Source organism: Sus scrofa, chromosome 4 (genome assembly GCF_054392235.1).
Source record: "Sus scrofa isolate SSC_HxYL_T2T_F1_AM1 chromosome 4, Sscrofa_HxYL_maternal_Yorkshire_Landrace_v2.0, whole genome shotgun sequence".
In the NCBI taxonomy this organism is placed as follows: Eukaryota; Metazoa; Chordata; class Mammalia; order Artiodactyla; family Suidae; genus Sus; species Sus scrofa.
In genome coordinates this window covers 94,407,896-94,696,253 of record NC_139386.1, presented here as the reverse complement: position 1 = coordinate 94,696,253, position 288,358 = coordinate 94,407,896, and the positions used below count along the sequence as shown (strand labels likewise).

Sequence of the window (288,358 nt, the reverse complement as noted above, 5' to 3'; positions counted from 1 at the left end):
GTTGCAGACGCGGCTCGGATCTGGCGTTGCTGTGGCTCTGGCGTAGGCCGGCGGCTACAGCTCCAATTAGACCCCTAGCCTGGGAACCTCCATATGCCGCAGGAGCGGCCCAAAGAAATAGCAAAAAGACAAAAAAAAAAACAACAAAAAACTGCAATTGGGCAGAGTTCCTATCATGACTCAGCAGTTAACGAATCCAACTAGGAACCATGAGTTTGCAGGTTCAATCCCTGGCCTTGCTCAGTGGTTTAAGGATCCAGCGTTGCTGTGAGCTGTGGTGTAGGTCAAAGATGTGGCTCAGATTCTGTATTGCTGTGGCTGCAGCTTAGGCCAGTGGCTACAGCTCCAATTCAACCCCAGCCTGGGAATGTCCATAAGTTGTCGGCGTGGTTCTAAAGAGATCAAAAAAAAAAAAAAAAAAAAGAAAAAAGCCTGCAATTGATTTTAAGTAAAACAAAAATATCTTTGTTCTTTTGTTCAGCTGCTATAATCAATTAAATTCCTCAGTTTGTGGCACACTAAAAATTCATCCATGCTTCCCTTTTTGTTGCTTCCTCTCTTCCCATCCTTGGCCCTATTTTCCTTGCCACCCCTCCCATAGGAATCTACTCATTTTCTTGGTGCATGTCTTTGAATCTCCCTTTCACCCCTTGATTGACACATGGATGTATCCATGATCAATACATTACATTATTTTGCATGTTTTTATATTTCAGGACAATATTGTGGTATACATTTCATTCTGTTTCTTTTACTTTTTCTTTTTCCTCCCACTGAACATGGCATTTCAAAATTCTATTCTGCTTGTATAAATGAGATGGAATTTAAAACATTTAAATGGTGAACTAGTTCTTTTTTTATCTGCATATATCATATGCACATTCTGCCATGCATTTACTATATAAGATTCTTGAATATCTCAATTTTTTGAAAAAAAATTTATGACTGCACTTGCAGCATATGGAAGTTCCCCAGCCTGGGAGTGACTCTGAGCCACAGCTCTGTCCTACGCCTCAGCTATGGCTATGCTGGATCCTTTCACCCACTGTCCTGGGCCAGAGATTGAACCTGCATATTCACAGAGACCAGAGCTGTGGCTTAGGATTCTTAACCCACTGCACCACAGTGTGAACTCCTTGAATGTATCAATTTATTTTGCCTTTGCAGGGTAATTTTTTTCTTTTTGATTGGGCTGGGAGCATGTGGAAGTTCCTGGGCCAGGGATCAAACCCACGCCACAGCAGGGACCAAAGCCACTGCAGTGAAGACACCTGATTCCATATGGGAACTCCCTGTAGAGTCTTTTTTTTTTTTTTTTGCTTTTTAGGGCCACACTCGTGGCATATGGAGTTTCCCAGGCTAGGGGTCAAATTGGAGCTGTAGCCACTGGCCTAATGCTGTAGCCACAGCAATGCAGAATCTGAGTTGCATCTGTGACATACACCACACCTCATGGCAACTTCAGATCCTTAACCCATTGAACAAGGCCAGGGATCGAAGCTGTGTCCTCATAGATGCTAGTCAGATTCATTTCTGCTGTCTTAACCTTTTATTTTTTTGGCCGCCCCTGTGACATGTGAAAGTTCCTAGGTCAGGGATTGAACCTGTGCCAGGACAGTGACAACACTGGGTTGGATCCTTAGCCCTGTGAGCCACCAAGGAACTCCAGATTCGTTTCTGCTGAGCCATGACAGGAACTCCTTTGCAGGGTCATTTTTTGTGATATATTCCTAGGAATGCAACTGGTTTATAGACTATACACATATTCAGTTTTATGACACTTCTAGATTGTGCTACAAAACACATCAACTCATCTTCACACCAACAGCTTGTAATAGTCTCTGTTTCCTACCATCTCACCAGCACTTGATGATAATGAAATTTTATGTATTTATTTATTTATTTTGGCCTCACCCTTGGCATGCAGAAGTTCTGGGGCAGGAACTGAACCCACACCTCAGTAGTGACAATGCAGCATTCTTAATCCACTGAGCCACCAGGGAGCTCCCCACCTTTGAAATTTTGCTGTTTGAGTTGAAGTAAAGTAACAAATATTCTCTTCCTGTTTTATTTGATTGTTGGGAATTTTCCAATCATTATAGGATCTCTAGGATTGTAGGATTACAGGATTGTAAACATGGATACTAATTTTTTGCCTTGCATAATTTTTTTTTTTTTTTTTTTGTCTGTGCATGTGGCATGCAGAAGCTCCCAGGCCAGGGGTCAAACTCATGCCGTAGTAGTGATCTGAGCCACTGCAGTGACAACATTGGATCCATAATGTACTGTACCACAAGAGAATTCCAGAACATTTTTATTTAATCAACTACATAGTTATTTTCTTCTATGGATATTCTGGGCCTTGGCCTTTCCTGCTCCAATATCGTAAGACAAAAATAAGAAACTCCAGTGCTTTCTCCTAATATTATATTATTATTGTTTTGGTGGTGTCGTTTACCTTTGGCCCTTTGATCTATCTGCATTTCATTAGCTATAAGAAATGAGGTAGGAATCCAACCATTGTCTCAATGGTTATCCAATTATTCTAATACCACTTATTGAACAATCCATCTTCTCCCCTCCCAACCCCCACCCTGGCATCCACAGCATGTAGAAGTTCCCAGGGCCAGCAATCAAATCGAGCCACAGCAGTGATGATGCCAGATCCTTGACCTGCTGAGACACCAGGGAACTCCTCCATTTTTTAAAAAAATTAAAAGGTCAATTATATTTTTTCCTTTGCAATGTTTTTCTGTATTACTTCCTTTTTTGAGAGTTCTTTATATAATCAGGATACAATTTCTTTATCAAATATGTAGTTTGTAAATACCCCCCTTGTCCCCATCCATGACTTGCCTTTTCACTTCTTAAAACTGTCTTTTGAGAGCACAAGTTTAAATTTTGGTAAATTTTAGTCTATTATAAATATCTTTTTATGGACCATGCTTTTAATGTCATATCTAAGAGAGCTCTGAGGAGTTCCCATCGTGGCTCAGTGGTTAACAAATCCGACTAGGAACCATGAGGTTGTGGGTTCGATCCTTGGCCTTGCTCAGTGGGTTGAGGATCTGGTGTTGCCGGGAGCTGTGGTGTAGGTCGCAAACGCAGCTCGGATTCTAAATTGCTGTGGCTCTGGCGTAGGCCAGCAGCTACAGCTCTGATTAGACCCTAGCCTGGGAATTTCCACATGCCGTGGGAGTGGCACTAGGAAAGGCAAAAAGACAAAAAAAATAAAATAAAATAATAAATAAATAAATAAGAGAGTTCTGGATACTAACACTAGACCACCAGGGACTAAGAGTTTTGTTTTTTTTTGCTCTTTAGGGCTGCACCCATAGTATATAGAAGTTCCTGGGCTAGGGGTTGACTCTGAGCTGAAGCTGCTGGCCTATGCCACAGCCACAGCAAAGCTGGGATCCAAACTGCATCTGCCACCTACACCGCAGCTTGTGGCAGTGCCCGATCCTTAACCCACTGAGCAAGTCCAGGGATGGAACCTGCATCCTCATGGATACTAGTCAGGTTCTTAACCTGCTGAACCACAATGGGAACTCCCAAAGAGATTTTTTCTAACCAAAAGTCATGAAGATTTTCTCTTTTGTTTTCTTTTGGACGTTTTATGTTTTCCATTTCGTTTTTCGGTCAGTTTTGAGTTAATTTTTGTGTATGATGCAACATATGGATTGATGTTCTTTTCCTGGGTGTGTAGATATCCAGCTGTTCTATATTTAAAAGACTGTCCTTTTCCTATGGCACTTCCTTTGCACATTTGTCAGCAATCGGTTGACTACAGGTATGTGGATCTACGTATGAACTCCCTATGCTGTTCTATTAATCTATCTATCTTTTTTTATGCCTACTGTACTATCTTGTTGACTGGAGATTTATGTAAATCTTGAATTTACATAATATAGTCTCCTTTTTCAAAGTTGTTTTGGCTGTTCTAGGTGTTTTGCATTTTCACATCAAGTTTAGAATCAGATTGTCAATTTCTAAAAAAAAAGATTGCTGTGATTTTCTTTGGGATTCCATTGAATCTTTAGATCAATTTTGGGAGAACTGAAATCGTAGCAATATTGAATGTTTTGATCTACGAACAATGTGTATCTTCCCATTTATTTAGGTTTCTTTAAGTCATCTGGGCGAAGTTTTGTAGTTTCCAGTGCACATCTTTTGTCAGGTTTATCTTACGTATTCTATAGTTTTGATGCTATTATAAATGGTATTTTTAAAATTAATTTTTTGAATCTTCATTGCTAATGTTATGGGTTAAATTGGGTCCCAATTCCCTGCCCTAAGAGATATGCTTAAATTCTAAGCCGCAGTACCTATGAATGTGAACTTATTTGGAAACAGGGTCTTTGCGGATGTAGTTAGAGTTAAGATGAGGGCATAAAGTTTATTTGTTCGTTTGTGTGTTTTGTCTTTTTAGGGCCACACCCGCAGCATAGAGTTCCCAGGTTAGGGGTCAAATTGGAGCTGCAGCTACTGGCCTACACCACAGCCACAGTAATGCCAGATCCAAGCTGCATCTGCTACCTATACCACAGGTCATGGCAACACCAGATCCTTAACCCAGTGAGTGAGGCCAGGGATTGAACCCATGTCCTCACAGTTGCTAGTCAGGTGTGTTAACCACTGAGCCACAAGAGGAACTCCAAGATGAGGTCATACTTAAGTAGTGTGGGCCTTTAATCCAATATAATTGCTGTCCTTATAAGAAGAGGAATATTTGGACACAGACACTTAGAGAGGGAAGATGATGTAAAAAACCCACAGGGAACAGATGGCTCTGTGACAATGGAGGTAGAGATTGGAGTGGTGCATTTACAAGCCAAAGGACATATGGCTTACTAGGAAACAACAGAATTTTAAAAAGGTAAGGAAGGATTCTCCTCCAGAGGAAGGATGGTGTGTCAACACCTTGATATCAGACCTCTAGCCTCCAGAACCACGAGAGAATACATTTCTGCTGTTTTAAACCATCCTAGTTTGTTATCCTTTGTTATGGCAGCCACAGGCAACTAATATAGCTGGTATGTAGAAATAGAATTGATTTTTGCATATTGATCTTGCATCTTTTTTTTTTTTTTTTTTTTTTTTTTGGTCTTTTTGCCTTTTCTAGGGCCGCTTCCGAGGCATATGGAGGTTCCCAGGCTAGGGGTCCAATCAGAGCTGTAGCTGCCGGCCTACACCAGAGCCACAGCAATGCTGGATCCGAGCCGCGTCTTCGACCTCCTACATCACTGCTCATGGCAATGCTGGATCCTTAACCCACTGAGCAAGGCCAGGGATCGAACCCACAACCTCATGGTTCCTAGTCGGATTCGTTAACCACTGAGCCATGACGGGAACTCCTGATCTTGCATCTTGAAAACTTGCTAAACTCAGTTATTCATTCTAATAATTTTTTAAATTTTTTTAACTGTGCCCACAGCATGTGGAAGTTCCTGGGCCAGGGATCAAACATGTGCCACAGCAGTGACTTGAGCCACAGCAGTGACGACACCAGATCCTTAATCACCAGGCAATCAGGGAATTCCCCTAGTAACTTTTAAAGAAAGATTCCAGGAGTTCCCACTGTGGAACATCGGAAATGTATTCTTTTATTCATAAATGACATAAACATCTTTAGGGAAAATTCTATAGAATCTTTTTTTACTTTTATTTTATTTATTTATTTTGTCTTTTTGGGGCCACACCTGTGGCTAATGGAGGTTCCCAGGCTAGGGGCTGAATTGGAGCTGTTGCCACAGCCACAGCAATGCCATATCTGAGCATCTGCCACCTACACCACAGCTCATGGCAATGCCAGATCCTTGACCCACTGAGCGAGGCCAGGGATAGAACCCGAAACCTCATGGTTCCTAGTTGGATTCATTTCCATAGCGCCATGATGGGAACTCCTGAAAGTCTTTTTTAAATCAGAAGTGGATATCAAACTTTTGTCAATTTCTTTTCTTTTTCTTTTTTTCTTTCTTTTTTTTTTTTCTTTTTAGGGCCCCACCTGGGGCATATGGAAGTTCCCAGGCTAGGGGCTGTATCGGATACTAGTCAGATTTGTTTCCACTGCACCACAACTGGAACTCCTTTGTGTAATTTCTTTGTCTTATTTGGGTGTCAGAGAAATTATAGCTTTACATAATGACTTGGGAAGTATTCCCTGTGCTTCAATTTTCTGGAAGAGTTTGTATAAAATTGGTATTATTTCTTTCTTAAATATTTGGTAGAAGTCACCAGTAAAGCCATTTCGCCTTGATGTTTTCTTTGTGAGAAGGTTTTTAACTACAACTCAATAGATAGTTACAGGGTGGTTCAGATTATCTATTTCTTCTTGAGTAAGTCTGACATTTTGCTACTTTCAAGAGATTTTAACATTCAGTTAAATTGTCAGATTTCTTGACATAAAGCTGTTCATAATATTTTTCTATTATTCTTTTAGTATCTTTAGAATCTATAGTGATGTTACCTTTCTCATTACCGATATTAGTAATGTTTATTTCTTTTCTTATTTTTCTGATCAGTCTGGATAGATTTATCTATTCTTCCTATTTTCTCAGAGAACTGTTAGTTTCACTGGTTTTTCATGGGTTAGCTGGTGGTTTCACTGGTTTTTCTCTATTAATTTTCTTTTTTCTCTTTCATTGATCTCTGCATGATCTTTATTACTTCCTTTCTTTTACTTATTTAGGGTTTAATTTGCACTTTTCCCCTAATTTTGTAAAGTGGAAGCTGATATCTTTGACTTGAGACTGTCTTTTCCACCACAGGCTGTTAGAACTGTAAATTTCTCTTTCATTACTGCTTTAGATACATCTCACAGATTTTATTATGTTATGTTCCTATTTTCATTCAGTTCAAAAATTTTAATTTCCCTATTGATTTCTTCTTTTATCCATGAATTATTTAGAACTGTACTATTGTGCTAAATTTTATTGTATTGTATTTTTATTTATTTATTGTATTGTATTTATTAAATTTTATTGTACTAAATATTGTACTATTTAGTTTCCAAATATGTGGAGCTTTTCCAGGTATCTTTCTATAATTGATATATAATTTAATACCATCATAGTCAGAGAATTTATTTTGTATGATCGGATGACTTTTAAATTTATCAAGGCTACTTTTATGGCCCAAGATATGATCTATCTTGGTAATGTTCCATGTGCTCTTGAAAAGACTGCGCATTCTGATGTTGTTGAGTGGAATGGTCTATAAATGTCAATTAGGTCAAGTTAGTTGATAGTGATGGTCAAGTCCTTTATATCTTTACTGATTTTCTGTCTACTTGTCCTATCAGTTGAGAGATGGGTATTGACATTTCCGATTATAACTGTGGATTTGTCGATTTCTCATTGCAGTTCCATCAGAGTTTGCTTCTTGTGCTTTGAGTCTCTGTTAACAGGAACATAAATGTTTAGAATTGCTATTGTTTTTGATAAATTGGCCTCTTTATCATTATGAAGCGACCCTCTTTATTCCTGGAAATACTGCCCTGACGTCTACTTTATTTAGCCTTAAAATAGCCATTCCTACTTTATTTTGATTAGTGTTGGAATGGCATATATTTTCCCATCCTTTTACCTTTAGCCTATTCATGTCCTCATACTTGAAAGGGTTTCTCGTAGGCAGTGTATAGTTAGATATTACTTTTGTAATTAAATGAGACAAATGCTGCCTTTTAATTGGTGTGTTTAGACCATTTACATTTAATGTGATTACTGATATAGCTGGGTTTAAATATTCCATCTTGCTATTTGTCACCTATTTGTACCATCTGTCCTTTGCTCCCCCCCCCTTTTCTGCTTTTTTCTCAGTAACACAAATAACTGAAATTCAAAATATAAAATATGGTAAGAGAAGTTCAGAGAAAAATTGGGGATTTTATAGATAGGAGAGATTAAACTGGTCAAATTGGTGGTGTCAGGAATAAGAACTGAACTGGACCTTGAAATATTCTGGATAAGAATGATGGTAAATGTGGAGTTCCCATCGTGGTGCAGAGGAAACGAGTCTGACTAGGAGCCACGAGGTTGTGGGTTCAATTCCTGGCCTCGCTCAGTGGGTTAAGGATCTGGCATTGCCGTGAGATGTGGTGTAGGTCAAAGACTCAGCTCGGATCTGGTGTTGCTATGGCTGTGACCTAGGTTGGCAGCTGTAGCTCTGATTAGACCCCTAGACAGGGAACTTCCATGTGCCGTGGGTGAGGCCCTAAAAAAGACAAAAGAAAAGAAAAAAGAAAGAAAAAAAAGAAAAAGGTGGTAAATGTAAGGCACAGCATTTAGAGGGACAGGGATGAACCAAGGGGATGGAGGAAGGGAAATATGTATTTGGTTCAGGGGAAAAAAGATTATCCAGATGGCCTGAGGAAGAGTGACAAGAGATGTGGAAGGTACCTGTGATGTTGCTAGCTTCCTATGGACATCCCTCATGGCCTGCAGACATCTAAGACACCTGTAAAGTCAAAGACATGATCCACCCTTCAAATCTACCATCTCTCAGTAGCCCCTAATTTGATGTGTGGCATCACCACATTCCTTATTATTTATACCAGAAACCTGAGGCATCTTAAATGCCTCCTTGTTCCTTAACTTTATTCATTCCTCCTGCAGGTCACTTCCGAAATTTGAACTTTCTTTTCCATCCCCCTATTCTTGGAGCCTGCTGACTCTGTCTCTCTCTCAACTACTGCATTAGACTTCTCACGAGTCTCTCCATTTCTAGATTCTTCTTCCTTCAAACCTTCCCTCACTCCATCACTAACTCCCTGGACCTCCTGAAAATTGGATGTGAAATTCTATGTGCATTTTTCTGGAGAGAGCCTATTGCTTTTAACAGCGTCTCAAAGAGAGCACCAGTCCACAAAAAGTGAAGAGCCACTGCCCGGTATCTTCATTTCAAGTGGAACAAGTAGACAGGCTACTGAACCAGAAATCAGGAGACCTCGGTTCTAGTTTTGATATTGCCAGTTAAGTGCAGTTAATTAGCTGTATGATTTGGGGGCAATGAGTTACCTGCTTCACCCGTTCCCTTATCTGTAAAATAGAGAAAATTTCCTTTAACATAAAAAATTCCAGTTTATCTCCTCTCAGTCTTTTCTCCTCTGTTCTGTTTCCCCAAACATTTACTGTTGTGTCCCACTAACTGAGCTAAGTTCTGCGTATAGATAGATGCATAAAGCACTGATTCTTCCACTTCAGAAGCTCACAGACCAGCTGGGCAGACAGATATGTAAATAAGAAATTACCATACAATGACACAAAATGCACAGCTCTGGGAGCACAAAGAAGGCTCTCTGGGGAGGGAGCATTCTAACGTTGCTTTGGAAAGTCAGGGAGGGGTCAAAGAGGAGACCACAGATAAGTCTTGAAGGATGCACAGAATTTTCTAGGCAGAGAGGAGGGGGATGGGATTTTAGGCAAAGAAAACACCGAGTAAATGCAGAGGCTGTAACAAAGGCCTAAGTTGACAAAACAACCAGTAAGGAGTTCCCGTCGCGGCACAGTGGTTAATGAATCCGACTAGGAACCATAAGGTTTCGGGTTCAATCCCTGGCCTTGCTCAGTGGGTTAAGGATCCAGCGTTGCGATGAGCTGTGGTGTAGGTTGCAGACGCAGCTCGGATCCAGCGTTGCTGTGGCTCTGGTGTAGGCTGGCGGCTACGGCTCCAATTAGACCCCTAGCCTGGGAATCTCCATATGCCACGGGAATGGGTCTAGAAAAGGCAAAAAAAAAAAAAAAAAAAAAAAAAAAAAAGGACAAACCCAGTAAATGGAAATAGTTAGAATGTATGTGGTGTGTTCCATGCCTGGGTTTTGATAGAAGATAAGCTGGAGGGGGAAACTTAAGGTCCTTACACAGTGTGACTTCATCTTGTAGACAGCGGGGAGTCGCTGAATTGTTTTAGGCAATGGAAGGATTGTCTGATTTCTCTTTCAGAAAAATCATTCTGGCAGCAGAAAGAAAGATTGGAAGGGAATGATAACAGATTTGGAAATGCGTAAGGTGATGGGGGAGGGAAGATAATGTGTTCCCTTTAAACCTACTCTGTTTAGAGTACCCAAATAATAGCCAAGTTAAAATAAATATCCAATAGGGGAGTTCCCGTTGTTCTTCAGCAGGTTAAGAACACAACACGGTGCCCTTGTTCAGTGAGTTAAGGATCCAGTGCTGCTGCAAGCTGTGGCATAGGTTGAGGATGGGGTTCGGGTCTGGCGCTGGTGTGGCTGTGGCATAGGCTGGCAGCGGCAGCTCGGATATGACCCCTAGCCTGGCAGTAAAAAGGTTAAAAAAAAAAAAAATGTCCCGTAGGGGAGTTCTTGCTGTGGCACAACGGGATTAGAGACATCTCTGCAGCACTGGGATGCAGGTTTGACCCTGGCCTGGTACAGTGGGTTAAGGATCCTGTATTTGCTGCAGCTGCAGTGTAGGTCACAACTGTGGCTCTCCAGGGAACTCCATATGCCCCAGGGCAGCCGAAAAAGAAAAGAAAAACGTCCAGTAGGAAGCTGGGAGTATGAGTGTGATGCTCAGAAGAAACATCTGGTTTGTTTGTTTGTTTTTGCTTTTTAGGGTTGCACCTGGGGCATATGAACGTTCCTAGGCTCAGGGTCGAATTGGAGCTGTAACTGCCAGCCTACACCACAGCCACAGCAACATCAGATCCGAGCTGTGTCTGTGACCTACACCACAGCTCACGGCCACGCCAGATCCTTAACCCACTAAGCAAGGCCAGGGATCGAACCCACAACCTCATGGTTCTAGTTGGATTTGTTTCCGCTGCGCCACGATGGGAACTCCAGAAGAGACATCTGGATTTAGGAGTATTAATACGTAAGTACAGACTGAAGCTGAAGGAGAGAATGGCATTACTCCGGGGGAGCATGCTGAGTGAGGAATAAAGAGGCCAAAGGTGGATTCTGGGAAGAACTGATATTCGAAGTCAGGAAAAGGAAAGCCGTTGAGAGGATGGCTGGGTTGTAAGGGGCTGAGGAGTGAAGGATGGCAGTGAGGAACCTATTCTCTTGAGAAGGTCGGATGATAAGGAAAGAAAAGACAGGGCTGAAGCAAGAGGAGGCTGCAGGGTGGAGGGAGGTGTCTTATTTTGTTGGAAGGTTTGAAGTTAGATACAGGAGAGATTGGGGACAATGAACGGAGGGGAACAATGAAAGGACGGGATCTAATAAAACCTGGAGGGATTAATCCTGGGCAAGGGAGGTGGGACGTTATTCTGCCAAGAAAGGTGGAAAGGAATCAAAAAGAGTTTGATCTGGGAGTTCCCTGATGGCCTGGTGGTTAAGGACTTGGCATTGACATTGCTGTGCTCGGGTTACTGCTGCGACTTAGGTTCAGTCTGATCCCTGGCCTGGGAGCTTCTGCAGCCTGCAGCTAAAAAAAAAGTTTGATTTAGTGGTTCTCACATTAGAATCACTGAGGTAACAAAAATAAATGCTGGAGTTTCCTGGTGGCTCGTGGATTAAGAACCGGGCATTGTCGCTGCTATGGTTCAGGTTGCTGCTGTGGCTTGGATTGGATCCCTGGCCCTGGAACTTCCTCTTGCCACAGGCATGGCCCCAAACAAATAAACAACAACAACAAAATGCTGACAGCTGGGCCACAACTTGGAAGTTTCCGGTTTAATTAGTCTGGCATGGATTCTGGGTACTGGTATGATTTCAGAGCTTCTCAGATGATTAAAATCTGCAGGCAAGGGAGTTCCTGTTGTGGCACAAAGGAAATGAATCTGATTAGTATCCATGAGGCATTGCTCAGTGGGCCAGGGATCCGGTGTTGCTGTGAGCTGTGATGTAGGTTGCAGACACGGCTAGGGTTCCGAGTTGCTGTGGCTGTGGTGTAGGGTGGCAGCTGTAGCTCTAATTCAGTGAGTGTGGCCCTAAGAAGAAAAAAACCAAACCAAACCAAAAAAAACTGCAGTCAAGTTGAGAACTATTCCTGCCGCCTCAGGCCCATGAGCTAGTGAGGAGTTGAAAGTGCTTTTCTTGAGAACCCTGGCTTTTGGCTGGGCTCCCCCTTTCTTGAGCAAGAGTCCCCAAAGCACCAGGAATCCCCAAGGCACATATCAGAGAAGGGAAATTTACTTGGGAATTGACGAGGGCACTGTGGGTATGCTGAGGGGGTGCCTTCTGTTATTATTTGCACAAATTGAGGCTTGAAGAAATTAAGAAACTTGCCCATGTGGTCCCAGCTAGGAGCTGAGTTTTTTTTTTTTTTTAGTTTTAGGGCCATACCTGCGGTACATGGAAGTTCCCAGACTAGGGGTCGAATCAAAGCTGCAGTGACTGGCCTACACCACAGCCACAGCAACGCCAGATCCGAGCCGCATCTGTGAGCTATACCGCAGCTCATGGCAATGCCAGATCCTTAACCCACGGATCGAGGCCGGGGATCGAACCTGCATCCTCATGGATAGTTGGATTTGTTATTGCTGAGCCACAATGGGAACCCCTGGGAGCTGTGAATTTGAAGTTCAACCTGTTTCGCTCAGTGATCCTTCAGGTTCCTGACCTCCCTCTGCCGCTGCAGGTTGGTCTCTTTGGGAAAATCATGGTTGGATGTCATCTCAACATTCTCCTTCCTCCTGAAGAATGAGACCAGTTCCCTTGGGCCCTAGGGCACATAGGCCTCTTCTGTGGGTCTTCGTTTCCTCACTCTGTAAATTAAGGGTGTGTGAAGTTCACCCTAAGGGTGAGGGTGGAGGACAGTCCAGAGAAAATCTGCATGGGACATGCCACAGCAATCAGATTTCATGTCGGATCTCTCCTCTGTAATCCAGCATTTTTTTTCCAGACATATAATCCAAAGCCCCCAATCTCACCCTCAGAGAGAGAAGGGAGAGATGGCTTTCACTCCAGTTCGATGCCTAATTTCTGTTAATCCTGAAGCTTCAATTGTTGACATTGGATTTAGGGTTGGAGCTTTAGGTGGGGACCGTCTACAGAACAATCATTAATTCTGACATCAGAAACTGGGTTTCCACAGTTCCCTGCTGTGGTGCAGCGGAAACGAATCTGACCAGGAACCGTGAGGTTGCGGGTTCGATCTCTTGCCTCACTCAGCAGGTTAAGGATCTGGTGTTGCTGTGAGCTGTGGTGTAGGTCACAGACAGCCTTGGATCTGGTGTTGCTGTGGCTGTGGTGTAGGCTGGCAGCTGCAGCTCTGATTCGACCCCTAACCTGGGAACTTCCATATGCCACGGGTGTGGCCCTAAAAAGCAAAAAAAAAAAAAAAAAAAAAAAAAGGCAGAAAAAAAGAGAGAAAAGAAACCACATTTTCTAGTCTTTGAGTTTAAGGTCTGTGAAACAGCCTGCCATCATGTGAATGCAATTCAGAGTAAACCTGCTGGATTAGGTCAGCCCGAGCTGTGGCAGTTAAGGCAGCCCCAGCATTGTGTCAAATTATACACTTGTTGCCCAGCACTGGGGGTGTGCCTTGGGCAGAGCTGGGAGCACCCTAAGCCCGCTCTATCTCCTTTTACCCTTCCCCAGCTCTCCTGCCAACTGTCCGCCATACAGCTGGTCATGGTCACCCCCAGGACCTCCAGTGCAGCCCAGTGCCTGGCATATGATAGGCATCAAGCAAGCGAGCCCCTGAATGCGTGCATGGACTTGGGTACCTGAAATGATGATTCTGCATAGTTCATGCAGTCTCCATGCTGACTCACTTGCTGACCCATGATGTGGGGAGACAGTAAGAGGAGAGGCAAGAGTTTGGGTGAAGGAGGGAAGGTGTCCCAAGATTCTCTTAAGACCTAAAAAAATGACATATGGGAATGGTCACAGGATGGAGGAATATGACTCTGCCCTCATCTTTGGTCAGGTTAGAATGGAGGACCAAAAAGGATGAGATTAAGTCTCAGAAAAAAATTTTTCATCAGAGAGGAGAAAAATCTCCAAACGAGTCTCATTCCTTGAGATCTTCTAATCACAGGGTTGGGTGAGAGAAGGCATCAGGATTGGAAGCTGGAGGCTGTTGAGATGTTAAGAGGGACTTGCCCTGCCTGAGAAGTGTGCAAAGGTACTTTTGAAGTATGACTGTTCTAGTTAAGTGTGGGTTGTACATAATACTAATGATATTATGATAATACTTTTACTCACTCCAAGGGGTATATGTACTTCTCACAAGCCCGGACTTTTTTTTTTTTTTGGCAGATTCCTCCATCAGGGATAGAACCTGAGCCACAGCAGTGATAACTCGGAGTCCCTATCCGCTCTGACACTAGGGAACTCCACAAGCCCAGACATTTATAGTGGGGGTCAATCTTGGTGGGTTAAAAGCTACGGTCCCATTTCGTGAACCTCAGCTGGTTTCTTGGCCTACTCTAAGGCTGAAATAGCCGATTATGTGGAATATTTGTGATACTCCCACAGTCCTTGCTTAGTACCATCCGAAACCCCTGGGGCCGAGAGCCCTGTCTGACCCCTAGGCCCACGCATTTTACACTTGCAGGTTTCCTGGGAGAAGGATCTCTCTCTTCCGTCATCCAAAGTCCTAGCGCCCTCGTAGTCTCCCCCTCCTCCACTCCCCCAGGGCAGGTTCCCTTTGTAATTAATCCTAACGCTCAAACCAGAGGGGAGGAAAAAAGTGTTAATGAGGGAGCGTCCCAGACTGACTGGGCGGTCGCGGCTCGCAGCGAGAGCACCAAGTAATTAAATTATTTTTGGAAGCGTGGGGCTGCGGCGAGGGGTCGGGGGGGGGGGGAAATATGATGGTGACTGTGTCAGGGAAATCCCCGTATGCATGGGAAGCAGGGAGGATTTCTCACCGCTAATTAAAATCAGGAATGACTTTTTCTTTCCGCAGCCCTAGGGGGGGATAAATCAATCTTTTCGCCTCCCAGATTCCCTTGGATTCGTGTATTTCTATGGCTCTAAAGAATTGGACACGGCTATACCCGTGGGTCTGGGGGCTCGATCTCCGACAGGCAGGTTGAGGAAAACAGACCCAGGAGGGGCTGCAGGCTGGGCCCAGGCCAGGAATCAAGGCAATCCCCCCAGATCATAGTTCAGGGCCGGGGTCGCATCCCCGCCGGCGATTCCCAGGATCCAAGAGGGCCGCTGGGCATCTGGCGGCGAAGGGCTGGGGGCGGGGCAGCGACTCGGGGAAGAGCGGGGCCGCAGACAATGGACGCGGCGGCGGGAGAGGCGGCGGCTGCAAGAACAGCCGGGAGGCGGCACCCGGGAGCGCGCGCTCCCCCGCCCCCCGCCCCCCCTCGGCTTTCGTCCCCTCCCCCTCCGCCCCCTCCCCCCTCCTCCGCCGGCTCCCGATCTGATTCCTGATCCCTGATTCCTTGATCCTTGGTCCCGCCATGGGAGCCTGAGCGCCCCCCACTCCCCCCTGGTCCCCAGCCCCCGGGGCCCTGAGGGGGAAAGAGGCAGCGGTCTGGGACGACGAGGGGGCGACCAGACTCAGTAGCCCCTCTACACCCTCGCATCGTCCGCGCTTCCCGTCGGGGAGCGCGGAGTTCGGAGCGACCCGGAACGCTGCGGATACAAAGACGCTGGGCCGTGTGGGGCGCCGGCCGAGCCCACCGGACCATTCGCAGCGGCGGGTGAGTGCCGGGCTGCGGGGGTGCGGGCAAAGTTTGCAAAAAAAAAAAAAAAAAAAGAAAGAAAAAAAAGAAACAGAAAGGGGGACAATCATGCAAAGGGCCAGGGGGTGCCGGGCCCCCCGAACGAGCAGAACGGCTTAAGGGGGAAGGGGGACGCGGGGCAACCCCCTTCCGGTCTATTCCCCCACTGCACAGCGGAGTGCCCCCCCCAACTTTGAGTAGAGGAAGGGGCGCGTGGGGAGGGGGCGGAGCCCGGGCCTGGAGAGCCGGGGACTTTCCTGGGCCCGGGGCCGGGCGGGGGCCTTAAGGTTCCCAGGGGAACTGGTTGAAGCTGGAGATTGGGAGTGTGTGTTGGAGGTGGGGGGAGAGGCAGCGGAAAGATCGGAGTCTGGAGGTATTGGAAGGCGAGGGTGTTTAGGGTGCATACACAACTCAGGAGCATGGGGAGGGACAGGGTCAGGTATGCGTTCGGGGTGTGATATGGAGACTGGGGAGCCGCCGGAGGAGAGTATTGGGGGGCGTGTGTGCAGCTCGAGGATGGGGCTGGAGGCCAGAGACCCGGGAGCTGTGTGTGGGGCCCAGGGGACAGGCGCCGGCATCTATCTCCCCTCTCATATTTACCCATTGGAGGGGCTGCGGGTTTTGCATTGGTGAGTTTTAAAGGTTTGGTGGAGCATCAGTGTGCATGATTCTTTGTGTGTGTGTGTGTGTGTGTGTGTGCGTGTGCGTGTGCGTGCACGCCTTTAAGTGCTGTGTGTTCCTGCAGGTGGGCCCCTGGGTTTGGAGATGTAGGTGTTTTTCTGTGCCCAAGTGTGTGCGCAACCAAGGATCAGCTGGCCATGTATCTGCGGTGTGTGTTTGGATGTGTATTTATGTGTATCCTCTGGGGGAGGGCTGTGTGTCTGTGTGTGTGAACTGGGGAGGGGCTTATGGGAAAGATACACAGGGACTGAGGAAGGTGGGTGTGTAAGAGCAAAATGGGGCATACCTGGGTAGGTGCGTGTGCACCTGTGTAATGCAAAGGAGTGTGAGTGAATCTGTGTTCTCTTGTGTGTAACCTGCCAGCGTGTACCTGCCTTAGGTGGCGCGTGTATTTCTGAGTGTGGTTTTAGGGGGTACTGCCACTTGCCTCTGCAGGCGGATTTTCCTGGCAGAGAGCCCAAAGGGAGGGCTGTCTGGAGGATTCTGAGGCTTCTTGGATGGCCCTGCCCTGGTTTGAGGGTAGCACCTTGTAGTGTCTGAGACCTATGGGTGGGAGTGAGTGGGCCATCTTATGCGGTGCCTGTTTTGGGAGGTGGGCTCTTCTAGACAAGGGTGTGTTTTGTGGGAAATAGGGAACAAGGATTCAGGTTGTAGCCCTAGAGGAATCTAAGGGATTGGAGGGATCAGGGAGAAGAATAAGAGCCCCATCTTCATAGGCTGTGTTGTAGCGCTCGGAGAGGCCACCTTCTTGGCCTCCCAGCCTAAGTTCAGCCCCCTCAGGCCACAGTTGTCTTGCAAAGCCGTCTTGGAGCTTGCTGCTTCAGAGCCCACTAGCTCTACGCTGCAGTTTGGGAGGAGTCTGGGGGCTTTGGTAGGGAATGGAAGCAGGAGGAAGGGCCATGCTTGGAGGATTGAGGCTGGTACAGAACATCTGGGTTCCCTGGGGCACAGGGTTAAGAAGGTGGCATGGGAGCTCTGGGGAGAGCAGTGGAGGGTGTTTCTTCAGGTGTTTCTGCAAGTCTGTCTGTGTGGTTTACCACACGGTTGCACTTTTTCCTGTTGAGAAACATGATTGGGATGGAGCTGTGATCTGGGTCCAGGTCTCAGGGTGAGGGATAGGGGCTGAGCTTGCCGGGAGGGCAGTTATCCATCTGTTGGGGAAGGGACAGACATCCATCGAGGGCGACACTCACCATCATGAATAGTGTGGTGGGATGTGGATGTATCTGTCCCCAGAGGAGGGTCAGAGCCTGTGTTCTCTTTCTCTCCCTGCACCCCCCCCATCCACTCCCACCATGTGCCTGTCATCCTTTCTCTTTTGGGATGAAGGGAAGGGACTCACCATTTTTGGGATGCTGCCTTGCTTGCCCATATCACTCTCAGCTGTTTTCCTCTTGCTGCCAGAGATTAGGTTGGGGCACCCTGTTTTAGGAGCTGAGGCTCTGAATGCACAGGCCCATTTGGGTCCCTGGGTAATTCACTAATGGGAGATCCTATTGGGCACGTGTAATTGGAATGTCTCCTCTTTAGTCCTCAGGGATCCCCACCTCTCCTAAGCCCCCAGGATTATAAGAGCAGTAGGAGTTAGAAAATATTGGGACTAGGGATGGGGCAGAGGAGGGAAAGACTGGCTTAAAAAAAAATGCATGATGGAGTAACCATCATAGCTCAGCAGAATGAACTTGACCAGCGTCTGTGAGGATTTGGGTTTGAACCCTGGCACCGCTCAGTGGGTTAAGGATCCGGCTGGGACCTTCCTCCGATGCTGTGGCTGGGGCGTAGGCCGGCAGCTATAGCTCTGATTCAACCCCTAGCCTGGGAGCTTCCATATGCTGCAGGTGTGGCCCTAAAAAAAGACCAAAAAAAAGAAAAGAAAAGAAAAGAAAACGTGACTGCCCCAAACGTGGCTTTACTGATGGGTAGGGTTCCCAGGGTGAGCGAGGCACTTGCATCTGGGATGGTGTGCTCTGGCCTCCTGGGGTACCTTGTTCACTCCTGTCCTCTCACTTCATGTGTGACGTTTTCCTGGTACGGGGTGAGGGAGGAGCTCTTCCAAGGAGGAGGATGTGTGGTCAGACATTAGGAAAGGCCGCCTCTGAAAGTACCTCAGACTGGAGCTAGTGGCCACGTTGGCTCCTCCTCCACCATTGTCTGGGTTCTGCCGCGCCCTCTCTTTTCCCTGTTTCTCCCAGGGCCACCCTCTCTGTGTGCCCCCAGTGTTCTTCTGCTCCTTCGAGATCTGAGGAAGAGCCCCCTTCTCTGGCCCTAGAGCAAGACAGACTTCAATTGCTCATTTGGTTTGCAGGAGGTTCTTTCAGTTTGAGGGGGTGTGAACTTGACTTACAGAAGCTTTGAGGGGAACAGGGACAAGATCCTGGAGCCCCTCCTCCCTGAGTTTGAGTTTGAGGGTCTCCAGTCTTCTTTACTCTTTCTCCCTGAGCAGCTCTCCACACTGTGAGGCCAAAGGGAAGAGTCTGAAAGAGTTGACTGCAATTAGTACTTAATGGTGTTGTGACATTGAGCAAGTTCTTAAAACTCATTCCCTAGTGTCTTAGGTATCTTAAGACATCATCCTTCCTCCCTACCCACCCCAGATTGGGCCTTCCTCTGCAAACCCCACTTCTCCCCAGCGGCCTCCTTCGCAGGGTTGCAGCTTGCTCATAAATTCTGGCTTTGCTACTTCTTAATTCTGAGACCTCAGAGAGAGAACTTTTTGAAGCCTCACCTGCAAAGGAGTTAATAATAGGCCCTCCCTTTTAGGTTTATGAGGATTAAATGAAATAATATATAGCGAGCGCTGGCCCTTGGGAAGCCCTCTGGAATGGTGGGGGTTCTGAATGATGATTGTTAAGGGAGTGAGTTCTGGGTTTGGGGGGAGAGCGAGGCTTTGGTTCTGCACATCTTCTGGCAGACTGTCTGCCTACTACCTGTCAGATGCTGTGTGAAGTGCAGGCTGTGAGGGGTGAATAAGAAGGGCTTTCACAGGGGAGACGTGCAGAAACATGCCCATTCGCTGTAAGTATATATGGAGGTGTGTTCAGGAGGCCACTAGAGCATAGAGCGAGCTTGCTTGGTCCTGGCATGGTGTTAGGGAAGGTTCCTGGAGGAGATGTGCCTTTCCCTGGATGTTTTTTAACTGAGATGAAATTTCTGTGACATAAAATTAACCATTCAAAAGTGAACAGTGGGAGTTCCCGTTTTGTGGTTCGGGGGAAACGACCCCGACTAGGATCCATGAGGATACAAGTTCGATCCCTGGCCTTGCTCAGTGGGTTAAGGATCCGGCATTGCAGTGAGCTGTGGTGTAGGTCGCAGACGCAGCTCGGATCCTGCTTCGCTGTGGCTGTGGTGTAGGCCAGCAGCTGTAGCTCTGGTTCGATCCCTAGACTGGAAGCCTCCATATGCCCCACGTGCAGCCCTAAAAAGCAAAAAAAAAAAAAAAAAAAAGAGAGATAAACATAATAAAAAGTAAGTGAACAGTGGCACTTGATACATCTGCAGTGTTGTGCAACCACCGCCTCTATCAAAAAACATTCTCATCACCCCCAAAGGAAGCCTGTGCCCAGTAAGGAGTTGCTGCTCCCTGTTCCCTACCTCCCCCCAGCACCAGCAACCACTGTCTCTATGGGTTTACCTATTCTGGGTGTTTCATGTAAATGGAATTATACAATGTGTGGCCTTTTGTGTCTGGCTTCCTTCACTTAGAATTTTTTCAAGGTTCACCTACACTGTAGCATCAGAACTCCACTCCTTTTTGTGGCTGAATCATATTCCACTTTGTGGATTGGTCTTAGCTGGGTTTAAAGGATGAGGTAGGCAGGCAGGGAGGGGACTGAGGAGGTGCAGCAGGTGGAGGCTGAGCCTGGGCGAGTGGGAGCAAGGGTGCTGCTGAACTACACGTGGCTGGGTGTTCCTGGGTCTTGAAGTATTAACTGGGGGTTTGGCCTCAGTTTCTCTGTCTGTGTAACAAAGTCCTCTGTGGTTGGTGGGGATGGAGGTGCTAAGGAGAGGAGAGGGTGGGTTATAATTGCCTCTTCTCCAAGTCTAGATTGAGGATGGGCCTTTTTTTTTTGGTCTTTTTAGAGCTGCACCTGCAGCATACGGAAGTTTCTAGGCTAGGGGTCAAATCAGAGCTACAACTGCCAGCCTGCACCACAGCCACAGCAACACCAGATCTGAGCCGTGTCTGTAACCTATACCACAGCTCACTGCAACGCCGGATCCTTAACCCACTGAGCAAGGCCAGGGATTGAACCCGAATCCTGATGGATGCTAGTTGGGTTCTTAACCTACTGAGCCACAATGGGAACTCCTTGGATGGGGCTTTTTAAGATGTGCTCTTTCCATAATGTGAGAAAATGAATGTGTGTGTGTGTATAATATATATATAATATATATATATATTATATATATATGACTGGGTCACTTTACGGTTCAGCAAAAATTAACAGAACATTGTAAATCAACCATACTAGAAAAAAATAAAAATCTTAAAAAGATAAATTAATTAAAAAAATAAAATAGGAATTCCCGTCCTGGCTCAGTGGTTAATGAACCCGACTAGCATCCATGAGGACATGGGTTTGATCCCTGGCCTCGATCAGTGGGTTAAAGATCTGGCATTGCCGTGAGCTGTGGTGTAGGTCACAGACGTGACTCAGATCCCAAGTTGCTGTGGCTCTGGCGTAGGCTGGTGGCCACAGCTCCGACTCCACCCCTAGCCTGGGAACCTCCATATGTTGCTAGTGCGGCCCTAAAAGACAAAAATAAAATAAAATAAAATAAAGTAACAAATAAAATAAAATAAAATACTTGCTCTTTCCTGGGCAGCTCCCTCCTGTATGCACCTCCCCTCACCTCTGTGGGTGCCTGTCTTCCTGTTTCATTGGGCATTGACTTCCGTTCTTTCTGAACTGTCCTGAAATTTCTCTCATCGTCTCCAGGGAGGTAACCCTGTTCATAGGAAGGTTTTGGTAGCAGAGGTGATGGAAAAGGCCTGGGAGGAAACCCTCTTTTCACTCGTTCCCTAGCCGTCTTCCCCCTTTTCACCCTGGCTCCTGCTGATCTGACTTGGGCAGCCTCCTGTCACCTTTCTTCTTGTGACCTGAAGGGAAATGAGGGGGTTCAGGAAGACTCTCCAGCCCTGTCTCCACCCTGCTTGTACAGAGTAGGAGGCAGAGGCCTGATGTGGTGGAGACCTTTGCAAATAAGGTGTTGCTGTGCTAGTCTGATGCCCCCGGCAAGGCTGGTAATTACAGACATGACAGCTGGGAATGGGTTTGGGAGAAGCGGGCTTAGAATCAGCAGAGCTGAGGATATCCTTGTAATCAGGGTGGGGCAGTGAGAGGGGAGGGTGGGAAGAAGTGGGGGGGCTGGAGTGGGCCTGGAGGCTTGGAGCCCGCTTCCCCTGCTGCTCTGCACACAGCTGACTTAGCGCCGCCTGCAGGAGAGTAAGAGGTGCTCAGAGCCCAGGCCCTGCTCCATTGTAATTGTGGAAGGAGGTGCCGGGTAGGGGGGATCCTGGGGTCCCTGATGAGGGGTTTTTGCTGCTCCCTCAGACCTGGGTGTGGTCTAAGAGAGGGGCTGGGGCCAACACAGAAGCCAGCGTGTTGGGACTGTCTGATTCTGGGTGGGGTCTTACATCCCTCAGTGAGGTTACAGGATCAGGGAGTGAAGGGAATTGGCTTGCCCCCTCTATAGGAGAGAGAGGTGGGAACTACCATTTTATTGAGCATCTGTTAGGTGTCTGACTCTGTGATAGTCTATATACATTATTCATTGAACACTCAGTCTTCTGAAGTTGGCACCATTATCCCCCTTTACATTTTTTTTTAACTCCTGTGAATTTTATCGTATTTATAGTTGTACAGCCATCATCACAACCTAATTTTAGAATATTTCCATTCCCAGCCCCCAGGCCATCCCTCCCTACCAGGCTGTCCCCTTTGGTAACCATAAGTTTTTCAAAGTCTGTGAGTCTGTTTCTGTTCTGCAGTTCAGTTCATTTCCATTATCCCCATTTTGCAGATAAGAAAACTGAGGTTTAGAGAAAGCAAGCGACTCATCTAAGATTACATAGCTCCTGAGAGGCTGTGCCAGGTCTGTCTGAGGTGATTGCTCTTCTGTTTCCCAAAGTGCTCTTTCCATCTTTTCCTACTCATTTCATTTAGTTCAGGTTTTGCTCATTGCCTTTAATCTTGAACTTGAATAATTCTCTATCTCCTAAAAAGCAGATATGAGTCAGCCTGAGGAGTAGTGAAGTCTACCCCTGAGGAAGGGGGTCAGTCCACTGGAGAAATGGGGTCTCCCAAGAGGAGGACCTCATTGTCACAGCCTGGGCAGGACTGCCACCTGGGCAGAACCACCCTGGGGGCTGCTGGCCTCTTCCTTGGCTGGGTCACTTCACCCATGGGGCCTCTGGTCACCATAAGCCGTGGGGTTGTGTTTTTTTTCTTTGTTTTTGTTTTTGTCTTTTTGTCTCTTCTAGGGCTGCACCTGTGGCATATGGAGGTTCCCAGGCTAGGGGTCGAATCAGAGCTGTAGCCGCCAGCCTACACCATAGCCACAGCAACTCGGGATCCAAGCCTCATCTCTGACCTACATGACAGCTCATGGCAACGCTGGATCCTTAACCCACTGAGCAAGGCCAGGGATTGAACCTGCAACATCATGGTTCCTAGTTGGATTTGTTAACCACTGAGCCACGACGGGGAGTCCCTGGAGTCTTGTGTTGATTGAAAGGGCCCTGGCCCTCATTGTCTGTAGTTTTGCAACAACCCCCTAATAATATCCTTCAGACTCCAGAGAGTTTCACCAGAGAGTTCCTGGCTCTCCTAGTCTGGCTAGAAGAAAGAGTGTGCCTTTGTGTGTGGATCTGGGCCAGGGTGGTGGTTGGGGGGGGGGGCTCTGGCTTTTTTAGGGTGAGTGGGGGTTGCACAGGAACAGGTGCAGAGCCTGAGGTGTGAATGCAGTAACTTAAAAAACAACTAAGTGTGAACGGCAACACGTGTTTTGTCACCTGCTTTACTCTAGGACTGGGATGGAACACGGAAGAAGGCTTGGGGAATGTTGAGGCTCCTCAGAAAGAGCGGAAACCTCAGGTTGTGGGTGTGTCCAGATGGTGAAGGTTGGCTGGTACCTGGGCCTTTCAGCTGGCTCAGTTTTCCTAGAGAAGACTGGCTGAGGTACCAGATCTGAGGCCATGGACTGAAGCAGGAGGAGGAGGTTTGCAGAATGGGGAGACCCAGAGAGACACAAGCTGCCACCTGCACCCCTAATCACCCTGTATCTCGCACCCTTAGGCCCACCCTCCTGCTTTCCCATTCAAACCAGCTTTGTTGCCCATGTCCTCCAGGCACACTCCCCATCCCAGGGAGCTACTTTCTACTTGTTTCTCTTCTAAGGCAGGGCCTGGGTGAGCAGGTTTTGAAGGGCCCTTGGGGTCAGGGACAGTTGGGGCCTACCTAGGACAGTAGGCCATGAAGACGGAGAGGCATTTTTGTTTTCCGTGAGGGTGGGAGTGTGGCGCACACAGGAAGTTGGCCTCTGGGTCAGCACAGCTTGCCCACTTCCTGTTGTCCAGCTCCTCCTGTCCCCGAGGACAGTTCAAGGTGCCTGCTTGCCTTCTTGGCTCTTCCACAGCTCCCCTGGTGGGCAGGTAGGGGCCAGTCCTTTGCCCCAGCCAAGGGAGGGAGAAGCCAGAGCCTGGTGGGTGGGAATCACAGGGCCTGCTCATTAGTGAAAATTAAACAGAGCATCCAGGCATCTAGAAGCCCTGGTTACCTTCTCACCAGCTTAGCGTCCTGTCTCCCTCTGGCCTCCACCTGGGACAGATGCCAAGGGGATTACTCACCCTTTCTACAGCTCCCTCCTTCCTCCCGCCCAGTGTTCCCTTCCAGACTGACTGGGAATGGGTCTGGGGGAGGCAGGGAGTGAAGCATATTGGTGTGTGTGCAACATGCGTGTACTTGTGTGCAGTGTGCTGGGGGCAGGGACGTTCTGCGAGCTGGAGTGGGGGTGAGGGTGCTAGAGAGAAAGCAGAGCAGGTCTCTACAGAACCTGCCTGGCTGGGGCGGGTGGAGCTGGGTGGGGCAGGCAGAGCCGTTCCAGGTTCCAGAGGGGGAATACGAGTGTGGGGGTACCTGTGTGCGTGTCTGTGGATTTGGAGGGTGCCCAGCCTCACCCTAGCTTTAGATAGAGGAAAATGAAGGAAGTAGGTGGAGACGGGCTTGGCTCTGGCTTCCCCGGCTCCTTTTAGGTTAGAACGCAAGCTCAGGTGTCCTGGCTGGGATCCCAGGCCTGGGCCCTCCCCTGCAGCTCCTTGCAGTGGGGTCTGGTGGTGAACAGCTGCTCTGGAAGCATAGACTGTCTGGGTGACCCCAGCACAGCCCTTCCCCTGCTGCGCAGCTCAGTGGGGAGAGGGATCTTGCCCCCTGCCCCGGGGCTTAAGGATGGTGAGCTCACGTCTGGGAGAGCACCTGGTTAGCAGCGCGGGGGTGGGGCTTGGTGCCAGCTCCTGGACTCCCGGGTCCGGCTCTTTCCTCTTCCCTCAGCCTGCTGACATCCAGCTGTTCTCTGTGGCCTGGACGGCACTCTCACCCAGGGATCCTGGGGCCTCCGTCAGGGTATAGGAATGAGGGTGGGGCAGAATCTCCATCCCACTTTTGGTCCAGGGTCTGGGGCTTGTCCTGGCCCACTCTGTGCCTTAGTTCTTTCTGTGCTAGGGAGAACCCAGTGTGGGATGGGAGGCTGGTCCATGGCGCAAGGCGGGATGGCAATGGTGAAGGAGCTTCGAGATCTCAGCCAGGAGTGGTGAATAGGCGGGAGCAGAGACCACCCCTTGTAGGGGAAGGGGAAGGGGCTGTTTGGTCTCAACTGTCGCAAAAGGCGTAGACCTGTCTAGTCTCTGTCCCTTTGTCACTGGTGAGAAGCCGGAGTAGGGCAGGAGCCAGTGAATTCTCTCCTGTCCTGGCCATCTCATAGTCTAGGCTACTCCAAGAACCAGCGTCTGGAAGGAGCATCATGGAAGAACCTGGTTTCACTCTGAGAGGATCACGCCTCAAAGTCACAGTGTTAGTGGAGTTCCTGTTGTGGCTCAATGGGTTAAGAACCTGACTAGGATCCATGAGGATGTGGGTTCACTCTCTGGCCTCGCTCAGTGGGTTATAGGTCCGCCGTTGCCATGAGCTGTGGTGTAGGTCGCAGATGTGGCTGGATCCTGCGTTGCTGTGGCTGTGGTGTAGGCTGGCAGCTGTAGGTCTGATTCGATCCCTAGCCTGGAACATCCATATGCTGCAGGTGCAGCCCTAAGAAGAAAAAAACAACAAAACAAAAACCAAAGTCACAGTGTTAGTGAGGTCTTTCTAACAATGGAGGGAGAAAGGGCTGCCTTGGATGTACTACTATGAACTGGCAGCCTTCTCTCCCTGCCTTTATCTGTAAAATTTGGGGTTACAGCTCAAGGCCTTATCTAACTTAGTGCTGGAACCTGCTGAGAGTTGGGTAGGTCAGTTTACCGTCTCCTCCTTCGGAGGCGGGGGGAGTGTGGGGAATGATGTGGGTACAGTCAGAGGTTCTGGCACTGCCCTCTTCTCCGTGGGACTGTGTTAGGGGCTGCACTGTCCCCCACATCGGACACCTCCTGCCTCCACCGTGTCTGACAGTGCACCTGGATGGAGCACATCCTTGAAATTCGGAAAGTGATGTGGCAGAGAGGAAAAACCAAGCGGGACAGTCAGCTGTGACTCGGAATTGGCCCTGCCCCATGCTCACTGATGTCTCGGTGAGGCGCTCGGTCTCTGGACAGACTTCTAGCTCCTTGGATACTGGGCTGGGAGATGGGATTCCTGGGGTCACCTGGGAGGGGAGAACATCCAGGACATTGGACGGAACTCACATCAGTGTCCTTGGACATTGGGGCTGTGGTGGATGAAGCTTAGGGAGCCTTGGGCTGGGGCCCCACATGTCCACACTTCCCCCTGGGTTGTAGTGAGGAAGAGGGTGCAGGGCACCTGCAATAAGACTCTTGTGTAGGGGAGTTCCCGTCGTGGCGCAGTGGTTAATGAATCTGACTAGGAACCATGAGTTACAGGTTTGATCTCTGGCCTCACTCAGTGGGTTAAGGATCCGACGTTACCGTGAGCTGTGGTGTAGGTCGCAGACTCAGCTCGGATCCCGCGTTGCTGTGGCTCTGGCGTAGGCCAGTGTCTACAGCTCCGATTAGACCCCTAGCCTGGGAACCTCATATGCCGTGGGAGTGGCCCTAGAAAAGACACACACACACACAAAAATACTCTTGTGTAGGAAGTAGAGTTTTTTTTTTCAATTGAAATATGGTTGATTCCCAGTATTGTCTTAGTTTCAGATGTGCAACGTAATGATTCAGTATTTTTGCAGATTATAGGAATCAGGACCTTTAATGGGCAAGGGTCTACAGACTCCTCTGCAGGAGGGATCTGAGGGGGTGACCATGCCCATTTCCTTGGGTCCAGACAGGACCACCCTTCTCTCATCCTGGCCTGAGGAGAGGAAGGCTGTTTGTTTACAAAATGGTCCTGTTAGAGCACTGTCCCTGTCGGAGGAAAACTTTGTGCTTCCTGTCCTCTTTCTCATCCTCTTCCCCCCTCAAGTTGGAAGTCCTTTTTTTTTTTTTTTTGCTTTTTAGGACCACACCTGTGGCATATGGAGGTTGCCAGGCTAGGAGTCGAATTGGAGCTGTAGCTGCCAGCCTAATCACAGCCACAGCAACACAGGATCTGAGCCACATCTTTGACCTACACCACAGCTCACAGCAACACTGGATCCTTAATCCACTGAGTGAGGCCAGGGGTCGAACCCACATCCTCATGTATACTAGCTTGGCTCGTTACCTCTGAGCCACAACGAGAACTCCTGGAAGTCCTTTCTGAAATCCAATGCAGGTGCGCTCCGCTGCACTGCTGGTCTGAAACTCCCAGCCATGTTCTCCGTAGGGATGAGGAGCGACAGGTGCCCTTCCTGAGTGTGTGTTTGTGTTCTATCCCCTCTCTAGCATCCTCTCCGGCCTGGTTGCCCTGCTCCCACAGTGCTTTCCCCGAGTCCCACCTGTGCCCTCGTCTCTGCTCTGCTTTCTTTCCCACCCGAGGCCTGAAGGGGCTGGGATCGGGTGGTGGGGTGGTCTGGGCTAAAGCAGCAGGAGGAGGTGGGGCCCGCAGCTGGCTGCCCTCTGGTCATCGGTCCTTAGCCCCGCCTCACGTGGGGGTGCCTGAGTCTGTGTCCAAGGCCTTGTCTACCTGAGCTGCTCCTCTGAGCAGGGCAGTGGGGTAGGTCTAGTCTTGGTCTGCCTTTTGGCTAACACTGGCCCCACCCAGGGCCTTGCTCCCTCTGCCTGTTGCCAGGTTCTGAGTGTATTTTTTTCCAGGAACCTCCGATTGTTTCCTGAAGAAACCCGATCCCAGAGCTCATACAAAAGCTGGGGCCCGCCAGAGGAGAAACCCCATTCTCTCCCCCTCTGTCCCTACCCACCCCCCCACCTCCATAACCTCTCTCGCTTTGGATGCCGGGTATGGGTTCCAGGACCTGGCTGCCATCACCTAGGCAACAGGGGGCTTTGGTTGCCATGGTGATCAATGTGAGAGAAGCTGGGCAGCAGGGACAAAAGCCCCCACATTTTTCCCCCCAGCCCTCCCCCCTGTCCCCTTGGGATGATACTGAGACACATTCCATTAATTTTATTTCTGAAAGGCCTTTGGAGGGGAGAAGGTTCTCCTTTTTGTGACGAGCTCTTTCTTCCCTCCCTCTCTCCTCTCTGGCCTTTTTTTAACCCCAGATAATCCATGGTTGGTTTGAGCAGGGGATCGGGTGAGTGTGTTTGTGAGTCTGGGACGGGGTGGGGGCAAGGTGAAAAGCAGCGGCACACAGTCCCTTTTACAGCTTCCCGCTCCCCAGACCAGGGCACTCCCTGCCCTGCACCAAGTCCCGACTTCCCGCCCCGTCCCATCATGCCTCCCACATTTCCACTTGTTGATCTCATCCAGGGGTCCCCTCCCCCACTCTCTTCCCTGGGAACGCTGCCCACCCGGGAGACCCTCCAAACCCCTGATTCCTGAGACTGATTAAACAAGGGGGACTTCTGCCCTTCTCTTTGCTCACCTCCCATCCCTCCCCACAGCTTCGCCAGTGCTTGGATTAGTTCCCTGGGGTACGTGAGGGGACAGCTGGCAAGGGTTTCAGAAATCGGGTTCAGGTTTGATCCTGCTGTTTGGTACGAGAGGGAGGAGCATATCCTGGTGCTTTCTGGGCACCTTGAATTGGGTTAGGAGGGGTGGAGAGGCAGGCCAAGGGAGCCAGGTTGATGTTGGGTCTTTAATAAATAGCTAGGAGGAAGGTAGGGAGCTTTAGGCTGGCGCAGTTCAGAACAAAGGGTTGGGAGGGGACCGGCACCCTCGTCTGGTTTGAAATTTATCTGTAGGGGAAACACAATGGCATCAGCTTCCCTCCTGGGTATGTTTGAAGTGGTGGTTCTGCTTTGGGGTGTGTGTGTGTGTGTGTGTGTGTGTGTGTGTGTGAGTGACTTTAGTTGTACAAGCAGCAGGATTTATTTATACTACCTCCTTCCCAAGTCTCAGAGGAAATGTCTGCAGATTTGAGTAGGAGTGATCTTGGAGTCAAGAGTGTATTAATTGCTTAACATATTACTTGCCGAGCAGTTTCTTTCTTTTTTTTTTTTTTTTGTCTTTTTTGCTATTTCTTTGGGCCGCTCCTGCGGCATATGGAGGTTCCCAAGCTAGGGGTCGAATCGGAGCTGCAGCCCCTGGCCTACGCCAGAGCCACAGCAACGAGGGATCTGAGCCGCGTCTGCAACCCACACCACAGCTCACGGCAACGCCGGATCATTAACCCACTGAGCAAGGGCGGGGATCGAACCCGCAACCTCATGGTTCCTAGTCGGATTCGTTAACCACTGCGCCACGACGGGAACTCTGAGCAGTTTCTTAAAGTACTTCTTTTACCCCCAGAATCCTCACAGCAACCCCATGAGGTGTGTATCATTTCCCCTATATTACCGATGAGCCTGCCAGTCTGCAAAGCACAGAGAAGTTAAGTAACTTGCACATGGCCACACAGCTCGTCAGTGGGAGAGTTAGGTTTTGAGCTCACATCTTTGGGTGCAAATCACAGGCTCTTTTTGTGCTGTGGTCCTGGCAGACAGGAGAGTTCAGGCTGGGGAGATGGAGAGTCTGGGTTCTGGTGTCTCTGGCGGCGCTTTTCCTCTTTATTTCTCTACCTCCTTCACTCTGTAACCCACTTATTCTCTTTGAACCTCCTGGTGCAATTCAGTTTGTAGGAGGCAGACTAGAAAGAATAAGCTGAACCATAGCAAGAGAGATGCAGGTGACATGTCTGGAACTGCATCGGGACCAGACCACTAGAATGTTCTCAGGAGGTGGAGTAGAGGAGCCCAACCTGTAATTTTCAGACCAGGACATGAGTGGGGCCTTATTCGTGGCAAAGGGTTAGAAGGGTTTAAGGTAGGTTAAGATATCATGGCTCTGTCCCCTAAGTGTGTCTCTGTCACACATTTGCCTTGCCGTGGGGATATCAACAGACATTACTGGACCATGAAGTGCCTCCGCACCATTCTGTTAGGAGGATCCGTGAGTGGATTTAGCATGGATTTCATCTCCCCACAGTCATTGCAGTTTCCCTGAGCGTCAGAGAGGCGTCTTCATATACTGGGTGGGTATCAGCTACTTGCTGGGTGTCCACGAGAGGGTGGTGGATACAAGTATGTATCAATCAAATCAATCATAATTCTTAGCCTCAAGTTACTGATGCGTCAGTTTAATTGGAGGAAAGTTAACAACTACACAAAGCAGATTCATTTTAGTCCTTAGCATACTTGACCACGGCAGCACTTGACTGGCTGATTTTATTTTATTTTATTATATTTATTTATTTATTTTTGTCTTTTTGCCATTTCTTGGGCCGCTCCCACGGCATACGGAGATTCCCAGGCTAGGGGTTGAATCGGAGCTGTAGCCACCGGCCTACACCAGAGCCACAGCAACACAGGATCCGAGCCGCATCTGCAAACTACACCACAGCTCACGGCAACGCTGGATCCTTAACCCACTTAAGCAAGGCCAGGGATTGAACCCTCAACCTCATGGTTCCTAGTCGGATTCGATCCTAACCCACTGAGCAAGGCCAGGGATCGAACCCTCAACCTCATGGTTCCTAGTCGGATTCGTTAACCACTGAGCCACGACGGGAACTCCTTGACTGGCTGATTTTGTTCCTAACTCGGAAGTGTGCTAATTCTTGGCTGCATGAGAACCCACTCCTCTGCCTCCGTGCCCCTCTGGCCTCGCCTTCCCAGCGCCTTTGCCTGCTCCCTTTCCTTGGACATATTTACATATTGGGGTTCTCAGAGGGTTCTCTGGCCAGGTGATCCCATCCATTCCCTTGGCCCTGCACACTGTCCATACCACCAGCTCAGACTCGCCTGAAGCTAGCTCCTTTGACAGCAGCTGCCTGTTCCACTGCCTGGCTCTGGACGCTGGTACCTGAACTCACTAACTTCCTCCCCAGACTTGCTTCCTCCCAGTCTTCCTGCTGGTGATGGCCAGAGATCATGACACTGCCCTCCCCCGCAGACAGTCACCCTTAGGTCCTTTCGGTCCTGTCACCAACATATGTGGCAAAGATGACTGTTTCCTGCCTCCCTGCCCTGCCCCATCCAAGCCTCACGGCTGCAGTGGTCTCCCGCCAGCCCATATGGGCATAGCCAAAACCCTTTGCAGGCTTCCCACTGCTTTTAGAAGAAAACCCAAGCTCTTGGCCTGACCCTTGGGCATTTGCCAAATAACCCAGCCCCAGCCACCTCTTCAGCCTCACTTTCCGCCACCCTCTCCCTTCCTCAGCTCCGGCTCCACGGTTTCTTTAAGTCCACTGAAGTCTTTGCCGCCTTTCACGGGTGATTCTCTGCTCTGCAGGCTTTCCCTTCCGTTCTGCCTGCTTAACTCCTGCGCTCCTTCAGGCTTGGCTGTTATTTTCTCAGACTTTCCAGAACCACTCACTCTAAAGTAGTCCAGCTCCCCAGACTTGTCTGTCGCACTGTCCTCGTTCTTCTGCTTTCATCACTGATGTAGTTAAGTCGTTTGTATTCACCTGTTTACTTGTTTAGTGTGCACCTGCTCCACTGGACTGTGAACTCGGGATTTATTCACTCCTGTGTCTCCAGGGCCTAGCCGGGTACATGGTTCCTAGGAGGGGCCTAAGCAAGACGATGCCTCAGTGAATGAAGAGAGGAAATGACCGCTCAGTGCATGGGGATGATGATGGTGGGGTCGGGGTCCGAGGGCAGGTCGTGACAGTGGGTGCAGGGGTAGGTGGGGGCTTTTGTGAGGGGGTGAGGCTGGTTTCTGAAGACCGAGCAGGGTCTGGGTGAGAGGGATGAGGGGAGAAGGAGAGGTTCCTCTCCTCTGAAGAACTAGAAAGTGCAAGTATAGAAGGAAGATACTGCCCCTCGGTCCACACAGAGTCAGATACGCTCAGGCCTTTGCCTAATTCAGGATGTTCGGTTTTCGGAGAGTGGTTTCTCTACTCACCTTCTCTTCCTGCCCCCCACCACATTATCTGCAGTTTCCATCCTTCACCCCCCGCCTCACCTGCTTTCACCCAGACATGCACACAGCCTCAAGCAGAGCCGCTAGCTTGACCCGGCAGGAACCATAGGTCTGTTTGATGTAGGTGCTAGGGACGTGATGCCAAGAGAAGCAGCCATAGGCAGCCCCCTGTGGGCCCACTCAGAAGTTTTGAGTCGGGGGAAGATGAAGGGAGGGGAGGAGAGGCCTGGGGTAGCCTCTGGGCCGAAACCAGCTGCTTCCTGCTAAAATCTCCCCTGGTCCAGACTGTTGGCCTGGCCAGAACCTGCTTTCTCCGAGTCATCGTTTTCCTGGCTGAGAATAGGAAAGCATTGCCTGCTTCTCTCCTGCAGGGGGTCCAGGGTTGAGTCATTCTGGCTGGCCTTTGCAGGCCACCCCTTCTCCCTAGTCCTTGGCAAAGTCTGGAGGTGCTCTTTCTAGGGGGCAGGGCAGGAGGAACTGGGCCCACTGGACAGAATGGGAACTCGGGTGGAATCTTCTCAGTAGTGAGGCTCCCCTGAGCTTCCTGTGGCTGCCTTTTGGAATGGCCCTCCTCTCTGCCCCAACCCCCCTCCCAGGGGAGCTCCAGCCCACCTCTGACCAGCTGCTTCCTCTCCCTAGGAGTGCCGCCTGATTTTCTCTGAGATAAGCCCACCCGTCCAGCAAAATAGAGTCCCTCAGGGTGACAGTTGATTTCCTGAAGGTGCCCCTTGGCCTGAAGAAGTCGGTGCTGAAGGAGGTGGCAGTGGGGCCCCCCAAAAGGCCCCAGCCTGTGGCCCTGGAGCGCTACAAAGCTCGGCGTTCCGACGCCATGGACACCGAGTCCCAGTACTCGGGCTATTCCTATAAGTCGGGCCACTCGCGCAGCTCCCGCAAGCACAGGTGGGTGTGCGTGGAAGGCCAACGCAAGTGGCTGGGAGGGTTGGGAGTGGGTCCTCCCCTTGACCTTGAGCCCCTGTTTCCCTGGCCTCCTGCTGCAGGGACCGCCGGGACCGACACCGCTCCAAGAGCCGAGATGGGAGCCGCGGGGACAAGTCAGTGACGATCCAGGCCCCAGGGGAGCCCCTGCTGGACAACGAGTCCACGCGAGGGGATGAGCGGGTGAGCATCAGGGGCATGGGGTCTGGGCCAGGTAGTTTCCAGACTGATCCTTAGAGAAGCTGGAGCTCCATCAGAAAGGGGAAGGGCGGGGAAACCTGGCCTCTTCCGACATAGGTCAGGTCAGGGAGGCGTCTTGTGTCCTACTTCTTCTAAGCATCCCAAGGAAGGACCCCATTTCAGTAAAATTCAGGGAGTTTCAGCAGAGATCCTTTTGGAAGCAGCAGCCTCTTCCATCTTTATCTCCAGAGAGGTGGGGTGACCCGTGCTGTGCCATGGGAATTGCCTGGATCCCCTGGGCCCCTGTGGGCCAGTTAGGGTGCTGGGAATCTGGAGTGGGAGGGCCGTGGTGGGTGGGTGGGGCCTGGGGGTGTGGCAGCCCTGGTTTTCCCTCAGCCGGAGGGCATGGGCACTCTAGCGCTCTCTGGTGTTGGCCTGAAGAATAGCACCTCCTTGTCTTAGAGGAGGTGTGGGAGAAGGGGCAGGGAGGCGTGAGCCTGGGGAGACGCAGAGGGTCCCCAGAAGAGAGTTCTCCCGGGCAGGGGTGACCAGGTTGCTCCAACTCTAGTCTCTCTGGCCCACTGTGTACACCTGGTAGGAAGGCCAGGAGTCTGAACCTGAGTAAGAGGAGGGCAGAGGCAGGATTTGGGATGACTCTGAGGTTGCCAGAACCTCATTCCCCTCCTATTCTTTCTTCTTGGGCGCACACTAGGAGCTGGAAACTTCACACAGCATCCCTGTGACTGACACTGGGGATTTCTGGGTTTTGGGAGCAGATTGGTGCCTGAGGGAAATGTTCTTTCTCCCTCCTTCCCAATCCCGTCTTCTCTTGGAGACCTGGCCTCCTGGGTTCTTGAAGTGACCCTGAGACATGATCAGCTCATCTCTTAGTGAGGACGAGTGCCCAGGCCCCTTATGCTTGAGAGGGTAGGCAGAGTGGCTACAGGTCACATGAGGATTCCCTGAGCTGAGAGCAGGCAGAGCCTCTACTTTGCATCTTTAGGTCAGATTCCTCTGTCCTGGGGGAAGATTCTCCACCCCCAGTTGCTGACCCTGCCAGGCAGTCTCCTACACCCCCATCCCATGTCTCAGTCCTGCAGCCGAATCTCCTGGGTGTCAGGATGTGATTCCCCATCCCCTGGGTGTGGATACTGATGGCCACTGGTGGTCTTGGCGCTCATCTGTGGGCTGGCGTCCAGCCACTTCAGGGAAGCAGCTTGAGTGGACCACACTCGGAAGGGCCCCAGGGGACCTCAGCCTGTCCACACACTTGCCTCCAGGACCAGGCAGCCCCTGTGTTGGCATTCAGATGGCCCAGCAAAGCCGGCCAGGCAGATGCAGACTGGAGACCCAGAGTGGCCCTGAGTCTTCGTGCCTTGCACTAGTCCCTTACCTTCCCTGTCCCTTCCTCCTGGGATCCTCTCCTCACCATGCTGCCTTTGTCAGGTCACTCTCTTAACCAGAAACTTTGAGAGGCTCTCAACGTCTGGAGGATAGGTACCTACTGCTTAGTCTGGCCTTGCAGGCGGCTTGCTTGAGCCTGCTTTGGCTGAGCAGCTCCCTGGCACCTCTCTTGTACCCTCTGCTCTGAGGGCGCACGTGCAGTTTTTTCCTATCTCGTTGATGGCGAGAAGCTCCCTGAGGGCCCAGGTCTCAGATGTCCCGTCCCTCCCTGAAGAGGTCAGGTTTGGGCAGTGGTACTCAGTAAATACCTTGATGGCTGCAGGTTCACTGATTACCTTCTTTTCTCGTCTCCCTGCTGTGCTGTCTTCTCTCCCCTCACCTTTTCTCTTGTGTCTCCTCCCCCTCTGCCTCCTCTTCCCCCCCCACCCCGTGTCTGTGGCCCTTCCTGCTGCAGGATGACAACTGGGGGGAGACGACCACGGTCGTCACGGGCACCTCGGAGCACAGCATCTCCCACGATGACCTCACACGCATCGCCAAGGACATGGAGGACAGCGTCCCGCTGGACTGCTCCCGGCACCTGGGTGTGGCAGCGGGGGCCACGCTGGCCCTGCTCTCTTTCCTCACACCGCTGGCTTTCCTGCTGCTGCCCCCGCTGCTGTGGCGGGAGGAGCTGGAGCCGTGCGGGACAGCCTGCGAGGGCCTCTTCATCTCCGTGGCTTTCAAGCTGCTCATCTTGCTGCTGGGCAGCTGGGCCCTGTTCTTCCGCCGGCCCAAGGCCTCCCTGCCCCGTGTCTTTGTGCTACGTGCGCTGCTCATGGTGCTTGTCTTCCTGCTTGTCGTCTCCTACTGGCTCTTCTACGGCGTGCGCATCCTGGACGCTCGCGAGCGCAGCTACCAAGGCGTGGTGCAGTTTGCCGTGTCGCTGGTGGATGCCCTGCTTTTTGTGCACTACCTGGCCGTGGTCCTGCTGGAGCTGCGCCAGCTCCAGCCTCAGTTCACACTCAAGGTCGTGCGCTCCACCGACGGGGCCAGCCGCTTCTACAATGTGGGCCATCTCAGGTACGGACACGTGGGAGCCGGTGGTCGGGCCTGGGGCAGAGGCTGAGGGCACCGGAGGGCAGGAGGATGTGATGGCGGGGCTGGTAGGGATGGGCCAGTGTGGGAAGGAGTTGCGTGCTCAGCACAGCATTTGGTGCTTGATGGAACGGTCATGCTCAGGGTCCTGGAGCCAGATGGTGCAGGAGTAAACAGATGAACAGACAGAGATGAAGGATCTTAGAGAGGGATGGACCAAAGAGGAGAAAGGCATGGGGCATGAACAGGGGCTTTTTGGAATCATTTTCTTCTTGGAGGCGTGGCCTCTTGAGGATACTCAGTGAGTGGTCACTGAGATGAGCTGGCCAGGGGTGGGACCCCCCCCCCGCCAGAGGAAAAGATAATGAGGAGCGTTCTTGAGTGTCCCCTAAACCTGGGGCCAGGATGCCCCCCCCCTCCAGGCCATCCAGAGTATCAGTAGCACCTCCTGGTCGTGTAGGATGTCGTGGGGGGAGTGCTGGAGGGGAGGAGGTGACCCTTTGCATGGGATCCTGGCCCAATGCCCTTTCTCCCCCGGGCTTCAGCACGGCAGGCAAGGACTGGCAGGCCCAGCCCTGGGGAAGGCTTGGGAGCCTGGTAAGTAGACCTCAGGCCCTGAGCCAGGCTTCTTGGAAGCAGCTTGTCCCTGTCCCGTGTCCTTTCCTGCCCTGCCAACCTGCCCTGATGTGTCCCTCCCCCTGCGCCCCTTGTCTGTCCCTTCTCCCTCCCCCTCCTGCCGTCTCCCCCACAGCATCCAGCGCGTGGCAGTGTGGATCCTGGAGAAGTATTACCATGACTTCCCTGTCTACAACCCTGCCCTCCTCAACCTGCCCAAGTCCGTCCTGGCCAAGAAAGTGTCTGGCTTCAAGGTGTATTCCCTCGGAGAGGGTGAGCGGCCCTGCTCCTCGGCCTCCTGCTCTCTTCCCAAGCAGGACTCCCAAGCTCCCGCCTCCTGTTCCTCTTTCTCCCTTCTTCCCTCGCTTTCTCCTTTCCCAGCCCGCATCCCAGCCCCTTCTGTTCTGTCATTTCCCTTGACTCCAGGTGGCTGGTCTTAGCTGCTGATTCTGCTTACTGTCCCTTTACGCTACGGTGTGTCCCCTTAATCCAGCTTCTCTGCGTCAGCTCATCAGCTCTGGCCTAAGGCCTCGCTTGCTGAGCTCCAGAGCCTCCCGCACTGCGGAGGAGCACGTGCAGGACTCCTGCCCTCCGGCCCTTCCTGGTTGCTTTCCTCGGGCCTCTCCCAGACGCTGCCGCCAGGAGGGTTGGGAATGGGCGGTACTGCTGGGGGGTGGACCCAGCTTCCCCTGGACACATCATGCGGCTGGCTCCAGGCGTCCTGGAGTGAGAAACGAGGTCACGCTCTGAAGTGACCACCCGCTCTCTGCTCCTGTGCAGAAAACAGCACCAACAACTCCACGGGCCAGTCCCGGGCTGTGATTGCAGCTGCGGCCCGGAGAAGGGACAACAGCCACAATGAGTACTACTACGAGGAGGCCGAGCACGAGCGGAGGGTGCGCAAGCGGAGGGCCAGGTGGGTCCCTGGGGAAGGAGGGGGCGCTGGGGGGGGCGCTGTTGTGGGTAGGCTGGGGAGAGGAAGACCATCCGGCTTGCGCTGCTGCTGAACAACACAGCAGTGGTGACAGGGGCAGGCTGTGTGCTTTCGTTTTCTGTTGCCATGTTAATAAACCGCCATGAATGCAGTGCTACAGAGCAACCCACACTTACTGACTCGTAGTCCTGTGGGTCGGGGGTGGGGAGCTGGACTCTCCACTCAGCTCTCATGGGCTGAAGTCAAGACGACTCTCACTTGAGCCTGGGTCCCCTTCCAAACTCACTGGTTGTTGGCAGAATCAGTACCTGGTCACCTGGGCCCGCAGGCAGTTTGCTTTTTCCTCGAGGCCGGAAGCAACCATTGTCTCTCTGACTTCACCTCTAGCCTGAGAAAACTCTGCTTTTAAAGGGCTCAGGGGATGAGATCAGACTTGCCAGGATAATCTCCTTATGTTAAAGTCCACTGACTTGGTACTTGCATTACATCTACAAAATGGACCCAGATGATTGAATGACCAGGGGATGGGGATCTGGTAGAGGTGGACAGGGCACGTGAATTCTGTCCACACGGTGGCAGAGGGGCCACCAAAGGACTTGGCAACAGCAGAGACCGAGGCTGGACCAGCCCTCCTTTCAGTAGATCTTATAGGCTGGCTCAGCAGAAGGTACACTTTTACCTGCAAAAAAGGAGGTTCTAGTGCCCAAATCTTGGTGCATTCTTCTTCTTCTTCTTCTTTTTGTTTTTTTTGGCTTTTTAGAGCCTCACCTGTGGCATATGGAGGTTCCCAAGCTAGGGGTTGAATCAGAGCTACAGCTGCCGGCCACAGCCACTGCAATGCCAGATCCTTAACCCACTGGGCAAGGCCAGGGAACAAACCTCATGGGTACTAGTCAGATTCGTTTCCTCTGAGCTATGAGGGGAACGCCCTAAATCTTGGTGAATTCTTATACGCCCACTTCCCGTTTTCCTGTTCCTGTTGTTACTAAGTCATGCCTGGAGAATCCTTCTTGGTGCCTGCTGCTACCAGGGCCCATCTCGGTCTGCAGAGGGTCTTGGGATTCTGCTCTTGCATGTGATCTCCAGGCTTCCAGGGAGGAAGGTCACCCTTACCCTGTTCTAACACAAGGCTGGCGGCCCTGCCGTAGACAGATCAGCAGCCCCATTTCTGTGACATTCCAGCCAGTCTCCAGTGGTCTCCAAAAAAGGTCCTTGTGGAAAGGAAACCAGAGATGCTCTCTGTCTCCTGTACCTTCTGCCCCGACTAGGTGCTTTGGGTCTCCTGTGCTGCCACCGCCCTAGGGGACCCTTTCGTCCCCCACTGCTTTGGTTGTAACCAGGAGAAAACTTTTTCCTTTGGTTCAGATCCTTGGACAAAAGGATCTTTTCAAAAGGAACTTTACTGAGACACTGAGGGGAAGCTAGAGAGTCAACAGAGGCTCGTAGGTGTACACAGATCCGCACATTGACTTCTTAGCCCAGAATCCCATCCTAAGCCGCTTGAAGTCCCAGGTTCCTGGGTTTCCAGATACTAGCCTGTGTGTCCCTAGGCTTTGGATGTCAATTGGCTTCTTTTTCCTGCTTCCCCCTTCGTGCTCTAGTTTTGAGATTTGCTGTCGTCCATGTATCTGGCTTATTGCATCTTATTGCTGCATTCACTCAAAGAATATTCCCAACATCCTGACCAATATGTGGATGATAGTCATCTTCCTAATTTTTTCCATTTGGATACGTAAGTTGTATTTTATTAACACTTTAATTCTCTAAGTACAGTCATGACTTCATCTATTTTTCAGCCACTCAGGTCTGTCATGAATTGTTTGGTCACTTCTTTGCCCATTTTCTATGCTGTTCTTACCTTTTTCTTCTGGATTTGTAGCACTTTTTTTTTTTTTTTTTTTTTGCAGTACCTCTGCCCACTATAGGTGTTAGTTAAGGTCGCTATCCTGGTTGAATAAACATCTGTCATTTTGATGTGGTTATATGAATTTTTCATGTGCTGAAGTGCAATTTGAGGGTGTTCATTAGGAGTGTGTTCATTTTTCTGGGGTTTGATCCATAGGTGTCTCTCTGGGTTTGATACTGGATTGCCCTCTTTGGGTCTCTGGGTTGAGCCCACTGAGCTCTAAAACTATTTTCTAGCTCTAGCTGGGGGAGGAGGGAGACCCTCCCCTCCCCCAGCTGCACACACAGGTGCTCTCTCTCACACACACACACACACACACACACACACACACACACGGCCCCCGAAGCCCGGTTCTTGGCTCCGGCCAGGTGTGTACTGCTTCAGCACAAAGGCCTGACCTCACCAGGCTGCTGGAAGGTGAAGCTGCGGGGGAAGGTGAGAGGTGGGCATCTGGCCCACACCCCTCGTGTCCCCCAGGCTTGTGGTGGCGGTGGAGGAGGCCTTCACTCACATTAAGCGGCTGCAAGAAGAGGAGCAGAAGAACCCCAGGGAGGTGATGGACCCCCGGGAGGCAGCCCAGGCCATCTTCGCCTCCATGGCCCGTGCCATGCAGAAGTACCTTCGCACCACCAAGCAGCAGCCGTACCACACCATGGAAAGCATCCTGCAGCACCTTGAGTTCTGCATCACGCACGACATGACGCCCAAGGTGGGCCGGCTCTGCCCCCGGCAGCCTTCGTCTGCCCCCAGTTCTGGCCCCTTCCTCTCCACGTCCTTCTCCTGTCTTCTCTCCCTTCCTTCCTTCCCCTCCATCCTGCTCTCTCTCATCTCCACCTCCTTATAGTCTCTCCTTTCATCCGTATTCCATCCACCCCACCTTAGGTGTAAGGAGAGGAAGGAGTTGGGAGACCATTTTGAGAATGGCCGAGACCTCTTTCTCAACCTGTAGACGTTCTGGGATTTTCAGATCCAATGTCCCACTTTACCTCCCTCACCTCCCGCAGATGCTCTCTGCTCTGTACTCTTTTTGAGCCACTCCTGCCCTTCAGCTCCACGGGCAGCTTCCTAGGATCCCAACCTCTGAGCCACCTGTAGGGAACAGGTGACGAAAGAAGTTGCAGTTCAACTGTGACAGCTTTCAGCTGGTGCAGACCTGGTGGGCACTGCCCATACGAGCAGAAGGAAGAGGGAGGGTGGATGAGGGAGGGCTTGCCCGGGCCGTGGCAGGTGCCAGGGAAGAGCAGAGGCTGAGGGGTCCGGAGAGCCAAGCCCCAGTCCTGACCCTGCTGGGGGCTCCGCTCCCGCCTTTATGAAATGTGTCTGAGGCAAGTGCTCCCTTTCCCACTCTCACCCTCTGAGACCGGATGCAGAGGGTGGGCTTGGGGACATCTTGGTGGTCTTTGGAAGCTGTACTGCCAGGGGGTAAAGGATGGCAGGTGCACGGGAGAGCTTCCTGTGACGTCCTCTCTCCCTTCCTCAGGCCTTCCTGGAGCGGTACCTGGCGGCCGGACCCACCATCCAGTACCACAAGGAACGCTGGCTGGCCAAGCAGTGGACACTGGTGAGCGAGGAGCCGGTGACCAACGGGCTCAAGGACGGCATCGTTTTCCTCTTGAAACGCCAGGACTTCAGCCTGGTGGTCAGCACCAAGAAGGTCCCGTTCTTCAAACTCTCCGAGGAATTTGTGGATCCCAAGTCGCACAAGTTTGTCATGAGGCTGCAGTCGGAGACCTCGGTGTGACTGTGCAACAGCAGGGGGAGTGGGAGACACGGAGGGGGGGCTCCTGAGGGTGGTGGTGGGGGCCCGGCTCTCAGGCGCTACCACCTTCCCGCCGCCACCCTTCTTCCTCTTGCGCTAGTGTTTTTTTTTACTTGAATGAACTGGCCCCCCCACCTGTCTTCTCCCCTCTTCCTTGTTGACCCCGTGTGAACCTGGAGAGACCATTCTGCTGTCAGCCGTCCCCGGGAAGTCCCTCTCTTTGCTCCCATCCTCCTCACTTTTGTATCTCGCCAGGCCCTGCAGGAATCAGTGCCTCTCTCCCTCTCCTTTCTCTGGGCGACCGTCTCTTCTGAAAGGGCACAGGGCCCACTCGAGCCCAACTCTCTTGAACCCAGGTTCTCCTAGCAGTTCTCTCCAGTGGCCCCCAAAAGGGTTCCTCGGGGTGGTGGGGGTGCTGACCTGACTCGAGAGGGCCGAGATGCCAAACTCCCCCCGGGCAGCGCTGCCCGCACCCTCCAGGTGACAGGTGGATCTTCTGCCCACTCACCCACCTGCAGCCGACCCGGCGTCCTCGGGCCAGGATGCTCCCACACGGCCCCAGAGTCAGGGGTCTCCCTCCAGGGATATTTGCTTCTAGCTGCTGGAGCCTCTCCCCCCATCCACACACTCAGAGCAAAGGGAAGATCCCATCCTTTACCCTGAAGTCTCCGCCTTCCACTTCGACTTTGTGTGGTCACGTGTGACCACGGGCAAACTGACACGGAAACCCTCTGTGACCCCTTTTCCTAGGCCCTGGGGCGCAGTACCTTTCTTCTCATTGGTCTTTCCTAGGCGGTCCCTGGCGGACGGGCACGAGAGAGCCCCACGGACGTCCCTGACCCCTACCCTCTGCGCCTGCGTGGTGGGATGAGTCTCCTCCCCCTTCCCTGTGAAGAATGCCACGGAGACTCCTGGACAGAATTAGTGGCTTGCAGACCGCAGCCCACGCTGGCGGCCTCAGACAAACGTTCTTCTTTCTCTCACCAACCACCCGATGTCCTGCTGTCTCCTCTCTCAGCTCCGGAGACCTGTAGCCTCATCTCTTGTTTGGGGGGAAGCCAGCAGCTTCTCCTCATCCCCTGCCTTAAGTCCACTTCTTTGCCTCAGGGGTCTCTTTTCCTTGGCCGGCCAGGGTCCTCCCCCACCCCACCCCCAATTCCCATTCCCTCCCTGCCTGGTTTTCTGGGCTCTGGTCTCCCTTGGTATTGGGGTGAGGGCCGAGATTGCTGCCTTTGATGGGTACTTAGCCTCTCACCCCATTTAGCCTCCACAGTCTTTGCACCCAGTCTAAATTCTTGAGTGTTTTGGTTTCATTCTGAGCAAAATTTGCTGGCCTTCTAATACTTAATTTCATTGTCAATCTGAGCCTTTAAATCAGACCCCCTTAAATTATGGAGTTTTAGCCGAGGGGAATAGAACTAAGCAGTACTCATATACCTCTAGTCAGCACCCATGTCGGGGGCATTCTGATGGCTGGGCTGGAGCCGTCCCTGGGCCAGCCCTCAAAACAGCTCCCAGTGCCCCCGTCTTTCCCCTGGAAAACTCACTGGTTCTTGCCTTGCTGCCAGGGAGGCGTGCCCTGTGGGGCAGTGGCCCTGGACATGCTGAAGCCTGGGGGTGGTTTCCCCTGCCGTCCTTTCGGAAAAAGCACATCTGTCCACATATTACTTACCAGAGAAGGGCTGGTCGGCCGCTGCCAACCTTGTTTGCACATAGGCGGTCATGGGGCTAACCTAGGCAGGGCCTGGGGGTCCGCCTTGGGCTGGGGCTGTGGGTTTTGGAACAAGCCTGAGTGAAATACATCCTGTCCTGAGGGTCCTGGGAAGGTATTTTTTTTTCCCCACATTCTTCAAAGACCTGGTTTCAGAGGAATCCCTACTGGGTCACATTTCTAAATACCTCACTATCCTGGAAAACGGGGCCTGGATGGTGATGGGGGTCCCTGCCTTTGTGGGCAGGAGCGGGGTGCGGTGTGGTTGAGGAAGAGTTGGGGTGGGGAGAGGGACAGTATTTGAGATCTTAATTGCTGCCCTAGGTTAGGGGCAAGGGAGTGTTTATTTTAAGAACCTGCCATGTTTTTAATCACTGTGATTTTTTCATTCCTTTTTCCTACAACAATTTTTTTTTTTTTTTTTTTTAAAACCCCAACTCTCTCTCTAAGCACTAAGGGCTGTGACTGAGAATGGTAGTGTTTTGGTCCTTTGCGTCAGAACTGTGGTATCTTTGTCTCCTTTGATTATTGTTGTTATTATTTTTTAAACTGTCAGGATGAATTGTCAAGTGTATGGCTGTGTTTGTCTTTGCTTCTCTTGTTCGGGAAGTTGTCTTCATGCTGTGAACTGCTGACTCAGTCCCTCTGAGCAGCGTCCCCCCCTTTGCCTGTCCCATCCCACGCTGGATGTTCTCATTTTCCCTCGTGGGGCTGTGCCCACCCATCGCCACCTCGACCCACCCATCACCATCAGGGATGCCATGGCCGGGTCTCTCCAGGGCTCTTGTTTTTGCCTCCCCAGCATCCTGGCTCACCCCTACCATACCTCCCAGGCCTTCCTTTTCACCACCTCGGAAGGCTGGTCCTCCTGCCCTCCACACCAGAATGCTGTGCCTCAGTCCTTCGCCTACCTCGCCGCTCTGCCGCTGTCCCTGTTGGTCCCTTTCTCTTCAGCTACTCTTCGTGCTCTCCTTTTTTATCCTTGTTTATTTTCCATCAGCCCTGCCTCTTTTCTTCCAGTCCCCCTCATTCCAGCCCTTGCCTTTTCCCTTCTCCAGCCCCACCTCAGTCCCGTTGCAAACCCTGACACAATACCTGCGATGAGACATTGGGATCCCTTCTCCAACATCCGTCTCCCAGAGTTTGTGCTTGTCTCCTTCGATTGAGCCCGGATGCACTCCCTTGCCCCTCCATGGTGTCCGTCGGTCTGTCTGTCTTCTCTTTCCTCTGCCCTCTCCACAGGGCAGTATCTGCTGATGGATTCGGTCCTGGTGTGTGATTGTTGTGATCTCTTCTTCTGTGCGTGAAAGGAAGGGGCCTGAGTTCCTTCCAAGTGAGATTGTAAATGTAGAATTTTCCACTGTTGGATCTAGATTTTTTTTTCTTTCTTTTTTTGGGTTACAGAGCTGAGACCTTGTGCATGCATGTAGAAAATTGTAAAATGTAAATTCTTTTTTTAATATATAAAAAGCTTGTTTTTACAGTTTGCAGTGGATCTAAACATTATGGCAATTTTAGGGATTTTTTTTTTTCTTAAACATAGGAACTAAAACTGTACAAATTTTTTTTATATATAAAATAAAGACATTTGACTTTTGTGGGGGTATCCTGTTGTTTTTTCCTTTCCTTTCCTTTCCTTTCCTTTCCTTTCCTTTCCTTTCCTTTCCTTTTTCCTTTCCTTTTTCCTTTCCTTTCCTTTTTCCTTTCCTTTTTCCTTTCCTTTCCTTTCCTTTCCTTTCCTTTCCTTTCCTTTCCTTTTTCCCTTCCTTTCCTTTCCTTTCCTTTCCTTTCCTTTCCTTTCCTTTCCTTTCCTTTTCTTTCCTTTCCTTTCCTTTTTCAGAAGTAATAGGGCCAAAGGAGGGAAGAATGAATGCGTGCTCCTTGTTAGGCAGTGGGTGGACCAGGAGGGGGCAGTGAGTGCTCATCACAGCTCCACTCCTTGGCATTTGTGAAAAAGGACATTGTGTGTTCTCAACCCTGATTCTGAGAAGAGAGACACTGGGGAATGTGGGGACTCAGCCATTCTCTAGGGGTGGCTGTCAGCTCAAGGAAGAAGAAAAGATTCCTTTCTAGGTAGATTCATAGGAATTTCAGAGAATGGTCAATGATTTCACTCAATAGTGACAGCTCATCACATTTTATTAGGAAAAAATTCCTGAAAGATATGGTGTTTCTAAGTATCTTCTTATTTCTGTCATTATCGCCCTAATCTTTCAGACATTGCACAAAAGAATATTCTAGCAGTAGTCTAAAAATGGAAATGTTCGGTTGGCACTGAGTTTGTAATCAAGCCCTGGAATCAGGTCTAGGCTCTACCCAGACCCAAGCTTCTCTGTGATTTCGGGAAAAATGCTTAGCATGCAAACCACTTTCTAAGGTTAAAAAAAAAAAAACTTTCTTGTGTGAATTTAACCCATTTACTGAATTTGGTCCTCCTCTCCCCTACCCCACACTTCGCCTGGCTCTGAGGATGCAAAGACCAGAGTCTTGCCCTTGTCCTGGAGGAAGATCCAGTCCACAAGGAGGTGACAGGCCAGATAACCCAATGCCAGGCCAGATAACCCAATGCCAGGCTGACCTGTGCTCTGCTAGTTCACAGGCAGAGCACAGGTCAGCCCGGGGAGGATCCCAAGGAGCTCAGAGACCCTTCCTTCAAGAAATTTAAGCAGTTTAAGAATCAGGAGGTAACAGTGTCTCGAGACAGGCTGTATTCTGCTCGCCTAAGTATTCCTAATATCTGTACCAGTTCCTCACATATAGTCGGTGCTCAGTTAAGAACTAGATTGAAAGGCAGTGGTGCAGCAGAAGTGAATCTGATTAGTATCCATGAGGACATAGGTTTGATCCTTCGCATCACTCAGTGGGTTAAAGATCTGGCCTTGCCATGAGCTGTGGTGGAGGCTGCAGGTGAGGCTCGGATCCCGAGTTGGTTTGGCTGTGGTGTAGGCCAGCAGCAGGAGCTCTGATTGGACCCCTAGCCTGGGAGCCTCCATATGCCATGGGTGCAGCCCAAAAAAGACAAAATACATACATACATACCATGGGTGCGGCCCTAAAAAGACAAAAACGAACAAATGATTCAATAGGGGCATATGTAAGGGATCATATACTTCTCCCTGTATTTTTATTTATTTTCTTTTTGCGGTCACATTGCAGCATGTGGAAGTTCCCTGGCTGAGGGTTGATTATCCACCATGTGGGGCTGGGGATTGAATTGAGAAGGCCAAGCTGGATCATGAATACACTGTGCCACAGCGGGAACTCCCACTTCTTCTCCCTTTAAAATTGCACTCAGGTCTTTCTCATGTGAAAATGAGTTAAAAGGATTTCCCTTGGAACTACATCCCACATGGTCATAGCGTTGTCCTTTCTGTGACTAGGCCTTTAATTCCACTTGCTGTTTTCATTTCACCCAAAGCCAGCTTTTGAATACTGAGGCCAAAGTTCTTTGCTACCATGCTTATGAAATTATTCTTGTTCTTAAATACCTTTGAGCAAGTCTGTTCAGTGCCTATGACATTCCAGCCTGGGACTAGAGTGCTTTGGTTGGTAAAGGTAGTGGATGTAGGAGGTCCCCCAGAAGCAGGTTAAGAACCCAACAAGATGTCCATGAGGATGTGGGTTCCATCCCTGGCCTTGCTCAGTAGGTTAAGTATCTGGTGTTGCCACAAGCTGCAGTGTAGGTCGCAGATGTGGCTCAGATGTGTTGCTGTGGCTGTGGTGTAAGCCAGCAGCTGTTTGAAACCCTAACCTGGGAACTTTCATATGCTGCAGGTGCGGCCCTTAAAAAAAAGACAGTGGATATATTTCTGGCCTAACCGAGCCCACTTTTGTGGACCCTGGAGGAGTATTTAACCTCATGGACTTGCTCCTCTTCTCCTGGAGTTTGCTTAAAGCAAAGGTGATAATCCCACCCATTTGTCATGTAACAGAGGGTATTTGTGACCTAGGTGAAATGTCACATTTTTCCTGGAATTAGCGCACCTATCACTGAAGATAGGGACTTGGCTTGGCTGACAGTCAGGATCTGGACTGGGACATAGCGTAGCTGCTCAGAGGTGATTTTCAAGCCTTTGCCTTTGAAATGAAAATGAAGCCAGGGTGGGAGTGGAGGGGAACCAGGGGATAGGGCTCTGGGGTGAGGAGCCAGAAGAACTTTTAGACCCAGGTCTTAGTGAGTCCGTATGAATTTTTCTTGTTTGGTCCGCTTAAACGCTGCTGCAGAACTGAAAACCAGCTGCTTAAAATCGCCCCTGGCTTTTCATTTGTTAGTTTAAGCTGGTGATAGAAATACTCTTCCAAAGGGAAGGCTGAGATGGGAGGAAGTTAGCCTTTGGAAAACCATTACAGCATCAGTGGACAAGCGGTCATGGAAGATGCTAAAGAGATAGTACAGGACCATCCACGGTGAGGAAAGATCTTGGGAAACTGTCATCCCTGCGCAGCACGCCAGTTTCTTTGTAGGCTCAGAAGTGGGTCCATTTCTTGACACGTCATCCTAGAAGCTCATCACAAATACCAAACTCAATATGGATGGGGAAAAAAAGTGGGAGAAGGTGCTGATTTAGATTTGGGAAAGATGGGCAAGGCATTGACCTTTCATTTCATCCCAGCAAATTTCAGGGGGACACTTAACTGTATTATGCAGGCAGACACCAAAAATAGAGAAAACATTACCCCTGTTTTCTAGGAATTCAAGGCACTTGGGCTAGTAAAATTGGGAAATATTATTTTGTCACCTGTGGTAGGCAACCAAGAAAGTAGACTACTTCCTAGGCCATTGGCAAGAGAAAGACTGAAGGCAACATTTGGTGAGTGTGCTGAGCATATTAGGTGACAGTTTGAGGTTACTCCTCAAAAAGAGACAACGTTACTCTCTGATATCCTGTTAGGGCAGGAACATGTTGGTGGAGTTAGGAGTATGAGATCTTCAGTTGTGTCCTGTCCCTTCTCCTTTTCTTGGGCACACTTAACCCATGCGGCTGCTCCACCTAGGGCAAATATGTGGTTAAAAGTGAAAGCGGATTTTTTTTTTTTTTGGTGTGACTTTTTTAGGGCTGTACCCACAGTACATGAACGTTCCCAAGCTAGGGGTTAAATCAGAGCTACAGCTGCTGGCCTACACCACAGCCACAGCCATGCAGGATCCCCAGCCACTGAGCAAGGCCAGAGATCCAACCTGCATCCTAGTGGGATTTGCTTCTGCTGCACCTCAATGGGAACTTCCGAAAGTGGATTTTTGAGGGCACGAGAATACTCTGTAGGAGACTGTTATGGTGGATACATGTCTTTATAAATTTGTATGAACCTATTGAATATACAACACTGAGAATAAAACCTAATGTAAACTATGGGCTTTGGGCGGTCGATGCAGTTTCTTTGATTGTAGCAGATGAAACACTTCGCTGGGCGGGTGTGTGTGTGTGTGTGTGTGTGTGTGTGTGTGTGTGTGTGTTGGTAGTGGGGGAGGCTATACATGAATGGGGGTTGGGAGGATACATATGGGAACTTTCTGTGCCTTCCGCTCAATTTTGCTGTGAACCTAAAAGTGCACCAAAGGTATGAACTTCCAGCTAAAAGATAAGTAAGTACCAGGGGTGGCTTAAAAAAAGGCACACCAAAAAAAAAAAATCCGCTTTCACTTTTAACCACATATTTGCCCTAGGTGGAGCAGCTGCATGGGTTAAGTGTGCCCAAGAGAAGGAGAAGGGACTACCTTCTGTGCCTTCCGCTCAATCTTGTAATTGAGTAATAATTTATTACTTCCCTCTTGTAATAAAAGTGATAATATAGGTGGTTCTGGGGAAAAAAGTGAAATTGGATGTTATTTTCTCTGGATTCCTTAAAGTGTGTCACCTTGAATTTAGAAATCTGATAAAGCCAATGGAAGAGGAAGGTCTGGTGATCCATCAACAGAGGGACAGCTGAAAATGGGCATGGGTCCATAGCACTTTAACTTAGTTGTGGTTTTTGCTCCTTTTAAGTTCCTATTAATATTTGTTCTTTTTCATGTATGAATGTCTCACTTTAGGGTAAGTTGACTGGGATCGTTTTTACTGCAGTAAAGGACTGTTGTGGAAGGGTATGAACCTTCCCTTAGGAAATCAGTAAGCTCTGGGGGTCTAAGGTCCATCGTGGTGACTATAGTTAATAATACTGTGTTGGGTACTTGAAACTCGTGAAGAGAGTAGACCTTACGTATTATCATCACACGTAGAAAAAATGGTACCCATGTGAGGTGATGGGTGTGCTAACCTGACTGTGGTAATCACTTCACAAAGTAGACATATATCAAATCACGCTGTCCACTTTAACTCTACCACATTTTATTGGTCAGTTTTGCTTTAATAAAGCTGAAAAAGCCGTTGTTGAGAATCTGCTTGTTTGCTGCCTGTTGACCTACATCCTAACATGGTACCTCTGGCCTCAGAGATAAAATCCAGTTAGAAAGGAAGCAGGGAGGAATTTCCATCCTGGCTCAGCAGAAACGAATCTGACTAGTATCCATGAGGATGCAGGTTCAGTCCCTGGTTCTGGTCAGTGGGTTAAGGATCTGGTGTTGCTATGAGTTCTGGTGTAGGCCAGTGGGTACAGCTCCTATTTGACCCCTAGTCTGGGAACCTCCATGTGCCATGGGTGTGGCCCTAAAAGAAGAAGAAGAGGAAGCAGGGAAAGCTGACACTTTTCAAGGACTTGTCAGCCGCTGGGTACTTCTGATTGGGAGCCTATTGAAGAATTTCACATCAGGGAACCTGCTTCCAGAGATTGATGTATTCAGGTGGTTTTTATTCTATCTTGAAGGAGGTCCCTAAAATAGAGCTTCTCAAACTTTAATTGTGCTGTGTAGCGAGCATGAAAATCACCTGAAGATTTTATAAAAGTGCAGTTTTTTGTTTTTTTTTTTTGCCTTTTTGCCTTTTTGCCTTTTCTAGGGCTGCTCCCACGGCATATGGAGATTCCCAGGCTAGGGGTCTAATCAGAGCTGCTGCTGCTGGCCTACGCTAGAGCCACATCTGTGACCTACACCACAGCTCACGGCAACGCCAGATCCTTAACCCACTGAGCAAGGCCAGGGACCGAACCCGGAGCCTCATGGTTCCTAGTCGGATTCGTTCACCACTGCACCATGACAAGAACTCCAAAAGTGCAGGTTTTGTTTCAACAGGTCTGAGACAGGTTCTGAAATTCAGCAGTTCTGTCAAGCTCCTGGGTATCTTAGCTCAGGTTGCCATAAAAATTTCTATAGACCAGGTGGCTTAAGCAAAAGAAATTTATTTTCTCAAAGTTCGGAAGGCTGAAAGTCTGACGGCAGGGTGCTCGTGTAGTCGGATTCTGGTGAGAGCTGGCTTCCTGGCTTGGTGGAAAGAATGCAAGCGACCTCTGGCCTCTTTCTTCTCCTAGATGGGCAGTAATCTCATCATGGAGGCTTTACGCTCAAGACCTCATCTGAACCTAACTACCTCCCAAAGTCCCCAGCTCCAAAACCATCACACTGGGAGTCAGGGCTTCAACATATCAGTTTTGGGGAGAACACAATTCAGTCCACAGTACCAGGTAATACTGATGTAAGTCCTGCAGATTTATTTTCAGTAGCAAGATCCTAAAAGAAGCTTTGTAGTCCTATGACAGCTTGAGGGGCCTAAACGTGTCTTACTTAGCATTAAGATACTTGATCCAGGAGATTCGTCAAGATCTAAATTTCATGAGTATAATAAATAGTTTGGTAAAGTCATCCTTGCTTGTGTTATAGAATTGCAGCATCTCTATCAAATTATCGTTTATCACCTTACAACAGTCAGAAAGGCCATCATTAGTAAGTCTACAAATAATAAATGCTGGAGAGAGTGTGGAGGAAAGGGAACCCTCCTACACTGTTGGTGGGGATGTAAATTGGTACAACCACCTTGGAAAACAGTATGGAGGTACCTCAGAAAACTAAATACAGAATTACCATAAGATCCAGCAATCCCACTCCTGGGCATACATCCAGAGAAAACTCTAATTCAGAAAGATACATGCACCCCTATGTTCACTGCAGCGCTATTCACTATAGCCCAGATATGGAAACAACCTAAATGTCCAATGAAAGATGAATGGGTTAAGAAGATGTGGTACATACACACAATGGAATACTACTCAGCCATAAAAAAGAACAAAAAGTCCAGCAACATGGATTTTTTTCATACTAAGTGAAGTAAGTCAGAAGGAGAAAGATGAATGCCATTTGATATCACTTATATCTGGAATATAATATATGGCACAAATGAACCTATCTACAAAACAGAACACTGATTCACAGACATAGAGAACAAACTTGTGGTTGCCTAGGGAGAGGGGGGAGGGAGTGGGAGGGACAGGGAATTTGGGCTTAGTAGATGCAAACTATTGTATTTGGACTGGATAAGTGATGAGCTCCTGCTCTATGGCACAGGGAACCATATCTAACCACTTGTGACAGAACATGATGGAGGATAATGTGAAAAAAAGAACGAATATAAATATATAACTGGGTCATTTTGCTGTACAGCAGAAATTGAAAGAACACTGTAAATCAACTATAACAAAAATTTAAAAAATTATCATTTATGAGACTCTTAAATGATATGTAGTGAGATGGCTTTTTGTATAGATTTTATGCAAAACAACTCATTGGATCTCTTAACGGGCTCAGAGAGACATTTATAATGACATAAAAAAGAGCCAAGCTCATGAGACTTAATCACTAGAGGCCACAGAAATTAAAGGAGCAGATAACATTATAAATTATATTTTGATCAAATTTCTTGCTGACACGATTGACAGAATGGAGGAAATTCAAGAGTTTTAGCAAGTTTGGAGAGTTACATAAGTTTTCTTAATACATTTCAATGCTTATATTAATTGCTATGGGCATAGAATGAACGTAAACTATTACCATATACTAATGACTTAGAAACGCCTTCTCAAGTTTCTTTGTGAAAGCCTTTGTGATTAGTTTGCAAACTTTAAGAGCATGAGGATCCTGCAGTTGATGTTGCTGGAAGCTGCCTTATCTGTCTGTGTCCAGGCTTTTCCACTCAGTCATTCAACAGATTTTTTTTTTTTTTTTTTAGCTCCTCACCTGCCACATATGGAAGTTCCCAGGCAACGGGTTGAATCAGAGCTACAGTTGCTGGCCTATGCCACAGCCATGGCAACACCAGATCTGAGCTACATATGCGACCAATGCTGGATCCTTAACCCTCTGAGGGAGGCCAGGGATCAAACTTGCATCCTTGCGGACACTGTGTTGGGTTCTTACCCTCTGAGCCACAATGGGAACTCCTGAACAGATATTCGTTGAACATCTTCTATATGCTAAGAACTATGGTAGGTATTGATGCTGTGGCAATGAATCATACAGATACAGTCTTTAGTCTCATATATTGGTCACATAATTTCAAATGTGATGAATGTAATAAAAGAATAATGGAGGAGTTCCCGTCGTGGCGCAGTGGTTAATGAATCTGACTAGGAACCATGAGGTTGCGGGTTCGATCCCTGCCCTTGCTCAGTGGGTTAAGGATCTGGCGTTGCCGTGAGCTGTGGTGTAGGTTGCAGACGCGGCTCAGATCCCGCGTTGCTGTGGCTCTGGCGTAGGCCGGTGGCTACAGCTCCAATTCAACCCCTAGCCTGGGAACCTCCATATGCTGCGGGAGCGGCCCAAGAAATAGCAACAACAACAACAACAAAAAGACAAAAGACAAAAAAAAAAAAAAAAAAAAAAAAAAAGAATAATGGACCTTTCAATAGTAACCTAACCAAGAGAAAAAATCAGGGAAATTTCCCTTGGGAAAAAAAAAAAAAAAAAAGCCATTACAGGTCAGTGGAAGAACTTCTGCTTCGAAACGTGAGGCACAAACTTTTCTTTCTTTCTTTTTTCTTTTTAGGGCCACACCTGCGATATATGAAAGTTTCCAGGCTAGGGGTTGAATTGGAGCTGCAGCTGCTGGTCTACGCCACAGCCACAGCAATGCCAGGTCCGAGCCACGTCTGCAAACTATGCTGCAACTTGTGGCAAAACCAGATCTTTAACCCACTGAGTGTGGCCAGGGATCAAACCTCTTGGAGACTACATTGGGTTCTTAACCTGCTGAGCCACAATGGGAACTCCTCTCTTTCTTTTTTAATTGTAGTTGCTTTACAATATTACATTAGTTTCAGGTGTACAATACAGTGACTTTTATAGATTATAGATTATTATATATTTATAATACACCAGATCTTCACCATCCACATCCCTGTTGGTGGACGTTTAGGTTGCTTCCATATGTTGGCTATTGTGAATAATGCTGCTATGAATATTGGTGTACATTTATCTTTTCTTTTTTCATTGAGGGAGAGAGAATTGGTGAATCTGAGGTGCCCTGCTGCTATAGATTTATATACCAATTGTTCAAAACTAAAGAAAAGAGAGACATTTTAGAAGCCCCTCATAGGAGTTCCCGTCGTGGCCCAGTGGTTAACGAATCCGACTAGGAACCATGAGGAACCATGAGGTTGCGGGTTCGATCCCTGGCCTTGCTCAGTGGGTTAAGGATCTGGCATTGCCGTGAGCTGTGGTGTAGGTCGTAGATGCGGCTTGGATCCCGCATTGCTATGGCTTTGGCGTAGGCTGGCGGCCACAGCTCCGATTAGACCCCTAGCCTGGGAACCTCCATATGCTGCAGGAGCGGCTCTGGAAAAAAGGCAAAAAAAAAAAATATATATATATATATTTTTTTTATATAAATATAAATATAAATATATATATATATATATATATATATATATATATGTATGTATATATATGAGAGGTTTCTTTTTTTTTTTGTATTTTTGCCTTTTTTCCAGGGCCGCTCCTGAGGCATATGGAGGTTCCCAGGCTAGGGGTCTAATCGGAGCTGTGGCCACTGGCCTACCCCAGAGCCACAGCAACACCAGATCCGAGTGGAGTCTGTGACCTACACCACAGCTCACAGCAATGCCGGATCCTTAACCCACTGGGCGAGGCCAGGGATCGAACCTGCAACCTCATGGTTCCTAATCGGATTTTTTAACCACTGAGCCATGATGGAAACTCCATGAAACCCCTTATATTTAAGACGCAAACAGTTGCATTTGGAGTGGGTAAGCAACGGGATCCAACTGTACAGCACAGGGAACTACATCCAATCTCGTGGGTTAGAACATGATGGAAGAGACGATGAACAAAAAGAATGTTCATGTGTATGACTGAGCCACTTTGCTGCACAGCAGAAATTGAAGGGACATGGTAAATCACCTGTACTTTTAAAAAAATTCTAAGAAAATATTAAAAAAAGAGAAACCCCTCATATTTAGACCACAGAGTCCTCACCTGGTACTTGATGTTCCTCAGCTGCCATGGTTCCTTCTGAGGTCAAGGTCTTGACAAAGCTTATAAATAGTGACTGAAACCGGGTGCACTGTGAGCAAAATCCTGAGTTTAGTATTTTCAATTCAGAATTTTATTTTCTTTGAATTTTTATAAGTTACATGGAAACTCTACTTTCCAGAATTCCCGGAATGACACATATTGTGGCTAAAGAGATGCTCCGGAAAGCCTGCTGGGTGCTTTAGGGTTTTAGCACTTGTCCAGACATTCTATTCTTACCAATTAATCAAAGGGAAATAATGGAATCAAACCAACCATACAGATAGTTATAAATAAGAATTCTACTTTATTAATTTATAAGAGCTGGTAGGTCTAGTTTAGGAACTGGGTTGGTTATCTGTGCAGGTGGTTCCTGATGAAACAGATAAATTGATAAATTAGTATCCTGTCTGGTAAGGACAGAACAAGACAGAGGAAATTATAAATTCTGAAAGGACATGACTAAATGTCACAGCACTTCAGTGCCCTTTTCTCTTTACCTATACTCTGTCCCTGAATGATCTGGTTTCACAGCTTTAAATACCACTGAACACCAGATAATATATCATAGTGGTATCGCACTTGGCCTCTTGGATTCAGTCTGCCTGGGTTTTTCTTCTGACTTTACCTCCATAAGCTACTGACCTCGGGAGAATTTTCTTTGTTTCTTAGTTTTTGTTTATTTATTTATTTTTATTTTTTTGTCTTTTTGCTTTTTCTAGAGCCGCTCCCAAGACATATGGAGGTTCCAGGTTAGGGGTCCAATCGGAGCTGTAGCTGCCGGCCTACGCCACAGCCACAGCAACTCCGGATCCAAGCCATGTCTGCAACCTACACCACAACTCATGGCAATGCCGGATCCTTAACCTACTAAGCGAGGCCAGGGATCAAACCTGCAACCTCATGGTTCCTAGTCGGATTTGTTAACCACTGAGCCACGAGGGGAACTCCCTGTTTATTCTTTTAATTAAAAAACCATTTGGGGAGCTCTCACTGTGGCTCAATCGGATCGGTGGCATCTCTGCAGCACCACAATGCAGGTTCGACCCCCAGCCCAGCACAGTGGGTTAAGGATCTGGCATGGCTGCAGCTGTGGTGTAGGTTGCAACTGTGGCTCAGATCTGATCCCTGACTTGGGAACTCCATATGCTGTGGGGCGGCCAAAAAAAACCATTTTTTTTTTTTTTTGGCTGCATCCACAGCGTGTGGAAGTTCCTGGGCCAGGGATTGACACTGCCACAGCAGTGACAATGCTGGATCCTTAACCCACTGAGTCACCAGGGAACTCCCTGTTTCTTCATCTTTGAAATGAAGGTAAGAATTCAGTGCTAACTTTATATGGATGTTGAGAGTATAACTAAGAAAATATTCATAAACTGCTTAGATAATGCCTGGCACATCATAAGCACCTAACACATATAGTAAGTGTCAGGTATATGCCATTTTTTTCTTTTTTTTCTTTTTAGGGCTGCACCTGCAGCATGTGGAGGTTCCCAGGCTAGGGGTCGAATCGGAGCTACAGCTGCCGGCCTATGCCACAGCCAGAGCAACGTGGGATTGAGCCGGGTCTGTAGCCTACACCACAGCTCACAGCAATGTCAGATCCCTAACCCACTGAAAGAGGCCAGAGATTGCACCCTCAACCTCATGGTTCCTAGTTGGATTGTTTCCACTGTACCTCAACAGGAACTCCACACTCAACTCTTTCTTGCTCTCGCTTCTCCCCAGAACTCTAGAACAGATTCCCTACTCAAGTCTGCTTCTTTTCTGGTGACCATGTTTCATTAAACAGCATTACCATCCACTTACTTGCTCAAGCTAAAAAGCATAGGCCTTATGCATGACTCCTCTCTTTTTCTCATTCCCCAGAGTCCGGGAACACATTTTGCTCATTTTCAGGGAAGGGTCTTTGCCTTAGGTATCCTCTGTCTGCAATGCTGCCCACTTGACCTTCTCTTATCAGGCTCTTGTCATTCAAATGTCAGCCAACTGTCATCTCCTAGAGAGGCTTTCTGTAAACAGCTAATATAAAGTAGCTCAACTTGTAACAGCTTTGGAAGACAAGGATAGCGTTTCTCTGTGGAACCGGGGGTGATGACTTAACCAGAATCTTGAGAGTAGTTCTGTGTCAGTAGGAGAGGTTTTGCGCTTACTTTCCATTTCATGTGATGGGCTCAGGCTTGGGTTAACCAAACTTCTGATTTTGGTCTACCCAAAGCTCTATTTCCTAATTTTTTTTTCTTCTCTTTTGTCCTTTTTAGGGCTGCACCCGCAACATATGGAGGTTCCCAGGCTAGGGGTCTCATGGGAGCTGTAGCCACCGGCCTATGCCAGAGCCACAGCAACGTCAGATTCGAGCCACGTCTGCGAACTACACCACAGCTGATGGCAACACTGGATCCTTAACTCACTGAACAAGGTCAGGGGTCGAACCTGCAACCTCATGGGTCCTGGCCAGATTTGTTTCCATTGTGCCACAACGGAAACTCCTCTATTTCCTAATTTTAACTTAGGGGATATCTTGTCTAAAGAATCACTGCCTTCTTGTCTTATGACTAGCACTTGTGGAGCTTGCTGTTGCATTGTGGCAATAACATCTCTTCCTCCTCTCCCTCAGCGGAAAAATGAACAGCCAAACACCATTTGAACAGCTTGCCTCAATCTTAACTCTCACCTCTCAGCTGCACGAACAGGTGGAATTGGTGGGAGGACCCCTTATTCCTCAGCTCTTGCCCTCTACTTGGATGAGAGCTCTTCCTGATGAATCATGGGGAATCTCTCTCTCTTTCTCTTTTTTTTTTTTTTTTTTGTCGTTTTGCCATTTCTTGGGCCGCTCCCAGCATATGGAGGTTCCCAGGCTGGGGATCCAATCGGAGTTGTAGCTGCCGGCCTACACCAGAGCCACAGCATCGGGGGATCCGAGCCTCGTCTGTGACCTACACCACAGCTCACAGCAACGCCGGATCCTCAACCCACTGAGCAAGGCCAGGGATCGAACCTGCAACATCATATTTCCTAGTCAGATTTGTTAACCACTGCCCCACGACGGGAACTACAGTGGGGAGTCTCTCTTATCTCCCAAACACAAAAAGCCCCTTTACTCTTCTCTGCCAGAAAACCAAGTCTCTCAGCATTACATCCTCATTGCCAAAACTGTTAACAATTATGAAGGATCTGAGATTTTTATTTATTTTTTATTTATTTTTGTCTTTTGTCTTTTTAGGGCCGCACCCGTGGCATATGGAGGTTCCCAGGCTAGGGGTCGAATCAGAGCTATAGCTTCTGGCCCATGCAACAGCCTCAGCAACGCCAGATCCGAGCCTCGTCTGCAACCTACACCACAGCTCACGGCAATGCCGGATCCTTAACCCACTGAGCAGGGCCAGGGATCCAACCCGAGTCCTCATGAATGCTAGTCGGGTTCATTAACCACTGAGCCATGATGGGAGTTCCTTTTTTTTCTTTTTTTGAAGGAGCCGAGATTAAAAAAAGTTATGTTCTGGAGATAGCACATTTTGCTTATTAATTCCCCAGTTTATGGATATGTGCATTTTTTTCTAGTTTCGACTATAACGTATGGGCATAGGTGTTCATTTCTTTTGGAGAGATTCCTAGGAGTGGAATTATTTGGTCATATGATACATTTATGGGTAACTTTTTAAGAAACTGCGCAATGATTTATCAAGGTGTACGTACCGTTTTACATTCCCATGAGCAATGTATGAGAATTTCAATTTCTCCACATTCTCACCCATACTTGGTATTGTCTGAAGGAGCTGAGATTTTATCCTACTCGCAAGCTAACAAGTTTGCCTGCCACTGTTCCACGGATGCTGAAGAAGGCACAGGACTACAGGACTGGAAACAAAGGACTTCATTGCTCACAGCCCAGCAGGCACAAGAGCTTCATGTTTTCATCCATTTTCCTTGTCCCCAAGTCCCACTGGATGATACAGAGAAGCCCAGGAAAATGCTCTGTGAACAGAAGGTTTGTGTCATAGTTGAGGAACCCAGAGCTTGGGAAACACAGTCTTTTTTTCAGTTATGTGGAAATATAGTTGATTCACAATGTTGTGATAATTTCTGCTGTACAACAAAGCGATTCAGTTATACACATAACATGTATCCATTCTTTTTCCATATAGGTTATCACAGAATATTGGGTAGGGTTCCCTGTGCTATACAGCAGGTCCCTGTTGACCATCCATTCCATATACAATGGCATACCAATGCCCGTCCCAAACCCTCGATCCATCCATCCCCTTCACCTGTCCCCTTTGGTAACCATAAGTTTATTTTAGAAGTATGTTTCTGGTTTTAAATAAGTTCATTTACATCCCCTGCCTTTTTTTTTTGGTGACGTTTTAGGGCCACACGTGTGGCATTTGGAGGTTCCCAGGCTAGGGGTTGAATCGGAGCTATAGCTGCTGGCCTATGCCACAGCCACAGCAATGCCAGATCCGAGCTGTATCTTCGACCTACACCACAGCTCACGGCAACGCCAGATCCTTAACCCACTGATGGAGGCCAGGGATCCAGCTGGAATCCTCCTGGATCCTAGCCGGATTCGTTTCCACTGCGCCACAACTCGAACTCCTATATCCTTTTTTTTTTTTTGATTCCACGTGTAAGTGATATCATATGTTTGTCTTTCTTTGACTTCACTTAGTATGAGAATCTCTAGGTCCATCCATGTTGCTGAAAATGGCATTATTTCATTCTTTTTTATGGCTGAGTAATATTTCGTTGTATATCTGTAACACATTTTCTTTATTCATTCATCTGTTGATGGACATTTAGATTGCTTCCAAGTCTTGGCTATTGTAAATAGTATTGCTATGAACACTGGGGGTGCATGTATTTTTTTGAATTAGAGTTTTCTCTGGATAGATGCCCGGGAGTGGGATTGCTGGATCACATGGTAGTTCTATTTTTAGTTTTTTGAGGAACTGCCATACTGTTTTCCATAGGGACTGCACCAATTTACATTCCCACCAGCAGTGTAGGAGGGTTCGCTTTTCTCCACACCTTCTCCAGCATTTATTGTTTGTAGACTTTTGATGATGGCCATTTTGTCTGGTGTGAGGTGATAACCTCATTGTAGTTTTGATTCACATTTATTTAATAATTAGCAATGTTGAAAATCTTTTCATGTGTTTTTTGGGAAACCCCAGTATTTTAAAGGACATTTACATGAGATGCAAATGCCTTCACATTCTGGCCACTTCACACAGTTCTCTCTCAGACTTCCTTTTCACACATCTTCAAATTTTGTCTTTCTTTGAAGAGTCTGACCAAGTTGGTCTGAACAGTCCAACCAGTTAGATGTTTCTCATGTGTCATCTCCCTCCAAAGTGGACAGCTGGTGAGGCCACCTGAATTTCTGCCTCCTGGAGAGACTTTCTTTCATTGACTGTGAAGCCACCACTGAGCCACTTTCTTTTGTTTGGAGCTGGCACAGTGTGCCCATACCTTCTCTTTCTCCAGGGAGCTCACCACCAGGCTTGCGCTAGGGTGAGGGGAGAGATGGAAAGGCATTTGGAGCAGTTGCTACGCCTACCTGCTTATGCAGCTCATGTGTGCGTACCGCACCTCTTCGGGCCAGGTCGGTATATTCCATCATGTTGTATACTTGGTGGTTCAGAGAACACCCAGTTCATGATGGGCAGTTTCATGATACTTTCAGCTGGAGATTGGCCCTTGCCACCTGCCTCTACAAGGATTAAATGCAGCTGCTCACTTTAACCTCCCCTGAGAGTTCAAGGTGGAGATCAGGAGTGAGGCGCCCTGTGCTCTTGGAAAATTGGCAGAACAGGTCTTCAGATAGATATTTTCTTTCTTTCTTTCTTTCTTTTGTCTTTTTGCCATTTCTTGGGCCGCTCCCGCGGCATATGGGAAGTTCCCAGGCTAGGGGTCTAATTGGAGCTGTAGCTGCCAGCCTACGCCAGAGCCACAGCAACGCGGGATCCGAGGATCCGAGCTGAGTCTGTGACCTACACCACAGCTCACGGCAACGCTGGATCGTTAACCCACTGAGCAAGGCCAGGGATCGAACCCGCAACCTCATGGTTCCTAGTCGGATTCGTTAACCACTGTGCCACGACGGGAACTCCCCAGATAGATATTTTCAAGAGAAGATTTTATGCGTCAGATTCTTGCATCTCCTCATATCTAGAAAAGCACTAAAATCCTTCATGGCAACATCTGCTCCTTGTGACTAGTATTCCCCTTCATGAAACTAGCAGCAACTTTCTGCAAAAGTGTGCTTGATTGCATATACGTCCCTCCTTCACCGAAATCACACATATATTGACTTTCCCCTCTACCTCTTTAGAGTGGTTTCTCAGAGCTATCTGAGATGCTGCCAAGACTGCTGCAAGAAATAAAAATTTAGTACCTAGCCACCACAAGGGCTCATGTCTATTTTTAACCTCTATCTTCTTATCTTCATATAAGCGTATTTTTGTCTACATGTAAGCATATAAGCATAAGATTCATATTAAGATGATAAATAAGTCAATGTATTCTTTGTAAAATAAACATGACAAGATTTTGTCTTATAAGTGAAAGTTTGAAAGGTTTAAATAAATATTGTCGCTTATGGGAGTTTCCGTTGTGGCTCAGTGGAAACCAATCTGACTAGTATCCACGAGGATGCAGGTTCCATCCCTGGCCTTGCTCAGTGCATTAAGGATCTGGCATTGCTCTGAGCTGTGGTCTAGGTCACAGATGCATCTCGGATCCTGCGTTGCTGTGGCTGCAGCATAGGCCAGCGGCTATGGCTCTGATTGGACCCCTAGCCTGGGAACCTCCATATGCTGTGGGGGCAGCCCTTAAAAAATAAACAAAACAGGAGTTCCCGTCGTGGCGCAGTGGTTAACCAATCCGACTAGGAACCATGAGGTTGCGGGTTCGGTCCCTGCCCTTGCTCAGTGGGTTAACGATCCGGTGTTGCCGTGAGCTGTGGTGTAGGTTGCAGACGCGGCTCGGATCCCGCCTTGCTGTGTCTCTGGCGTAGGCCGGTGGCTACAGCTCCCATTCGACCCCTAGCCTGGGAACCTCCATATGCCGCGGGAGCGGCCCAAGAAATAGCAACAACAACAACAACAAAAGACAAAAAAAAAAAAACAAAAACAAAAACAAAATAAACAAAACAAAACAAAAATCGTCACTTAAAGTACTGTTTTGACTATCAAATAATATGAATGTCACACTAAGTTGTGAAATTATATATGTATATGTATATATATTGCTCCTGGTTCCTGTCATAGGGCTTTTGAAATCCTTATAATTTCCTAAGCAATAAGCACAGTAGGAGCATGTTTTGTTCTAATATTTGGTTTGACTCTTGGTCCTAATGCAAGGTTCCTAAATCCCTTGGAATTTTCTGGGTGATAGCTGTGTTTTTCTTTTAATGAGGTTACTCTTGGTGGGCCCCTAGATGGGGGGTGATCATAAGAACCAGCGAGCCATGATTAGAAATTTGGAATTTTCTGCCCCATACTCGAACCTCCAGCCAAGGGACAGGTGATTGAAATGGAGTTAAATGATTGCTCATGCCTATGTCATAATGCTCCAAAAAAATCCCCAAAGTATGGAGTTTGGAGAGCTTCTGGGTTGGTGAACACATCCACATATGAGGAGAATGGGCCACCTCAACTCCGCGAGGTCAGAAATTCCTGTCTTCAAGACTCTCCTAGGAATTCCCATCGTGGCACAGTAGAAACGAATCTGACTAGGAACCATGAGGTTGCAGGTTTGATCCCTGGCCTCACTCAGTGGGTTAAGGATCTAGCGTTGCTGTGAGCTGTGGTGTAGGCCACCATATTTAGCTCCAATTAGACCCCTAGTCTGGGAACCTCCATATGCCATGGATGCAGCCCTCAAAAGCAAAAACAACTCTCCTAGACCTCACCCTCTGTACCTCTTCATCTGGCCATTCATCTGTGTCATTTGTAATGATCTTTATTTTTTATTTTTAAAAATTTATTTAATTTTTAATTTTTTGATTTTAGGGCTGCAGTTGCAGCATGTGGAAGTTCCCAGGCTAAGGGTCAAATTGGAGCTGTAGCTGCCAGCCTATACCACAGCCACAGCAACTCAGGATCCAAGCCACATCTGCGATCTATATCACAGCTCAGAGCAACACCGGATCCTTAACCTACTGAGCGTGGCCAGGGATCAAACCTTCATCCTCAGGGATACTAGTTGGGTTCATTTCTGCTGAACCGCCATAGAAACTCCCTATTTTTAATTTTTATTTTTAATTAAAAAATTTTTTTTTCTTTTCCAGGGCTGCACCTGCAGCATGTGGAGGTTCCCAGGCTAGAAGTCTAATCGGAGCTGTAGCCACTGGGCCTACGCCAGAACCACAGCAACTCAGGATCCGAGCTGAGTCTGTGACCTACACCACAGCTCACGGCAACGCCAGATCTTTAACCCACTGAGTGAAGCCAGGGATTAAACCCATGACCTCATGATTTCTAGTCGGATTTGTTAACCACTGAGCCACTACAGGAACTCCCGAATTGTTTGTTTTATTGTTGTTGAGTTTTTTTGGTAAAATAGTTCTTTGTGTATTTTAGATAAGCGTCCTTTTTTCTGGCCATGCCCATGGCATGTGGAAGTTCCCAGGCCAGGGTCTGAACCCTTGCTGCAGCAGTGACCCTCGCCACAGGGGTGACAGCTCTGAATCCTTAACCCACTGTGGCACCAGGGAATTTCTCATATCCTTTATTATGTAATAAACCAATTAATGTATTTCTCTGAGTTCTGTGAGAAATTTTAGCAAGTTAGTGAACCCAAGGAAGTAGTCGTGGGAACCTTGGCATATAGTTGATTGCTCAGAAGTACAGGTGATAACCTGAGACTTGTGACTGGCATCTGAGGTGGGGGTAGTCTCTGGGGACTGAGCCTTTAATTTGTGGCATCTAAGACTAACTTTAGGGAGAGTGTGTCAGAACTGGATTGATTGCAGGACACCCAGCCAGTGTCATGGTGGAACCCACACATCTAGTATCAGAAGTGAAGTGGTGTTTTTTTTTTTTTTTTTTTTTTTTTGCTTTTTAGGGCTTTACTTGTGGCATATGGAGATCCAGGCTCGGGGCTGAATCAGAACTGTAGCCACCTGCTTTTTTTTTTTTTTGGCCTTTTCTAGGGCCGCTTCCCAGGGCATATGGAGGTTCCCAGGCTAGGGGTCTAATTGGAGCTGTAGCTGTCGGCGCATGCCACAGCCACAGCAACGTCAGATCCAAGGCACATCTGCGACCTACACCACAGCTCAGGGCAAATCCGGATCCTTAACCCATTGAGTGAGGCCACGGATTGAACATGCCTCCTTAATGGATGCTAGTCAGGTTAGTTTCTATTGAGCCACGACAGGAACTGCAGAAGTGAGGTATTGTGTGAGAGGAGTGTGAGAGTAGAAGGGGATACAGTGTGGTTTTCATTTACAAAAACTACATGGAATTAAGAAGAAGTGTAAAATTGAGGTGAGAGAGCTACTTGTAGATGAGAGAAATAAGTATTGGCCTCTGGTTTTGTGGTCTATGCTCCTTGTAAGTTTAGAGTCTTTTTGTTTGCTTCTTTCTGCAAGTTCTGCTCAGGTGGCAAAACTTTCATCTTCAGAGTGGGTACTGTTCTCAAAACTGACATTTAGACCGACTCTGGCTATGCTTCTGAGTACTTCATTAATTGTAAAAACAGGGGTTTCTTACTTCTGGACAAATCAACATTTCTCAAGTTCTTTTCTGACTTTCTGTTTTGGTTGTTATAAAATGGTTCATTTGGGGAGTTCCTGGCTCAGCAGGATACAAACCTGACTTGTATCCATGAGGATGTGAGTTTGATCCCTTGCCTCGCTCAGTAAGTTAAGGATCTGGGGTTGCTGTGAGCTCTGGTGTAGGTTGCAGACATGGTTCGGATCTCGAGTTGCTGTGGCTGTGGTGTAGGCCGGCAGCTGCAGTTCTGATATGACCCCTAGACTGGGAGCTTCCATATGCCATGGGTTTGGCCCTAAAAAGCAAAAAAAAAAAAAAAAAAAAAGTTTGTTTGGTCTTTTTTTTTTTTTTTTTTTTTTTTTTATCATTTCTTGGGCCGCTCCCGCAGCATATGGAGGTTCCCAGGCTAGGGGTCGAATTGCAGCGGTAGCCACTGGCCTACGCCAGAGCCACAGCAACTCGGGATCCGAGCCGCATCTGTGACCTACACCACAGCTCACGGCAGTGCTAGATCCTTGACCCACTGAGCAAGGCCAGGGATAGAACCTGCAATCTCGTGGTTCCTAGTCAGATTCATTTCTGCTGTGCCACGACAGGAACTCCCAAGATCATCTTTGGCTGCTAGGTGGTACCAAGCTTCTGTAGCCCATCACCTGGCAACATGAACAAAGAAGGCTTGAGGAATGATTAGGCATGGCTGGTTTGCTTCCTGGGTCCAGAGGTGCTCAGTGGTATTGTACACGTTTTCCTACCATTAGGCTTCAGAAGAAAGAATGGGGAGTTTGGTAAATACTTGGGTTGAATTTATTCATGTGAAATATTTTCCCCTTTTTATGCTTTAGTGACCATGTGTACCTTTATACCTTTATAACATGTTCATAAGTAAGTGCTCATGACCAGTGCTGGGTCAGTAAGTGATTTCTAAAGATGTTATCTTTCAGTTTGCAATATCTTGGTCTATTAATTCTCATCAGGGCACACAAGGATCGAACCTGCATCCTCATGGGTCCTAGTCGAGTTTGTTAACCACTGAGCCATGATGGGAACTGCACATGTAGCTTTGTGAAATTGTTTCCTTCACTTGCACAGGAGGATAAAAATACCTCATTTATGTTATAAACTCGTTAGGAAGTTCAAAGGAGATATTCCAAATATAAGCAATGAAGTATTTTTAAAATGGAGCCTGTTATATAAACACTCAATGGGTACTCTCTCTGATCTTACAAACACATAATTAATTCCAGCCCTCACAGTGCTCACAGTCCACAGAGACAACAGTGTATAGTGGCAAAAATATTGTGGTAAAAAAAGAAGCCTTGCTTCCTGGAATTACACGTGTTGTGTGACCTTGGACAAGTCTTTTAACTTCCCCGAAGCTGATTTTTTTTGGGGCTACACCCATGGCATATAGAAGTTCCCAGGCGAGGGACTGAGTCTGAGCCACTTCTTCGACAACACCAGATCCTTTAACCCACTGCACTGGGCCAGGGATTGAACCCGATCATCTGCAGTGACATGAGCCGCTTCAGTCAGATTCTTAACCCACTGCACCACAGTTGGAACTCCTGAACCTGATCTTTTTATTTGCTAAATGGACAGGGAAAGATTAAACCACACAGTTGATAAAATGTCTTCTGAAAATCCCTGATTCTGTGCCCTTGGACAAACTACAACTATTCCTCATCTTTCCCCCCACCCCCCCCTGCCTTCTTAAAAGAGACATTGTGAGGGTTTTGGAAGCAAGATGTGCAAAAGGACTTTGAAATCTTAAAGGGCTGTGTGAATGTGATGTGTGGTTATTACTATCTTCCTCCCCCCACCCCCCGCCCGGTGTGGGTGGGTTTCAGGACCAGCTATATAATTTGCATGGCCTGATGCAAGATGAAAACTTGGCCACTTGTTAAAAAAATTATTAAGAATTGCTGGGAGTTCCCATCATGGCTTAGCAGAAACGAATTTGACTAGCATCCATGAGGATGCAGGTTTGAGCCCTGGCCTTACTCAGTGGGATAAGGATCTGGAGTTGCCGTGAGCTGCGGTGTAGGTGGCAGACGCAGATTGGATCTGGCATTGCTGTGGCTGTGGTATAGGCCAGCAGCTACAGCTCTGATTTGACCCCTAGCCTGGGAACCTTCATATGCCGTGGGTGCAGCCCTAAAAATACCACCCCCCTCCCCGCCCAAAAAAAAAAAAAAGGAATTTCTGGACAGAAATAACAAAGCATTAAAAACCAAAAGCAGGGGGCTTCTGGCTGTGCTGCCCTGTGTGACTACAGAGGCCACAAGCTGAAGAAGCCAGCCCTGGTGGTTTTATAATTTCCCAGGCATCCAGCTCTTGTAGCATCCCTAGGTGGTTGGTAGGATCACGACCTCTCCACCCGCCTTTTACGCATTCAAAGCAGTACACAAGGACCAGTCACGCAAGTTATTACCCACTTCGTGAAAAGTGAGGGAATTCATGGGAGGGGGTCATATACCCAAATGTAAGTATTCTTAGCTTTCATTTCATTTTAAATTACGCAGTAGCGTTTTTGATCTACTTTACTGACCGTTCCTCTTGACTAGGTTGACTTTTGCCTTGAATGGTTTTAAAAGGTCCCCTGGACTTTTCCATTGGTGCCACCTCACTTTTTACTTTGTTCCTCCTCATCCTCTACCCCAGACATGCCCTATGAACATCCTGCTGTTCCAGCCTGTCTTCCAGTCCTGCCTCACAAAGGATGTCTCAATCCTTTGTGAATGCAGTCACCTCCAAGGATGAAAGCCCGTGAGTCCTGCAGGCTGTGAAAACTGAGGCTACTGGCCCTGACAGCGGAGGTGCATATCAGAAGAATGATTTCAGTGAGCCCAGACCTCTTTTGTTCCTGCTCCCTGGCCTTTGTTGCCAATAACTCCTGTATATCCCAGCTCCTCCCTCGCTGCCTCAGAGCGCTTTCTCAGGGCTGCCTGAGATGCTGTCTCTCAGGCTAAAGTCCTAGTTTTGCCCCCAGTAAAACTTAACTCTCAAAAAAAAAAAAAAATGTATATGCTAAGAATTGGGATTTTTCGAGGGACTAGATAGTTAAAAAAGAAGTTAAATCTAAGCCTAGAACGTTATCTAGACCATGTTAAAGTGATGTAAACTTAAAAATGAGTGTGAATCACCACTGAAGCCATTGACTCATTCTTCTAAAAATCATTTAGTTTTAAATTTATACACAGTAAAATTCGTTTTTGTGATATATACTCCTGTGGGTTTTCTCGAATGCATATAGTCATATAACCACCAGCACAATCAAGATATGGAACGGTTCCATCGCACATTAAAAATCCCCTTGTGCTGCCCATTTGTAGGCAGCCTGTCTCCCTCCCGTGGACTCTGGCAACCACTGATCTGTTCTCTGTCCCTATCATTTTGCCTTTTCAAGGATATTACATGACATATAAATTTTGAAAAGATTTTCAAACTTATCAATTATTAATTTTAATTTTTACCTGAGATATAATTGACATATGACATTATATTTGTTTTCCCTATGCAGAATAATGATTCAATAATGGTGTATATTGTGAAATAATCACTACAATATGTCTAGTTAACATCTGTCACTTTACATAGTTATAAACTTTTTCTTGTGATAAGAACTTTTAAGAACTACTCTTTTAGCAACTTTCAAATATGCTGTCCAGTCTTATTAATTATAGCCACCATGCTCTATATTGCTTCCCTTATGACATTCATTTTATAACTGGAAGTTTTTATTTTTTAACCACCTTCACTCACTTTGCACTCACCTCCCCACAAATGGCAACCATTAATCTGTTGTTTGTATCCATAAGCTTGTATATTCTGGGGGAAGGGAGGACGGCTTAGATTTTACATATAAGTGAGATCATACAGGTTTGTCTTTCTCTGTCCAATTTATTTCATTCAGTATAGTGCCCTCAAGGACTGTCTAGGTTGTTGAAGTTTGATTTTTGAATTACAAAAATAATGGCTATTTTGGGGTTGTGGGAATTTCCCTGCTGATACTAGTCAGATTGAGAAGGCCCAGATAGTCACAGACAGGATGAGGTTAGTCTGAATTCAGTTCCACTCATAGATTCACAGGCTGTTAGAATTGGAAGGATTTTTAGAGTCATTTAGCCCCAAATCCCGATTTTAAATATGAAGAAACTGAGATCCAGAAGAGAAGAGTGGGTCTCAAGCTTATGTAATTAGTTGTAGAGTCTATTGAGCACTCTGTTTCTTTTTATTTTTAATGTAATTTTTAATTGCAGTATAGTTGATTTACAATGTTTAAGGTGTACAGCAAAGTGATGCAGTTAAATACATAATTTCAGATTCCTTTCCATTATAGCTTATTACAAGATTTGCATTGTTTCCTGTGCTATACAGTATGTCCTTGCTGTTTACCTATTTTGTATATTGTAGTATGTATCTGTTGATCCCAAATTCCTAATTTATCCCTCTCCCCTTTTTCCCTTTTGGTAACCATAAGTTTGTTTTCTATGTCTGTGAGCCTGTTTCTGTTTTGTAAACAAGTTCATTTGGATTCTTTTTTTAGATTCCACATATAAGCAATACTAATTGATATTCGTCTCTGTCTTACTTCACTTAGTATGATAATCTCTAGGTCTATCCATATTGCTGCAAATGGCATTATTTCATTACTTTTTAGTGGCTGAATAATATTCCATTGTGTGGAATCTTCTTTATCCAGACATCTTTATGCAGCCATTTGTTGATGGATATTTAGGTCACTTCCACGTCTTGGCTGTTGTAAATTGTGCTGCTCTGAACATTGAGGCACATGTGTATTTTTGAATTATGATTTTCTCCAAACGTGTCTCCAGGAGTGGGATTGCTAGATCATATGGTAAGTCTATTTTTAGTTTTTTTTTCTTTTTGTCTTTTGTCTTTTTGAGGACCGCACCCACGGCATATGGAGGTTTCCAGGCTAGAGGTCTAATCAGAGCTGTAGTTGCAGGCCTACGCCAGAGCCACAGTAATGCCAAATCCGAGCCACGTCTGCGAACTACACCACAGCTCACAGCAACGCTGGTCCTTAACCCACTGAGCGAGGCCAGGGATTGAACCCGCAACCTCATGGTCCCTAGTCGGATTCGTTTCTACTGTGCCAGGATGGGAACTCCTATTTTTGTTTTTCGAGGGAAACTTCATGCTGTTTTCCATAGTGGCTGCACCAATTTACTTTTCCATCAATAGTGTAGGTGGGTTCCCTCTTCTCCACAGCTTCTCTAGCATTTATTATTTGGAAATTTTTTGATGATGACCATTCTGAAGTGTCAGAATGATACTGTGTGAATAATACCTCACTGTAGTTTTGATTTGCATTTTTCTAACAATTAGTGATGTTGAGTATCTTTTCATGTTCTTGTTGGCCATTGGTATGTCTTCTTTGGAGAAATGCCTATTTAGGTCTTCTGCCCATTTTTTGATGGTTTATTTTTTATTTTTATTTTATTAAGCTGTATGAGCCGTTTGTATGTTTTGGAAATTAATCCTTTGTCAGTAGCATCTTTCACAAATATTTTCTCCCATTCTGTAAGTTGTCTTTTCATTTTGTTTATGATTCCCTTTGCTGTGCAAAAGATTTTAACTAGGTCCCATTTGTTAATTTTTTTCCCATTATTATAGGAGATGGGTCCAAAGAACATTGTTACAATTTATGTTCAAGAGTGTTCTTCCTGTGTTTTCCTAGTATCTGGTCTAACATTTAGGTTATCAATCCATTTTGAGTTTATTTTTGTATATGGTGTTAGAGAAAGTTCTAATTTCTTTCTTTTACATATAGCTGAGTAGTTGTCCCAGCATCACTTATTGAAGACACTGTCTTTTCTCCAATGTATATTCTTTACATTTTTAAATTTTATTTTTATGGCTGCACCTGTGGCATATAGAAATTCCTGGGCCCAGGGATTGAATCTGAGCCACAGCTGTGAATTATGCAGCAGCTGCAGCAATGCCAGATCCTTTACCCTACTGCACTGGGCCAGGGATTGAACCTCCAGCTCCACAGCAACCCAAGCCATTGTAATAGGATTCTTAACCCATTGCACCACAGTGGGAACTCCATCCATTTTATATTCTTGCTTCCTTTGCCATAGATTAATTGACCGTAAGTGTGTGTGTTTATGTCTGGGCTTTTTATTCTGTTCCATTTATTTATATGTCTGTTTTTGCATTGGTAACATACTGTTTTGATTACTGTAGCTTTGTAGTATAGTTTGAAGCAGAGAGTGTTATTCCTCCAGCTTTGTTCTTCTTTATCAAGATCGTTTTTGACTATTCTGGGTCTTTCATGTTTCCATACAAATTAAACATTTTTTTTGGTTCCAATTCTGTGAAAAATGCCATTGGTAATTTGATAGGGATTGCACGGAATCTGTAGATTAGCACTCAGTTTCTTTACAGTCAGATTCAGTATGTTTTAGCTAATATACACCATGATTTTTACTATTGTTTTTTTCTGACTCTCAATTCTAGCACAAATTCTTCCTTTTTGTACTTCTTCTGCCAAACCCCTGATTGCTGATGATCAAAACAGTACTTGGTATATGTTGCTAATACTGAAAAAAGGATTATTTTGGATGACAATCTCATTGTTAATTTCTGACTCTGCATCACAAAAATGTATCTCATTCACTAACATTTATTTGATGGCTGTTCATTCTGCTATAGGCCAAATGCCCATGCGAAAACACACAACACAGAATCAAGTCATTTTAAATGTTGAGAACTAGAAAGCCACTTACAGATCACTTGAGGGGTTCTGAGGCATCTTTAGGCATCTCTAGAGTCCCTACCTGGAGCACCTAAGTAGAGGGATAAAGAAAGGGGATGAATGGTAGCTGTGCTACCTCCTCTAATTAAACTGTTTGGTATCATTTTCATTCTTCCTAAAAGGCTTCCTTTAATATTTCTAGTAGTGCTGATATGCTGGTGATTTCTTTCAGCTTTTGTATGCCTGAAAAAGTCCTAATTTCAGCTTTTTTTGAAGGCTGTTTTCACTGGGTATAGAATTAATTCTAGGTTGACAGTTTTTGTCCATTACACTCAAGATGTTGCTCCACTGTCTTCTGTCTTGCATTGTTTCCAATGAGAAGTCTGCTGTCATTCTTACATATATTCCTCTGTATATAATATGTCTTTTTTCCTTTGGCTGCTTCCAAGCTTCTCTTTATCACTGGCTTTAAGCAACTTGATTGTGATGTACCTTGTTTTCTTAAGTTTCTACTAGTTGGAATTTAATGAACTTGGATCTATTGGTTTATAATTTCATCAAACTTGAAAAGTTTGTTAATTCTTCAAACTTTTGCCCCTCCCCTTTTCCTGGACTCAAGTTGTATGTATGTTGGTTGATTTGAAGTTGCCTTAAAGGTCAATAATTCTTGGTTATTTTGTTTTTTGTCTTTCTTCTATGCTTCACTTTGGGTAGTTTCTGTCTCTATGCTTTTAAGTTCACTATTCTTTTTTTTTTTTTTTTTTTTAGGGCCACACCCATAGTATATGGAAGTTCCCAGCCAGGGATTGAATTGGAGCTGTAGCTGCTGGCCTACACCATAGCCACAGCAACACAGGATCCAAGCCACATTTGTAACCTACACAAGAGCTCATGGCAAAGCCAGATTCTTAACCCACTGAGCAAGGCCAGAGATCAAACCTGCGTCTTCAGGAATACTAGTTGGGTTCGTTACTACTGAGCCACAACGGAAACTCCTCACTAATTTTTTTCTTAATGTGGAGTTTAATAAGTTCTTAATTTCATCCAGTGCATTTTTCATATCAGACATTGCATTTTTCATCTCTAGAAGTTAAATTTGGACCTATTTTATATCTTCCATGTCTCTTCTTAATATGCTCATGCTTTCTTCTACCTTCTTAGACGTAATAGGATATATTTGTAACAGCTGTTTAAATGTCCCTTTCTATTATTTTTATCATATGTGTCATTTTTTTGGTTCTGTTTATTTGTTTTTGTCCTCACAGTGGGTCATATGACCCTGATTCTTTGCATGTCTGATATTTTCTTTTTTTTTTTTTTTTTTTGTCTGTCTTTTTGTCTTTTGTTGTTGTTGTTGTTGCTATTTCTTGGGCCGCTCCCGCGGCATATGGAGGTTCCCAGGCTAGGGGTTGAATCGGAGCTGTAGCCACCGGCCTACGCCAGAGCCACAGCAACGAGGGATCTGAGCCGCGTCTGCAACCTACACCACAGCTCACGGCAACGCCGGATCGTTAACCCACTGAGCAAGGGCAGGGACCGAACCCGCAACCTCATGGTTCCTAGTTGGATTCGTTAACCACTGCGCCACGACGGGAACTCCTGTCTGATATTTTCTTAATCGAAGACCAGATATTGTGAATTTTAGGTTATTGGAGTTTTTTGTATTCTTTTGAATAGTTCTGAGTTATGTATGCAGTTGATTTACTTGGGAACTGATGTTTTTGAGGCTTGCTGTTTTTGTTTGTTTGTTTTTTAGGGCTGCTCCCATGGCATATGAAAGTTTCCAGGCTAGGGACTGAATCAGCCACAGCCATAGCAACTCCAGATCTGAGCCTCATCTGTGACCTACACCACAGCTCCTGGCAACACTGGATCCTTAACCCACTGAGTGGGGCAAAGGATCAAACCCAAATCTTCATGCATACTAGTCAGGTTTATTACCACTGAGCCACAATGGGAACTTCTTGAGGCTTCCTTTGAGCTTTGTTAGGTGATATTAGAACCAGTCCTTTTTATTCTTTAGTATATACTCAAGTTTTCATTCGAAATCTTTTTTTTTTTTTTTTGGCTTTTTAGGGCTGCACTTGTGGCATATGGAGGTTCCCAGGCTAGGGGTCAAATTGGAGCTGTAGCTGCTGTCCTATGCCACAGCCACAGCTACATCAGATCTGAGCCATGTCTGTGACCACAACACCAGATCCTTAACCCACTGAGAGAGGCCAGGGATTGAACCTACAACCTCATGTTTCCTAGTCACATTCATTTCTACTGCACCATGATGGGAACTCCTGAAATCTTTTCATTTTAGCTTTAAAAACTTCTTTTAAATTTCCTGCAGTGTAGCTCTTCAGATCAATAATTTTTCCATCTTTTTATTCTTAAAAAGTCTTTGTTTTGCCTTCTTTTCTAAAAGTTATTTTCTCTGGATAGAATTCTAGATTTAGTGTTTTTTCTTTCAACAATTTAAAGATATTGTTTGTCTGCTGGTTTGAAAAAAATTTTTTTTACCGCAAGTCTGCAGTAATTCTTATCTTTCTTCCCCTGTATGTAATGCTCCTTTTCCCTTTGTTGTTTTGAAGATTTTTTTTTCTCATATCACAGGTTTTTAACAGTTTGGTCATGATATTATTTGGTATGGTTTTTATGTGTATCTTGCTTGGGGTTGACTGAGCTTCTTTTATATGTGAGTTTATAGTTTTACCAGATTTGGAATATTTTTGGCCATTATTCCTTGAAATATTTCTCTGCCCCCCACTTCTCAGGTCTCTGACTACATTTATGTTATTCTAATTAACAGTATCATACTTCACTGAGACAGTCCTTGTCTCTTTTTTTTTTTTGTCTTTTTTTAAGGGCCGCTCCCATGGCATATGGAAGTTCCCAGGCTAGGGGTCAAATCAGAGCTGTAGCTGCCAGCCTACACCACAGCCACAGCAACATGGGATCTGAGCTGCGTCTGTGACCTACACCACAGTTCACAGCAATGCCAGATCCTGAACCCACTGAGCAAGTCCAGGCATCTAACCTGCAACCTCATGGTTACTGGTTGGGTTCGTTAAACACTGAACCATGAAGTTAACTCCCTTGTCTTTTTTTAAAAGCATTTTTCCCTCTATTCTTCAGTTTGGATGTGTTTTATTACTATGTCATCAAGTTTGCTGATCATTTCTTTCACAACTTCTGTCTTACTCATCTCTGCTGGACTCTTTCCATGCTGCATTTTCTCTTCTCTACTGCAGACAGGACTTTGCCATGTGATAGGAAACATCGGTTATTGCCAGACCCAGCTCAGTGACCACAGAAAGAGAGATTTTCTTGGGTCCCAGTATGGATGTAAAAATCCCTGAGACCTGTTCTAATTAGCCTTGCTTGGATTACATGTCCACTCCTTGGATCAAATCATCACTGCCAGTGACATAGGACACTATGACTGTCCTATACTAGTTATGTGACTACATTTTTGCCTAAAGGGGAAGGGTCTATTACCAGAAGAATGGAATATAAATGCTTACTGGGAAGATACAAATAATAGTTGACCCTTTGTGTTGCTTCAGTGTAAACCAATTGTACTGAAGGTTGCTTCCATAAACCTTCAGTACAATTAAAATGTTCTTCCCATGCAGAAGCTTTATGTAAATGGAGGTTTTTAGGTGGAAATTTTGGAAAGGATCCTAGGCCTTCTCTGGGCTTAAGGTCATAAGGAATAGGGAAACATACAAAGTATCCATAAACTGAACTAATTTAGCAGAAGCAAGAATTTTGAGCCAGAGGTGACCATGAGAACATGTATTGGCTTGCCAAAGGATGTGTAATGGAGATTTGAGCCCATCTTATATACCCTGCAACCTGAATGGGGCAGATTAATATTATTGGCTTCCCCCCCCCCATGGGATACTGTAGGTTCTTCAAATATTTCATTACTGGGAATCTTTAACTTCAATTCCTGTCATGTGGATGATGCTTATCTCATTGCCTGGTTTTTAACATCAATATTCAGGAGTGAGATTTCTGCAATCAATAATAGGGGACATCTATGGAGTCCTGAGCTTTCAAATTGGCTCCAGGTCAACCTCATTTTAGAAAGCCTGTGTCTGGTATGAGAAAGTACTCTTATTTGTAGTCCTTCATGGATGATCACCCTTCTTTTTTCTCTGCTCTGGCCTCAGGCCCATCTATCCACAACCTCTCTTCACATTTCCTTATAAACCTCAAACTCCAGCAGACACAGGTCACTCTGAATGATCTGCCCCTTATGAGTCTATTGAAGGACATACAGTTGGCTTAAGGTAAAGGGAAGTCCTCCTCCCCCATGCCGTGTAGAACTAGCATTCCCACATGTTTTGAAAGAAATTCTGTGTTTCCCCTTCTCTTCAACTTGAACTCATGATACAGAAGATGTGCTAAAACCAGCTTTTGGTCATCTCTTTTGTAAATTCCTGGAAAAGTGGCAAGCTTTGTAATGTGAGGAAAACTTAGCATCTGCTTTTTTTTTGGTCTTTTTCAGGGTGCACCTGAGGCATATGGAAGTTCCCAGGCTAGGGGTCGAATCAGAGTTGCAGCTGCTGGGCTATGCCACAGCCACAGCAATGCCAGAGCTGAGATGCACCTGCAACCTACACTGCAGCCCACTGAAATGTCAGATCTTTAACCCACTGAGCAAGACCAGGGATCAAACCCACATCCTCATGGATACTAGTCAGGTTTGTTACCACTGAGCCACAACAGGAACTCCAGCATCTACTGTTTTACTTTTGATTTTGTAGACTTAGCCCAAACTAACAAAGGAAGAATACTATTTTATGCTTCTTTTACACATGCGTTATCCTACTTAAATATTTAGGTGTATTAATCCCATTTTACACATCAGGAAACAGGTTTAGAAAGGTTATGCGACTTGTTTGAGATCATATAGATAATAAGTGGCAGGGAGAGAATCTGAACCCACATCTTTCTGACTTCAAAGTTTATGCTTTTTTTTCACTTTAAAACTGTTAATTGATGACCTGGGAGTCCTAGAGCCTTGTGGTTAATGCTCTGAATCAGGTATGAGGAACCTTGATCAAGTGCTGGTATCTCTGACTCACTGTGGTGTTTTTAGTACATTTACTTTTGTGTCTAAGTTTTCCTTTATGTAAGCCTGGGAACATCAAAGTAATCATTTTATTTTATGTTTTTTACTGCTTCCTAGTTGGTGTTGGTGAGGAGGTTTGGGGTTGGTGGATAGAAAAAGAATTGTTAGGGCAAAAATTTACTGATCATCCAGGCTGACTTTGATAAGATCTTTATACACACTATTTAATCTAATCAGTAGCGACTTAAAAAGTTTAGCAACTGGTGTAGCACAGTCCATGGCCAATCAGAATGGTAGTGCCATTAAGGCACAGGTCAAACTGCCATCAAGGAGGGGTCAGGACCACTTTCAGGGCTGACTTACGACAAAGCCCATGCTCTTCCGAGCTGCTTGAATGAACACTTCAGAAGAAAGTAGCCTCATAGAGTTGAGCTGTTGTTATCTTCCATGTAGGTACTCTGACATTATTTAGAAAATATAAACAAGGCTAAGAGCTTTTATTTTTATGGTTCCCCTTTCAAAGGAGCACTGTTTGGCTCCTTGCTTTTATCCGTCTCTTTATCATGCCTCTGGTGGAGTAACTGTAGTTCAGTTATGAGTCACAAAACCCTACACTCAGAACCTGATTTCCTTTCTTTGGGATAGCCTGCTCCAATGACAGTACCTGTAAATTACTGAGAGTGACACCAAAGAAAAAAAGAAAGAAAGACAGAGGGCGAAGAGATCCAAAGGAAGAAAGGGAGACAGAGAAAGACAAAGAGAAGAAAGGAAAGAGGAAAGGAAGGAAAAGGAGGGAAGAAAAAGAAAGCAACCAAGCAAGGAAGGAAGCCTTCAGACCAGGGCTAGGTCTGGAGCTTGAATTTACAGCTTAGTCAGATAGGCTTGCAGTGACTGGAAAGTTTGCAAATTTAGAAGCCATTTCCGATTCCCTAACAGCTTTCAACATCAAAGTGCCTCAGGTTCCCCAGTGTATTCACCCAACACCAAGGGCTTCGGTAACCATAACCTGGAAGGGGAGGGGGTGAGGGTGAAAGGTACAGGCTCAACTATTACTTGTGGAAAAACCGAGGACAAACAGGAAGAAATAAAATAGGAAATGACTCATAAACCAGAGAAGGGGGCGCTCCCTTTGCTTTGATCATTCCTCTCACAGAAAGAAGCATTTCCATTAGCTTTGTTTTTAGGATTTTTCCCTCATTAACTCAAACTCTCCTAACTTCCTCCTGTGAGGCAAATTCACTTTTTCCGAAGAAGTCATGACAAACTTCCTTGCCCTCTTCTTTCACTCTGACTTTGCTTAAGCATCTTAATATTGAATACTTGGGTTAAGTATTTGCTAGTGAAGAAAACAGGACTAGTCAAAGATTTGTAAATAAATTGCTTAAAAAAAAAAAAAAGCAGCTGTTGCAAATTTTATGGGCCTGGTACAATCCTTCTGAGAAGTGATGGCTTTAGAAAAGCTCTTCAACAAGCCTCTTTTGTTCAGATCCTGTTCTGATCCTGTTCTGAAAAGGAAACTACTTCAACAGAGTTCAAATTAGTCTTTATAACAGAGTAACAGGTGTATTTCTGTTTTTCCCTTGGGGGAAGGCAAACGGTGTGCTAATATATGTCTAAAAACCACCTCTCTTGGAGTTCCCACTGTCGTACAGTGGGATAATGATCCAGCCTGTCTCTGTGGAGGTGCTGGTTTGATCCCTATCCTGGCTCAGTGGGTTAAGAGTCCAGCTAGTTGCTGCAGCTGTGGGGAAGGTCAGATTTGATCCCTGGCCCAGGAACTTCCATATGCCTCCGAGGTGGTGGAAAAAGAAAAAACAAAAAACCAAACCACCTCTCTAATAAATATAGCAACAAACAAACAAAACCCCCTCAAAACCCTGATTTGTAGCACTCGCCCATTCTGTGGTAACATTTGCATAACGATGTGTACCATTATAGAGTGTTTCCACTCTGCAGGTACAATAGATGTAAACAGTCTAAGAGCATAGAGTAATAATTAGGAAGCTGTGGAAACTTGATCTCTGTCAACTGATGCCCAATAGAAATGTGGAGATGGCATTCTGGGCAAAGAAGAAAAAAATTGCTTTATTGCTTTGTCAGGTAAAGCAGGCCACAGTAGGCTAATGCCCTAAAGACAGTGCCCTTCTTTGGGAGATCATAGGAGGTGTCTTCATAGTTTGGGGGAGTGGGAAATAGGGCTTCAGATAAGGATCAGGGTAGATGCAAGCTTTCATTCTTCTTCAAAGATGGTGTTTAGTGGTCCTGGGACTGATTCTGGTGGTCCTGGAATGAGTCATCAAGTAGCTAACATCTTCCACTTGTAGGGGGTTTTAGTTTTGCAGAACTCAAAGATATTGTTATGCATATTCCTTGAGGAGAAACCGGGACTCTGCCCCAAAGCTGCGTTTTTTGACTACATTGTTGATTGTTCCTCCCTTGTTTCTGTATCCTTTCCCTTCCCTAATTAGCCACTGTTTGAACCTGCTCTTTGTAACTCAGGGAAGGTCATGGAGGCTGAATGGAGGCCTATTTCCTACAAACTAAAATGGGGAGCACAGGAGGGCTTTTGTACCCAGGAGCCCCACAGGATCCTACTTGGTTTAAAGAATAAGTACTTATTAGCTTTTAAAAATGTAATTTAAAAATAAGCTTATATAATATAGTTTTTTTGTTTGTTTTTTTGTTTTTTGGGTTTTTTTTTTGGCTCTGCCCATAGCGTGCTGAAGTTCCTGGGCAGGGGATTGAACCTGTGCCACAGCAGTGACCCAAGCCACTGCAGGGATAATGCCACATCCTTAACCTGCTGGGCCACCAGGGAACTCCCATAATTTAGTTTTTTAATACTGGTTGTGTTTAACAACAGGCTTGCAAAATTCCTGAAATTTTTAATGCTGGACTGATGTGAACCTCCATGCAGCTCTGATGTTCCACTAGCTCTGGGGGCCCTGAAACTTTGAGAGGAAGAGGAGAGAGAGAATGAGAATGGGTTCTCAGGAAGGGTACATGCCAGAATCACCCTCCCCACTCCAAAAGATACCCAATTAGAAACTCTCTATGCAGGAATGACCATGGGACTTTGAGAACAATGATTTAAATAACTCAATTTTAATGTTTTCTATTCCTGCCTTTTCCCTCAAATCTTCAAGTTTGTTAAATAGTGATTAAAGAAGACAATTTAGGTGATACAAAGAGACAAGACTTGATTATTTCCTTTGGCTATTAGATATGAAGAGTTTTTGTAATTCAGAGGGGTTATTTTTCTTTCTTCTTTTTTTTATTTTTATTTTTTGTCTTTTTAGGGCTGCACCCACTGCATATGAAGCTTCCCAGTTTAGGGGTTGAATTGGGGCTGTAGCCTCTGGCTTACGCCACAGCACAGCAATGCCAGATCCAAGCCCTGTCCTCAACCTACACCAGAGCTCATGGCAATGGGGGATCCTTAACCCACTGAGCGAAGCCAGGGATTGAACCTGCATCCTCACAGATGTTAGTTGAATTCGTTTTCTGATGAACCATGACAGGAACTCCAAGAGGGGTTATTTTTCCATTTCCATTGTTCTCTTGGCAGTAGGGATGGCATGGCAACATATACCTGTTAGGTTTGCCGAGGGAGGAACACATAAGGCCAAGATAGTAAAGCAAAAGAGATTTATTAAGGCTTCAGAGGGGCATGGGCTGAGCTCAAGATGGCACCAGCTCTGCCTATGAGGATGTGCTAGGCTTATAAAGGATCTGTAGTGGGAATCTGTGGCTGGAATTGGTTGGCAGAAAGGACGAAGGAGGAGGAGGCGAAGATCAAGGAAGGGGTAGGGGGAGTTAATCCTTGTAGGAGGTTAATCTATGCAGGCAGTTGTTTTCCACAGGCCACTGTTTCTTGCTGTTCAGTTGGAGCCTCCCCATTCTGGGAAAGGGTGTCCACAGCAGGTCTCCAAGGTGAACAGCCACATTTGGGTTTTGGGGGTCTGTCTCCATCCTCCTAGGAACCTGTCAGTACCGATAAAGTTAGTTTACATAATGGGACCCACAAAATGGAGGCTGCCCAGTGACCTGGCCCTCATCACAAATCTAAGCCTAAATCAGAGTGCACTTGGTAGGAAACACATGTCATCCACCAATCACAATATGCCAACTTTGCTTTGGCCAGTTCACCTTATGTTGCTGAAATGTGGCCTCTGTCTGCCATTGTTGAATAGAAGTATGGAGACAAGAGTTTTGGGTAAAGGAGAAAAAGATCGCTTTATTGCGTTCCCAGGCAAAGGCAGCTACAGCGGTCTTTAATGACATAAAGACTGTGCCCCCTTTGGAAGGGATTAGGAGGTGGTTTCATAGTTTGGGGAGTGGAAAATAAGGCCACAGATAAAGATCAGGGTAGGAGGCAAGCTTGCATTGTATTTCAAAGCTGGTGTTTAGTGGCTCCCAGGACTGGTTCTGATGGTCCTCCTTCTTCCCATTGAAGAATTCTTCATCAAGTCTTTCTTCCCTTTATTGGGGGTTTTGGTTCTGCAGAAAGGCTCAAAGATATTGTTGTGTATATTCCTTGAGGAGGAACCAGGACCCTGCTGCAAGGCTGCACTATGGTCTTTTGACTGCTCCTCCCTGGTCTCTGCATCCCCTCCCTTCCCTGATTAGCAACTGCCCTTTGGAACTCAGGGAAGGTTGTGGAGGCTGAGGCTTATTCCCTAAAAGCAAGAAATGGAGGACACAGAAAGGCTCATGTGCCCGGGAGCCTCACAGGGCCCTGCTTGTTTATACTTACTCGAGAAACTAGGAACTTCTAGACTGAAAAGGGAATTCCCATCTTCCTAGCCAGTCATTTCCTGTTGTCCAATTGCTTCTTCTAAAGCTCTATAAGACTCGCTTTTGGGAGTTCCTGTCTTTGAGAAGCAGAAATGAATCCGACTAGGAACCATGAGGTTGCAAGTTTGATACCTGGCCTCACTCAGTGGGTTAAGGATCTGGCGTTGTTGTGAGCTGTGGTGTTCAGCTCAGATCCCATGTTGCTGTGGCTGTTGTGTAGGCTGGCAGCTGTAGCTCTGATTGGACCCCTAGCCTGGGAACTTCCATATGCTGCCAGTGCGGCCCTAAAAAGAAAAAAAGAAAAAAAATAAATAAAAAAAGAAAAAAAATCTATTCTTGATATAAATCTATCCTTGATAATCTTGATTTAGGACTTTAATCTTTTTGACTAAGGTTTTTATTTTTACTGGTTTCTTCTTTTCCACAAACTTGACCTTGCCAATTACCATCTGGAATTGTTCTATCTGTCTGAAATGTCAAACTTCTATATCCTGCGATTTGATGACAACTTTTTTTTTTTACCACAACTTTTAATCTTACTAGCTTTTGTGTCATTTCTCTACATAAATTATAAGTCTCACTAATATCTCTAGTCCAATGACCCCCTCATTTTTTTTCTCAGTTTATTTGTCTTCTCTCTGGCCTCGCTTGGTTTTCTACCACAGTTGACCTATTGCCTTTCTGTATGTGGAATAGCTATATCTTTTGGGAACTGCTCTTCTTCCATTCTACATGGTATTGGTAGGGCTGTTGATCATGCGGTCTAACCACCCTCACAATAGGTGTGGGCCCCTGTCCCAGGCTGTCCAAGAAAACTTCAATAAGGATTGATATGTACTCAATGAGAGAAGTGGTTAGGGTCAGCTGATGGGGTCGTGAGATCTAAAGAACATATAAAAGTAGAGGTGCTGGAGCTTGTTCTGCTACACATACTTGGAGAGATTTGGGAGAGAATGAAGTCAAGCAGAGGCAAGCAGAGCTGAGAGATGGAGAGAGATAATGTTCTTAGAGCATTATTTGTGGATCCTCCTGGGCCTGCAGCCGGTTCTAAATCTTGGGTTTCAGCTATATGAGCCAATAAATCCTCCTCCCCCCATACTACTTCATAATTTTTTTTATTTTTTATAACCGAAACACTGTAATTAACATACTTACATAAGCTGGACCTCTGTTTCATTGATGAACCATTTGGTTGCAAACCACGAGAAAATACAAAAACCATGTTTTGCATAAATAAGTATTTATTTGCCTCATGTAATAGGAAGTCTGAGACAAGACAGTTGAGAGCTGATGCATAAGCTCAGTGATACTCTCAGGAACACAAGTTCTTTCTACATTACTGCTCTATCATTCTTACTATGCTAATGTTTTCTTATTACTTGTTGATTCAAGGTTGCCAGATGGCTGCTGCTTCTCTGGAACTCATGATTTGCTCTAGGCAGAAGGCAGGAAAAAATAGAAGAGGCATAATTTGCAGACTTAAGCTTACGTCTCATTGACCAGAAGTATGTCACATGGCTTCCTCTAGTTGCAGGGGAGCTGGAAAATTAAGTGTTTAGCTTTTACTGTCTGTAAGAGATAAGCAAAGGAAAGGAGAGTTTCAAATGGAAAAAACTGAGTTGACAACTTGGACTATATTCTGGATCTGAGCAATACACCTTACCTCTTTACTTTCCCTACAAGCCAACAACCATCTGCTAGTTCTTCCATCCATTCTGTATTTGAGTGCTGAATGTTATTGAATAAAAATCACAGAGTTATAGAGAACAGTGCTTCTATTAAATTAAGGGCATTTAATATTATTTAGGTATTCAGAATTGTTTTTATTTTGGTTATAGTAGCTTCCTCTTCTAGTCCCTTTAATTATTATTGAATCTTTAACCCGTACTATCTTTCTTAAGTCCCCTTCTCATATTTCCTTTGCTCTCAACAGCTAGCAGTCTCTGGTTTGCTGAGAAAATTGAGGCCATCAAACACAAAGTTCTTCAATTTCCTATAACTAAACCTTTCCTCCTTTCTTTAACTTCCCTTCCATTTTAAGACCATAATCTACAGCTGTGGTTTTAAGCTCACCCACATCCATTAGGCTATAACCCTATTTGATGTTCATTTCATTTATTTTATATTCCAACACTTGGCATCATGGTAGTAGGTACACCATAAACATTTGTTGGGTGCTACTGAATCCTCTTTGAAGGACTTTGCTGTATCAGTTATCCCTTTCCTCTCTCTACTGAATCTTTCACCTTTCCCTCTTTTACCATCTGTCTTTTATTTTTTATTTTATTTATTTATTTTTTGCCTTTTCTATGCTGCTCCCATGGCATATGGAGGTTCCCAGGCTAGGGGTCTAATCTGGAGATGTAGCCTCTGGCCAGCACCACAACAATGCCAGATCTGCTCTGAGTCTGAGACATACACCACAGCTCAGGGCAACACTGGATCCTTAATCCACTGAGCAAGGCCAGGGATGGAACCCGCAACCTCATGGTTTCGAAGTCAGATTCGTTAACCACCGAGCCACAATGGGAACTCCATACCATCTGTCTTTTAGTATACAGGCAAATCCCACCTTTTAACTTTACCACAAAGGTTGAAAAAACAGGAATCCCAAGAGAACAAAAACTTTCCTTCTCATCTACCTGGATTTAGCCCCTAGGTAATGTCTAAACCCTTTCTTTCTCTACTGAACCAAATGTCTTAAAAGAGTAGTCCCCAATTTCAGTCCCTACTTTCATATCCTACAGTCATTTCCCAACTTATTGCTTACCAGCCTCAACCCTACTATGTCAATCAAACTATCCTTGTTAAGGTCCCTCACTTCCTACTCATCAAACTCATATATAGTTTTCTAAAGAATTTATTTACATGTTTCCTAATTTTTGCAACACTCCCTTTCCTTGAATTTTGTGACAAAAGGATTTTGTTTTTTCTAAAGTTTTTTTTTTTTTTTGATTCTTTTTTCTTCTTCAGGTGGGATTCTCTTCCTCAGCAGTGTTAGTCAGAACTCCGTAGGTAATCATCTTCTCTTTACACTATATACACTTTCCTTGGGTGACTTTACCAATACTATGACTTCAGCTGTCACTCAGATGCAAATGGTTCTCAAATCTGTATCTCTAGCTTCAACCATGCTCTTTTGTTCAGACCTAAGAAAGTGACAATTGAGCAAAGACCAGAAGGAGGTGAGGGAGTGAGCCATGTAAAAATCTGGAAGAATATCATCCTAGAGAGTGGACATAGCAAGTGTAAAAGTCCCCTAAATGGGAGTGTTCTTGGCATGTTCAAAGAACAACTGAGAGAGAGGGGAAAATTAATAGAAAATGAGGTCAGAAAAGTATTGGGTGAGGGAAGGTCAGGTCATTGAAAGCCTTATGGGCCATTTTAATGACCCTAACTTCTGCTGTGAATGAGATGAAAAGGCAATTGGGTTTGAGCAGAAGGATGATGTGTCCTGAAGTTTTTTTTTTTTTTTTTTTTTTTAGGGCCTCACTTGTGGAATATGAAGGTTCCCAGGCTAGGGGTCTAACTGGAGCTACAGCTGCTGGCTTATGCCACAGCCACAGCAATGCCAGATATGAGCTGCATCTTCAACCTACACCACAGCTCACTGCAACTCCAGATCCTTAACCCACTGAGTGAGGCAAGGGATCAAACCCAAAACCTCATGGTTCCTAGTTGGATTCGTTTCTGCTGTGCTACGATGGGAATTCCCTTAATTATATTTTAAAAGGATCGTTCTGTGTTGAGAATAGATTGAAAAGAACCAAATAGGAAGTTTGGTAGCCTCTGATAAGGAGGTAATTGCAGTAATTTAAATGACATATATTTTTGATCTGGACCAGGTAGCTGCAGTGAAATAGCTGATTATAGATCTATTTTAAAGGGAGAACCAATAGCATATAATGGCAGATTGGATGTGAGTCTGAGATATGAGAAGGATTCAAAGATTCTTTGTCCCAAGTAACTGGAATGATGGAGTTGCAATTTATTGAGATGGGGAACACTGTGGGAAAATCAGGTTGGGAGAAGATTAGGAGATCAGATCTGAACCAAGTAAATATGAGCTATCTACCAGGCATTCAAGTGAGAAGTCTTCAAGCAGCTGGATAAAGGATGGATTTTAATAGTTAAGTGAATTAGAGATATTAATTTGGGAGTCATCTTCCTGTAGATGGCATTTAAATTTACTGACCACAGGTGAGTCATCACTGGAATGAAAATAAATAGAAAAGATAAATGTTCTAGGAACTCAGCTTTGGGGAGATTAGTGTTAAATGGGAAAAGAGATAAGAACAAACCAGTAAGGGAGACTGAGAGGTGATTAGTAGGTGGGAAGAAAATCATGAGAGGATGGTATCCTGGAAGATGATTGAAGAAATGTTACATGAAGAAAGGAGGGAATGACCATCAAATGTGGCTGATAGGTCAAGAAAGTTGAGGACTGAGTGTTTCAATGGGTCAAGAAAAATAGGAATTTCACTGTAAAAAGGAGAGGTAGCTAGAGAGAGATGTGGGATAAAGAGAGTTTGTTTTGTTTATTAGAATAATAACAACACATTTGTAATCTGATGGGATGATCCAGTGGAAATTAGATTTATTAAAACAGAAAGAGAGAGAGAAGAATTTCTGGACCATTGTCCTTGAGTAGGTGAGAGGATATGAGTTCTATTTCATGAGTAGCAGAACAGTCCCTTGCCAGACACAGTTAAATTCATCCATAGCAACAGGAGGGAAGATAGAGTAGGGTACAGTTGTAGGTAAGTAAATAAATGTTACAGTGGTAGCAAATGGAAAAACCCTTCAGATTGTTTCTTTTCTTTCTTTCTTTCTTTTTTTTTTTTTTTGCTGTGCCCAGAGCATGCAGAAGTTCTGGGGCCAAGGATTGAACTCTTGCCACAGCAGTGACCCAAACTGCTGTAGCGACAATGTCAGACCCTTAACCCACAGGGTTAAGCTACAGGGGGACTCTTTTTTTATTTTTCTTAATGAGGAAAATGAGAGTGAGAGGACAAGTGAAGAAGAACTGGAAGATTTGTGCCTCCTATTATTTCCTTGCTCTCATCTTCCAGTTGTTTAGGGGAGTAAGAGAATGAGCAAGGGAAATAAAATTAACTGCCTGGCAGCATTGAAGTCAGGGTTTTTAAACTCAAGTGAGACTAATCATAGCAAGGTTGCATACTTTTCTCCACTACCTTTAGTTGTGCAAATTCAAGCATGAAAGAGCCCAAGAATTGGATTTAACTAGTGCTGATTTTTTTTTGGCCAGGCAAGTACAACACAAAACAGAACAAGGAAGTTGAAGGTGTAAGGGGAGAACTGGAGATGATAACTGAATATGAAATTTAAACTGGGTAAAAGGGGAGTTCCCCTTGTGGCTCAGCAGAAACAAATCTGACTAGTATCCATGAGGACACAGGTTCAATCCCTGGTCTCACTTAGTGGATTAAGGATCTGATGCTGCTGTGGCTGTGGTATAGGCCGGAGGCTGCAGCTCCGATTTGACCTCTAGCCTGGGAACCTCCACATGCTGCGGGCATGGCCCTAAACAACAACAACAACAACAACAAAACTGGATAAGTAGGAAATTGATAACATGAGGGACATGAGGGATAGTGAAAAGTGATTGAATCAATGGACTGTGGATCAGGGGGTGAGGTTAAAGGATTGTTGGAGTTGGGGTAAAAGAGTGAGTGAAATGGACAGATAGAAGGTGGTGATTAGAGAGAGTGGAATGCTTGAAATTAAGTAATAGAAGGATTGCAGCTTTTGGTACTAGTGTATGACTACAAGGAATACCCAGTAAGTAGAATCTAGGGATATAAGTCTATTTATGAGATAAGAATCATAAGAGAAGCCAAGCCAAGGAGAGGTAAGGAGGAGCTAGAAAGACGGAGAATACTAGGATGGTGCAAATGAAAGGCTAAAGGAGTGAAAGAAGTGAGTACAAAATAATTGGAGGAAGGGAGGTCAAAGATCTGAAAAGCAAGGCTAATGCCAGGACCATCTATATGGATGGAATTATGAAAGTAGTAGAACTGAAGAATGTATGAGTCAGCCAGGAACTAACTCTTCAGGGAGGAAGGGGCAGTGACTCTACAGGTGACTATAACAGCAGTAGTGATGTTACAGTCTTACAACATGCGATTCAAAGCTAAAATTGCTCGTCTTATGGTCATGCATGACTTCCTACTTACCAAAAAATTTACCTTAAGTTTTCTGAAGAATTTATCATCACTTCCACATTCTCGAACTTCTCTTTTCTTGAAATTGTGTGACCTTGATATCTCTTGTTTCTCCTTTCTTTCTGTCAATTCCGTTTGCTGTCATCTCTTGATCTCCTTCTCAGTGGGGTTACTCCCTATATGTCATTTTTTCTTCTCACTGTACCCCCACTCCCTGGGTGATCTCACCAATCTCATTTCTTTAGCTGCCACCCAAATGCATGTGGCTCTCAAATCTGAAGCTTCAGCCCCTACTATGCTCCCTTGCTTGGTCTTGTATTTCTGACTACCTGGTGAATAGCACTTGGATGTGCTTTAAGCAGCTTAATTTCATTCAAGACTGAATTAATTATCTTCTTCTTCAAAAATTATTTTGATTGAATTATCTTCTGTCACTTCATGTTTGAATTTCAATCACTAAGATACATTTGACTCATCATAGTCATATTCCTCTTCTTCATCTTCCAAATGTAGTCAAGTTAGCAATTCCTGTGGATTATATTTCTCTGCTGTGAATTCTATATCTGAATTGTCAACATTGATTACATTGAATTCTTTGACTCCTTCAAACCTATATAGGTATAACAAAACATTGATGAAGAAAAACACAGAGGTGTTGCCCTAGTCTTATGGATATTTAGAAAATATAGTTTATCATAGATGCTCTATTTCTGTAATACAGGAAGACACCTAGAAGGAAGACGGAATGGGTGTTGAATGTCAACCCACTACCTTGATATATCAGTTATGTGGTTTCCCAAAAGAGTGCATATTCATGATTGAGAATTCTTCCATTTTTTGTGTATCCAAGCAGATAATAAGTTTTTGTTGCATTTTTATTATTTGCAAGTTAAAAAATGAAAAACAAAACAAAAAAATCACTACCTCAGAGAAGGCTTCCTTGAAAACCCTAATGAGGTAGGATTTTCTCCATTATTCTCTGATTGTTCCTTCACTAGTTTACCAAACAAATACTTAGAGTAGCTGTTTTATATCGGGCACTATTCTGAGTGACAGGAGTACAGCAAAGAAAAAGGACAAAATTCATACCTTCATTGAATGCAGGATCTGGTGGGGGAGCCAGTTAAGAAACTTGTATGGAAATAATGTGTTTTCCAATAGTGACTCATACTATAAGAAAATAAAGGAGTTCCTGTCGTGGCGCAGTGGTTAACGAATCCTACTAGGAACCATGAGGTTGCGGGTTCGATCCCTGCCCTTGCTCAGTGGGTTAACGACCCGGCGTTGCCGTGAGCTGTGGTGTAGGTCGCAGATGTGGCTCGGATCCCGCGTTGCTGTGGTTCTGGCGTAGGCCAGTGGCTACAGCTCCGATTAGACCCCTAGCCTGGGAACCTCCATATGCCACGAGAGCGGCCCAAGAAATGGCAAAAAGACAAAAACAAACAAACAAAAAAACCAAAACCAACCAACCAAACAAAAAAACCAGAAAAAAAAAAGAAAAGAAAATAAAGAATAACATGATGTTATAAATGGTGGTGGGGAGGCTGGGAGCAGTTTAGTTGAAATATGAATGATGAGAAGAAGCTAGGCACACAAGCACCCTCGGGAAGAGATCTCTACAAAGAGAGAACAGCAAGTGTAAAGACCCTGAGGTGTACAAGCTTGGCATGTTCGAAAATGCTGTCAATATCTCTGAAGTCCTCCTTCCAAGCACTTGTCACAGGTTGTAATCATATACTTATGTGTGTTTACCTATTTTTTTTTTTTTTTTTCTTTTTTGGCGGCCCTGTGACATATGGAGTTCCCAGGCCAGGGATCAGATCTGAACCACAGTTTCAACCTAAACTGCAGCTGTGGCAACACTCGATCCTTAACCCATTGCGCCTGGCCTGGGAATCAAAGCTGTGTCCTGGCACTCCCAAGATGCTGCTTATCCTGTTGCACTGCAGCAACTCTCCTGTTTACCTATTTGGATCTATTATGTATTTGCTCATTGTCTGTTTTTTAAAAAATTTTTATCAGAATATAGTTGACATAAAGTTGTGTTAATTTCACGTGTACAGCAAAGTAAATCAGTTGTTGCTTATTGTCTGTTATTCCCATGGTTTTTGAGGACCAAGTCTGTGTTTATCTTTTTTTTTTTTCTTTTTCTTTTTGGGTCTGCAACTGTGATATATGGAATTTCCCAGGCTAGGGGTCAAATTGGAGCTGTAGCTCCCAGCCAACACCACAGCCACGTTAACACTATATCCAAGTGCATTTGAGACCTATGCTGCAGATTGCAGCAATGCTGGATCCTTAACCCACTGAGAGAGGCCAGGGATCAAACCTGAATCCTCACAGAGACGCTGGATTCTTAACCCACTGAACCACAATGGGAATGCCTTGTCCAATTGTTCTTAACCCCTTGGCTGCTCTTTAGAACCACCTGAGGAGATTTTAAGACTACCAGTGCCCAGAAATACTGATTTGACTGGGCTAAGCTGAGACTCAGGCAGTGATTCCCAGTCTCCTTAATAGGAGGAATAGTCATTCTTGCACTCTCCAAGGGGGTAGTCTTCAAGAGGAAATTAACCTTCTCAGTGAGGTTGTGTGTTCATCTTCAGGCACTTTAAGAGAAAGCTGATAGCATCCTTATGGATTTGAGAAACTAAACTCAAGTTGAAAAAGCTCCAATCTTCTTCCCTTTCTTATCCATGGAGCATTGCCCATTCGTCTGCTTCCCTCAGAGACAGCAGATTAGGATGGGAAGAAAATGATCCCAGTCCAGCAGGTGCCTGAGGAAAGGACACCATGATGGCAGTGTTGCAGGGGTGGCGAGTGGCCTGTAATGAATTCTCTTGACATAGTTTCTTAAATTCTAAACCAGAAATCACAAACTGGCAGCTGGAGATCAGGAACCTATATACAGAGGTTTGGCCTCCATGGTGCTTTTTGTAAAAAAAATCGGTAACATGAGCAATTGGGACAATTCACCTAGAGATCCTGATTTTTATTTTTCTTTAAAAACGTTTTCCGGGGAGATCCTATGTGGTGCAGTGAGTTAAGGGTCCAGCATTGTCACTGCAGCAGCTTGGGTTGGCTTTGATCTCTGACCCAGGAATTTCCACATGCCACAGGAGCAACCAAAAAAAAAAAAGTTTTCCCGATATATCTGACCACACTGGGACCACTTTTATACAGAGTAGCAATTACCTGTTCTGAGCAGCATTTGTCCTATTCTAAATGGAGCTTGTACCCTACACTTCATCCCCTGGTCTGCCCTGCCTGCTTCATTCATTTATTACATCTGCCTGATACCTATAAATGTTTAAGTTTCCAACTGATAGCTCAAGCCCCACCTCAAGCTTTGTCCCACCTCTTGTTGGTCCAAGGAGCAAATTAGCTAGAACCAAAATAACAATGCCCTATCTCCCTTGCCCACTCCCCAGCCCACCCCCAAACCAATGCTTGGACCCTGTGTAGCTTTGGAACATTCACCTAAAGCTTTTAGTAAAGAACCACTCAACTGTTCCCTCAGGATCCAGTGTATATACTGCTATGGGGAAGACTGTGTAGATGGATGCAGAACAGAGAGAAGGAAACCCGGTTCCAGATCCACTAGACAGACATCTCATCCTGTATTTCAAGGTGATGAGAAGAGACTTCTTACCTAGAGAGGGAGGAAATATTACCCCTTGACTTTCCTCTTTCCAGAGGTAAGCTAAAGATACTTCCTGTACGAACGAAGGACAGGGACACTCTCCCAACCTTTTACTACCAGACTTCTAGAATGAATGGCTTACACCCAAAGCTTTCACTTCCTCCTACCTAGCCCCACCACTCTTCTGATGCTGAAATCTCTCTCTCCTTTTTTTTTTTTGTCACTTTTAGGGCCACACCTGAGGCACATGGAGGTTCCCATGCTAGGGGTCGAATCGGAACTGTAGCTTCTGGTCTACATCACAGCCACAGCAACGCAGGATCTGAGCTGCATCTGTGACCTACACCACAGCTGACAGCAACGCCAGATCCTTGACCCACTGAGAGAGGCCAGGGATTGAAACTGCGTCCTCATGGATGCTAGTCAGATTTGTTTCCACTGAGCCACAATGGGAACTCCCTGATGCTGAAGTCTTAAAGGCACCAATGTCCGGATCCAGGGGTCTTTACTCTGCATTCTGGTATTTGCAACAAACTTGACATTTCAGAATCCTCTTAAAGTTTTCCTTCCTTTAGCTTTCATTATGTTGCACCATCCTTGTCTTCTTTCTCATCTTTCTGGCTCTTCTAAACCTCTCCTTAAATTGGCTTCTCTTAGGATTCCTGTCCCATAAATAGGATTGTTTCCTTAGATTCTGCTGACTGGAGGCTTCCTGGATGTCCCATAATCACCTTAAATTGTACTTTTCTCTCTTCCTTCATTCATTTCTGTAGACTGAATATGATTAATTCTTTTAATAACCCAAGGAAAGGAAAATATACCTATCGAAGCCCCTCTCAGGGCCTGATAATCCAAATCAAAGGTGATTTCATGGCAATTTAAGGCAAAGGGAAAAGTAACTTTAACATCAAACTTTTTAGAACATATATTTTCAAGGGTACAGGAGAAGAGCCTGCTATGATAATGGACAGAATAAGTAGTTTGAAAAGGTCAAAATTATAATTTTTAATTTAGAAAACAGTACCTCTTCAACAACTAATCTTACAGATAATTTTATTTATTAAGTAGCTGTTATTTATTCACTCATTCAGTAAACACTTAACTACTCACTGTGAGCCAGGTGCTAAGTATGGACCTTTTTTAACAAGATAAACACTGGAGTTCCCATTGTGGCTCAGCAGTAACAAATCTGACTAGTATCCATGAGCATGTGTGTTTGATCCCTGGCGTTGCCTTGTGTTGCTATGTAGGTTGAAGACACGGTTCTGATCTGGTGTTGCTGTAGCTGTGGTGTAGGCTGGCAGCTGCAGATCTGACCCAACCCCTAGCCTGGGAACTTCCATGTGTAGCAGGTGTGATCCTAAACAAAAAAAAAAAAAACAAAAAAAACAAAAAACAAAAATAAAAAACAAAAAAAAAGAGAGAGAGAGAGAGACAAAAAAATTAAAAATATAACTACCATATAATCCAGCAATTCCACTTCTGAGTATATAAAAGGACATGAAATTCATAGATGAACAAGGAGGACATTATGTTAGGAGAAATAATCCAGACCCATAAGACCAACTACATAATTCTGTTTATATGAGGAATTTAAAATGGTTAAACATATAGAAGCAGAGAATAGAAAGGTGGTTACCAAGGAACAGGAGGACGGGGAATAGGGAAGATGGAATAGGGAAGGTGTTGGTCAAAGGATATGAAGTTTCAGTTATGCAAGAAGAATAAGCCCTGGCGATCTTACGCTAGGCAAGGCATAGTGTCTAGAATTAATAATACTGTATTATATACTTAAAAGTTTACGAGGGTAGATCTTTTGTTATGTGTTCTTGTCATGCAAGAAAATTAAAAATCAAAAAAATGAAGAAGGTGGAGGAAACTTTTGGAGGTGATGGATATTAAAGCATTGATCGTGATCATAGTTTCATGACCATACACTTACCTCCAAACTCAAGTGGCATGCTTGAGGATGTACAGCTTTTTGTACATCAACTATTCCTCAACAAAGTGGTTTTTTAAATTAAAAAAAATACTTCAAGCCCCCCCCCAAAAAAAAATCAGAGACTTCATTCCAGGGGAAAAGGAAGATTATTTTTCACATGTGGTAAAAGAATGGAATTAGAAAATTTGAGCAGAGAAAGGTAGGACATAATGTGGAAGTGGGATACACAGATAATGTGTATTTTTCCCTTTTTTATTGTATCGAAGGCATGTGAGAAGATTCTGTCAGTTCAAGAGAATATAATTTAATAATAATAACAACAACGAGAACACAACAACAATGATGGCTAACATTCACTGAGCTCTTTCACGTGCTAAGCACTGTGCTAAGGGGTCCAAGTTCTTTACTTTCCTTTTTTCTTCTTATTCTTAGGGCCACACCTGAGGCATCAGGAGGTTCCCAGGATAGGGGTCGAATCGGAGCTGTAGCTGCCCGCCTACGCCAAAGCCATGTGGATCCAAGCCATGTCTGCAACCTACACCACAGCTCAATGCAATACCAGATCCCTGACTCACAGAGCGAGGCCAGGGATCCAACCTGCATCCTCATGTATACTGGTTGGATTCATTTCTGCTGCACCACGATGGGAACTCCTCCAAGTGTTTACTTAATTCCAAGTGTTTTACTTAACTCTCAAGGACTTCCTGTTGTGGCTCAGTAGGTTAAGAACCCACCATAGTGTCCATGAGGATTCGGGTTAGATCCCTGGCCTCACTCAGTGGGTTGAGGATCCAGTGACCCTTAGCTTGGGAACTTCCCTATGTTGCTGGTGTGGTTGTAAAAAGAAAAGAAAAAAAAAAAACCCTCCATTACACACACATTTTATTTATTTATTTGTTTATCAAAAATATTTACTGAGGTGTTCTTGCTGTGGTGCAGTGGCTTAAGAATCCGAGCAGCTGAGGTTGTTGCAGGGGGGCTCGGGTTCCATCCCCAGCCTGGCACAGTGGGTTAAAGGATCCAGTGTTGCCCCAGCTGTGGCTCAGATTCACTCCCTGGTCCAAGAACTTCCAAATGTCGAAGGTGTATCCATTAAAAAAAAAAAATTACTGAACATTCGCTATGTGTTAGATACTCTGCTAGATGCTGGGGATACAGTGATAAACAAAATTGTCATGCTTTCTATTCCTAAAGAGCTTACGGTATAGTAGGAGAAAGAGACATTAAACAAATAAAAATAAATATTTAATGACATACGATAAAGTCATTTCAGATAGAGAGGTCTAGGAAGGTCTCTCTTAGAAGGTGACATATGTAAGATGAGACCTAAAGAATAGGAACTGGACAGGCAGAAAGAAGGGCCTTGAGGAAGACGTAAATAACCCTAACATAGCAAAATATTTCCTCTAATAGGGGAGCTGAAAGGAGACTGGGGAGTCTAAATAAGGATAGTGGGGGGTGGAGTTCCCTTGTGGCCTGGGTTAAGGATCCAGCTTGGCCACTGCTGTAACTTGGGTCACTGTTTTGGCACTGGTTTGATCTCTGGCCCAGGATCTTCTCCATGCCAGGCATGGTCCAAAAAACAACTCCCCCCCCAAAAAAAACCCCTTAAAACAACAACAAACAAACAAACAAACAAAAGCAGGGTGGGGGGAGTGATACTAGCTGGGGCTGGAGATAGATGGGCTAGACCCTCCAGAACTATGTAGACTCAAGTTTTAATCTGAGTGTACTGGGAAGTCTTGCAGAATTTTAAGCAGACAAGTGAAGGATTCAATTTTTTTTTAATTTTGTTTTTTAGGGCCACACCCACGGTGTATGAAATCTCCCAGGCCAGGGGTTGAATTGGAGCTGTGACTGCCAGCCTATGCCACAGCAATGCAGGATCTGAGTCACGTCTGCAACCTACACCACAGCTCACAGTAGCACTGGATCCCTGACCCACTGATCAGGGCCAGGGATTGAACCCGTGTCCTCATGGATACTAGTCAGGTTCATTACCTCTGAGCCACAACAGGAACTCCAAGGATCCGATTTATATTAAAAATATTACTTTAGCTGTATCGTAGAGCCTTGATTGGAGGGAGCCAAGAGCAAAAGTTGTAGAGAGTTGCTTGGCGTTTATTGTAGCAGTCCAGGTTGTGAGGATGCTGCCTGTATATACAACTTGGTTGAAGATGTGCAGAAAAGTGGAGAGGTCCACTAGTTGGAGGTAGAGTCCAAAGGGCTTGGTTATAGAGAAGTTGAAGCCTTGGTTCCCGGTGTGAATAACAGGGCTGATGTACTACTACCCTCCTTTTTCAGTCTAGGAGACCAGAGCTCCAAGAGGTTAGTAACATGTCCCAGGAGGCGTGTCTAGTAAATGACACACGAGGATGTATGAGGATTTGAACATGGGCCTGGTTAACTCCAGAGAAAACACACGTAAACAACACACAGTACTCTCTCCCAGGAGAATCACAATCCTGCTGCTTTCTAAAAGGACAGAGGTGGTTGTCTTCTGAATTGTAATCTCTCTGCCAATCGTGACTCCATTCGATGAGTTACCAAAGAGAAAGTCAACATCTGGGCATGGTTTCTGCTGTATGTCCTGGAGCAGATTAGAAAATGTTATCTGGGTCATATGCTGGAAATGATGTTATTCCCTACATATTTGACCTCAGTAAGTAGGTTCAAATCTGAAGGAGTGGGAGCGATACTCCTAGATATTCAAATTCTGCTGCCAGGCAGAGACCAAGCTCTGTCCTTTCTCATGGGATCAGGAGAAGATGTGTCGTTCCTGAATTCTTTGGAGGCCTTTTAGCACCTTACGTGACATTGTGGAGGGCAGCTGGCCTGGGTTCAGAGGGCTTTCTGTAATAGGAAAAGGAGAAAAATAAACTAGGTCAATAGGGACCAGTGCTTCAGGCCACTCCTCATGGATATTGAGGAGGTCTGGAGAGCATAAGTAGGCAGATAGGGATGTTGAAAGCACAGGCAGGATTCAATTTAAAAAACAAGTAGGTTAAAAACTCAATTGTAAGTGGTGATCCTAATACAAGACAGCTTCTCAGATTTATTTTGGGGATGTCCTGAGACTTTTGGTGTTCTGCTGGTATTGGTGCATCTGTAAATCGACACTTTTATACCTATATTTGTTAAGTCAAAGGTCTGCAGAGAGAGGTAAGAATGTAAGAAGGGGGGAAACCATGGGCTTACCTCTCCAGACTGATGAACTTCAGTGTAAATTGTGGTGGAGTCATTATTTTTCAAAGGTGTTAGGGTTCCTCTTTCCTGTAAAACAATCATTCCCATTTGGTTCACACAGAGACATGGACTCTTGTGTACATACATTCCCAGGAAAGGCAGTGTGACAAAAGAGGAATGATGTCAAGGTTCTTCAGGACAGGAGTTCCCGTCGTGGCACAGTGATTAACGAATCCGACTAGGAACCATGAGGTTGCGGGTTCGGTCCCTGCCCTTGCTCAGTGGGTTAACGATCCGGCGTTGCCGTGAGCTGTGGTGTAGGTTGCAGACGCGGCTCGGATCCCACGTTGCTGTGGCTCAGGCGTAGGCCGGTGGCTACAGCTCCGACTCAACCCCTAGCCTGGGAACCTCCATATGCCGTGGGAGCGGCCCAAGAAATAGCAACAACAACAACAACAACAACAAAAAAGACAAAAGACAAAAAAAAAAAAAAAAAAAAGGTTCTTCAGGAGGGAGGCTAGGGAGTGATTGGCAAGAGGAGCTGGACACCAAGCACCAGCTCTTTTATCTGTGAAGGATTAGTCACCTTTCCTGGGCCCCAAACAGAAGCACAACACTCCAGCCAACTGGTGGGCTCAAGAACCAGAGAAAGGCAGAAGGGTGACCTTGTTGGCAGGTGGTGTGAAGGGAAGAAAACCATCTTGTCCCGTGTCCAACTCTACTCTCCTTCTTCCATTTTGAAGAACTAATCCACACACCAGTTGGTTATTGTATGACATCTTTTGTCTCAGATCTTTGCTACCTATAACTGGAGATATTGCCTGTGATTCTAATTATCTGGTCATCAGGTCATTGGGGTCTCCTCAAGCATGGGGAACTGGTGGAGTAGGAATACTTTAAGAATGACTCTCCTTACAATAAAAGTCCAGCAATAACAGAAGTCCCCCCCATGCCCATAGTTTTTGGCATTTTAAAAAATGAATTAAGGAATATTTAGGGTATCCTCAAACCTCTGAAACTCGCCAGAGTATCATGTTTTGCTTTAAAACAAGTAAATGTGCTGGAGATTAGTCCCTTGGTTTCCTGACAATGGTTCATGTGGTCTTCAAGAGGACATTGGAAAGGCAATTGAAATATATGAAGTGAGAGTACATTTTCTTATGTGCTATCTTCAAGGAGCCTACCTTGCAAATACCTGCAAGGGACCTGGGGAGGGGAGATTTGCTGGTGGAATCCAAGATTTCTAGCCAGATGAGTGCTTCTGGCAGTTGAGGAATGCTGGGCTCTCATGACTTATTTTTCTGAAGACATGGAAACTGACCTCCCAGGATGTGTACTGTTCTTTAGAAATGTACCACCTGCAGGTGCTTTATTTTGGGGTTGTTGGGGGAATTACTGATGCACGATGAGGAGTTCCAGATGACTGACCAAGACCATCCTGTTATGTTGCTAGAGGGGAGGGGATGAGTTGAGCGTTACTCAAGACTTTAGGGTCCTCTACTACAGAAGAATTGCAAATTTTTAGCCTTCTTTCCCTCTGAGAGACTCTTTTTTTTCCTTTTGTCTTTTTTTTTAAGGGTCAAACCCAAGGAATATGGAAGTTCCCAGGCCGGGCGTCGAATCTGAACTGCAGCTGCTGGCCTACACCACAGCCACAGCAATGCAGGATCTGAGCCATGTCTGTGACTTACACCATAGCTCATGGCAACACTGGATCCTTAACCCACTGAGCAAGGCCAGGGATCAAACCTGCATCCTCATGGATCCTAGTCGGGTTTGTTAGCTGCTGAGCCATGACGGGAACTCCCTTGAGAGACTCTTCTGAGCTTCCCTATTTCCCCTATATCCAGGATGAGAAGCCCCCCTGCTGGGAGCTCTCAAACTTAATTGAAATCTGATCTGCCCAGCAACTATTTACTGAGCATCACACTAAGACTTTGAGGAAGAGGGAGGAAGATATAATTTTCCCTTATTAAGCTGAAGGGACAAGACTTACTGATGCATTAAGTAGGTAGATTAAGTGATGTAAGGCAGAGCATGAGTAAACATTCCACGGGGGTGAGAACAGTGGGGTCCAGAAAGATCCCACACACAACTCTGTAGCTCTTGTCGCTGTCTTCAAGTTTGCTGTTGTGAACATCATTTGGACTTAGATGATTGTGGTGACAAGTTCATGAATAATGACTGTAAAAATGATGACCATGATGGAGTAGAAACCTAAAAGTACTCACCTGATTTGCATGGGTGACCTGAGCATAGACAGTGTTCCCAGAAGAGAAGGAAGCATATTCTAAGTTCCTCACGGTCTCTGCTGTTAACACAGGAAGGCACATTCAGTGGTCGAAGGACTCTGGTCTATTCTCCCAAGGCCCTGTCTACTCCAGGCCACTCTCTGACCCCAAATAGGCAGTTGTTCAAGGCATTGCCCTTCCTTAGGGTTCATTTAGGTATTTATTTGCTTTTTAGGGCCGCACCCATGGCATAGGGAAATTCCCAGGCTAGGGGTCAAATCAGAGCTATAGCCATTGGCCTAATGCCACAGCCATAGCAATGTGGGATCTGAGCCACATCTGTGACCTACACCACAGCACACAGCAACTCCAGATCCTTAACCCACTGGGCGAGGCCAGGGATTGAACCCATGTCCTCATGGATACTAGTTAGATTAATTTCCACTGTGCTGCAATAGGAACTCCAGGGGTTCATTTATTTTTGACAGTATTTGGAATTCCATGTTGAACCAGAACCCTCTCAGCCATGTGATCTATTTCTAACCTCATCTCTTGGGGGGCACATGGTCTTGAGGTACCCTAAAGCTTTAGGCTTCCTCTGGATTCATAGGAAGGGAAGATTCTGGGGCCAAATAGCACTGTCTACACAAGAGCTAGGGAAACTTGCTCTAGCATAGTGGAGCCAGATTGTTTCACACAGAGAAAACTATTAAAGTTTTCATAGCTTTCGTAGCTTCTTAGGTTGATTATATTAGAGATGAGGAAAAAGAGGCTCAGAAAATTTTACTGATTTGGTGCAGTCACGCAGGAAGTGATGGGACAGGAATTTGAATGCATGCCTTCTGACTCCAAGCCTTATGCCCTGTACCTGAAGTCACCTATCTCTCACCCATGAATTGAGACTGATCCCAATGTGACCAGAGCCCATGTTCCTGTCTCTATATCATACTTTCTCTTTTGATGATATCTACTCAATGCCCAGGCCCTGGCTGAATAGAGGGATGGAGTCAGGCTGTTTGTCTTTGGACCTTTGATGCTTCTAATCCTGTCTTTCCACTGCATCTGCTGCTGGTAATGGACAGGCCATGAGCCCTGTCACTGGCATGTAGTCTCTCCATCAGCAGAGTGGGGAATGACCCTAATCCCACTCTAAGAAATTGCATGAGTGACCACTTTGCATTCTTGCAAGGGACCCTGTAGGTCTCACAGGGGACAAACTTGCACAGTTATGGGTCAGCTCCCCTTGTATCTTCTGGTCCATCTGAGTCATGACGTTCAGACTCCCTCCTCTTTCATTATCTAACCCTCTGACCAGCCCCCGTTCTTTTCCATTTGGGCCTTCCCATCTGTTTTACGATTGGGAGTTCAGAGGCTGGAAGCTCACCACCAGCTCCTTGGGTTTGCTGAGCAGGGAAATGAAAGACATCTGAAAAATAAAATCAGGGAAATTGAAATTGTGAATGTTGTGAGATAAGCCTTCTACCCCCTACCCCCAAATAGATGTCACTCTAGAGGATGTCATGAAAAGGGACCACAAAGGGAAGGGCAGGCAGGCCCGGAGGCTGGGTCCTGAATTTAAGAGTAGGATGCCTTTCTTAGGAGATTATCATGTGTGTATTCACAACCCAGGTGTGGTCCCAGGGAACTAGCTGAGCCAGGGTTTGCATACGCCTTCCCTTTATCTGTCTTCCACAAGACAGATTTTTTTTTTGTCTTTTTTTTGGGGCCACGCCTGCTGCATATGGAAGTTCCCAGGCTAGGGGGTGAATTGGAGCTGCAGCCACCGGCCTATGCCACAGCCACAGCAACGTGGAATCCGAGCTGCGTCTGCGACCTACACCAAAGCTCACGGCAACACTGGATTCTTAATCCACTGAGAGAGGTCAGGGATCGAACCCGAATCCTCATGGATCCTAGTCAGGTTCGTTACCGCTGAGTCATGATGGGAACTCCCAGACAGCATCTTATGGAGGCCCCAGACTCTACGTCTCTGGAATCTTGGAGAAGAAGCAAGTAGGAAGAAAGGAAACCTGCTAATTTTTTCCTCCGAACACACAAGCAGGCAAAGATGACTATACATATCAAAGGAACCACCATTATAAACCATCTGGTGTCCAGGTGTACATTTTTTGCATTAATAACACCTGAAAAGAAAAAAAAAAGAAATTGTACTTGAGACACATCGAATGAGGCCAAGTGTTTTCCTTAGAGCCTTGACTGCACTAAGTCTTCTAGGCCACCTTTGGGGACTGAGTGGGTTCATCAATACCTGGAGGGCCTGGGGGTCTGGGCAGGCTTTCTGAGAGAGGGAGTCCCATGTGCCAGACAGGGCCGAGAGAAGCCTGGTAGAGCTGGGGGTGGGGTGGGGTGGAGGAAGCAATCTTGCTTTCCCAAGGGCTCTGAGTGGGCTGGAAAAAGGGTTGGTGGAGAGGGAGGGAAGGACGAACCTCTGGGTGGGGAGTGGGAGGCACAGAGCTCCCGAGGGTGTCTGTCCTCTCCCAGCATCCCTTGGCTGCCTCCCTTTGGGCAGCTATTTTGGGAATCTTGGAGAGCGCAAGGGATACAGCACCCACAGCTGTTCAAGATGCTGCGAGAGACCTGAGACAGACGGTTACCTTTGCAGAGGCTCTGGACAGAGACAGAGGAGGAGGCATTGCTGACAGGATTCTCAGCTATGCACATGTAGGTCTCGTCTCTGAAATTCTTGGGGTCCCAGGAGACAGTGAGGTTTGCTTCACTTGGAAGCATGCTTCCTGAGACCTGCCAGCTGAATGAGACGTTATCATTTGGATCCTCCACGGAGCAGGTCAGGTGGATCACACAGGTCTCATTCCTAGACCTTTCAGTGAGAGTGACAACCTGAAGGTTCCCCAGCCGTCCTGTGTGCAGAGAAGGGGCCTGGATTTAGGACAGATGGCCTGGCTCAGCCCTCTGCGAATAGTATCCCTCACCTCATTGTTTCTGTATTCCCCCTCACACTGCTCTGTGCTCTATAAATAAGCCTGTGTGTGCTGCCTAATGGGTGGGACTGAGGTCAGGGGTGACCAAATGATGAGGGACATCAGTATGAGACAGAGTAGCCAGTGGGAGAAGTGGGAAGGGAAAGACTGGAGTTGACACCAACTAGTTGGGTGATTTGGGGCTGATCATTAAAAATTTTTGAACTCCAGTTTATTCTCAGGGTCCTTTCTAGCCCTAGTTCACTGCCTATTGTGTAAAGAACATTTGGAGACTAAGCTAAGGGCCAGCCCTACCTTAGCCTGGTCAGAAACCCGAAGCCCAGGCACAAGAGCCCTGTTTCTTCCATCATCGGAATTCATAGCTGGGGTAGAAGACAGAAGCTTAACTTCCTTGGGGAACTCTATTTCCCACACATCTATGGAAATTCTGGTTCTCAAATGATGACAAAGAGACCTTAACGCAGAGTGTCAGCAAGTCAGGAAAAGAAATGTTGAAAACTAAAGAATTAGGAAAGAAGAAGTGAAGAAATTGAGAAAGCAAGCAAGCAATTCTGTGGAACAGAGAAATGCAATATATTTGAGCATTTTAGAGTACATATGAAGCAGAAATTTCTGAAAGCAGAGACCAGAAAGTATTACCTTGTAACGTCTCAGCAGCTCTGAATCAATGGGGACATAGAAACAGTACAGAAAAGACCACTGACCTAGACTTAGCCTGAGGGTTGAAATTAAGCTGACCCAATAGAGAACACAATGACTCCAACCATCTGATTAGAAGGGACTGACTAATGCTATAAGCTTAGCTGAGTAGAGGTGGTGCTAGAAAAGAATTTTTATGTAATGGCAAGAGCATTGGATTTGGAGTTAGGAAGACCTGGGTTAGAATTGTGGCTTTGTCATTTATTGGCTACACAACTATGGACAAATTGTAATCTCTCTGTGCCTCAACTTCTTCATTTGTAAAACTGGGCGATAATATCTCCTTCTGGGGTAAGTATAAGGGTTAAATGAGACAGCTCATAGCATGGCAATGGCAAATATTTGGCATGAATATTACATCTTCTTCAACCAATGTTCATTGCTGATCTCAAAAATTTATCTTGATTCTTTTCTCCACTTGATGAATATATAATTACCTACTTGACATTTCCATTTGGATATGTATATCTTCCATGTGTATCTTCAACTCAACGTGTTCACAAGGACTCCTGTTTTCCTCTCCAAGACCTTTTCAATCTGCAGCTTCTGAATTCCATCTTAGTTGACAACTGCATACTTGCCCCAGCCAAAAGCCCTGGAGGCACTCCTGACTCATCTTTTCATCTCATATTCCCACATCAGGAAATCTTACTGGCTTTACCTCTAAAATATATCCAGAATTCAACCACTTCTCACCACCTCCACTGCTGTCCTGTGGTCTAAACCAGCATTATCTCTTGCTTGGATTATTGCAAAGGCTTCCTAATTGGTCCATGGCTTCCAGTCTTTTTTTTTTTTTTTTTGCTTTTTAGGGTCACGTGTGTGGCATATGGAAGTTCCCAGGCTAGGGATCGAATCAGAGCTGCAGCTGCTGGCCTATGCCACAGCTACAGCAATGCGAGAACCGAGATGCATCCGCAACCTACACCACAGCTCACAGCAGTGCTGGATCTTTAACTTACTGAGCGAGGCCAGGGATTGAACCTGAATCCACATGGATACTAATTGGGCTCATTACTGCTGAGCCACAACAGAACTTGGCAGTGGCTTCCACTGTCCCTTGAGGCCTGCTGTCAACAGAACAACCAAAGGTATCATTTAAACAAGTAAGTCAAATTGTATTACTTCTCTGCAAAACCCTCCAGTCACCAGGGGCATAAGCCAAAGTCCTGGTGATGGCTCTCAGGGCCTTATGTGACATGGCCCCTTGCTTCCTGACTGATCTCATTTCCTGTCAACTGTCCTCCTCACTCTGCTCCTTAGTAATTAATCTCCTTGATGTTCCTTGAGGCTGCCAGATGCACGGGAGTGCCTGTGCTGGATGGTTTTTCATCCAGATGTCTGCATGGCTCACTTTTACCTCTAACAGGTAAAAGAGTCTTGGCTCAAATGTCATCTTCTCAATGAAGCCTATTATGACCATTCCATTTAAAATTGACCTCTGCTCTCTGGCACTCCTGATGCTCCATATTCCTTATGCTGGTCTTTTTTTTTTTTTTTTTTTTTTCTTTTAATAGGGCCACGGTTGTGGTATATGAAAGTTCCCAGGCTAGGGGTCGAATTTGGAGGTACAGCTGCTGTTTATGCCTATGCCACAGCAACACCAGATCTGAGCCACATCTGGGACCTACACCACAGCTCACAGCAATGCTGGATCCTTAACCCACAGAGTGAGGGAGGGATCAAACCTGCATCCTCGCAGATACTAGTTGGGTTTGTTTCCACTGAGCCGCAAAGGGAACTCCCCCCATGCTGTTCTAATCTCTTTTCTTCATAGCACTAATGGCTTACGTACTGTGTCATTTGTTTATATATTATGTCTATTGTTTATTATTGTCCCCATTTTCCCCATCCAGAATGTCAGCTCCATGAGGGCAAGGATCTTTGCTCACTGATGTATTTCAGTGCCTAAAACAGTGTCTGTGGTTAACAAATATTGTTGACTCAGTGAATAAATGTAACATGACTCTAACTTCTTTCTTAACACTGAACACTAGGCAGTTACACCCAATTAATTGATATTGGCCTAAAAGATCAAATCGTTGCCATCCTTTGCCTGGTCAATGTGTTAAAAAATCTATATAATTTATACCTAAAAATTCCTTTGCAATATTGTAAAATATGTTGGTGTAGCTTACACATCTCTTTGTGTGTGTGTCTTTGAAGGAGTGGTACCCTAAAAGGCCATGAGAAGGCATTGGCAATGAACCTCAGGAGTGTGGTTGTTGCAGAAGTCGTGCTTGGTCTTCTAAATAGCGGCAGAAGAAAATTGTCTCAAGTGTGGTGGATCCTGGTACAGGGTCTAGGAATCACAAGACTTAGGTTCTAATCTCAGCTCTGTCACTAACTGCTGTGCAATACCATTGAACTAGTTTCCTGCTAGACCTCGAACTAGCTCCAAATGCCATGCTTTTTACCACTAGGCTATAGTGTACACCTGCAGTCATATAGGATTGAAATGTATTGTTTTTTTAGTCCATACATAATTAAACCCCAAGCTTTGACTCACTGAAGATCCTCAGATAATAACTGTAAAACACTACGGAGGTTGTGGTTATCTGGGCGGTGTAAGATCCTGTGTCTGCCATCGTCAGGTTGCTGAGTTGCAGAGAGTAGGACTTGGTGACGTTCAATCGATTGCTCTGTTTTGGATCAGTTACGTGTATTAGTGGACTTTGTGCCTTATTTGGCCGTATGAAGATGATAGATTTTCCATCGTGAAGCCAGGTGATGGACATGATCTTCTCTTCTTCAGGGAACTTCAGGGGTAGAGTTACTGACTCCCCCAGGGTCCCGTTCACAATCAGTGGGGTTGAGCTGGTTTGTGAAACTGTATTCCCTGCAAGCACAGAAAGGAAACTCCTATAACTTTCCCTGCCCATCTCCTGCCCACCCCCCACCCTTTCTCCTTATTCTGCCAATCCGTCGGAGCTCTCTGATACAGAAGTCCAGGGATATGAGGAAGAGGGAAAGAGTTAGGAGAAGTGTTGAAATGGACATGTTGAAATGGACAATCACAGAGTCTGACAAATGTCTACCACTCTTGGCTATTGGGTAGTTGGTCCAGATGATCCTGGCCGATCTACCCTCCCACACTTGTTGGTCACTCCTAGGTCATGGCCACACTGTCCAACCCCAGTTTCTGAGTTATGGGTGCATGAGATGGAGAAGAACAACCACATCAACTCCCTGGCACGGACTCCAAAACCCACAAGTCTTTGCTGATGAAATATAATTAAAGCTCGACATTTTCTAAATACCTACTGTGTTCAGCATAGTAGGGTTGCAGGATTAGAGGATGAATAGTAGGAATTTACTGTTCTTCTTATATGTTATTTCATTTGATGTTGACAATTCTGTGAAGCAGGTATGATGAATATTATTGTCTATTTATAGACAAGGAACTGAGGCACAGAGAAGTTAACTAATTTCCCCAGGGTTACACAGCTAAAGAATAACAGTCAGGATTCAGACCCAACTACTTTGATGCTAACTAATTTGTGCTCTTTTCATGATACAAGAAGATATCTCTTTTGTTGCAAAAGATAATAGTCTAGTAACTGAGGGGATAAAACCTGATAAATATAAAAGTAATAACATATAATGGCTGTACTCTCATGAGCAGATCACAGAGCTGTTAATGTATGAGCAAAAAAAAGTGAAATAATCACAATTCTTCTTCTTTTTTTTTTTTTTTTTCGTTGCCACCCAGAGGCATATGGAGTTCCCTAGCCAGGGATGAGATCCGAGTCGCAGTTGCAACCTGCGCTGCAGCTGCAGCAACACTGGATCCTCAACCCAGTGTGCTGGGCCAGGGATCGAATCTGCATCCCATCGATGCAGAGATGCCACTGATCCCATTGTGCCACAGTGGGAACGCCACAATCATTCTTAAAGAAGATACTTCCTTAGCATCATTTGCCAGATTCCTAGCATTTATTACAGTATTTTGTGGTGCTCTGTTTACTAGTTTGTCCAGCTGACCATGCCCTAATTATCTTTATATCTCAGCACTGTTCCTGACACCAAGTAGGATCTAGAAATGTTTGAGTGAATCAGTGTATAAGTAACCATTACCACAACTTCAACATTCTCATGATCTTCTAGTTCAAAGGAGGGGATCTGAGCAGAGGAGGAACTGTCTCTTGGGATCTTGACACCCATCTCCTGGGTGAGTTCACACTTCCTCTCTTTCTCAGATGGTCATAAGCATGCTCATCACATGAGCAGGGCCGTCAATGCCCCCTCTTACTACACCTTTCCCATCAGCATTTTAACATGCTATTATTTGTCATTTTGCTCCTTTGTCCCTCTTGGAGTCACATGGGTGAGTATCACAAGCAAAATCTTGAGTGAAAAAAACCCCAAATACAAATAGAATACAATGGTGAGTTTCCATTTATTGAAAGCTAAAAACCAGGCAAAACAAATCTATGTACTTATTTTATTTTTTCTCCTTCTTGGGGCTACACCTGCGGCATATGGAAATTCCCAGGCTAGGAGTTGAATCAGAGCTTCAGCTGCAAACTATGCCACAGCTTGCAATGCCAGACCCTTAACCCACTGAGTGAGGCCAGGAATTGAACCTACATCATCACAGAGATAAAGCTGGGTCCTTAACTTGCTGAGCCGCAATGGGAACTCCAAAACAAATTATTATTATTATTATTATTATTATTATTATTATTATTATTTTGGTCTTTTTAGCGCTGCACCCATGGCATATGGAAGTTCCTAGGCTAGGGGTCAGAATCAGAGCTGCAGCTGCCAGCCTACACCACAGCCACAGGAATTCAGGGCCCAAGCTGTGTCTGCGACCTATACCACAGTTCACTCCACTGCTGGATCCTTAATCCGCTGAGCGAGGCCGGGGATAGAACCCGTGTCCTCATGGATACTAGTTGGATTCATTACTGCTGAGCCACAATGGGAACTCCAACAAATCTATTCTTTTAAAAGTTGGGATAGAGTTACCTTTGAGAAGGAGGGAGGGATGGGGGTAGGAGGGAGCATAAACAGGTATTCTGGGCTGCTGATAATGTGCCATTTCTTAACATGTGTTCATTCTTTGACCTGACACTTAGGATTTGTACAGTTTTCTCTTTGCATGTTATATTTGTCAGACTAAATGGGGATAAAATAATAACAAAAAACAACATAACTATAATGACCTATAAGGACCAAAAGGTCATTTTTCACTCTTTGACTTAACATCCTATAACTCCCCCCGTTGTTCACTTTGCTCACACCCTGCTGGCCTGGCTATTCCTGGAACAGATCAGGGTTGTACACTTGTAATTCCTTCTGCCTGGATTGCTCTTCCCCCAGGTGTCTGAGTGGCTCACTTTTTTGTCTCTGTAAGGTCTGCAGCATAAATATTTCCTCTTAGAGAGCTGCTTTGGGACCCAGATGATGTGGTGTGACCCAGAAAGTACAAAAAGGCCCTTTTCTCTACTCTGCCTGGAACCAGCACTGATGCTTTGGGAATGTCCTGGGTCAGCATCCTTGGCTTGAATATTGTTGTTCTCTGCAGGGCATTGAGGTCTCCTCTAAGTAGTTCCACTGACAGCAGATTTGCACAACTAGAACCAGAAGAGGAGATTAAGAATTGGGAGGACACCCAAATGACTGCAACAGAAAGCTGATATGGGGGCCTAGGAGAAGTATCCTTTCTAAGTCAGTGAGGACCACCTGGAGCATGGGGGTGGTGCTGCAGTCCTGCCTGTGCTCTGGTGAAAATGTTGACTCAGCAGAAATTTGGAGTGTGTTTGTTTGCATGGCTCAGTCACTCTGAGAACATGAGTAATACATTAATTATGCTTTATGCCCCCATAACCTGGCCCAGGGAATTCAGGGAATACTAAGTAGGCTGAGATTAGAATGTAAAATTGTCCTTTTTTTTTTTTTTGGCTTTTTAGGGATGCACCCATGGCATATGGAGATTGCCAGGCTAGGGTTTGAATTGGAGCTGTAGCTGCTGGCCTACGCCACAGCCACAGCAACACAAGATCTGAGCTGGGTCTGTGACCTACACCACGGCTCACGGCAACACCGGATCCTTAATCCACTGAGCAAAGCCAGGGATCGAACCTGCGTCCTCATGGATGCTAGTCAGATTTGTTAACCACTGAGCCATAATGGGAACTCCAGAATGTAAATTGTCTTGAAAGATTACCTGAACCATTTTTTTGGGGGACGGTATTAAGAAACATGGAATATTTTTGAGAAATGGGAAGGAATAAAGATAGCGGGTAAGACTGAACTGATCATGAAAAGGAGGGAAATGTCAGAGAAACTTTGGGATATCTAACCTAGGGGACTGGCTTAGACTTTTCTATAGGGAAGAGGGATATAGTGGCTGCTTCAGCTCAGCATGAAACGAGTTCAGAAGAAGAGTAGGGCCTGATTTCTCAAGAGATTTAGTAGAGAGAGGAAGAGATACATAGGGTAAGATCTTGAGTAGGAGGAGTGAAAATGAAACTACAGCATACCAAAACTTACAGGATGCAGTCAACACTGTGCTTATAGGGGAAATTGGTTCTTTGAAAAGATCAGAAAGATTGACATACGGTTAACTAAATTAATTAAGAAAAAATAGAGAAGACTCAAATTTTAAAAATGAGAAAGAGTAGACATTACTGCAGATCTTATAGAAATAAAAATCAGTCATAAGAAAATACTATGAATAACTGTATAACAACAAATTAGATAACCTAGATGAAAAAGACAAATTCCTAGAAATGGATTACTAAGACTGACTTATGAAGAAATAAAAAATCTAAGAGGACCTATGACAAGTAAAGAAATTGTATCAGTAATAAAAAACCTGACAAAGAAAAGCCCAGGACCTGATGACTTCACTGGTGAATTCTACCAAATAGTTAAAGAATAATTAACATCAATACTTCTCAAACTCCTCCCAAAAAGTAGGAGAGGAGAAAACACTTTCTCTCTTTTTAAAAATTTTTTAAATTTTATCTTATTTATTTTTTAATTTTTTTAGGACCCCACCTGCGGCATATGGAAGTTCCCAGGCTAGGGGTCAAATTGGAGCCACAGCTGCTGGCCTATGCCACAGCTCAAGGCAACACTGGATCCTTAACCCACTGAATGAGGCCAGGGACTGAACCGGGGTCCATGGATAACAGTCAGATTCATTATCACTGAGCCGCAGTGGGAACTCCAGAAAACACTTGCTAATTCATCTGATGAAGCCGGTATTACCCTGATAACACAGCCAAAGATATCATACACACACATACACATACCCCCTCCAACTATGGACCACTATCTCTATGAATATTGATGAAAAAATCCTCAACAAAACAGTAATAAAATGAATCCAGCAACATGTTAAAAAGATTATACACCATGGATAATTGGAATTTATTTTAGGAATGGAAGAGTGACTCAACATATGAAAATTAATTAATGCAATACGTTAGTAGAATTAAGGAAAAAAAGATACACGATCATCTCAGGTGACAAAGAAAAAAAGCATTTAACAAAATCCAACATGCTTCTATACTTAAGAATGTAGGAATAGAAGGGAAATCCTCAGTTTGATAAAAATCATCTGAAAAATCCACAACTAACATTCTACTCAAGAATGAATGGCTGAGGAGTTCCCGTCGTGGCTCAGTGATTAACGAATCCGACTAGGAACCATGACATTGTGGGTTCGATCCCTGGCTTCGCTCCGTGGGTTTAGGATCTGGTCTTGCCGTGAGCTGTGATGTAGGTCACAGATGCAGCTTGGATCCCGCATTGCTGTGGCTCTGGTGTAGGCCAGCAGCTACAGCTCTGATTCGACCCCTAGCCTGGGAACCTCCATATGCCTCGGGAGCGGCCCTAGAAAAGGCAAAAAGACCAAGAAAAAAAAGAATGGCTGAAAGTAGGAACTGCCTCCTGACGCCAGGGCCTGAGGAGAAAGAAGTCAGTTCACGCTCACAGTGCACGCGTGTGCGCTCCTTGATCGGAAAGAGAAAGATTTGTGGGTTAATCATTAGCCTCCTTACTACTCCTTAGTTTGCTTCTGTCTAGTTTGTTTTGTAAGGAAGTCAGCTCCTTTGTTCCCATTTGAACCACTTTGCCTCTGGAACTTGAGTTCTATCCACGACGAAGGAATTTGTGTGTTGATTCATCTTATGGTCAGTTTGAGGGATGCATCTGCATATATATATATCCAAAGGTTGTCTATAGATTAGCTAAGGTGGAAAAAAAATTATAGGTTGGAAAAAGTTCTTTTATGTTGGAATGCTTAAATATTGCTATGTTAAGTATTCTTTTTATCAGTGCTTAGTTTATGGGCAAATATAGGTAATTTTTGTGTACTTTGAGATAACTAAAATTCCCCAAATGGATAAATGTCAGAAAAGATCGTTTTCAGTAAACTGGGAAAATAAAAAAATACAGTTAAGATATAAGTAAAAAAGAAAAAAAAAAAAAGAATGAATGGCTGAAAGCCTTTCACCTAAGGCCAGGAACAAGATAACCATGCCATCACTTCTATTTAACAATATACTGTAAGTTTTAGTTACAGCAATTAGTCAAGAAAAAGAATAAAAGTTATCTTAATTGAAAAGGAAGTGAAACTATTCATATTCACAGATGACATGATTCATAAGTAGAAAATCATAAAGAATCCACATAAAAGTCATCAGAGCTAATAAATTAAGCAATGTTATGGAATAGAAGATCGATTTACGAAAATACAACATTGTTGCATTTTCACTAGCAATGAACAATCTGAAAAGGAAACTAAGAAAGCAATTCCATATACAATAGTGTCAAAAAAATTAAATATCTACAAATAATTTAACCAAAGAGATTCAAGTCTTATACACTGAAAACAATGAAACATTTCCACAAGAAATTAAAAAATATCTAAATAAATGGAAAGACATTTTATGTTCATAGATTGTAAGACTCAGTTTTAAGGTAAACTATTTGGCAATACTACTCAAAGCAAGTTATAGATTCTATTCAATCTTTATCAAAATTCCAATGACTTTCACGACTTATTTACACAAATAAAAAAGCCAATCCTCAAGTTCATTTGAATTTGTAAGGGACTCACAACTAGCCAAAACAATATTGAAAAAGAAAAACAAAATTGGGAGTTCCCGTTGGGGCTCAGTGATAATGAACCCAACTGGTATTCATGAGGACGCAGTTTCATCCCTGGCCTCGCTTAGTGGGTTAAGGATCCAGTGTTGCCATGAGCTGTGGTGTAGGTTGCAGATGCGCCTCGCCTGGGAACTTCCATATGCTGCACATGCAGCCCTAAAAAGCAAAAAAAAAAAAAAAAAAAAAAAGAAAAGAAAACCAAATTGGAGAATTCGCATGTCCCGATTTTGAAATTTAGATAGCTGCAGTAATCACATGTTAGTGTATTGGCATCAAGATATGCATATAGATGTCTATATGGAATTGAGTTGAGAGTCCATCATACATTTATGACAATTAATTTTTGAAAAGCGTGCCAAGATCATTCCATGGGGAAAGAATGACTCCTTCAACAAATGGTGATGGGACAACACAATGTCTGTAAGCAAAAGAATGAATCTGAACACCTATCTCACACCTATGCAAAAATTATTTCAAAAACTTTAATAGCTTAGTTATAAAAGCAAAAAAAATATAAAATTTTTTTATAAGGAAACAGAGGTAAATCTTTATCAGATTGGATTTAGGAATGGATTTTTAGATATGACACCAAAAGCAGGAGATATAGAAAAAAAATAAATTTAACTTCACCATAATTAAAAAAACTTTTGTGCATCAAAGGACATTATCACCATAATGAAAAGAAAACACAGAATAGGAGAAAATATTCATAAATTATTTATCTGATAAGGATCTATGATTCAAAGTAAAGAGCTCTTACATCTCAAAACCAAAAGACAAAAATTCCAACAAAGAGGGGCAAAGGAATTGAAAAGATATTTCTCCAAAGAAAACATACGAGTGGCCAATAAACACATGAAATATCATTAGCCCATATGCTCAATATCATTAGTTGCTAGGGAAATGCAAATCAGAATCACAACCATCTACTAGAGTGGGAATTAATATAATAAAAAAAATAAACATTGGTAAGGATGTGGAGAATTAGAATTCTTATACATTGCTGGTTGGAATATAAACTGGTATAGCCACTGTAGGAAACTGTTTAGTGATTCCTCAAAAAATTGTGTTATCATATGATGTAGCTGTTTCATTCTTGGGTGTATACCTAGAAGAATTGAAAATAGGTACACCAATACATACTTGTACAGAAGGTTCATAGAGGTACTAAACTCAAGAGTCAAGGTGGAAACAACATAAATGCCCATCAATAAATGAGTGGATAAATAAAATATGGTATATACCCATGGTCGAATATTATTCAGCAATAAAAAGAATGAAGTATTGATACATGATACAGCATGAATGGACCTTGAAAACATTGTACTAAATTAAAGAAGTCAGACATAAAAAGTCACATATTGCATGATTTCATTCATATGAAATCTCCAGAATAGGTAAACCCATGGAGACAGAAAGCAGATTGGTGTTTACAAGTGGATAGAAAGAGAAGACATGAGAAGTGTTTGCTTAATGGGTACAGGTGGTGAAATTCTTTTGGGGGTAATGAAATGTGGAGTAATAAAAGTGATGGTTGCCCAACTTTGTGAATTTACTAAATGTCACTGAACTGCACACTTTAAAATTACTTTTATGTTTTGTGAATTTCACCTTAATAAAAAAAAGGCAAAAATTCTCATTGTGTATGGTAACACAACTGAGGCTAGATCTGGAGTCAGAGACTGAAAACTGGAATGCATGGAAGGCTGGTGGTCCAGTGGGGACAGACTGCAGATTCTGAGAAGTGGAAAGACACAGCTGTCCTTGAGGGTAATGACAAAATGTAAAACACCTCTCTGGAGTTCCCGTCGTGGCGCAGTGGTTAACGAACCCGACTAGGAACCATGGGGTGGCGGGTTCGATCCCTGGCCTTGCTCAGTGGGTTAAGTATCCGGCGTTGCCGTGAGCTGTGGTGTAGGTTGCAGACGCGGCTCGGATCCCGCGTTGCTGTGGCTCTGGCGTAGGCTGGTGGCTGCAGCTCCGATTCAACCCCTAGCCTGGGAACCTCCATATGGCGCGGGAGCGGCCCAAGAAAATGGCAAAAAAGACCAAAAAAATAAATAAATAAATAAATAAAAAATAAAAAAATAAAACACCTCTCTACCTGTGGCGAGCAACCATAAACATTTGAAGGTGTGGGTGGTTGGTGAGAAGTAGATAACACGGCTCGGGGGAAGTGGAATTATTGGGTTGCAATCTCTTAGCAGAAAAGCCTGCAACTTTTTGACTAAAAACCTCAGAATCATTTGGTTGGCCCCCATGTATTGGCTGAACATATATTTCCTACCCCTGTTCTCCCTTGGGCATCAGAATACTTGCATCTGCGTCTCAAGAGTTAGTTCTTATTTCTTCCTCCTTCCAAGTCGAATATGACTGTCTCATGTATGTGGTTCATGGAGCAACATTGGGGTTACCTGGCAGCTTATTTTAAATGTAGATTTTTTTTTTTTTTTTTTTTTTTGTCTTTTTGCCATTTCTTGGGCCGCTCCTGCGGCATATGGAGGTTCCCGGGCTAGGGGTCGAATCGGAGCTGTAGCTGCCAGCCTACGCCAGAGCCACAGCAACGCAGGATCCAAGCCGCGTCTGCGACCTACACCACAGCTCACGGCAACGCCGGAAACTTGACCCACTGAGCAAGGGCAGGGATCGAACCCGCAACCTCATGGTTCCTAGTCGGATTCGTTAACCACTGCGCCACGACGGGAACTCCTAAATGCAGATTCTTTGTCTCCATTCCAGAATCAGCATTATATCAAGATTCCCCAATAACATTTAATTTTAGAGATGGGTTCAGTTTTGCAAAGAGACGAAGACATGAGTCTCTGCTCCTAGACCAGGGAGAGGTTCTGGAATATATAGATGAAAATTTTTTTTTTTTGGTCTTTTTAGGGCTGCACCCACAGCATATGAATGTTCCCAGGTTAGGGCCAGCCCATGCCACAGCCTCAGCAATGCCAGGTTGCAAGCCGCATCTGCAACCTACGCTTGTGGCAACTCATAGCACTCAGTGGGATTCTTAACCCACTGAACAAGGCCAGGGATTGAACCCACGTCCTCCTGGATACTAGTTGGGTTAGTTACGGCTGAACCACAATGGGAACTCCTGAATATATAGCAACATATATGTGTGTGTGTGTATATGTGTGTGTGTGTGTGTGTGTGTGTATATATATATATATAAATCAATTCTTCCTCTTTCTGCATCTTATACATATTTCCCAAGTTTCTGTCCTCCTTCCATTATTCTCCTTAGCTTCACTTTCTATGCTGTGATTTCTAAGCTTCCAGCCCGGCTCTTCTTTTAGTCCTAGATTTCTGGCTGCTTTCAGGAAATCTTCTCATGGATATCACACTAACATCTTAAAATTGGTTGGTCCAAAATTAAAATCACCTTCCTCTTCATGGCTGCTCCCGCCTCCCTCCAACTTTGTAAACTTTTTTTGCTACCCTGTCTGAAATCTCACTTGCCTTCCCCCCGAAATGTTTCATATCCTTTTCCCACTTGATTTATTCCCTTCTTATCATTTATCACTATCCAATATGTGATTTTACTTATTTATCTTGTTTATAGTTTGTCTCCTCTGCTAAAATGTTAACTCCATGAGGGCAGGAATGTTTGCCTACTTTGTTCATGGCGTAGCCCCAGAAACCAGAACAGTGCCAGGCATCCAGTAGGTGCTCAAAGAATATTTATTGGATAATCTTTTTCTTTCTTTCTTTTTCTCTCCCTTCCTTCCTTTCTTTCTTTCTTCCTTCCTTCCTTCCTTCCTCCCTTCCCTTCCCTTCCCCTTCCTTCCTTCCTTCCTCCCTTCCCTTCCCTTCCCCTTCCTTCCTTCCTTCCTTCCTCCCTCCCTCCCTCTCTCTCTCTCTCTTTCTTTCTCTCTTTCTTTCTTTCTCTCTTTCTCTCTCTCTTTCTCTCTTTCTTTCTTTCTTTCTTTCTTTCTTCTTTCTTTCTTTCTTTCATTTTTAGGGTCATACCTACAGCATATGGAAGTTTCCACACTAGGGGTCATATCAGAGCTACAGCTGCAGACCTATACCACAGCCACAGCAACACAGGATCTGAGCCACATCTATGACCTACACCGCAGCTTGCAGCCCCACCGGATCCTTAACCCTCTGAGTGAGGCCAAGGATCAATCTGGATTCTCACGGATATTAGTTGGGTTCTTAACCCACTGAGCCACAACAGAAACTCCTATTTATTGGATGATTTAATGAATTCTCTTTACTTTTCAGTCCCATTGCCAGTTTATCTAGTTAGTTCTACATCTATGGTGACCTTGCTTCTGTCTTTCTTTCTCTTGTGCTGCTGCCATGTTTGTCTAGCTGCCATTGTTTCTCAAGAGCTTGCCACCTACTGGCTAATGAAATTGGGGTAAGTTTTTAAAACTATAGTAACAGTGTATAATAGTACATAATAATAATATGGGGATAATAATACTATAGACTCGCAGAACTGTCATAAGGCTTATGTATACTATGCATGTACAGATAACCCAGTGCCTGGAACACTATAAGCCCTCAATGAATATTAACTATTTTTATCTGATACACTGAGCTAATTTTGGGCTAGCTTTCCTGTCTCATCACCTGCCCCATCTGTCCCTAAATCCTATATTTGGGCCCCAGTAGACCACCTGTGGTTCCCCAAACATGACATGAACCTTCATGCTTCATGTAGTGGATAGCAGGGAATGGAAAGCAGGAAGGCTCAGAGAATTCCTTTCTGTCTGTCAAATTAAGTATGCTGAACCAGCTAGATCCAGATTTGCATCAGAGGAAAGGAGAGTTGGAGAACATTTTTTTTTTTTTCTGCAATAAGCAAATCTGAAAGGACTATTTATAGTACTTCAGTTTGGCACAGAAATTTTGGCTAAGCTGAACCATAGATTTTCAATATTTTTTTCTCAGTGCAATCTTCAGTATGATTAAGATCATGAGGCTCAGGAGGAACTTGTAACCTACCAGAGATCACACAGTAAGATAGTAGCTAATTTGCTGAGAGGGTTTCCTTCGTAATCCTTAATCTTAATCTTTTCTTAATCCTTGTTCTTTATGCAATATGTTTGTCATAAACCCAACATGTTTCAGAAAACTCATTTCCCATATCCCGGCAGATAATTCCCTTAAATATAGACACAAGTAAAGTTGTTAACTCTGAACCATTTCAGGCTTTAAGTTTTCAAATTGCAAGGCAATGGCAGGTCATCAGGCACCACTGTGAGCCCCACCAGATCCCTTGGCAGAGAGATAGACAGACACCCATACAGAGGTGATTTAGATTAAGCAAGCTGCACAAAACCAGGACTCATTTATGACTACCTGGGTCCCCTTCAGCATTTACCTGGGTCAAGGCAGAAGACAAGGGTGAGAGACTGGAACAGCCAGATCATGCTCTTAGCAGTGGAGATTGGTGCTGGAGACCTCAAGGCAGTCAATGTTCTTGCCAATTTCTCATAAACTGAAACTGCTTTTTTTCTGACACTTCCTCCTTCTTCTCAGAGGCGTGGCAACATCTTCATACTAACAGTCATAGTTTTACTTTATTATTAATCTATTTTTTATGAGCAAAATGATGCCAGAAAGATGTTACCGGAATCCGGGTTCTTGTTCATGCAGCCGAAGAATGAACTTCGCAAATAACACAGGCAGCAGGCAAGCAAAGTCTTTATTACAGGAAAGCAAATAGCTCCCAGGACTGCTGGGAGTGGGGAGAAGAGCCCCCCCAACTCTCTATTTTCTTTTCTTTTTTTTTTTTTTTTTTTTGTCTTTTTTGCCATTTCTTGGGCCGCTCCCGTGGCATATGGAGGTTCCCAGGCTAGGGGTCTAACCGGAGCTGCAGCTGCCAGCCTACGCCAGAGCCACAGCAACGCAGCAACCTACACCACAGCTCATGGCAACGCCGGATCGTTAACCCACTGAGCAAGGGCAGGGACCGAATCCGCAACCTCATGGTTCCTAGTCGGATTCGTTAACAACTGCGCCACAATGGGAACTCCTCTCTATTTTCTTTTAGGGGTTTGTGTTCCTTGAAGATGGGGGGGTACCAATGTGGGGTCCATAAAAATATGGTTTTTTCCCGTTGACCTTGCCCAACTACCTATATCAGTCCTTGTCCAATGGGGTCTTAGGGGTGGAAATGTCCCATAAATGTCTCATAGTTTCTTTGTCCTTTTCTTCCCTAAACTGAGTCACAGGGGATTAGGGATTAATGTCCATCTGGGTGTAAGTACACTCCCTGTAGTAAACAAGGCCTGTGGGGATCTTACTCCCTGGAGCCTTAAGCCACAAATATTAATCAATAGCCATATCAAAGATTGCATCACAGCCCATGCTCCTACACCGACTACCTGAGTTATTATTCTGCCACAAAGTACAAAAATCTTGTGTGCAATGTGAATTGAAATGTTTACTTTTTTCCTTTTTGTATATCTTTTATTGTGATAAAATAACTGAAATTAGCAGTTCCCATTATTGGCTCAGTGGGTTAAGAACCCAACTAGTATCCATGAAGATGCACATTTGATCCCTTGCTTCACTCAGTGGGATAGGGATCCAGTACTGCCGCAAGCTGGGGTATAGACCCCTAGCCTGAGAACTTCCATATGCCACAAGTGTAGCCCCAAGCAAACAACAAGAACAACCCCAAAACCCAAATTACATATTGTGGTTATGTAACCTAAAATTTATTTTTTTAACTGTCAATTCCATGGTATTAAATACATTTACAATGCTGTGCAAGCACCAGCATTATATATTTCCAAAACATTTAATTACCTTTGACATTGTGATTTATAAGAAATATATATTTGGGAGTTCCTGTTCTGGGGCAGTGAAAAAGAATCCGACTAGCATCTATGAGAATGTGGATTTGGTCCCTGGAATTGCTCAGTGAGTTAAGGATCCAGAGTTGCTGTGAGCTGTGGTGTAGTTCGCAGATTCGGCCTGGATCCCGTGCTGCTGTGGCTGTGGCATAGGTTGGCAGCTACAGCTCCAATTCAACCCCTCACTTGGGAATTTCCATATGCTGTGGGTGCGGCCTTAAAAAAAAAAAAAAAAGAAATATGTATTTTGGTTACTCAGATTTCTTATATATATTTGGCTTTTGTCTGCAGCTCCTGGCTCAAGGCTCTTGAAACCCTTGGAAAATTTCCTGAGGCATCAGAGCAACGCAAATATCTTTTGTTTTACTGTTTGGTCCCTTGTCCTGAGTTTCTGAAATCTCTACAGAGCCGTAAAGGTGAAGTGGGTGTCTTTTATTCCTAACAAACACCTTTCCAATACACATGCGTTTATGTTAATGAGGTGATATTTGGACTGCATCTAAGGGTGGCTGTTGGCTGCTAGGGGAACTAGCCAATTAGCGGGTTGGAATTTTCAGTCCCAGCTCCTGACCTCCAAGGAGGCTTCAGGTTGAATCAGTCGCCAGTGGCCAAAGATTTCATCCATTATACCGACGGAATGAAGCCTCTGTAAAAAACCCAAAAGGACAGGTTCAGAGAGCTTCTGTGTTGGTGAGTATGTGGAGATTTGGGAATAATGGTTCCCTCCTTGCCCTTTATCCATACCTACCCATGCATCTCTTCTATCTGGATGTTTCTAAGTTGTGTACTTCCTTTTTTTTTTTTTTTGTCTTTTTGCCTTTTCTAGGGCCACTTCCCGCGGCATATGGAGGTTCCCAGGCTAGGGGTCGAATCAGAGCTCTAGCCGCTGGCCTATGCCAGAGCCACAGCAACGAGGGATCTGAGCCGCGTCTGTAACCTACATCACAGCTCACAGCAACGCCAGATCCTTAACCCACGGAGCAAGACCAGGGATCGAACCCTCAACCTCATGGTTCCTAGTCGGATTTGTTAACCACTGAGCCACGATGGGAACTCCTAAAGCCATTGAATGGTACACTTTATTTATTTATTGTCTTTTTGTCTTTTTAAGGCCGCATCCGTGGCATATGGAGGTTCCCAGGCTAAGGGTCTGATCTGAGCCGTAGCTGCCGGCCTACACCACAAATCATGGCAACACCAGATCCTTAACCCACTGAGCGAGGCTAGGGATCGAACCCTCAACCTCATGGTTCCTAATCAGATTCGCTTCCGCTGTGGCACCACGGGAACTCCAGTTGTATACTTTCATAATAAACCGGTATTATAGTAAGTAAAATGTTTCTCTGAGTTCTGTGAGCCACTTTAGCAAGTTAATTGAACCTGAGGAAGACTTTGTTGGAACCTCTCATGTGACTGGGTGGTCAAAAGCCCAGGTGACAAACTACACTTGTGAAGGGCATCTGAACTGATGGTTAAGTGGACTGGGGACTGAACCTATAACTGAGCAGGACCTTATGGGGCCTTCCCAGGACAGACCCCCACCCCCCACCCCTGCAATGTACTCTGCCTGCCTCTGTTTTGCAGAGAAGCTTTAGTTTCCCAGGCCTCCCTGGAGTCCCGAAAGCCTAGCTCAAGAATTAATGTGTGAAATGATGTAAACAAGTAGTAACAAAACATAACAGTTGGGTCAGGAGAACTGGTAACAATTCAAACAGTAAATGAGCCACATAGTCACAGAATCTTGAGTTACTCCCTGAAGGACATAGATACAGGGTCTGATGCACATTCCTGAGTTGTTTTACAGATACTAAAACCCCCACCAAAGAGAAGAAGTTAACAACTTGATGACCATGAACACATAGCCCCCAGGCTGGCTGGAGCCTGAGGCTTGATGATGTTAACCCCTGTGACACCGCCCTCTCACCTCACCATCAACCAATCAGAGAATTGTGCATGAGCTGATCACGCACCCTGCGACTCCCCTCCTTCACTTTGCCTTTAGAAATGCTTCCCTGGAGTTCCCGTCTTGGCGTCTTGGCGCAGTGGTTAACGAATCCCACTAGGAACAATAAGGTTGCAGGTTCGATCCCTGGCCTTGCTCAGTGGGTTAAGGATCTGGCATTGCTGTGAGCTGTGGTGTAGGTGGCAGACGTGGCTCAGATCCCACGTTGCTGTGGCTCTGCCTCAGGCTGGTGGCTACAGCTCCAATTGGACCTGGGAACCTCCATGTGCCTCGGGAGCGGCCCAAGAAATGGCAAAAAGACAAAAAAAAAAAAAAAAAAAAAAAAAAAGGAAATGCTTCCCTGAGAGCCCTGGAGGAAGTTCAGCTTTTCTGAGCATCAGCCGCCTGCTCTCCTTGTTTGGCAGCTACAATAAACCCTACACTTTCCTTCACCACAGCTCACGTGTCGGTAGATTGGCACTACTGTGCATGAGTGAATGGACTCAGGTTTGGTTTGGCAACAACTCCTAACTCCTTAACTTGTGGAAATTGATGCTGTCTCCACATAGAGAGTGTCTGAATTGAGTTGTAATATAGGCTACTCATGGGTGTTGGAGTTCCTTACTGATGTGAAATGCACTCCTGCCCCCAACACTGGAATTGAGTGGAGAACTTTAGTTACTTCTAACTGAATCTCTGTAACCATTAATCAGTGTGACCCCCTGTTTTACCCTGTCCCTCAGCCCCTAGTAACCGCCAATCTACTAACCTCTAATCTACTTTCTATGAATTTCTTTTTCCTGGATACCTCATATAAGTAGACTCATACAATGTTTGCACTTTTGTGTCTGGCTTATTTCACATAGCATGATGTCTTCAAGATTTATCCATGTTGTAGTATGTATCAGAATTTCATTCTGCTTTTTAATGGCTGAATAACATTCCATTGTTTGTATACACTACCTCTTCTTCATTCATTCATCTGCTTATGGACATTTTTCATATGGATATCTCTGCTTTTTGAAAGTTCACTTTATGTCATTTCACTTTTACGAAAGATCTGCATTATTACCTGTTTTTGTTAACTGAAAGTAGTTCAAAGAGGATTTTCGCATTTATGAGTACAGGCAAAAAGCGAAAGCTTTTTGTTTTTGTTTTGTTTACAACTTTTGTTTTTCGGGAGCTTCTACAGAAGCAACACCTACCCTAAGCAGTGAGAATGACACTGCCAAGCTTCTTCCCCTAGAACTACACTTGGTATCTCAATATCAAGGCACTGCAGTTTTGAATTGTTTCTGTGAACATCTATGCTCTATCTTGATTCATTTTGTGCATCTGTTAGCAAGATGTATTCTAAGGAATTGCTTCTTTGCTTTATGCCTTCTCCGCTTATAAAAGCTTTCATAGGAACGCTCTACTTTTTTAGGGACTGCACCTGAAGCATATGGAGGTTCCCAGGGTTTAATCGGAGCTGTAGCCACTGGCCTACACCACAGCCACAGCAATGTGGGATCTGAGCCGCATCTGCATCCTATACCACAGCTAGCTCACGGCAATGCTAGATCCTTAACCCACTGAGTGAAGCCAGGGATTGAACCCACAACCTCATGATTAATAGTTGGATTCATTTCTGCTGTGCCACAATGGGAACTCCAGAATTCTCTACTTTTGGATAGCAAGGGGAAACCTGTACTGTGAATAATGCTGCTGTGAACACTGGAATATATATATCTGCTTCAGTGCCTTTGGATATATCCCCAGGAATGGAATTACTGGATCATATAGTAACTCTATGTTTAGCTTTTTGAGAAACTGTCAAACTGTTTCCATAATGGCTGAAACATATTACATTCACATTAGCAATGCATAAGAGTTATGATTTTTCCACATCCTTGCCAATGTTTCTTGTTTATTTATTTTTTTAATAGCCATCCTAATGGATATTAAGTAGTATCTCATTGTGGTTTTGATCTGCATTTCTGCATTTCTTTAATGATTAGTAATGTTGAATATCTTTTCCTCTGCTTATTGCCCATTTGCAATTCTTCTTTGGAGAAATGTCTATACCTTTAAATTTTTGTTTTTATTATTGAGTTATAGGAGTTCTTTATATATTCTAGATATTAATCACTTATCAGATATATGATTTTCAAATATTTTCTCCCACTTGGGGGCTTTGTTACTTGAGAGTATCCTTTATTTTCCTTCCTTCCTCCTTTCTTTCTTTCTTTCTTTCTTTCTTTCTTTCTTTCTTTCTTTCTTTCTTTCTTTCTTTCTTTCTTTCTTTCTTTCTTTCTTCCTTCCTTCCTTCCTTCCTTCCTTCCTTCCTTCCTTCCTTTCTCTCTCTCTCTTTCTTTCTCGCCACCCCACAGCACATGGAGTTCTCAAGCCAGGGATCAGATCTGAGCCACAGTTGCAACCTACATTGTAGCTGCAGCAACTAGATCCTTTAATCCACTGTGCCGGGCTGGGGATCCAACCTGCTTCCTGGCAGAGATGGGAACTCCAAGAGTGTCTTTTAATGTTCAAAAGTTTTTAGTTTTGATGAAGGTGGTTTATCTGTTTGTTTGTTTTTTTTTTTGTTGTTGTTGCCTCTGCTTTCGGTGTCAGATTCAAGAAATCATTGTCAAATCCAGTGTTATGAAGATTTCCCCCTGTGTTTTCTTGTAGGAGTTTTGTAGTCTTAGCTTTTATATTTATCTTTTTGATACATGCTCAAAAGAAGAATAATGTTTGGTGATATGAAAGTTATATGAACTTCAATTTTTTTTTTCAGGGTCACACTGGCAGCATATGGAAGTTCCAAGGCTAGGGGTCAAATTGGAGCTGCAGCTGATGGCCTACACCACAGCCACAGAAATATGGGATCCAAGCCACATCTAAGACCTACACCACAGCTCACAGCAACACCAGATCCTTTAACCCACTAAGCAAGGCCAGGGATTGGACCTGTATCCTCATGGATCCTAGTTGAGTTCATTAGCCGATGAACCACAAAGGGAATTCCACATTTGAGTTAATTTTTGTACATTGTTTAAGGCAAGGTTCACCATTATTCTTTTGCATGTGGATATCTAGTGTTCCCAGCACCACTTGTTGAAAAGACTGTCCTCTCAAGTGTTTTTGGCATCCTTGTCAAAAATCATTTGACCATATATTTGAGGTATTATATCTGGGCTCTCTGATTTATTTCACTGATCTCTATGTCTATCTAATGCCCTGGCCACACTATTTTGATTATTGTAGTTTTGTAGTAAGTTTTGAAATCAGAAAGTATGAGTCCTCTAACTTTGTTTTTTCCCAAGATTGTTTTGACCACTCAGAGTTGAATTTATTTATTTATTTATTTATTTATTTGTTCTTTTTGCCATTTCTTGGGCCACTCCCGCAGCATATGGAGGTTCCCAGGCTAGGGGTCTAATCAGAGCTGTGGCTGCCAGCCTATGTCAGAGCCACAGCAATGCAGGATCTGAGCCGTGTCTGCCACCTACACCACAGCTCATGGCAACGCTGGATCATTAACCCACTGAGCAAGGGCAGGGATCGAACCCGCAACCTCATGGTTCCTAGTCGGATTCGTTAACCACTGTGCCACGACGGGCACTCCTGAATTTAATCAAATATTTTTTTTGGAGTTGGTCAAGATGATTCTTTTATCCCCTTAAGTGTGTTTAAACAAAACATTACAATAAGAGACTTCTTAAAGATAAATCATCCTTGCATTTTGGAGATAAATCTTACTTGGTTGCATTTTTCCTATTAATTCATTGCTTGGTTCAATTTACTAAATTTTAAATCAAGATTTTTTTTTTTAACGTTTAACTGGTCTATATCAGGAGTTAGCAATTTTTTTCTATAAAGGTCAAGGTAGTGAATGTTTTAGACTTTGTGGGACATACTCAACTTTGTGCAACTACTCAACTTTGTTTTTTTGTTTGTTTTTTGTTTTTGTTTTTTTGTCTTTTTGCTATTTCTTTGGGCTGTTCCCATGGCATATGGAGGTTCCCAGGCTAGGGGTCTAATCAGAGCTGTAGCCCCTGGCCTACGCCAGAGCCACAGCAATGAGGGATCGGAGCTGTGTCTGCAACCTACACCACAGCTCACGGCAACGCCGGATCGTTAACCCACTGAACAAGGGCAGGGACGGAACCCGCAACCTCATGGTTCCTAGTCAGATTCGTTAACCACTGCACCATGACGGGAACTCCTCAAGTTTGTTTTTATAGCATGAAAGCAGCCATAGTCAATATGTAAGTGGGAGTTCCCATCACGGCTCAGTGGAAATGAATCTGACTAGCATCCATGAGAATGCAGGTTCCATCCCTGGCCTCACTCAGTGGGTTAAGGATCTGGCATGGCTGTGAACTGTGGTATAGGTTGCAGATGTGGTTTGGATCTTGTGTTGCTGTGGCTATGGTGTAGGCCAGTAGCTCTAGCTCCAATTCACCCTCTAGCCTGGAAACCTCCTTATGCCACGGGTATGGCCCTAAAAAGACACACACACACACAAAAGCAAATGAATGAATGTTGGGAGAGGGCCGGTAAAATTTTATTTATTGACATTGAAATTTGAGGGTTTTCGCGATGTGGCTCAGTGGGTTATGAACCCAACTAGTATCCATGAGGACGCAAGTTCAATCCCTGGCCTTGCTCAGTGGGTTAAGGATCTGGCTTTGCTGTGATGAGCTGTGGTATAGGTGGAAGACATGGCTCAGATCCTGCATTGCTGTGATGTAGGCTGGCAGCTGCAGCTCCAATCTGACCCCTAGCCTGGGAACTTTCACATGCTGCAAGTGCAGCCCTAAAAAGCAAAGTATATATATATACATACACACACACATATATATACATATGTATAGAAGTTCATATAACTTTCACATCACCAAATATTATTTTTCTTTTGATTTTTTTCCAACCTTTTAGAACTGTAAGAACTATTCTTACCCAAGAGCTATGTAAAAAGACTTGGCAGGCAAGATTTGTCCACAGGATATGGTTTGCTGGTCTCTGGTCTATATTTTTTTTTTTAGAGGAATCATCCTCATCCAGTTTGGAGCGTTACATTAATAGAATTCAATGAATTTTGAAGTTTTCCACTATTTTCTATGCTTTGGAATAGTTAAAATTACATAAAAATTATCCTTTCATTTGAGATGGTATAACTAGCTCATAAGACCATCTAGGCTTGGTATCTTTTTCTACCTTTACCTAGAATTAGATAATTGAATATGTTTTCCGTTTTTTCCAGATAAATTCTTCTAGTTATAAATTTTCAACTTAGGAACTATTGTAGATACGAAGTTGTACATCAGAGCAATCCATTGGTTCTTCCTGCCACCAGAAAGCATTGTCATGTTTGTGTTTTGGAAAGATCACTCTGGCTGTGGTGTGGGGAACAGATTGGACACCAGGAATAGTGTGACTTCAGGAGGTAAAATGCTGTTGTCCAGGTAAGAGATGAGAATGGCTTAGACTTCTGGAGCTACTGATAGATGAAAGAAGAAAAGTTGGATAGATTGTAAAAACATTCGAGGATTTATAGGACTCAGCATATGGTTATACTCATGGCTATGAGTTACAGTGAATCGATGCAAAGCAAAATCAGTAAAAGAAGATGGTACATAGAGTGGTGTCTAGAAGGAACCAAGGTACAAGCTTCCAAGAGTCTTCTCCCAGTGACGTCACACAGGATGGGCTTAATTCCTCTAGTGACATGTGATGATAACACATGTGAGATGTTTTCTACTAGGGAAGCTTCCCTGAACCTAGGATTCTAGGGTTTTTAAATTAATACCCAGTAATGTAGGCACTGTCTGCCTAGCATGTATAAAATTTTAGAATTCCAGAAGGAAAGCCCGTGTTCGCATAAAATAAATTGTTGTACAAACAGTTTAACCTCAGTGAATCCCTCTTATCAGGGAATGGTAGAACTCTTCCAAAATCCAACTTCCCAGACACCAGCCAAGGGCCAAACTTGTAAGCACAGTTTTCAAAAGATAGAAGTCTTAGGCCTACATTGGTGATGCTAATTCTTTTCTGTTTTCTAACTCTATTATTCTACACAGGAAGTAAAGCCAATATTTTTCTACTGCATTTCTATCCAAAGACTGGAAATTTATTAAGGGAATATACTTAGGAGTAAATAGCTTTGTCATTGAGATAAGTGCCAAAGGATTGTCACACTCCAGGTAAGGTAAGGCAGTTAAAGGCTGTACCAATAATTGCATCTTCATTAATTAATAAAAATATTATACATTGACAACTTCTTCTGTAACTTGCAGGATCAGACACTGTGGATACAAATTGATGAGCAAAATCAGATGTTATCTGTGTCCTGATGGAGCTCACTGTCTAGTGGGGAAAGAGAGACATTATCAAATGATCACAAGAGAAATATTTAAACACAAAATTGAAAACTGATATGGTGGAAAGAGATGTATGAGATTTCACAGTAAGAGTGAAAATGAGCATGAGACATGGTCTGAGGAATAGGAAGACCTCCCTGCTGAAAGGGACATTTGAGCTGAGCCCTGAAGGATGAGTAGGCGTTAACTAAGTGAAGTTGTGTATTAGCGGTAGTGGATGTAAGGGGAGGGAGGCAAAGTATTTCAGGCAAAGGGAGAGTCTTAAGGGTAATGTGTAGATTAGCCAGAATCTCAGAGGGCACTGGAAAAAGATCATAAAAAATTAAAAAAAAAAACCAACTTCTTAAGTAGTTCCTGTATCTGTTTACAGAGTTGCTATACAAAGCCTCTGAAATTCTTCTGGTTAGTAGTTCAAGGTTGGCGCAACAAGTAAAGGAACTGGGAGCCAAAGCACATTTGCAGAGTTGCTCAGAGTAGAGGATCTGAGGTGGTTTTGATGAGCAGAGTGTAAAGGAAGTGGTTTCATATTTTATTTGCTATCTCACATACTGCCTCTTAGCAAGTCACTTCTTCAGTTTTACATAACATCCTGAGGCCCTGTACCAATAGTTCTAAGGGAACCACACCTTCAGTTTTTCACTGAAAAACTTAGTATTTTTATACCTTTCCTCCAAGTGGCACTGTGAGTGATCCAGACAATTTCTATTCTGCAATTCCTTAGAAACAGACCCTGAAAGTGGTTTCCAGGACTCCTTTTCTACTTTTTTTTTTGTCGTTCTATGGCTGCACCTGTAGCATATGGAAGCTCCCAGGCCAGGGATCGAATCTCAGCCATGGCTGCGACCTATGCCACAGCTGTGGCAAAGCCGGATCCTTAACCCACTGTGCCATGCTGGGGATTGAACCTGCACCTCTGCAGCAACCCCAAATGCTGCAGTTGGATTTCTAACTCACTGCACAAAGACAGAAACTCCTCCTTTTCTACTCTTGATGTCAGGGTCCCAATCTGAGTTCAGTTCAACAAATATTTATAAAGCTCTACTGGGCAGTGGGTTTTGTGATGAGTGCTGGGAGTGGAAAGATGAACAATTCAAAGCTCTTGTCCTGGAGGGAGATGGACCTCAAAAAAAACAAGATGATCAAGGCAGAACTCCCTGCTCTCCCTCTAGCCCTAAGCCTCTGTGCTGCTGCTTCGGTTTCTTGTTTCTGATATTGGTCCTCTCTGTCTCCAGCTTCATCCTCTCTCAGCATCATGGTCATCTCTCTCACAGCTGACTTCCTTTTCCCCATTCGCCACCTCACTACCCTCAATCCTACAGTGCCTTTGTGTCTCCTCAGGTTCTGAGTTTTCAGTAACACAGAGCCTTTGTCATATTGTTGCTAGAGCCTTTGAGGTTTCAGCTACTTATTTTATCTCTTCTTTTCTTGAAAAAACAGACACAAGAAGAACAGATGCATTACCAAATTTTTTTGTGTGTTTACTTACTCAAATGGAGCCTACAGCCTCACTTCATACAAGATGTGGACAACACTTTATTAATGGAAATTTACAAATGTATGAAATAACAGAAAGAATAAAATACCATTACAAGCATGGCAACTAGCTTCTGAAAGAGGATTAGCAGCATTCGCTACTAGTGAGCATAGTCCTCATCTTTGTATTAATTAATGAGCTCATCCAATTTTTTGAGGATGTTAGGTTCATTAGGTACTGTGGACACAGAGACGAGGAGAAAGTCTTCTAGCCAAAACAACTTATTGGCTAGTTGGGGAGACAGTTGAGAAAATACCACAGCTATATAATTATCATAGAATATGATAAAAGCTACTGTTATGCACTTCTGTACTGGATGTTGTAGGAGCACAAATAGGGAGCTACGTATTTAGCTTTGAGTGGGAGGTTTTGGAAGGCTATGCAAAGAGGGGATACTTGGTTTGATCCTTGAGATATGAAAGAGCCAGAGATGGAACAGAGAGAAAAGCATTTCAAGTGGAGGATAGATCATGGGCAAAGGCATGGGAGTGGGAAAGGATTTGATGAATTCACGGACTCACAGTATTTTTATGTGTCTGGAGCCTGGGGAAGAGGCAGGAGGAGGGGGGCTGGAAAATCTGATGGGTCAGATTACTAAGGAGTCTGGTTCCACAGGAAACAATTTTCAGTAGGAAAAAGAAGTGTTAAGTTCCATGTTTTAGAAAGACTGCTCTTTATGTGACAGCAGCCAAGGGAATAAATGATAAAGGAATGAACTGGGAGAGTGGGCGTGGAGAGGGAGTGTGTGTTTGAGAATTAGACAGATTGAGAGGATGTGGTTGAGAGGAGCCATGTAGAAGAGTTGGAATTGACAGGGCCTAATAACTGACTAGATGCAGCAGGGGGTTGAGGTGATGGGAAAAAAGAAAGAAGACTCAAGGATAAAAGAGTTCTCTGCTTTGGGTAACTGCTGATTGGTGAAGTGGTGAAGAATAGCAGTTCAGGATACAGCCCCTGGAGTTGGAAGGTTAGGAATTGATTCCTATTTTAAATATTTATTTGTATGAGTTATTTAGTCATTCTGTGACTCAGTTTCTTTTTCTATTTTTTATTTACTTATTAAAAAATTTTTTATTTTCTTTTTTAGGGCCGCACCCATAGCATATGGAGGTCCCCAGTCTAGGAGTTGAATCAGACCTGCAGCTGCCGTCCTACACCACAGCCAGGGCAACGCCAGATCTGAGCCACGTCTGTGACCTACACCGCACTTCATGGCAACACCGGATCCTTAACCCAATGAGCGGGGCCAGGCATTGAACCATCTCCTCATGGATACTAGTTGGGTTCATTACTGCTGAACCACAACAGGAACCCCATTATGGGCTTTTTAAAATGAATGAGTACATAGAAAATGTCAGGTAAAGGAATGGCACATAGGAAGCAGTCAATAAGGATTGGCTATTATGATTATGGTGGGTCCAGAAAAGAAAATCATGTACTTGGAGAATAGACTTGTGGTTGCCAAATGGGAGTGGGAGAGAGTGGGGTGGATGGGGTGCTTGGGGTTGATAGATGCAGGCTATTGCCTTTGGAATGGATTAGCAATGAGATCCTGCTGTGTAGCACTGGGAACTATGTCTGGTCACTTATGATGGAGCATAATAATGTGAGAAAAAAGAATGTATACATGTATGTGTAACTGGGCCACCATGCTATACAGTGGAAAATAGAACACTGTAAACCAGCTATAATGGAAGAAAATAAAAATCATTATATGAACAAACAAACAAAGAAGATCATGGTGGGTCTTTAACTAGCACAGCGGACACAGACAGAAAAGCAAGTCAGGGAGGTCAAGGAAAGACTTGTGAATTCAAATTTGGGCACGCCGAATTTAAGGTGACGTCTGACATCTATGCAGAAATGATCCCATAAACAGTTGGACATATAGGGTACAAATGAAATGATTGAGATTATGGGTATTTTAAAAAATTCTCTGACAGATAATTTATGTAATTATTTACCTACAATAAGACCTCATATGAAAAATCTCTATGTCTCACTTGCAAAGGAGATGGCCACTTTTGGGTCCCAGAGTTGATGAACCTAAACCCAGAGATCTGTGTAGGGCTATTCAAAACTGCCTGAGCAATCAACCAGCAAGAGTTAATAATTATCTTCCAAAGAGGGGATAGTTCCTTCATCTGTTCTCCAAATAAATTTGTCAAAGCCTGCTAGTCTCTAGAGAATGTACTAGTCGTTGTTTTCTCAAGTCAGAACCTCAGGACTTTTACTAAAATGGTCCTTTGTCAAAACCTATTAACACTTTAATATAACCGGAACCACCATCAAGGGCTCTCAACAGTTGGAAAGGCGATCATTAAAATCTAAAAGGGTGCAACTGTTTCTTACCCATGAACTAGCACAGCACAGCTCCCCACTTCTCACCTCTTCTGCTCCTGTTATTCTTGTGATAGCAATATGGAAATTGATACTGCGTTTCTCTCATTTCGTAGCAACTCACCAGAAATGCTTAAGACCTGGATCCCTAGTTTTCTAGGAAAGCAGCTCTGCCCCAAATGCAGACAGAGAGCTCTATCCAAGCTTCTTTCATGGATATTTCCAATAGGAAAGGTGAGTGGTTATCCAGAGAACAATGGAATTAATATACGAATATGTTGACTTGGAGCTCTCTTAGTGTCTTTAAAATATTATTATAGGTACATATTCATTCAACGAGTATTTGTGGGCTACCCATCATGTGCCAAGCAAAGGTGTGTGCTATATCTGGAGCAAAGTGCCAGGTGTTGGGAATCCAGAGCAGGTAAAGGGAGACAGCCTGGAAGTGTACAAACATATGGTCCTTGATTACAAGAAGTCCCGAGTTCATATCTTGTCTTCCCAAGCTTCCTGATTTTGCTAAGGTATTTATTCCTTCAGCCTTAATGTAAACTGGAAGAATAGCATACTCGATACATCTCGTGTAGCAGTTGGTATACACAGGAAGCCCTCGATGAACTATTAAAAGCTCCCTGCCCTCAAGTAGCTCTTTATTTCCATTATTATTATTCAGACATAGCCCCTGTGGTCTTATTAGTTGAGGAGACAGGTAATTAGGGTGTTGTATGGTAAGTGAAATAGTAGAGACAGACATTGACTAAGGAGGATTGAGAGTTAAAAGTTTGACAGACATTTATTTAGCACAGTATTAGATATATTTCTCTTGCAAAACCCTATTTCATAATTTTTTGGGGTCTTTTGGGGAGGTTGCACCCACGGCATATGGAGGTTCCCAGGCTAGGGGTCAAACTGGAGCTACAGCTGCTGACCAATGCCACAGCCACAGCAACGTCAGATCTGAGCCATGTCTGTGACCTACAGCATAGCTCATGGCAACGCCAGATGCTTAACCCCTGGAGTGAGGCCAGGAATTGAACCTGCGTCCTCATGGATGCTAGTCAGATTCATTTCCACTGAGCCACGACGGGAACTCCCCTTATTTCATAATTTTAGTTTATCATCTTATAAGGCTAATACAGCTAATACAATGATCCAGGGCTTTACTCTGTGCAGGCACAGAACACCTCGTTGAATTCCCATTCAACCCTGGGAGGTAAAAGCCAGTATTATCCCCATTTTATAGACAGGAAAACTGAGGCACAAAGAAGTTAAAACAACTTTCCTGAGGTCACTTAATTAAGAAACCAGGATTCAGACCCAGGTATTCTATCATTAGAGCCCACATTTGTGGCCACTTCTTATTGTGTCCTTCAAGCTTCATTTTATAGCCAGTAGGGACTGTCACTAATTACACACAAGAAAATTTTACAAATCAAGAGGAATTCAGGGAAAAGTCAAACAGAAGGAAAGTCATGGATCTTGAAGAAAATACAGTCTGGCCAATTTCAGGCGGAATGTGAGAAGTGCTCTCTGTGACATAGCCTGGACCAGCCAAGCTCCTTCCTGTGCCCACTTTTCAGACGTGGCCAAGCCAAGCTCTTCTCTCATGGGCTGTGCAGTTCAGAGTTCTACAGCTGTAAGAATTATCTCATTTTAAATCAGCTTCACTTTCTTTTTCTGAGAGGCGTTAACTGCAATGTTCCTTATTTTCTCAGCTCCCTGGGAAAGCCCACACTGACTTGCAGAGGGAATGTCCTGTCTTACTGCTGCTTTCCGCTAGAGGGCCCTGCCCCTGAGATTTCAATTTCAGTGCACATTAAAAATAAATCTGGCACATCTTGGTCTGATAAAAGATCCTGTTCCATTGAAAGAATACTTTGTTTTATAGATCTATTGGTCATAATCTAGTTTTTCTGGAAAGGTGGGAAGGGGGAAATAAGATCACACTCATTTTACAGAAGGAGAATCTGAGAACTGAGTCCTTTGGAATGGGGCGAGTAGCTTAATGTCTTCATAAATTAGAACAGTCATAGGAAAGAATCAAGCACGGTGCTCCCGAGTCCCCAAGGCCACCTAAAGAATTCCTGGAATTCCATCCCTGGTTTGTTCTCCTGGAAGACCTAAGGAACTCTAGCCTTTGGTCCCTCCCTCCCTCCCTTCCTTCCTTTCTCCTTTCCCTTCTCCCACTATCCACTGGGGCATTAGGATACTAAGAACTAGACTGAGTAAGTACATGAGGGAGAGTCAGGGGCAGTAGTTTACAGAATGAAAATGTTCAGGAGTGATTTCCTTAACTCATGTAAAGATGAGGAGTACTTTTATTTCAGGAGAAGCTCAGCCTATTCCGTGTGACTTTGGAATATTTTTGTCCTTTAGGACCAAGTCTATTTATTTCTTCCTTCATGTTCTTCCGTAGGGTGACTGCCTTTCACCTCCCCACACTTGGATCATTGCGTCAGTTGACATAGTAGTTGGTCTTTCTGACTCTGAAAGTCTTCTCCCTCCAAGATGCATTTGTACTGGGAACAGACAACAGAGTCTTCTGATGTTTGCATCCTGATATTTAAAGCCTACCAAAATTTGCTTCCACTATGCTTATCGATTGGCTTCTATCCATCAATTTGTGCAATATGTACTTTCCTTTTGAGTTGGCTGGTCATTTTCAACTCTATTCAATAGCAGTCATAGCTTACAAGCAGGATACAAGGCACTATGTGGGCTGGTGGTAGATGTGGAGATGCATTAAAACTATATAACCTCTCATGATCACTTTTTAATGATCATGATGTCATGGACCTTGGGACAACATAGAGGGAAACAAATAATTATTGTTACTATATCTACTGTATTCCATAAGGAAGAATGAAATACATTTTAGTGATAGAAGGACCAAAGGGGTGGGATAAGGAGTGCAAAAAGAGACACAATTAATTTGACTAGTGATAACAAGGAAAGCTTCATATAGGAGGTGATGTTTGAGCTGGCCATTGAAGGATGTGTAAATGGACAGGGGATAGGGGCACACATTCTAGCTGAGGACTATGCCACGCATAGGCAAGTGAGATTGAACATGCACGGTGTGTCTGGGGGAGATGCCCAAAATACACCACACAGATCCAGTCCTTTCTTTCATGCTTTCCTCACTTGGATGCCCTCTGTCTTCATTCTCTGCTGAATCCCACCCACCCTTTAAGGGCCAGCTTCAGCTACACTGCCTTCATAAGGTGTTCTCTGGCTATGCTAGCTCATGCCACTCCTTGCAGCCTGTAGTTTAGGATTTAGCTGTAGTGTCTATGCTGTAGTTAGACCAGGGCAGACATGATTATCTTATAGTTTGGAGACCTTGCAACCTCCAAAACAGTGCTAATGATAATTGGGGCTAAACGGTTCTATGGACCCACTGACTGCTACTAACATTTTCTTTCTTCCTAAATGCAGTTTATTTCTGCTGTCTAGCCTGGGATTGTTCATGGGGTTTAGGATTTAGCTGGTTATGTTTGCCAACACATAAGGGAAATGGTTTTTCAAAGGCTTACTTGAATATTCCGCTCAGTCACAGGAGATCATAGTGCTGGCAGGAGAAGTGGGGGCCATAGTGCTGGCAGGAGGAGTGGAGGTCACTAACCTTAGCTTAAACTTCATGACTCTCTGGTCTGAAGTTTAGGAACTGGGGGGAACCCAGGTTTATCTCTATTCCATCATCTCTCAGATTACCTCTGGAGAATGACTGCTTCCTTCAAGGTCTCTTATTTTGATAGTTGGGTTCCCCAAAAGTGCCAGAAATGTAGCTGAGCAATTCTTTTTGGAGATTGGGGGTATGACTGCTTCTTCTTCTTCCTTTTTTTTTTGCTTTTTAGGGCCACATTCAAGGCATATGGAAGTTCCCAGCCTAGGGGTCAAACCAGAGCTACAGCTGCGGGCCACAGCACACAGCCATAGCAATGTGGGATCTAAGCTGTGTCTGCAACTGACACCACAGCTCACGACAACGCTGGATCCTTAACCCACTGATTGAGGCCAGGGATTGAACCCACATCCTCATGGATACTAGTCAGATTCCTTTCCACTGGGCCACAAAGGGCAATCCTGGCTTCTTCTTCTTGATAAGGCTGTTTAGAATGTGCATTAGCCTCATTCTGCTAGAAACGGGAGCCAAGAGGATATAGCTATAAAACCACTGATTCATGTGGTTATGGAGATTGAGAAATCTCAAGATTGGTAGTCAGCAAGCTGGAGAGGTGATAATGTAGTTCTGGCCTGAGTCCAAAGGCCTGAGAACCAGGAGAGCTGATGGTACTTTCCAGTCCAAGTCCAAGTCCAAGTCCAAAGGCAATAGAAGACTGATGTCCCAGCTCAAAGACAGTCAAGCAGACAGAGTGAATTCTTCCTCACTCTGCCTTTTTGTTCCATTTGGGTTTTCAATTGATATGATGATGCCCACCCACATTGGAGGGGAGGATTAATCTGCTTTCCTCAGTCTACCAATTTTAAATATTAATCTCATCCAGAAGCACCCTCACACTCACACGAATAACATTTAACCAAATACCCAGGGACCCCATGGCATATTTAAAGTGACATATAAAATTAATCAATGCAGAAGGATATAGAAGGAAATCTTGGCCAGAAAAAAAAAATCTTACGAGGTTTCTGAAGTGCAGCCTGGAGAAAATGCCCCAGTGGTCTAGTCCCTATAGAAAGAGCATTTTCTAACATCCCTTTGGAGAGTATGTCTACACTGCTGAGAGCCACAACGTGATGGCCTGCCACGCCACATGATCATGTGTGTTTGGGCTGGTTTGGCCAGTTGTACTCTGCACAAAAGTTTCCAGGCAAAGGAACAAATAGAGGCTGAAATGCAGTCCACACTCTACATACCAAGCCAGGTGCTTGGGTTAGGGGCTGCATTTGCCTGAGGTGCTGTGTAGACTGGGGGAGGACATGCACCAGGGCTCCTCACATATATTGAGTGTGAGCAGAGGATCCATGGCATAATAAGGCGTGCAAAGCCTTGGTCTTCCATACACGGGTTTGCTGGGAAGAGTCATCACTTCCAGTCATATGCAGACTCCAGCCATACACAGTCTCCAGATATGAGCCGCCTTGATTATATACCCAATAGTGCCAGAAAAATACTACTATTTTTTCTCCATGTGCTGTGATTTGAAGAAGATTAGGAAATGCCAAGGGACCTGCCTTGTCGTTCATCTGGAAAAGAGTCATTTCAGAAAGAGCACATGTTCATTTTTCTATCTAGGCACAAGCTAGGCCCAACCACACAGTGTCTCCTTCTTTGCTTATGTGTTGAGATCTGGTGATTTGCGATCTCCAGGGAAGATGTGGGCAGAGAACCTCTGGGTCTGGGCCATCTACCGGTACCTCTGGTCATAGCTTAGTTTCCAAGGGGAGAATGCTGCCTGGAAGCCTAGATCACAATTTCGTAGCTTGAAGTCCCAGAAGGTTTGCTGTCCTGTGTGCTTTTCTCTGTCTGCACAAAAGGGAGAAGGAGCCCATGTTAAAATGAAAGGTGCTACCAGGGAATTCCAGGCCCACGAGGCACCCAGGAGAGTTATGCTAATGACACAAGGGGATGCCTCAGATCTTCCTGGTGCTGGGTAATCTAGGGCAGCGGGGTCTTGCCCTTTGCTGACTCCCTCACCTCCGTTCCATTTGGAAGCCCTTGGGCGATCAACCTCTTAGCCCAGGAGAAAGCAACAGGAGGGAATGGGGTCTTTGCACTGATTTTGACTATAGGCTGGAGGCAACATCCAGGCTCACGCCACCCGCCTTCTTTGATCCCAGCTGAGTCTCTGTTCCTTTGGTACCCTAGTAACAGCTCTGTGGCCCATACATAGTGGTGAGTCACCTCACTAGTGTCATGTGCTTTGGTTACTTAGAGTACTGCAGACAGCCCTCCCACTGGCTGGAGGGGTCTTAGGTTTTATTTATTTATTTATTTATGCTTTGCTTTTTAGAGCCGCACCCATGGCATATGGAGGTTCCCAGGCTAGGGGTCGAATCAGAGCTACAGCGAGCAGCCTACGCCACAGCCACAGCCACACAGGATCCTAGCTGCATCTGCAACCTACACCATAGCTCATGGCAACGCCAGATCCTTAACCCACTGAGTGAGGCCAGGGATCGAACCTACTGGGACCTCATGGTTACTAGTTGGATTCATTTCCACTGCGCCACAACAGGAACTTGGAGTCTTAGGTTTTAAATCATATACTAACCAAATTAAAAACTGTGACTCAACTTGTCCAGAGGATCTGCTCTGAGATGTCCCCATCCAGGACTCCCTGACTCAACCTTCAAATCCAGTCCTTTGCAGTTGTATCTCCTTTTCTGTTACCTCCTGCTCTCCTTCAGATCCTGGCTCCTCACTTCCTGCTGCTTCTTCCGCTTTCCTCCCCTTCTTTCCTCACTTGCCTCCTTCTTTTCCTCCTCCCTCCTTCCATCTCCTGATCACTGAGGAAGACAGGGTCCTTCTCTCTTGTTCTCCAGGACACTTGGCTTAGCTTTACATTTAAACTGACCTGTGCATTGTGTTCCTTTACAACCTTCCTACTCCTCCAACTTGTAGATGCCTCACAGAATTGGCTCTTCATAGAGTTCCCGTTGTGGAGCAGTGGAGACGAATCTGACCAGGAACCATGAGGTTGCCGGTTCAATCCCTGCCCTTGCTCAGTGGGTTAAGGATCTGGCGTTGCAGTGAGCTGTGGTGTAGGTCACAGACCCGGCTCAGATCCCATGTTGCTGTGGCTGTGGGGTAGGCCGGCAGCTCTAGCTCTGATTAGACCCCTTGCCTGGGAACCTCCATATGCTGTGGGTGCCACCCTAAAAGAAAAAAAAAACAAAAACAAAAACAAAAAAAACCCCTCCAAAAACAATCGACTGTTCATTGATATCCATGGATTCCTTTGCATTTCAATATCCCATTTACTCCCATTATTTGTTTGTTATCATTTTTGTTTCTTTCCCCGAGGCTTCTGGGTTCAAATCTATCTTTCATGATTAGCTTCTTGCCTATCAGCTCAATGATTAAACTGGAACACTGACTTACAAAGTGTTGGGTTCACCTGTCCTGACGGTAGCAGAAACGAGGACCCTCAGGCAGTGACAACCCCTCATCAGATTCCCCAAACTGAAATTCCTGTCAAAGGTCAGTATTTCCCTTCCCTCTCTGCATATGTGAGAGAAGAACAAAAGGCACAGGGAACTGTGTCACTGGAGCACTGCAGATGCTTCTGCAGGGCGCCTACCGTGAGGGAACAAATGGGAAATGAAATTCAGCCTGTGGAAGTTCCCCTTGTGGCTCAGCAGTAAAAAGCCTGAGTAGTATCCATGATTTCAGTTTGACCTCTGAGCTTACTCCGTGGGCTAAAGATCCGGCATTGCCGTGAGCTGTGGTGTAGTTTGCAGACTTGGCTCAGATCCTGTGTTGCTGCAGCTGTGGTGTAGGCCAGCAGCTGTAGCTCCAACTTGACCCCTAGTTCAGGAAGCTCCATATGCTACAAGTGTGGCTCTAAAAAGCAAAAAAAAAAAAAAAAAAGCCTGTGTTCTACTTGCCAATCTGTGTACCTGGTATGAGCCTGTGTCTGTGTGTCTGTGCAGGGTGAGGGGTGGGGGGCGTCTGCCTTCCAATTTCCAAACCGTGAGTGCTAGCAATGGCCCTGGATGTTAGAGAGGCTGGAGTTTCCACACTGGGACTCTTGCATATTAAGGATGGAATCAGCATCAAGAAGACCAGTTTGTGGATGGCCATGGACCTGGGAGCAGGGCTCTGTGCCTGTGTGGAAGTAGACTAAGGCCCCCAGCAACGAATTCCAAGAAACAGAGAATCCCAAGGGAACCAGCTGGCTCCTGGTTGGAATGACAAGGTACAGCAGAAGGGCTGGAACAGATAGGACAACAGGGGTAAAAAGTCAGAAGGCTTTACCTTATCAGAGTACTGCACTATGGAATAAATCGTGTTCACTGGCTCCTCCTTGGTGGGGAGCACCTGTAAAACACCCATGTTCCCCTTAGCGAGGAAGCCCAGGCAAAGTCTTGAGAGCCCCTCTCCCTACTTCTGCCCCTGCCCATCACCCTTCCCTGGTCCCAGGTTCATGAGGTGGCTTCCTCTCCCAGCCTCAGCCCTGGTTCCATCCAGCTTGGGAGAGGATCGGGGTCAGGTGGGTAGCAGTTGGGCAAAAACCTCAGGAGCCAAGAGGAGGGGTCTGTGTGGTTCAGACTGAGTCTCGCTTGGTCAGAATTTTAGTTTTCCATGGGCTCTACAGACCCAGCTGACCATCAGTCCAAGCATAGGGTGAGATTGACCAGGCAGACCTTAGTTTCCCCTTCACTCCTTGGAGACTTCCGGAGAGCAGCCTGGTGGAGGCACAGAGGGAGGTGATACCCATGGGGCAGCCTGATTCAGGGTGGAGATGGGCTAGGGGTGGGGGGCAGGCAGGTAAAAGGCAGGCAGGAGGGGAGGCTATAGGAGAGAGTGAATCAGTCTAAGGAAAGCAAACTGCTGCTGCAGCCAGATCAAGAGGTCAAGTGCAAGGGGACCTCTCTCCATTCTGTGCCTTTGGAACCCCCCCAGCAACATGTTCACATGTCAGTGGCCACATAACTACCCACACCTCACATTAGGGGTTCCTTTGTTGCAGGACCCCCACAGAGGGTGTTTTATGCTTAGTCATGATTATCATCTAACCCGGAGCCAGGCCCCTGTGAGGAAGCTTAGGGCCTCAGCCTCGAAAGGCTGCCATGGATGACACATTTCTGTCCTTATAGAAGGCTCATGGCATCATGTCTCTGACATGGCATTTCCTGGTCTGGCCCCTCCAGGCTCTGGCTGTGGCTGCTGTCTAAGCAACAGTGGGCAGAGGCCTGCTGCCCAAGACCTGGGAGAGGGGAAAGGTCATCTCACCTTGGACTGGGGGATTTCATCGTAGATTCTGTACTCTGCTGTCTGGGCATCTTTCGCAGCTGTAATGTATGTGTATATTGTTTTCTTTGAGTCAGCATCTGTGTCACAAACAAACAGAACCACAGTATGGGAAAGTTGGCTGAATTTTTAGTGAAGAGCTAATGTTCCCTTTTTCAGATGAAGAAATCAAACCCTTGAAGGTTAAATGACTCTCATTCTCTTGAGCTGGATGCTTGGATCCTTGACTGTCTCTTTTCTAGGGATGGATGGCTCTGGCCTCATCCGAGCTCGCTGGGGATTCTCTTCTGCTCCAGAGTCCACATTAGGGTCAAGAAGTTCTCCCCAATCCCTGTGTGGACACACAGTGTAGCTCTTCCACCCAGGGTCTTACTTGGAGTCTCTGGCCCTTAGCATCGCTTAGGCCTTACATGGCTAGTTGTCTAGTTTATCAACTAGATTGATTCTCCATAGTTATACACTGTGTTGGTTTCCTCTGGTGCATGCATTTCTTTTACCACTTCAATGTTAGACATGTCATAGATGCTCCACAAACAGCTGTTGCTTGATTGAGTCACACAGTCAAACATTGGTTAAGCTCTCTCTAGGTGCCAGGCTCCGTGTGAGGTCCCAGAGAAGCTGGCAAAAGAGGTAAATCTCTACTTTTAAGAATTCGTGGCCTGGTAGAGGCACTGCTCCCAGTGTACTGCTTTTCTTTGCTCTTAACATAGAACATTTCAGGGTCAGCTTGAAAAGAGCCAGAATTCAGGGCTTTCATATTCCAGGGCACTGACATAGGCACAGATAACAGGTCTGAGCTGTGTGATATTACACCGGTCCCATGTTTCAGACTTTAGTCCTGTCCCAGCCCCTGCCTCAGATTGGGTGAGTGAGCTGGACCCTGTGCTCTCTCTCATCTCATTGGCAGATGAAAACTTAGCCCCTCTTGCTTCCTAAGAGGCTGTGAGGGATTGGAGACAGATGCCTCTTTTAGGAGTCTGGCAGGTCACCCATGGCCTGAGCAGGCTATGTGACCTCTCCCCATCAGGAGGCCACTTGAGCTATGCTTCTGGCTACTTCCCTTTCCCCAGAATGCCTCCTCTGTGCCCAGCCCAGGTCCATCGATTATAAGCATAGCATCTAACATTTACTGAGTACTTACAACATACTAGGCAGTGGGCCAAATATTTTATATCTTTAATTCCACTGAATCCATTTAAGAAGCACCTGCAGTACACCCTATTTTTATACATATTCTACAACTGAGAAAATGGACACTTACAGTTATAAAATAACTGGTAATTGATAAGTGGTCAAGCTGGGACATTCACCCCAGACTGTCTGCTAAGTACAAGCTTAGGCTTAACCACTCTGCTGTGAACACATCACTTCCAACTGTCATCCAGGGAAACACGTGGCTGAGAACTTACCAGGGTTCTTACTGAAGGTCTTCAAGTAGGAACCTGAGGAATCAGACCCAAAGGAGAGTCAGAAACATGGAATCAGAGGGAGAGCCTTTCTCCACCCAGGCTTGTTATCATAACTGGTGGGAAAGGAAGACTTTGGGTGGATACAGGGTGAGGATGGAGAGGAGAGTATAATGATCCTCTGGGGCCCAGGATCAGGTTTTCTGAATTGAGAATGGTTCCAATTGCAGGAGGATCCAGAGAGATACAGAGAGATCTAATAAAAACCATGGAATACAAATTTCGTGTATCTCCCTTAATGACATTCCATAGGTCAACATGCAATGGAATTGTAAGTGACCCTGGAGACCTTCCAGTCCAAACCTCATTTCCCATGTGAGAACACTGAGTCAGAGAGGTAAACACGCATGCCCAATGAAGCACATCTTGTTAGGGCTAAACTTCAACCCTAGTTCTGGACCCACCATATGCTGGTGATCCCAGTAACAAATTTCACTGTTTTTTTCCCTCCTTTTTCCTTTGTATGGCCGCATCTGCGGCATATGAAAGGTGCCAGGGTAGGAATCAAATTGGAGCTGCAGCTGAGGCCTATTCCACAGCCACGCCAACACTGGATTTGAGCCATATCTGCCACCTATGCCGCAGCTTGGGGCAACGCTGGATCCTTAACCCACTGAACAGGGCCAGGGATCAAACCTGCATCATCTGGGAGAACACGTCAGGTCTTTAACTTGCTGAGCCACAGGAGGAAATCCCCCAGCAATAGATTTTGAAGACCATTCAGTGTAACATTATACAGACCCCAGGGCCATCTCTCTGGGAGATGGTGAGGTGGTGCAGTGGGGACTGTTAGGAAGGCTGATTCCCTGAAACAAAGGACATTTCCAGCCCACCCACCTTGGATAAATGACTTCAGTCCCAGGAAGAAGGAAGGTGCCTTTCCACTTTTTACCTTCTGAGAAGATCCTACCTTGTCCTCTCTTGTACATAAGACACAAAATCACTGAAGGTATGATGATTATAAACACAGAGAGCACAGCCAGCCCACTCAGCAGCCCAGGGTGGCGAGTCTGGAGGCCCACTGCGATGTCTGGAAATAGAAGATGCAATGAAATGTGACTCACAGGGAAGAGGCCCATGAGGCTGGGCAAGCTTGTCCACACTCAGGGTCACTATCCATACTGGGTGCCCTCCAGGGGTGTGCCAATACACCGAGGAAATTGTGCTTTCTGCTCTTAAAAATAAGATCAGAAACCGAATCAGGGAGTCGAGCAGGGGGCTGCCTTAGAACACCCTGGAATGCCTGGCATTACCCAGAAGGCTTTGAACTCTTTTCCAGAGCTTTCAGGAGGAGAAGCCCTCCCACCCCCCACCCCGGGTTCAAGCCTGGCATAAGGGAGACACCTTCCTCTGGAGAACAAGGCCCAGATTCAAGCCTTGCAGTGGGTCAGGGTGATTTCTGAGGCTCTGGGAGAGATGGACACAGCTGGTTACCTGCACAGAGCTGCTGGGCAGAGATGGAGTCAGAATTGTTGCTGACAGGGTTCCAGGCTGTACATGTGTAAGTCAGGTGTTGGTTGTCAGGGGTCTGGAAGATTTGAAGGACATTGCCCTCTCTGCCCAGGTGACTCCAACTGTATGTCACATTCTTTTCTTCTTTCTCCACAGAGCATGTCAGTGTGACATTACAGGTGCCATTCATAGATGTCATTAAACTCCGAGTAATTTTTGGCTTCCCAAGCCGACCTGTGAGGGGAACATACATGGACAAGGGGTAAGCTAAAGCTGGAGCTGGCCTGTAACCACGTGTGGAAAATTTTCATGATGTTGTGAAAAACTTACAATGAAATAAAGTATATTAAAACACAATGGCAATAGAGACTCAAAACTAATCATTTTCTAATTTGGGGGGACACTTTACTATTGTCTGTGCTCTAGAGGTTATTTCTGTCTACTGTGTACATCCTTTGTAATGATGTACAAAGTCTTTCCAACACTGTGGGTCTTAAAATCGGCCAGGGTGGGAGTATTTACACCAGAGAAATTGGCAAATGCAACAAACTAGGGCATGATTTACTGCTTAGTTTCTGCTCCAGACTTAAGAAAACAGTGGAGGAGGTCAGTCACGGGGCTCTTGACCACGAGAAGGGGTGGGGCTCGGGTGCAGGGACCGTGACGTGGAGGGGAAGGACTTGGGTCCTGGTTTGTTTGGCTGACTGCGCCCACTTGCGGAAATGGCACCACGGCCACGTGGGCGCGTCGCGTCGCTGATGGTGGGCGGGTCGCTGATGGTGGGCGGGTCGCTGATCGTGGGCGGTGTAGACTTCACAGGACCGCAGCTCTACAGCGTGCACCCCCATGGGTCCTACAGCTGTCTGCCCTTCATGGCCCTAGGCTCGGGCCAAGATGCGCCCTGGCAGTGCTAGATTGGTTCCAGCCGAACATGACGGTGAGCGACACCTGTCCCCCACTCAGCAGTGCATTGGTGGGAAGCTGGAGAGCTGAGGAAACGCAGAGATACCCTGGCCTAATCAGGAGGTCAGGAAAAGCATTTTGGAGGTGATGACTGAGTGCAGAAGGAGGAGCCAGTGGGGTGAGGGTGGAGAAGTGCAATTCCAACAGACCACTGTCAATGCCAAAGCTTGGACTGCATGGAGAGGTCAAAACTCAGAGAGGACCATTTGGAGCTAAGGGAGGAGAGAACAACAGATCCAGCCAGTATCGCTTTGCCCCTGGGACCACAGCTGCCCTGTCCCAGACAGTGATGCCGCTGACCCTGGAGCTGGTGGAAGAAAGTGTGCAGGCCATGGATGTGGAGTGAAATAGGCCTACGTTTACTTGGAACAAGGAACAAGGAGGAATAAACCCAGAAAACACCACCACCACCACCACCACCACCACCACCAACAACAACAAAAAAGAAAACAGTGGAGGAAAGGGTACTAAAGCAGATTAAACTAAACAGTGCATCCTGTCTGTAGCCATTACATTGGGACTAGCACACAGAAAAATCAGAAATATTCTTCCAGTGTTTGAAAATCATTATCCAGTTCAGCAAAGGAGTTGCTCACATCATGGATGAAGAAATGAACATATCTTCATTGAATCACTTTTTTCTTATTAGTGAACTTAAATGAAAATGTCAATCAATATTCACATTGGTTGCATTTATCCATTCCTTATGTTGGTTCATTCATCATTCGTAACCATACACTGGCTAGAGACATAAATGCTCAGCAAAAACCAGTGAAAGCATTCAGTCAGAACAGTTGGCTCATTCTGTGAGAACAAATGGAATTTACAATAAAGACTATTGTTTATTATCACTTGTGCAATGTGTGCCACATCATCTTTATGTCAATAAATTTTATAATGTGTACACATGCGCACACACATCATTAAGAACTAGTTGAGGAGTTCCTGCTATGGTACAGTGGGTTAAGAATCTGACTGCAGCAGCCTGCGTCGAGGTGGAGGTGAGGGTCTGAACCCCAGCCCAGTGCAGTGGGTTAAAGGATCCAGAGTTGCTTCAGCTATGGCGTAGGTGACTGTGACTCGGATTCAGTGCCTGACTCGGGAACTTCCATGTGCTTTGGGTGCAGCCATAAAGTTAAACAAAACAAAACAAAAAACCCCCAAAAAACCAGTTGAACAGTTGAACATTTATCAGCATATTACTGCAATGAACAATCTTTAAACCTTTTTGAGAGGCTCTGTTTTCTAGTGAATGTGTCTTTTCTTTAAGTTTTCTGGCTTGTTTTGTGTTAACGTGCTCAAGGTGAAAAGTTAAAACCTCTTTAAAAGTTTATTTTTTTAAATTAAAAAAAATTAAAAAAAATTTTTTAGGGCCGCACTTGAGGCATATGGAGGTTCCCAGGCTAGGGGTCAAACCAGAGCTGTAGCCGCCAGCCTACACCAGAGCCACAGCAATGCCAGATCTGAGCTGCGTCTGTGACCTACACCACAGCTCACAGCAACACCAGATCCTTAATCAACTGAGCGCAGCCAGGGATGGAACCTGCAACCTCATGGTTCCTAGTCCGACTTGTTTCCTCTGCGCCATGACGGGAACTCCCTAAAGGTTTACTTTAAAAATATTTTTACTAAAGCAATCAAAATGTAAACTATAGAAGTTGTAGGTAGTAAAATTTACCAAAAAACAATTATATATAAGTTGAGGGAATAGCTAGATCTGAAGCTGGAGAAGGAAAGATTTTTACCAGGAGATAGGAAAAGAACCACCTTCCGAGTTAAGTTTAGTTCACTCTTGGCAAAGCTGCTGCGATATGGTTTGTTCCTCCCACTATTGCTCTGTGAGGGAGGGATCAAAGGAAGGAACCTAACTTTCTAATTAATGCAGGGTCTCTAAAGGCGATGAATTCAGCAGTGTAAATATAGGAACCCTTGGAGTTCCCAGTGGTAACAAACCTGACTAGAGTCCATGAGGATGCAGGTTTGATCCCTGTCCCTACTCAGTGGGTTAAAGGATCCAGCATTGCCATGAGCTGCGGTGTAGGTCTCAGATGCATCTGGGATCCTGTGTTTCTGTGGCTGTGGTGTAGGCCAGCAGCTGCAGCTCTGATTCAACCCCTAGCCTGGGAACTTCCATATGCCACCCTAAGACAATATATCTATATCTCTATCGCTATCCCCTTTGTCTGTACCTGCGAGGGAGTAGAACGTGGGAAGCAAGGGCTCTAAAATTTTCGAACCTAATGAGAAATTTGGGTCCTAAGAGTCTCTTACACGAAAACATTCCAGGTCAGAATTAGTGATGACTTGGCAAACTAACTTCTAGATGTGTTTGGGGTGAAGACCTTGATTAGCTGTGACAGTGACAGATACAGACAGTGATAGATTCAGACATGTATAGCGAAAAGCGAACCAAATTGTGTGTTTCTTCAGACACTTGATTTATAAGAATATTTAAGTCTCAGTTTGTTGTTCATTTATTTTTAAAAAGACTTTTTTTTTTTTTGTGGGTGTCATGGTGGGGGATAATGATAAAGGGAAGGCTCTCATTTCATTTTTCTCAGCAGCAACAGAGATGTTACCCATGCAAAGCTGAGAGGTAGAGGTCAGAGTTGAGCTGACAGGCCTTCACCTTCCCAAGAGTGTGGAGGTCATTGGAGACCCAGTCAGAATCCAGGCTCCACTGTACTGTAACTATGAAAAGGTGCAGAAGGTACACAGCTTCATGTAGCTTTAGTTCCCTCAGTCATGACATGGGGACAACAATTTTCTCCAGCTAAGATGGTTGTGAGGATTAAATGAGCTGGTATATATAAGGACCACTCCTCTATCTATCTATTATCTATCTATCTATCTATCTATCTATCTATCTATCTATCTATCATCAATCATAATCATCAGTCTATCTATCTATGCTAATATATACTTTATTTTCCTATTGAAGAGACAGAATAAACTGGCAATAGTGGTTGCCTCTGAGAAGGGAGCATTGTATTTCATTGTATTATGTGTTGCTTTGTTTGTGCATATTGCCTAAATGTGCATAACCTTTATATATTTAAGAAAATTAGGTGGTAGAATGCTAGATACATAGGTAGTGTTCTATAAATATCAGCTTCTTTCTCTTTTCTCAGGTAAATATCCCCAAAGTACAGATTTTGTTGTGTGGGCTTTCTCTAAGATTTTACAGTAGTTCTGCTGTAATTACAGATGGAATAACACCTCTTAAAGATTGAATGGGTACAACTAAACATATAAAGGAATGAAAACAAACATCGTAAAATTGAATGCCCTCTTTAATTTCTCAAAGTGCTTGAATGAGTCAGATATTTTCTGAACTGTTTACACTTGGCTATGGTTCTTTGACTCTGTCACTTATGCCCAATTAAGAGCCTTCTTCATCTAGGTAATCTTTCATAACTAGAATTTACAAGGGGCCTAAGGGTTAAAAAAATAATGACTGCTAGTTATTGAGCATCTACTTTAAGACATGCACTGTACTAGGAGCTCAACTAACACTACCTCATTTAACCCCACCTATAACAATTTACATTTTATAGATAAGGAAATTTAGGGCCAGAGAAGGTAAATGACTTGTCCAAGGTCACACAGCTGGCAAGAGTTCTAATTCCAACATTAATGCTCTTTTGGTATGCCTTCCAGCCAGATACAGCCTGATTCATTTATGCTATATTCATTGAGCATTTACAATTTTTAGGCACTGTATTAGGCCCCTGAGATTATGATCAATTCATTCTTTTATTCAACAAATACCCTTGCAGCTCCTACTATGTGCCTGGCAAAGTGGGTGCTGCAAAGGTGTTTGCTGAGGTACTTGCAAAGGTGCGTGTTGAGTCTATAGTGACAAATTCCATATACAAGTCTCTACATTTATGGAGCTTGAATTTGAGTAGATTAGCTGTATATCTGAATTGTATCTAACAGTCACATTTTTCTGTTTTTCCGCTGTGGGGCAGATGGATGGTCAAAACCTTGAGACATAGCTCAAATATTCTCCATGCTAGAAATCATTGCCAGAATAAAACGTGAATCACTTATGTGATTTTAATTTTCTAATAGCCACGTTAAAAATAGTAAAAATAGGGGGTTCCCACTGTGGTTCAGTGAAAACCAACCCGACTAGTATCATGAGGATGTGTGCCCAGTGGATTAAGGATCTGGTGTTGCTGTGAGCTGTGGTGTAGGTCACAGATGCAGCTCGGATCCTGTGTTGTTGTGGCTGTGGTGTAGGCCAGCAGCTGTAGCTCCGATTCAACCCCTAGCCTGGGAACTTCCATATGCCACAGGTACAGCTCGAAAAAGACAAAAAAAAGAAAGAAAGAAAGAAAAAAAAAGTGGAAATAAACAGGTGATGTAATAAAGTATTTTATTTAACTCAGTATATCTAAAATGTTACCTTAACCTGTAACCAATATAAAAATAATTAATGGGTTACTTTTTTGGTGCTGAGACTTTGAAATATAGCCTATATTTTACACCCATAGCACATCTCAATTTGTACTCACCATATTTCAAATATTTAAGCGCTACACATGGCTAGTGCCTACCATATTGGACTGGGCAGTTCTAGATTAGCACTTCTCAAACTTAAGAATACATAGGAATGGTTCAGAGAGAATGTTAGAACACAGATCCCTGGGCTTCCCCACCAAAGGTAAGGATGGGGGCCTGAGAATAAGCATTTCCAATAAATTCCCAGGTGCTGCCGATGTTGCCAGTGCACAGACCACATTTTGAAGATCCCTGCATAACACACAATGCACATCTCCCAGTGAACTGTGGCGGTTTTAATGATGATAATAGTACTAATATTTTAACTCTTAAAAATATTTTGCATTAGATACTGGAGAAATTAAAATTAAAAACAAAATGAAATATTACTGCACTTTCTCGGAATGGCCAAAAGAATAGTGATAACATCAAATGCTGGTGAGGATATGGAGATACCGGATTATTCATACTTTTTTTTTTTTTTTTTTTTTTTTTTTTTTTTTTTTTTTTAGTGGGAATGTAAACATAATACTCTTAAAGCTAAACATGACTTTTAAAGGTCCTGGAGAGAGCTCTCAAGCCATGAAAAGACATGAAGGGAACTTAAATGCATATTACCAAGTGGAGGAAGCCAACCTGAAACAGTTACATACTGTGTGATTCCAGCTACAGGACATTATGAAAAAGACAAAACTATGGAGGCAATAAAAAGATTGCCAGCAGTTGGGGTGGGAGGAGGGGCAGCAGATGAAAAAGCAGAACACAGGGGATTTTTACAGCAGTGAAACTCTTCTGAATGATACTATAATAGTGGATAAATGTCATCATATATTTGTCATTACCCGTAGAATATAAAACATCAGGAACGAACCCTAATGCCCACGATGGACATTGGATGATAATGAGGTACCAGTGTACCTTACCAATTGTAATAAATGTATCCTTCTGGTGGGGGATGTAGATGATGGAGGAGTTTGTGCATGTTGTGGGGGCAGGGCACATGTGGGAACTCCCGTATTTTCTACTCTGTTTTTTTTATAAACCTTGAGCTGCTCTAAAAAATAGAATCTACTTAAAAGGGAAAAAAAAAGTTCTGAAGTTGAGGAGTGGTGATAATCACACAACAATGTGAATGTACTTAATGTCGCTGAACTTTATACTTCAAGATGATTAACGTGCTAATGGTTTGTTATGTATATTTTATCAGCACAAAAATTTTAAAAAAAGAAAAATGGACTTACCAAATGATTTCATTCTTGGGCATTTATCTTAAAGAAACAAAAGCTTATTTCATGCAGAAACTTATACACAAATGTTCAGAGCAGTTTATTTGTAATAGCCCCCGAACTAGAAACAACTAAAATCTCCCTCAGTAAGTGAATGGTTAAACAAAGGAGTTCATCCATACCATGAAATACTATCTAGCAATAAAAATATATAACCTATTGATGTTTTAATAATTTTGAGAACAAAAAAATGATGCTGTTGAAAAAAGCCAATCTCTAGAGCATGCATACTGCATGAGGCTATGTATGTGATATAGGTGAAATAATGTAATTTTAGATATGAAGAATGGATGACTGTCTTCCAGGAGTTTGGGGGGGGGGAAAGGCGGTGGTAATGAGTGACTGTGAAAGAATGAAGGAATCTCGTGAGATTAAGATATAGTTAAGTATCTTGCTTATGGCAGTGGTTACGTGAAGCTATGTATGTGAATAAGTTGTACGGAGCTACACGCATACATATAAATGAGCGCCTATATAACCGGTGAAATCTAAGTTCTATACATTGTACCAATGCTGACTTCCTGCTTTTGATATCGTGCTATAGTTATGTAAGATGCTACCATCGGGAGAGGCTGGGTGAAATGCACACAGCCCCTCTCTATACATTTCTTTAAATCTTTCTATGCATCTATAATTATATCAAAATTAAAAGGGTTTTAACACACAGTCTTACTTGAGCCTCGCAATTACTATGGGAAGTAAATAGTATGATTATTCACATTTTATGGGAAAGAAAAACAAGGCCCACGAGAAGCGTATATAGCTAAAAGCAAGCAAAGCCACATTCTCTTTATAAGTATTGATATATTCATGTAAGTATTTATGAGTACACAAAGATTAGGGAACCCAGTTGTCAGAAAGAGTGGTGTTCTTTAGATAGCAAATCACAGAGGAAAAAAATAAAAAGAGCCCTCTGTCTTCCCACAACTTACGATAGACTTGAAGGTTGAAGCACTTAGTGATGGTGGTGACTTTTTCAAGGCTCTTTACAGTAATGTCAGCTTTGTAGATCCCTGAATCTTCCATCCTCAGATTTCTGAGCTCCAGGTTGTAGTTCAGACCTGAGACATTTAGTCGGTCATAGTAATTTTGGTGGGTTACAGTAATCGTTGTTCCTGAGTTTCCTGGTACTACAACAGCGACAGATGTTTTGGAATTCCAGGAAATACTTTTAACTTCTTCTGATTTGAGGATACTTAAGGAGAAAGTCACTGACTCCCCCAGAATCCCATTTACTATAGTGATGTCTGTGTTGCTTCCAACTGCTCCCAGACCTAGGACATAAATAGAAAATCATAACCTGTTGCATTTTTTGACTTCCCTGTTTCCCCAGGCCTGAGTTTATCCAAGGAGGAGCTCATCCAATTTCTTGGGGAGCTCTCTCTCTTTTTAAAGCATTTTACTCTAGATAGATTTAATATGTTCTGGTGGCTAAATTTTCTAAAAGATTCTCATTCAAAAACTAAGTTTCCCAGTGAATTTTAAGCGATCCGTTCCATTAAAACTTATTTATCTTGATGTATAGACTGAGGGCCTAATGGAATTTGAGAGATGAAGGCCAAAAATCTCCACAAGGTCTGAGATATTAAATATTCTTTCTTTCCCAAGATCAATTGCCAAGTGGTGGATGAGCTGAGACGAGCGCCTCTGATGGCTACTGTGATCTTTGCAAAAAGAAAGGTACGTTTATGCCTCTATTCCTAGAAGGTATAGGCAGAGAACACTCTAGAGGTTCTGGAATAAATGTCCTCTAAGTTAAAAGAATGGGTGTGTGTATGTGTATAACTATATCGCTTTTTCGTATGGCAGAAATTATCACAACAATGCATATCAATTACTCTTCAATAAAACTTGAAAAAATGAAAAAAATCTCCCTGAACTGGTGATTTGGGGGAGTCTTTTTTGTTCACTGCTATATCCCCAATCTTTTAGACAAGTGCTTGACACACAATGGGTGCTAAATAAATGTTCGTGGGAAGAATTAATAAATGGAATTCACTTATGTGTTGCCTAGGATCTCTTGGAGCAGCTTCTGAAGTAAGCCAAGTTTATTTTTATGCCTGTTCTTTTTTTTTTTTTTTTTTTTTTTGTCTTTTTTTGCCTTTTCTTGAGCCACTCCCACAGCATATGGAGGTTCCCAGGCTAGGGGTCGAATCGGAGCTGTAGCCACCGGCCTACACCACAGCCACAGCAATGCGGGATCCGAGCCGCGTCTGTGACCCACACCACAGCTCAAGGCAGCACCAGATCCTTAACCCACTGAACAAGGCCAGGGATCGAACCCGCAACCTCACGGTTCCCAGTTGAATTCATTAACCACTGCACCACACGGGGAACTCCAAGCCAAGTTTATTTCTTTTTTTTTTTTTTTTTTTTTTTTGTCTTGTTGCTATTTCTTGCGGCATATGGAGGTTCCCAGGCTAGGGGTCTAATCGGAGCCAGAGCCACAGCTACGCGGAATCTGAGCCGCGTCTGCAGCCTACACCACAGCTCATGGCAACGCCGGATTGTTAACCCACTGAGCAAGGGCAGGGACCAAACCCGCAACCTCATGGTTCCTAGTCGGATTCGTTAACCACTGCGCCACCACGGGAACTCCCCAAGTTTATTTCTTAATTTGAACATTTATGAATAAGTGGATGTATTTATTCAAGGTCAGCTTTGTTCCAGATACCATGGCAGGTATCTATTAGTTTAATTATAATACAAATGGTTTTTGAGCATCCACTCTGTTAAGCGTGATGTAAGGAGCTGGGGTACAATGGTGAGTAAAATCAGAGATAGTTCCTGCTCTCTAGGACAAAGCAGTTAAAGGAAGAGAACAATGTTGATTAGATAACTATGAATTGTATAAGTATTGTGGCACTTTGAGAGAAAATTTTGGAAGGGAATTTGATTTGTTCTGGGAATTCAGGAATTTTTTTTGGCAAAAGCTGAAGGCTGTGCTTTTAAAATCTAACATGGGGAAAAAAATGAAAGGTTTATTTTCTTCTATCATCTTACAAAGGTAAATTGATTTAATACACAAGGTGTAAAATGAGAGGCGATGCAAATATAAGGTGTTAGCATCTCTTCATCCTCTTCTTTCATTACTCTGTTATTCTCACTGAGCCCTATTTAGTGTGAAATAGTGTTTTGAGCCAGCATGTATGATAGTCAAAATATTTAAGAAACAAGAGTCACGGACACTGACCAATCAGTTAGGGCTTCAGCTGTAAATAATAATGGGACCAGGCTGCATGTAAGCCCCTCAAAGCACATAAGTGGGTTTTGGTTGACCCTAAAGTTTATCCAGGGCTTGGCAGGGCAAGAATAAAGGTCATTTCGAAGTGTCAGAAAAGCAAAGGGATTTCTTACCTGATGGTGCCGTCTCACTATGGCCACTCTTGCCCTCCAGCCCAGTAACTCCTGGATGACCAGGGACTATTAATACACACCTCTTTCTTTTAAAATATTCAAGATTTTCCCTTTGGAGGAATATCTCAGGCAAGGACTGGCGATTTAGTTGGGGTGAGCTAAATACAGTAAGTAAGAGGCCCTAGGGAAGGGGAGCCTAAGGACCCTTATTTACAAAAGTTCAATAAATACTAAGTGCCAGATGCTGTGTTAGGAACTCTGGGATGAATAGGACATGGTGGCAGCCCTGAGGAGCTCATAGTCCAGAGAATAAGACACTTGTATACAGTAAACAACAACGCAATGTGACAGGTGCTAAATGGTAAAAGCAAAAGGAACAAAGCACTGGGGGAATGGAAGGAGAGACTAAGCTTGACTTTGGTGGCAGGAATCAGAAATTCCTGGAACATTAATTCTCCCCAGATAAACTCTTCCACTGGGCTGATGAGGTCTGGTAGAGGGGCACTTGGATTGTCCAAGCCTGGATCCTTGGATGTCCCAGACTGGACATGTGACTTGCACCATGGTACAGAGCCTTGAGCTCAGAAGGACCTGAACTTGATTTAACGCTGAGGAGTCACTTTGAATTTCTTAATGTTATTTGAACAAGGGCTCTCATATTTTCATGTTGTACTGGGTTCTGCAAAGGATGCCAGATCTTCCGTGTCTCATGAGGCTTTTTTCTTTTTTTTTTTTTTTTTTTTTTTTTTTTTTACGTCAGACCCTCATGCCTAATTTCCATTCTGTTCTTTGGAGTCAGTGTGGGAAGATGGAAAGGGTGTGGGTTCCATAGACTCATAACTCTGGTGGTTTCTCTCATCAAATCCCAGGAAGTGGTGGGCTGCTCGCTAAGGCAGAGACCTTAATAGGAGGGCAGTAACAAAATGGTTGGTGTGCAGTGCTGTTTTTCAAGTAAGTCTTTTTTCCTTGTAGCAAGTCATTCAGGAAGTGTTGCTGGGGTATCAAAGGGTGAGGCAGTGCTGGTGGCAGATAGGCAAAACTAGGGGAAGCCCTGCTGCTATTTTGTGCTGTGGTGTTGGTGAGAATTCTGGGTGTGCTGAGAAGAGACAGAGGGCTTGCACAGGCGTAATATGCACCTTTGAACACTCCAACTGAGGTCTGAGAGAGAGAGAGCTGCAAAACCATAGTGTGTAGCAGAAAGATAAGGTGGTTGAAGACACAGGTACTAGGACTCCTCCTTATGAGCTGGGGAACCTTAATAAAGGCACAAGACTTTTCTAAGTCTCAGTACCTTCATCATAGAATGGAAATAATAACTATGAAATTTCCCTAATTAGTGATTAGAAAATTGGGTATAATATGAGTGGAAATGCTTTGTTAATCATCAAGGCAAAATAAATGTTAGTTATTTCTGAAGTTATTAATGGCAATGATTCTCCTCCCCCTCCTCATCCTTTTTTGTGTCATATGGAAGTTCCCAGGCTAGGGGGTCAAATCCGAGCTGCCGCTGCCCGCACCATCATGGCAACGCATGTGTCCTTAACCCTCTGAGCAAGGCCAGGGATCGAATCTGCATCCTCATGGATACTAGTCAGGTTCATAACCTCTAAGCCACAATGGGAACTCCTCCTCCTCCTCATCTTAATAATTAATACATGCCTTTTAGGGCTTCTCTAGTCCACCTCTATCATGACTTTGGTGATACCAGGGCCATACTGAAGAATATGTAAGGAGCCACTATTAAGGGCTAATTCAATTAAATCCCAGAGATTGTTTGTTTGTTTTTGTCTTTTTATCTTTTTAGGGCTACACTTGAGGCATATGGAGGGTCCCAGGCTAGGGATCGAATCTGAGCTGTAGCCGCTGGCCTATACCACAGCCACAGCAACATCAGATCTGAGCCGCGTCTGCGACCTCCTCCACAGCTCATGGAAAAACCGGATCCTTAACCCACTGAGTGAGACCAGGGATCGAACCAGCAACCTCATGGTTCCAAATCGCCTTCGTTTCCACTGCGCCATGATGGGAACTCTTCCAGATAGTTTTTGATGTCATTTTACTTGGTGGACTTTATTCTTCTTTTAACTTCAGGGTTTTTTTTTCTTTTTTTTTTCTTTTAATTTTTTTTAAAGAATCTCCATATCAACCAACTCCTATATTTTTCTAGGTGCTGAGAGGACACAAACATTATGCTATTGTTGAAGGAGACCTTAAGAAAACCCAATTTCAGAGAGAACTTGTGGTACAAAAATGTCTTAAGGACTTACTATGAAAAGCACTACGCAAGTCTATGACCAAGACAAATTCCCTGTCTTTTTCAGAAATTTTGGGCTGAAGACATAGGTACTAGGACTCCTCTTTATGAGCTTAGGGAAATAAGACACATATAACTTTCCTTTGCAATATGAGATGGTAAAGGATATATGTTCAAGTGAATGGTAGGTAGAGTAAAGTTCAGTAGGAATGCAAAGAAGGGAGAGTCCACTTTGAGCTTCAGTGGTTAGAGAAATCTTCCTAGAGAAAACAGAATTTGAGAAGGACCTTGAAGAGTGAGCAGAATTTTACTGGATAGAAAGGGAAAGGATGGGTGTCTTGGGTCCTTAGGTCTGAATAAAAGTTTAGAAGCAGGAGAATGTGGGACATAGGTTGAATAAGAATACATTTGCATAACAGAGTAGAGAGAGATAAGGCTGGAGATATAAATTAGATTTATATTTGAGACAGCCTTATGCTTGAAATCTAAACCACAGGCAGAGGGGAGCTATTAACAGTTTTCGAGACTGAAGATTAAAATGGAAGTTCCTGTCATGGTTCAGTGGTAATGAACCTGACTAATATCCATGAGGACTTGGGTTCAATTCCTGGCCTTCCTGATGTTGCTATGAACTGTGGTATAGACGTGGATCCCATGTTGCTGTGGCTGTGGTGTAGGTTGGCAGCTATAGCTCCAATTGGACCCCTAGCCTGAGAACTTCCATATGCCATGGGTGTGGCACCCCCCAAAAAAGATTAAAATGATATTTTAAGGTCAAATAATATGATAATGAAATGTAGGAAGAACGAGAGGAACAAGGAGCTGGGCTTGAGAGACCATTTTGGAGGCTATTATAACCATCTGAACATAAGCCAGCGGATGATAATGAGATGGAAAGGAAGGGCTGAATTTGAGAGATAGCACAAAGAAAGACGAGGAATAAAGAGGCATCTAATAAAATTCAACCATTCAACAATATATTCTGATCACCAATTTCATGTCAATGAGAAAACTGATAGCTACTGGAAAACAAAGTTTTTGCTGGAAAGAGGTCAAAAAGAGAAGATAGATTTAGAGTTAGAAATGTTGAATGTGAGATGATGGTGGACCATCTGAGTAAGCAGTTGGAAAGATCAAAAGTAAGGAAAGATAATGGGTTTGAAGCATTGTTTGGGGGGCTTTGGCAGAATCTGCTAGTTGTTTTCCAATATTTGCTATCTCCTCCATTCTTAGTAACAGAATCTGTAATTTTTGGCAGGGCATATGGCCAGAATAAAGACTATACTGCCCAGCCTTCTGTCATCTCAGCTTGGTCATGTGACTAAGTTCAGGTCAATGGGATAAAGGTGGAAGTGTTTTATTGACTTTTACATCTTTAAAAACAGGGTAATTTACTTTCTACATCTTTCCCTTGCTTTTTACAGGCTGGAATACCATGACAGCTGGGTCTCAGACATTTTAAATCAAGAAGAGGAAGCCAAATACTGAGAATTTTGGAGTAGGAAGATTGAAAAAATGTGGATCCCTGATGTCCCTGTGGACTATTCTACCAATGGAACTATCAACGCAGGTCATTTTACACGAGCAGGAAATAAACTTCTTTAAGCCACCCTTATTTTTGAGTCTCTAAGTTGCCATCAAACTGAAATCCAAGTGGCTTAGGAATCGTCTATGATGAGGAGGTGATTGAAGAAGAGAAGGAATTGGCTGAAGTCCAAGGCTGAGCCTTATGAACTATGCTCATAGGTCTAGAAAAGGCACCATCAGAAGAAACTGAATAGACCAAGTGGCCAGAGTGGCAGGAGAGGCACCAAGCGTGGACATATCACGGAACCCAAAAGGAGAAAGAATCTTAAGAAGGGGCTGTCACTGATGTCTAATGATTCAGCATCTTCACTTGAGATAAACACCAAAAGTGGCCCCTAGATTTGACCACTGGGAAGTTATTGATAGCCTTTGAGAATGTCGTGCAAGATAAAATGATTTAAATAGAGGCCAGAATGTAGAGGATTAAAGATAGAATAGGTGGTAAGGAAGTGAAGAACCTTGACAGTGAAAGAAAGGCTGTAAAATAGAACCACAGCTAGAAGGTCAAGTAAACTAATTTATTTGATTTTGTTTTAAAATAGAAGATACTGTTGGGGAAGGGTGGTAGGAAGGGAGAGAAGATAGGGAGTTCCATGGTCATGCCTGCCTTAAATTAGGTGCTCCTACTCACAGACTTCTGTCTTTCTCTCTCATAGTACTTGCTGACCCTGGCTGGTAGTCAAGAATCCATGTGCCTGGTTCTGGAACCTGTGAATCACTTTAACCCAGGGACCTTGCCCTCAAATCCCTAGCACCATCACCGTGAGAGATACAGAGGTGACTAGTGCTTGTGTGGAACAAAAGATGGAAGGGAAATGGTGGGCAGTGAATGGTACAAGTTTTCTATCAAAGGAAAGTCATGCCTTCATCTGAAGTGGAAGGTAAATAGGAAAGGATGAGTGAAAGGATAAGGGTATTTTGAAGTATTGTTGGGGGTGGGGAGAGAAGAGAGACTGCTCTTGGTCAGGTGGAAGAAACACAGGTTTGAGCCAAGCAGGCTTGTATTTAAGTTTAATTCTTAATGTTTACCAAGGTTCTCATCTTACTTTAATATAGGATAGGATATAATAATGCTATCCTCATAAAATTGTTGTAAGGGCACATGGAAGGTGCTTAACACATAGTGGACATTTTGCAGTAGAGAGGATAAAATAGTAGACAGTCATGCTTGATGGCTTTCATTTCTCATAATGTAGGAGGTGAGATGAGGCAAGTGTGGGACCAGTTAGGATGTATAAAGTTTAGCGGCCCAGGTTTTGAATCTTGGTATATTTGAACTGGATATATTATCTTGAAAAAAATATTGAAATTATCTGATTTTCAGGTTCCTCACTTCTAAAATGTGGATAATTAATGAAGATAGAGCACTTAGCACAATGCCTGGCACATAAAAATGGTCTTTGCTATTATTACTTTGGTGACTGTAAACATTTTGAGGAAATACTACTCTAGGGAACTCCCTGGGGAGTTAACAAGAGATTGGTTTAGGGGATGAAGGAATTGCCGAGCAGCCTTGGGAGTCCAGAGAAGAAATGATGTTCCACATTTATAGCATCTTCCCATGAGTGTGATTCATAGCCAGACCACAGGGGGGAAGGGTAGGAGAAAGGCAATACTGGAAGAGAAGCAAAGCAAAAAAGGCTGGAACCCTGCGGTGTGGTCCTGAATGGAAAAAAAAAAAATAGGTAGTTTTGGTGAAGAGGGAATCTGAGGGGCAGGTGACACCAGACTGGACAGAGTGCACAGTGGACAGACTAGTCATGGGAGCTGGGTTTCTTCTCCTGGAAGGGCAGCTGGATCCCTTCTCCAGCCTAGTATATTTTTCCATGTATTAGGTGATAACTCCTGTTACCATAGATAAACCCATGTGTTTGGGTGGAGTTTGCAAATGTATATTTCATGATAAGGTAGCTGCCAAAACCCACTAACTGAAAGAGGGCAATAGGGAACATGAGAATAAGAAATGTATTTGGGAGAAAAAAAAGAGTCAGAAACTTCATCTGGGTTAGAAATATTGATGGGGTCAGAGGACTTTAACTGGATAGAGGGAAATTCTTCAGAGCTGAGTGAGGGACACTTACTAAAGGAGTGTGGGGTGGAATCCAAAGAGACTCTGAAATATTAAATATTGATGACAACAGAGAGGGTATTAAGACTGAAACCTCATAGCTCACCTTAGCTTTCCTATTAAAAACAAAAGCAACATATATTTGGGTTTTGAGGGGCTCTCCAGTCTCTTTATGTATTCTTTGCCATTATCTATTGGACCCTGTCCATTTGGCTCTCCCCTTGCTTCTCGCATTTACCCTTCTCTCCTCCACTCACCCCAACCACACTGGCTTCCTCATTCTTCAAACCAGACACTTGCTATTGCCTTAGAGACTTTGTACTTGCTCTCCCCCTTTCTTGAAACACAATTTCTAACATTCCCCTCTCTGCAGAATTCTGCTGCAATGTCATCTCATCAGAGAGCTGTCCTAATCACCATGAGTGAGTAGCAATCTCCGCCCCATCACTCCCTATTGTTTTGCCTTTATTTTTCTTCATAGCATTAGGCTTACTAAAGAATTGTATGTGCATACGTACTTATTACCTTCGCTGCCTTGCACCCCCACAAATAGAGTCTTTGTTTTGGTCATTACTATTTCCATAACAATTATTTGTTGAAAGAATAAAAATTTTTTGACTACTGACCCAATGACCCCTTTTCTAGCAATAAAAAGCAAGGTACAGGAGTTCCTGTTTCTCAGTAGCCTAAGAACCCGATGTGGTGTCCATGAGGATGTGCTTTTGATCCCTGGCCTCACTCAGTGGGTTAAGTATCCAGGGTTGCTGCAAGCTGCAGTGTGGGTCACAGATGCGGCTCAGACCTGCTATTGCTGTGGCTGTGGTGTAGACCTCAGCTGCCATTCTCAGAACTTCCGTATGCTACAGGTGCAGCCATAAAAAGAGGTGGGAAAAAAAAAAAAAAAAAAGCAAGGTAGAAAACTCAGAGCAAGAGAAAGAGGACAGAGGGAACTCTACTGGTCTCTGGGACTTGGTATGGAGCATCCATGGTATAAACTGATTAAAAAGAAGGAGCAGTTGGCTAACTTTAACTTCATGTTGTTAACAACAAGAGCAAATTTTGCCTAGGTCCACAGCGGGGAGATTCATAGCATGGTTAGTAAAAATGTCCTGAACTAGGGGTCAAGAGACATGGTCTAGTAAAGGATCTCTATTGCCAACTGGCTAAATAATCTTGACTAAGTCACTTATCTGCTAAACCTCAGGATTCTCATTGGTAAATTAGACTTTTTTTTTTTTTTTTTTTTTTTTTTTGTCTTTTTGCTATTTCTTAGGCTGCTCCCGCAACATATGGAGGTTCCCAGGCTAGGGGTCGAATCGGAGCTGTAGCCACCGGCCTACGCCAGAGCCACAGCAACGCGGGATCCGAGCTGCGTCTGCAACCTACACCACAGCTCACAGCAACGCTGGATCGTTAACCCACTGAGCAAGGGCAAGGACCGAACCCGCAACCTCATGGTTCCTAGTTGGATTCGTTAACCACTGCGCCACAACGGGAACTCCTCATTGGTAAATTAAATCAAATTCTTCTACCCCTTTGAGGAATTATGAGGATTAAATGATATGGGAGTGCTCTCAAGTGTGTATAGCAACAGGGAAGAACCTAGAGCCCCTAACGGGAATCCTGCCATGAGGAGCATCCTCTGTATACCCCCATATCAGGCACTCTGACTTAGTGATGAAGACCCCGACAGACTCTGCAGGGTTCTAGCCATAAGACCTTGGGAGAGTTAATCACCTCTCTGTGCCTTGGTTTTATCAGCTTCAACTTGAAGCTAATAGGATTATAGTAGCACTTGCTTCATATAAGTGTTATGAGAGTTAAATGAGTTAATATTTGTAAATCTTTTAGAAAAAAGTACCTGGCATATACTAGGCACCATATGTGTTTGTTATGTAGAACAAGAAAGCATTGTCACAGAAACTGAAGTAATATCCAGACATTTCGTGGGAGAAGAGAAGAATATTGGGGCCATGCTAGAGAAGGCCAACAATGAAACTATTCATGGATTGGAAATAACAGCTACTTAAATCCCCTCACTTCTTTATAATACTCCAAGTGAGCACTTTTTTTCTTTTTTCTTTTTTCTTTTTTCTTTTTTTTTGCTTTTTAGGGTGGCACCCAACGCATACAGAGGTTCCCAGGCTAGGGATCAATTTAGAGCTATGGCTGCTGACCTATGCTACAGCCACAGCAAGGCCAGATCCAAGCCGTGTCTGCCACCTACACCACAGCTCACAGCAACACTGGATCCTTAACCCACTAATTGAGGCCAGGGATGGAACCTGCATTCTCATAGATACTAGTTGGATTTGTTTCCTCTGCGCCACAGTGGGAACTTCGTTTTTTTTGTCCCCCCCACCCCCGTTTTTTTTTTTTGCACTAGCTAGCCTCCTCTTCCTCTCCTTCCACTCACTGACTTCCATAATATTGCAGACCTGAAGGGTAACTAGAGGTAGCTGTACCCTGTGGCATCCAGAGGAGACATGGTTGTAACCAGTTATTCTGAGTGGAGGGAAGTAGCAGACAAAGAGGAAGCAAAAGGTAGGCAGCCAGAAGTTTTGTATTATTATCCATGAGGATGGAAAGTCCTTGGTCATGAGGTTTTTAAAAAAGAAAACTACCACCCCCATACAATAGTACGCTATTTTCAGTGGCATTTTTTTTTTTTTTTACTTTATGTCATCTTTATTGAGATTTGAGTTGACTTGAATTCACTTCTGCAAAACAAAAACGCACATGAATACACAAATTCTCAAAACAGAGATAGGATACTGACCATCCTTTTTTTTTTTTTAATTATCACTACTCTGCTCTATAAGTGTAGAGTCAAGAATTGAGTATAACAAAGGAAATGCAAGTACATAGCTTCACGAATATCGATCCGCCAAATGAATGCTCATGCCTCTTTCTTTTCCACTTTCCACATTGATGAGTCTAGCTATACCCAAACCTATGCATCTGTCCTTCTCTAAGGCTCAAGAGGAGAAAGGGTTGATTTAGGAACTACTTGAGTAGTCCAAGTGGCCTAGTGCTGACCTTTGGGCTCCTGTTGTGAAGGCACTCTGGCAGCTTTGTGGGTCTCCACATCTTTAATGATAAATCCAAGCATGTGATAATATCAATAGTAGGGACAATATTTTATTCCACTTCAGCATCAAAGTGGACAAAACCAGCACTGCTTAGTGGTTAAGTCTAAAGATATTGGAGTTCAAATCGTACTTCTTCCACCTTCTGGCTAAACGGTCTCTACTTTTCTGTGTTTCAATGCTTTCATATATAAAATTGAGATATTAATAGTACCCATCCCATAGGATGTTGTGAGGATTAAATAAGCCAGCAAATGTAGACTACTTAGAGAAAAGCCAGACATGCAGTGATTGCTCCATAAATGGTTAGTTATGATAATTATTAATGGGAGAGAGGAGAAGGGAGCAAGGTGAGGGGCTGAAGAAAGTGAAGCAAGAAAGGGGTGGAGAAAAGGAAGAATCAGAGTGTGAGAGAGAACGTGTAGAGGGAAATGAGTTAGCAAGAACGACATGATTCCTACGCCTTCCCATCCGATGAAGAGTTGAAAGAGATTGTTACCAGTTACGAGGATTATTATAGTAATTAAGAATAGTAATAGGTATTTAAAGAATCGATTGATGAAGGGGTCTGAGTGTATGTATCATATGGAGAATTCTATAATTGATCATGTGACGAATAGTGCTACGGGAGTAAATATTACTGAGAAATAGTCTATTTTGAAGCTAAGGGAAAGTTCTACGGTTTGTAGGGTTATTCAGTGTCAGTTTGAAATAATTATTTCTTGGCCTGTGTGAATAAATATTAATAAGGGGATCAGGCTGAGGGTGAAGGCGCAGGATACGGTGGTTTTCACGTAGTTGGGGTAGAGGTTGGTTTTGTAGATGTTTGACATAGAGCAAAAGTAGTTCTCCCCCAAAGCATAGGCAGCTAGTAGAACATTTGGAGGGCCAGTCAGAGTCACAGTGTTCCTTGCTCATTATGAGACAAATGAGATCAGAACATAAGACTGTGAGTCTCGATTCTTAGAGAAAACTTTTCCAATGTGGAATGGTCATGAGCCTGCAACTCAGATTCCTCTTATTTCAGTGATTTCAATGGGAAAAAAATGTGGATTTCCAACTTCCTTTTCCTACTGCATCTCAGCTGCTTCAACTGCTCTGAATTCCAGGGAAGTGTGTAAATTCAGTGTGAACATCTAAGCCCAGGGTTAAATATCAGGGACCACCTTTGCCAGGAATAATGGCAAGAGGGATTTAGGGTACATTTTTGCACCCAGGAAATGCTTGTGCAATAATCTTTAGGAGGCAAACAGATCCATTCGGCAAAGGCAAAAGGCATATGGGAGTACTTCTGGGTTTACTGCTATAAAAACAAGTCCTTACCCCTCATTTATGGGTCCTGGACAAAATGAATATTTCATCCTTGGTTTCCTCTTTCAGAATCCCCAAATCACACATCTAAGTTCAAACCCCCACCATCTTTTCTCCTGCTCATGTAGCTTGGGTCATCCTAAACAGAGGAGTCTTGCCCAAGATCTTGCTGCAAGGGAGCCCTGGCTCTTCCTATACCACATGAAAAGCAAGGGTGAAAATCAACAGCATTAGCTAATATTCGCTAATCACTTACTGTATTCAGGTACCATGCCAAGAGCTGTACATGATTTACCACTTGGATTCTCAAAACAATCCTATTGTACTAATAGTTTCCCCATTTTGAAGTCTAAATAACAGTGCTGGGGCCACCTCAAAATATGCCACAATAGCATATTGACGATTTTGAAGTTGCTTGAGAAGCAACCAAAGCAAGAGGAAAACTCTGACTCTTCTTTGTCCCCCTGAAAGCAGAAAATAAACCTCTCACATGAAAGGAACATTTCCTGCCTTTGGAGGTATGAGGACACCCTTATCACTAGAGGGCGATAGAATTGGAGGCAAGAAGCTTATATAAACAAACCTTGTTAATTTAGTTTGCTACTCCAAGCTCAACTCTATTTAGATTCTCACTAATTGAGCACCCAAAGCCTAAGTTTCTTTGTCCTTTTGATTCTTCACAGATGTATTGTTTCTCTGTCTAAAAAAAGTATAAAAGACCCTTGCTTTGGCCACTTCTTCGGTCCCATTTCATGTGTACACAAATTAAAATTTGTTTCTTCTCTCCTGTAATCTGCTTTGTGTCAATTTTATTATTAAAATTTATTATTAGTCCAATCTCAAGAATTCAAGAGGGAAAAAAAGGGGGAAATTTCTCCCTTCCTGACAACAGGTGGAGTTTATATAACTTTCCCAATATCCTAAAGTTAATAGATGAGTGATTCTCTAATTGACTTGACAATTTTGATTTCAGTTTCAGTAGAGGAGGCAGGTGTATCTAAGAGCTGCCTTTTGTTGTAGCATGTGTTGGCTCTTTGAAGAGCATTAAGGATTTGAAAATTAAATGAGTGAAGAGGTCAGAAAAGTATGGACACAAAAAAATATAGCCTTGGAGTTAGAAGAATACATGTCTGTTTCTAGCTCTGCCAATTTCAGGTTGTGAAATTTCAGGTGAATTGTTTAGCCTTAATCTAAGATTATACTTTCCTTGTATGCAATGGGATTAGTATTATCTATCTTGCTTATTTCAATGATTCTAATATGTATCACAAATTAATAGAACATTGTAAATCAGAATCAGAACATTGTAAATCTATAATAGAAAAAGATAAAAATCTTAAAAATACTAATATGTATCACATAAGAATGTAGGCATATAAATTGAAGAATGCTTTGCAAATAAAATGGTATCAAATGCTACCCTGCCTAGCCTTTTTTGGGAAGATTGAGAACATCCCTAGATTTCCAATCAGGTTCTTCTTCCCCCATCTACTTGCATTTTCTACTTGTAAAATGTAGACTATCAGGATGACTATCATAGGCCCCAAAAACTTGACCTGCCTAGTGGTTACAATCTCTATGAAACTTACATTAAAGGAGCCATAGCTTTAAACGGTCAAGGGAACCAGAGAGACTATAGCCCCGGGGTACTATCTTTTCAGGAAATCCCAACCCACTAGATTATCTGTCTTCTAATTCATACTAGGAATTTGCTAGTGCATTTCCAGAGCTGGTAAGAGACAATGTAAGTAGATTTAGAAATGCCAAACAATTTTTACATAAATAAGACATTTGTTTGGATTCATTGAAATAACACATGCAGTGACAAAACACTTCCTGAGCTGTGTTAATGTTGCAGTTTTCTCTGTACTAACAAACACCAATATTTGTTTGAATATACTTTGCTGGGAAGCTGTAAGAAAAACAGAATTCTTAGTTCTATTTCCCCGTTTCTTTTTTGAGGACTAACTTATCTGTAAAACAGGAATAATAACCTCTTCCATTTGTTTTAGAGCCTTTGGAGGACAGAAACAGAAACAGCTCTGAATGTGCTTTGAAAATAAAAGGAACTTATGGAAGTGAAGTTTTACGATGACAATTATAGTCATGCATCACTCTAATCTGCTGGAGTAATGAAATATAATTGAGAAGGGTGTATCTCTGTTAAAATGTATAGAACACATTCTAATGCCAAAAAGAAACTGCTTTTAAGTTTTTCAAGGTTTTGGATTACCTATTTATTTGTTGGTTTTCTGGGCAGGTCTACTGTGTGCCGACTCTTCTGAGCAGTAGTGTTTACCTCAGACCTTTAGAGACCGAGTCCAGTCAAAATTCAGAAATATAAACTCTAAAGCCTGAGACATAGGTTTGAACCATAAGTCTTCCCAGTCAGCTGAATTCCTTTTGAGACCCAGGGTGTTTCTGTTAAGCCATCAAAAGGGCATTTCAATGTCTTCCTTAACAACAATTTCTAAAACTTCACAGAAAATTAAGAGGGGACCAGCAAGGGTCAGAACTCACGGGTTTGAAGGCAAAGAAGCAAGATCCATGTGTGGCGATGAGCCATCTTCTTCCAGGGTATAAGCTGCTGAAGATAAGTATAGCACTCTTCCAGCAGAAAACGTCTGTTTCACTTCAATTTTCTTGTGGGTTTTAAACCCACGACGAAGAAAGGAAGTATGACTTAACTGGTGAAGGGTGCGTTAACTTATTCTTCCCTATTGCATAAAGTGCCCAGCATTAATTAATTATTCAACAAATATTTATTGAAAGCCTACTCGGTGCCAGGCACTCTTCTGGGCACAGGCGTTATCAAGAGTGACAAAGCAATTGATCTCCCTCCTTTCATAGAACTCATATTCTTGTTGGGGAGATCAGCAGTTCCAGGTAATGGGTGTGATGGGTGTTGCAAAAGAGAAAGTAAGGGGAACTGGGAGGGCAGTGTGGACATCTAACCCAGGCTAGGATGATGTGGGGAGGCTTTCTGAAAGAAATGACAACAGAACTGAGCCAGTCTGAAGTGTAGGTCTGCCTTATAAGGAGAAACGTGGTAGAGACTAGGGAATAGGAATAATGTGTTAACACTATAGAAGCTTAATAAGTGGTAGCAACTAATATTCAATAATCATAGTCATATGTAATAATAATTACATATAATTTTATTACATAATTATATATAGTTGTGTAATTATTCATATTATGTATAGTAACATGATGCATATGATCAGATAATATATGGTTATTTATGTATATTTATATAAATTATGTATATAATATAATTAATATAATTATATTATGTTTGAGCTAGATGTAACACAGAACTGTTCTATAATAGAGGCCCCCCCAATCCCTTTTTTTTTTTCTTTTTAGGGCTGTACCTGTGGCATACGGAGGTTCCCAGCCTAGGGGTCGAATCGGAGCTGCAGCTGTTGCCTATGCCACAGCCACAGCAATGCCAGATCCAAGACACATATGGAACCTATGCTTCAGCTCACGGTAATGCCAGATCCTTAACCCACTGAGCAAGGCCAGGGATTGAACCTGCAAGCTCATGGATACAGGCCGGGTTTGTTAATGCTGAGTCACAATTAGAACTCACCCCCCCCCCCCCCAACAATCCTTCTTAGAAGAATAGTGAGGGCTTTGTGTGCAGTGTTGGGGAATGGTAATGGGAATAAATATTTGGGCCCAGATGCTAAGCTGTTAGAACTTGTACCAGCTGTTTGGGCGAGTGCTGGGAAAGGTGAGGACATAGGCCCTGGGACCTGGGGAAGCAGGACTGTGTGTAGCCTTTCCCACTGAGAGGCGTACTCAGCCAACTAGTTCATTTCTTGGCAGCCTGGATTTCTGGAGTCATTCAGTGAACAATCCTGCTCATTATTTTCTATATATGCTTATTCAGTGTTGAAGATTTGAGTGCCTTTATGTAGATACAGTGAACCTGGAAGCTGAGACCAAAGGAGGATTAAAATAAAAATAAAAATTTCCAAAGTAATGATTTCTTTTCACAAGATTAAATGATATTTTCACATTTTTTAGCAAGCATATCTTTCTGAACTATGTACTTAATACATCTCCCAAACCACACATTTGTCTTGTCTTAGTAGTACAGAGAAGGAAGAAAGAAGAAAGAAAGAGCTGCTGAAAACCTGACTTTGTTCTTCTCTTTCTCTTCTTCATTCTCTGTAGGAGAAGGAATGTACCTTCTTCTCTTGCATTTAAAACTCTTACAAGACTGAGCATGATCAAGATGGCAGAGGAGTAAGACATGGGGCTCACCTTCTCCCACAATTGCATTTGGAGTGGATAAGCAATGAGATCCTGTATAGACTGGGAACTATATCTAGTCACTTGTGATGGAAAGCGATGGAGGATAATGTGAGGAAAAGAATATATATATATATATATATATATATTCTGTATATTTATATATACAGAATATATATTCTTTATATTTATATATAGAATATATATTCTGTATATTTATATATACAGAAAAAACAGAAAAAACTATAACAGAAAAAATAAAAATCATAAAAAAACACAAAACCATCTATATGTAGAATCATTCACACAGAACATCTACTGAACACTGGCAGAAGATCTTAGACCTCTAAAAAGTGCAAGAAACCCTCTGCATAACTGGATAGAACAAAAGGAAAAAACAAGAGAGAGAAGAGAGAGAGAGAAAAGGAATTAGAATAGAACGAGCACTCCTGAAAGGGAAGTGTAAAAGAGGAAAGGAATCTGCACCCTGGGAGACCACCTAACTGAGCAGATCAGCCTGGAGGGAGGGGGAACCTCAGAGCCTCCGAGAAAAGCCTAGCAGCTGGACTGAGGAGGGCAAAATAGAGAGAGAGCCGCAGAGACCGTCAGTACCACTGTCTGGGACACCACATCCTGAGTGGGGACTGGGTGCTGAGACTCAGGCTTCAGAAAATAAGAAAAATATAAGCAGGAGTTCTTGCTCAACTGGATGGGCGCACCCTTGGGAGCACTGGGGATGCAGGTTCAATCCCCGGCATTAACAGTTGGTTAAGGATCTGGTGTTGCCACAGTTGAGGCTTGGGTTGTGACTGTGGCTTGAATCTGATCCCTGGCCTGGAATTCTATATGCCTTGGGGTGGCAAATAAAAAAAATACACACACACACACACACAGACACATAAATGTAAGCAAAATGAAGAAGCACAAGAACCATTCCCGATGAAAAAAACAGGAGAATTCCCCTGAAGGAGCAAACAATGAAACATACTTTTGCAGTCTAACAGACTCCAAGCTCAAAAAGGAGGTAATGAAAATTTTGAAGGAAGTAAGAGCAGTATGAACAGTAATGCAGATTACTTTAGAAAGAAACTAGAGGAGTTCCGTCGTGGCACAGTGGTTAATGAATCCAACTAGGAACCAGAGGTTGCAGGTTCGATCCCTGGCCTTGCTCAGTGGGTTAAGGATCCGGCATTGCTGTGAGCTGTGGTGTAGGTTGCAGACGCGGCTCGGATCCCACGTTGCTGTGGCTCTGGCGTGGGCTGGCAGCTACAGCTCCGATTCGACCCCTAGCTGGGAATCTCCATATGCCGAGGAAGTGGCCCTAGAAGAGGCAAAAAGACAAATAAAACAAAACAAAACAAAACAAAACCATGAAAGCAATACAAAAGAGCTATGGCATAATATAAAGCAGGCCAATTCTCAAGATGACAAAAGCTATTCAAACTGAAGCAGAAAGATCAAAAATATGAAATCTTTATGGATCTGACGAAAAGACCTTCGAAACTAGAAATAAATGGAAAGGAATACCTAGTGTTGTGTTGGAAGATTCAATATTGTTAAAATATCAGTTCTCTCCAGGTTGATCTATAAATTCAACCCAATCCCACTCAAATACCAGCAGGCTTTTTTTTTTTTTTTTTTTTAACATTACAAGTCACTTGTTTTATTTAGTATACAGGTTTCTCCATGTACATGTAATAAAAAATCCCATAATTATATTAGCAAATAAGAATTACAGACATGTAGACTCTGCTATAGCCTGGTTCTTCGTAATCACTCTGATGACTACCATACAATCCAAGAAAACCGGTGGCAAAAACTAAAGTTGAACAGTCCTTCAGTGAGCACAGCCATCCCTCCCCCAATCAAATTCAAGAGTTTACTGAGCTATGGCGAATATAAAAGGGGTGCTTAGTAATTTTGAGAGTAGCAATTATCAATGCTTCTGCTAATTCAGATAAAGCAGCTCATTCTCTAGTGCTATCTTTACCAAATATATCATGCAATATTAGAAGTTGGAGGCAAAAGAAGTTTCAAGCTCCTCCTATCCCCACTAAATAATGTGATTACTGATGGGTGTAAGTTTCTTGAAAATGGTGAACATTATTTTTCTATTTGATAGTGGAGAACGTGTAGAATTTTGTCCTTTGGCACAGAATCTGGCTTAGATGATTTGATAAAAGTTGAGGACTGGGCATGCGATGCAAGTTTTAAACGTGGTCCAGATGTGTCCTACTTGTTCTTTCCATGTATTGATAAAGACACAGCATTCCTTCTCTGGTGGGACTTGAGCTCAGCCAAAACTCAGATTGGGACTCGAACGCATGAGTTGGGACTTGAACCCACCTGCACCTCAGACTGGGACTTGAACCCACGATCCCTGACTTAGGGGGGGACTGAAACCCACTGTCTTTTAATTAAAACTGCTCACTGATATCAAGCTTTACTGAAGCTCAGTTTCTTTTGTCTCCTAGCAGAACAAATTCAGCAGGAGGCAAAGTGGCAGGCAGAAAGTGAGTTTATTAGTATACTATAATAATGTTGTGAGAGATACAAGCAGGCTGGCAAAGGAATGTAGCAGCCCAGAGAACAAGGAGTGCTACCCTTTTATAATCAAAGAAAAGGCGGGAAGGGGAGAAGTCCACCTTCTCCTCATTTTGGGATAAATGTCAAGGCTTATAACATTAGTTCCTCCTTGGACCCTCCATGCTATTTAAATCATATGTATACTAGCAAAGGGGTGGTAAATTATACTCAAATACGCTAATTCATCTCAGGTTTCTTTTACCTAGTTTCCTTCCCATTACACCTATAATTCTGTCTGGGCTACATGCAGAAATGCTGTTCTTCAAGGACTGTTAACCCCCTGACTTCGTATAACAATTTTCAGATCCCGTATCTATTGTCTTATGTTCTAACGATCAGGGTTTGTGGCTTCAGTGTGTCTGGCACTTAGATGCACCTGGTCTTCTTTCAAGGTAGTGTAGATTGTTGCTAGGTTACTGGATTCTTTTCTTGCAAAGTCTTAATGACAGTCTCAGACTCCCTCAAATTTCTTTTCTGTCTTTAATCCCCTAGTGGGTTTTTAAACTAACTGTTTAATTATCCTGCTCTATCCCTATCAATAAGAAACAACAGCATCTCTCCTCTGTTTGTTTTACTCCCAGGGAAATCTGAAGAGTTTCATAGATTTTTTTTTTTTTTCACATCATAAAGAACATACAGGAGTTCCCATCGTGGTGCAGCGGTAAAAGAATCTGACTAGGAACTATGAGGTTGCGGGTTTGATCCCTGGTCTTGTGCAGTGGGTTAAAGATCTGGTGTTGCCGTGAGCTGTGGTGTAGATCGCAGACATGGTTTGGATCCTGCGTTGCTGTGGCTGTGGTGTAGGCTGGCAGCTGTAGCTCCTATTCAAGCCCTAGCCTTGGAAACTCCATGTGCCATATGTGAGTGTGGTCCTAAAAAGCAAAAGCAAAAGCAAAACAAAAACAAAAACAAAACCAAAACATACAACCAACATTAGATATTGAATTAATTTTTAAAAAAATTTTTGTTTTGTATTGGAATATAGTGGATTTATAATGTGTTAGTTTCAGGTGTACAGCAAACTGGATCAGTTATACATAGACACATATCCATTCTTTTTCAGATTCTTTTCCCATTTAGATTATTATAGAGTATTGAGTAGAGTTCCCTGTGCTATACAGTAGGTTCTTGTTGATTATATATTTTATATATAGTACTGTGTATATATTAATCCAAAACTCCTAATTTATTCCCCCCCGACCCCCGACAAGACCTCTCCCCTTTGGTAACCATAAGTTTGTTTTTGAAGACTGAGTCTGTTTCTGTTTTATTTTATTTTATTTTAATTTTTGCCTTTTAGGGCCACACCTGCAGCATATGGAAGTTCCCAGGCTGGGGGTCTAATCAAAGCTGTAGCCTCCAGCCTACACCACAGCCACAGCAACATCAGATCGGAGCCGTGTCTGTGATCTACATCACAGCTCACAGCAATGCCAGAGCCTTAGCCCACTGAGCGAGGCCAGGGATCGAACCTGCAACCTCATGGTTACTAGTTGGATTCATTTCCACTGCCCCATAATGGAAACTCCCTGCTTCTGTTTTATAAATAAATTCTGTCTTATAAATAAGTTCATTTGTATCATTTTTTAGATTCCACATATAAGTGATATATGATTTTTTTTCTCTGACTTACTTCATTTAGTCTAAGAATCTCTAGGCCCATCCATGTTGCTGCAAATAGCATTATTTCATTCTTTTTAAAGGCTGAGTAATATTCCATGTTGTGTGTGTGTGTGTGTGTGTGTGTGTATCACATCTTCTTTATCCATTCCTCTGTCAATGAACATTAATGTTGCTTCCATGTCTTGGCTGACATAGATAGTGCTGCTATGCACATTGGATGCACATATCTTTTTAAAAAATGTTTAATGTTGGCTCAGGCCACATTAACTTCATTTTAAGCATGTTTCCTTTTTTAATTTTTAGAAATTTAAAATTTTTTATTTTTTTATTTTTTATTTTTATTGAAGTATAGTCATGTACAATGTTGTGATGGATTCAGACTTCTTAATGATTGACTTTGAGACAGGAAGTACCATTGCCTTCTCTTAAGACATGCCCAAATATAGCTACTACACACATTTAAAATATTTTCAAATATTTTTATTTTTATTTTTCACAATCAAATCTTTAAAATTTTTGTTAGTAATTTTCATGATTCATTATGTCTCTTTTAATGTCTGCTTCTTATTTTATTTTATTTTTGTTATTTTCTTTTATGGCAAAATTGCCTTACTGCCAATTAGTTGGCAGTGAAACTGCTTGTGATGAAATTGCTTGAGACAAAAGAAAGAAAAGAAAGAGAAAAAAGAACAAAAATCCCCAAAAAGATAAGAAAAGAGAAAAAGAGCTCTAATTCATGTCTTATACAATTTTTTTAAAAAACCCATGCAAAATGGACCATGACATAAAGGTAAAACCTAAAATTATAAAACAACTAGAAGAATACATGAGAGAAAATATTTGTCAAATGTTTGTAATTTTGTGGTAGATGAAGGTTTTTTTAGACCCACCATCAAAATCATAATCCATACAAGAATAAATAGACAAATTAGGCCTCACAAAAATTAAGTACATCTGCTTTTCAAAAGACGCTGTTAGGAGAATGAAAAGAAAAGCCACAAATTGGGAGAAAATTTTTGCAAATTTTATAACTGATAGAGGACTAACATCCAGAATATACAGAGAGCTTTCAAAACTCAATAATAAGAAAACAAACAGTCCAATAAACAAATGGACAAAGGGTTTAAGCAGACATTTCACCAAAGAAGATATAAATTGGCCAACTAGGCAAATGAAAAGATGCTCAATATCATTGATAATTCAGGAAATCAAATTAAAACTGCAATGAGATGACTTTACACATACTTTAAGATGGCTAAGATTAAAAAGACTCACTGTGATGGTTAATTTCATGTTATTTTAAGTTACTTTATCAACTTGACTGGGCCACAGGATGCACAGATATTTGGTTGCACATCATTTCCGTGTATTGTGAGGATGTTTCCAGAAGAGATTAGCACTTGAATTGGTAGGCTAGGGAGTTCCCATTGTGGCACTGCAGAAACAAATCCAACTAGTACCCATGAATATGTGGGTTTGATCTCTAGCCTTGCTCAGTGGGTTGGTGATCTGGCATCGCTGTGAGCTGTGGTATAGTTCGCAGACATGGCTCAGACCCCATGTTGCTGTGGCTGTGGACAGCTACAGCTCCAATTCGACGCCTAGCCTGGGAACTTCCATATGCCATGATTGCAGCCCTAAAAAGCAAAATAATAGTAGTAGTAGTAATAATAATAATAATAATAATAATATTAATAATAAAATGAATTGGTAGGCTGAGTAAAGGAGATTGCTCTCCCCAGTGTGGGTGGGTATCACCCAATCTTTTGAGGGCCTAAATGGAACAAAAAGGCAGAGGCAGGGTGGATCTCTCAGCAGAGACTGCTTGAGCTGAGACTGGTCTGCCCCTGGACTAGGATTTACACCATCAGTGTTCTGGGTTCTTAGGCCTTTAGACTCGGACTGGAATTTACATCAGCAACTTTCCTGGTTCTCCAGCTTGCAGACAACAGACTATGGGACTTTTCAGTTTCCATACTCATCTGAGTCAATTTCCTATAAATCTAAATCTAAACCTCATTCTAGTTGTATAGATATGTATCCATTGATTCCCTTTCTCTGGAGAATCTTGACGAATACACTCACGGTACCAAATGTTGGCAAGGATATGGAGGAACAAGAACTTTTATACACAGCTGGTGTGTGTGGATGTAAAATGATGGCTATAAATTGAGTGCTCGTGTCCCCTAAAATTCATATGTTGAAACTTAACCCCCAGTGTGATGCTATTAGAAGGTGGAAACTATAGAAAGTGATTTGAGGAGTTCCCTTGGTGGCGCAGTGGTTAACGAATCCGACTAGGAACCATGAGGTTACAGGTTTGATCCCTGGCCTTGCTCAGTGGCTTAAGGATCCGGCATTGCTGTGAGCTGTGGTGTAGGTTGCAAACGTGGCTCGGATCCCATGTTGCTGTGGCCCTGGCGTAGGCCGGTGGCTACAGCTCCGATTCGACCCCTAGCCTGGGAACCTCCATATGCCTCGGGAGCAGTCCTAGAAAAGGCAAAAAGACAAAAATAAATAAATAAATAAATAAATAAAGTGATTTGATTCTGAGGCTAGAGCCCTCATGAAAGGGATTAGTGCCCTTATAAAAGAGGTCAGAGAGGTCTTCCTCCACCTCTCTTTTATGTGAGAACATGGCAAAAAGACAGCCATTTATGACACAGTAATCTTGCCCTCACCAGACGCCATATCTGTTGGCTCCTTGATCTTGGACTTCCCAGCTTCCAAAACTGTGAGATATAAATTTCTATTGTTTATAAGTGACTTTGTTTATGGTATTTTGTTATAACAGCCTGAATAGACTTAAGACAATGGTAAAATGAAGAGAACAGTGACCAGTTCTTAAAAAAGTTACACTACATCTACCATAAAACTCAGCTATTTCACCTCTAGGTATTTACTAAAGAAAATGAAAATATATGTCTGTACAAAGACTTGTACATGACTGTTCATTACAATTTTATCTGTAATAGCCAAAAACTGGAAACAACCCAAATGTCTATCAATAGGTGAATGAATAAACAACTTGTTTATAGTCAGAATAGAATACTACTCAGCAGTAAAAAGAAATCAACCATTTGTACAAATGAAATATGACTACATAGATGAATCTTAGCATAATTATGCCAAGTGAAGGAAGTCAGATACAAAATATTCTGTTTCAGTTATAAAATTTTTTAGAAAATGCAAACCTTTTTATTCTCCTCCACCCAAAACTCTGCCTCCGCATTTCTATTTGGCACCTGTGGATAGAGGCCAAGTTTCAGCAACAAGAGCAGGGCTTTTTTTTTTTTTTTTTTTTTTCTCTAGGGCCGGTTCTCTTGGCATATGGAGGTTCCCAGGCTAGGAGTTGAATCAGAGCTGTAGCCACCAGCCTACGCCAGAGCCACGTCTGCAACCTACACCACAGCTCACGGCAACGCCAGATCCTTAACCCACTGATCAAGGCCAAGGATCGAACCCGCAGTATCATGGTTCCTAGTCGGATTCGTTAACCACTGCACCACGACGGGAACTCCAATGCAAACTTATCTATAGGGATAGAAAGCAGATCAGTGGACCTGCTTGTGGGGATGGGTGTAGGACAGGTGAGTGGGACCACAAAGGGCACAAAAAATCTTTTGGCAGTGATAGATCGGCTCATTATCCTGAGCGTAGTGATTGGTTCATGATGTATACATATGTGATAAAACATATATTCACATATTTAAGCAAAGAAGTTTTGGAGTCTCCTACAAACTGTTCCCTTGAGTATAGAGTCATTTGAGTATCTGAAACTCAGTTCAGATTATTTTTAATTTTTGGTTTAAGTGTGCAGGGTTTTGTTTGTTTGTTTGTTTGCTTTTCAGGGCCACACCTGTGGCATATGGAAGTTCTCAGGCTAGGGATCGAATCCGAGTGGCAGTTGCCAGTCTACACCACAGCCACAACCACGCAGGATCTGATCTGTGTCGGCAACCTACACCTCATGGCATTTGCGCCAGATCCTTAACCCAGTGGGTGAGACCAGGGGTCAAACCTGAATCCTCATGGATATTGTCAGGTTTGTTACCACCAAGCCGCAATGGGAACTCCTAAATATACAGATTTGACTGAATATCCCCACATGTCATGCTCTGAATATTGCTGTTAGATTTTCTAAGTGATTGGTTTCACCTCTCCTTGGGATAAGGTAAATATTGCATCATTTAATTCCAAGTCCTCGAACATAAATTGTCAAGACAGTGGGTGTCACCAAACCTCCAGCATAATTCCTAAATTTCATTTTCGGTGTGAGCTTTGTACAATAAACACATTGCAGTGTGTGCTTTGAATGAGAAAATGCATAATGATAAAATGTATATGCAATCTACCTAAAATATAGTGATTGTAAAACTTTAGGCACCTAATAACATAGCATTTACATTCATAAATCCAAAATTTCTTGAAATATGATTATAACTTGTCTGGAAGATGCTTATGTTTCTTTTCATCCCAATTAACTTGTCCAGTTAACATTCTAATGATGGTGTCTCTTGTCTCACTCACTGCAGTGTTTTCTTCTAATTTCTATCTGGTGGTACTACCTAGCAATATACCCACAAATTGGTTAACCACAAATCAGTTTTTCCACTGCCAAGTTCTCTCTTCCACCAATAAGTGATAATGCCTTAACAGACTGGGTTAAATCTTGAAACTAGTCTGTTCTATTATTGATACACATAACATTTTAAGAAACATACAAATTTATAGTCTTCTATCACTAATAAGAATTAATTAGTGTTGATAATTAATTAGTGTTGATAAAGCTACCTCCCAGCAAGATGAAATGTTAGCATTTATTTCTCTCAATCTCTTCATTTTGTGAAATAAACTAGAGTTTTATTTCTTTATTACTTAAAAAAATAGTTTCCTGTTTAAGACTCCTCTCCTAGCAATACATATATAAACAATTTTATTGTCAACAGTTATTGATATTTACTATTATTGTTTTCTTTGTTCATCTGTATGTCTTGAGTTCCATAATTTCATCCCCTTTTTGGAAATCATTAATCTATTTTTAAATTGAAATATAGGTGATTTAAAACACCACACTAGGAGTTCCTGTTGGGGCTCACAGTAAGGAACCCAACTATTATCCATGAGGATGTGGATTCCAGCCTGGCCCTGCTCAGTGGGTTAAGGATCTGGTGTTTCCATGAGCTGCAGTGTAGGTCACAGATGCGGCTTGGATCTGGTGTTGCTATGGCTGTGGTGTAAGCTGGCAGCTGCAGCTCTGATTCAACTCCTAACTCTCACACACACTCACACACACACCTACCCTTCATACTAGTTTCAGGTGTAGACACAGTGATTCAATGTTTTTATGGATTACACTCCTTTTTTTTTTTTTTTGGTCTTTTTAGGGCCACACCCATGGCACATGGATGTTCTCAGTCTAGGGGTCGAACTGGAGCTGTAGCCACCGGCCTATGCCAGAGCCACAGCAACACAGGATCCGAGACGCGTCTGAAACCTACACCATAGCTCACAGCAATGCCAGATCCTTAACCCATTGACTGAGGCCAGGGATCAAACCTGCATCCTCATGGATCCCAGTCAGGTTTTGTTACCGCTGAGCCATGACAGGAACTCCTAGATTATACTCCTTTTAAAGTCACCTAAAATAATGGTTGTATATCCTTGTGCTATACAATATATCCCTGTAGTCTGTCCACATTTGTACCTCTCAATCCCCTACTAGCATCCCACCACTTCCCACTTCCCTCTTCCCTGTGGTATCTACCAGTCTGTTCTCTATGCTTGTGAGTGTGTTTCTGTTTTGCTATATTCATTCATTCATTTTAATTTTCATTCATTCATTTTAATTTTTAGATTCTACATACAAATGATAACATTTCAATATTTCTCTTTCTTTAGCTTATTTTACTAGCATAATACCCCCCAGGGTCACCCATCTTGTTGTATTAGCAAATTCATTTTTTTTTACAACTGAGTAGTAATCCATTGTATATATGTACCACATCCTCTTTATTCATTCTTCTGTTGATGGACACTTAGATTACTTCTGTATCTTGGCTATTGTAAATAGTTCTATTATGAACTTTGAAGTCAATGTTCATAATAGAACTATTTACAATAAGGAACTTTTCAAATTAGTGTCTTTGTTTTCTTTGGATATATACCCAGGAGTGAAATCCCTGGGTAATATGGTAGTTCTGTTTTTAATTTTTTTTTTTTTGTCTTTTTGCCATTTCTTGGGCCGCTCCCTTGGCATATGGAGGTTCCCAGGCTAGGAGTCGAATTGGAGCTGTAGCTGCCAGCCTACGCCAGAGCCACAGCAACACGGGATCAAGCCGCATCTGCGACCTATACCACAGCTCACGGCAACGCCGGATCGTTAACCCACTGAGCAAGGGCAGGGATCGAACCCTCAACCTCATGGTTCCTAGTCGGATTCGTTAACCACTGAGCCATGACGGGAACTCCTGTTTTTAATTTTTTGAGGAAGCTCCATACTGTTTTCCATAGTAGCTACACTGATTTATTGTCCCACCAGCAGTATATTAACATTCCCTTTCCTTCACATCCTTATCAGCATTAGTAATTTGTAGATTTTTTTGATGACAGCCATTCTGACGGGGATGAAGTGCTATCTCATTGTGGCTTCATTTGCATTTCTCAGATAATCAGCGAGATGAGCATTTTTTTATATGCCTGTCGGCTATCTGTATATCTTCTTTGGAAAAATGTCTCTTCATCTTTTCTGCCATTTTAAAAATCAGATCTGTTTATTATTTAACCTATTTTTCATTTTCTTTTTTTAAAAATTAAAAATTAAAAAAAAATTTTTATTTCCCCAATACAATTTTTTTCCTGCTGCATAGCATGGGGACCCAGTTACACATACATATAAACATTCTATTTTCCTATTTTTTAATTTGAATCTATCTTTGTTATTTTAATCTGTTTTTAAAAGTTTTTGCCCTTGAGTAAATTTTAAAAAGTGTACTCAAGAAGTATATATTTTGTGTCCATAAGTATTTATGGATGTCTTCATTTGCTCTCCTGTGTGAATAACTTAGCTGGCTATGGGCTCTGTTTTTGTTTGTTTGTTTGTTTTGTTTTGTTTTGTTTTGTTTTTAAGCATTTAGACTTGTGTACAAGAAAAGTGTGCTATTTTTATTCTTATTCTTTAATTTCTCTGTCTGGAAATATTTATGATTTTGTCTTTATTTTTGAATTTCTAGATTTTATCAGGAGGTGTCCAGGTGTGTTTTATTTATATAGTCCTGTCCAGCATCTGGTTGTATTTTCAATCTGATGTTTCAAGTCTTCAGCAAAAGGAAATTTTCTTCTGTTTCCTTGATTATTACTTCTTTTCTGTTCTCTCTACTTTTTATTCCTGAAATTCCTATTAAAATACCTGAAGCTATCCTCCACCTAGATGAATTAATATCTCTTTGTCTTTTTGTTATACTCTGAAAGAATTCCTTATAGACATCTTATGGAATGTCTTCCAAACATGGCTTTCAGCCATGTCCATACTCTTCAGGTTTTTGCTTGAATTTTAAACTTTGGTAATATGCTTTAATATCCAAGAGTCTTTTATTAGCCTTCAGTAGCTCACTTGTAAAATAAGGACAAGCCATGATAGTACTTTAAGTTTGTTTTGAGAATTCAATGAGAATGCTGTGAACACGTAACAAAGTACTTGGCACATTTTAAGCTTTCAATGAATGTTAGTTCTTAATATTGTCATCATGAAGAAATGAACAATAAATAGCATATCATTTGAACAACATTAGTTATCAGGAAACTGTCCACCAGAGAGCAACTGATAGTAAAATATCTGGCACTGATAACAGTAAAAAAAAAAAAAGACATATTTATCATTTATTGAGTGCTGAGTGTTTTTCTGGGACTATGTCAAACACCTCTATATGAGAAATCGTTGAAGGAACTGGGGTTGACTAGCCTGGAAAAGAGAAAATATGGTGAGGGGGATGGAGTTAAGGCAGCAAGTGAAAGAGTGTAGTAACCATGGCCAGATATTTGGAACACTGTTTTTTGGATGATGGTGCCAAGGCATCTTCATAAGGCAAGACTAGTCACCAAGGATCTTGTTCTAGGACCGTTGACTTCAGTTCAACATAAGGATTCTCCTCTTAGCAAGTATAATTACCCTGCAACAGACAGAAGCATTTGAGCCAAGACTGGATCAAGCTGTGGTAAGCAGATGTTACTGTGGAAATGTGTCATTTTGTAATTGAATCTTGAATGTCTCCAAGAAAAATTTTTAAAATTCTGTGTTTCATTCTTATGAAATCCTCCCAGCTATCTAGTATGTGGGGCCATGTACCCAGAGGTTGTTTATCTAATAGATATTGTTTTTCTGACTGGCTTAAAAACATATCAACAGCTTGTGGGTAACCTAACAGGATAAATATCAGTGGAGGGGAGTGATAAATTCTGCAGCAATTTCGATATTCTCAGCATGCAAGCTGAAACTGGAGAAATAATCACTTTTTATATAAAGATATGGAAATGTACATTGGGGTAATGAAATGCAAAATGCTCGTGTTTAACAGCTAGTCAGAGAGAGCCTGAAACAGCTAAAGCTTACTAGCACTATCTCCAGTTATTTGGAGAAAAAAAACATAAGGAGAGCAGTAAGTCCCCCTCTACCCAAATGCTCAGAGTCCATTATTAGCATCTAATCCATATCTTTAGTGCATAAGGAGAGGTTTAATTTTTAAATAAAACTCATTTTTTTCTTCTCTCTTCTCTTATTCTTTATCTCCTCTATTTTTTTCAAAAAATATTTCAAGAGGGAGTTCCCATTGTGGCTCAATGGTAATGAGACTGATTAGTATCCATGAGCATGCAGGTTTGATCTCTGGCCTTGATCAGTGAGTTAAGGATCTGGCATTACTGTGAGCTATGGTGTAGGTTGCAGATGCAGCTCAGGTCCCACACTGCTGTGCCTGTGGCATGGGTCAGCAGCTGTAGCTCCAATTTGACTCCTAGCTGGGAAACTTCCATATGCCACAGGTGTGGCCCTAGAAATTAAAAAAAAATATTTTAAGAGAAGGTAAGAGGATTAGCTTAAAACAATAAAACCAATGTTGTTTACAGGGAGAACTCCAGTGAGCTGCCTAGCAAAGTGAGGGACTAAGGGAAAAGCTGCTGATGTTGTTAGCTACACAGAATGGTCCTGAGAGCTTCCTGGTAACAGGAAGGGCTGTGGTAGTTGCTTCCACCCCCCTGCTTCAAGAACAGACCCATAAACCATGAACCACTGCCACGTCCCTCATGGACCCCATCCTTAGCAACCACCTGGCTCCAGGAGAGGTAGTGTGATACTGCTGTTCCCATCATGTACTGAGTACATGTGAGCCTCCATCACTCCCAAGAACTCTAGGACTTGGCATCAGCTGCTGCATCTACACACCTGCTATCAAGGGGACCACGAACATAGACAGTTAGACAATATGGAATGACAAAGAAATAGCTTTCAGACAAAGGACAAGATAAAAACACACAAAAACAACTAAAAGAAGAAGAGATAGGGAATCTATCTGAAAATGTATTCAGGGTGATGATAGTAAAGATAATGCAATATATTGGAAAAAGAATGGAGTTACATATAAAGAAGTTATAAGAAATATTTAACAAAAAGAAGATTTAAAGAACAAGCAAACTAAGAGGAATAGCATGATATCTGAAATGACAAATATGCTAGAATGAATCAGTAACAAGATAAAAGAGGCAGAAGAACAAGGAAGTGAGGTAGAAGACAGTGTTGGAAATCACTGCCACAGAAAATAATAAAGAAAAAAAGAATGAAAAGAATTGAAGAGCACCTAAGAGACCTCTGGAACAACATTAAAATTACCAACTTTCGCATCATAGGGGTCCAAGAAAGGCAAAGAGAGAGATAGAGAAAGTGCCAGAGAAAATATTTGAAGACATTATAGCTGAAAATTGTCCTAATATGGGAAAAGAAACACTGACTCATGTTGAGGAAGCATAGAGAATCTCATATAGGATAAACCCAAGGAGAAACACAGTGAGATTCATACTAATCAAACTGACAAAAATTAAATAAAAATAAAAATATAAAAAGCCAAAAGAGGAGTTCCCATCATGGCTCAGTGGTTAACGAATCCAACTGGGAACCATGAGGTTGCAGGTTCAATCCCTGGCCTCACTCAGTGGGTTAAGGATCCAGCATTGCCATGAGCTGTGGTGTAGGTTGCAGATGTGGCTTGGATCCCCCATTGCTGTGGCTCTGGTGTAGGCTGGTGGCTACAGCTCCAATTCAACCCCTAGCCTGGGAACCTCCATATGTCATGGGTGTGGCCCTAGAAAAGACAAAAAAAAAAAAAAGCCAGAAGAGAAAAGCAACAAATAATATACAATGGGACCCCCATAAGGATAATAGCTGATTCTTCAGCAAAAACCCTACAAGCTAGAAGGAGTGGCAAGATATATTTAAGGTGATGAAGGGGAGTAACTTAGAACCAGGAATATTCTAGTCAGCAAAACTCTCATTCAGGTACAATGGAGAAATCAGAATCTTTGCAAATAAGCAAAAGCTAAAAGAACTCAGTACCACCAAACCACCTTTACAACAAATGCTAAAGCACCAAAGACAGTCATCAAATCATAAAAGAAGAGAAAAAAAAAAAGGGAAGAAAAAAGTCCAACATCAACAAATCCAAAACAATTAAGAAAATGACAATAAGTACACATATATCAATAATTACTTGGAGTATACATGGATGAAATGCTCCAACCAAAACACATAGACTGGCTGGGTGGATATGAAAATAAGATCCATATATATAATGTGTTTACAAGATACCTACTTCAGATCGAGGGACACGTACAGACTGAAGATGCGGGGATGGAAGAAGATATTCAATGGAAATGGAAATCAAAAGAAAGTTGGAATAGCAGTACTCATATCAGACAAAGTGGACTTTAAAATAAAGATTGGCTTACTCTATTCATGAACTAAATATTGAGCTTAGTTTAGGTTGGAGGAGGGAGGGACATCAAGGACTGTGCAAGTCTAGAGGGAAAATTGGATACCTAAGGCAGGCTCTAACATGTGGCTGATTTTCTCATCAGACATTTGTTTGGTTTAGGAGTACATAGGAGAGTGGGGAGCTAGACTGACATCTTCTAAAAGGAGAGTGAAATACTTCATGGTCCTGCCAAGATTTTGAAGCAGTGTGGGTTGGAGTTTGAAGAGCAAGATCTACTACTGTCTTTCATATCTGAGGTGACAGATACCTGACAGTCCCTTAAGAAAAGGCCCATGAGAACCACAGCAAAGAACAGGGTAAAGCAGAAATAGATTAAATCTTGTTAAAATTGAAACCCAGCCCAACCAAGCTAATTCTAGGATTTTACTGAGGTGATCAGCCTCTTACCCTATTTGTCTAACAGAAGAAAAGGGGACCATTTCTGATGAAAGATACCATAATTTAAAGCTTCTTTATTTCTTTTACTTATAATTTATAGTATTACATTTAAAAAATGCCAGGCAGACAAAAAGATGATTGATAATCAAGAGAGAAAATAGACATTAGAAGCAGATCTATAGATACAGATTAAAGATTTTGAAATAACTGTTATTAATATTCTGAAGAAAATAGAGGAAAGGATTTCACAGTAGATGAAAAGATAATTTCATTTCTCATTTCTTGCTTTCTCATTCAGAGAACCTGAATCTATGAAAAAATGAATTGGACATACTAAACCTATTAGATGATGATACAGAAGAATATATTTATAACCTTAAGAGTGAGGAAACTTTTTAAACCAAGGCATAAAAAATATAAGTAATAGAGTGAAAAATGTATGACTACATCAAATTAAGTTTTATGTTTAGTGAAATATACAATCAATACACACTATTAAAAGGAGGTGTATGTAACCAACTAAAACCTAATGTCCCAAATACATAGGAAAACCCTGCATATTATCCAGAATAGAATAGAATATCTAGTGGGAAAATTAGTCAATAATATGCATAGGCAATTCATAAAAATGGAAAGTAGAACAGCAAACAAGCATGTGGAGGGTTGCAGTATCCCTCATTAAGTGTGAGAGAAGTGAAAATTAAAACTACTATATCACATACTTGATTGAAAAAAACTTAGATGATATCAAGTGCTATTGAAGAAGGGGGAAACGAGGAACTCTAGTGTACTGTCAGTAGGAGTATAAATTTTGCAGAATAATTGAATACATCTAGAGAGTTGAGTATTTGCATAATTTATTACCCAGGAATTCTACCCCAGGTACTGCCCAGAGAATTACTTACATGGGTGGCAAAAGAGATATAAAATGACAAATATAAGGTTGTTCATCATAGTATTGTTTGGAAAAACTTCAATGCTTATCAATAAGGAAATCGGTAGATGAAATGTAGCATGTCTGTAGGATATAATAGTATACAATATTCAAAAAAACTAAGCTAAAGCTACATGTTTCAACTTGGAAATGTCCAAAAATCACAATATTGAGCAACAAAACCAAAATGAAACTGAAAACAGAATGAAATGTCTACATGTGTAACTTCAAAACAGTTCTAGAGTTCCATATAATACTATACAATATTCAAAAAAACTAAGCTAAAGCTACATGTTTCAACTTGGAAATGTCCAAGAATCACAATATTGAGCAACAAAACCAAAATGAAACTGAAAATAGAATGAAATGTCTACATATGTAACTTCAAAACAGTTCTAGAGATCCATATATACTTGTAAACACACACTTAATGAACACATTTGACAGATTCTATCCAGGGACAGGGAGGTGGGAAGCAGAAAGAGAACAGGGATGGGGTATGAAGGGGAAAATACAATATTAAAATGAGATAAAAGAGGCCTAGTACATGGACCAGTGATGATTATATACAATGAAATGAGGAATATGCAAATTGTATTCATCCATTTCTGTGGACCTGAGTCCAATTAAAAACCAAAATAGCTGCAGAAGATACTGGAAGATAACAGTTTCACTCTTGTCTGCATTGGTATACTTTACATCTAAAGCAGAGTTCAATCTTGAGCAGTACATTTTAAGAAGCATGGACAAACCCAACTATGTCTAGAGGAGAGCAGTCAGGACAGTGGGAGGGGCATGTAAGGGGCAGGTGTCATGCAATAGATAATTGAAAAAAGGAGACTTAGACATCATGGACTATTAGGAGAAGGAGATTTTAATTTCCATTGTTACTTAAAACTTTTTAACTAATTATTTAAACAAACTTAATCCCCTCTCTCCTGAAGTCTGAGTTTTGTGCACCTCTGTGTGCTTGCTGAACACCCCTCACCCTCTCTGTCGTTCTGGTTTCCCAGCCACTGCCCCAGTGTAATTGTTAACAGCATCGCCTTTTACTTTCAGGTTGTCCCAGAAGATCATGTGGTTTTCTACCTATCATAGTATTTTAATTGCCTTGTTCTTTGTATCTCCTCCTGGGTGACAACCTCTAACACTTAGCAGGAACTTAATAACAATTTGTCGAATGAGTGAAGCATTGAGTAAAATTAAGAGTCTTCTGTGAAATCAATGTATGGCAGTTAACTTTGATTAGAGTCTGTTATCAACCCACATTGGCCCTCCTTATCTCTAAGGGGAAGGGTCAGTTTTCCCTCCAGCCTGTAAGTGCTGTGAACTGATGAGAATCCAGCCACAGTTTCAGCAAGTCTGGGACAGAGTCCACATCCTTTCAGTGCAAGCGAAGTTGTTGGGGATGCTGGGGTGCAGGTAGGGGAAATATATTGCTACACCTCCCTCTAGTGGCTGTTGTGGGGAACACTTCACAAAATCCTTTCAGATTATAATTATTAGCCTCTAAGTTGGTGGTTCTAGAGATCTTCACCCAGAGTTCATTTGTGTTTGAGGTAGGTTTTGGGCATCAGTATTTCTTTAAAAGGTACCCAGGGAGCTCTAATAGATAACCTTGGCAAAATTGGCAGATGTGGGCCATGCTTAAGTAACTAGGTGGCCACTTTCCAAATATGTTTTTTTTCCTCATTAAACTTTTTTAAATGGGTCTCAAAATTCTGTGACAGACTCTTTTTTTGGGAGGGGGCCCACATCTGTGTCATATGGAGGTTCCTAGGCTAGTGGTTGAATCAGAGCTACAGCTGCTGGCCTACGCCACAGCCACAGCAACGCCAGATCTGAGCTGTGTCTGTGACCTACACCACAGCTCAGGGCAACCCCGGATCCTTAACCCACTGAAAGAGGCCAGGGATCGAACCCAAAACATCATGGTTCCTGGTTGGATTCATTTCCCCTGCGCTATGACGGAAACTCCTCTGTGACAGATTTTTGGTTAAGTTGTTTCCATTAAAAAGTACTGATTTTAAAAACTAAAAACTGCCACACACAAAACAAATGGTCCACAAAATCTTCTGAAGTTTTTACAATGCATTGTTATCATTAACCAGTCTTTTACTATTAAACTTAAGTGGCCAATTGAGACAAATATTTCTGAGACATTTCTTCTACCACGAATTAAGCCTGGGGTGGCAGATATTGGCGATAACATTCATTTAGCCTTCTGAGCTTTCTGAGCAGACTTGTTGTCCTTGCCAGCTCCAGCTGCCTTCTTGTCCACTGCTTTGATGACACCTTTGATGACATGTCTGTCTCATGTCACAAACAGCAAAACCGCCCAGCGGAGGATAGTCAGAGAAGCTCTCAACATACATGGGCTTGTCAAGATCCATGTCAATGATGGCAGCATCACCAGATTTCAAAACTCAGGGGCATCTCCTGGCTTTTTCCCAGAATGACGATTGATCTCCTTCAGTTCAGCAAACTTGCAGGCAATGTGAGCTGTGTGGCAATCTAGCACAGGTGCATATCCAGCACTGATTTGGTCAGGATGGTTCAAGATAATCACTTGTAAAGCCAGCTGTTTCCATTAGGTCATTTTTGCTGTCACCAGCCACACTGCCACAAGGAACATCTTTGACAGACAAGCTCTTGCCATCGAAGCCCATGTTGTCCCCAGGAAAGTCTTGACTCAAAGCTTCATGGAGCAGTTCAACAAACTTTACTTCAGTTGTGACATTGACTGGAGCAAAGGTGACTACCATGCCAGGTTTGGGAACACTAGTCTCCACTCAACCCAAAAGGACAGTACAAATATCACCAATTTTGTAGACATCCTGGAGGGATAGATGCAAGGGCTTGTCAACTGGCCAAATTGGTGGCAGGATGCAATTCAGAGCTTCAAGCAGCGTGGTTCTACTGGCTTTGTCATCTTTACAGGTGACTTTCCATCCCTTGGACAAGGCATGTTAGCACTTGGCTCCAGCATGTTGTCACCATTCTAGCCAGAAATGGGCACAAATACTACTGTATTAGGATTACAGCCAATTTTCTTAATGTAGGTGCTGACTTCCTTAACAATCTCCTCGTATCTCTTCTGGCTGTAGGGTGGCTCAGTGGAATCCATTTTGTTAACACCAACAATGAGTTGTTTCACACCCAGGGTGTAGGCCAGAAAAGCATGCTCACAGATCTGCCTGTTCTTGGAAATACCGGCTTTGAATTCACCAACACCAGCAGCAACAATCAGGACAGCACAGTCAGCCTGGTAAGTGCCTGTAATCATGTCTTTAATAAAGTCTCTGTGTCCTGGAGCATCGACGATGGTCACGTAGAACTTGCTGTTCTTGAATTTCCACAGAGAGATGTCAAAGGTAATACCACACTCGTGTTCAGCCTTCAGTTTGTCCAAGACCCAGGCGTACTTGAAGGAGCCCTTCCCCTCGAGGATTCCCCTTGGCAGGCTGTTTATCGAATGGTTCTTTGGTCGATCCCACAGCATCTGTAGATCAGATGACCGGTAGTGGTAGACTCGCCTGAATCGGCGTGTCCAATGATGACAGTGTTGGTGTGAAGCTTCTCCTTTCCCATTTTTGCTTAGGTTTTAGTGATGGTTTTCATGACACCTATGTCCTATAGGCACACCCATTGCAAAAAAAAAAAAAAAAAAAAGAAAGAAAGAAAGAAAAAGAAAAAGAGCCAAAATACGATTTTTGATAGGTCTACTTCTGGTACACAGATGTATAGCTAGTCTCTGGAAAAATCACTGAAGGGCCCATATGTTTATCAGTGGTCCTTAATCAGTGGAAAGATTTTGCCCAGCAAGGAATATCTGGCAATGTCAAGGACTCTTGATTGTCATGACCAGGGATATGGGATGTGCTACTGGCATCTAGTGGGCATAATCTGGAGATGCTCCTAAACATTATGCAATGCCCTCCGGTCAAACAGTTATCTGGACCAAAATGTCAACAGTGCCGCAGCTGAGAAACTCAGTCTAGATTTTCTGCACAAGAGAAATTGGGAGAAATTCAGGGAAGGCAATTACTCTAGCAGTGATGAAAATTATACAATCCTTTAAAAACAGTTATCTTCTCCATGTGGAGCATGGCACCTGACTTTGGTGAAAAGGGCACAGAGCTTGCCTGACCCCTAGGAAAAGAACAACTTGGCAGCTCATCTAAAATCAAATCATCCACCATCTGTGCTTCACAACTACAGCTCTAGAGGTCAAGTAGTATATAAAGGCAGGTGTCTTCCCATAGTGCTATGTTATAAACCCTCCAACTGACACAAAGGCAAAAGCGAAATTTCCTGGATGAGATGTCTGTATTTTTCTTCATGTCCAGGTAGACACAAACTCTTGAGTAAGAGAAGTAACTTACTGTAATCAGTGGTTTCTCAATCAGCATGTGGACTCTACCAATCACATCCTACTTGTGTGACAAGAGGTTCAAGGCCACACCCAGCCTGTATTTTGGAACCCCAGTCCCTTAAAACTGAGAATGGGTCGGTTCCTCCTGAATTCTCCAGAATTCAGATATATGTAGTCAAAAGAAAACATTAAAGACGACACAGGGGGAAATCAGGCTCTGAAGTATCAGTTTTATTTTTTAAGCCTCAGGAAAAAGAAAGTTCCAGCTCACTCACAGTGCCTTAAGGGAAAAGTGGAGAGTGATTAGAGAATAATCTGGGGGTTCTCTGCTGTCCCGCTGAACCCAGGGCCTCGCGGGGCAGGGCATACATCAGATGTCATTTGAAGGATGATTCAAGGGGCTCCAAGACACAGCCATGCCCCCACTCAAGTCTGGAGCCTTGGTCAGGGAATTTTGAGGAGATAGCCTATTCTTTCCCCCTTTGTTTTTGCACTTGCATCAAGTAGAATTCAGCCGCTGGAAAAACCCAATTGTTGGGAACTGAGCTGCTAAAACAATCTGAGTTACAGTAAAGGACTGATTGCTCATAACCCCAGGGTTTACAAATCCTGGTTAGTAGCTCCTTGATTTTTGAATGTAGATGGCTAACGAGCCTTAAGAGAATACAAGAGTGATGCAGCGGATATTGTGTGTGTGTGTGTGTGTGTGTGTGTGTGTGTGTGTGCGCGCGCACGCATGTGCGCGCACCCGCACGTTCCTGCCCAGTATTGAATCCCACTAGTGGTGTTTGGGGAATTCCCTGACTCATGAGAAACAGACCCCTCCAACCATTATGAAAATGGAAAATGCCAGATATTCAATCCCAGCCTCCCTTGGAGGTAGAACATGGACGTGTGACCTAGGATTGACCACTTGGTCCCAGAGTCTGATTTAGAAACTAGAGATGAAAAGATGAAGAGTGGATCCTGGAGAAATCACTTTGGTGCAGGCATACAAGAGCAGTTTGGAGTTTCCAGGTCCAGCTGAGGCAGGGAGGGAGCGGTAGAGTGTGGGTCCAGTGCTGGGACGACAACGGCAGTACAGCTGGTGCCCAGCATCGTCATTCCTGGGCTGATTTGTGATCTGGGCTGTGGTCCTAGCCTTTTCCTGCTCATTTTCAAACCACTGTTTTACAGAGTGTGCTAGCAGTTATTTGAACCAACTAATATCTTTTCAGTTGATTCCTTTTTCTGCATAAAAAAATCCAGAGTCAGTTTCTGTTCATTGCAAAAGAGCGTATTACTGGAATTTGTTCCAGGAAATGGGATGCATTGAACAACAGAAATAAAATATGAGTTGATTGAATAGAAGGAGTAGGGTACAAGGCTGTAAGGGCCTCAGAGTTTTGGGCTGGAAAGTTGGTGAACCTTCTTATACAGTTGTAAGATAGTCGGTGATTTCTTCCTTCTTTCCTTTCCTTTTCCTTCCCTCCCTCCCTCCTTTCCTCCTTTCTTTCTTTCCTTCCTTCCTTCCTTCCCCTTCCTTCCTTCTTTCCTTCCTTCCTTCTTTCTTTCTTTCTTTCTTTCTTTCCTTCCTTCCGTTTTTCTTTCTTTCTTTCTTTCTTTCTTTCTCTTTCTTTCTTTCTTTCTTTCTTTCTTTCTTTCTTTCTTTCTTTCTTTCTTTCTTTCTTTCTTTCTCTCTTTCTTTCTCTCTTTCTTTCTCTCTTTCTTTCTCTCTTTCTTTCCTGTGTCTTTTTAGGGCTGCACTTGTGGCATATGTAAGTTCCCAGACTAGGGATTCAAATCAGAGCTGCAGCCGCCGGCCTACACCACAGCCACAGCAACACTGGATCCTTCACCCACTGAGTGAGGCCAGGAATCAAACCTGTGTCCTCATGGAAACTAGTTGGATTAATTACGACTGAGCCATGATGGTAACTCCAGACAGTTGGTGATTTCTTAAAGTGTTCGCTAAGGTCATACAAGACCCTATCAGACAGAAGATGTGCTTCAATAGAAGAAGAGCTGCTCTGAAAGCAGAGAAGAGAAGGAAAGTAGGACTTTACCAGACGAGACTCTTTCTGTCTGTAGCCAACAATTTAAGTTATTAAGCATTCGATTACTTGAAGCTGTTCAGCCAAAATATGTCAATTTTCTATTTCAGGATAAATTTAGTGGTGAGGGGAGGTATGCAAAGATACCTGATACAGACCTTAAAGACATAGGCCACGGATGTAAAATGAGCTCAGGATCTCTTTGGAGAGTCTTTTTTTTTTTTTTTTTTTTTGTCTTTTTGCCATCTCTTGGGCCGATCCCGCGGCATATGGAGGTTCCCAGGCTAGGGGTTGAATCAGAGCTGTAGCCACCGGCCTACACCAGAGCCACAGCAACGCAGGATCCGAGCCGCGTCTGCAACCTACACCACAGCTCATGGCAACGCCAGATCCTTAACCCACTGAGCAAGGGCAGGGACCGAACCCGCAACCTCATGGTTCCTAGTTGGATTCGTTAACCACTGCGCCATGACGGGAACTCCTCTTTGGAGAGTCTTAACTGAGGCTGCAGGTTTGTTCTTCAATGGAGTAAATAGATAACCAGAAATTAAAATCATTTTGGGAAATGAAAAATCACTCTGGGACAAGTTTTCATTATCCCAAGATCCTTTGTAACAGCATCACCGGACACTGGCCACTTTTCTTTAAATCTGAATGCCGCTTACACGGAACTATCCTTTTAAGAATCTCAGATTTGTTTCATTCCATTCTTCAAAGCTCAGAGATCTCAAAGTCATATTTTTCAGTTTATTGACTCTTTAGTTTCCTGGTTTTACAAATAAAATACTCTATTAGCTTCTTTTATAGAATAATGTCAGAGTGTTTTACATACAATGAGGAATTCCCCCTTCATTACCTGTCCAGAGAGAGAAACTGAGGCACAGAGCCTCGATCAAGTCTGCATGGTGATCGGGAGCAGCTGCCCTACCGAGTACAGGCAGCCAGAGTAAGCTGTCCCAGACTTTGTGACAGGTAGTCAGCTGTCTGAGATAGGTGCTAGATGTTCTGTCCTGGTTTTCTGCCTTTGGCTTTTATTATCCAATCGCAGCAAAGAGCAAGGCCTCTGAAGTTCTGTACTAGCTGGACCCATATTATCCATTTCGTCTGCTGCACTACTGAGATGGAAAGCTAGACCAAGTAGCTCTCTGTTCTGAGCCTGTGTCCCTTGCAGAGCAGGCTAAGTGCTTGAGAAACCTCCCTTCCTTATCCATGTCACAGATAGATGTGGAAGACACATCACCAGGGAGTCCATCCGAGAAGAGTACAGATGTGTAGCTGTCACAAGAAACTTGTGACCTGGGGCCAAGATCAGTGTTTATCTTGGCTCCTCCCTATTCCTTCAGAAAGTCCCTTCACTGGGTCTGTGGTGTCAGCTCTCCGGAAGAGTCACGCTGGCATAGACTGTGATGGAGCTTGATTCCTGGGGGCAAAACAGAAGGAGTCTGTGAGTGGAAGGACCAGCACTAGGTTCACAGGCTGCACATAGCAACAGTGATGCTTAGGAAAGGGAAAGGGTCTCAAGAATCACATAGCATAGGAACTTGCTCAGGGTCTGTCCCAGCTGGGGGTTGTTGGAGGCAACTCTCAGGTCCGCAGACTGCCTGCCTGCCCACAGGATGGGCTGCAGCTCCCTTCAAGCATACACATGCCATCGGGGAGACTGGGAGACCTGGCCCAGTTATCTGAGACCCCCGCTCAGTTTGGGGAAGTCAAGAGAGTTCTAAATTACGGGGCTTTAAAAAAAGGGTTAGTGAGACCCAAAGGGAGAAGAAAGAAGGGGTTCAGGTAGGAGAGGGGAATGAAGAGGAGATGAAGATTGTGGATGAAAATCTGTCGTAAGGAAAGGAGATTCAAGAGTCAGAGAAAGAGACAGAAATAGGGGAATTTATGTTTTGCTATAAAATATGAAATACACAGAGTGTTGTGTTTCTTCCCCAAGAAAACATCATTATAAATAATGATTATTTTTAAATTACTATTTATTTATTTATTTATTAGGGCTGCACCTGCAGCATATGGAAGTTCCCAGGCTAGGTGATGAACTGGAGTTGCAGATGCCAGTCTACACCAAAGCCACAGCAATACTGGATCTGAGCTGTGTCTGCAACCTACACCACAGCTCACAGCAATGCCATATCCTTCACCCACTGAGCGAGGCCAGGAATCAATCCCACATCCTCATGAATACTAGTTGGGTTTGTTACTGCTGAGCCACAATGGGAACTCCTACTTTAAATTTTTTTAAAAAAATCATTTATCTTTTATTAAAGTGTAGTTGATTTATGGTGTTGTGCCAATTTCTGCTGTACAGTAAAGTGACCCAGTCATTCATATATCTGTATATTCTTTTTCTCATGCTATCTTCCATCATGTTCTATCCCAAGAAACTGGATATAGCTCCCTGTGCTATAGAGTAGGCCCTCATTTGCATCTACATTAATTTTTAAAGCTTTTTAAGTCAGATGTGTGTTTTTACTTTTCTTTGGATGGGAGAGTGGTCTGTGAATAGACCTCAGGATGAAGACAGAACATCTCCCCAGGCCTGGCTGGGTACGTGCATGGTAGGAGCTTTGAGGAAGATAAATAAAGGCAGGCATTTATGTGGCCTTTTCCTCCTCCACTGTCTCCTAAAATGCTTTTAATTAATTAATTAATTAATTTTTAGAGCCCCACGCACAGGATATGGAAGTTCCCAGGCTAGGGGTCAAATCGGAGCTGCAGCTGCCCACCTATACCACAGCCACAGCAATGCAGGATCCAAGCCGCATCCACAGCCTCCACCACAGCTCACAGCAATGTGGGTTCCTTAACCCACTGAGCGAGGCCAGGGATCAAACCCATGTCTTCATGTATCTTAGTCGGGTTTGTTAATGTTGAGCCACAACAGGAACTCCTAAAATCCTTTTTATCAGAGCCCAACTGGAGCCAAGATTCCAGCCCAGAATTTACTTTGTTTATTTAGTAAAAGGAAAAAGTCCTGTCAAGTAAACTTTAGTCCATGCTGATCTTGCCAAAGGGGAGAACAGAGGAGGCTCCTTTTGGGCTGCACATCGTCCTCTCTTCTAGGCTTTACTCCCAGGCAAAGCTCCACTCCTAAATGCTCTGATTAAATGGGGTCGAAAGGATACTAGGCATGAGCATTTTGATTCTGTTATGCAGATGGACTGAGAACTCCTAGACTCAAGATGCCATTCCCAAACCTAAATACGCATCAGGATCACATGAAGGATGTTGTTTTTTAATTTTTAATTTAATTTTTTAATATTTTTTGTCTTTAAAAAAATTTTTTTTTTTTTTTAGGGCCGCTCCAGTGGCACGTGGAGGTTCCCAGGCTAGGGGTCTAATCAGAGCAATCGCCGCCAACATACACCAGAGTCATAGCAACGTCAGATCCAAACCGCATCTGCAACCTACACCACAGCTCATAGCAACACCTGATCCTTAACCCACTGAGTGAGGCCAGGGATCCAACCTGTGTCCTCATGGATGCTAGTTGGATTTGATAACCACTGGGCCATGACAAGAACTCCTGGATGTTGTTTTTTTAATGTGTAGATGCCTGGTTATTCACCATAGACATTCTGATGGAACAGAATCCTAGATGGAAGCCCCCAGGAATCTTAATTTTTTTAACAAATATGCCAGTTCATCCTGATGTAGTCTTTGGACAATGCTCAGAGAAACAGTGGTGAGCAGAGAACGAGCTGGGACCCATGTGAGCAGCCAGATGCTTCTTGCTAACTCCTTGCTTGGGTCTGCCTTCTCTGTTTTAGAACTCTGTTCCACATCAGCTCTAGACAGTTTCTACCTCCCCACCTCCACCGGTAACCGCTCTATAGAGAAGAGACACAGAAAGATGCCTCACCTGGACGGGCTCTGGGATGGGCTCTGTGGCAGCAACATAAATGGTGGTGCAGGGGTCCTGAGCTGGCAGGGGGTCAGGTTTCTTCTGAAAAGACTATAAGGAGAGCAAAGAAAGCAGGAGATTAGCTGAGCAGAGAGTGATTTCCCATCCAACTCTCCCTATGGAGAAGCCCAGAATCAAGAAGCTTTGAGTCAGAAAGCTCCTTGGAGTCACTTGGTCCAGCCTCCTTCCAAGGTGAAAATTCACCCCTGAATTCTCTGGAGCCCAATTCTCTGGGCTTTGCATAGACTCCCCAAGTGTCATCTTGGAACACACAGCCTTGAGAGAAGGGCTGACTCATCATTATCACTTCCTAGATGTTTTAAAGGTCTTCCTCAGAGTGAACTGAACACGGGCAGCCACAGGGAATGGGATTTTTATAGTGTTTTAGTCTCACTCATATCACCCCAAACCTGCAGAGGTCCTGCTGTGTCTGACTCTAACATGGTTTTGCATCATTTCTCTTTCCTGCCCCAATATTGAACTTAATAATAACCACACATGAGCAAGTGGTTTAAAGTTTACCCAGTTCTTCACATACATCTTCTCATTTGTATCAAAACCACTCTATATGTTAAATACTGTTACTCCCATTTTACACAGGAAGAGGCTGGAGCCCAGAAAGATTTAGTACTTTCCTAATGTGCATATGCAAGAAGTATCAAAGCCAGCATTTTAACTTAAATTGATTATTCATCCCATCCTACTATTCTTCTTTGCTTACCCTAACTTATATGACTTCTCCTTTAACCTCAATTCTTCAGGTACTTAAAGTATCATTCACATGTTACAGCACTTAACTCTATACTGTATTTAAAACACTCCAATATACTTTCACGCCTCCAAACAGACCATCCATTCCTTGAGATAATAGCCTACGTATATTTTTTTGCATTCCTCACAAAACAGTGCTGGGCACATTAGAAACCTTCAGTCGATGTTTACTGGGGTTACATAGCATGAATTAAAATACACAGTACCAGGAAGAAGTCAATGTAGGGCAAATTGAGACCATATCCCTCTAAAGTGGAAGTCCCTGGGAAGTGTCATCCTTCCAACACACATGGGGGCACTGGTGTAGGATAATGCTACTCTCTGCTTTCCCTGGACACAGAGCAAGACTTAAAACTGAAGCACCCCCCCCCCCCTTTTAAAGGTTTTGTTGAAGTATAGTTGATTTACAATGCTTTGCCAATTCCTGTTGTACAGTAAAGTGACCCAGTCATATTTATATATGTGTGTGTATATGTACACACACACATTCCCTTTCTTATATTATCTTCCATCATGGTCTATCCCAAGAGACTAGATATAGTTCCCTGTGCTACACAGTAGGACCTTATTGCCTATCCATTCTAAATATAATAGTTTGCTAACCCCAAACTCCCAGTGCCCCCACTCCCTTGGCAACCACAAGTTTGTGAGTCTGTTTCTGTTTTATAGACAGGTTCATTTGTGCCGTATTTTAGATTCCACATATAAGTCATATCATATGGCATTTGTCTTTCTCTTTCTGACTTCCTTCACTTAGTATGAGAATCTCTAGTTACATCCATGTTGCTGTGAATGGCATTATTTTATTATCTTTTAATGGCTGAGTAGTGTTCCACTGTGTGTGTGTGTGTGTGTGTGTGTGTGTGTGTAGCACATGGATTTTTAATGGGAGGGAACTTGAAATCTTGTCATCTGATGGGAGAGGTAAAGAATTAGAAAAGATTACTAGAGGAAAGAAGACTGAAGGTGGGACATGATTTTTTCTTCATATATTTGATGGATTGCCATGTAGGAGAGGAATTAGATTTGTTCTGCAGACTCCTTCAGCTTTAAACCAAGGTTGAAATTTTTAGGGCAATATTTTGGTTCAATATAATGAAGGTCTTTCTAATGGCAAGAGGTGCTCAGATGTGGGATGAATTGCCTTGAGAGACAGGGAATTCCCCATTACTGCAAGTGTTTGCGGTAGAGCGGAGCTTCTCATATTTTAATGTGCATGTGAATTACCCAGGGATCTTGTCAGAGGGCTAGTTCTATTTCAGAAGATCTGGGACAGAGCCTGAGATTTTACATTTCTAATTAGGTCCCAGGTAATGCTGATGTTACTTGTTCACAAACTATAATTTTTTAGTAAAAACAAGATAGCCAGCACTTTGGAGGTAATGTTGCAGAAGATAATTTAGGCAGTAATTGGGTGAAATTAAAGAAGATCTAAATAAAGGAAAGGATATATCATTTTGTGAGTTGAAAGACTCAATATTATAAATATATGTGGTCTCCTCAAATTGATCAATGCAGTTCTAATTAAAATTCCAGCAAGATTTTAAGGAGGATCTTGACAAACTGAATCTAAAATATATGTGAAAATGCAAAGGACTAAAAATGGCCAAAAACTAGAAGAAGAACAAGTGAAAAGACTCATTTTACCAGCTAACAAACTTGTAATAAATCTATAATCACAGATTTGTAGAGACAGTATGGTACTGGTGCAAGTGTAAATAGACCAATGGAGCACAACAGAGAACTTCAAAATAGATCCACACATGTACAGACCCTCGACTTATGATGAAAAGTGGCATTGCAGTGGGGCAAGGACAATCTATTAAATACAGTCAATAGGATGTCCATATGTAAAAAAACAAAACATGACCCATCTCACACCACACTCAAAAAAATCATTTTTAGGTACATAACAGATATAAATGTAAAAGATAAACTACACAATTTTTAAAAGATGATGAAAGAATATCTTCATACCTGAAGGAGGGAAAGATTTCTCAAACAGAACGCAGAAAGTGCTATCTACAAAAGAAGAGATTACTAAATTCTTCTACGCAAAAATGGAGAACTTTTCTTTATCCACAAGTATCTTCGAGAAATTGCAGTGGAAAGCCACAGGATAGGTGAAAGTATTTACTAACAAATAACTGCCAAAAAGTGAAAAATACTTAAAGATCTTACAATAATCCCCCCCAAACAGACTGAAAATCAAAAGAAAATGGGCAAGAGATTTAAGAGGCATTTTAAGAAGGAGGATATTAATATGGCCAATAAACATATGAAAAGTTGTTCAACTTCCTTACTAATTAGAGGAATGCAAAAAAAAAACTATAAAAATACACATCTAACAGAACGACCAAAATTTAAAAGACCCATGATATCAAGTTTTGATTAGAATGTGTAATGACTGAAACTCTTATAAGTAGTTGTATAAAAGTACGTTGGTACACCCTCTTTGAAAATCACTTTGGCCTTATCTAATTGATTTGAAGATATGAATTGTCTATGATTCAGCAAGTCTACCTCTAGGTATATGCCTGACAAATATGTGCACATATCTACCAATAAGTTCACATACAAATGTTCATAGCTGTAATTTTCATAATAGTCTCAAACTGGAAGTAACCCAAATGTCCATTAATAGTCAACTGCATAAATAAACTCTAGTATATGCATACATTGATATTCCATAAAACTATGAAAATAAATGCATTATATATAACCACAAAGACATGCATGAATCTCATAAAGGTAATACTGAGCAAAAGAAACCAGACACAGGAGGAAAAATACTCTAGGATTCCATTTTTATAAAGTTTGATAGAGAGAGAGAGTGAGGGGAGAGGGAGGGAGAGAGGAATGAAACTATCTTTTCAGAAGTCAGGCTGGGAAATCCTTGGGCAGGAGAGAGAATAGACTGATTGGGAGAGGCATAAAGAGGTCTTCAGGGGTGCAGACAATGTCCTGTTCCTTAAACTGGAGAGTAGTTTTTATAGTTCTAGAGGACTCGATACTGAAAGACATAACTTCTCCTCATATAGATCTATAGATTCAATGCAATTCAATTAGGATTTTTTTTTCTTTTTGTAATACTTGAGAAGCTGAAGCTAAAATACATAAGAAAGTACAAAGGGACAAGAATAGCTAAAAACTCTTGAAGAAAAACAAGAAGGGGAGACTTACTTTACTAGATGTCGAGATGGGGTAATTCAATGACCTGTCATTTATACACTGTGCACTTTTTGATATGGGTGTTCTTTACAGGAGCAATAGAGCTGTTAGCAGCATGGGATAGAATAGATTGGGAAGGCACCATGGTAAAGTTGAGCCTGATAAACTGTGTAAATGTAAAGGAGGTTGCTCCTGGGACTCGCATATATTTAACAGAGTTTAGTTCTCAACTATGGTCATGGCCTGTGTAATAAACCCTCCAGGCCACTAGGGGACAGCAGAAAGAAGAGCTTTGTTCACGAGTTTATTTCTGGTTATCAGAAATGCATTTACTGTTATACGATGCTATTTTCCTAGGTGCTAATCAAAACTGCCTTTACTACCACATCCTTTACTCAAGAATTTACCTTCCCTACACCCTGAATGGCCAGATTCTGGCCTATACATCACCTAGAATTGCCTTCATATCTGAAAAACTAAAATATTTTCATATCTAACCGTAATTCTTTTAGCCTCCCTCTTACTTCTAACATATCTGCTCCTCAACTTCATCATGACTCTAGTTGGTTTTTTTTCCTTTAGGGCTGTACCTGCAGCATATGGAAGTTCCCAGGCTGTTCTCACAGCCACAGCAATGTGAGATCCCAGTTGATTCTTCAACCTATACCACAGTGTGTGGCAATGCTGGATCCTTAACCCACTGAACGAGGCCAGGGATTGAACCTGCACTCTCAGGGACACTAGTTAGGTTTTTAACCTGCTGAGCCACAGTGGGAACTCAGTTTTTTTATCTTTCTCTTTTGTCTTAGTCTAACCATCACTCCATTGCAGGTTTGCTTTCTTTCATTGCCAGCCTATATACCATCTTCCGTCTCTTTAATCGCTCTTTAGACAGAATCCTCAAGATCCCCCTTCCTGTCTCTTTAGTGTTTGCCAACTCCCAAGCTTGGATCAGACCAATTCCTAAACTATGTTATATAATAGCCTTTCTCAGCCTTTCCCTCTCTCCTCAAGCCTGCACCCTCTTCCCTAAAGAGGGAGAGAGTTTGATAACATAGAACCATAGACTCCTAGAATGCCAGAGCTGGAAGGAGTCATAAATCACGTGTTTCTAGCTTCTTCATTTTTTTTCCTATGAAGAAACAGATGGTCAGAAAATTACCCAGTGTTTCCCACTATTTCAAGTAATAAATAGTCCCATCTGTCACTGAAGTTTGATGTCCTTTTACGGAGCCCTTGATCTTGACTTCTGCTTTCCTAATTTCCTCTGCTCCAGAACCCATGTAGAACCAAGAATGTCAGACATGCAGAATGAACTGACTGGCTAGGGACTCCATGGGAACCATGACAGGTACACCCCAGACAAAGAAAGTACAGAACTTACACCTGGTTTCTGGACTTGGGCATAGATAGTAAGGCTTTTTGCTTCCATTGCTGGCTGATAATTGTTGGCTTTACCTGGGGAAAAGAAACCACAGTAGTTATCTCCCTCTGGTCTCCAACATGAAATCTCTGCTCAGACTTGTCTGGTCTTTACCCTGTACTGCATACCCACCTCCTCCAGGACTACCACAGGAACAAGCCCTGAATCCCCCTGCACATTTGTCATATGACATTAGGTTGGTGAACTTGATCTTTCTGAGCCGATTTCCCTGTCTGTAAAATGGGATGGAAATACCTGCCTCACGGGGATGTTGTGATGATTATACGACCTATTACTTGTAAAGTGCTTAAAACAGTGCCTGGCACATAGTATTGTGACTACTCTATTAGACAGTGCAGTTCTGGACACTTGCTCTACATATACAGATATTTTCATATGCAAATGAGGTCTTTCCATTCACACTTCTCTCTAACATGACTTTTTCACTTATGATATGTGAGGACATTTTCCATGCTAGTGCAGTAGATTTATCTCATTCCTTCTAATGTTTCATGGCATTCTTCATGTGCATCACACAACAGTGAGAAGAATAGAGGGGAAGGAACAGAAGGAAGCAGGGAGGCCTGTTTTGGGACTATTACAAAGTGCAGGCAGAGGTAAGGGAGGCTTGGCCCAGAGGAAATCACACAAAGACTTTAGGGTAGGCTAATTTTAACACCACATAATTTAACCACTTAAAATGTGCTCCATGATAGTGTGATCTTTGGGGAAGAAATAATGGGCAGCCACACAGAAGCTCAAAGAATTCAAAGAAGCCAATGTGGAGTTCTTGTCTTGGCTCAGAGGAAATGAGTCTGACTGGCATCCATGAGGACGCAGACTCAGTCCCTGGCCTCACTCAGTGAGTTGGGGATCTGGTATTGATGTGAGCTGTGGTGTAGGTCACAGACATGGCTCGGATCCTGCGTTGTTGTGGCTGTGGTGTAGGCCTCAGCTGTGGCTCTGATTTAACCCCTAGCCTGGGAAACTCCATAGGCTGTAGGTGCAGCCCTAAAAAGAAAAAAAGAAAAAAAAAAGAAGAAGAAGAAGAAGCCAATGTGTGATTTTTCCTGTAGATATGGAGTGCCTGCCTGGTCTTGGTAAGGCTGATAACTGGCTGAGGAAAGAGAGAGAGAGTCTGTGTGCGTGTGTGTATAGAATGGAAGATAGGGATTGGGGTGGTGAGAGGAGCAAACAGAGGGGTTGCAGACTAAGTTCTATGAAATGTATCCTTTTGGTTCAAATCCATGAGTATTTACACAGTTAGAAGCATCTGCCTAGCACTGTCTTAGGTGGTGTAGGGAACAAATTCTGTAGAGAACAGACCTCAGTCCTTAAGGACTTTCAGTCTTTCAGGTCAGCTCACGTTGAAAATTACAACTGAAGGGACAGTCTGAAATGGTCAGACAAATAGAAAAATTAAGGCTGAACATTGCTTCTCAAAAAAACTGCTGGATCAAGATGATCTAGTCTCATACTTTTTTTTTCCCCCTCAGTGCAAGAATAGATGTTCAGGAGACAGCTCAACTCAGCTTGAGTCTGTGAGGCCTCAGGATCTAATGAAAAAGTCTTGGCCTTAGAACTGGGGCATCTACCTTAGCTGTGTAGTGTTAGACATTACATGTCATCTCAATGGGTCTCTTCTTTTGCCATAACTGTAAAACCAAAGCGAAGCCTGTCTAATGTCCTTTTCAGCTGTCATCTGGGTCATAAAGTTGTCTTATGTTACCTTAACTCCAAGTGCTTACATTTGCCACAGAGCCTATTCCCAGATCCTTCCAGTGCTGCCCTCTGCTGGCAGTAGGACTTAAATATTGATGTTTTAACTTTCCTACATGAAGAGATGTCTTTCTGTGTATACATGCATGTATATATGTATCTATCCATCTATTTATCTATCTATCATCCATCATCTATCCACGAGAGCCACTGTGTTCGGTATTTTCTGTGTGTTGACTCATGGATCCCCACAACAATACCATGAAGCACATAATATTATCCCCACTTTGCAGAGGAGAAGTTAAATTGTTTGGTCACAGAGCTTGTTAGTGGCAAAGTTTGCATTTGAATGTAAGTTCATCTAATGCTGAAGTCGAAATTGCTAGAGTCCATTTGAAAACCTTCAGAGACAGGCTGCATTCTGGAGATGATACCATTAGAAGAATCTCTTGAGCAAAGTCTTGCAGAGGGTATGGCAATTGAGTACAGGTTTTGCCCACAGGTTCGAGGCTGGGTTTTGTGTGTTCTTGGTTTACAAGGAATACATGGCGATTAGATCAGGATGGGCATACGTGTTGGGAAAAGTGGTAGGGAATTGTGGCGGATTGGGGAGCACTAGTCCCTTCAGCGACAACCACGTGATGAGCAGAATGTAGATGAGGAAAGAGTGTGGGTTAGGATCCAAGGACCTTCACCAGCAGGGTTAGTGCAGGTATGTTAATCTCAGTTTTCTATCGCTGGTTCTTCACTGCTTCCTTATAGTTCAAATGTGGTTGCCCTGCCCCCATCCCCATAGGCTCTCTTCATGATTTCTGTCTAAATAGCCCCACCCCCATCTCCTCCCCAGCTACCTCTTAGGTGGAGGAAATGAGACAAAGTAGGCGGCTTGCTGTGATCTAGATTTTCTTATATAAGCAAAACCAACATCAGAGTGCTGAGGTAAGGGCTTTTCCAAGAAGGTTATAGGTGGAGAACACTGATCTACTTGAGAATGAGATCAGGCATCAGGCTGCTGGTGCGAGGATCACGTTCCACCCTCTCGGTGAGAAGACCAGCCCAGGGGGTCTGTCCTGATCAGGGAGCAAGACCTTCTGGTTCTAGTGTGGGTGGATGGTGGAGAGTGTGGCTGAGAGAAGGACATCGCCCTGAGATACTGAATCATAGGACAACTTGGAGGACAGGCCAGGAGATACTGACTCTAGGGATTTAAACTGCCAGGGAGTAATTGGATCTTAATGGTTTCAGTCTACCCTAGGCGACTTTCCATAACTATTTAGTTTGGCTTTAAGTCACCTTATGGCTTGCACACTTTTCCAAGGCGAGTCAGAATTTGTGCTAAAATCTTAGTAAAGCAAGTTCCCTCTGCTCTCCTCTGATGACTTGTGGGCCTTCCTGGAAGAAGACACCCTAGTAGTTGGAACATCCAGTTATAGTCCTAATTAACTTACAGTAAGTGACCTTGCAGGAGTCACTTAGCCTCTCTGTGCCTTGGTTACTTCATTGCTAAGTGACACAAAACACCTACACCCTTCCTTCCTCAGAAAGATAGCATAAGGACAAAAAGAAATTTATAGAAAGATTTCAATCCTTGGGTAATAAAAACATCTTATTATAATTGTCCTTTTTATTGGTCATAGTTATAACTTTTCTTTTTTGTTTGTTTGTTTTTTTGTTTGCTTGTTTTTTTGCCTTTTCTAGGGCCGCACCTGCAGCATATGGAGGTTCCCAGGCTAGGGGTCCAATCGGAGCTGTGGCCACTGGCCTACACCACAGCCTCAGCAACATGGGATCTGAGCTGCATCTGCTACCTACACCACAGCTCACGGCAATGCCGGATCCTTAACCCACTGAGCAAGGCCAGGGACTGAACCCACAACCTCATGGTTCCTAGTCAGATTTGTTAACCACTGAGCCACAACAGGAACTCCAGTTATAACTTTTCTTGAACAAGATCCAAGAGTCTTCTGAATTCTGCTCCTAGTGAATATTTTAGGGTTCTTATCTGGACCCCTTCAGCATCTAATCTAATTCTGCTGCAGCATTAGTCATATGAATTTAAATTATCTGTGTAATATCTCCCCTGTTAGCTACCTGTGGCTCATCTCTCTTTTTATCCCCTTAGCCTAGTATGGGGGATAAAGCAAGACACGTAGAATTAGACTGAATTGAGCAAGGTCCCAGGATATGTTTATCTAGTGTTTTTGCAAAGGCGCTCCCTGCAGAAAACCAGTGTTGAGAGCAAGGGCTCAGGGTGAGAGGTCCCCTGCTTACCACAGAGTCTGATAAGGATCTCTTTATTGTCAGACACCTACCTCTTCTTCTCAACAGGAGTATTACCACTTGGAGAATCATGATGACACCAATGATGCCCCCTAAGAGCAGCCCAACATACAGTCCCCATTGTCTTGATTCTGAAAAGAAAAATAAATAAATAAATAAATAAATAAATAAATAAATAAAACAGTCAAAGGGCAAACTCCAAAGTGCTGTGAGCTCAAAAAACCTCCCACGCAGAAGTGGGGAGACCTAGCCTTGTGTTTTCTACCTACGTTCTTTCTCGAGGAGACGTTTGTTCTCATGGTTTTAAAGATCAGTTTTAGACCACTGAAGAGTTCCAGATCTGTTTTCTTATCCCGATTTCTCTCACTGTATTTGACTTTCATACTCTTAATTTCTGTCAAGATTCTTGAATGTAACCACTATATTCTCACTTCACCGTCGACATTTTACTACATGACTAAAAGTAAACTTACCTTTGTTTTTTTCTAAATCAACTTCTCGGCCCAGAGTCTCTGTTTTTAAGTCTCTCACGTGTGCTATATTCATTTTGGTAAAAGGAACATGGTGGCTCCACAGGCTGTCTTCCTTCTCCCAACACCATTCTCATGAGATGCTGGGGGCGGGGAGGGGGGGGTAGAAAGATCTACTTTTGTGTTTTAAAAAATAGACATAATAGTGCTATTATTGCCCTTCCATGCAAATAGCTGTATTGAGCCCACTGGACCTGAACTGAAAGAAAAGCATCTCGTTTTCCTCTGAATCATTCCTGTGTTTAATATTAGCACTAATATTACTGACACCCAGAGATCCACTTTTCATTGCTTTTTCCCTTTTGCCCGCTTTACCAAAGCCTTCTGAACCAGGAGCAGCTCTTTGGAAAACAGTGGTTGAGACCTCTTGCCCTAGTAAATAAGACAGTTGGCTCGTGTCTTAAGTAAATAAGACATTTAGCTCATGTACAGATAATTATTGAGCATTTATAATTGACCAGGCATTTTTTAAATGCATCTTGTTCATTAATGTATTTAATCTATGAGGTAGATACTCTTATTATTACCCTCATTTTTGTGGATAAGGTAGCAGGCACAGAGAGCCTCAAGAATCAGAGGTTGTTCTAGGAGTAGAAACATGGCTGAATACTGAAGACAGACTTTTGGAGAATCAGGGGGTCTTGTGGGCTTGGGGGTAAGTTATACCAGAGTAATGAACAGTGAGGCCAACCTGAAACACTAGAGTTCTAAAGTATTGGCATTCATGTTCTACGTAGAATAATGTCAGGACTTAACATTAGTGCATAAGAGTAACTTATAAGGATGATTGTGGAATCAGTCTGCTTATTGTTGAACCTATGATGGGTTTGTTGGGAAGAAATTGAAAGGAAGGAATAGGTGGGTGACAAAGGAACAGGAGCAATTCTGATGTTTATGGAGTTGCCCAAAGATACAGACTGAAATCTCAACACATGGATAAAAGGCATCCCACCAAGATCCAAGTGGGGCTTTAGCCAGATAGATAACCAGCATTGTCTCCTGGGTTTGAAAAGATCTTTTGCTTTCTAAGTCTTTCACACATCAAGCCATCCCAGGAAATCTAACTGAACTGGTTTTTGTAAACATCTTGATGACAGAGTCTTTTTCCAAAATTAAATATATTTTAACTCTACCAGATACAAACTATAACAGAGAGTCATATGACCTGATCAAAGAGCTAGGGGGCAAGCAGAGTCATATGACTCCTGAATTTATATAAGGTGTGAAATCTGAGCACAAATCGATACTGAGGCTGGAGTTGCCCTCTACCCTGAATGACCATTCTGAATGGCTTATGGTTGCTGAGAACCCTCTTTGCAGGTGTGTGTATATGATGGTGAGAGAATGGTTATTGAGGGTTTATGGTTTTTTCCATTTGTAAAAGTTTGATTGAAGTATAGTTGATTTACAATGCTGTGATAATTTCTGCTGTGCAATAAAGTGATTAAGTTATACACATACACACATAATTTTTTTTTTTTTTTTTTTAGGGCCATATCTTTGGTATATAGAAGTTCCCAGGTTAGGGGTTGAATCAGAACTGTAGCTGTCAGCCTACGCCACAGCCACAGCCACAGCAACGTGGGATCTGAGCTGTGTCTGTGACCTACACCACAGCTCACGGCAACGCAGGATCTTAACCCACTGAGCGAGGCCAGGGATAGAACCCAGTCCTCATGGATTCTAGTTGGGTTCAATACCACTGATCCACGATGGCCACTCCACATCCATTCTGTTTAAGACTCTTTTCCCATATAGATTATTACAGAATATTGGGTAGAGTTCTCTGTGCTATACAGCAGGCCCCTGTTGGCCAGTCATTACATATACCTTAGTGTGCATGTGCCAATCCCAAACACCCTCTCTACCACCAGTCCATCCCTCTCTACTACCTCTCCTCTTCAGTAAACATAAGTTGGTTTTCAAAGTCTGTGAGTCTGTTTCTATTCGGCAAATAAGTTCATTTGTATGTTTTTTTAGATTCCACATGAGAGTGATATCATATGATGTTTGTCTATCACAAACTTCACTTGCATGATAATCTCTAGGTCCATCCATGTTGCTTCAACTGGCATTATTTCATTCTTTTTTTAAGGCTGAGTAATATTCTATTATCTATATGTACCATGCAGGGTTACCAACACCAGAAACTCATCGAGAAACCTTTCAAATCCTGAGATAAAGAAGCAGAGCCAGCAGTCTAAGTACCACCCTGTTTCATCAGCCCATGTAACTGACCCAGCAAATTGTCACAGCGGCACTTATATTTTGAGACTATTTCCTCCTTTTTCTTCCTTCGTGTATTTTGAGACCTTCTAAAACAACAGTTAATTTAAGAACAAACCCTGCAACCATTTACGTCAACTTGAAAGGTAATGATTCTCTCGAAATTTATTTGAGATAAAAATAAAATAAAGCCAACAAGGTGGAGCCCCTAAAACTAGAAAAATCACAAGAGAAATAAATAAAAACAAAACTGGAAAATAGCAGGTGACATAATTGTATCAGTAACACCTGCCAAGTGAACCTTTTTCCTGTGCCCTGGTGCCTGTTGGTGACAGATCAGTTGCCCACCTATGCACATAAACTAAAGTGATAGGGACGTATCACTGAGGCCCGGAGGACGTAACACCAGCCCTCTCTTTTCAGGGTCAGAGAATGATGAAAGCTCTCTGCTCCCCTCGTTCTATGACGTTCGTGAACAGCTTCTGCCAATCCGGCTTGGTCTGAGAGGAAACCGGGCCATAGTCCTGAAAGATATTTCATAAGCCCTCATTTTTCTCCTACCTTTTAAAAGTAATATGAAACTAGTGAAGGATTTAAGTTAAAGGATCATAGACTTTTTTAACTTTAAGGGAACTATATGGTGCTAATCTCACCCAATTTGCTAATTTTATGTTGAGGAAACTGAGACATGGGCAAGTATACCTAGAGTCACAGAAGGAGATGATGGGTGAGCTGGGTGAGATGAGACCTGCAGACTTTAGAGTTTGTGTTTCAGCCTGTGGAGGTGAGCCCCACCCCACCCCACTCCCAAGGAAAGCAGCAAAAGGCTGGGATGCCTGGAAGACCTCATGAATCCAAAGTGCTTTGAGGTGCCAGCTCCTCCCTTCACCATCCTCCATCAGCACCTGTCATGTGCAGTCCTCCACTCTCTCTCCTGCTGTACCTTCCATGGTACCTCTCTGCCAGTCTAGCCCTGACTCCCGGGGCAATCTTCTTCTGTGTAACTTTTCCTGGCCATTTTAGCTCCCATTCTTCCCTCTCCCATAGACTCTGAAGCACCTTGGTTTATGTCCTACATCTTAGAATTCTCTTTGCTGTGGAGGTTATTGTTGTGAGGGCATTTGGAGCCAGACAGATGGATTGAAATTCTGGGTCTGTGACCTCAGAAAGGCTGCCCATACCCTCTGGGGCCCTGATTTCCTCCTCTGAATTGAGCATAAAAATATTCAGTTGAAAGAGCTATTCTGATGAACCACTGCAATAATGTATGGAAAGTGCTTGGAGCAATGCCTGGCACCCAGCATGTTGTAAATAAATGTCGACTCCACTTGTTTCAATTCCGCAATGAGCTGCTGGGTTCTTAAGAGGCCAGAGACCACCTCTTTACTTTTTGCAGCTCTTTTAGTACTTGGCACATAATAGGTAAATTATTGCTGGTTGATTGGAAGGACAAGAAGATTTTTTTTTTTTTTTTTGGTCACACCTGCAGCATATGGAAGTTTCCGGCCTAGGGGTTGAACTGAAGCTGCAGCTATGACCTAGGGAGCAGCTTGTGGCAACACCAGATCCTTAACCCACTGAGCAAGGCCAGTGATGGAACCTGTATCCTCATGGAGACAACATTGAGTCTTTAACTTGCTGTGCCACACAAGGAACTCTGAGATAGGTTTGATCTCAAGTCCAGAAGAGTCCTTCCTCTGGTGTTAAGAGATGCTTAAGCAGCATCATGTCATTTGCTTATGACTTAGTTTTCCTATCTGTCTGGCAAGTCCAAGTATTTCTATCTTTTGGGTGCTCTTATTCAGTTATGATCTGTACATGGAGACTAAATGTCAGGGACTTGAAGCCTTCAGAAATTCAGATAAATATGGACAAAATGCTACTTTCACAGCTTGTTGGGTTCAAGCTGTCCATAATTTCTGTAATTTCTGGGGATAACTTCCATATGATCCTCTAAGTGTTTGCTCCTGCAGCTCACTTGTTCTAGTCTGGGCTGTCCTGGGTGCAAGAGTCAGTGCCTTCATCAGTTTCCACACACATACACAAAGAAACAAAACAAAAACAAAAAACCTACATTAAGAATTCTATGGGTTCAGGAGTTCCTGTCGTGGCACAGAAGAAACGAATCTGACTAGGAACCATGAGGTTGCGGGATTGATCCCTGGCCTCGCTCAGTGGGTCAAGGATCCGGTGTTGCCGTGAGCTGTGGTGTAGGTCACAGATGTGGCACGTATATGTCGTTGCTGTGGCTGTGGTGTAGGCCGGCAGCTATAGCTCCAATTGGACCCCTAGCCTGGGAACCTCCATGTGCTGCAGGTGTGGCCCTAAAAAACAACAACAACAAAAAAAGAATTTTATGGGTTCGAATCCTATACTATGGATCTGAGAGGTCACAGGGAGCCAGTTCCATCATGAACCAGGTTTCCTATCATCTGACAGGTTCATACCCTCTCCTTCTCTTCCCATAATATCTGCCCAAGCAACATCTCCTTCTGTTATAATACAGAAATATATCATCATAGCTGTATTTTTTGGGGGAGGGGTCTTACCTTCAGCTTGCTAGCATTTATGAAGCTACCATCCTAAACAAACTCTGTGCCCCTCCAAAGAGAAATTCTAGCAGTGGTTTCTTTCATATGCTTGTGTTTTTCTACTTAGTAAGGTAAAGGAGCCCTATATAGATTGTAAACTCCTTGAGGGTCATCCTGTACCTCATGCTTCATATGCATATTCCCCTTTCCTCGTGATCCAGTGTAGGGCGGGGCTGGGGGGGGGGAAGGGGGGGGTCCTCAATATTCATGTGATGGGCCAAGTTAAATTAAATGAGAGGCCACAGAATGAGGCTGGGAAAGACTGTCCTGTACCTTTTGGTTAAGGATGATCAGAGCACTAACAATAAGCAGGTCTGAGGAGAAAAGCAGGGTCACCTTCTGTGGGGCCCAAGGCAGGAGTAGACCACAATGAGCAATGACCTACTTGGCATGAGATATGAAATAACAAAATGGAACCAGGAAGGAGGTGTGCATCTGTGCTCTCAGCACCATCTGTGTTCCCATTTTCAAACCACCACTTCCTGTGGCAGAAACTCCAGCTCTCCCTCATTTTGCTCAGTCATGTAGTGAGGCCCCTCGGGATGGTGATGCTCAGAACTCAGGTCAGCGTTGTTGTGGGGTCCACAGGCCCCCTTCTTCCTCCACAAAGAAACCCTATCTGAACATTCTTAAACAGGAGCTTTGGGACTTTTCTTCCCCTGGAGCCTCGTTGAGGTAGCTGAGCAGGCTGGTGGAGAACTTCAGTGCCATTTATGAAGAGATCTTTGCATGCGTCTCCACCCTTTGGTCTTCTCTTCGATTGGCTGTGGTTTAAAGCTGATAATCTGGCATGTGGCCACGCCTCCAAGGAAAATGCTGAAGGGCCTTTTTTATCTCTGAAAGTCTGCTGCCACAGAAACACAAAAGCCTCTCTCTCTCAAGTCCCCAAACCTTTATTCTTTAAGGGAGATGAAGAAAATAAAAAGAATCTGAGCAACAAATATAGTTCACCCCAGAAGATACTGAGATGCTAATGTAACGGTCTGAGAGTGCCAGATCGCTTTCCTGCCTTTCATGTGGTTCTGTTGGCAAGGCTGCTTGCATGGAGAACATCAAATTGAAGAAATAAGCCATCTTCAAGAGATGCCTTTATGTTGTTGGCGGTTTCCTCTCGGCATTGGGGGAAGGGTGGTAGAAAACCATACACTAATTTGAGATCTGGGACCCCAAGTAAAAATTATTACAGAGCTCACAGCTTCCAGAAAGATTCCTTACACCTACCTCCCTGTCCCACACAGCCTTGTGTTGCAGAAGCTACTAGGTGTGCCCCCAGTGCCATTTTCATCGTTCCACGACAATGCAAGTCTTGTCCAGTCACCTGGCTCCCCAGCTAAGGATGATATTTCTCAGCTTCCTGTGTTGCAGGTGTGGCCATGTGACAAGGCTCTGGTCCAAAAGAGGGGCCCAAATCCCATCCTTTCACCATGGTTGTTGTGCTTGCTGGACTGGGAGTACCAGGGAGCGAGAGACCTGCCTTGTGCATGGGACAGCTAGGTGACTGTAACAATGGGAGCTCCCTTTTGATGAAATGGCCTTGTTAGAAAGGGGGAGCCCCCGGAACTCACCGGCTGGTGTCAGATTTTCCTTCCACTGAGTTAACCCAGACTTGCTGAGGCAACTTTTTGCTAATCAACTGAAAGGGGTCCTCTTTTCAAGATGAACTTCCAGGGGCATTCCCTTTGAGCTGAGTTATTTAAGATTGAGTATTACTCATTCTTGCACAGACATAACAATTTTAGAATATGGTCATGAAGGACGGCAGCAAATCACACGCTGTCCAGTGTAAATCCATATCAACATATTCTGCAAGATCTAGGAGAATGCTTCGTAGCCCTCTTGGATTTGGACTTTGCAGTAAAGATGCTTTAGAACAATAGTGTTTCTTTAGAACAAAGGTGTTTCTTACTTTAAGACACTGACATAGCAATTGGAATAAAGACGACCATATGAGGGAGAGCCTAGCAATTGTTAGAAAAAAAAAACATTTTGAGGAACAAATACGTTCTCAAGCAGTTTAAGTTCTGATGAGAAACAGTGCTGACACCACATCCCATTTGCTCTCATCCCATCATCACCACTTAGAGTTAATGAAAGTCTTAAAATCACTGTCCTCATTGTAGATGGCAAAGCAACAGCTAATAAACTCTCATACCCCATCACTTCATCCCAAGGCTGAGGTTTTCCTTGAATGGAGTCTCTGTTGAAGGAACAGCCATTGCTTTGGCTCGGGTCTTATCATCTCTTGAATGGGTGACTGCAATAATGGGCCCTCTCCAGAATTAGTTTCTCTTTCTTCGGCCTCTTCCCCACCCCAGTCTGTTCTCCATGTCACTGAATTTTCTCTCTGAAATGCAAAGCTGATGGTGTTACTCCTCGATCTAAAACTATCTATTAGTTCCCATCAGGATACCACAAGACTGTAGACACAATTATATCTGCCTTTCCCTCTGCCTGGAATGTCTTTAGTTTATCTGCTTGGGTAATACATTTCTATTTATTCTTCAAAACCTAATTTATGTCACATCCTCATGACGCTCTTTCTGATTTCCCGAGACAGTGTCAGTCATTCCCGTCTCTTGGTTCCCTTGCACATACAAAGTATTTGCACTTATTACACTATTCAACCTAGGATAACTAGTTACATAGAGAACCATCTCCTTCCTTAAGGGCAAGGACTGTATCTATTTTGTCTTTGTGTACTCAGCACTTAGCAAATGCTGGGACATGGTAAAACCCCAATAAATGTTTTATCGAACTGAGCACAGTGTCTTTAAAAAATGAGTAATATTCATTTGAAAACGCAAATCAGCAAACTAATAAAACTTTGTTTTCCGTATTTAGGCAATCTGGTATACTGTGAATGGCATGCCACAAACGAGCTGTGTGATTTGGTTCTGACAGGCTGTGGTTCCCCATCCTTGGAGGCAGGGGAGGGGATCTCTACTTGTGTTATGGGTTGAATGTGTTTCCCCAAAAATTCATATGTTGAAGTCCTTAGAATGTGACCTTATTTGGAGACTGGGTCTTTACAGTGGTAATCAAGTTAAAATGAGGTCATTAGGGTGGTGTTAGGGGCTGAATTTTATCTCTTCTCAAATTTATGTCATGGCCCTGACTCCCAGTACCTGTATTTGGAGCTAGGGTCTTAAAAGATGTGATTAAGTTAAAATGAGGTCCTCAGGATGGGTCTGAATCTAATCTTACTGGTATGTTTATAAGAAGAAATCTGGGTGTTCCCATCATGGCTCAGTGGAAACGAATCTGACTAGCATCCATGAGGACGCAGGTTCGATCCCTGACGTCACTCAATGGGTTAAGGAACCGGCATTGCTGTGATCTGTGGTGTAGGTGGCAGACAAGGCTCAGATCTGGCATTGCTGTGGCTGTGGTGTAGGCCAGCGGCTACAGCTCTGATTGGACCCCTAGCCTGGGAATCTCCATATGCCGCAGGTGCAGTCCTACAAAGACAAAAAAAAAAAAAAAAAAAAAGAAGAGGAGGAAATCTGGACACACGAGGAGACACCAGGCATGAGCATTCACAGAAGAAAGACCATGTGAAGACCCAGCCAGAAGGTGGTCATCTACAAGCCATGCGAGAGGCCTCAGAAAAAAAACCCCAACCCCGCCAACACTTTGACCTTGGATTTCCAGGCTCCAGAATTGTGAGACAATACATTTGGGTCATGGAAGCAGCTCAGTTTGTGGCTCTTTCTTACAATACACTAGCAAGGGAATATATCTGGTGACCCTTTATTAGCATTTCTCATGAATGGACATACCAACTGAATCGTAAGATATTTACTCTGGAAAGTACTTCACTAGTTCACCCTTTTCATTTCACCCATAATGCAACAGAGGCCCAAGAAAGTGCCATGGCTGTTGAGTAGTTATCTTAATGCCTGAGCTGTGGTCCTGTCAGGGCTTTCCCATGGCTCCACATTTCTGCTGCTTTTGTCTCACCACCCCTCATAAAAAGTCTGCTCCATACCCAGGAAATCAGGTCACCCTAGTGCATACTTTGTCCTCAAAGTGCCTTGAATGGGTCAGAGGATCTTCACATGTTTCTTAAGAATGTCCTGAGCTAGGTACCTCTAGCAGAAGCTTTATGGCCAAGACTTTACAATGCACTAGATAAGTTTTTCTTAAACCATATTAAACAACAGGAAGAGAATTCTCACTCTTTTTTGACATGGATCCGGATAAAACCTTTCATTCCCTATCTTTACTCTGAGGGGGTTGCTATGAACAGAGAGGGCTGTTCGGGGATGAAGGCTATTACTTCCTCAGCCCCAAGGGAGAAAACACTATTTTAATTTTGATTTGTAAGGCATTTAAAGCGTATCACCTCTTCTACTAGTATCTGTGAGGACTTCAGGATCAGACAAGTCAGCTCTGCCACTTGCTCTGTGTGTAACCTTTCCCTACCTCTATGTCCTCATCTGTAAAGTGGGAACACTTAGACCATTTGGCTGCTGTGAGGATTAAATAAGATGCCACATAACTGGTATAGAGTAATTAATTAAGGCCTTTCAGCTGTTATTATTTTAGATAAAGAATCTAAGTCTTAGGTTAAGGGCTTATCTTTATAAGTAAGAAGGTTCACACTGGATCTAGGACCTCTGGGGTTTACATTCTGTAAACTCTAAACTATGCAAGACTGCTTTCTTGATCCCACCAGCATGCTCTGAATGACTGTGGGCAGGGAGAGAGATCTGAACTGGGAGACAGCCTCTGAATGTGACTTGTGTGCAAGGTAGCAAACAGCCAGACACATGGGGCAGGTGGACAGGTGGCCAACTCTGCCATGAAAGGCTGGGGAGGCAACATGCAGTGTGTTAGGCTCACCAAAGAACTCAGACACAGACTGCAGGCCAGGTGGGCCTTGCCAGTCATGCATCTGGGGAGTCTCTGACTGGAGGTGCTATGCTGAAAGACATGATCTGGCTGAATTTCCCTGTCCTCCACCCCACCACCACCTGCTAGTCCCTGGTCATCTAGAAAAGCTCTCCACATATACACCAAAGCTACAGTGGGCAGGAGTCTCCTTGGAATGATTTCTGTTTCTCCCAGTGGATGCAGAGAGAAGAATGACAGGATATAGATAATGCCTTGCAGGGCCAGCGACGTAGTTCTTTTGTCTCTGAACCTACCCAAGGCATGGGCACAAGATCTATTAGTGAAAAGGCTCAGTGGTTTATTCTGTTTCTAATCTCAAGGGGTTAGATGGGCTTACTTAATCAGCTCTTCTTTGGATAACAGAATCTTGATACTCTATCTTTCTTGAGGAAGAGCAGTTGGAAGATCTAGGTTTAGGTGCTGACTCTACCACTAATAAGCTGAAGAAACTTGAGGAGGATGCTTACATGCTATGAGCTTCAAGTTCCTCATTTGTAAAATGAGGATGATGACAACACTTATCCGATAGAGCGATTGTAAAGACCAAAAGAGGTCACTCAGTTGAAAGTGCTTTGCCCATAATAAAGTGCTATGTGACATCTTCCCAGACTGCACAGTTGAGATCTTAGTCAGAGTTAACTCTCGTAGCCATCTGACCTGCCACAGAAGTCAGAGTACATTTCATAAAATATGGCCCTTTTTAATATCTTGTTCTTCACATCGAGCATATGTTTCGTATTGTACCTTTATAACTCATGGCTAGAGAGCAGAGGTCATGTATCATATCTAGTCCCAATTTTCTGCAGCGGAGATGATTGATAAATACATATCAATGCTGTAGAACTATCCTATTATTATCTATTATTAGTGGGGCGTGGACCTGGGAGTTAAGACCTGCTCCTGCACTCCCTCACCCGGACACCCTTGCGGTTGGCACCAAGGCAGGAGGGGAGAGAAAGGATCGCCACTTGAGTCCTGGGCTCTGGCTCCATCATTTCTCATTGGTTTTCTCAATTGTGAACTGAACATCATGTCACCCTGGTCATTATGAGCAGTGGGAACTCCACTGAATGCACATGGGAAGCTTTTACAAACTATAGAGAAAAACATCAAGGTGACGGCCATGGCTATGGAAGCAGAGCAGTTGGTCCAGGTGGGGACTGATCGCATATCGTTTAATGTGACATGTGAGCCACCACCAGGGCACTCACCTGAGGAACTGGGGCTACATCTGGACCACGGGATGAAGGTCTGAGAGCGGTTGCTGATGGGGTTGTTCGCAGTGCAGATGTAGACATTGTCGGCATGCTGAGGGCCAAGGGTGAGATAGAGGAGGTGGGAGCAGTTGGCAGGGCTTGGCAGGATGACACCCCCCTCCTGGCTCCAGCTGTAAGTCACATGGTCCCCCTTCTCCACCATACAGGCCAGCATCAGGCTGCAGTTTCCATTCTCCTGCGTGGAGTTCAACACCTTAATTTCCGGCCTGGAGACCTGCTCTGTCAGGAGGGGGAGGGAGGAAGCCATCACTGAAATGAAGCCTCTGGAATTCTGACTTCACCTTTTCGCTAGAAGAAAATGCAGCCTAATGGCATTTTTCCCTCCCTGGGGGTCTGCTAATAAAGTGTGATTTATTTCTAGTGGAGACCACTACTTCACACCATCTCTCTCCCTACCCCCAGCCCATATTCCTTTCCAGGACCAACTTGGGATAAAGTAGAGAATAAAAAATTGTCTTTCAGTCCCCATCTACCAATACTGTAAGCTCCCCCCATCCCCTATTCTTCCTGATCTAGGTTGCTCTCCTGTATTCTCTCTGTGGTGTTTGCTGTCAGCTAATTCCCCATGGGTACTTGTCTTCGGCTAAAGGATTACTTCCTAGACCTAAAAGAATAGTGGTGGAATTTCATCTGTGTGTGTGTTTGTGTGTGTGTGTGTGTGTTTGTAGAAAGTGCTTTAGGGACTCTGATGAGCCACAAACCTCATCAACTTAAGGTAAAAGGGAAAGTCTTATTTATTTAGTAACCACTATAGGACAGGCATAAGGCTACAATTTCACACTCATCACATTCTTTAATCTTTTCAATGTAATTTCCCCAAAATTATGATAGATGAATAACCTGAGTCCCAGAGATGTGGAGTGTCTTATGTAATGTCACTCAACTTCTAAGCAACTGTGCCGAGATCTGAACCTAGGTGGTGTAACTCTAAAAATCTTTCTTTCTTTCTTTTTTTTTTTTTTTTTGATTTTTAGGGCTGCACCTGTGGCATATGAAAATTCCCAGGCTGGAGGTCAAATTGGAGCTATAGCTGCAGGCCTACACCACAGCCTCAGCAATATGGGATCCGAGTCACTTCTGTGACCTACACCATAGCTCACAGAAATGCTGGATCTTAACCCACTGAGCAAGGCCAGGGATCAAACCCACGTCCTCATGGATAGCTGGATTCGATTCTGCTGCGTCACAATGGGAATTCCAGCCTTTTTTTTTTTTTTTTTTTTGAATTGAGAAGAGTACCATGGTTGTAGAGCCCATATTTTCCAAGTTAAAAATTTGATCATAAAATATGAGAAGATGTGACAGTGACCTGTTTCAGAAAATGCATGTCTAGTCTTCTTGCTTGTGGCAACCTTGCTCTGGGGACTCTATCGAAGTGACCAGGACTTGCTGATACATGACAGAGGGCTGTGGGTACTCTGCATACGCTGGAGGAGAGGGAATGCTAGTGCTAGGGGAAGGGCGAGGAGGGTACTGCTATCTCTCTTGTAGGTGCCTGAGGATTTCAAAGAAACACTGGGTGTGTGGGGCTCCCCATTCCATCTTCAGAGATAAGGAAGTCACTGTGGGGGAAGCAGGACAGCCCACATGGCTACTATGATCCCTAGAAATTCAAGGGAGCCTCTGGACATAAGAGACAAACTCTGGGTGCATTCAAGAGGGGCTGGCAGTTAAAGAGGCTCAAAAAAAAAAAAAAAAAAAAAACCAGCACTGGCCTTGAATTCAGATGGATCTTCATTCTAGTTTAAGTTCTGCAACTGAACAATGTTATAACCAGAGGCTTTGTTTAAGCGAGAAAGATGTGCCTCATACAGGAGAGAGACGCCGCCGTCCTCATGCGAAAGGCAGGGCTTGGTGAATGGTGTGTGGGCTGGGTTTCAGCTCTCCTTTCAGGACCCTCTCTGCTGTGAACCACATATGCAGATGTGAATAGGCACGTGCAAACCACTTATCTCTAGACTTCAGAGTCTTTATCTGTGGAGGACAGATTGGGCTTGCTCAGTGGTATTCAAACTTTTTAAAAATTGGGGGAAAAACCTCCTCTTTTTTCAAGCAAAATCTTATTTGTAAATTGAGACCCTTGGGGCACCAGGCCCTCTAGCCTACAGGCAGCTGGGCTCCTTTCCTTTGGGAAATGGGGGTACAGGTAACTAATGCTAATCAGCTATCAGTATTGTGTAATTTTCTTTTTCTTTCTTTCTTTTCTTTTTTTTCTTTTTTGTTTTTTGCTCTTTTTAGAGCTGCACCTGCAGCATATGGAAGTTACCAAGTTAGGGGTCAAATTGGAGCTACAGCTGCCGGCCTACGCCACAGCCACAGCCATGCCAGATCTGAGCCATGTCTGCGACCTACACCACAGCTCACGGCAAGGCCAGATCCCTGACCCACTGAGTGAGGCCAGGGATCAAACCCGCAACCTCATGCTTCCCAGTCAGATTCATTTCCTCTGCGCCATGACAGGAACTCCACTACTGCATAATTTGGATGAGAAAAAACTTGTGAACCTCTAAAACTTCCTCCTGAAGCAGCTTTTAGCCCTGGACTTGATCTTCCAAGTTGCTTCCAACTCTGAATACCCTTTGCTTCTGGGAGAGGCCTAAGTTTTCAGGCAAGGAACTATCTTGTTCCTCTGGTGTAGATTGGGGAAGCCACCGTTATTACCATAGAGCTTCAGCTGCAGGCAAAATTGCTGGACAGAAACGTTTTCCTCCAGGCTCAAAAAGTACCAGCCCTCATCCTCTTTCTTGCTTTCCAGGATACTCAGGCTCATGTTTTCCAGGTGAAACGCATAGCCATCCTCCAGATAGCGTGGAGAACTCCCTTCTGGCAGATCGAGAGACACTATTTTCTTCTTGATGTTGTGGACGGGTGATTCTGCCATTGAGACCAGAATGTGGATGCTCTTGTTCATGCTCTTTCTTATCCCCTCGGATGTCAGGGGCAGTAGCACGCTGCTTCCCAGCCGCCCAAGGACCTTTGGGCAATTCATCGAACCCTCACCTGTGAAAGGCAGGAGAAGAAAGACCCTTATTGTGGAAGCCTTTGAGATCCACCTCCTGTCTGTGCATCAGGAATAAGAGACGGGAGGATCTCCTCTTCCTCTTGGGCTCCCTGGGGGTTGCCACCTCCTTAGTTTATGAGGATCACAATATATTCTCAATATTTCAAAAATCCCAATAGAAATCTTTTTTTTTTTTTTTTGGTCTTTTTTTGTTTTTTGAGGGCTGCACCTGCAGCATGTGGCGGTTCCCAGGCTAGGGGTCGAATTGGAGCTGCAGCCACCGGCCTTCGCCAGAGCCACAGCAGTGCAGGATCCGAGCCGCGTCTGCAACCTACACCACAGCTCACGGCAACGCCAGATCCTTAACCCACTGAGCAAGGCCAGTGTTCGAACCTGCAACCTCATGGTTCCTAGTCGGATTCGTTAACCACTGAGCCACGAGGGGAACTCCCCAATGGAAATCTTAAAATTACTTATGACAGAGCTGTCTAGACAAACTAGGACACTGTGTTTCTTTGGTCTAGGAGATTTATGGTTATGGTACCTAAGGCACAGAGAAGTTAAATGACTTCCCTAATTAATTCCTCGGCCAGACTTTTCACAGCCATTGGATAAATAGCATGAAGGATGGAGAGTAACTGAAAGGGAGTCTCAGCTTGGATGCCCAGGACACCAAGGTTAGAGAAGCATCATTTCATGATGAGGAGGAAAGAGAAAAGTCTGGGGGATGAGGAGTCAGGGAAGAGGTAAGCCTGATGTTCAAACTGTAGAATGCTAACTCTCCAAAAAACTTTTAAGATATTTAATTGTCCAGGGTGAGAAATTATTTTATTTCTCCTTTTCAAAAAAGCTGAGCCAACAGCAACCAAAAAAACCTCAAACCTGCGAGGGATCCTACTGCTGACTGTTTAACACCTCCTCTCTCCTCAAATATACAACCTCAGTGGTCTTCTCATTTCACTGATAATGGAGAAGAAACAAGAGAGAACTTCCATTTGTTTCCACGACCAAGTCAACCAACATCCTTGGATGGATGGCCTATGCTCCTGGGTAAGGCTGTCCAGGATAAGTGCTTCCTAATGGAGCACTCACCTACTTCAAGGCTTTGCTTCTGCAATTGCCCTCACCCTTGCATCAACAACTTTGTTTTTGTTATGGTATGTTGTTGGTTATTTCCATTAACACACAAAGTATCCACATGTAATTTTCCTCATTTTATTTTTTTTTTTTTTTTTTTTTTTTATTGCTAATATAATTGCCTCAGCCATTCCCAACACTTTATTTCTCTTTTAATTTTTTTTTTTTTTTTTTTTTAATTTTATTTTCCCACTGTACAGCAAGGGGGTCAGGTTATCCTTACATGTATACATTACAATTACAGTTTTTCCCCCACCATTTCTTCTGTTGCAACATGAGTATCTAGACATAGTTCTCAATGCTATTCAGCGGGATCTCCTTGTAAATCTATTCTAAGTTGTGTCTGATAAGCCCAAGCTCCCGATCCCTCCCACTCCCTCCCCCTCCCATCAGGCAACCACAAGTCTCTTCTCCAAGTCCATGATTGATTTTCTTTTCTGAGGAGATGTTCATTTGTGCTGGATATTAGATTCCAGTTATAAGTGATGTCATATGGTATTTGTCTTTGTCTTTCTGGCTCATTTCACTCAGTATGAGATTCTCTAGTTCCATCCATGTTGCTGCAAATGGCATGATGTCATCCTTTTTTATGGCTGAGTAGTATTCCATCGTGTATATATACCACATCTTCCGAATCCAATCCTCTGTCGATGGACATTTGGATTGTTTCCATGTCCTGGCTATTGTGAATAGTGCTGCAATGAACATGCGGGTGCATGTGTCTCTTTTAAGTAGAGCTTTGTCCGGATAGATGCCCAAGAGTGGGATTGCAGGGTCATATGGAAGTTCTATGTATAGATTTCTAAGGTATCTCCAAACTGTTCTCCATAGTGGCTGTACCAGTTTACATTCCCACCAACAGTGCAGGAGGGTTCCCTTTTCTCCACAGCCCCTCCAGCACTTGTTATTTGTGGATTTATTAATGATGGCCATTCTGACTGGTGTGAGGTGGTATCTCATGGTAGTTTTGATTTGCATTTCTCTTATAATCAGCGATGTTGAGCATTTTTTCATGTGTTTGTTGGCCATCTGTATATCTTCCTTGGAGAAATGTCTATTCAGGTCTTTTGCCCATTTTTCCATTGATTGATTGGTTTTTTTGCTGTTGAGTTGTATAAGTTGCTTGTATATTCTAGAGATTAAGCCCTTGTCAGTTGCATCATTTGAAACTATTTTCTCCCATTCTGTAAGTTGTCTTTTTGTTTTCTTTTGGGTTTCCTTTGCTGTGCAAAAGCTTTTCAGTTTGATGAGGTCCCATGGGTTTATTTTTGCTCTAATTTCTATTGCTTTGGGAGACTGACCTGAGAAAATATTCATGATGTTGATGTCAGAGAGTGTTTTGCCTATGTTTTCTTCTAGGAGTTTGATGGTGTCCTGTCGTATATTTAAGTCTTTCAGCCATTTGGAGTTTATTTTTGTGCATGGTGTGAGGGTGTGTTCTAGTTTCATTGCTTTGCATACAGCTGTCCAGGTTTCCCAGCAATACTTGCTGAATAGACTTTCCTTTTCCCATTTTATGTTCTTGCCTCCCTTGTCAAAGATTAATTGACCATAGGTGTCAGGGTTAATTTCCAGATTCTCTATTCTGTTCCATTGGTCTGTCTGTCTGTTTTGATACCAGTACCACACTGTTTTGATGACTGTGGCTTTGTAGTATTTCTTGAAGTCTGGGAGAGTGATGCCTCCTGCTTGGTTTTTGTTTCTCAGGATTGCTTTGGCGATTCTCGGTCTTTTGTGGTTCCATATAAATGTTTGGATTGTTTGTTCTAGTTCTGTGAAAAATGTCATGGGTAATTTGATAGGGATTGCATTGAATCTGTAGATTGCTTTGGGTAGGATGGCCATTTTCACAATATTGATTTTTCCAATCCAGGAACATGGAATATCTTTCCATTTTTTTACATCTTCTTTGATTTCTTTAATTAAGGTTTTATAGTTCTCGGCATATAGGTCCTTTACCTCTTTGGTTAGGTGTATTCCGAGGTATTTGATTTTGTGAGGTACAATTTTAAAAGGTATCGTATTTTTGTATTCCTTTTCTAATGCTTCATTGCTGGTATACAGAAATGCAACTGACTTCTGAATGTTAATCTTATATCCTGCCACTTTGCTGAATTTATTAATCAGTTCAAGGAGTTTTGGGGTTGAGTCCTTAGGGTTTTCTAGGTATAGAATCATGTCATCTGCATACAGTGACAGTTTGATCTCTTCTCTTCCTATATGGATGCCTTTGATTTCTTTTGTTTGTCTAATTGCTGTGGCTAAGACTTCCAAAACGATGTTGAAGAGCAGTGGTGAGAGTGGGCATCCCTGTCTTGTTCCAGATTTGAGTGAGAAGGCTTTCAGTTTTTCCCCATTGAGGATTATATTTGCTGTGGGTTTATCATAAATGGCTTTGATTATATTCAGGAATGTTCCCTCTATACCCACTTTGGCGAGGGTCTTGATCATGAATGGATGTTGAACTTTGTCAAATGCTTTTTCTGCATCTATTGAGATGATCATATGATTTTTGACCTTTTTTTTGTTAATGTGGTGTATGATGTTGATTGATTTGCGTATGTTGAACCATCCTTGTGAACCTGGGATGAACCCAACCTGGTCATGGTGTATAATTTTTTTGATATGTTGTTGGATTCGGTTGGCTAAGATTTTGTTGAGAATTTTTGCATCTATATTCATCAATGATATTGGGCGATAGTTTTCTTTTTTGGTGGTATCTCTGCCTGGTTTTGGAATGAGGGTGATGGTGGCCTCATAGAATGTCTTTGGGAGTATTCCTTCTTCTTCAACCTTTTGAAAGAGTTTAAGGAGGATGGGCACCAATTCCTCTTTATATGTTTGATAGAATTCACCTGTGAAGCCATCTGGTCCTGGGCTTTTATTTGTAGGGAGTGATTTTATGACCTCTTCAATTTCATTTCTGGTGATTGGTCTGTTCAGTTGGTCTGTTTCTGCTTGATTCAGTTTTGGCAGGCTGTAAGATTCTAGAAAATTGTCCATTTCTTCCAGATTGTCAAACTTATTGCCATATAGTTGTTCATAGTATTCTCTTATGGTTTTTTGTATTTCTGCTGTATCCGTTGTGATTTCTCCTTTTTCATTTATAATTTTGGTGATTTGGGTTCTTTCTCTCCTCTTTTTAGTGAGTCTGGCCAGGGGTTTATCAATTTTGTTCACCTTTTCAAAGAACCAGCTCTTGGTTTTATTAATTTTCTCTATTGTTTTTTGAGTCTCTATTTTATTGATTTCTTCTTTGATCTTTACAATTTCCTTCCTTCTGCTGACTTTAGGACTTCTTTGTTCTTCTTTTTCTAATTCATTTAGGTGGAGGGTTAAGTTGTCAATTTGGGATCTTTCTTCTTTTTTGAGAAAGGCCTGTATTGCTATAAATTTCCCTCTGAGCACTGCTTTCGCAGCATCCCATAGATTTTGAGAGGTTGTGTCTTCATTATCATTTGTTTCAAGATAGTTTTTAATTTCCTTCTTGATTTCCTCATTGACCCATTGGTTTTTTAGTAGCATGTTGTTTAGTCTCCATGGAGTAGGTTTTTTCTCTTTCCTTTTCCCATGGTTGATTTCTAATTTCATGGCATTGTGGTCAGAGAAGATACTTGAGATAATTTCTATGCTCCTAAATTTATTGAGATTCGCTTTATGTCCCAATATGTGGTCGATTCTTGAGAATGTTCCATGAGCATTTGAGAAGAATGTGTATTCTGATTTTTTTGGATGTAGTGTCCTGAAGATATCAATTAAGTCTAACTTTTCTATTGTTTCCTTTAGGATCTCTGTTGCTTTATTGGTTTTCTGTCTAGAGGATCTGTCCATTGATGTGAGGGGGGTATTTAGGTCTCCTACTATGATTGTATTCTCATCAATATCTCCCTTTATGTCTGTTAATATTTGTTGTATGTATCTGGGTGCTCCTATGTTTGGGGCATATATGTTGACGATAGTAACATCCTCTCCTTGGATGGATCCCTTAATCATTAAATAGTGTCCTTCTTTGTCTTTCTTTATGTCTTTTGTTTTAAAGTCTATTTTGTCTGATATGAGCGTTGCAACTCCTGCTTTTCTGTCATGTCTATTGGCATGAAATACTTTTCCCCAGCCTTTCACTTTCAATCTATATGTATCTTTTGTCCTAAGGTGAGTTTCTTGTAGGCAGCATATTGAAGGTTTTTGCCGTTTTATCCACTCAGCCATTCTGTGTCTTTTGATTGGGGCATTCAGTCCATTGACATTTAAGGTGATAATTGATAGATGATTATTTATTGCCATTTGATCCTCGTGTTCCAGTTGATTCTATGGTTCTCCATTCTTCCTTTCTTTTTTTTTTTTTTTTTTGGTTGGATGGTCTCCTGTTATTATCTGCTTGAGTGTATTTTTTTTTCATTTTTTGCAAATGCAATATTTGGTTTTGGCTTGTGGTTGCCCTGTTTTTTAAGTATGCTAACCCCTTCCCATAATTGTGTGTTTTAGCCTGATGGTCCTGTAAGTTCAAACACTTCATTATTATATTAAAATTAAGAAGAGAGACATACATACAAACAAAAAGGATTATTTACCTCCTAACATCCCTTGCCCACATTTTATGGTTTTGATGACTCTTTTATTTTTTTCTTTTTAATTTTATTTTGTTTGAAGCATGTTCATGATTAAATCTGTATGCTGGCTTATTTGAATGACTGCTCTCTGATTGTATCTTCCTCTGTCCTAGTTCTTCCTCTTCTTCTTCTTCTTTTTTTTTTTTTTTTCTTTTCTTTTTTCTTCCCTTTCCTTCCTTTCTTTTGGTTTAGAGAAGCCCTTTCAATATTTCCTTTAACCTGGGTTTTGTGTTGCTGTATTCTTTAAGTTTTTGTTTGTTGGGAAAAATTTTTATTTCCCCTTCTATTTTAAATGATATTCTTGCTGGATAAAGTATTCTAGGTTGCATATTTTTTCCTTTGAGCACTTTAAATATCTCTTGCCATTCCCTCCTGGCCTGTAGTGTTTCTGTAGAGAAATCAGCTGATATTCTTATGGGGGTTCCCTTGTAGGTAACATTCTGTTTTTCTCTTGCTGCCTTTAGGATCCTCTCTTTATCACTAACTTTTGCCATTTTTATTATGATGTGTCTTGGTGTGGGTCTGTTTGGGTTCAGTTTGTTTGGGGCCCTCTGTGCTTCTTGTATCTTGAATCCAGTATCCTTTAGATTTGGGAAGTTTCCAGCGATAATTTCTTCAAATATATTTTCCATTCCCTTATCTTTTTCTACTCCTTCTGGAATTCCTATTATGCGTAGATTGGCTCGTTTTATATTATCCCATAGGTCTCTTATATTGCTTTCCAGTTTTTTGATTCGGTTTTCTGTCTGTTGACCAGATTGAGTGATTTCCATTATTCTATCTTCCATATCACTGATTCGTTCTTCTGCATTATTCATTCTGGTTTTTACTGCCCCTAGTTCAGTTTGCATCTCTGCAAATGAATGTTCTAGTTTTTCTTGGCTCCTCCTTATATTTTCTAGCTCCTTTCTGAGGGTATCTGCATTGCTGTTCATATCTTCTCTTAATTCCTTCAGTATTTTCACTATTTCTCTTTTGAACTCCAGGTCTGTCAGACTGCAGAGATCAGTTTCATTGTTGACTGTTTTAGGTGAGTTCTCCTGTTGGTTTGACTGGGGGTGGTTTCTCAGCTTCTTCATCTTGCTTGTTGTCTTCTTTCTCCTGAGGGAGTTGTACTCTCCGTTATCGGGTAGTGTTTGCCTTGTCACTGCCGTGGAATATTTCCTGAGGGCTGTCGTTGTTGGTCAATCTTTTTTTTGAGGCAGTGTGGCTTTTCTGGAGTGTTGATGGGACTAACAGTGTTTCTTTGAAGCAAAGGAGGACTTCCTGAGGGCAGACAGGACTGGGAGGTCCACCCCACGATGGTAGCAGATTTCACTTGGTTCTCAGCACCCCCTGGGGTCTTGGGCGGGTAGCAGGGCCCTTGGAGACTCAAGAGGTTCCTCCCCAGGGCAGCCCGATTCAGAAAGACCGTCTGAGATCTTTTCCCGATTCCGCCAGGCTTGTTGCAGCTTTTCTGGGCTGCAGGGGGTCCTGCCTGGAGCTGGCAGTCCTATGCAGCTGGTCCACTAGGTCTCAGCACCCCTTGGGGTCTTGGGCGAGTAGCAGGGCCTTTGGAGACTCAAGAGGCTCCTCCCCAGAACAGCCCGACTCAGAAAGACCGTCTGAGATCTTTTCCCAATTCGGCCAGGCTTGTTGCAGCTTTTCTGGGCTGCAGGGGGTCCTGCCTGGAGCTGGCAGTCCTATGCAGCTGGTCCACTAGGTCTCAGCACCCCTTGGGGTCTTGGGCGGGTAGCAGGGCCCTTGGAGACTCAAGAGGCTCCTCCCCAGGGCAGCCCGATTCAGAAAGACCGTTTGAGATCTTTTCCCGATTCGGCCAGGCTTGTTGCAGCTTTTCTGGGCTGCAGGGGGTCCTGCCTGGAGCTGGCAGTCCTATGCAGCTGGTCCAATAGGTCTCAGCACCCCCTGGGGTCTTGGGCGGGTAGCAGGGCCCTTGGAGGCTCAAGAGGCTCCTCCCCAGGACAGCCCGACTCAGAAAGACCGTCTGAGATCTTTTCCCAATTCCGCCAGGCTTGTTGCAGCTTTTCTGGGCTGCAGGGGGTCCTGCCTGGAGCTGGCAGTCCTATGCAGCTGGTCCACTAGGTCTCAGCACCCCTTGGGGTCTTGGGTGGGTAGCAGGGCCCTTGGAGACTCAAGAGGCTCCTCCCCAGGGCAGCCCGATTCAGAAAGACCGTTTGAGATCTTTTCCCGATTCGGCCAGGCTTGTTGCAGCTTTTCTGGGCTGCAGGGGGTCCTGCCTGGAGCTGGCAGTCCTATGCAGCTGGTCCAATAGGTCTCAGCACCCCCTGGGGTCTTGGGCGGGTAGCAGGGCCCTTGGAGGCTCAAGAGGCTCCTCCCCAGGACAGCCCGACTCAGAAAGACCGTCTGAGATCTTTTCCCGATTCCGCCAGGCTTGTTGCAGCTTTTCTGGGCTGCAGGGGGTCCTGCCTGGAGCTGGCAGTCCTATGCAGCTGGTCCACTAGGTCTCAGCACCCCTTGGGGTCTTGGGCGGGTAGCAGGGCCCTTGGAGACTCAAGAGGCTCCTCCCCAGGACAGCCCGACTCAGAAAGACCGTCTGAGATCTTTTCCCAATTCGGCCAGGCTTGTTGCAGTTTTTCTGGGCTGCAGGGGGTCCTGCCTGGAGCTGGCAGTCCTATGCAGCTGGTCCCCTAGGTCTTAGCACCCCCTGGGGTCTTGGGCGTGTAGCAAGGCCCTTGGAGACTCAAGAGGCTCCTCCCCGGGGGAGCCCGTCTCAGAAAAACCGTCGGAGAATTAGGTCGATCTATTCACGGCCTGGCTAGGCTTGTTCTAGCTTTTCTGGGCTGCAGGCCTTTTCTAGGGGGCTGGTGGTGTTTGGTGCTGCTCTGTGGAAGTGTAGCCCCTCCAAAGGGCAAGCAGGCCTGTGCAGGGAGAGCCCCTGCGGTGGTAGGCTTCAGGCAATTGTTGAGGCCAGCCCTCCTGGATGGCAGGCAGCCCCAGGTTCGGCGAGAGCGTAGGGGGTGGCGGGGGTGGGGGGAGGGAATGCACTGGGAAGCACAGCTTTCTGCTAGCTAGCGGGCCTGTAAGCTTGCTGTGGCGTGGGGGGTATTCTATGGGGACCCACCCCTTCTTCTCTCCCCTCCCCAGCACGGGCGCAGACCAGGCTCTTCTCCCAGGTTCCCTCTGAGGCGGCTTTCCACTTCCCCGCCCCTAGAGTATTGCTCCCTTCCTCTGCGACAGCTTTGTTTTCTAGTCTCTCAGGCAGTCTCTGCCCCGTCAAATGGTTTAGAGACCTCCCAAGCAGTTTCCGCTCTTCCCCGCCCCCCTAGCCCGGGGACTAATCTCTGGAGCCGAGGTCTCGGTGCCCAGCCCCCACCCAGGCGGCGCCCCCCGGCCCTTTCTTGGGGACTAACCTTCGGAGGCGAGGTCTCGGTGCCCAGCCCCAACCCAGGCGTCCCCCGGCCCCCTCTCGGGGACCAACCTTCAGAGCTGAGGTCTCGGTGCCCAGCCCCCACCCAGGCGTCCCCCGGCCCTTTCCCGGGGACTAACCTCTGGAGCCGAGGATTCGGTGCCCAGCCCCCACCCAGGCGTCTCAATTTTTGGTGACTGTGCCCGTAGTTCAGATGGTCCGTTGGGTTCTTGATCGTTTTTCCGTACTCCGACTTACTGCTACACTCTTCTCTGCATCTGGAGATTCCTCCGGTTCGTTTGATCTTTCCCCCGGTAGGAGACTTTCCAGGGTGCGGGATCCCTTTCTCCTCCGCAGTTCCCTTTCGGGAGCGCCCGTCCCGCTCGGATTCACCTTCTCTCACTCTCCTCTTTTCTCCCGTTCTGCCCAATAATGTCACGAACTTCTTGCCGTTATTGGAGTTTAGGTTCCTCTGCCAGCGATTGGTTGTTGTTCTGTGCGAGTCATTTCTTCTGTAGATGTGCTTTTTTTGTTGTGTTTGTGGGAGAGGGCGAGCGTGTCCCCCTACTCCTCCGCCATCTTGTCCTCCTCCTAATTTTCCTCATTTTAAAAACCCCTCACCTGATCCCACGTTCCTTCCCAGCTACCTCCCCATTTCTCTATTTTCCTTTATCCCAAAGTCCTTTAATGTGTGTTTATAATTTTTGTCCCCATTTTCTGATCCATTTTTTTTTGTACCCACTCCTAACAGACATTCTTCCCTACTATTCATTGGACTTGTCAAGGTCACTGTATACTCCATGATATTAAGTCAATTCTCTGGCTTCATCTTGCTTTCTCAGGAGCACTGGACATAGTTCATCATCCCTCCTTTGAAACACTGTCTTCATTTGACCCAAAGAACAACACGCTGTCTTGGTTTTCTTCTTATCACACTGGCTGCCCCTTCTCAGTGGCCTTGACTGGAAATGTCTGCTTTTGAAGATCTCTAAATACTGGAGCATCTCAGGACTCAGGACTTGGACCTCTTCTCCTCTTTCCCAGCCACACTTAACTAGGTGCATAGTTGGACATGTTTCTGGAATGCTTATAGAGATACATCTCCCACCCAAGCCCTTCACTCGACTCCAAACTGCCTACATAGGTTGGTATTTGTAGATCTATGGGCATCTCCTCAGACTTAGCAAACGAACTCAATTCTATAGCCCCTTCCGCAAACAACATTGCCATTCTCCCAAATTCTCAGGCCAAAACATTGGAATCATTCTGAACTCTCTCTCTCATACTCCACCGTCTATCAGCAAATCCTGTTGGCTCTACCTTCAAAGCATATCTGGCATCTGAGGAATTCAAACCTCCTTCATTTCTACCACCATCATCATAGGCCTGAGCCAGCCATTGTCTTCCAATTAATGTCCCTGTACCCATACAGTGGAGAGAGCAATATTTTAAAACTGTCTCTCCTGCTTTTAATCTTCCAGACCTTTCTAAGCACCCATAGAATAAAGTCCACAGTCCCTGTTACGGCTTCAAAGACTCTGAGTAACTCAGTCCCTGGTATCCCTCCAACTCCACCTCCTGCCCTTTCTCTGCTCATTGCACTATGGCCACATGGCTCCGGCTGTTCCATAATTCATCCAGAACATTCCCATCTCAGAGCTTTTGCATTTGCTGCTCTCTGTCTCTCATCTCTTCTGTTACACATCTAAAGAGCTCATTCTCTCATTTTATTTCAGATTTCTGCTCAAAAAAAAAAAAAATCATCTTTTCTGAGAGACCTGCACTGACCGTCCTATTTAGGGTAAAATCTCCCTTCTTTTTTTTTTTTTGTCTTTTTTGGACCACACCTGAGGCATATGGAAGTTTCCAGACTAGGGATCAAATCAGAGCCTTAGCAGCTTGCTTACATCACAGTTGCAGCAACACCAGATCCGAGGCATGTCTGTGGATTACACCATAGCTCAGGGCAACACTGGATCGTTAACACACTAAGCTAGGCTAGGGATCGATCCCAGGTCCTCATGGATACTAGTCAGGTTCGTTACCGCTGAGCCACAACGGGAACTCCACCTCTCTCATCTTACTTGTCACTGTCTGAGGTTATACTGTATATTTGTTTGTTTGTTTGTTTGTTTGTTTTTCTCATCCCTAGAAGGCCAACTTATTAAGAAGAAGAATTTCATTTTGTATACTGTTTTGTCCCTAGGACCTACAATAGTGGTGGCCCTTAGTAGGCTTTAAACAAATATCTGTTCAGTTTATGAAAGCTGAAAGCCATGTAACCTGACTAAAAGCTCTCTTACTTATCTTTGCCCAGTATGGGACTGACATAAGCCAATGTTTGTAAAAGAAGGAGACCATGACTCAGAGAGAGCTCAGATTGTTCTAGTTGATAAGAAAGCCAGAAGAGTGCAATAAAACTGTATGCTTAAGTAATGTAGCCTCCTAGAAAAGGTGTAATTAACTTGTGGTTGAGATGGGTTGCTGGAAATTCAGGCAAATTGACTGAGATATTCTCGACACCAAAATGCAAAGATAAAGTGGAGAGCATGTTAGAATTTGTAAAGGGCCCAACTGAGAACAGACTAGAGAATCAGAGGTTGGGAAAAAAGAAAAGCAGGATTTGAGTGGTTGACCCTTACAATTATTAACAAATAGAAAGAAAATTAGACATTTGTTCTTTTACTTTTTTTTTTTTTTTTTTTTTTTTTGCTATTTAAGGCCGTATCCATAACATGTGGAGATCCCCAGACTAGGAGTTGAATCGGATTTGTAGCTGCTGGCTTCTACCACAGCCACAGCAACGCAGGATCCAAGCTGTGTCTGCCACCTACACCAGAGCTCACGGCAATACCAGATCCCTGACCCACTGATTGAGGCCAGGGATCGAACCTGTATCCTCATGGATGCCAGTCAGATTGGTTTCCACTGAGCCACGCCGGAAACTTCCATTTGTTCTTTTACATATTGCTAATATATCAGCTCTTGAAACAGAGTGCTCCTCCCACCCCCGTTGCTTAATTGATTAGACAAGGAATGTTGCTCAGGGTGCTTGTGTTGCTGTTGCAAAGATAAAGTGGAGAGCATGTTGGAATTTATTCCAGCCACACTCATGGTTGTCTGATTGTCCAGATTTATAATGGTAATGTGGTAAGTACAGTACCCAAGAGAGCAATCTGAACTTAAACTTCAACCAATAAAGGGATGGGACCAAAAATCAGAACCATTCATGCAAGTAGAAATGTCATGTGCTACAAGGGCCACCTGAAAGGGGGTACGAAAGTCATATAGATAAGCATATATGCATTTTCTGGGAGCACGGCCATAAATGTCATCTCTCAATGGAGTCTGGGCTTCAACTCAAGGTTGAGAATTATCATTATACTGTTGATTTTTTAGACCAATTTTGATGTGGAGAAAAAAGAAATGGAATTTTTATCCATTCACAGACCATAAGCCTCCCCCCACCTAACCCAACAGACTCTTTCTTTAGCTTTTTGAATTTCTTTCTTTTTTTGTGATTTCTTGGGCCGCTCCAGCAGCATATGGAGGTTCCCAGGCTAGGGGTCTAATCTGAGCTGTAGCCTCTGGCCTACACCACAGCCACGGCAACGCCGGATCCTTAACCCACTGAGCGAAGCCAGGGATCGAACCCAAAACCTCATGGTTCCTAGTCGGATTTGTTAACCACTGAGCCACAACAGGAACTCCTTCAATTTCTTAAAAATTGTTTTAAACTGTAGTGGATTTACAATGATGTGCCTATTTCTGCTGTACAGAAAAGTGACTCAGTTAAACTCATTGAAATATTCTTTTTTATATTCTTTTCCATCATGTCCCTCCCAGGAGGTTCGATAGAGTTCCCTGTGCTATACAGCAGGACCTTGTTGTTTATCCATTATAAATATAATAGTTTGCATCTACTAACCCCAAACTCCCAGTCCGTCCCTTTTCCTCCCCGCTCCCCCTTGGCAACCACAAGTTCCCAACAGACTCTTTACACCATGATTGTTTTCAGAACTTGGAATTGGTAAAGAGTCAGGGGAAGAGAGGATGTACAATGGGGCAGGCAGTAGCAAAAAAAAAAAAAAAAAAAAAAAAAAAAATCAAAGAGAAAAAAGAAAGAAAGAAAGAAAAGTGGAGGGGAAAGAGGAAAAGGGCAGATGAGAAGAACAGGCTGAGTGGTTTAGGAAGACTCGATCATGGAGAATGGAATTAAGACTTCATAAGGAAGAGACCCTCACATAACACAACCCACATAAAGAATGATGATATAACAAGTGCGTATGAGTGGCCGGGTCTGCAGGGGGTATGTGAAGTCATCACCATCTAAGCAAGGGTGGAAAAATAAGTGGGGACTATAAAGTAGTTGGTAAAACCCTTCAAGTAGAGGCACGAGTCCTGAAACATCCGATTGCCTGATGAGTGTTTTCCAGTGGGTCTGTGATTCAGTCAGCCCCTGTTTACTAAGAGAGTCTGGAGGAAACATTGGTAGCTACTAACACCAACTCATTTTCCTTCCAGGGTAATTCTACTTAGAAAGTAGAGTGATTCACCAGGGCCCATGGATATTTTCCTGAAATCAGTAGCCATTAGCCAACCCTTTCACAAGGTGGGATTCTACCTAATGATAACTCTTTTTTTTTCTTCTTTTTTTTGGCACAGCCCTGACACTTTCACATGTGCTTAGAACATCTTGCTACAGCATGTCTTTCAGGTCTGACTTAAAGGGCTCACAGTTCTTAAGGGAAAAGCTAAGCCTACAAAGAAAAGATGAATATGTCTAAGTCTCTTTTTAAACTGAAGTCCTACCAGCTGTCCTCCTAGTCCCATTCCTTGACGCCACTGGGTCTTTCTAGCTCAGAATCTTTGCACTCACTGTTGACCAGCCTGAAAGCCTGTTACTGTCCTTTGTTTGCCCGGCTAACTCCTGTTATTCAGGCCTCTGCTTTTGATCCTTGGCTTAGATTTGGTTTCCCCACCATGTGCTTCCAGTGTACCTTGCACCTCTCCTTTCATACCGCTCATCGCACTTTTAACTCTGGTTCAGTGTTTGTCATCCTTACTCAATTATAAGTTTGCAAGAGTAGGGACTGTGTCTGTTTTGTTCACCACTGTAATCACCAGGTAATACCTGCCTGGGACACAGAAGCAACTCAATAAATCCTTGTTCCCCAAGAGAATAAAAAAAAAAAAAAAAAAAAAAAAAAAAAAAAAAAAAACTGAACGAGATGAATGAATGAATGAGTGAATGAAAAAAATGACGACATAGAGTCTAATTTCTCCTCTTTACAAAATTAGAATATACTGCTATAATCTTTATAACATCCTAAGGAGGTATTTATGTAGGGAAATGATGGGGACCCTTCTCTCCACCCGCCTGGTGAGGAGATGGAAGTGCCTTAGCAAGGAAACCTAGCTTTCAGGTACAAAAGGCCACTTATCATTCCCTCTGAATATTCACAGCACTTTACTTCTGCATCTGTGCCTTCATCTAGAATATGCTTTTCAAGTCCTATAAAAATCCAATGTGAGGAGTTCCCACTGTGGCATAGTGGGTTAAGAATCTGACAGTAGTGGTTTGGGTTGCTGCAGAGGTGAGGGTCCTTGGATTCAGTCCCTGGCCCAGGAACTTCTATATGCCATGGGTGAAGCCATTAAAAAAAAAAAATCCAGTTTACTAGATGTATGTATTTGGAAGGGCATGCAAAAAACTGGTAACACTAGGGTGGGGTATGGAAGGGAGATTTGTCCTTTGTCTACGCCCTTTTATATTGTTGAAGTTTTATAGACATACATGTGATACTTTTCCAAGAAACAAACTATTTCACAAAAAATTAAATGAAAACTTACATGAGGAAAGACGTTTCTGCTCACTTTCCAAATTCCAGATCAAATACTTTTAAATGTCTTCGACTTTCCTCTATGATTTCATCAGCCTCTCTTATCTTTTGAAAATTCCTATACTTCATTTCAAATCAATTAAACTCAACTCATATGCTTTAATTATAGATAGCATAGTCTAATTTTTACCATGGGAACTGGATGCAACTTTTAACATTCCCTTCCTCCCTAAACATAATCTTATCCACTTTCACGGATTGAGGCCTCCGCAGTCAGGCTGTGTGACTACAGAGAGATTGCTAAACTATTCTGTGCCTCTTTCCTCTTTTACAAAATTGTAACGGTAACAATAACAACACATATCTCTTAGGGTTGTTAAAAGAATAACATAAGTAATACATGTACGCTTACAGCAATATCTGGTAAATAGGAAGGATGCTGTACATATGCACATATTATTGTTCATTCAACAAACATTTGTGGAAGGGCCCTCATATACCAGATACTGCATCAGGTTCTGGGCAGAGGTTATGCTTGTTTATTTTACTTTCCCCACACCTCACATCATGTGTCCTTGATAGATAGTTGTGAATGGGATTGTCCAAAGTTAATCTGGGGTGAAAACCTAATAATTCTGAGGTTCTGATTTCTAGCCCAGCACTGGAGACAGTGAAGGGGATGGAATTATATCACAGTATTAAAGCTTTTGAGAAATAAAGGTGCCTAGAGCTACAACTTGGGATAGAATTGGGCCAGTGAACACATGAGGTTGGGCCAAGTCGAAAACCCCTGCATTTGTCCTCCTCCTCTCCCTCCATGTGTGTGAAAGAGGTAGGGAGGACCTGAATGGAGGAATAAAAATCCCACTGGAGTAGAGTCATCAGTTGCCTCTGATGTACCACTCTGGTGGGGGATGTTGATAACAGAGGAGGCTATCCATGTGTGGGGGTAGTGGGAAATTTCTGTATCTTCCCCTCAGTTTTGCTGTGAACCCAAAGTGTTCTAAAAAAATGAAGTCTATTAAAAAATATCATTGGGGGAAATGGAAAATTCACATTATTGGGGGAAAGGACATGTGGACTTTTTGATTTTTACAATTCTGACTGGGCACTGGAAGTTGAGCTAAGTTGAGATAGGAAGGAGAGGGGTACTGATTTTACAAGAATTGGGCTTCTTGGTTGGGTAGCTCTGTCATGGCTGACCTGTCCCACTTGCAAAGCATTTCCGTTTGGGTTTTATTGGGGTTTCACTAAAGGGTATGTATTTAAAAATAAAAACACTAAAATTTTTGTACCTATTTCAGAGAAGACGAACGCAAGGAAGGGAGCCACTGCTGATTGGGTGAACACGCCTCATAGGGATGGGCTGTTTCACACTAATGAGTGACCTCCAAAGCCATCAGAGCAGCAGCTGTCACCAGAACTGGAGATGCCATGGGCCAGGCTGGCCAGAAGGCCAGCAAGTGCAGAGATAGAAAAGTCCAGCTCATCATTCAAACCCATCACTTTAAGAAGTATCCCCACAATGGTGGAGCCACAAATGGGGTGCACCCAGGAACAATTGACTCCCCCCCTGTGATGGCTTTAAGTGGTTTCATTTGGCTTACTGAGTCCTGAGCTCAGTTATTCCTCTTTAGACCCCAGGCGGTAAAAGGGCCACGGGCCTGCCTGATTCCAAGGAAAAGCGGGGCCAAAGAGGGGCTATTCATCTAGGAATCTGGCCAAAGATAGAGCCAAGTGCAGCTCCTCTGACAACCCTAGCATATCTCTGGGCTTTGCCTGGAAAAGTCCGTAATGGATTTGCAGTCTCAAAAACCCCAAGAACAAAACATCCAGAGCCTCAGGATTTTCCCCCCTTCCCTAATGACACTTCCGTGCCAGGCTTCCTCCCACAGTCTAAACAGAATCCCAAAGCATTTAAGCAGAGAGGAGATCCGCGCCTCCCTCCACAGTGAGCCCATAGTCCACTCCTCACTTGGCCTTTTCCTTCTTAAACACATTTTTCTGAGCTCCGTTACTACTAAACAGAGAATACCAGCTTGCCTTTGGAGGACAAGCCAGAAAGACAGGAGAAGAGCCTGGCTCCACACGCTTTGTTGTGTGTCTGGCCCTACACTGGAGCTGCCGTGATCCTGAGGGTTCCCAATTTTCATTTCTTACTTACCGTAACAAGCCCCAGGCTCCAAAAATCCTGACTTCTCCCCCTCTTGCTGCTTTGGAACCTCTTCCAGGAAAGTAGCCACCAGTATGACCACACTGTGGCCACTATCTATTCTCGACCAGTGCCTGGGGTTTTCACTTCTACCCTCTCTTCCCACTAACAGCTCTTTTTTGTACTTGGGCCATGTTTTGGTTTGTGCACTTGTGTGTGTGAGGATCTCCTTCCGGGACAGGGGAGTAGGAGCAGTCTCCCAGACCTCCATCCCTCCAGCTTAGTTCCTTAGCCTGGTCTTTGCCAGAGGTATACCCATGCAAAACCAATCCACTGGCAGGACTTTGACTGGAGCCTCTCCCCCCGGAAAAGCTGGTCCATAACAGGACCGGTGCCTTTGGTTTAGAGCTCCTGGTCTCCTTGGAAACTAGAACTGTTGGGGCTGAGCCTCAGAACCTAGGAGCCCAGTAACTCACAATGTTCCTTCCTCTTTGAAAGAAGCAGACGGAACTCAGAGCTTCTGAGGAAGAGGGAGCCATATCACAGCCCCCCTCCGCCCACCCCTGTGTCCCCTTTCCGTCCACGGGGCTAGCTGAATCCTGACAGGTAATCGTGGGACCCAGAGACAGATGAACACTCACCCGTTGTGCAGCTCAGCTCAAAGGCCAGGGACAGAAGCAGCAGGACGTTCAAGGAGAAGAGCCTCCTCTTGGGATCCATCAGCCAGTGAGGAGAGGGAGGGAGGGCAGCCTGGTGAGGAGCTGGCAGCTGCTCACAGACGCCACAGCAGAGTGAGCTCCGTGTCAGGCAAGTGCTGCCTCTACTGTCTAGTTTATGCATCAGGAACCAGCAGTCTTCCTGTCTCACAGGGACTTTTTCTGCCTGTGCCTCGAAGATTGCTCATCTCTTTTCAGGCCTTAAGTCACTCAGCTGTTCCCAAGAAGTCAAAGTCAGGTGCTTAGACTATAAGAGCCGGGAAGGGAGCAGTGTAGTCATCTTGGCCAATCCCCAGGTTTTTGGGCAGAAACGTGCTCCCCTCCTCCCTTTCTTAGCTGTCTCCCAGAAAGGAAAGGGGGTGTCAAACCTCTCTGGGTGGTTATGTCTGGGAACTCTTCTTTGAGTACAAAAAAAAAAAAAAAGATGTGGTTTTGTCAGGCCACACCAAATCTGGATGGGTTAGTTCAAAGCTGAACTTGGATGACTGAACTTTAATGAGCTGATGGACCCTCTCACTTCTGATTTGTTTCATAATTCCAAAGAACACCTCTCCATGAAGTCAGCTCCTTGTGCCAAAGCCACAGAGAGATGGGGTGGGCAAGGGTGTGTCCACTGGCAGAAACCTAATTTCCCTGCTGAGTATAATGTGGTAGGATTTAGTGAGCCCTGTGCCATGTTTGGAGGGGCTGCCTTTAGTTTTAGAGCTTGTAACTAATTTTTTGTTAAGGAGGAGGGTCTAGAATTGACAGGAGGATAATGTGCTTTTCTATAGGTTGTTATAAAACATGAAACACAGGAAAGAGGCTATTACTGGCTCACAGGGGACTCGGAAAGGCCAGGCCAGTGTTTTTAAAGTCCACTTTGGAGTTTCTGTTGTGGCTCAGCTGGTTAAGAACCAGAGTAATATCCAGAGGATGCAGGTTCAATCCTTTGCCTCACACAGTGGGTTAGAAGATCCAGAATTGCCATGAGCTGCAACGTAGGTCGCAGAAATGGCTTGGATCCGGTGTTGCTGTGGCTGTGGTGTAGGCCAGCAGCTGCAGCTCCAATTTGACCCCAGAAAAACTTCCATATGCTGCAGGTGCAGCCCCCCACCCCAAAAAAAGGCGCCAGCTCCTGTTACCCTTATCCTTTTAGGGAGACCCATTGGAAAGTACCTTGACCTGTTCAACTGGACTTTACTTTTCTTTCCTTTTTTCTTTTTTTTTTAGGGCCACACCCACGGCATAAGGAGGTTCCCAGGCTAGGGGTCTAATCTGAGCTGTAGCCGCCGACCTATGCCACAGTCACAGCAAAGCCAGATCCAAGCCACATCTGTGACCTACACCACAGCTCACGGCAATGCCGGATCCTTAACCCACTGAGCAAGGCCAGGGATCGAACCTTTGTCCTCATGGATGCAAGTCAGATTCGTTTCTGCTGAGCCACGATGGGAACTCCTGAACACAATCTTTATTCTCATCCTTTCCCCTCCCTCCTTCACGCACACACACTCAACACCCAACCATCCTCCCCACAACACTACCAGTGGAGTGTGTGGAGCTGGCTTGTACCAACTCATGAAAGCCAGCTATGAAAATTTCAGGAATCTTGTGAGCTGGTTGGTTGATAAACATTACCATTATTAAAAACTGAATTACAGGAGTTCCTGTCGTGACTCAGTGGTTAACGAATCCGACTAGGAACTATGAGGTTGCAAGTTCGATCCCTGGCCTTGCTCAGTGGGTTAAGGATCCAGTGTTGCCATGAGCTGTGGTGTAGGTTGCAGATGCGGCTCGGATCCCGCATTGCTGTGGCTCTGGTGTGGGCCGGTGGCTATGATTCAACCCCTAGCCTGGGGACCTCCCTATGCTGCGGGAGTGGCCTAAGAAATGGTAAAAAGACAAAAAAAAACAAAAAAAACCCCAAAAACTGAATTACATAAACTTACAATTAAATAAATTATATCAAAAACTAAGGGAATAAAAACTCAAAACTCATTACTGCTTAATTATCTTACATTTTACTCTTCTTTATGCTCTTGAGGACATTTACATCTATTGTATCTCTGTGGTGGAAATAGTCTTCCAGGTTATATGTGCTGCTACACTTCTCTTCCCAGCTCTACATTCTGTGGCATAATGTTGGTAGCTTGGAATCAGCCAGGGTGAGAGTACATATACTATGAAAATTGGAAAATGATATAAATCAGTTTTGATTTATTGTTTTAGAATGTTTAGATATAAGAAAGTGATAGAGAAAAAGTAATGATGCAGATTAAACTTAAAAGTGTGTCATGACTGTAGCCTTTACATTGTGAAATACATTTTAAAAAAATGAGGAAACGTGTTTCCAGTATTCAAACACTATCATCTTATTCAGCAAAAACTCACTACCGTCACCGATGAGCTAGTGAAGTCACAATATATGTCTTTGCTGTTTCACATTCACTTAAGTTAAAAACAATTGACTGCAGGCAAAAGAGAGAGTGAAGTTAAATATTTAAAGTGTTGAGAAAAGCACATCAACTGATAATTTTCTGTATCCTGTGAAATTACCCCTCAAGAGGGAAGGGGAAATAAAGACTTTCTCAGACAAATAGAAATGGAGAGACTTTGTTGCTAGGAGTTCTGACTTGTAAGAAATGTTGAAAGAAGTTCTTTAGAAGGAAAATAATAAAGGTCAGAATCTCAGATCTACCCAGGAAGAGCATCAGAGAAGGAATAAATAAAGGTAAAAATAGAAGCTTTTCTTAATTTATCTAACAGATGACATCATTCAAAGTATTAACAATAATTATATAAAATTATAACTATATTGCTATTATTATATTTCACTTATATAAAAGTAAAAGGAATGACAGTGATGATACAAGGGACAAGAGGAAGGAATTAAGATTATCTTGCTGCTATAAGGTACTCACACTACCCATGAAGTGGTATAATGTTGTTTGAAAGTGTGCTTGGGGGAGTTCCTGTCGTGGCGCAGTGGTTAACGAATCCGACTAGGAACCATGAGGTTGCGGGTTCGGTCCCTGCCCTGGCTCAGTGGGTTAACAATCCGGCGTTGCCGTGAGCTGTGGTATAGGTTGCAGACGCGGCTTGGATCCTGCGTTGCTGTGGCTCTGGCGTAGGCCGGTGGCTACAGCTCCGATTGGACCCCTAGCCTGGGAACCTCCATATGCCGAGGGAGCGGCCCAAGAAATAGCAAAAAGACACACACACAAAAAAAAAAAAAAGAAAGAAAAATGTGCTTGGATTAGTTGTAAATGTATATTGCAAAATTTAGGACAACCACTTGAAGTTTAAAAAAGGAAGTATAACTGATATATTAAGAAAGAAAAGAAAATAGAATTATATGAAAACTCAATTAAAATTACAAAAGGCAGAAAAAGAGTGGAAGGCAATAAGAGCAAAAAAAACAAGGTCAACAAATAGAAAATTGTAACAAATGTGGCAGATAGGAATCCAGTGGTATCGGTAATCACTCAGAATGTCGATGGTCTAAATTAATCAATTAAATGACAGTAAGTGTTGGAATGCCTCAGAAAATAAGGTCTAACTATATGTTGTCTACAAGAAGCCCACTTTTACTTATTTGTTTGTTTGTTTTGCTTTTTAGGGCTGCACCTGGGCATATGGAAGTTCCAGGATAGGGGTTGAATCAGAGCTAGAGCTGCCGGCCTACACCACAGCCATAGCAACACAAGATTGGAGCCACATCTATAAACTACACCACAACTCAAGGCAATGCTGGATCCATAACCCACTGAGCAAGGCCAAGGATCGAATCTGCAACCTCATGGTTAATAGTTGGATTTGTTTCCTCTGAGCCATTACAGGAACTCCCAAGAAACCCACTTTAAGTATAAATACATATATAAATTAAAAGTAAATGAATGGAGAAAGAGAAAACAGACTAACACTAATCAAAAGAAAGCAGAAATAGGAAGTTTCCATTGTGGCTGAATAGGTTAAGAACATAACATAGTCCTTGAGGATGCAGGTTTGGTCCTCAGCCTTGCTCAGTGGGTTAAGGATCCAGCATTCCCACAAGCTGTGGTGTAGATCACAGATATGGCTCAGATCCCACATTGCTGTGTAGGCTGGCAGCTGCAGCTCCAATTCAACCCCTAGCTAGGGAACTTCCATATGCCGCAGGTGTGGCCACAAAAAGAGAAAAAAGAAAGAAAGCAGAAATAGGAAGTTTCCATTGTGGCTGAATAGGTTAAGAACATAACATAGTCCTTGAGGATGCAGGTTTGGTCCTCAGCCTTGCTCAGTGGGTTAAGGATCCAGCATTCCCACAAGCTGTGGTGTAGATCACAGATATGGCTCAGATCCCACATTGCTGTGTAGGCTGGCAGCTGCAGCTCCAATTCAACCCCTAGCTAGGGAACTTCCATATGCCGCAGGTGTGGCCACAAAAAGAGAAAAAAGAAAGAAAGCAGAAATAGCTATATTAATTTCAGACAGAGCAGACATCAAAGCATGGAAAGTTATCAAGATGAAGAGGGATGTTACATAATGACAAAGGGATCAATTCTCTAAGAAGACATATCTTAACATGTATGTGCCTAATAATAGAGCTTCAAATATGTGAGGCAAAAACTGTTAGAACTATGAGGAGGAATAGTTAAATCCACTGTCATATTTGCAGACTTCAATACTCATCTATAAGAAATAGAGAGATCCAATAGGCAGAAAATCAGTAAGGACATCACTAAACACAATACCGCCACCAATCAACTGTGCATAATGGACATCTATAGACTACATCATCCAACAAGAGCAGAATACACATTCTTCTCAAGTTCACATGGACTGTTCACCAAGATAGACCTTCTGGGCCATGAAGCACACCTTAACAAATTTAAAATAATAGAAGTTATACAATGTCTGCTCTCAGATCAGAATGGACTTAAACTAGAAATCAACAGGAAAAACTGGAAAACTTCAATGTATGTGGATATTAGTATGCAATTCTAGATAACATAGGCCAAAGAGGACATCTCGAGACATTTTAAAATATTTTGAACAAAATGAAAATGAAAATACTACTTATTGAAATGTGTAGGAAAGAGAAAAAAGTTGTGCTTTAAAGGAAATTTATGGTACTGAATGTATGTATTAGAGAAGAGGAAAGGATTAAAATCGATAATTTAAGCTTCTGCTTCATGAAACTGAAAGAAGAGTGTATTAAATCCAAAGTAAGGAGAAGAAAAGAAATGATAAAATTAGAGCCGAAAGAAATGAAGCTAAAAACAGGAAATCAGTAGAGAAAATGAATGAAACCAAAAGTTGGTTCTTTGAAAAGATCAGCAAAATTTACAAACCTCTAGCCAAGCTAAATAAGGGAAAAAAAGAGGACCCAAGCTATTAATATTAGAAATAAGGAGTTCTTGCAGCGGCTCAGTGGGTTAAGAACCCGATGTAGTCTCTATGAGGATGTGGGTTTGATCCTCAACAGAAAAAACTGGAAAACCCCACTCAGTGGGTTAAAGATCCAGGTTGCCACAAGCTATGGCATAGGTTGCAGATGCAGCTTGGATCTGGTGTTGCTGTGGCTGTAGCATGGACCAGCAGCTTACAGCTCCTATTCGACCTCTATACTGGGAACTTTCATATGCTGCAGGTGCAGCCATAAAAAGAAAAAAAGAAAAGAAACAAAAGAGGGGACATCACTATCAACCCCATGAACATTAAAAGGATAATAAAAAAATTCTGTGAACATCTCTATGCCCACAAATTTGATAGCCTAGATTGAAATGGACCAATTCCTTGAAAGGCACAATCTACCAAAACTCATGCAAGATGAAAAAGTCTGAATTGTGACTAGGCTTATATCTATTAAATAAATTGAATAGATAATTAATAACCATTCAAAGCAGAAAGTATCAGTTCCAGGTTGACTTACTGGTGAATTCTACCAAATATTTAATGGAAGAAGTCCTATCCATTCTGTACTCTTTCAGAAGATAGAAGTAGAGGGAATTCTTCCAAACTCATTATTTTCTGTATTCTAATTTACTTTCATACCAAAACCAAACAAAGACATTACAAGAAACCCCACACACCAATAACTCTCATGAGCATAGATACAAAAATCCTCAACAAAATATTAGCAAATCAAATCCAGTAATATACAAAAAAAATTATAAACTACAACAAAGTAGAATTTATCCTAGATATGCAAGACTGGCTTAACATTTGAAAATCAATCATTCATACCAACAAGCTAAAGAAGAATCACATTAATGGATGCAGAAAAAGCATTGGACAAAATTGGATAGTTTTTCATGATAAAAATTCTCAACCACCTAGAAATAGGGACTCCTGAACTTGATAAAGAATATCTACAAAATCCTAAAGCTAAGCCATCAAGTTTGTAGTAATCTGTTACAGCAGCCACAGGAAATTAATACAGGACCTGAGGGGCAAGGTGAGTAACTTGAGGTTTGCAGTTATTGTACCTCGTACACCAAGCTGCTTCATCAGACTTTGGTGGACTCAGAGCAAAAGATACACAGGTGACAATGCCTTGAATTTGGAAATGCTTTTTCAAAAGCCTTCACATTCACTGCTTTCTTTGATCTTCACAATGGCCCTATGAAGGAGGCAGAGCTGGTGGTGGTATAAGGCAGAGGCCAAACTTGAAAATCCTGATTCTGGGTCAAGACCTCTTTCTCTTTCCCTGGAGTGTACTCATTATCCCCATGAATATTCAAGAGAGTAGGAGAAGGGAAAGTCCACTAACTGAACTCCCTAGGTGTCTGAATTTCCATGTACATTATTCTATTAATCTTTGTGACAGTAAAAAAGCAGGCATAATTATCACTATTTTACAGATGGAGGCACAGAGCTGCTAAATGGCTTGTCTGATTGCTCAGAGCCAAAAAATGGAAGGATTGCTTTCAATCCTAATCTGACTCCAGAGTTTGTGCTCTAACTACTCACTATACCACTTCCATTATATTGGGCAAGAACCTCAGACAATCAAGTTCACATTGATCCATAGCCTCTTATCTGTGGAATATTCCATCTGGCACAGAGGAAGGCATTGGCAACAGGAGCATCCTGGGTGAGCACTGTTTTCTGCCTCACACATTTATCACCTGTGACAAAGCACCTCATTCTTCCCTTTGGCTTTATGGAACCCCACCCTGAGCGTGAGAAGGACCATGTGTCTGTGGAAAACAGCCCTCCCCAAACAATCTCAGGTGGGCTGTACAATGAAGTCATCTCCTATTCTTAAGCAGAAGAGAGCAAATATTCCCCTGAGACTTGCTTCTCTCTCTCCTGACACTTTAAAGCTAGGGGTGGCAAAGTGACCTGCTTGAAGGTACCTGGGTCTGGGCTGCCCTTGAGCATCCTGGCTTCCCAGCCAATGACTGTTCTCATCATGGTCTCTGACCGGAGTTCCCTATAACATGAGCCAGCCCCACAGGGAAGGGTCACGGAGAAATAGTCCAGACCACCTGGCCACTTGGAGCCCATGGGAGTACATTTATCTGGATAAGTGAAAAACAAAAAACAAAAAAACAAAAACCCCACAGAAAACAAAATGAAAGTTCAAAATTCCCCCAAACTCTGAAACATCTCCTAGGAGACCTGATTGTAGAGTCTAAAACTGGCCTGGGGAAAGCACTGGAAAAAACACCCTGGGGTCAGCCCTGCTGGGTGAGAGAGGAAGCCCACAGGGACAGGTGTCTGCTATGGAGGGTGAGCAGACCAGCGTACCAAACAGCCCTGTCGTGGGCTGGGGATGTAGGCGTTGAAAAGAGACGGGAGAGAAAACGAGACTCTGAGGTAGCTCTAGCTCAGGTTTTATCCAGTGTATTTACCCTGAGTGTTCAGAAAGTCACCTTCCTGAGCAGATACATGTGCCCAAGTTCAAGGAGGGGAGCTTGGAACATTGCCTGGTGTGGCCTGTGATGATGCCCACTGGCCTGGCCTTCTGCCCTTACCCAATCTTGGATACTTCAAGGCCTTTACCAGGTTTCCCACATCAGGGCCTCCTCCAGGGTTCAGATCCAGCACAAAGCACTGGAGTCCAGAGGCTGGGAAGAGATTCCTGAGAATCTGTAATCTGAGGATTTTCCCTGAATTCTTGTCATTTTCACTGATGCTCCTGCCATCCTTCCAGACCCCACAGCCAATGTGGGGGTATCGTTCCTCTTCTGGGGCCTTCCTAGGACTGACCTTGAAATCCTCATGTCCCTGTGGTTTCCATAGCTCTTTTAGAAGCATTCTTGGTAGGGTTAGGGGTACTTTTTAATGTCCCTCAAATTACCCTGTATGGCAGGTGTAGTAGTTCGCTAGCCTAGCTTTCTACTGGCATAAGCTGCTAGAGAGAAGCAAACGCCCTTGCCATTCCACACCTTCAAGGAAGGAACAGGGTTTAGGAACCAGTTACAGAAGCTGTTGAATCACCAGCCTCAGACATTTTCTGTGCACCAAAAACTGCCTGCCAAAACTTTATCTACCTTCTTAGACAAAAGTGGTAAATATGACAATTATGAGCAAAGTCCCTTAGAAACCCTGAATAACCATTGTTTTCCCTCTATACAAAGCTCAAACTAAGGCCTCATCTTTGGCCATTTCTAGAAGGTTCTTCGGTACCTCCGCTGAGCCCTCTTCCACAAAAGCTGGCAAGGAGGAGGATCCTCCTTTCTCTCTGAATTGTTCCAGTCCCTAACCAATGGTGGCTTCCCTGGGAGACAGAGGCAGCTGGGGAATGAGTGCTGCATGCTCCATGACATCATTCAATAATCCTCAGAGATGCTCATGGGCCAGGTATGCAGCCTAGAACAGGGATTCCTGTGCTGTCATGCCAACAAAGGGGGCTGACTCGAAGTGAGTCCAAAGAAGAGGGAGAAGCTAAGATACTTGAGCAGTTTGGACAACCGAGCTATAAATTAGAAAGCTTCAGTGAAGAACTCTAGCTGGGATCACTGAAAAGAGTGATGAATGGTGGGGACAGCCCCAGATAATGCATGTGGAGGAAGTCCAGTAAGCTTCCTCTTCTCCATCCATTGGCCTGTCCCAACAGTAACCCTGAGAAAACCATCCCACTGGGCTAAAATGCAATGATTACAAACATCATTTAATGATGTAATCATACACGGACTAACACATTTCATTACCAACCACTCAAATGACTTTGTCAAATAACATTCCTAGTTAAGAGAGAGATATTTAGGGAATGGAATTTTTCTTTCTTTCTTTCTTTTTTTTTTAAGGGCTGCACCCCCAACAAATGGAAGTTCCCAGGCTAAGGGCCGAATTGGAGTTACAGCTGCTGGCCTACACCACAGCCACAGCAACGCCACATCCCCGACCCACTGAGCAAGGCCAGAGATCTAACCCGCATCCTCATGGATACTAGTTGGATTCATTTCTGCTGTGCCACAATGGGAACTCTGAATTTTTCAATATTAGTGTCCTGTCTCCTCTTTTAAAAATCGCAAATGTAATACAGCAATAAAGACATTTTCAAATCAAATAAAATCTTTCATAGTTTTATAACCTTGTCACAACTGTTTTCAAGTCTGCAAATCTCCTCTACATCATTGGTTTTTTATCCTTTTTTTTTTTTTTTCAGGGCCCCACTTGCAGCATATGAAAGTTTCCAGGCTAGGGTCTGAATCAGAGCTGCAGCTGCCAGCCTACACCATAGCCAAAGCAAGGCCACATCCAGGCTGCATTTGTGACCTGCACCACAGCTCGCAGCAATGCTGGATCCTTAACTCACCGAGTTAGACCAAGGATCAAACCTGTGCTCTCTTGCATACTAGTCAGGTTCATTATCACTGAGCCACAAAGGGGAAGCCTCTACATCTTTGTTTATAAGGTGCTGGGGTAACTGGTTCAGAACTCTGGCTCTGAGGTCAGACCTGGGTTTAAGTCCCCAGTCTGTTATTCATAAACCACATGGGTTTGGCAGGTTATTTAACCTCTCTAAGCCTTTCTTTCCTCATCAGTAACAGTTGAGATGAACCGCAGGGCCCAGTGGCCTAATGGATAAGGCACTGGCCTCCTAAGCCAGGGACTGTGGGTTTGAGTCCAACCTGGGGTAAAACTATCTAGAACAATGTAAATCAGCAATAATGGAAAAAATAAAAATCATTATTTAAAGAAAAAAAAGATGAACCATCTCATAGGATTGTTGGGAGAACTAAATGACATTAACGCAAGCAAGGTGTTCAGAGCAGGTGTCTAGTGCGTGGTGTCCATTTTGCATTTAGTGTCTGTAATTTTATTTGTTGAAAGTGGGCATAACTGATTAAATGAAGAACCTCGTGTTTTTGCAGCAGGTGATGGACAGGAATTCCTTCCTGTGGTCAAGAGAGGGACAATCCTCAAAGACATGGAACAGAATGTTTAAGGCACCTTGGAAAGAAATGTCATTCCTGAGCTTCCTCATAAGACCAACAGTAACTTTGCAGCATAAATTAGAGACCAAACACATCATGAGCTGTCAGAAATTTTAGCAATTGAAGAAAGAGAGGTAGATTTTTCTGCAGTGGGTATTTAAAAGCCCTGTTACAAAGGAATCAAAAACTCTCAGCATAGATGATCACATTTGATATTTTAAAAAATCAGTGTATAAAACAGAACAGGAACAATAAAATGAAATATGATTCAGAACTGAAAATGTAAAAGAGAATGAAAATGCGAACTGAACCCTTAGCCGCATCTAATTCAATTTTGTAGAATCCTTGTGTAAGAAGATTTGAAATCAACATCAAAACCACACAGTGTAGTAATTACATTTATTGTTTATTTTAATTGTACTTATATAAAATACCTATAGAGTTCTCATTCTGTAGGATGAGCTTGGTCACCTCAATTTATTCTTTTGCTGTACTATGAAATTTCAAGTCAAAAAATGCCTCTGGGTATCTTCATAAATAAACATCTAATGACTGAGATTTCCAGATAATTACAGTCAAGATGCACTGCCCAGGGTAGAGACTGGAAGTAATCCTCCTTCCTGAGCAGAGGCATAAGTGAAATATTTTCTTGCCATAAGCACTATGATGACTGGTGTGACCACACTTTTGTATTCTTTTTTTTTTTTATTTGGCATAATACATAAAAAATATTATTATTGCTTAGTTTATGAAAAGGGACTTCTTAATGCTGGGTTATTTTGCCTCTCCTCTCTTGAAAGGAGTGCAAATGAAGTTCATGAGATCGTTTAAAAAGTTGTTTTAGAAGGCATTCTATGGAGCAAAAGAAGTATAAACCACACCCAGAAACAAAGGTTTTCTTCTTTAGTTTTACTATTTCTTTTTTTTTTTTTTTCTCCTTGTCTTTTTGCCTCTTCTGGGGTCGCACCCGCGGCACATGGAGGTTCCCAGGCCAGGGGTCCAATCGGAGCTGTAGCCGCCAGCCTACCCCACAGCTACATCAACGTGGGATCTGAGCTGTGTCTTCGACCTACACCACAGCTTAGGGCAACGCCGGATCCCTAACCCACTGAGCAAGGCCAGGGATCGAATCCGCAATCTCATGGTTCCCAGTCGGATTCCCTAACCACTGCACCACAACGGGAACTCCTAGTTTTACTATTTCTAAACTATGCTTTGTTAAGCAAAATACTGGCATTAAAACAGTAAGGAGCGGTTTCTATCCTAACACATTTTTTCTAGGAGTGAATTATTCTTAAGAGAAGGCCTCTATTTCTGTTGTCTTTAAGAAGCATGGCTCATAGCTCCCAGTTTTGATGGCAGAACCAGGATAAAGATTTTAAAATGCTGAATCTTGATCTCTTTGGGCCCCAAGTGGCTGGGATGTTAAATCCTGCTAGCTCAGATGGCCACTTGGACCCCAGCTGTCCTTCACAAATATCCCACCAGCTAGAATCTCCAGCAGGGGCTTCTGCAAACATTCCTGCTGAATCCCAAACCATCCACTCTTCCTCCTGAGAGAGACTTCTGCACTGGAACAGAGGCCTGGGAGAAAGACAGGCAATCATGTTGCTTCCTGTGTTGCTTACTGAACTCTTTAAGATACAAGAATCTATTTTAAGAGCCTGGATTCTACATTTGGTTTGTCCACAGTTAGGTCATGGGCGTGGAAGAATATGAGAATTCTAGAATAGAAACAGCTTGTTTTCGCCATGAGCTCTATACCCAGCTCTAGACCTTACTGTTACTACCCCCCATTTGCAAGTGAGGAAACTTAAGTTTAAAGAGTTAAATAACTTGCTTGAGGTCACGTAGTAAATACGTAGCAAGTACAGCACTTGAATATAAGTCCTGCCACTTCCTGCCACATTGGCCTGGCATACACACTTCCTAGCAAAGCTATCATCAAAGCCCTTAATGGCCAGGGACAAGAAGCTTGAATAAGGAGAGACTAGAGGAAGAGAACAAATATGACCCAGTGTCCTCATTCTGTCACATTCTTTCCGGGCTCTGCACCCCTTATCCTAATCCATTTTCCTTAAGTGTCTATGATTCTTGACTTCTTTAGTATTCCCTGTCTCCTTCTTAGGAACTGCCTTCCTTTTGACCTTAGGCCCTCTCTCTCTCCCCCTCCCTTGGTCCCTCTCCCATCAGCCCTTTGAACTCTCTAGCTCCCAGGCATTTCCGGCCACTGGCCAAGGTCTGTGATTGCTGCCTTGCTGGTTTTTTTCAGCTGCCAGTCTTTTACAAAGAGTCATTCTGAACCTGCCTGCTGCCCTTGTCCTAAATTTCACATTGAGTCTCCACAAGACCTGATTCTTACTCTGTCTCTTCTCAGAAATCTCTATCTATGCCTTTCAACACTTGGCTCATTATTGCTCACATTCTTCCTTAAAGGATTAATGTGTGTGACAGCTTCTACTGCTACCCAAAGTACTTGAGGGTTCAAATGTGACCTTATGCGCATGGAAATTTTTTCCATGTTCCAAAGTATATGTAGTCTAACAAATATGGAGTCAGAAAAATGTAGATTTGAACAACAGAGGTTTAACTCACTACATATATGACCTCTTAGCTAAGTCACATTGTTGGTTGAACACAGTTTTTCTACCTATTAAATAGCACACTACAAGTTATAAATCGTAGAGTGGACATTGTGATGTGCCACTCAGAACGTCCTCAGAACCAAAGCAATCATTCCCCAGTTGCTGGAAGCTTTGGTGGATGACGGCTCTCAGCTGAGGTCCTCTTCAGGAGTTGCCCTCAGTCAGTTCCTTCCTCGAGGGCCACCATATCTAACAACCAGTCAGTCAGTCAGTGAAAAGGTATAAAAATCCAGTCCTCTTGTCTCAATTTAGATTAGCCCTTTAGGAGCCTTCCAGCTCCAGAGCTCCTCATGGAGTCACCTGAGGCTTTTGTTGGAACTATATCTAGAGGTCCTTCTCACTCTGCTCAGTCCTACATCCTTCACTTCCCACAGGTGTTGATGCCACAAGTACTCCCCAATAAACTTCCTGCACATACATCTCCATTTCAGCCTAGGATGGGGAGTTACCTTATCCAAGATATATATGTTTTGAATGTTAAAATAACATAGGGTATATAAATAAAGAACAGTATTTGATATAGCATGGATCCTCAATATTTGCTACTTCCTTTCTCTTCCTCTTGTTCTGTTCTTTCATTTATTCCTAAGGATACAAGACCTAGTGAACCTAGGCCTTCCAATAAGAGGTAATGTCCTTCCCTCCACCTGATCAAAACACCTTTTCACATACAAATTTTTTTTGTCTTTTTGTCTTTTTAGGATCACACCTATGGCATATGGAGGTTCCCAGGCTAGGTGTTGAATCAGAGCTGTAGCTGCTACCTACACCACAACTCACGGCAACGCCATATCCTTAACCCACTGAGTGAGGTCAGGGATCGAACCCGCGATCTCATGAATGCTAGTTGGGTTCATTAACCACTGAGCAATGATGAGAACTCCTCACATACAAATATTTAAACGCCTTCTTGGAAAGTCTTTCATACTTTTAATGGAAGCCACCAAAAGTTTCAAGTTGGTGAATGACCTAGTCAATACTTCTATTTAGAAAGATTGCTTTGGCCATAGTGTGGGGTAGATTTAGGTAAAACTAGAGGCTGGCAGATGATTATAAGCAATGGGCTCCACTCAGGAGTGGCAATGAGGTGGAAGAGAAAGACATTATATTAGAAACATTTTATTGACTGCTTTGGTAGGGTTTGGTGACTGATAGATGTGGGGTGTAAAGGAGATGGATCTTTAAAGTGGCCTTTAGATTTAGGGTGTTTTTCTACGCACATAGCAATGTCATTTTCTGAGATAGTATCAGAGGTAGAGGTAATCTGGGGACAAAATTGAAAGCAAGGGCATAAGATTAGTTTGTTGGCTTGGGATGCATTCAGCTGAACTGGTTATGGTTCATCCAGATGAAAATTTTCAGTGATAACTTGAATATATAGAGCTAAATTTCAGGGAAGTATAATTTGGAGAGAAAGAACAATGAAAAACAAAAAACTCTTAGAAGCCACCTTTCCAACTCCATCATGTCACCCTCAGAAAGTTGAGATTTAGAGGTTAACACTTCTGAGGGACTTTTCAGAAGCCACCTGGCCAAGTTTTACAAAGCCATAACCAGAAACCAGGTCTCTTGGGTCAGAGTAGCCATCCCCTGAGTTTCATTTTGCTCTATTTATATTTATGTTTCCCTAGTCTAACAATGCCTGCCATACAGTAGGTATTAAAAGTGTTTGTGGAATGAGCATACTAATTACAACCATTCTTTGAGGTAGGACTGACCTCTCCTCTCCATATCATCATTGAAATTATACCTCAGCAGCATCTTGGAAATCATCAGACCTAGGTAAGTCCTATTTAGCCACCAAATTTGCATTTCCCCAGCTGCCTCCCAACCTCGCTTCACTTCCTCTGAGAGCCTGTTGTGCAGGTCACACCCATGGGCTGATTCTGTGTGGAATCCACAGACCTGAATGGGAAAATTGGTAAAAGTAAGAAGAGAAATAAGGTATTATTTAGGGGAACAGAAATTATGTAATCATTTCCTTCTTATTTTCTATTTGGAAAGACTTAGGCTAAGACCTTGTTCTGGATGATTTATTGAGGTTATCCTATTTAATCTTGGTGAAAATATCACCTGCTTTTTTTTTTTTTTTTTTTTAAACATGAGAAAACAGAGATTAGAAAGTTTACTTTTCCTGGGGTTCAAAAACTGGTAGGTTCAGAACTCAAACCCAAGACTGTCAGGCTCAAAAGTCTATTCTCTTTCCCTTATACCATGAAGCCTTCCAGAGGCTTCTATTGTGTGTGGTTCAGGGTCCTAGGTATATAAGCATGGATACCAAACATGTTCATTCCAGTGTTTTCTCTTGGTGCCGAGAAGCCAAGCCCTTCAATGTTTCTACCTTTGCAGGCCCTGCAGAATTCTGTGGTCTGGGGTTTGAGACAATCCAGGAGAACCTTATGAACATAACATGGTTAGTAATGGGTCAAGTCCAAGGGAGTGCTTAGTGGGCATCGGCAAATGCCAATGGAGGGAGAAAGCATTTTTTTTTTACTTCCAGCTTCAACTCTGCTGGTAACTTGTTACGTGGCCTTGGCCACACCACTTCCCTCTCTTGGACTTCCAAGATTGAAGAAAATATGGGGAAATACAAATTTTCTGGGCTTCCCTGCTGATGATTTCCAAGTCTTCTCTATAATAATCATCTCCATCACAGGGGGGATGGAAAGAGGTGAAGTATGGAGAGGGAGAGAGACTCATCCTTAAGAAGTGGTTTGGGGGCTTTGGAAAAGTGATGATTAGTTTGAATCTTGACAAATGAGTAGGAGTTTGTTAGGCAAACAAGGAGGGGGAGGAGAGATTCCAGGAAGTACAAAGCTTGAACAAAGGCCCTGTGTGAGTTTGGGGAACTGCAAGTAATTCAGGAAGGTTACAGCACTTGGTGAAAAGGAGGGGCCAGGCTAGAAATTAGACAAGAGAAATCCACAGAAGCCAAATCATGTAGGCATCAATAGTAACCCCGGGGCCCTCTAAAGAGCCTATACATGAAGATTGTGAGCATAGAGATGTCACAGTAAAACTTATGTTTTTAAAAGACTCTTCTGCTCTGTATTTCTGTCCTCTGTCAGAGAATAGCACAGCAAAGAAAGGAGCTGCTCCTGTTGCCTGGAAAGACATTTGTGGGGCAGACCCTGATGAGCCACAGCCAACCTTTGGCTCTTACCTGTCTGCCTATCTGCCATCCATAGCAACCCTCTTCTCTTCTTCATTGATTTGACAGAAAAAAATGATACGAGAACTGTTATCCACCACCTCAGGGAGCTGCAAAGTTAATTAATTTTCTCTAATTATTTTTGACAAACACCTCCAGGGGAAAGACGTTCACACTGATTTTCAAGTCAGGTTTAATAAAGACAGACTTACAAATGGAATCTTTCAAGGAACAACCAGATAGATCAAATAATGACTGTTCTCTGTGAATGAGGTTTTGAAGGAATCCCAATCCCTTTCTGCCCCTTCAGTGGCTGCCAGCCTTTTGGTTTTCACTATGATTGTGAGCTTTTGTCTGTTTGTTCGTTTTTGCTTTTTCGGGGTCCGTACCCTCAGCATATAGAAGTTCCCAGGCTAGGGGTTGAATTGGAGCTACAGCTGCCGGCCTATGCTACAGCCACAGCAACATAGGATCTGAGCTGCATCTGCGACTTACACCACAGCTCACGGCAACACCAGATGCTTAACCCACTGAGTGAGGCCAGGGATGGAGCCCTCAACCTCATGGTTCCTAGTTGGATTCATTTCCACTGTGCCATGATGGGAACTCCCAAGGGCTTTTTGTTTTAATGCAAGAGAGAGGCTACAGAGAGTGGAGTGGGAATAGGGCAGTTTGAAATGTCACAAATCTCACCGTTTTTTACTAAGATTCAGCCATTTTTCTATTTTAAATTTTTGTTTATTACAGTTGATTTATAATGTTCTGTCAATTTCTTATACACTAAAGTGACCCAGTTGGACATATATAAACATTCTTTTTCTCACATTATCTTCCGTCATGTTCCATCACAAGTGACTAGATATAGTTCCTGTGCATTTTTCTTGAATGAACATCCCCTGAATTGTTGTAAGCTTTTGGCTAAAGTATAGAATTCTGAAAGAGTTGATTCTGATAATTTTGCCCCCAGTGTTTTCGTTGCTTTTATGGATGAGAGCGTTTGGGAAAGTCCATACTCTGCCATTTCTGCTAAAATCTACTATTTGTGTGTATGTGTAATTCTCTTTATCAGGTTAAGGGAATTCTCATCTACTAGGCTTTTTTTTTTTAATTGTCATAAAATTTTTATATCTTTTATTCATTTATTGAAGTGATTATATGCTTTTTTCTATCTCTTTCTCTCTCTCTCTCTCTCTCTTTTTTTTTTTTTTTTGTCTTTTGTCTTTTTTAGCTCCACACCCACAGCATATGGAGGTTCCCAGGTGAGGGGTCTAATCGGAGCTGTAAGCTGTCAGTCTACATCAGAACCACAGCAATGCCAGATCCGAGATGCATCTGCGACCTACACCAGTAGCTCATGGCAACTCCAGATCCTTAACCCCCTACGTGAGGCCAGGGATCGAACCCACAACCTCGTGTTTCCTAGTTGGATTCATTTCCGGTGCACCACAACAGGAACTCTGTATTTTTCTCTTTAATGCGCCAATGTGATTAATTACATTTATAGATTGTTAAAAGCAAAACCATCTTTACATTCCTGGGATAAACCTATGATGTATCTTACTAGTTTAATTCATTCCATTTATTCATATTTTATTTAGAATTTCTATCCACAAGTGAGATTGGCCTATAATACAGAGAACTAAAAGAATAATCATCATTTGGACAACTGAACTCTGAGAAGCCTATCTACAATGTGATTTCTATGTACAAGTGTTGGCTATAACTTTTAGTTGGTTCCTCTTGGGGAAAGGGAAAATCCAGTTGAGGCTACACATAGTAAATCAGTTAGGATTTAGGATTAGATGAGTTGAAGGAGCCTGAAAAAGAGTGCCTTAAGCAAGATACGTATTTATAATTCTCTCAACTAAACTAAAAGAAGACAAGAGGTAGTCAGTTTATTTTGGTATGGTGATTCCTTGGATATCTCTAGAATATCTGGGTTATCTCTAGGAGATGGTAGCTCTGTCACCCTTAGGTTCTGGCCCTTGTTCTCATGGTCAAAAGTGGCTACTGAAGATCCATCCATCCATTTTTTTTTTTTTTTTTTGCTATTTCTTTGGGCTGCTTTACTGTTCACAGGATATTTATTTATTTTGTCTTTTTGCTATTCTTTGGGCCGCTTCCGCGGCATATGGAGGTTCCCAGGGTAGGGGTCTAATCAGAGCTGTAGCTACCAGCCTACGCCAGAGCCACAGCAACGCGGGATCTGAGCCGCGTCTGCAACCTACATCACAGCTCACGGCAACGCTGGATCATTAACCCACTGAGCAAGGGCAGGGACCGAACCCGCAACCTCATGGTTCCTAGTCGGATTCGTTAACCACTGCGCCACGACGGGAACTCCCCATCCATTTTCTGTTCCAGGTAGCAGGGTGAAGGAAGAAATGGAAAATACCTTCCCATTTATTTGCAGAAGTCCCACACAATTCCTGCTTACATAACAATAGCTCAACCTTAGCTACATGTAAAAGAGTTGAAAAATGCGCCTTTGGATGAACAGAACACGTTCAACTATCAGTATCTGTTAGTTTGAGAGAAAAGGGAAGATAAATATTTATTTATTTATTTATTTATTTTTTAGGGCCATAACTGTGCCATATGGAAGTTTCCAGGCTGGGGGCCAGCCTACTCCACAGCCACAGCAATTGCCAGATCCTAGTGTTGTCTGCAACCTATGCCACAGCTCGAAGCAACAGGGGATCCTTATCCCACTGAGCCAGGCCAGGGATGGAGCCCACATTCTCACGGATATTAGTCAGGTTCTTAACCTATTGAATTGCAGTGGGAATGCTGATAAATATTTAGTAAGCAGTTATGACTCTCTGACACCCATAAAATGGTTTGATAGTGGAAGAGAGAACATCTTTGTAACTGGATGTATGTGAGGAAGGTGAATGCTTGCATGAACGTGGACTTGGCAGTCAAGGAAAATGGGAAGGACATCTACCAACATTATGTGCTCATCTTCTTTTCTCAGTAGAATTTCTCTCTCATGTTCATTAAAATTTAAACACAAGTTTCTTGATCTGGGCGCTAATTACACAGGTAATGTTTACTTTGCAGAAACTTACCAAACAGTTTCAGAACATATGTAATATTCCAATAAAGAAAACTCATGAGAAAAGGTGGCTGAGAGAGACTATTGACTAAGTTTTGTTTCAAATCTTTCCCTGGTTTTATCGATTTGAGCCACAATCCTTGGCACCTGTTTTCTCTCCCATTTATGTAGAAGTATACAATGATTTAGCATAGAAATATATTTATATTTATTTTATTAACATATATAAGTACATAATAAAATGTATATAAGTATATATATGAGTGTCATTTCTGAAGTCCACAGGTCTGCATATAAAGCCTTGGTATTGTATTACATTAATTATCCCATAGCTAGAAAAAAATTCAAAAATAAAACCAAATTAACATCCAGAATTTTTCAATGAAATATTTCAAATTTCACAATTTTCTAACTCACCTCCTCACCCTGCAGAAATTCCACATATAGCCTCTTCTATCAAAACCTGTAACACCGCTGAAATTTCCCATACGTCAGTGAGAGCAGCTTTTCAAAGCACAAATCTGGCTGTGAAACTTTCCTGCTCAAAGCCAACCAATGGCTTGCCAATGTTTTTAGGCTAAAATTCCCAAGACCCTGCATGATATGGCCCCTGCCACCCTACCAATCCTGCCTTGCTTTCTCAGACATCCTGGTCTTCTCTCAGTCTGAATCTCTAGAGTGGCAAGCTTTTCCTGAATTCAGTTTTGTACCTTTGGTGCTGATGCAAGGCAGGAGGAGGTGGGAGGTGGGAATTAGAGCACTGTTTCTATAGGTGCTTTTCAATGGATCTGTCCGGTAGTACGATCACCCATCTTCAACTCCACTTGTAAATTCTGTTTTTTTTTTTTTTTTTTTTTTTTTGCTTTTTTGCTTTTTAGGACCACATCTGTGGCATATGGAAGTTCCCAGGCTAAGGATCCAATCGGAGCTGCAGCTTTTTTGTTTGGGTATCTTGCGTACAACTAGCTGATGTAGGAGGTACAACTTGTGCCCTTTCAATTCTTTCTCATCTTTTGCAACTACAAACACCCTGGCTTTAACCTGATGTTGCTTAAAGTTCTCTTTTGCTCAATCGAAGTTGATTTTGGAGTGGGAAAAAGTAACCTCTAGCCTAGCGGATGAGGGAGGAAAATGGATCCACCCCATTCTGACTGAGTCTCCTTGACAGTGAAATTCTGCAGCTGATTTTCTTACTAGTATTCCTAAGAAATAAGTAGGCCTCAGTCACATTAGGAAAATGAGATTTCCCTCATTGATCTGACCCTGATTCTTATGAAATTAAAGCCCAAGAATTATTGTGCTAGGAAATATTTGACTCTTTGAGAACAGGTTTATTTTTCAAGAGCCACTGTCCAAGATGGTTATTTTCCACCTAGAAATGTGACAATTGCTTACTCTCTCTCTCTCTCTCTCTCTCTCTCTCTCTCTCTCTATATATATATATATATATATATATATATACATATCTTGCTTTTTAGGGCCATACCTGTGGCATATGGAAGTTCCCAAGCTAGGGATCAAATAGGAGCTACAGCTGCTGGCCTACACCACAGCCACAGCAACACAGGATCTGAGCTGTATCTATGACTTACACCACAGCTCATGGCAACGCCAGATCTGTTAACCCACTGAGCGAGGCCAGGGATTGAACTCGCATCCTCATGGATACCAGTTGGGTTCGTAACCACTAAACACACAATCAGAACTCCAATACAGATACTTTTGTATTCAAACCTCTCCAGCAACCAGGTTGCCTTTTTCTTCCAGGGACTCCCTGCTTGGTGCTCCTTTCTTTTTTTCCCCCTTTTATGAAGACTTCTCCACGCACCTTCCCCTGACCTATCACCTGCTCATTTTTGGCCTCTGATTCCAAAAAGAAGTTCTGACTGACCCTCAGAACCAGATCCAATCCTTCTGCTTTCCGTTTGCTCAGCCCTCACAAGCTCATCTGTCTAGCAGTTGTTATATCTGACACTGTACCATTTTCATAATTGAAAGTAAATTACTAATTTTCCTTAGTGCTATCTTCCAGAATAGAATGTAATCTGTCTGAAGGCAAGAATGGTGTCTTTCTATGTGCTATATTGAAAATGATTTTTGAATCATAGCAGTGGCTTAATAAATACATATAATCACTTTTAAAATAGTCTGAACTGGAGCTCCTGTTGTGGCTCCTCAGAAACGAATCTGACTAGTATCCATGAAGATGCAGGTTTGATCCCTAGCCTCGTTCAGTGGGTTAAAGATCCAGCTTTGGCATGAGCTGTGGCATATGCCGTAGATGAGACTCAGATCTGGCGTTGCTGTTGCTGTTGTGTAGGCTGGCAGCTATAGCTCTGATTCAACCCTTAGCCTGGGAACCTCTATGTGCAGGGGGTGCAGCCCTAAAAAGCCAAAAATATAAATAAATAAATAAATAAATAAATAAATAAATAAATAATGAAGGGATTTTTAAAAATACAAATTAAAAATAAAATAGTCTGAACTTCTTTAAGTTATCAAAAACACCTTATCCTCAAACTACAGATTGAATCCAAGACACATTGGGTATTTAAAATTCTAATATTATACATTCTGAAATTCCGATATTCAGTGAACTTACTAATAAATAGATTTTTTTTTACAAACCTAATAAAATAGTCTGAACTTGGTTGGTTGGGAGCTAACATTGAAGAATGTGCTTTACCCCCAATTACATCAGGACTATGTCAAACTGCCTTCCATCACTTAAGGATGTTTTGGGAAAATCCCTCAGTTTCATTTTTATCACTTCTAGTAACTTAGCAGTACAGTTCAATGTAAAACTCCCCTTTAACCTCTTCCTGTCCCTCCAGCTCATGGTCCAAAAACCTATAATAACTCCCCCACCCGCCTCTTATTTTATCTCACTCATTTCCAGCTTCTCAAGTGGTTTTAGGTTAGGAAGGAAAGGGCCAAACTATTTCTTAGTTACTTGGCTTCTGAGTTGGTACTGTCTGCTTCTCTGGCTAATACAAATCCACTGGAGATGCTGCCTCTTGATAGATATCCGAATATTGGCTCTTTTTAGGAGCATGGGTGTGAGTGCCTCCGTGCGGGTGGGGGTGGGAAGATTTCCACTGAAGAGTGCTGATGTAGGAAGTGTTCTCTGGCTTGGCCTCTTCCTGCTTCCCCCGACTCAGCTCCTACTGACAATGCCCCATACAACCTCTTGCTGCTGGGATCTGCCTACCCGGTGGCCAAGGTAGCAAGAAAACCGAAACCCAGTACTCTCTGCAGAGCCACTGTGGAAACTCCTTACGTGTCAAGCAATGAGGGGGCTGCTACAAGCTGCTTCTTCATCTAGTTCCAATGCTGTGTTTCTACCTCAGGGAAGATCAATGGATCTATTGCCCAACCAAAGGGTAAGATAATAATCTACCCTTCCTTTGCATATCTTAAATCTCTCGTGTAATGCTTTCAGGGCCCCCTTCATTTGGCATCAGGGAAAAAAGACCACACTCATGAGGAGAGGAGGAAAAAGCCACAGGTCTCTCCCAACTCCAACAATCCCAATCCTGGTGATTTTCTCCTCTCTCTGGTCTTCTGCTTGTATAGAAGGTGGGTGGAGTGTGCTAGGGTAATTCTTGGGGTAGCAAAGGCAGTTCAGTCCCCCCTGACTAAGCCTAGATGTGGTACTATGCCTGACTTATTTGTAGCTCTCTTTAGAATGTGAGCTATCTTTCTCATAGCTCTAAAGATGAGGCATTTGGAAAAGTCCCACCAGGAACCCCATTATGAATGCCTGTTGAGAGAATGGACTGATGTATTTTCTGTGCTGTCTGCTCCAAAGGGAGCCTCTGCCCAAGCTGGGCTGCCAGGCACAGAAATCACTGTCCTAAAGGCATTTATGGAGGAGACTATATCTCCTATTTCACTAAGGGAGGAAAGAAATCATCCAAGGCACTGCCTATCAGGAGCTGTGCAGACCCTCATCAGCAGATGGAACATCAGAGGCAGAAATGGTTGGGTAAAAATCAGGAATGATGAACGAAACAGTAGGATGAAGCATAACAGAGGAATGAAAAAATGAGAGGGGAAGCTAATGGGAATATAAAACAAGAGTGACACTTGGCTGTACAGCAGAAATTGGAAATCAACCATAATTTTTTTTAAAAAGCTCAAAAAATAAAATGAGGGTGACAGAAATTTGGAAAGAGAGAAGACAGTGGTGAGAGGAGGGAAGATGAAGAGTTTGGGGTGAGGGTGAGGGTGAGGTGACAGGGCAACAGGATTGAGCTATAGCTTGTGCAGCTGGAGCATGGGGGTGGGGATGGGCAGTACAGCTGGTGAAAGAGGATAAGGGCCTGTGGTTACCACTTTCCAGCTGGTGCAGGTAGTTTGGGGCTCAATCTGTCCCCTCCCCCACCATGCAATCTTTTGAGGAGGTGGAGGGTGTGTGTGAGGGAGAGTATCATGACGTCGTGGGAAGGGAAGAGCACACCTCTCCAGGTGCAGGGGCTGCCACTTTGACAAGTGGCATAACATAACCCAAGGGCACTGGAGGAGGTTGATCCTGTTATTCTTGGACAGGAAGTGAGGGTAAAGGATGGAATCTTTCTAAGACTGCTTTGCTCTCAACAAGAGTTGCATAAATATACATGGCCAAGGAAACAATTTAAATCCAAAGCCCAATGAAGAATTTTGGAGACTTCCTCTCCTAACACTTGATCTTGTTCCCTAAAGGAGAATGTTCAGAAAAAGAGCTTACACAGATCCAGACACACAGACAGCCTCTGTCAACCTTAGCTCTTATTGATCAGCTCCCAGGATGGAGCCTCAGCACACAGCTTGGCCAGGGACTTGCTAAATATAGGCAAGGAATGAGTGAACTCAGTGATCCAAGGGTCCAGGTTTAATTTATTTGTGCCCCTGCCTGGTTCTATTACCAGGGCCCACACCAAGCTGTTTGTGCAGAGCCAGATATGAAAGCTACATTCTCTCAGTTCACAAGTGTTCCTGGACTTGCTAACCTTCCATGTGTCACCTTGTGCTGCCTGTTGGGACAAGCTGGTCCCTGATGGCATAAGTGATACACCTGGGGAACATGGGAACCTGGAGGGATGACTGGAAAATTAACTTGAGAAGAGAATGAGTGTGGTATCCAGGAACAGAGAAGGGCAAGCAGTGGAGGAGAGAACCAAGTCCCATGGGGAGGCCTAGAACCATGAAGCTAAAGTTCAGAATAACAAGGAAATTTGGAGACATCTTCTTGTGCCTTGCTGCTCTGAAAGTGGTCCATGGACAGCAGCATTAACATCCCCCAGGGGTCTTGTTAGAAAGAGAAAATCTTGGTCTCCATGTCAGACCTACTGATTCAAAGCTGGGATTTTAAGATCCCAAGGTGATTTGCTATAGTTAAAGTGAAGGATTGAGAAGCACTGATCTAACCCAAGTTTAATCAAACTTAAACTTGTTGCAGTGGAGCCAGCAGAGGGCAGTGTTGCAGAGCTCACTAGAGCATACTGAAGGATGACAGAAAAACAACTTGTCCTGAGACTTCAGTTCACATGAGGCTAATCATGGCGAGAACTTTAGGCTGATGCTGGACTATCTTCTTTGCAGAAAGACAAATGGTTTGAGTTCACTGATCATCACTCCACTAAGTTTTGAAACATGAGGGTCTTGGGAACACATGAAAATCAGGCTTGATCCTCATACTAGAACTCTCAGAGAAATGATGGTCTTGACATAGGGTGTCAGGTGTCCTCAAGGAAAATCTAGCTTCATGGGCATGTGACCTGTACTCAAACAGGGTCTTATTCTCAGAAGGGTGCTCCACTTGGTTCAGTACTCTGCTCCCACCATCTTGAAATTCTTAATAATTTTATCTTTCAACTTTATTCTTTTCTTTTCTTTTTATAGTCACACCTGTGGCACATGGAAGTTCCCAGGCTAAGGGTTGAATGGGAGCTGAAGCTGAGGGCTACAGCACAGCCACAGCAACAACAGATGTGAGCCACACCTGAGACCTATGCTGCAGCTTGTGGCAATACTGGATCCTTAACCTACTGTGAGAGGCCAGGGATGGAGCTCTGCATCCTCACAGAAACATCAGGTTCTTAACCAACTGAGCTACAAAGGGAACTCCTCAACTTGTGTTTTAAGTGAAGTCCATTGGGACAATGGAGCATGAACATCAGCAGAGAAGATGTGTGCACTATGCATGTTAATCACTATTCCTTACAGCCTCGTTCATGATACCCCATGAGAATGGAATCCAGTGGATGATGTATGGGAGTTCAGTGAGGCTCAAAATGAGTACAAAGCAGTTGTGTTATGGAAGCCACTGGCTTCCACAGAGTGCTGGTGGAATGTGTGTGTTCACGTGTGAGCCATGAAATAGGAGCTAAGTAACTTCAGTGATTCTACATACAAATTTAGTGTTCTTGTATATCATTCAAAACTGACATTGCACAATATAAACAGTGAAATTCATAATAATAATCTAAAATGTTAATTTTCCTTTACTCAGAACAACATTAAATAGCAAGTTAAAAAATATCATCCCTTACCAAAGGGAAAATGAGGGGGGAAGGGATAAGTTAGGAGTTTGGTAATAATATATACAAACTACTATATATAAAATAGATAATTAACAATGACCCTCTGTATAGCACAGGGGACCATACTCAATATTCTGTAATAACATATATGAGAAAAGTGTGTGTGTGTGTGTGTGTGTATAATTCATTTTACTGTACATCTGAAACTAACATGTTGTAAATCAATGACATCCCAATAAAATTTAATTTAAAAATACCATCTCAAGTAGAGAGAGTCTGTAGAAGAAAGGAAAAAGCTCTATTTTGGTACATTTAATGGTACTTCTCTCCTGCTTTTGAACAGGAGTCCTGAATTTTCACTTTGCACTGAGCCCCACATATTATGTATCTGGCATATATTTTGTATGGGAGAGGCAGAGAAGAGTTGCTTCTGGTGACCTACGCTGTCTAGGGTGGGATGTGCCCCAAGTTTTCAAGTAGCTAGAACCCATAGAAACATGATGCCTGGAGATGTGTGCCTGTTCCTTAGCAGCCCAGGAATACGTTGATTTGTGATATAAAGTGACACTTCTTTCCTCTTATTCCTTCCCCCAGAAATGCTTTTATTCCATTCACATGTGTGCATGCATGTGTGCCTGTGTGTATGTGTGTCTGTTTCCCCCAACATATCCTCACACTCTGCTAAAAATAAATAAATAAATAAATAAATAAATAATTTTTTAAAAAGGAGGCCAAAGGAAAAGATGCTATATATAGAAAGGAGGCACATACACACAAAGAGATTTATTAAAAGGAATTGGCTCATGCAATTATGGAGGCTTACAAGTCCCAAGATCTAGGTCAGCAAGGTGGAGACCCTGGAGGGATGATGATGTAGTTCCAGCCCAAGTCCAAAGGCAGAAAAAACTAAACATTCCAGTTTCAAGACACTCAGGTGAGAGAGGTTCCGCCATACTTGTGGGTAGGTGAGGCTTTCTGTTCAAGTCTTCAACTGATTTGATGAGAACCACCCACAATGGAGAGGGTCAGTCTACTGATTCAAATGTTAACCTCACCCAGAAGCACCCTCAGAGACACACCCAGAATAGGGTTTGACTGATAACTGGACACCTCTATGGCCTAGTCAAGTTGACACATAAAATTAACCATTAAATCCATGAGGAAAACAAAAGGGTTTGGTGAACACACAGCATTGTCTCTGCCACAGAGGCAAGTAGGGGAAGGGAAGGGAGGCTGATTTTGTGTAAAGAGAAAGTGGTCTATGGTAGGTGCATTTTGCTGAGAGAGGAGAACATCTTTTTGTGACCTTCTCAGCTCCAGACCCATGAGGAGACTTAAAGGAGGGAAACATACAACAAAATTTCCAGGTTTTAAGTCAGTGGAGGGCCTGGGGGCTCTTACTTTCCTATAATGGAAGACCCTGGTGAGAGCATTTAGTCAATTTGATGGTCTTAGGATCCCATGACGCAACTTGAAGAGCTTCCCACATAGCAGCAGTGGTGAAAAGACGAAAGGGGAAACTCAGCTCCCCATGAGAGGCTTGGGAAGGACTCTCTTTATGTGGTAAAGGTGTATTCTCAGTTCTAGGGGAAGCAAGCCCGAGCTCACATTCCCAGAAAACCTAATAAGTATGCTCTTCAGAGAGGCCAGAGCAAGGCAAACCATTGGGAAGAGGACCAGAACTTGGTTGGGGGAAGAGTGTGAGAGCTGGAACCCCAGGAGGTTTGGCAAGGTTGAGGAAGCTGAAAGAGCTCCTTAGCCACACCAGCACACGGGAGCCTGGGATTCCAGCCCTTCCCTTTACAGCTCCATGCTCCAGTCTGTCCACACTAATGGAGCAAGCATTGTCTGACATATTTGGGGCAATTCAAATCCACTTTAACAATCATATCAAATGTTTAAATAAGAAAACATTGCATAACACATTTTGAACTTTTTTTTGGTGGGAAGAATGCATGTGCATATATATATATATATATATATATATATATATATATATATGTTGGAAAACAACTAGGTGATAAAAACAAATTACTGTGGTTTTTAAAATATCAGCCTGAACATCCTTGTTGATGAGTACAAGATCCTGCATTCTTGAATTCCACCCTTGAGTTAGAAGAGCTCATATCATGTCCACAGGAGGCTAAGAACGGTGGTTACCATGATCACTAGCCAAGGTGCAGTCCAAGCTATTCCAGAGGATAGAGCTGAAAGAGGGAGAAAAGACCAAACACTTAGGTGACTTGATCAATGTGTTGAGAAGGGGCAGGGGTACCAGATGCTGGAATGGGAGCTTACATAGCAGTGGACTATTTCCTCCCTGAATCCAGTCCCAATGTGCCTGGGACATCCTCTTCCTAAGCTCAAACTCCAAGGTGTAAAGAAATCCCTTCAATATCACTGGATTTGCTGAGTCTTGTGCTTGAAGATTACCTTGGAATGGCTATGGGCTTGGAAAACAATCACTCTCCTACACTGAACAGCAATGAAGTAGGGCAGAGCTTTGGGTATGGACAGTTGACCATACAATGCTATGTGCTAAATTTAGAGAAGGAAGGACCACTTCCTCTCCCTGTTTCTCCACACTACTAGCCATCCGTACAAACTAGGAGGAAAAAGGGGGAAGGGAAAAAAAAAGAAAGAGAAGTGAGGAGATAAAGAATAGAAGGGAAGGGGAGGGGAGGAGAGGAGAGTGAAAAATTAAGGAAGGGGAATTAAAGATGCTTTTCTAGGATAATTTGGATGGCTAAAAAGAGACAAGATGGGTCTAGTCCTTCCAAAAAATAGATGTGTTATTATTACTTTCATCCTTTCTGTGGATGAGCAGTCCCCTTCATTCTATAAAGGATGGGGATTGTGTCTCTTCGTTTTACTGGATCTCAGAATATGGCATTGATATCAAGGTTGTGTTGGAACCGCCCAGCCAACTTGTGATCTCATGGTCAGGCCCCAAAGTGTCATATTGGTTCCGTGGTGATAGAAAAGCAGGGCATATCAGGAAAAGAATAGAAGAGAAGACATGACCATTTAGTTGGGAAGATGCAGAAGCACATGTAGCCTCCATAGCTCATGTGTGGGAGCAGAGGTAAAGAAATTAGCATAGGTGGGCAGAGTGGACTGGGTCCAGGAAGACCATGAAGGAGCCATGTCCCCAGTGGCCATGGTCCCTGATGACTGGGCATCACAGGGATCTCAGATAAATATTGGTATCACAGGTATGAGTTACTCTGGAAGGACTTGTACATCAGGACTTGGGATGTGAATTGAGGGGTATACAGTGTCTAGGGCCTGGGATCCTGAGATAGTGATCCAGATTTATTAAGGGATCCTCCAAATCCCTAGTGTCTCTATAATGGAAAGGACTGGACACAATTTAGCTGCCATTCATTGAAAACTTGTTACATACCATGACAGCTAGTCCTCTGTATTGTCTCATTTAATCCTTATACAAATATGAGATAAGAACTATATCACTTTGTCTGTTATTTAAGAAGGACTTGGCTTGGAGAAGCTAAGTAACTTGCTTAGCTAGTAAGTGACAATCCCTGGATTAATTCCAGGTATGACTGACTCCAAAACCTATGATCATGGCCACCCCACCATGGGACCTGTGCAGGCTTAAGATAGAAAGCCAGGAGTGATGCTCTTATGAATGGATCCTCCCAGGAGACAGAGAAATCTGAAACATGAAACCCAGGGTTTTCCTTTTTCTAACTCCATCAAGGAGCATACACCAGAGGAAGGGCAGAAAGTCTCCCCCTGAAGATAAGGCTCCAGTTCCTGTTCACCATGTGCTCTCATGCTCTCCCACTTGGGCTTTCTTTCCTTTGTGGTCCACCAGAAACCCCTCTCTGCTCCTGCCCAACAGGGTCTGGACTCCTCCCCCACCTGCTCTTTTTCTCCTTGCTCATCCTGAAATCTCAGTTTATCCTGCAAGGATGCTAGCATCAGATTCTAGGACAGTGCATTGGTCCTAGAGCAGGGCAGGAGATGGGGACAGCAGAGCCTCTGGGCCAACCCCTCTTTGCATATGAGGATGCTGAACTCCACTAAGGCAAGGTGAGCTCACTGAGAATGGTGGTAGAGCCTTGAAGAAAACCCAAGTCTCCTATGACCCACAGATGCCTTTGGGATTTTTTACCAAGCTATGTGCCAGGAGACTGGATCAGATCCCCACACCTTTGTTCATTCAAGAGAAAATTAGTTGTCCTGTGCTCACCTCAGCTCCCCTGGCAGTATTTCTTACCTGGTTGACAGAATGAAGTGAAGTAGATTGTGTCTTTTTGGCTGCTCACAGGATTGCTGACTTGGCAGCTGTAAAACTTGGAGTAGTTTTGTGGCACAAGGGTGATTTCAAGCACACTGCTCTGGAGCTCTTTTGGAAAAAGCCCTGATTCCTGATACCAAGTGTAGTTCACATGCTGGTCCTGGATCACACAGGATAGCATCAGGTAACAGCTGTTGTTCACTTCTTGCATCTTCTGGATTTTTATGATGGGTTTGGGTACAGGGTCTGAAGATGAAGATGTTATAAGAAGAGACAATGGATTTATACATTTATGAGGCATTCATACTGCCAGGGTTTAGCCAGTGAGGTACAAAGGGAGCCCTGCAGGGCTGCAGGAGTTGCCATGAGGAAGAAGGTCCTGCAGAGGGAGCCAGTGAGTAGCTTTGACCTCTGGCGGGCTTGAGACTAGAAGTGCTACTTCTTGGGCTGAAGCCAAGCTGGATCCGGAAGGGGGAGCCGTGCATTCAGAAATAAAACGGGGTTATGCCCCTCTGTGGGCCAGAAAGGACAACAGAGCTCTATCAAAAAGATCAGCTGGGGTCAGACATGATATTCCAACTGTCTGAGTTGCTCAGGGGCCCTTCGCTAGCAATTGCCCACAGTTGGCACCTGGGCCCATCAGTCCTTGAAGAGTTTGGGGGCTCAGATTCAGAAAGAGTCCTGGAGTAAGAGGTACTGCCTACCTATGGCACAGACTTTTCCCGGACTCTGGCAGAACAACAGAAAAGAACCTCATGCGACTCCCAGTGCATGTCAGCGGTGATGAAAGCATTGTGTCTGTTAACTTTGGTATCCTAGTGCCTGCCACAGAGCAAGTGTTCTGTAAGGATCTGATGAAAGGGCTAGGTGGATGGATGGATGGATGGAGCAGTTATGAGATAGAAAAGACAAAACACTATCTTTACAATGAGACCAGCCTGGGTCCTGGACTTGGCTCTGGTGAAGTGACTTTAAGCAAGATAATTAATCCCTTGAACTTCCTTTTCATATGTAAAATGACTACCTCACAGCTCAATGTTAGTAAGATACAACACCATTGTCTCTGAGGACGAGCTTTTGCAGGTATGTTATATGCATGTTGAAGGTCACGGTGTCATCACTGCTGCCACTCTGTAGCCAGATGGGATGAGAAGTAATTCCATCATCTGCTCCTTCCTTGACTAGAACTACTTTATCTGAAATCCTCCAGGGCCTTTGGCTTCTCAGTGCAGTTCAGATGTCATGATTAAAATAAGGCAGAGTATTAACCCAGTCAGAGCTGGCCTCTGGGTTGTGTGTGTCTGTGGTGGGGGGAAAGGGGTGTTTGCAGCTCTGCCCTCTGGCTTCCTGCACTCTAGATCCATCTCTTCTGGGAAACCCTATCAGATTGCAAGACTCCTCCTACATACTTTACATGAGCAATTTTCATACTATTTTTCATTTCCTGTGGTCTAGCCTCAAGTCTTGCAGACCTTCCACATTTCCCGCAGTGAGTAGCCACAGCACTGGGCACTTTGTGGACAAAGTCAGCTAGTGCAGTCTGGCTGCAGGATGCTCCCTTTGAGCTGTAAGAAGTTCCCAGGCTGGACTGAAGGATGATTCTTCTGCTAAGATTCCTGAAGCTCTTACTCCCAGGCAGATGTGCTAAAGCCAAGCCAGCTTGTGGATTTTAAAATATTCAGGGGAGTTCTAATCGTGGCTCAGTGGTAACAAACCCAACTAGTATCCAGGAAGATGCAGGTTGATCCCTGGCCTCGATTAATAGGTTAAAGATCCGGTGTTGCTGTGAACTGTGGTGAAGTTTGCAGATGCAGTTCGGATCCTGCGTTGCTGTGGCTGTGGCTACAGCTCCAATTGGACCTCTAGCCTGGGAACTTCCATATGCCACAGGTGCGGCCCTCAAAAATAATAATAATAAAATATACAGAAATGTGGCGTGCTGGCTGTGAAACCGTTAGTGGCTTGCAGTTCACTGAGGTGGACGAGTTACCACAGATTGGTAAATGATATAAATTTAGGATTTTTTTTTTTAAACCACTGTAAGAACCTCAGTCTCTTTTCTGTTTCCAGGACTTCTTGAATTTTCAAGCCATTTGACATGGTGGAAGTAAATCAGGAGATTAGAGTCTCTTAAACTATAGAGTGTCTGACTGGTGGGAGGTGAACATATACAATATTCTTCATTTGCACTGTTTTAGTATCTTAAGGGTGTTTTCACATTCATTATCTAGTTTACTGCTCATAACATCCTACAAGGATATCATTATGCTCATAATATGGTGACAAACCCATGGCTCTGAGGTGCACCCCTCTCTTGGGAGGCCTATCCAGCCCTTTTTCTCTAATAATTCCCCACTGCAACCCTAGGGAGGCCTCCCAAGAACCATGTTTCTGTTTTATAACCTTAATCTTTGGGCTTTGACTGTTTAAATCACATCCCTGAACCAAGAAGCGTTAATTAGTTTCTCTCTTGAGAATTTAAACAGAGAGATTCTTAAGTCTAGGCTTTGGAAGATGGTTGATGAAAACAGCAGGGATCCCTTGGCATAGTTCACACGTTCTGGAGGCTGGGACTCTGGACTGGCCCTGGTTCTCACTCTTCCCCCACTTCAGCCCTTCCTGACTCTTCTAAACTCTTTGCATTGCTTTAAATAGTCTTAGTGGTTTTTTTGAAATAAATTATCCCTTTCTTGCTAAAGATACATTAAGTTGGTTTCTGTAACTTGCCATCAACAGAACTTTACCTAATAGGGGCAGAGACATCAAGATCTTTCCCCAAGGTCACACAGCCAGGAAGTGACTGACTAGGGTTTTGAACCCAGCTCTGTCTGACTCCAAGTATAATGTTCTAAGTTCTTACTTCATACATACTGGTTAGGCTGGCACTAGGAGTGGAAGCTTTTGTCCCACCCATTCTGAAAGGTGAGAAAACCCTCATGAATAGCTCCTGCCCCATCATTTATCTCTTCTGTCTTTTTTCCTTATGTTGGATGAAGTCTTTGTCCAGATATGTTATTAAAATGAGCTCAGAACTGATTTGGGTTGATCACAGGAGAGTGTGAAGAGAACAGAGAGGTATAAGCACCTATGGTGCAGCACAGGGTAATCTACTCAATACTGTGTCATAACCTACATAGGAAAAGAATCCAAAAAGGAATGTATGTATGTACATGTATGACTGATTTACTTTGCTGTACACCTGAAACTAACACAACTTTCTAAACCAACTGTACTCCAATAAAATTTATTTATTAGAAAAAGAGAGAGATAATAGAGAAGATATCATCCCTAGTTTTCTTGCTCTCATAATCTCAGATTCACTAATGTCAGAAAGGGCTTTAAATGTCCCAGAGTTACCTATTTGGGGGGTCTGCTGGCCCAAACTCACTCCTAAAATGGAACTGGCTTTGGGAGAAATGAATTAAGCCTATCCCAAGTTTCTTCTCTCCTCGAGAGAGAGAGAGAGAGAGAGAGAGAGAGAGAGAGAGAGAGGGTCCCCGTCATCCCCAGGAAGCCTCCCAGTGGTCCATCTGGGGCCCTGGAGTGGAACTTGCCCTGGCTCCCCTAACTTACCAAGCACCGTCAGCATAATCTTCCAATTCTTTTCATTACGGGTGTCCCCATTCACCTTCAGGATGTATGTGCTCTCATCTTCTTTTTTGACCTTCTGGATGTGCAATGCGCCACTTTGAAGATCAAGTCTGGCCCTGTCCTTAAATTTAGTATCAAAGTACTTACAGTCACCCAACTCCCATTCTACAATCTTCTGGTCCACAGTGTAAAACCAGGCGAGTGAACTGTAGCCTTCAGGTAGATTGGCGATTTGTAGACTCACATTGCTGCCAGAGAGTGCGAATTCTGAACACTCTGAACCATCTGCAAATGAGAATCAGAGTGAGTGAGACCCATCATAGAGAAGAGCCACCCAGTGGCCCAGGCTTTGGCCTGGGCTGATGGAACAAGGAAGAAGGAAAAGATCTTTGTTTGGGAGCAGCAAGTATGGTCTTCATCAGAGGTCGTGACCCCTCGATCAGGAATTCAATTAAAGTTAGAGCTTGAGAAGTGGGCCTGGGGACAGGTTGTTAACATCCATCTAGTTCTGTCTCAGATGATAAAGGAAAAGGACCCTGCGGCTGACCCTGTCTCTCCCTTACTCTCACACTAGTACGTTTTCCAGTAAATTAAGGACCAGTCACATTTCGTCTCTGTGCTTGTGCTCCCTGTGGTTCAGTTTAGTACTTCAGCAGGTGCTAAGAGGCAAAGGAGAAACAAGGTTTGAAGTGAACCAGAGTTATTCAGTGGCAAAGTATCATGGAAGCATGAAAGCATTTTTTTAAATAAAAAATATTCAGCTATGTTTCTGGCTTTCATGATTTTTGCTGTATCTGTCAGCTTTTCAAAAACTCATGCTATATTGGGATATCTCATTCTAACTAAATTCACTTTGTTCCTGTCTGTATTTATAGTTCTGTTCTTTTTTGCAGGAGGGCACCCCAAATTGTGTAAGCCTCAGTTTTAAAAAACCTGGTTTGGTGAAGGAAAGGAGAAAGAAAAGATAACAGCTAGAAGACGCAAGATGAAGGGAGGTCTGTTGACTCTCTTTGTGGAGGAAGGGAACTAAGTATAAATGTATTGGCTTGGAAAGAGCAGGAGAAAGAAGCTAATGGCAGAGGAAAGAGGAAATGTGACCTGTGTCGTTCTCATACACTGTCACACAAAACCTCATATTGTTCAACATTGTATCTATACCTAGCTATTTACTTTCCACGTGTCTATCATTTCCAAAAGCATTCTTTTCAATGAAGATAAAAATGCCTGCATCCCCAAGGCTTTCAAGTTTCCTATTCATTATTCCTTCATCCATCTATTCATTCAACGACCATTTATTGAGCATTTAACATATGTCTTGTGCATACACAGACATACCTAGATATTAATTTCCACAGTGCTTCTGATTTGTCTATTCTATACTTTATATATAGATATATATATGAATTTAAACAGAAGCAATTTATTTTCACATCCGAAATTTGATTTTGCAATGCACAGTTTTCTCTCCTATGAATGGCTAAAAAACATTAAAAATATATAAAATTGAAATTCACCTTGAAGCCTTTGCTAATGTGGAAAAAATAACTCACCACCCAAATGTCCTGCAAGAAATGTGTAGAAAGCTCTGTGGAAACTGTGCGCCTTTGTCATCATCTGGCTCTTGCTCTGCCTTAGCATCTCTTATTTCTCTTTAGCTTTACTTTTATGCATCATTTTCTCAGAGGTCTCAAACTAACCTCTGTTTTTATAAACGTTTGCCAATTTCAAAACATAAATTGCTTTGCACACAGTCATTTTTGATCTATCTACTACGACTTCTGTTGGTCATGACATTCTTGTGTGGAAGTCATTCTATACTTTATAATTTCTGTGACGTAGTCAATTCAGTCTGAGCGACAGTATTCAATGACTGTGTGCCAGGCCCTGTGCTATGTTCTGACACCAGCAATGCAGAAAGAATCTCTGGACTCTAGGAACATAAAACCTAGCAGGATAGCTTCTCCAGGATTTTAAAATTATTAGACGTATATTCTAGACTTGTTCTATTTCTGTTACTTCTTTCCATGTGAATTCATAGAAGTGGTGATAACAGACAGCCTAGGAGTTTCCATTGTGGCTCAGCGGATTAAGTCTCCGTGAGGCTGCAGCTTCGAACCCAGGCCTTGCTCATTGGGATAAGGATCTGGGGTGGCCGTGAACTGTGCTGCAGGTAGCAGATGTTACTCAGATCCAGCATTGCTGTGGCTGCAGTGTAGGCTGGCAGCTGCAGCTCCAATTCAACTCTTAGCCTGGGAACTTTCATATGCTGCAGGTGCAGCCCTAAAAAGAAAAATAAAAAAGACAGCTAGGTCAGTGTTTTTCAACCTTGGCGCTATTGACTTTTGGGGGTCCAGGGAATTCCTTGTTGTGGAAGACTGTCATTGTGCATTGCAGGATGTTTAGCAGCCTCCCTGGCCTCTGCCTACTAGACACCAGTAGCATCTTCCAGTTGTGACCATCAAAAATGTCTCCAGACAAAGACAAATACCCCCTGGAAGGCAACCTTAACCTAGGTTGAGAACTGCTGGCCTAGGTCATTCTGGGCAGACTTTCCGACGAGTCTCAGACATGCTTAGGCAGATAGCACAACCCACAATTAACCACTTTATTTCTCAGTAAGAAGTCACAGCCAACCACCAACATGTTTCTTTGGAATCGTTACACATTGGTGGTGAAGGAGAGAGGAAGGAAACCTGCAACTTCCTGGACATGCCTATATCTTAGCACTCACAGCATATTGATGTGGTCTGTCGAATGATTACTTGCCCTTATCTCCAGACTGTAAGCTTCCTAGGATAAACAACAACAACAAAAAAATGAGTGTTATGAGTCTAACTCCTTTTCCATTGCAGTGTGATGGTTAAGAATGTAACCATCTGGAACAGTCTGGAATTAGACTGTTCAGATCCTGGCCTGCTGCTTACTAACTATGCAGACTTGCATATTTTACCTAACCTCTCTGCCTTTATTTTGGCATTTTCCTTACAGAGGCTGTGATGGTGAAGTTCATGTGTCAACTTTACTGAGTTAAAAGATGCCCAGAGAGCTGATAAAACATTATTTCTGGGTGTGTCTGTAAAAGTATTTCTGGAGTTTGAGTCAGTAGACTGGGTAAAGATCACCCTCACCAATGTGGGTGAACTTCATCCAATCTGTTGAGGGCCAAAAGAGAACAAAAAGGCAGAAGGCGGGAATATTTACTTTCTGCCTTGACCTGGGACACCCATCCTCTCCTATCCTTGGATATCAGTGCTCTGGTCCTTGGACCTTGAGGCTTAACTAGGACTTACACCATTGGCTTCCCTGTAACCTCTTTATGGAAGGAGGAATGAGGATGAGTCCATTGAGGATGAAGAATACAGATGAGAATGAAGAATACAGAGTATACAGGCTCACTCTAGCTTCCTCTTGCTTACTTTTGAAGATTAGTTTTGACTGAAAAGGCAGGGAGGAAAGGGACAGATAATCAGGAGCCACTCAGGTTGGTTTAGGAAATAGGGGTGCTATGGCATTAAGGCTCAAAAGAGTGAGAATCTCTGGGAAATGGGTGGGATGGGTTGAAAAGATTAAAGAGATTGGGAAACGATATTGTAGGAAGTGTTGCTGTAACGTACGAATTGGATTCTCTTGAGCATCTTTTGAGAGACTTCAAGCAGAAATTTGAGTTACTATTTAATTACTTATGACCAATGAACTGTGTTTCTTAAGTATCATAATGTGTCAAACTTGGCCAGTGCAGCAGCCCTGTCTCAGGGTTGAGTCCTAAATAAATGAATAAAAGATGACTATTATGATGGAGACGGCAGAGGAGTAGTGGAGAAGCTACCCACAAACTCTTAAAAGAAACAGCATAAAAGAGTATTGAGTATAGCATTTATGGTTTCAGTTACATACAAATCAGTAAAACACAGCTAATGGAAAACTTGAAATATAAACCCAGCAGCCTTGGATGGACTGAGACTCATGCTTGAGTATAGCAAAGGAAGAGTAAATTTTGTTAAGAAATACCTAATGAAACAGTGCCCTTGAAAAGCAACATAAAACTAAAGATAGGAGTTCCTGTCCTAGCTCAGCAGTAATGAACCCAGCTAGTTTCCATAAGGACGTGGGTTTGATTCCTGGCCTCACTCAGTGGGTTAAAAGATCTGTGAGCTGTGGTGTAGGTCACAGCCATGGCTCAGATCCTGTGTTGCTGTGGCTGCAGTGTACGCCAGCAGCTGTAGTTCTGATTCAACCCCTAGCATGGCAACTTCCATATATTGCAGGTGTGGCCCTACAAAGTGTAAAAAACAAACAAACAAACAAACAAACAAAAAAACCACCTAAAGATAGAAGCAGTAGAAAGAATGCTTGGTTGACCTCTAAAAAATGGAACAAAAATATTCTATCATTCTAAAAGGTTTCTATAATCCATTCACAAGCTGAAGAAAAAAGATGGATTAATTTTACTAATATAGTTAGCAAAACTTAGTGCACAAATATTGTAATACAATTTGAGGTATCAAGGTAGTGGTTTAGCCTTTTACAGAGGATTATTTAATAAATTCAGATAGATTCATTGATATTTTTCTTATGTATAATATATGTATGTATTTTTTTCAATTTAAATTGAAAAAAAAAAACAAAAACCTTGATTTGCCTTTTTAACAATTCCAAATTTTAGAAGGTAGGGGGAAAAACCACTATTTTGATTTAAGTCTCTCAAGAAGAAGTAGTTGGTTATGTGTCTGGATGCTTAGGATAACTATGTTTACCCATAGTTTAAACAGAAAATGAAGCAGATCTTTCCTGTGCTTACCCATGTTTCTTGTCTATAGAGAAACAAAACTTAAATGAGAAGGGAAAAAATTATATCAAAGAAGTTGTAAGTTCATACAAGAGTCTACCTAGGAAGGCATCAGAGATTCTAAAGGAGAAATTCTGACTACTCCAAAAACAAGTCACATGGTTTGCAGTAAAACTTTTAAGGATCAAAAGAAGTGAGTTTTAAAGATATTTATATGGAATCATGTAGAGCTCTCTGATGAGAACAACTATTTAACAAACTTTTCAAGGAAGTAGTTTGAAGCAGATCTCAAGACTCCAGATTTGTGTTGTGGGTGACAAGATGGACAGAGTGCCACTTCCTAAAGTTGGAAAGTCTAATAAGTTTAATGAGGCCAGATTGCAACAGGCTAAATGGAAGGTGAGGAAGCCTCAGTGTTACAGTGGCTTGTTATACAGCAGTAGACAGCTGGAACAAAGATGAGGAGGCTGATTTGGAAAATGTGTTTGGAGAGTCTGGAGCCATTCAAGGTTCAGGCCCGCAGCTCAGGAGAGAGCATTGGGCTTTGGAATTTCCTTATGTTCTTTCAGGCTCTTATCTGTCTCAGATTGTGTGTGTCACAATCACAGAGCAACTCCACATTCTTTATTTCACTTAATCTTAATAATAACCCCGTGAAGAAACAGAGATGATGTTATTATATCTATAATAAAGCTGAGAAATTTGAGGCCCAGAAGCTTTTATGATTCATAGAAAATCCCATGACATAGAACTCAGAAGGTAGGTCTTCTGTATCAGTAAATGCTGTTTTCACCATAATCTGCTAAGTGCTTGGGGGTGGACGGTGGGGCAAGGAAAGTGCCTAGTAGTGGTGAGGGTGTCATGAGATCACAGAGCTGAGAAACTCAGGTCTGAAGAAGGATGAAGGAGGAAATTTAAAAATACTCCTCAAATTTCTCCACAAAAGCATCCCTTATTGGGGAGAAGAGAACTACTAAACTTGCAGGAAGATCTGGACAGACAGCATGAAAAGAAGTTCTTTGATATAATTCATTCATAGGATTTGTGATAGAACTCAAGCCTCTGGCCAAGACAAGAATTATCAGACCCTTATCATCACCACACTGTCTCATTGTAATGCCCCCTCCCCCACCTTAAACAACCTGGCCTACTCCTTCCTGCCCCTACTGGGAAAGGTATGTGGCCTATACCCTGCCCCTATGGGGCAATATATGCCTCTGACCAATCAGCAAATATATCATAAGACCTCTTTTTCTCCAACCAATCAGCTTGTCAGCAGATGTATCATAAGACCTCTCCTGTCTCCCTGGCCTATAAAAACAGACAAAATCACATGCCTGATTATCATAAAGTGGTCCCACTGTGTTAGCAGAATCTCTTAGCCCAACAAACTCTTCTTTCTCTTCATCTTGCCATGCTGGAAAATTCTTTTTCCAGCCCATGTGCACAGACCACAATGGGATTAACAATTATTTATTGAGCCTAGGCCAAATGCTAGGCAATGTGCTAGGTTCAGCACTGGACAAGGTCTCTGTTCTCATGGAGCTCAAGGAAACAGACAATCAAGCAATTCACCAACCATAACCTGGAGTCTGAGTTTTCCAGGAGGAGGTCACATGAAAATGGAAAGCTAAGGGAGGGGCTGGAAAGATGAAAGTGTAGGAAATTTTAGGTAGGAAGAAAGGCATGTATATAGACCTAGAGATGAAGAGAGAGACCCTCCTTTAAGGCAAACAGCAAAGTTTAATTTAGATGAAATGTGGTTACCAGGCAGGGAGAGTCATAAATTGAGTATAAAATGACCATCAGTAGGCATAATCTAGGCACAAATATATTTAGACACATTAACCTCATGTCTAGAGAAAGTCCTGAAATAGTCTAGTTCTCTCAGTGTCTCTATCTTGTGCAACAGTCCAATGAATAACACACATCAGACCCTACTCCCAGGTCATATCAGTGTCCTATAAATTGAGTCAGTCCCATGGAGCCCACACAGCCACGAGTGCCCTGAAGAAATCATGTCTTTGGACTTACCAAGGGTAAGGGAGCAGAATTTGCCACCCTAAATATGTCTCTTCAGCATATTAATTATTGTAAGCTGGTTATTTTCTAAGGAAACAGCAGACTTGATAAACACTTTGAAGATCAAGTAGAAATTGCCCCTTTATAAGAAACATGTACATTTGTAAGGGAAATCTTCATTTGTAAGGGTCTTTCCCTCTCAGTGCCAGAAAAAGAGGACGACCAAATCTCTAGAAACTTTTAATCAACTGAGAAGGCACTAAATTAAATCTGCATAACAACCTTACCCTTGTTTACTGTGCGTTTCCTGGTAACCTCCCAGAATGGTCGGCCTCAACATCCTCTTTTTTTCTTTAGCTAAGGGTAATATTTAAGGTGAGAGCTTCTGCCATTTTGGCAAGTTACTTAGTTTTTCTGGGTTTCTCCCATGTATAAAATGTTAAATTCTGATTTTCTCCTATTAATCTGTTTCAAGTCAATTTAATTCTTAGACCAGCCAGAAGAACCCAGAAGAGTAGAGGAAAATTTCTTCCTCTCCAAAACCAGTCATAAACCAGATCCAATATATTGCCACCCCCAGAGGTCTTGGATGAGTAGATGACAGCATTTCCTTTAAGCATCACTATCTTATCTCCCTAAAAGTTATGTATTATCATAATTCTATGATGTTATATTTGTTCCCCATGTTAGCAGTCATTTTTACTGATTTTTTTTGTTTTTTTTTCTCATAGTGGTGAGCATTAAAGCCCTTGGAATGAAAAAGACCTAAGTATTTATTAGGGAGAAATAGTAGAAAGGTAATAGCTTAACTCAGTTCTCAGCTGAACTGGGAAGACAGGTACCAGAGGGCTTGGTTGCTGTAACGGGAAAGAGAGTTAGCATATGAGGGGGATCAGAACAAACCCACAGTAGAAAAATGAACCTTAGCACTTAAGCAGATGTTTGGGTGTTCCTCTGATACTGAGGCCTCTGCTCAGACTCTCACTCAGAGACCCTAGACAGAGCAATCCTTTCCAGGTTTCATTTCCCACAGTTTTGATCTCTTCCTGGCACAACGACAGCTTCATTTCTTTTTGCTCATGACAACCCCTTGTATAGACAGAGGTCTCACAGAATGCCTCAAGGATCATGCAGACCCGAGCATAAAATGTGGCCGCTCTCAGTGTAGCTTCCTGTTATTCAAAATGCAAGAAAACTTCACAGAGAACAAACCACTGGACTAAATAAGAGTGGCCTACTTCCCTATCTCACCAGGGTCCTAATTTTTTCATGTCCCCGCCTTGCAAAAATGTATGGAGCCTGATCCTCCAAGGTTAAGGAAGATTCCCCAACTTATCACAGCCCTGCTACCAGGATGAAAATACCTGTTGCCTGGAGACCCTCTACTCCCCTTCCAGGGAGGAGCCACACCCCGTAGTTCCTCTACCATCAGACTGGTCGTCCCATGCACAATCACAGGCAGACAATTTGTGGAAAATACCTTGGATGCAGATTGCCAGGAACAAAGGAGGCAGCAGTAGAAGTCCCAAAGCCAGATAGCATTCCAAACTTCTCGAGAACATGCTACTTTCCAGGACTCCCTAGAACTCTAGAGACAGGCCAGAACCAAGCTAGAAAGGAACTGGCAGCTTCTTATTCATAGCTTTAGGTTAGAGGTAAAAAAAAACCACTGATCTCTTCTCTCCACCCAGTGACTCATGGGTAGGGTCTGGGGACCGAAACAGGAAGCCCCAATAGTTTGCATAATAGTTTGCATTTTTTTTTTTTTTAATGACAGCACCACGGAAATGAACAAAATGCTATGCTGTTTCTGTTGTCTGAAGATCCATAGCTTCTACTGGATTCTCAGAAGTGTCAGTGCTCAGAAAAAATTAAAGACTCCTGATATAGAATATCTGTTTTGGTTTTCCAGTCAGGAATTACCCTGATTAATCTAGAGGCCCAAATATGCAATTACCCACCCAAGGGAATTTCTGGCCTGGGCCAACTCTAAATCATGTGAGGAGTAGATCATGAGTAGGTTGAGAGCCCAAAGTCTGGGAAATCAGATCTACACAGTTTAAGTGCTGGTCTCCCACCCCAGGCTCCTCCTCCCTTATTATAAATTCACTGTTGGAATGTTTACATTGACCTATCCACTGCACATTTGTAGGAAAGCAGGATTATTAGATGCAAATGAATGAATTCCATACCCTCGTGCTCTAAGAAATTTCAGGCCTATCCCCCTTGAATCTAAATGGATTATTTACCCACTGAGGGCACTTTGGAAAACCATTAAGATAAGCTACAGTCCCCGATACAACATATTTGTAACTATTTTCAAATTGGAGACATTTCTGATTCTCAACTGGAAGATGACCAATAAAAACACTCTTCCTCTCAACCTGTGAATTCCTATCTTAAAAGTACTTACCCACCCCAAAAGGTCAGCAAAGGGAAGCAGTCTTTTCATTCCTCCCTATATCTATTGGATATTTCTTGACCTGTATTTAAGGATGTAGAAATAAGAGTTCCCCTCATGGCTCAGTGGTAACAAACCTGTCTAGTATGGATGAGGATGTGGTTTGATTCCTGGCCTTGCTCAGTGGGTTAAGTATCTGGTGTTGCCGTGAGCTGTGGTGTAGGTCACAGATGCGGCTTGGATCTAGCATTGCTTTGCTGTGGCTGTGATGTAGACCAGCAGCTGCAGCTCCAATCAGATCAGACCCTTAGCCTGGGAACTTCCATATGCTGTGGGTACAGCCCTAAAAAGACACACCCCACCCCACCCCCCAAAAAATGCAGAAATAAAATCTACACTCTTGCCTGCTCTTAAGCAACTCACAATCTCTTGGAGGAATTAGACAGAAAAAAAAAAGCATTAAAATATGGTTGTAAAATGGGGATCTTGGGGTTGCTTAGAAATACTATGCAATATAAACTGTGTGTGAGCAGAGGCAGTTGCTAGGAGTAAGTGAATAGGTGTGGCTTCTTTGAAGAACGGGAAGTATGTTACGGAATGAACGTAGGTAATAGCTGAGAAACCAGAGAATTTGACTAGTTCAGGAAATTGAGGATATTTTATTGTGGCTGAAAGAAAAGAAAAAAAAAGAAAACCAGGTCCATAATGCCAAGGTTTCCCTGTCCATGGATTAGGAGCTTAGATTTTATTCTGAAGCCTTTCAAGGAGACAAAAATCAAGGGTTCTGAGGGGGTTTTAAATGGAAATATTCTAAAAAATTAGGTTGTGATGATGGTTGTAAAACTATAAATACAATAAAATTCATTGAATTTAAAAAATAAAAAAATAAGTGATTGGGAGCAGACAAGTGCTATTCAATTCACAGATTAGAAAGAAAACTAATGAAGAGGAGAATGAGGCTATAAGCAAGGAGATATTGGAAGGCCACTTGGAAGAATCCATCTAAGCAACAATGAAGGCCTTAGCTAAAGTGGGATGGGTGGGATAAAGGGAAGAAGTCAGATTCTGCAAAACGTCTTACCTGTTTTTTCTGGGGGTTTTTTTCCTTTCTTTTTTTGGTTCCCACCTGGCATATCGAGTTCCTTAGTCAGGGATGGCATCTGAGCCAGAGTTGTGGCCTATGGCACAGCTGCAGGAATGCAGGATCCTTAGCCCATTTTGCCAGACCAGGGATCGAACCATGTCCCTGACACTGCAGAGACACCATATATCCCATTGCACCAGAATGGGAATTCCCATATCTGGTCTTCTGTGCAGGTTGAGGGAGAGGGAGAAGGAAGAGTCTGGTTCCTGGCTTGGGTAGTCAAACCCAAGACAGGGGAAGGGACAAGTTGGGACATGAGAGATGCTAAGTTTAGTTTTGGATAGGTTAGGATTAAAACATTTAAGAGAGTTGAATATATGGATCTGCGTCCCAAGAGAATGACCTGAGCAACGTACCAAGTGTGAATAATTAGCATAGAAACTGGTTGACATCATATCAGGTCTAAGAAGGATCTCTATTGGAAAGAATATGCATAGTGAAAAGGGGGTCAGGGGAGGAATCCCTTGTGGCTTAGTCTGAGCCAGCTGCTATATCAAAAATATTCTAGGCTGTATGGCTTAAACAACACATATTTATTTCCCACAGTTCAGAAGGCTGGGAAATCCAAGATCAGGGCATGAACAGACGCAGTGTCTAGTGAGAGTCTATTTACTGGTTCATAGGTGGGCATCTTCACACTGTGTCCTTCCATGGCAGAAGGCAAGATGAACTCTTTGGCAAGAGGATCCAGATACATAGAAATAAAAGTAGCAAATTAGGTAAAATTAGGTGACAGAGAAATATCTTCCAAATAAAGGAACAAGATAAAACATCAAAAGAAGAACTGGAATTCTTCTTAGTCTCTTTAAAAAAGTACTCATCTAGGGCAGGGCCAAGGTGGAAGATCTGAGTTCACTGCTTCACATGGGCACACCATAATTACAACAATTTACAGAGCAACTTTTGATGAGAAGAATCAGAAGACAAGTATAAAAGATCTTCTCAAGCCACAATGAGATGGGTAAGAGGACAAAGATGTGGTACGACCCATAATCCCCTAGGTGATGGACCCACGAATGGAAGGATTATTATCACTGCAGAGATTCTCCCCAAGGAGTGAGGGGTCTGAGCCCCACACAGGGTTCCCCAGCTGTGTGGTCCTGCACCAAGATGAACCCACAGAACATTTCAGGAGAGTAAGAGGGCTGTGGGAAATAGACAGGTGCACACAAAGTTTCATATGCTCTGGCACCCAGGGCAGAGGCAGTCATTCGAAAGGATCCTGGGTCAGACCCACTTTCTGATCTTGGGGAGCCTCCTGGAGAGGTAGGAGGCAACTCAGCTCACCCTGGGGACAGAGACACAGGAGGCAGCCACTTTGAGGAACTTGTTCTGTCACTGGTGCTGGCAAGTGCCATTTTGTAATCCTCTCTTTAGCTTATTAGTGCTGGGACCTGGCACAGCCCACCAGTCTTTCTGGCACCAACACTGGGATACCTCAAGATAAGCAGTTAGCTGAGCAGGGACTCAGCTCCAAGCCCAGCAGGGCTTCTGCCTTAAGACCCTCTGAGCCCACAGCCATTCCAAGACCAGGCCTCACACCCAAGTGCACCAACACTAGCTCTAGGAACCCCAGAACCTTACAGCTGGAAGTCCCGGGACTTGGCTGTGCCCACCAGTGGACCAACACTAGCCCTAGCCATTATCTACCACTAGCTCCGAATGGACCCCCAGTCTGGGAACCTCCATATGCCGCAGGAAGCGGCCCAAGAAATGGCAAAAAGGCACACACACACAAAAAATTAAATATAGGAGTTCCTGTTGTGGCGCAGCGGAAATAAATCTGACTAGGAACCATGAGGTGGTAGATTTGATCCCTGGCTTCGCTCAGTGGGCTAAGGATTCAGCATTGCAGTGAGCTGTGGTGTAGGTCGCAGACACAGCTCAGAGCTGGCGTTGCTGTGGCTGTGGTGTCGGCCAGCGGCTACAGCTCCAATTCGACTCCTAGCCTAGGAACCTCCATATGCTGTGGGTGCAGCCCTAAAAATCAAATTAATTAATTAATTAAATATAAAGAATGGATATTAATAGCAGTAAGGGAAAACCAAGCTCCATGCAAGGAACTCCCAGAAGGCTATCAGCTGACTTTTCAGCGGAAACTCTGTAGGTCAAGAGGGAGTGACCTCATATATTTAAAGCAGTTAAAGGGAAAACCTAAAATCAAGAACACTATCCAGCAAGGCTTCCATCAAAAGTGTTACAGACAAGCAAAAGCTAAAAGGGTTCAGCACCACCACATGGCTTTATAAGAATGTTAATGGGATTTCTCTAAGTGAAAAAGAATAGGCCACAACTGGAAATATGAATCATAAAAGGAAAAATCTCACTGGCAAAGGCAAATATACAGTAAAGGTAGTAAATCAGACATGTATAAAGCTAGCAGAAGGTAAAAGACAAAAGTAGTAAAAGTCATCTATATCTGTAGTTGAGATACACAAAACAAAAGATAAAAAATATGATATCAAAAACAGTAAATCTGTTGATGGTAGTAAAAGTATAAAGTTTCTTTCTTTTTTTGTGTGTGTGATTTCTTGGGCCGCTCCCACGGCATATGGAGGTTCCCAGGCTAGGGATCTAATTGGAGCTGTAGCCGTCAGCCTATGCCAGAGCCACAGCAATGCAGGATCTGAGCTGCATCTGCAACCTACACCACAGCTCACAGCAACGCCAGATCCTTAACCCACTGAGCAAGGCCAGGGATCAAACCCACAACCCCATGGTTCCTAGTCGGATTCGTTAACCAGTGAGCCACGACAGGAACTCCAAACATTGTTAAAATGCATTTGAAATTAAGACATCAGCAAATTAACCATTTGAATATATACGTGAATTTCATATATATGTGGTGTATATATATATGTGGTGTGTATATATATGTGTGTGGTATATATATATGGTGTGTATATATATATTTCATATATATATGTTATATATATGTGGTATATATGATTTAGTATATTTATATTATTATATTACATACAAATTATGGTGTATATATATATTTACATATATATAGTTATGTACAGTGGGAGGAATACTGTAAATGACTAATATCTTTGTATGATGACATATTATAATTAGATTTGTGATCATTTTGAAGTATAGAAATAGCAAATCATGGAGTTCACACTGTGGGGAAGTGGATAAAGAATCCAGCTTCAGCAGCTCAGGTTGCTGTGGAGGCATGGGTTCGATCCTTGGCCTGATGCATTGGGTTAAAGTATTTGGCCTTGGAATTCTTGTTGTGGCTCAGTGGGTTAAGAACATGATTAGTATCCATGAGGATATGGGTTCAATCCCTGGCCTCACTCAATGGGTTAAGGATTCGGCTCTGCCACAAACTACAGCATAGGTCATGGATGCAGCTCGGATCTGCTGTTGCTGTGGCTGTGATATAGGGTGGTAGCTATAGCTCCAGTACATCCCCTGGCCCAGGAAATTCCATATGTTGCAGGTGCAACCCTAAAAAGAAAAAAAGAAGAAGAAAAAGAAGAAGGAGAAGGAGAAAGAAGTTTATTTCCTGCTCATGTAAAATGTTGGAATTGGTAGTTCCTTTGGCAGAATAGTCCACAAGGTCATCAGGGATCCACAGTTTTTCAGCCTTCCTGCTCCATGATTTTTGGTATTTGGCTTCCACTTTTTGGTCCAAAATGTCTGAGCAGAGCCTCCTCACCTACCTTCCTTCTTATATCTCTCACAAGTGTCCTGTCTTAATAAATCTATCTCTTGCCTATCATTTTGTCCCTTGCTGAATTCCTTCTGCCCTGAGACACATAGAATGTGAGCCTTAGTAAGTCCAAATACCAGGTGAATGATTCTAATTTTCAAAAACTTTGAGTTCAAACCCAATCTGGTTTAGGCTGGGTTGGAGTCAGAGGTATTTCGGTTTCAGCTGGCTGCCAAAAAGGGATAGTAATAAGCTAAGAAAACAACGAGAGCAAGGTCTTGGTCCTAGATGGGCTTGTGGGACACCATAAGCCATCTATACTAGGGAAAACACTGCTGACAGCTGCTCAGTTTTGAACATGGGTGTCACCCTATATGCCTACTCACATCCAACAGCAGGTCCAGGACAGAACTGTTAACTTTACACTCTTCTCCTTGACTCTGAGGTTTTTCTCCTACATTCTATTTTCCTTCCTGCTCTATTTCTTTCTTCTATTAACTCCAGAAGACCCATATGACCACAAAGTGTAATTTTTATTGCTTTTATACCCTTCTCTCCAACCCTTCCAAATGCTGGCATTTTATTCCCAACTCATAGTCAGACTTGTTCCACTCATCAAGAACACTGATGGGGACACCTTCTATACCATTCCCTTGTGGCAACTTTTAGGGCAGTAATAACTGCTTGGGAGACTACCTTGGGAGGGATAGCACCTAAAATCATAAGTAAAAATCTTGACCAAATTGCTGGATGGATTTTGATATAAGAGTAAAATTTGTATAACATGAGTCAGAGACATTACCTCAGGTTTGTGTCTGCAATTGGTCAGGCTTCATCAATCCCAATCAATACTCCTCTAGGCCATATACTCTGGGTTTGGGAAAAATTCAGACAATAGGGATTAAAAAGAAAAAAAAGTTATGTAAAAGAGTTTGCTAAAATATGAGTTAGAAAGCCAGGAATGGTGGCCATAAACAGGTTCCTGAGTTATGAGTCTATATTGCAGTTAGATTTATATTGCAGAAGGGAATTTAAATGGAGTGAGCTTCCAGTGTTCAAATTGTCATGGCCTTGTATTTAGGCAACAAGACCCAAAAGGGATGCAAGGCAAATGTAGCTCAGAGCGATAATTCTGATAAAGACACTGAAGATATTTTTTAATGATTTTTATTTTTTCAAATTACAGTTGTGTTTACAGTGTTCTGTCAGTTTTCTACTGTATCTACTGTACAGCAAAGTCACCCAGTCACACATACATATATACATTCTTTTTCTCACATTAACTTCCATTATGCTCTATCACAAGTGACTAGATATAGTTCCCAGTGCTATACAGCAGGATCTCCTTGCTTATCCATTCCAAAGGAAATAGTTTGCATCTATTAACTTCAGATTCCAAGTCTATCCCACTCCCTCCCCCTCCCCATTGGCAACCACAAGTCTATTCTCCAAGTCCATGAATTTCTTTTTTGTAGAAGGGTTCGTGTCATATATTATATTCCAGATATAACTGATATCATATGGTATTTGTCTTTCTCTTTCTGACTTACTTTACTTAGTATGAGAGTCTCTAGTTCCATTCATGTTGCTGCAAGTGTCATTATTTTGTTCTTTTTTATGGCTGAGTAGTATTCCATTGTGTATATATACACCACATTTTCTTTTTTTGTCTTTTTGTCTTTTGTCCTTTGTCTTTTGTTGTTGCTGTTGTTGCTATTTCTTGGGCCGCTCCCGCGGCATGTGGAGGTTCCCAGGCTAGGGGTCGAATCGGAGCTGTAGCTGCCAGCCTATGCCAGAGCCACAGCAACGCAGGATCCGAGCCGCGTCTGTGACCTACACCACAGCTCACGGCAACGCCAGATCGTTAACCCACTGAGCAAGGGCAGGGATCGAACCCGCAACCTCATGGTTCCTAGTCGGATTCGTTAACCACTGCGCCACGACGGGAACTTCTGTACCACATCTTCTTAATTCATTCATCTATGGATGGACATTTAGGTTGTTTCAATGTCTTGGCTATTGTGAATAGTGCTGCAATGAACATACAGGTGCATGTGTCTTTTTCAAGGAAAGTTTTGTCCAGATATATGCCCAAGAGTGGGATTGCTGGATCATATGGTAGTTCTATATTTAGTTTTCTGAGGTACCTCCATACTGTTTTCCATAGCAGTTGTACCAATTTACATTCCTACCAGCTGTGTAGAAAAGTTGGATTTTTCCACACCCTCTCCAGCATTTGCTATTTGTGGACTTATTAATGATGGCCATTCTGACTGGTGTAAGGTGGTATCTCATAGTTTTGATTTGCATTTCTCCAATAATCGGTGATGCTGAGCATTTTATTTATGTGCTTATAGGCAATCTGTATATCTTCTTTGGAGAAATATCTGTTCAGGTCTTTTGCCCATTTTTCAATTGGATTGTTGGTTTTTTTGCTGTTGAGTTGCATAAATTGTTTGTATATTTTAGAGATTAAGCCCTTGTCAGTTTCACCATTTGCAACTATTTTATCCCTTTCTGCAGGTTGTCTTTTTTGTTTCTTCAAGATTTCCTTTTCTGTGGAAAAGCTTGTCAGTTTGATTGGGTCCCAATTGTTTATTTTCACTTTTATTTCTGTTGCCTTGGGCGACTGATCTAAGAAAAAATTTGTAATGTTGATGTCAGAGAATGTTTTGCCTATGTTCTCTTCTAGGAGTTTTATGGTATCTTGTCTTATGTTTAAATCTTTAAACCATTTTGAGTTTATTTTTGTGCATGGTGTGATGATGTGTTCTAGTTTTATTGATTTACATGCAGGTGTCCAGTTTTCCCAGCACCACTTGCCAAAGAGACTGTCTCTTTCCCATTTTATATTCTTGCCCCCTTTGTCAAAGATTAATTGACAGTAGGTCAATTTCTGGGTTTATTTCTGGGTTCTCTATTCTGTTCCCTTGGTCCATATGTCTCTTTTGGTACCAATACCACACTCTCTTGATTACTATGGCTTTGTAATATTGCCCAACGTCTGGGAGAGTTATGCCTCCTGCTTGGTTTTGTTTCCTAAGGACTGCTTTGGCAATTCTGGTTGGGTTTTTTTTTATGGTTTTATATAAATTTTTGGATTATTTATCCTAGTTCTGTGAAAAAATGTCATGGGTAATTTGATAGGGATTGCATTGAATCTGCAGATTGCTTTGGGTGGTATGGCTATTTTTACTATGTTAATTCTTCCAAGCCGGGAGCATGGACTATCTTTCCATTTCTTTGGATCCTCCTTAATTTCCTTGATTAATGTTTTATAGTTCTCAGCCTATGCCTTTCACCTCCTTGGTCAGGTTTATTCCCAGGTGTTTAGTTTTTTTGGGGGGAGGACATGATTTTAAAAGGTATTTTTAAAATACTCCTTTTCCTGATATTTCATTGTTACTGTGCAGAAATGCAGCCAATTTCTGAGTGTTAATTTTGCATCCTGCTCCTTGGCGGAATTCATTTATCAGTTCAAGTGGTTTTTGTGTGGCGTCCTTAGGGTTTTCTGTATATAGTATCATGTCGTCTGCATACAGTGACAATTTTACCTCTTCCCCTTTGGATACATGTTATTTCTTTGGTTTGTGGGATCGCGTGGCTAGGTCTTCCAATACTATGTTGAATAAGAGTGGTGAGAGTGGGCATCCTTGTCTTGGTCCAGATTTTAGTGGGAAGGCTTTCGGCTTCTCTCTGTTGAGTATTATATTGGCTGTGGGTTTGTTGTAAGTGGCTTTATGTTAAGGTATGTCCCTCTATACCCACTTTGGTACGAGTTTTTATCATGAATGGATGTTGGACTTTATCAAATGCTTTTTCTTGCATCTATTGAGATGATCATGTGGGTTTTGACTTTTGTTAATGTGGTGTATTACATTGATTGATTTGCATATGCTGAACCATCCTTGTGAACTTGGGGTGAATCCCACTTGGTCAGGGCGTATGATCTTTTTTTATGTGCTTTTGGATTCTGTTGGCTAAAATGTTGTTGAGAATTTTTGCATCTATATTTATCAAAGATATCGGCCTATAATTTTCTTTTTTGGTAGTGTCTTTGTCTGGTTTTGGTGTTAGGGTGATTGTGGCTTTATAGAATGTCTTTGGGAATGTTCCTGCTTTAATCTTTGGGAAAAGTTTAAGAAGGATAGGTATAAATTCTTCTTTGTATGTTTGGTAGAATTCACCTGTGACGCCATCTGGTCCTGGACTTTTGTTTGCAGGGAGTGTTTTTATTACATATTCAATTTCATTTCTAGTGATAGGTCTTTTCAGTTGATCTATTTCTTCTAGATTCAGTTTTGGTGGACTGTATGTCTCTAGAAAGTTGTCCATTTCTTCTAGGTTGTCAAATTTGTTGACATATCTAATTGTTCGTAGTATTCTCTTATGGTTTTTTGTATTTCTGCAGTATCTTTTGCGATTTCTCCCTTTTCATTTCTTATTTTGTTTACTTGGGTTTTCTTTCTCTTCTTCTTGGTGAGTCTGGCCAGAGGTTTGCCAATTTTGTTTACCTTTTCAAAGAAGCAGTTCTTGGTTTTTGTTTTTGGGTTTTTTTTTTTTTTTTTTTTTTGGTCTTTTTGCCGTTTCTTGGGCCGCTCCCATGGCATATGGAGGCTCCCAGGCTAGGGGTCGAATCGGAGCTGTAGCTGCCAGCCTACGCCAGAGCCACAGCAACACGGGATCCGAGCCGCGTCTGTGACCTACACCACAGCTCACGGCAACGCCAGATCGTTAACCCACTGAGCAAGGGCAGGGATCGAACTCGCAACCTCATGGTTCCTAGTCGGATTCGTTAACCACTGCGCCACGACGGGAACTCCCAAGGAACCATTTCTTGGTTTTATTGACTTTTTAATTGTTTTTTGAATCTCTATTTTATTGATTTCCTCTCTGATCTTTATGATTTCCTTTCTTCTGCTGCCTTTGGGTTTTGTTTGTTCTTCTTTTTCTAATTCTTTTAGGTGGCAGGTTAAACTGTAGATTTGAGATTTTTCTTCTTTTTTGAGGAAGACCTGTATTGCTATGATTTTCCCTCTAAGCACTGCTTTTGTGGCATCCCCTAGATGTTAAGTGGTTATGTCTTCATTATCATTTTCTCAAGGTATTTTTTAATTTCCTTTTTGATTTCTTCATTGACGTATCGGTTTTTTTAGTAGCATGTTGTTTACTCTCCATGTAGTTAGTTTTTTCACATTTCTTTTCCTGTGATTGATTTCTAGTTTCATGCCATTGAGAACACAGAAGATATTTTAACTGACCTACTCTATGGGTCCACCAAAGATCAAATCCCCTTAAGGACAAGCTGCCACTCCAGCTGGAGCTACTCCCAACCACTGGGTGGAGCTAGTGCCCCAGCAGAAACCTGTAATGCCAAGGGCCACCCCACAGGCAGGAGTACTACCTCTAGCCGAGACTACTGCCACAGGGAAAACAGATAAAAAGACCCCCCTCCTCCAAATTCAGGAACCTCTTTGGACTCTGAGTTACCCAAGGGGCCCATCCTTAGCCCAGCTAGCACTCAGAGCAGTATAAGTTACCAAAAAACCACCCCAATGGTTTTGCCTGAGAGAAGTTCCTGATGGAAATCAGGGAACAGTTAGAGTCCATGTACCTTTCTCAATGTTTGATCTAAATATGGCAGAGGAAAAGTTGGGAAGTTTTTCTAAGGATCTTGAACTCTTTGCAAAGGGGTTTACCTGACTATTCAGATTTTTTTAAATCTCACCTGGGAGTATTTACAGATCTTACTGTCTCACTGCTTCACCCCTGAGGAAAAGCAGCATATAATACTGGAAACTAGAGCCCATGCAGAACAATTGGCAGCCCAAGCCTGACAGGGCCATGCAGTGCACCAGGTGGGGACTGAAGCTATCCCTGAGGCAGACCCAAAATGGAATTACCTGGTGAATTCTATCGATAGAGATAGATGGGATCATGTGATTAACTGTTTAATAGAGGTTATGAAGAAATTTACAGTAAAACCTGTTAATTATGAAAAGGTGAAAGAGGTCCAACAGGGACTGGATGAAAATCCTATAGTCTTCCAAAGGAGGCTTTTAAGAATTTACAAATGATGATCACTCCTCACATGAGGAGCAAGCCCTTTTAACTATGCATTTCATAGTCCAGACATTAGATGCAAAATTCAGAAAGAACTGCTGGTCTTCAGACTCCAATGAATGATTTGCTCCAACTGGCTCATTCTGTTTTCAATTTTAAGGATGTGGCCAAAAAGGCTGAACAATTTCTTTTTGCCTTCAAGTGAACCAGATACAAAAGAAACCTACTGGGACCTGAATCCCCCAAGGATTTAGGGATAGCCCACATATCTTCAGGAATGTCTTGGGACAAGACCTGAGAGAATTAAAGTTAACAGATGGAGTTATTCTGCAATAGGTAGATGATCTTTTAATAGCACGTTTTTCAAAGACAGCATTAAGTCTTAAGACCCTAACTCATTTATGGAGAAAGGGTAATAGGGTGTCCAAAGCTAAGATGTAAATTTCTAAACAGAGGGTTCAT

At 43.4% G+C, this 288,358-nt stretch overlaps 5 protein-coding genes and 1 pseudogene across 17 annotated transcripts; 1 reads left to right on the top strand and 5 right to left on the bottom strand.

Moving 5' to 3' along the window:
- The first annotated feature begins 15,289 nt into the window (after positions 1 to 15,289).
- VANGL2 (VANGL planar cell polarity protein 2) lies at positions 15,290 to 43,999 on the top strand. Of its 4 annotated transcripts, none has more exons than XM_005663204.4 (8): positions 15,290 to 15,570; positions 32,520 to 32,780; positions 32,879 to 32,999; positions 34,855 to 35,462; positions 36,229 to 36,365; positions 36,873 to 37,008; positions 39,410 to 39,641; positions 40,413 to 43,999. In XM_005663204.4, exons 2-8 carry the CDS (start codon positions 32,710 to 32,712, stop codon positions 40,671 to 40,673), a joined length of 1,566 nt encoding a protein of 521 aa, XP_005663261.2. In that variant the 5' UTR covers positions 15,290 to 15,570; positions 32,520 to 32,709; the 3' UTR covers positions 40,674 to 43,999. The 4 variants fall into 4 exon arrangements, 2 of the variants coding, with proteins under 2 accessions (XP_005663261.2, XP_020945231.1); XM_021089572.2 differs by lacking the exon at positions 15,290 to 15,570 and adding an exon at positions 15,912 to 15,964; XR_014843972.1 differs by lacking the exon at positions 36,229 to 36,365.
- A 48,167-nt stretch (positions 44,000 to 92,166) lies between these two features.
- On the bottom strand, positions 92,167 to 115,542 carry SLAMF6 (SLAM family member 6). Of its 2 annotated transcripts, NM_001445477.1 has the most exon segments (8): positions 92,167 to 94,731; positions 95,077 to 95,151; positions 97,296 to 97,375; positions 98,680 to 98,721; positions 99,326 to 99,439; positions 99,911 to 100,174; positions 103,464 to 103,793; positions 115,431 to 115,542. In NM_001445477.1, coding segments are annotated over 8 exon segments (966 nt in total). In that variant the 5' UTR covers positions 115,480 to 115,542; the 3' UTR covers positions 92,167 to 94,719.
- A 195-nt stretch (positions 115,543 to 115,737) lies between these two features.
- Positions 115,738 to 164,190, bottom strand: CD84 (CD84 molecule). Of its 7 annotated transcripts, none has more exons than XR_014843986.1 (8): positions 163,892 to 164,190; positions 148,638 to 148,979; positions 140,930 to 141,181; positions 140,406 to 140,525; positions 139,439 to 139,471; positions 138,012 to 138,109; positions 117,023 to 117,556; positions 115,738 to 115,976 (listed from the first exon to the last, which is right to left on the bottom strand). XR_014843986.1 is itself a non-coding variant. In XM_001928464.7 (8 exons), the coding sequence occupies exons 1-8, from the start codon at positions 163,935 to 163,937 to the stop codon at positions 134,517 to 134,519; spliced, it is 1,017 nt and encodes a 338-aa protein (XP_001928499.5). In that variant the 5' UTR covers positions 163,938 to 164,190; the 3' UTR covers positions 129,859 to 134,516. The 7 variants fall into 7 exon arrangements, 4 of the variants coding, with proteins under 4 accessions (XP_020945226.2, XP_001928499.5, XP_013852322.2 ...); XM_001928464.7 differs by lacking the exons at positions 115,738 to 115,976; positions 117,023 to 117,556 and adding exons at positions 129,859 to 134,579; positions 137,034 to 137,096; XR_014843987.1 differs by lacking the exons at positions 115,738 to 115,976; positions 117,023 to 117,556 and adding exons at positions 131,917 to 134,579; positions 137,034 to 137,096 and having other exon boundaries at positions 138,012 to 138,647.
- A 20,193-nt stretch (positions 164,191 to 184,383) lies between these two features.
- On the bottom strand, positions 184,384 to 185,788 carry LOC100511506 (elongation factor 1-alpha 1 pseudogene; annotated as a pseudogene).
- Positions 185,789 to 189,332: 3,544 nt separating this feature from the next.
- Positions 189,333 to 234,400, bottom strand: SLAMF1 (signaling lymphocytic activation molecule family member 1). Of its 3 annotated transcripts, none has more exons than XM_085020615.1 (7): positions 233,519 to 233,935; positions 216,058 to 216,396; positions 213,331 to 213,615; positions 201,909 to 202,007; positions 197,839 to 197,912; positions 192,471 to 192,563; positions 189,333 to 190,025 (listed from the first exon to the last, which is right to left on the bottom strand). In XM_085020615.1, exons 1-7 carry the CDS (start codon positions 233,775 to 233,777, stop codon positions 189,975 to 189,977), a joined length of 1,200 nt encoding a protein of 399 aa, XP_084876741.1. In that variant the 5' UTR covers positions 233,778 to 233,935; the 3' UTR covers positions 189,333 to 189,974.
- A 26,323-nt stretch (positions 234,401 to 260,723) lies between these two features.
- On the bottom strand, positions 260,724 to 276,258 carry CD48 (CD48 molecule). Its single transcript, NM_001243714.1, is given in 4 exon segments — positions 260,724 to 262,162; positions 264,202 to 264,468; positions 267,796 to 268,098; positions 276,102 to 276,258. Coding segments are annotated over 4 exon segments (732 nt in total). The 5' UTR covers positions 276,184 to 276,258; the 3' UTR covers positions 260,724 to 262,082.
- Positions 276,259 to 288,358: the final 12,100 nt, after the last annotated feature.

Excerpts from the sequence above, each read along its gene's own strand:
- VANGL2 (XM_005663204.4), top strand. The coding sequence starts at position 32,710 with ATGGACACCGAGTCCCAGTACTCGGGCTATTCCTATAAGTCGGGCCAC. Across the intron at positions 32,781-32,878 it reads CGCAGCTCCCGCAAGCACAG|GGACCGCCGGGACCGACACC; the intron begins GTGGGTGTGCGT and ends CTCCTGCTGCAG. Across the intron at positions 39,642-40,412 it reads CGCACGACATGACGCCCAAG|GCCTTCCTGGAGCGGTACCT; the intron begins GTGGGCCGGCTC and ends TCCCTTCCTCAG.
- SLAMF6 (XM_085020468.1), bottom strand. The coding sequence starts at position 115,479 with ATGATCTGGCTGTTCCAGTCTCTCACCCTTGTCTTCTGCCTTGACCCA. Across the intron at positions 97,376-98,679 it reads GCAAACCCAAGGAGCTGGTG|CAGAGACCGTGAGGAACTTA; the intron begins GTGAGCTTCCAG and ends CTGTGTTAACAG. Across the intron at positions 95,152-97,295 it reads AGGTCACCCATGCAAATCAG|GAAAGAGGAACCCTAACACC; the intron begins GTGAGTACTTTT and ends ATTGTTTTACAG.
- CD84 (XM_001928464.7), bottom strand. The coding sequence starts at position 163,937 with ATGGCTCATCGCCACACATGGATCTTGCTTCTTTGCCTTCAAACCC. Across the intron at positions 140,526-140,929 it reads TGCCCAGCAGCTCTGTGCAG|ACATCGCAGTGGGCCTCCAG; the intron begins GTAACCAGCTGT and ends TTCTATTTCCAG. Across the intron at positions 134,580-137,033 it reads TAGTGCAGTACTCTGATAAG|ACAGAGAAAAGCACACAGGA; the intron begins GTAAAGCCTTCT and ends CCTTTTGTGCAG.
- SLAMF1 (XM_085020615.1), bottom strand. The coding sequence starts at position 233,777 with ATGGAGGTCTGGGAGACTGCTCCTACTCCCCTGTCCCGGAAGGAGATC. Across the intron at positions 213,616-216,057 it reads CCTGCAGCTGAAGCTCTATG|AGCAGGTCTCCAGGCCGGAA; the intron begins GTAATAACGGTG and ends CCCTCCTGACAG. Across the intron at positions 202,008-213,330 it reads ATGTAGCCCCAGTTCCTCAG|AATCAAGACAATGGGGACTG; the intron begins GTGAGTGCCCTG and ends TTTTCTTTTCAG.